General features: G+C 38.7%; 1 protein-coding gene across 8 annotated transcripts; it reads left to right on the forward strand.

Moving 5' to 3' along the window:
• Positions 1–83077: 83077 nt before the first annotated feature.
• NR3C1 (nuclear receptor subfamily 3 group C member 1) lies at positions 83078–243405 on the forward strand. 8 transcript variants are annotated; one of them, XM_063642718.1, is made up of 9 exons: positions 113184–113857; positions 116205–117401; positions 207121–207290; positions 211019–211135; positions 220889–221167; positions 222834–222978; positions 226046–226176; positions 238616–238773; positions 239301–243405. In XM_063642718.1, the coding sequence occupies exons 2-9, from the start codon at positions 116218–116220 to the stop codon at positions 239451–239453; spliced, it is 2337 nt and encodes a 778-aa protein (XP_063498788.1). In that variant the 5' UTR covers positions 113184–113857; positions 116205–116217; the 3' UTR covers positions 239454–243405. The 8 variants fall into 8 exon arrangements, with proteins under 8 accessions (XP_055141780.1, XP_055141782.1, XP_055141777.1 ...); XM_063642719.1 differs by having other exon boundaries at positions 207121–207287; XM_055285805.2 differs by lacking the exons at positions 113184–113857; positions 239301–243405 and adding an exon at positions 83078–83338 and having other exon boundaries at positions 207121–207287; positions 238616–238956.
• The last annotated feature ends 38628 nt before the right edge of the window (positions 243406–282033 follow it).

The following is a 282033-nucleotide window of genomic DNA, read 5'->3' on the forward strand; positions in this document are numbered from 1 at the left end:
GTGTTCCTATTTCTCCACATCCTCTCCAGCACCTGTTGTTTCCTGACTTTTTAATGATGGCCATTCTAACTGGTGTGAGATGGTATCTCACTGTGGTTTTGATTTGCATTTCTCTGATGGCCAGTGATGATGAGCATTTTTTCATGTGTTTTTTGGCTGCATAAATGTCTTCTTTTGAGAAGTGTCTGTTCATGTCCTTTGCCCACTTTTTGATGGGGTTGTTTGCTTTTTTCTTGTAAATTTGTTTGAGTTCACTGTAGATTCTGGATATTAGCCCTTTGTCAGATGAGTAGGTTGCAAAAATTTTCTCCCATTCTGTAGGTTGCCTGTTCACTCTGATGGTAGTTTCTTTTGCTGTGCAGAAGCTCTTTAGTTTAATTAGATCCCATTTGTCAATTTTGGCTTTTGTTGCCATTGCTTTTGGTGTTTTAGACATGAAGTCCTTGCCCACGCCTATGTCCTGAATGGCATTGCCTAGGTTTTCTTCTAGGATTTTAATGGTTTTAGGTCTAACATGTAAGTATTTAATCCATCTTGAATTAATTTTTGTATAAGGTGTAAGGAAGGGATCCAGTTTCAGCTTTCTACATATGGCTAGCCAGTTTTCCCAGCAGCATTTATTAAATAGGGAATCCTTTCCCCATTTCTTGTTTTTGTCAGGTTTGTCAAAGATCAGATAGTTGTAGATATGCGGCATCATTTCTGAGGGCTCTGTTCTGTTCCATTGATCTATGTCTCTGTTGTGGTACAAGTACCATGCTGTTTTGGTTACTGTAGCCTTATAGTATAGTTTGAAGTCAGGTAGCGTGTTGCCTCCAGCTTTGTTCTTTTGGCTTAGGATTGACTTGGCGATGCGGGCTCTTTTTTGGTTCCATATGAACTTTAAAGTAGTTTTTTCCAATTCTGTGAAGAAAGTCATTGGTAGCTTGATGGGGATGGCATTGAATCTATAAATTACCTTGGGCAGTATGGCCATTTTCATGATATTGATTCCTCCAACCCATGAGCATGGAATGTTCTTCCATTTGTTTGTATCCTCTTTTATTTCATTGAGCAGTGGTTTGTAGTTCTCCTTGAAGAGGTCCTTCACATCCCTTGTAAGTTGGATTCCTAGGTGTTTTATTCTCTTTGAAGTAATTGTGAATGGGAGTTCACTCATGATTTGGCTCTCTGTTTGTCTGTTATTGGTGTACAAGAATGCTTGTGATTTTTGTACATTGATTTTGTATCTTGAGACTTTGCTGAAGTTGCTAATCAGCTTAAGGAGATTTTGGGCTGAGACAATGGGGTTTTCTAGATATACAATCATGTCATCTGCAAACAGGGACAATTTGACTTCCTCTTTTCCTAATTGAATACCCTTTATTTCCTTCTCCTGCCTGATTGTTCTGGCCAGAACTTCCAGCACTATGTTGAATAGGAGCGATGAGAGAGGGCATCCCTGTCTTGTGCCAGTTTTCAGAGGGAATGCTTCCAGTTTTTGCTCATTCAGTATGATATTGGCTGTGGGTTTCTCATAGATAGCTCTTATTATTTTGAGATACGTCCCATCAATATGTAATTTATTGAGAGTTTTTAGCATGAAGGGTTGTTGAATTTTGTCAAAGGCCTTTTCTGCATCTATTGAGATAATCATGTGGTTTTTGTCTTTGGTTCTGTTTATATGCTGGATTACATTTATTGATTTGCGTATGTTGAACCAGCCTTGCATCCCGGGGATGAAGCCCACTTGATCATGGTGTATAAGCTTTTTGATGTGCTGCTGGATTCGGTTTGCCAGTATTTTATTGAGGATTTTTGCATCAATGTTTATCAAGGGTATTGGTCTGAAATTCTCTTGTTTGGTTATGTCTCTGCCAGGCTTTGATATCAGGACGATGCTGGCTTCATAAAATGTGTTAGGGAGGATTCCCTCTTTTTCTATCAATTGGAATAGTTTCAGAAGGAATGGTACCAGTTCCTCCTTGTACCTCTGGTAGAATTCGGCTGTGAATCCATCAGGTCCTGGACTCTTTTTGGTTGGTAAGCTATTGATTATTGCCACAATTTCAGAGCCTGTTATTGGTCTATTCAGAGATTCAAATTCTTCCTGATTTAGTCTTGGGAGGGTGTATTTGTCGAGGAATTTATCCATTTCTTCTAGATTTTCTAGTTTATTTGCATAGAGGTGTTTGTAGTATTCTCTGATGGTAGATTGTATTTCTGTGGGATCAGTGGTGATATCCCCTTTTTCATTTTTTATTGCGTCTATTTGATTCTTCTCTCTTTTCTTCTTTATTAGTCTTGCTAGCGGTCTATCAATTTTGTTGATCCTTTCAAAAAACCAGCTCCTGGATTCATTAATTTTTTGAAGGGTTTTTTGTGTCTCTATTTCCTTCAGTTCTGCTCTGATTTTAGTTATTTCTAGCCTTCTGCTAGCTTTTGAATGTGTTTGCTCTTGCTTTTCTAGTTCTTTTAATTGTGATGTTAGGGTGTCAATTTTGGATCTTTCCTGCTTTCTCTTATGGGCATTTAGTGCTATAAATTTCCCTCTACACACTGCTTTGAACGTGTCCCAGAGATTCTGGTATGTTGTGTCTTTGTTCTCGTTGGTTTCAAAGAACATCTTTATTTCTGCCTTCATTTCATTATGTACCCAATAGTCATTCAGGAGCAGGTTGTTCAGTTTCCATGTAGTTGAGCGGTTTTGAGTGAGTTTCTTAATCCTGAGTTCTAGTTTGATTGCACTGTGGTCTGAGAGACAGTTTGTTATAATTTCTGTTCTTTTACATTTGCTGAGGAGAGCTTTACTTCCAACTATGTGGTCAATTTTGGAATAGGTGTGGTGTGGTGCTGAAAATAAATGTATATTCTGTTGATTTGGGGTGGAGAGTTCTGTAGATGTCTATTAGGTCCACTTTGTCTTTAACTACTTTGAAACCCTCTCTTTGGTTCCTTGCTGGTTAATCAAACAGATTAACCAGGTTGCTCTTTCTCAGTTTCCAAACCAGAAGTCAGCACTTCAGGGCAAAACATTTGGCACATCCAAAACTTTTTAGTAGTGACAGCATTCTTTGTTCACTGAACATAGCTAGCTCAGTCATTTATTCAAAAGTATCAGTATACATATGACAGCTGCAGGTCTTGACATAATGGCTGTACCAACACTTTTTTTAAAGTGAGATGGAGTTAAACTGAGGTAACTGAGATCATGTGACAGGAGCAAAACCCCAGCAACCTTGCCTCACTGTGGGGAAATCTCAACTAAGCCTGGATTTGAGCCAAATATTCAAAGGGCCAAATATGCAGCTCTACCTACATTAGCTCATTTAATCTTCCCAACAGTCCTGTTAAATTATCGTATTATACTCATTAAAGAGAAGGAAAATAGAGCCAAGGTTTGAACCCAAGTCATTTGCACTCTAAAATCCTCATTTTAACTATTACAACTCTCCTACTTCAACATACACCTAAGCCTAAAGACAGAACCTTGGCAAAAGTACCATTTTTCGAACCTATTCAATTCATTTCAACGATCTTCTCAGTAGGATTTTATAGGCAGTAGAAACCCAAAGTCCATTTCTCTCAAGAGCCTGATTTTCTTCCAATCTTCCCTCTGGGAATAAAGTATCATTTCTAGAACACCTCAATTGAATGTAGATACAGGATAACAACTTGTAGACAATAACAAGTTTAAATGTAGAAGGCGATAACACATTATTTTATATTTTTGTATGGTTGTTTTACTATAACTCTATTGCCTCATTACACTTGGGTAATACATTTTCGTTGTTGATGTTCCAATGTTGCATAATATATCAGGTTTCAAAATATTTTTAGCAATATTATTTCATTTGATCATAGTTACAACCTTGTGAGGTAGAGAGATAGGAGACTATTATTCAAGTTATACGGAATGAAAACTGAAGCACTATATTCCCAGTGCAGCATGGCTGCTAAGCAGTTGAGTGGTTACTGGAATCCATGTCTGGTGAATTCCCAGATCAACGTTCATGTCACTGTTCCACACTGCTTCTTGTAAATCTGCTGATACCCATTTTCATACAAGCATAAGTTTGCTTATCACCTGTCTCTCATACAGCTTTCAGATATCCCGTGCAGGTCATTTTTGGCAGGTGAATAATGAAAAGGTCTAGTATATTGGAAACCACAATGTGACCTAAAAGAAGAAAAGCATTGCAAGTACAAGGACATTCATAATATTTTGCAATAGCAAAAATTTAGAAAATAACCCATCAACAAGAAAACAGATTAATAGTGAAGCTTTTATACCATGAAATACACAGCAGTGAAAACAAATAACCTCTAGCTAAATACAACAGCATAAATGAATCATGAATCACACACAGTTTGAAAGAAGTCAATATCAGAAGGATACATATAGTATAATGCTTCTACAAACTGTAGAAATATGCAAAACAATAAGTTTGCATATATGTGTAGTGAAAATATTAAGACATGCATGGAAATAGTAGTCACCAAATTCAGACCACTAGTTGCCTCTAGAGAGCAGAATGTGATCAAAGAGGACTAAGTAGGGACTTCAGCTTGTATCAGTATTGCTTTCATTCTTAATCTGTAGTCAATATGTTGGGGTTTGTAATATTTTTATTTACACATTTGCGTTTATCTTAAATATTTTACAATAACTATTTTTTTTTTTTGAGATGGAGTCTCACTCTTTGGTCCAGGCTGGAGTGCAGTGGCACAACTTCAGCTCACTGCAACCTCCACCTCCCAGGTTCCGATTCTCTTGCCTCAGCTTCCTGAGTAGCTAGGACTACAGGTGCATGCCACCATGCCCAGCTAATTTTTGTATTTTTAGTAGAGATGGGGTTTCACTGTTGGCCAGGATGGTCTTGAACTCCTGGCCTTGTGATGACCTTGTGATCCGCCTGCCTCAGCCTCCCAAAGTGCTGGGATTACAGGCGTGAACCAGTGTCTTTGTCTACAATACCTTTTTAAAAAAGAAAATGACAAAGGCAACCATTCATTCTGCAAACATTGACTAAAGGCAAGCAACATGCCAGACATTGTGACTGGGTGTTGAAATGTTGCGGTGAACCCTCTGATGTAGTGCAGAAGATGGAAGAAATGTGTTTAGTACTAGAAAGCATAGGGAGCTGTGGAAGTGTGTGCCAAGGAGTCCTAATGTAGTTCAGGTGGCTTAGAAAAGCCTCCAAGAGACAATGAAGCTTAAGCTGAGACAGGAGAACGAAAAGCTGTAGTTATCAGCAAAGGAACAGTTCAGATTGATCCCATTCAAAATTTCCGTGTCTGAAATTAAACATTGGTGCAAGGAGGGCAGAAAGGAGGCATATGATAAGGACAAGCCAGATCACACACCACAGGATCTCCCGTCCATTCCTTGCTAGCATTTTGACTTCATTATGCTCTGCCTGTAGCTCACATGGTGCCACATGCCGGTAAGTACCAAGTAGGGTGGGTAGGGGAGTGAAGGGAAGTGGGTATTCAAAAACATTTCAGTGACTTCACACTCTCCTGAGATCCAGAACTGTTCCCATATTCTCTCCTAATACAGAAGCAATTTCAGACCCTGAACGTAAGGAGGCAGGGTGTGAGTGTGAGCTGGCTGAGCATTTCCCTCCCATTCCTGTGAAGGAATTACTCTGGCAGATTTCCACATTGTAGGTATTTTACCATTTGTCATAGGCAAGTTGCACAACTCAGTTAGTGATTAAATTACCAACAGAGCTGCTATTTGAGTAAGGAAGGTTCAAGGTTGTCTCTTGCTCCTGCACTTTGTTTTAAATGCAATTGGATTAATTCTTTCTTAATCTCCTTGTTTAGAAGAAGAAAACAAAAAGCCTGTCTGGTCTCCAATAGATAGGGTAGAAAGCGGCATTTAAACTAACTCATCAACCACTAGGACTCCTGTGTCTAACCTTGGTCCTGTGTTTAGATTTATAAAGTATGAGATCATTGTCAGTTTCATTTATCTCTGTTATTAAATGTACTGGGCCTCCTTCAAATGACATTATATCTCCTTATCTGATTCAAATAAATGTCTTACTCATGGCTAGAATGTAGATGGTGAAATCTCATTGTTAACTCAATAATTGAAATAATCTCGTTTTGCTTTCCTAATAGAATCTTAAATTGATTGCTCATGCCTGGAATTTCACTTAGTTTCACCAAACTTTTCTTAAAACTGCTGCTCTTGTGCATTCTCTTTGTCTCAATGTTTCTACAAGGATGGAGCATTCTTGCTCTAAAGATAAATGCTTTTAACTAGCATTTCTCTTGGTCCATTTATCTTATAAAAGCATAAAAGTAATCACTCAATATTTGTGTTTGTTTCTATTAGTTATGATTAAATATACTGGTGGTGTAGTTGCTAAAGGCATAGGCTATAAAATAAGCACTAGGTTTGGATCCAAGCTCTGTGAACTTATAGTGACATAACCTCTGTTTTCTCATTTATAAAATTGAGATAATAATGGCTATCCCATAAGAGTGTTGTGGGAATTCATAGAGATTATTTTGGGTGTGTTACCTAGGCTGGGTGGCTCGTAGTAACCATTCAGATTTTAGCAAATAAAATACTGTACTCTGTATTCAGCTTGACTAGAAATGTGGTTTATCACTTAAAGGTTTAAATTGACCTTCCAAATTGTGACTCGTGAAAGGGATTTTCCTTCTGTCTTATACCATTCTGTACTTAGAGTGTTTGCATCTGAATCGTTAGTGTTCCCTATCTTATGTATATAAGCTATCCTCTAAATTAATTTTGTTTGATTTGGTTTTATTTTCCCGGTGATTTTCCCAGCTGCCCCAACTGTGACTCTTGGTATAGAAGAGGCAGTAGACTGTCCTTTACCTTCTTCAGGTGAATGTCCCAAACAGAGCATTTGAGGTCCCCAGCTACAGCAGCCAGTGCTGCCTAGTAACCAAAAGCAGCAGCCTGCATGGCTGGAGGAAGTCAAAATAATGGAATTGGATTGTCACCCACAGTCAGCCTGAAACAACCATGGCTACCACCCCAAGTCCCATGCACTTTCTTGCGTTTGGGGCTCCACACATACCCTTCCCTCTGCCTGGAACAATCTTCCCTACACTTCCCCCTTAATAAGATAATTACTACTCATTTCTCAAGTCTCAATTTATATGTCATCTCTCCAAGAATTTATTCTCTGACCCACAGACTTAGTGGGAATCTCTATTATGTACCCCCACGACATTCTCAAATTATCCCTATTATGTGCAAGCAGTCCTTGTGCTATGGATTGAATGTGTCCCCCAAAGTTCATCTGTTGGAAACTTAATCTCATATGTGACAGTGCTGGCAAGTGGGGCCTAATGGGAGGTGATTAGGTCATGATCATTATCACTGGAGCAGGTTAGTTATCATGGGAGAGAGTTTGTTATAAAAACAAGTTGATCTCCTTATTGCTCTCTTGCGCTCACCCTCTCTTGCCCTTCTGCCTTCTACATGAGATAATGCAGCACAAAGGCCCTTGTCAGATGCTGGGACCATGTTCTTGGACTTTCCACCCTCCAGGACCATCAGCCAAGTAAATGTCTCTTCACTATAAATTACCCTGTCTGTGGCGTTGTGTTATGGCAGCATGAAACAGAGTAAAACACTTTGCTTTACACAGTTCCACTATGCATGAACTTCAATGACTACAATTTAGTTAAATAGCACCAGCCCTTCAACAACACAGTTCAAATTTCAGTAACCATGATATATGAACTATAAACTGTGAGCTGCTTGCTCCTTGGTCCACAAATCACTTCTTAACAGATTCACATCATGATCAGTAACCAATCACATCACTTCTTCCAAAGTCTGTTGGTGATTTATCACTGTGCATTTGTTATTCAGTTGACACACAGAGAGCAAATGAAGTGGTTGTGTTGCTTCCTTGTCTCCCAGTAATAAACCCACGTGACAGTTTACAAACGTGAATAATCAAAAGAGGGAATTAGCTGTAAAAGATGAAAGTACTCCAAAAAATGAAAAGTGATAACTTGGAAGTCAAATTCAAATCAAATGTAAGTGAAGTTATAGAAGAAGTAACTGATTATGACATGTTGACATGCTTTACCATTGCCATCTACTCTAGATACGCAGTCAGAGGAACTTAGCAAAGTGGCTATGACAAAAAGGATAAAGATGTCCCAGAGAAAGTGATGCTGGCCAACTATTTCACCTTGAAAGAACTCTCAGAGATATTTCACATCAACATACAAAGAACAAAGGAGAAAATATTAGAAACTGATCCAAACTTAGAAAGGAATATGACAATTTGCCGATACATGGAAAACATGTTTGCTCCATGTTGTAAGATACATAATGATAAGAGAAGGCGAGCAGGCACTGTTCAGACTACTTTGGATGAGTGTTTTACACTAATTCTCAGTGTTTCTAATGTTTTCAATTATCATGCACTAAGTAATAGTTTTATTACATTTTTCATTTCCCTATATATTTATCATTGGCAGTTTTTAAAGGTCATGGAACAATCATAATTTTTCCTATTTATGATGATGATTACTTTGTGCAGTTTCAGCTTGCATGGTAATATTTGTGGTCCTGCACCACAAGCAAAGTAAGGACTGCCTATATATTGAGCATCAATTGTATGTCTGGTACATCATAGTAATTTACTACACACTCACAAGAATATAAGTTTAGGTTTGGGTGAATGAATGAATGAATTCTAAGTGGGCTTCACCTATATTCAAATACTAGGAATGAAGGAAGATATTTTCTTCCTTTCCCAGGTGCCGTGATTTGCTGTAGTTCTTCCTCTAGCTTGATGCTTGGCCCATATCCCAAAGAGTAGACCTGGTCTGTGCTCAAATCAACTCTATAATTCTAATAATATCCCTGAAGTTGGGATTCAGCTCCCCAACCAGCAGGTCAGTGCAGCAATTTGCAACTGGCTCCACCAGGCCCAGGCCCAGTCTCAGCTGCTCACAGCCACAACCACTGCTATCTATGCTCAACTGATTGTGGAGCTGAGTTTATGATTCAGTACTTCCAGTCTTAAACTATTCTCACTCATAGGTGGGAATTGAACAATGAGAACACATGGACACAGGAAGGGGAACATCACACACCGGGGACTGTTGTGGGGTAGGGGGACAGGGGAGGGATAGCATTAGGAGATACACCTAATGCTAAATGATGAGTTAATGGGTGCAGCACACCAACATGGCACATGTATACATATGTAACAAACCTGCACATTGTGCACATGTACCCTAAAACTTAAAGTATAATAATAATAAAATTAAAAAAAAACAACTATGGTCATGGGGCATAGGAATACCTTAAATAAGTGAAACTTATTAAGGTAAGTTTATTATAATATAAACTTTGGTCAATAGCTTACATCCTCTCATATCTTTACAAGAACTGTTAATAAATATACAGATTTCATACTCATTTCTTTACACTAAAGAGTAGTCAAACAGCCAAAATGTCAACACTGCTATGATAGCACTTCGAAGTCCATAAATGTAATCTTAGCATAGCTGAAAATCTAATTCTTCTGGTACTTTCTCTGTACTTTTATCATTGTAATCCTGTTGGAAATAGAACTGGGAAGAGACAGAATATAAAAGGGACAATGTTCCCACAGCTTTTGGATGTCAGATAGGCAATGTCATTAAGTCATTTCCAGGAAATACCATGAACCAGCTTATTTATGTTTCTTTTTCTCCCAAGATTCTTCTCTGAGGATGTTTTAAAAATCGAATTAACCTCTTTCCAAAGGCCTTTAATACTTCCTTATTCCATGGATTTATTAAAATCTTCCAAATATGTTGCCCAGGGGGCGGTTGAGAGTTCCATTCCTTCCTTCATTTATTTGGCAAACATTTGCTGAACACCTACTCTGTTCCCAGCTCTGTGCTTGGCACTGAGATCACTGTTGAGAGTCAGACACATGTGCCTTTCTGGGCCTTGTAGACTAATGGCAGAAACAGGCAATAAATAGATGAATAAATAACAGAACCTGGAATTAAACTCATGCCACGTGTTATGAGGGGAACAAACAGGGTGAAGGGAAGGAGTTTGGGCCATAATCCAGAGAGATGCAATCCTGAATGCCCAAATCTCACATGTTGAAATCCCAGAAGATCAAAATCTTTAAGTCTAAAATCCCAAAATCACAATCCCGAAAGATCAAAATTCTAAAAACATAATTCTGGAAAAAATAATTTAAAAAAATTTAAGACATCTATTTATATTAGGGGATTTATTTTAGAAACATAAACCCACAATCAAACACTCATAGTCCCCTTCACAGAATAAAATAGGCAATAATAACATATTTTTGCAAGCATGAACCCTCAGGTATACTAATGACATTCGCATGAGCATAACAGTTATGAGAAGATGAACCATATTCACAAACAAATAGGTCAAAAAGCAAAATGTATAAATGCATATCACTATGGTTGGTAATTGTGTGCACCTAGCTTTTAACTGTGGTCATCTGAAATACCATGACCGACACCTTAAGTCTTTAGACAAGATTTGTCAAACATTGCAACAGATCACTATCGAATAGGCAATCTCCCAAAGAGATGAGATCTCAAGAATTTTTTTCTTTCACGAATTTAGATAGATGTACAAAAAGGACATCTCTTTATTGATTGAAGAAGTTTCAATGTTTTTACATTGACAACGAGGGAAGCTGATGGTCTAATTCTCAGTTCCAGGCCAAAAGCCTCAGGACCCTGTGTCAATTCTAGAGACTAACAGCTGCTGGGCCTGCAGTTCTGATGTCTAAGGCAGGAGAGCAAAAGTCTGTGTCAGCTCTCTGAGGCAGAGCAGCTCACCTTCTATGTTGCTTCTCTCTGGGCTCCTGACTGATTAGATGGTGCCCACCAACACTGAGGGCAGATCTTCACCACTTAATCCACTCAGACTCACACACTAACATCTGCAAACACCCTCACAGACACATCCAAAATAATGCTTCACCCAGTTTCCACATATCCCTTAATCCATTCAAGTTGACAAGTAAAACTAAGTCCACTAGTCTACCTTTTGTCAACTTGGCACCCACAGATGTCTCCTTAAGCCGTAGTTGATTTCCAGGTAAAGACAATTTGTTGTCTTTTATCATTCTGCCAACATGTTGCAACAAACACAAGGCAACCATGCTGTATACGATCAAAAATGCACAGCTCTCTTCCTCAGAACTCGGCTTGCAGGATTTTAATCTTTCAGAATTGTGATTTTCAGGATTTTAGACTTTAGAAATTTGGATCTTTTGGGATTTCAACATTCAGGGTTCTGGCATTTGGAATTGTGTCTTTTAGAATTACGATGAGCACCAGAAGGGAGGGAGGATACTAGGAAAGGCCTTCCTCAGATGAGATGGCAGGGAAGAACTCTGAGGAGGTGAGACGTGAAACACAAGGAGTTGAGGGAAGAAATTTCCTCACAGAGGAAACATGCCAAAGGGCTCTGAGGCAGGAAGAGCCTGGGGTGCTCACGGACATGTAAGGGAAGAAACGAAATTGTGTGCATAATTGTACATAATTGAAGCCCATTTAAGGCCAGAGTAACTGCCGTGGCTCTCTGGAGATGGCCTCTTGCCACCCATTCCATAGCCTGTCATCTCGGGGTGAAGAAGCTTCCACAGGGAGCCTCAGCTTCACCCCCATCTGTTTCCTATTTACAGCAGGCCTATCCTGATCTACAATTCATGCTTAAAGCCTCCAACCAAGCCTGCTTCTCTGAAAACTTGCTGACCTTGACTGGGGATTCGCACTAAAGTTCTTTGTTGCAGGCTGATCTCTCCCTGAGTGCTTTCTCTATTAACCACTTAAGTACAGCAGTTTTTTCATCCCCTCTCGCTGCCTGCAAGCAGGAGGATGAACACTGCTGTGGGCATGGATGCTGGCAGATGGGCCTCCTGGAAGGAGACTTCTGGAGGCTGTTGGAGTGGAGTATGGCCCTGGGCCAGCTTTGCAATAGAGGGACACTTGCTTCATAGGGGCTCAGGGAGTCATCAGCTCTATTTTCTCATCTTTGTTTCACAATTTCAACAGAAGCACAACACGAAATTGTTAAAGCTTTGTTATAGCACATAATTGAGAAAGCCTGTGATCTGAATTATGCCAGGAAACTACTTGCCACATGTCATCATGTGATGTAATAAAAGCAATAACTATATGTAGAATACTTTTTAAATAATCTATTATAGGACTTTCTTGGCTATTTAGTCCAGTTATTCACAGGGACTTTATAACACTTTTATCTGTTATTACCATGGTTTGGAAGAGAAGGAGATAACAGGTAATCTGATATGTCCAACAAGTTACTTCTCTCTCTGAACTTCGTTTTCCTTATTAGTTAAAAGGTGATAAAGAATGCTATGGCCCTCATAGGACTGTTGAGAGGACTAACTAAACTGATGTGTGTCAAGTACACTGCCCAGTGCCTGAGTCATAGTTAGAGCTCAGAAATAGTAATTATTATTATTTCATGAGGCACTATTTCTTTTCTTTAAAAAATGTTGGGCCGGGCATGGTGGCTCACACCTGTAATCCCAGCACTTTGGGAGGCCAAGGCAGGCAGATCACCTGAGGTCAGGAGTTCGAGACCAGCCTGGCCAACATGGTGAAACCCCGTCTCTACTAAAAATACAAAAATTAGCCAGGCGTAGTGGTGCATGCCTGTAGTCCCAGCTCCTTGGGAGGCTGAGGCAGGAGAATCACTTGAACCTAGGAGGCAGAGGTTGCAATGAGCAGAGATTGCACCACTGCACTCCAGCCTGGGCAATAAAGCGAGACTCTGTCTCAAAAATACAAAAACTACTAAGACAAACTTCATAGTTAGGACCAAGCAAAAATTTATTCTATGTGTTAGGGCAATTATTTTTATAAATTTTTCTTCTATTTATTCCTTTTTATTAATAATTTATGAATTACAGTTGTATCCTTACACTATAAACAACACAGTTCAGTCCCACAGACGGCATGTCCAAAGCCATGTGGAATCCAGCAAATTGCCAATAAAAAACAACCCGTAACAATAGTCTTGGTTTCATTGGAACTAAGGACATATGATCTATGCTATATGTATTCTATTTCCTGTGTAAGAGACACTTTGATACTCATTACTCTAGAAAGTATATATAATCTAGACAAAAAGAGCCTAATTTTAAACCTTGTGATTTTTGACATCTATTTCTTGGAAATCTGTATTTTCCAGATCTTAATATATTTCTTGGGTGCTGACCATGTGCCAGCCACTGTGCTGTATTTCACGTGAATTACCTCATCTAACCTTCCACCTGTAAGTTAGATACTATCCCACCCCCGTATGACAGATGAGAACACAGAGGCTTGGAACTATGTGGTGTATTGCCCAAGGTTACCCACCTAGTGGCAGACCCAAGACACAAACTCCTGTCTCTGCCATTTTAACTGTGCTGTCTATGAGAGAAATGTCCACCATCTCTTCAGCCTAAATGTGATGAATAAGAATACAGAGCCTTGGGCAAGTCATATTACCTCTTTTTGCCTCCATTTCCTCATTGGTTAAACAGGAGCAAAAATCCCACCAACCTCAGACAGCTGCTGTGAGGATTCAGTGAGGTCCTGCATGTAGAGCACTGCCTCACCCTTTAGGAACCCCGCCTAACTCTACCGGAATATCACACTTCATTTTATCAGAAAGAGTTTCTCCAGGTGGTCTAGCCTGACAATCCATTGTTCACAGCCAAGGTCATGCTCCATAACTAGTTGCCCATGTCCACCCCACGTTTAGGCTTCCTCAGATAAAATACTAATTGCTTATACTCATTAAAGCTTTTTTAATCAGTACACTTGATTCCCTGTCTCAGCACTATGTATATTCCTATGGTCCTGTTGGCTTCTAGACTAAAAGATTTAGCAGATCTCCAGAGTCACATGCTTCTCTGTTTCTACTTTTCCTCTTCATAGAAATGAAATCTTAAGGAAATCCATCAGACCAGCTTGTTCATCCTTAAAGGATGTGCACTAGAGGAAGAAGGATTGGGATTTTATCTCTGTTGTAGCCATATCCCATAATTTGAGGTCCGCACACCATGCTACATTCATATTCATGTTCTCTTTCTCTTTTTTTTCTCCTTCTCTCTCTCTTTCTCCCCGACTCCCCCCATCTATTACCTACCTACCTGCCTCATTTAATCCATGCAACTCCCCATCCAAGAAAGTATTTAAAAGGTGGGCTCTAGAGCCATACTTCCTAGACGGTAGATCCTGGCTCTACCACTTGTTAGCTGTGTGACCTTGAACAAAGTAAGTAACCTCTCTGTGCCTAGTTTCCTCATCTGTAAGGGGGGATGCTAATAGCACCTACATCATAAGGTAGTGTGAGCCTCGCATTTAAAAGAGTGCCTGCTACATAGCTAGTTCAAACAAGTATTATTATTATTCTGTTTAATAGATGGCAAACTGTGGTTCTGGAAGTTTAAATAACCCACCCAAAGGCATACAGACTGCATGTTGCAGAGCTGGAACAGGCTGATGGCAGAGTTGGTGCTCCAACCACAGTACTTCACTGCCTCTTACTTAGCATATGCTGCGTGTTTATTACTCAGCTGAGTATGGCTGGGCATTGTGGGACTCTCAAAACAGACAAAGATGCCCTTTTAACCAACAGTTTCACTTCCAAGAACTTGACCGTAACTGGAACAAGTATATAAAGGAATAGGTATACGGATGCTCATTACATAATACCAGAAACAACAAAAATGCCCATCAATTAGGGGCTCAGTAAGTAAGGTATACTGCATTCAGGCAGTGGCTGCTATGCTATTATTAAACAAAGAAGAGCAATATATATTAAGGTAAAAGATCCCCAAGTCCTGAAGCTAGAAGAAAAATAAGGTACCAAAAAAACATAGTTGTACTTATATATCCATATATGATCTCAGGAAGCAAATTAGCAGCAGTGGGTTCTGGAGAAGAGCACTAGGTATCTTGGACAGAAGGGAGATTTGTGTTGCTGGATTTCTGTATTTTGACTGTTTGAATTTTTGACCGAGATACTTTTCAATTCAAAAGACTAGAATATAAAAAGGATGTTAAATGTAACACTGACTACATAAATGAATGTTTCTTTATATATAATCTTTTGAGCACAAATTTTTCATGGGAAATGTAAAACTGGCTTTTAAATATGATGGGGAAACAGACTGTGGGAAATATTCACTGACTAGAAGAGAGAAGCAAGACTATTTTAGAAACTCCTCTGTCAGGGCAGCAGTATAGAAAATAGTTGAGAGTGGTGACTTTGGAGTCAGACAAACCCACTGTCAAATCTTGGGTCTAACACTAATCCACTGTGTGATCTTTTGAGTCTCAGTTTCCTCATCCATAAAATGGGGCAATATTATCTATTTTGAAGTGAAAATATAATGAGATAAAATACCATAGAGTCTTGCACATAGCAAGCATTCTGTAAATGGTTACAGCTATTTACCCTGATAAGGAAGTAGGTAGATGACTGATTGATTGATAGATAGATAGATAGATGGATAGATAGATAGATAGATATTGCTAAAAAGGTTCTAAATCAACCATACTTCCTTTGTCCTCCTTTCTCTCTTCTGTCAGCCCAGAGAACAACAGTCTTATACCTGTTGTTTAGATAGCATTGTAATAGCAGTAACAGCAAGCTTTGCAGTCACACTAACTAGCTGGTGACCCTAGGCAAGTTTTAAGCTCTCTGAACTTTAAATAATGCTAATAACAGGCCAGCGGCAGTGGCTCACACCTGTAATCCCAGCACTTTAGGAGGCCAAGGTGAGAGGATCACTTGAGTCCAGGAGTTCAAGACCAGCCTGGGCACCATGGCAAAACCCCCATCTCTAAAAATTATAAAAATTAGCTGGGCATGGTGGCGCTTGCCTGTGATCTCAGCTGCTCGGGAGGCTGAGGCAGGAGAATCACTTCAACCCAGGAGGCAGAGGCTGCAGTGAGCCGAGATCGCACCACTGCATTCCACTGTGGACAGCAGAGCAAAACCCTGTCTCAAAAAAAAAAAAAAAAAGTAATAACAATATCTACCCATAAGGGATTATGCAGACCAAAACAAAATAGCCATGGTCCCTGCTCTCATAAAACAATCTAGAATCCCCTGCAAATAGCCTAGCATTACTAACCCTATGCGGGTCCTCCACAAACATTTGTTAATTCATTGAACCTATGACTTTCCAGCAAAGGCATCTATACATACCATGAGTTTTTTTTTCCAAATTACTCAACTACCATTTTTCCAAACAACTCCAATTTGTGTTAACTTTTCAGGCCCAAGCATGTGTATTTGTCTTTAAACTACACGCATTTCCTTTACTTCTCATTTCATCAAACTCTACAATTGGAATCACTCTTTTATTCGCTAGCTTTCGCTATCATTCTTGTTCTCTCTCACTCTCTTTTTTTTTTTTTTTTTGAGACAGTCTTGCTCTGTTGCCCAGGCTGGAGTGCAGTGGCGCGATCTCAGCTCACTGCAACCTCCGATTCCCAGGTTCAAGTGACTCTCCTGCCTCAGCCTCCTGAGGAGCTGCGATTACAGGCACCCACCACCATGCCAAGCTAAATTTTATATTTTTAGTAGAGATGGGGTTTCACCATGTTGACCAGGCTAGTCTTGAACTCCTGATCTCAAGTGATCCACCCACTTCAGCCTCCCAAAGTGATAGGATTACAGGTGTGAGCCACCACACCTGGCCTCTTGCTCGCTCCTAATAGTTATCCAACTCAAACTACCAAAGTGCCACTCACATCATGATCCACTACATCTAGCAACTCAATTCTGTTTCCAAAAGGAAAGAGTTTCCCTCTCCTCGCTTCAAACTGAAAAGTCCCAGGGATGGTCTCTGACTGGCCCAGCCTGGAACTGGAAGGGCGATAAATGTAGGGCTGGAAAGCACACGCATAACTAGAGGAGAAGTTATTGCACTTTGGTCTCCTCCCCCAATTTGGATCTACCAAATGTAAAACAAATATCTGAATAGTCAGGCTTTTTTTTTTTTAATTAAACAAATTGTTGTGCTGCTTAAATTAACACAGTGCACTGTGCACTCCCCTTTGCATGTGTTGACACAACCCTTTTTAAATCTGTATTAAAAAATAGAACTGGCAATGGCTTTTGCTCCCGCTTGAGCTTGCCAAAAAAGGTTGGAAATGAGCATGCCTCTTCCTGTCTCTCTTGGCTCTGCTTCCTGTTAGGATTTGATAGAGACAGAATCTTTCTCTTCCTCAACTTTCCCTGGAGCTGTAAGTGGGCTAAGGGGTGGAGTCTGGGAGAAGGGCCCCACCTTTCACAATCCAGAAGTTAGGGATGTAGAAATATCAGGTGCTGGCACCAACATTTTGGAGCTTCTGAGCAAGTTCCCATGCTGTTGTTTAATCCTTAATCATCTATCTTGGCATACTTCCCATTGCTACTGCTTGCATAAAAATTGGAAGGAGCTGATTGCCTCAATCTGTATTTTCTATAAGGCCATGCTTAGTGCAAAACCCACAGGGACTCCTCACATAATTGTTTTGACCCTAATAGGCTGTTTTCTTTGCTTCCAAGAAATCTCTTCTATCTTCCCCTTACATTCTAAAATTGTCTTAGTCCCAAGTGACAGTCAAGAACATGGGGGATACCTAAACATTTCCTGTAGAGAAATAAGATGTTAGTTGAATTCCATACCCATCTCTCTGAATGGGACTAATTATCAATGGGGGCTGTTGCCATGAACAGGATTCTTTATGGAAATTACCTTAACTATTTTGTTTTTCCTAAAGACTACTCCAGTGGCAAAGAACAATTGTTACTCTTCAAAGTTCCTATATCAAAAATAAAAATAAAATGTCTGCTCATTCCAGCTGGTTAAAATTGAAATTTGAGGGTTCTTGTAATCTAAAACATGTCACTCAACTGTAGGCTGTCTCAGAAGAAAAAGTTCACTGCACTCTTCAGGAATGAAAGTACAAGATCCACCCAAGTTATTGCGTAAACCAAAATGCTCAAGGCTAACCCCATGCAAATATAGAGAAGGCCAACCTTTAGATGCTATCCTTTTTTTTTCCAGAGACCCTTCCCTAAAATCTTTCTAATGCTTGAATTCTCTCATTCATGAAAACTGCTTTAAAATTCCCAATATCCACAGGAGCAAAAGTACAATCAGTCCCTAACAGCTTGCAGTCAATTTGTGTCTTAAATCTTTCCTTGCAATGAAATTAACAATGTTTTATTTCCGTTGCCTTCTTTTTGTAGATTTTACATAAGGAGACAGATACATAGACATGAACACGTATTAACTGGAAAAAAAAGTTTACTTTCTTACTCCATAATATAATGTGGTAGCACACACTTCTTCCTAGGAAGAAGTATATTAGGTTGAATGTGGAGAGAAAGAAACTTAAAGGCATAGAGCACCTAATCCACAGTAGTACTGAGCGGGATGAGTCAGGTAAGGTGACAACACAGTATGAGGGGGACACACTAATTTCAGCAGGAGGCATTTTTCAATCTTACCTCTAATGACCTACATATACCTGCTCTTCAAGATTAACAGGTTTCTGAAATAATGTTGGGACTTTGAGTCTCATTCCATATCCATTGCAATGAATTCTTTAAAAATCGGAACGATTTTCCAATCTTGAAAGCACTGCAGAGAGACAACAGGACTAGTACAGCTTCAGTCAGGTATCCACACTTGAACCAATCAGGTAGGACCAAGAACTCAAGCATGGGTGCATGGGAGCCCATGGGGGTAGACTGAAGAGAAGTTCTCAGGGGAAAGAAGGGCCAAAGGAATTCTGTGACTTGTATGGCTTTGGGGAAAGTACTTTAGCCTGTATGAGCCTCTGCTTACCAGTCATGGATTATACTTTCTACTTACTGTAAGGAACACTGCCTTATAAATACTAAACTGCTAGTCAAGGATGCTAGGGCCTGAGCTGGCAGTAAGTTTAAGATGACTCACCAGTGTTATAAGGCTACCAAATAAGCAAGCTTGATCTTGGGACATAATAATACACATGTATACATTAAACTGAGAAAAAAACGACAGCCTCCTTCCATTTGATAAAAATCTGATTCTCCTGGAGTAGAGCCTTCGATCTGAGGGGCCTCATTAACGGGAATATTGGCCAACTGGAACAGGTGGTGGAACTTAATCTCTCTTTACAACATACCATTGTATCAGTTCAAAAGCCTTTTTTAAAAAACTCTAATCCACATGGTCTTAAACAGTTGAAAATGTATTTATTCATGTTTACATAGCAAGGTGTCTAGATGCAGGTAGTTTCTGGCACAGAGTGGGTGGTCCAGTGATGTTAAGGCTGTCATCTCTGTGATTCTCTTGACCTTTTCTTGACCTCATGGTTGCAAGATAACTGTCAGAGCTCCAGATATCTCATCCATGTTCAAAGCAGGAAAAAGAAGAGGAAGATTGTTACTAACTTGATTTGTTCATATTATCAGAAATACAAAAACTCTCTGAAAAAATTCCAAAAGACTTTTGCTTATATCTCATTCATAGAACTGTGTCTCAAGCACACCATCAACTACAGCTGAGGCTAGAAAGATGAGTACTGGGCAGAAGATGGCAAGGAAGAAGAACAATAATTGCAATATTTCAGCTAAAGAGTATTGTCTGCCACAATTGGCACTATTGCCTTTCCCTTTTGGGAGAAAGGAAATATTTCATACACATGAAAAAGAATATGATTGGTCTAGATTTATCAGATGTCCACCCACTCCTGATTGAATCAGCTAATGTTTAGATATAAGCCTGGCTGTAGAAGGTTCATTACTATAAAAAATTGTCGTATGTGTACCCATACAACCATACATGACTAAAAAATAAAACATCACAAATCTAGTTGGAGCCTCTTACATATTCCTGCTCAATTACATTTCCTTACCCTGGCCCAATAAGCAATTACATAGTATCCTGAGTTTGACATCTGTCATTCCCACACATACTTTTACTTTTTATGGTTATTTTCATAATATTGCTTAAGTGGTTTTAAAATTTTGTGCAAATGGTATCATACTGTAACTTGGCCCTCTTCAACTTGCTTTTTTAAATTTAATTATGATGTTTGAGAATTATTCACATTTGATTTAGTTCACTCAATATCATTGCTGTATAAATATTGCTTTGATGAACATAATACAATTTGTTTATCCATTCTTTCATTGATGGACATTTAGATTTTTACAGTTCTTTGCTACTAAAACAATGCTTCAATGAACTTCTTGTACATTCCTCTTTCTGCATAAGTGGAATAATTTCTCTAAGGCATATACCAAGAGATGGAATTGCTGAGTCACAGGTTCTGTACTTTTAAATTTTACAACATATTGCCAAATGGCTCTCCAAACTGATTTATCAATTATCCACCCACCCCAGTGTATTATTGTTCTAATTGTTCCACATTCTTACCAACACTTGATATTGTCAGACTTTTCAATTTTTGCCAATTGCATAGCTGTGAAATGGTATCTCAGTGTCATTTCATGATTACTAATGAGATTAAGCATTATATCAGATGTTTTTGGCTATATCATTTTCATCTTCCATTAATTTCCTATTGATATTATTTGCTCATTTGGTAATGGATTTGTTGTCTTTTCCTTATCATTCAACTCTTTCTATGTCTGATTGCCCCAGTGAGACTGAGCATCTCTAGTCAAGAATCAAGGCCTTTGCCACTCATTCAGTAATATCTGCTGAATGCCTAGTATGTGCCAGATACCACAGAAGCATTGAACATACATGGCAAAGGCCATGGAGATGTTATTATGTCTTTAAAATTCTTTTATTACATCTGGCACATAAAGAGATTTGTTGACAAATAAATAAACACAATTCTGAAGGTACCTGAGAACTGTCCTCTGCAGCCTTTATGTGGACAAGTCCTCAAACTTATTCCAGGTACTCTAGAGAGCAATGTGAATATAAACAGGTAAAAGCTATATGGCAAGACTTAAGCTCAAACATAACACAAACTTTCTTATTATCAGATATGTTAAAATACAGAGCATCCCGTCACTAAGGGTATGTAAGTACAGTCCCATTGATTACCTGGCACGCCTATTGTTTAAGGAATAGAGCACTAGACAAGAGGTTGGACTAGAAGAGTCCTCCTCTATTCTCCAAAATTTCATAAAATACATAAATTTTAGTTAACCAACACTTTTTTAAATCCCCCATAATTATATATAAAACTCACATCCATCCATCTGATGATTTCCATATTAAAATGCCTATAATCGCTTGCCCAAATGCCATGTATCTGACCCTTTCTTCTGCATGTGGTTAGTTTCATAAATAATTTACCTTATAACCCTTTTACCTTATCTAACCCTTCATATTATGACAGAAAGGACTCAACCTTTTATTTCACGCAGATGACCTAATGTATTGCACCATCACACTTGAAAAAACAGTGAAGAAATATTTGCTTCCCATTCCAAAGCTATGCAAAGAACAAAATTACTGTTCTGAATCCAGCCTTTCCATTACCATGTGTGCACCTGAAAATGTAAAAGCTTGGAATGAGGCTTTCCATTGATTTAAAAACACATGCATTCTCCCAGAGTGACAGACTTAAAAGCAGAAAGAGACCATAAAATCCTCTACGTTTACCTGAATCAGGCATCTAATATTAGGCAGCACTAAAGAATTGAAGAGCAGTCCTCTTTTACTTTCTAAATATCTTTCTTGTTTGGATATCATAGATTGCTGTATGGCTACTTAAGCAGTCAATAAGCATGTATTGAGTGCCTGCTAGGAATATGACACTCTGCTAAAGTTAGGGCCTGGCATGATGTGTAAGAGATAGACTCTCTATTTTCCAAGGACTTGCAATCTTATTGGAGAGAAAGGTCATGTGTATACAGAGAACTAAGACAATATGACATGCATGAATGAAAGCCAGTGTCTGGAACATGGTAAGCATCCAGAAGTGTCTCTGTAACAAAGACGTCCCAAGATGACTTCCAGAGTTCTGGCTCACATGCTTGGATGGATGGTAATGCCCTTTACTGAGAGAAGAAACACCGGAAGGAGCTAGATTGAAGGTGGGGGAAGTGAGAAGGACAGGGAGAAATCATGACTGTCTTGGGCATATTGGGGGTGAGATACCATTGAAAGTCTAAGAGCTGAATATAACAGTTTAGAACCCAGATAAGATATCTAAGGTGGAGACACAAATTTGGGATCCATTTGCATATAGGTAAGAAATAGGCGGAGGAAGCCTAAGGCCAGGCTTGTAGAAATGCCAACATTTCATGTCTGGGTAGGAAAGGATGTATCCACAGAGAAGGTAGATAAGGACAGGTGGGTACCACAGAGACTAAAGGGACAATAGAGGGCAACAACAGAGTTGAATGCCGCCGAGAGGCCGAGTGAATTAGGACACAGAAGGGGCTGTTGGCTTTAGCATGAGGGATCTGGAAAAAACTTGGTGGAGAAGTCAGAGCTTGTGCTGATCCCAGAGGAATGGGGTAGAGGATGGTGCTCAGACATGGAGAGGGGGAGGAGAGGCAGCTGGGCAGGAAACAACACTACCTAAAACACAAACAATGGAGTAGTGGCTGGGGAACATTGTATGTGGGAGTTGATATTCCCTACATGGTAACCTTCTGGGAGGGGATACTGGAGAGGAAATCTGGGCCACTAGGGCCTTGGATGCCTGGAATAGAATCTGGATTTTCCTCTCTAGCACAGAAAGTTCATCTGTGGTTTCTGGGCCTACAAACGACTGCATAAAGCCATGAGAGAAGTTGGTGGTTATAGGAGATGCCATCTTTCCTAGTAACTGGGTTGGGCATACACTTCAAAAACACAAATTCAAGCTGAGATTCAGCAGCAAAGGACAAAAACACTCCTTAGAGCAGGCAGATTTGTCATACCATCCTGTGAGCTCCTGGATAGGAAACTCACAGGGGACGCACTATTTAGAGGTGTTGTTATCATGGACCAGCCATCATCTCCCTGAAAGGAAGAGTAGAAAAACAGAGCCTCCAGGCAGAAAGTGGAAAGACAGTAACCACTTTACTCCTGTAATTTCGGACTTGGTGTGTTACATAAGGATGAGCTGTACCAGGTCCAAGGGGGCTGAGCTGATCGAGTTCCCATAGCAGAGCCCTCATCAGTTCTGCTTCCACAACCTGGGTGAATTTTATGAGCATGAAATCTCTGCTTGCTGTGGTGGAGAATCATGGAGAGGGCAGGGATCCACCTCTATGCCTTTTAGAAATGCTATGGCCCTGGCCCCTCTTTCTCAATCTCCCTCTCTTTAGCAGATAAATAGAGGAGGAAAACAAGATAAAGAGGTTTGGGATCTTTTCTGGGATTTTGCTGAACAGGGTCATGGTGACACTGGAGGAGGCAGCAGATTCAGTAGCAGAAGAAAGGCAAGAAGAAAGAGGACAAGCAATGAAGTGGATTTCTCTGTGTACCTCCCTTCCTCTCCCCACCCACCACCCAAATTACAATAATGACATTAGTCCTTCCTTCATTTTTGTTTATTGAGTCAATACACAAAAATCATTAATGGTAGTTAGCTCTGCATACTGGGACTCTGGCAATATTTTCATTCTTTATTTTCACTATTTATTGAGACCTTACTATGTGCTAAGCACCAACCTAGGCACTGTGGATCACTCAGTGAACAGCTCGGACACCACCCCTGCCCTGATGGAGCTTGCAGTCTAGCAGGAAAGACAGACATTCAAGCAAGCAGTAATATAAACAGATACGCATTTGCAGAAATGATGAGTGCAGTGAAGGACAATGGCAAGGAACAAAAAATACAGGACCTCATCTGGCCCCTAAGGTGACTTCCCTGAGAAGTATTGATAGAAAAGGGGCAGCAGTATGATTAGGAACTGAATAGTCAAAGAGGATTGGGAAGAGGGTTAGGAAGAGGCAGAAGAGAGGCCCTAAGGCCTGACAGGGACTAACAGTGTTATAAGAACAAAGAAGAATGGCCAGGTTACAAGGGTAGGCAGGGAAGATGGGGGGAGGGGCAGGCCTCTTTCTCCTCCTGCAGCCACTAAGTGATCCATTGACCTCAGAAAATGTACACGGCCAGGATCATGGACAAACCCTAGGGCTAGGAGGATGGGGAAGTGCTTTCCTAACTCTTAACATGTATACACTGTTACATGTAGGGGAGAAGTCACCCAGGGCCCTCCTTGATAAGAATGCAAGTAGTTATTTTAAAAGCAATAGGCCAGGCATGGTGGCCCACACTTGTAATTCCCGGACTTTGGGAGGCAGAGATGGGTGGATTGCTTGAGGCCAGGAGTTTGAGACCAGCCTGGACAACATAGCAAGACCCTATCTCTTAAAAAAAAATAGAATTATGAAAAAATTCTAAAAATCTAAAAGCAACAGGTAGCCAAGAAGCATTTTTAAGCAAGGGGTAGATGGTGAGATGAGGTTTATATTTGCATCATCAACAACAATACAAATAGTATTGCTCTTAACAGTGTATACATGTTAAGAGTTATGAGAGCACGTTCCATCCTCCTATCCCTAGGGTTTGTCCATGATCCTGGCCGTATACTTTTTCTGAGGGCAATGGATCACTTGGTGGCTGCAGGAGGAGAAAGAGGCAGCTGGCAGATGTTCCCTAGAACGGTTGCCAAGAGAAAACTGCTCTTAGGCAGCTGTCGTGTACCTAGAAATGTGAGAGTCAGATAAGGACATCTTGGAACTGCTTGGAGGTTAACCTAGCCTACTTCAGAGTGATATGCACGTGATGGCAATGCCCACGATACACTGCCCTGTAGAAAGCCTAGGACAAAGCAGGGGAGACAGAATCCCCTGCCCTGGGTTCTGTATGTGTGCACACTTGTAGGTATGCCTGAAAACATTTGCAGGGAAAAGAAGCCTGGAAGTCGGTACACAAAAACCAACCATTAATAGTAGTTAGCTCTGCATATTGGGACTCTGGCAATATTTTCATTCTTCTTTCTGCCTTACTGTGTTTTCCAGAATTTTTCTCTCATAAACCTGTGGTAGTCAGTGAGTGGGAAAAGAGAAAAACTGCAGCTTCCTTCCTCGAGATACTGGCAGAGCTAGTCTTGCTCCTCCTGGTCTTCAAGCTCCCAAACACCCTTGCTCAGCATTACTTCTGCTTGGGGCAATCTGAGGAAGAAAACTCAGCCCCTGCTGACCCATTTCCTCCTGGATAACCGCTCTGCATCTTAGATCTCAAACTACAACACAGAGGGCAGAGGCAGGGGCTCATTTAGCCATCTTTTTAATCAATCAGTAATTACTGAGCGGCTCCCTCAGAGTAGTGTTGTGATTCAGATATAAAGAGAGAGATGGGGCCAGGTGCGGTGGTTTACACCGGTAATCCCAGCACTTTGCCAGGCCAAGGTGGGCCGATCATGAGGTCAGGAGTTCGAGACTAGCCTGGCCAACATGGTGAAACCCCGTCTCAACTAAAAATACAAAAATTAGCTGGGCATGGTGGCGGGTGCCTGTAATCTCAGCTACTTGGGAGGCTGAGGCAGGAGAATCGTTTGAACCCGGGAGGCCAAGGTTGCAGTGAGCTGAGATGGTGCCATTGCACTCCAGCCTGGGCGACAGGGCAAGACTCCGTCTCAAAAAAAAAAAAAAAATAGAAAGAGAGATGAGTTACCACCCACAGAAGGAGAGTGAGCCACTGGGGTCCCCTAAGCCTCGTCTATGTATGTTTTGCAGTCTGGTCAATGAAGCTGGTCATTTTGCAAGGCGAATCTTCTAATACTTTTATATTGCCATAGTCAGTTGGATCTTGAAATCAGGGTTGGCTTTCAAGGTTGGCCAAAGCAGAAAACATATATCTAATATATGCATTAGATATATGTCCCCAGATATCCTGGCCCACATACCTGCTGTGATACTTGGAATCTTCATGTAGAGTCTAATCTAAAACAATGCCTGTGGCATTGGAAACATCCAAAAATGTGTCTCGATGTATTTGTCAGGAATCTTCCAATCACTGAAAGCCACCTTCCTATGAAGATAGAATATATTAATTAGCTAGGCCAAAGTCAGATACCAACTCCTGGAGCCTGAGGGAGAAATTAGCCTACCCTGAAAGCTCAGGTTAACTGTGGGACAGGATGGCTCCCCAAAAAGCAAATTGAAATGGTGTTACCATCAGACAAAGCAATGGATCCCCATGGGCCAGAAGCAGCAGATGGTCACAAAGCCAAGGGATTCTTAGGGTCTTCTTGAGGCATTTGCTTCTGGCTGGATCCATAGCAGCAACTTGGTATAGTAGGTGAGACACTTGGCTCAGAAGGACAAGACCAGGGTTCTAGACTCACTACTTCTCCTGCGTCTAGTGTATCCTTAAATCCATTTTCCACAGCATTTCCATAGTGATTTGGTTAAAATGCAAATCTAACCATGTCTCAGCTTGGAATTCTTCATTGCACCCACCTGCTTCTGCACCCCTCTGCCATTGCCTGCAGAATCAAATCCAAGGTCCCCGATTGGCATGAAAGGTGCTCTTCCTGCTTTTCAGCCGCATACCCCTTGGTCTCACACGATCATCCCAGCAACCTTCAGCTACTGAGCTCCCTGCAGTGCACACTCATGCACACACACCAAGCTGAGTCTACTCTTCAGGCTTTTACTCATGGCTTTGCCTGGAATGTCCCTTTCCTTTCCTCATTCAATTTTTACCTTCTCATCTTCCATCTCATCTTTTTAATGACTTAGCCTAAAGATCATCTCCAAGAACTCCTCTCTTTTGTCCCCACCCCACCCTCTCCTGGGCTGTGATCTTCCCATGAGCACCATAACACCCTAAGCATACTTCTATTTTTGCACTTCAAGGATCCTAATTACCTTTTCCAATTACCTTCCCGCAAAATAATCATGGTAGGAAATCATGTCTTAATTATATGAGGTACAGCCCCAGGTGCGGCCACACTCCCTGGACCTGAGTAGACTCTTATTAAATGTTTATTAAACTGAACATTTTAGGACTCATTTTCCCCACATATAAAATGAGACCATCAAATTACATGAGCTGTGAGATTCCTTTCAGTTCTGGCAGGTCATGGATCAGACGAGTCCTTTTTTTTTTTTTTTGAGACCGAGTCTCACTCTTTCGCCCAGGCTGGAGTGCGCACTGGCGAGATCTTGGCTCACTGCAGCCTCTGACTCCCAGGTTCAAGCGATTCTCCTGCCTGTCTCCCAAGTATCCAGGACTACACCATGCCCTGCTAATTTTTGTTTTGTATTTTTTTAGTAGAGATGGAGTTTCACCATGTTAGCCAGGCTGGTCTCAAACTCCTAACCTCAAGTGATCGGCCCGTGTCGGCCTCCCAAAGTGCTGAGATTACAAGCGTGAGCCACCACGCCCAGCCCAGACTAGTCCTTGTTACAAGATAGCAATGTCAGGAGGGAATGAGACACAGAGAAAGTAAATTTTGATTTGGGGGGGTAGAAATTCAGAGTAAGTCTGAACCAAGGGGAGGTATACGTAGTCAAATTGGATAGCCCATATATTCTGAATACTTAAGATGGAGTGAGGTCAGTGACATAGTTTGGATGTTTGTCCTCTCCAAATCTCATGTTGAAATTTGGTCCCCCATTTTGTAATTGGAGCCTGGTGGGAGGTGTTTGGGTTATAGGCACAGATTCTTCATGAATGGCTTGGTGCTGCACTTGTGGTAATGAATGAGCTCTTGCTCTTTTAGTTCCCACCAGAATTGATTGTTGAAAACAGCCTGGCACCTCTCTCCCCCTCTCTTGCCCCCTCTTTCACCCTGTGACACATCAGCTCCCCTTTGCCTTCTGCCATGAGTGGATGCATCTTGAGGCCCTCAACAGAAGCAGATGCTGACATCATGCTTCTTGTACAGCCTGCAGAACTATGGGCCAAATAAACCTCTTTTCTTTATAAATTACCCAGCCTCAAGTATTCTTTTATAGCAATACAAACGAACTAAGGCAGTCAGTGTGCGTCAAAAAATAATTGATGAGAAATATTCATCTCCCGTGGTAAGCTCACCACATAGGGCATGTGGGCACTCACAGACATAGTGTCCAGCAAGCACTGGCCAGAGGGAAGCACTCAACCATTATGCTGAATTGAATGACAAACACCAACTTTATCTCCTTCCCCACTGGCATTCACCTGGTCAGGGGAGAGTCAAGGAAACATGTCGATATCATACAAACAGCCATATTCTGACTGATTCTTGCCATGTTCAAGCAATCCAGCCTGAAAAACCTCTCAAAGGGCTTCTACTAACCAAAAGTTAGGGACAAAAACTTGAAGAACAAAAACTAAAGTCCCTTAAAATGACAAAAGCTTAATAGCAATGAAATTGTCCTACCAGACTGTGAACCACTTGGATATTGGCAGGGAAGACTCATATAAATGTTATCACCAGCTCCTTTGGATTTTTTTGCTGTTCTTTCACATCTGGTAGAGATTGAAGTAAAGACAGATTGAATTTATGGTTAGTGGAAAATGTACTCTGAAAGTAGGACAAAAACGTCAGTATTTCATCATTGTTGGGCAGATGACTTTTCCAAGAGCTTCCTCAATTTTCAAAAATTGTATGTTAGTTACTTGAGGAGGGAGGAATATGAATTAAATTTTTATGAAAATCACATATTTTAGGATGAACTCTAAGAGCTTTCAGGATACATTTGCATAAAAATAAAATTAATTCTGTTTGATGGACCTAGCATTGATTGATTTCCTAACACTTAGCAGAGTTCATTTTCAGGGGCATTGTCTTATCATTTGTGTTGCTGCGTTTTGTTTTGTTTTTTTCTTTTCTTCAAAACTGTATAAGTTTGTGCCAAAAGATATGTTTTGTCTATGACCAGAGTTTTGGTAATGTAAATGTAATTTGCCTCATTTAATTTATTCATTTTTTCTCTTTGAGTGATAGTTGTCTGTCTTTTCTCCTTTTCTGACCAAGACTTTGTGACAATCTTATGTAGAAAATTAAAGTAATATTCTTTTTAAACCTGAACTGATTTTGCCCAGGTCTTATTTCAGAAATAATAGCAAAGAAATAATATACTTGAAGACCTTGAATTTCACAGATTTCATCTTTGCTGTCTGGCTGGAAGCCATAATGTGAAATCAGAGCTGTTTTTCTTTTCTGTTTTTTCTTTTCTTTACTTTTCTTTTCTTTCTCTCTCCTCTTCATCTCCCACATTTAAAGAGTAATCACTTGACTCGTGTCACTGGTTTGTATGACTTTGTTGTTGCTGCTGAAAATAAATTTGCTCAAGGGCTAGGAATTAAAATATCTGCTTACATTTTTTATCTTTAAAAATCACTCAGAACCAGAAATCTTTTTTCCGCATAGTTCTGTGAGGCAACATCAAACAGAGCTTAGATTCTTAGGCCTTTGAGGTTAAAGGGAACGCTCCATATCATGAGGTTCAGCAAAACGGAGATGAGGGGAGGGCCGGCTATCTGGCTGTAATCCAACCCCAGTCTTCACGTAACAGTTTTATTTGGCCTCATTTATCCAAATATTTGCCCTCATTCTTTCTTTTACTTTCTTACACCTTGCTCTCTTTCCCGTTTTTTTTTTGTTTGTTTGTTTGTTTGTTTTTTTATCTCCATAGTGTAGAGCACAGTTAACGGTTGCCTGGTGAATTGACCAGGATGAAATCAGGCACATTTGAGGAAGGAAGCCTATCCTCACCTCTACTCTTCCCCTCAAAAAAATTTTGTTTATTTATTTGTTCCCATAAAAGACATTAGGCAGATGATATCCAGGTCTTCACTCTGTGATATGTAGATGCAACCTTCAAATTAGTTGTATATTCCTCAAATAATGTTCCATCCTTAACGTCATTTGGCCTCAAATACAGGGCCAACACATCCGAATGAGAAATGGAATTTAGGAAACTGAGTTTTAGATTTGGTACTGTCTCTACCTAGATGTGTAGCTGATAATGATCCTTAACTTCTGTGGGTCTCAGTTTCCAAACATGTAAATTTGATGTCAAAGTCTTCTCCAGCTCTAACATTCTGGAGTCTTTGATCGCTCCTGAACATCTTCTCTAAATCCCAGTATTTTGTTCATAGTCCTTTTAAGATATCCAACTTTAAAGTATTGTTAAAAGAAAGCAAGAACTACATTAAAAGAATGTTTTTCACTTTGGCCACATATCTTTCCTCTATTATAACCATAGGAAATATGTGAGAATATTTACAGGCTCTGTCAATTGCCAATGTAAAGATATTCCCCCTTTGGAGAGGGCAATTCCTGCTGTTCCAAGGACATGCTCTGTAGGAACCAGCCTCAAAGTGGGTTTTCTCTAGTCTCACCCTGACTTAGGCCTCTCCCCAGGGAATGTGCACATAAGGATGGGATGGACTTGGCCACTCAAAGGAAGAAGAGTATTTCTGAGCCCATTCCCTCAGCTACCCCAGTGAGGCCTGAGGTCAAATCTGGCCCCAAGCTGTCCAATCTAATAGCTACTGTATCCCCACAGCTTATAAGCACTTGAAATGTGGCCACTGAAAATTAAGTTGTGCTACAGGTGTAAAAATGCACACCAGATTTCAAACACTTAGTATGAAAATATGAATCCAAAATTTCTCAATGATTTTTATATTGATTCCATGTTGAAATGATATTTTGGATATATTTAGCTAAATAAAACACATGCTTAAAATTAATTTCACTTGTTAATAGTTTTTTATTGTATTAACTAGAAATTTTCAAATTACATATGTGGCTCACAATGAGACAAGAGTCACAGAGGTTTCTCCTATTACTGGTTGGTAACAGCTGCCTGGATCATTCCACTTATCGAGTAAGAGGACTGTGATCAATCAGAAAACTCTGCCGTGGGCGAGGGGCCAGCCATGAGGTATGAGGCTTATTCTGGGCTAGACTGTAGATGGTCATGGGTCTTTACAATAGGCAGAGAAGGGAGGCCCAATACCCCAAAAGAAGAAAGGTGTTTCTCAAAGCCAAGTTACATAATTTCTCTTTTTTTTTAAGTTTGACAAATTCACACTGATTTCAGCACTAGGAAAACTGCCAGTTTGGCTGTTCCATAGTGAATTTTCTCTCTGATCTGAAGTACAAAGTTCCTGGACTGTGTAAGTTTTCCTTCCTGGTATAGTACTTCTGCCCTGTTTGGAATGGTTACAATCAAGAACTTAAAACTATAGCAATGAGATTGCATTATGATGTAGGAGAAAGTTTGTACAAGTGAAAACAAAACAGAACCAAAACAGTCTGATGTTTCTGCACACAGCAAAAAAAAATATGAATTTACTTTTATAAATTTCCTCCTAAGAGAACTCTTTTAGACAGCAGATCACAAAATTCTGATCTGAACATATGCGGTATGGCCATTTTTTACTAGTACTGTCAGGAGACTCTTATACCTGGCAAATTCATCCCTGTCTACCCTCCCTATTCATCTCCCTTGCATACTGCTGCAGCCACACAAAGCTGATCACAGCTTCTCAAGAACACACTGCTGTTCCGCGTCTGAAATACTTTCACCTAATTCCCTCCCTTCACTGGCAAAAATCTGTACATCTTTTCAAATTCCTTTAAAGTCTGATTTTCTTTCTGAGGCCTTGACTAAACAGCAAGCCCCTGTATGGGCTTCTGGCCCCATGCATATTATGCCTGATCTCATTCTGTGTTTCTGTGTTTGCCTCTTTGTCCCACTTTGCAAGATGCCTGAAGCTATGAACCAAATATTATTTACGTCCCTGCCGGCAGTGTCTGTATATTTCCTGATACATCATAGGCAGGTAATAAGTGCTTGTGGGAAGAATGAATGCATGAGCAAATGAGTGAATGGATATTTAGTTTCTATTATTTCAGTATAAAACACTGTAATTATTTAATAATCACACTAAAATTTTGCATTTTTCAATACTAAAATAAACTGTCTTCTCTTTTGAACTCTGAAGCCTCTGCATGGGACTGGTTTAACTCCAAAAGACATAGAGATTATGTATTTCTCCGTGTTAAATTTATGCTTAATTCTGTTTTATTAGCAAATGTTCAAAAGGCATGATAAAGAGGCAATCCAGTGACATTTGATGATAGATGGGCTATCTTGGATGCATTATCAATCAGCCCATAGGATACACTCTTTGATTTCTTGGTCTAAGAGTAAGGATAAGCGTAGATTCATCCATCTAAATTGTGTTACTCAGATCTCCTGTGATCAATCAAATGTATTTTGAAAAAGGTTTGGCAGGTGAGAAATCTATTTCCGTAACCATGGAAAAACAGAAATCAACTAGACTAGGCTGAGATGGAGGCCATGACTTTTGTCTCCTTACAAAGCCCCCCAGAATCCATTATTCATGGATTTATTTTATATAGGGCAAATCATTACATGTGTCCATAAAGAAAATTAAATAAAATTATTCTTCTGTTTTTATACTTCTCTGATAGACTATAAACTTTCTAAAGGCAAGGATCTTGTCAATTTTATTCACCAGTGATTACCACCATAGGGAAGTACATTATAAATATTTGTGAACCAATGAGATAAAAGAATGACAACTGCATGTGAGATAGAAAAAGACATGTTATCAAATTACTCCCATAATCACTGTAATCCCAGCAGTTTGGGAGGCCGAGGCGGGCATATCACTTGAGGTCAGGAGTTCCAGACCAGCCTGGCCAATGTGATGAAACCCCATCTCTACTAAAAATACAAATTAGCCAGGCATAGTGGTGGGTACCCATAATCCCAGCTACTTGGGAGGCTGAGGCAGGAGAATCGCTTGAACCCAAGAGGCAGAGTTGCAGTGAGCTGAGATTGTACCACTGCACTCCAGCTGGGGTGACAGAGTGAGGCTCCATCTTAAAAAAAAAAAAAAAAAATTTAATTATTCCCATAATCAGGTAGCATTGAGCAAAGCTCGTTATTGGTAAACATGTTCTCTTTTCTATAAAAGAAGTTTGATGCAATGATGTTGTTAGACTATAGCTTTCTCCCTACCCCATTCTTCAATGTAAAATGAAGAGAAACATGCTTTGTGTCAAGAGGAAGCCAAATGAATAATGGAAATAGTTTTCATGGCAGAAATATCTAAAACCAAACACGGAAAAACATGTTTCTGCAAAGTGACCACCTTGGTGGATTCCTCAAAGAGTGTATTAGATAAGAAAGAAGATGCTGGTATGGATAAAGAGACAGCAGTGCATAGGTGCTTTATGTGTGACTGGCTTCCTGTCTTCCCATTGAATCAACAGAGTCCAAGAAAAGGTCCTGCCGAGTTTCTGGGGTTCTGAGTTATTTGAACCCTTCAAAAGCATACTGAAACCAGAACTTGGGAGAAAAAAAAAAGATGTTTCACAGAATGGAAAGTTACAGCCTTAAGGTGACTTAGTGCAAGAGTTATGACTGGTTAAAAATAGTGGGTTTGCAGGGAGCAGTCATTTTTGGTCAAAATTAACTACACCTTTGCAAATGTTACTCTAAAGGTAGCTTGATTTAGAAAAGTAGGAGGATAAACACATTTTAGTTAAGTGCGAGTCTACAAAATTCAAGATTTTTAAATTCACTAACGTAGCATTAAAAAATGTAGAAAACGTTAAACATTTTGTATATAAGATGTTTACCCTGCCTCCCAGAAAACAAATATTTTTCTATCATCATCATCTAGCACCTATATGTATCAAGCACCTATATGAGTCATTGGAGAGAGATGCTATTGTGTAATCATCAAAAGCATGGTCTGTTGTACTTTACAGTCAAGTGAAGTCTTCCACTTATTAGCAGTTAGACTTTGGACCAGTTATTTTAACCTCTTTAAGAGTGGGAAGAATAATATCTACCAACCTCATAAGGTTGATACAAGGGTTGGATAAGACAATGCATATAAAGTGACTGGCTTGTGGAAAGCATTCAGAAACACTGACTTCTTATGATTTTCATCATCATCATTATCACAAAAATTAGTATGTCATGTGGTTACATGGTGCATAACTAAAATGTTTACCTTTCCTGACTATGAGAAAAATCATCCTGTTAAGCAAAATAATAAGGTTATGAGAAAAGAAGTGTCTTAACCCATTTTCTGCTGCTATAACAGAATACCACAGACCAGGAAATTTATTTTTAAAAAAAATAGAAGTTGGCTGGGCTCAGCGGCTTGCACCTGTAATCCCAGCACTTTGGGAGGCCAAGGCAGGCGGATCACCAGGTCAGAAGTTCGAGACCAGCCTGGCCAACATAGTGAAATCTCGTCTCTACTAAAAATACAAAAATTACCCGGGTCTGGTGGCACATGCCTGTAGTCCCAGCTGCTCAGGAGGCTGAAGTGGGAGAATCGCTTGAACCTGGGAGGCGGAGGTTGCAGCGAGCCAAGACCATGCCATTGCACTCCAGCCTGGGTGACAGAGTGAGACTCTGTCTCCAAAAAAAATAATAATAATAAAGAGTTTATTTGGCCCTTGGTTCTAGAGGCTGAAAAGTTCAAGAACATGGTACCACATTTGGTGAGTGTTAGAAGGACACATGAGTGCCCAAGACAGAGAGAAAAAAAAAGAGAGCTGAACTTCAATGATAACTATCCCACCTCCATGATAATGGCATTAACCCACTTATAAGGGCCGAGCCCCTCATGACCTGTATTAGTCCATTTTCATGCTGCCAATAAAGACATACCCAAGACTGGGAAGAAAAAGAGGTTTAATGGACTTACAGTTCCACATGGCTGGGGAGGCCTCACAATCCTGGAGGAAGGCAAGGAGGAGCAAGTCATGTCTCATATGGATGGCAGCAGGCAAAGAGAAAACTTGTGCAGGGAAACTCCCATTTTTAAAACCGTCAGATCTCATGAGACTCATTCACTATCACGAGAACAGCACAGGAAAGACCTGCCCCCACAATTCAATCACCTCCCACTGGGTTCCTCTCATGACATGTGGGAATTGTAGGAGTTACAATTCAAGATGAGATTTGGGTAGGGACACAGCTAAACCAAATTCATGACCTAATCCCTTTTTACAGATTCTGTCTCTTAATACCATCACAATGGCAATTAAATTTCAACATGACTTTTGGATAGGACATTCAAACAATAGCAAGGGGTATACTTTTATAACACAAAATGTCTAAGGTATCAGCAACCTTAATTTTTGTGAAACAACCAGAAACTGTGCATTCAAACAAATTACAACTTTGTTCTTCTCTCATCCTTAACTTTGAAAAATTTCATCTTATCAATATTTTTGTCAGTATATTTTCAGATTTATTTGTGTCACTAAATATAGCTGAAATCCATAAACTATAATTATTTTTAATATATTCTAAATTTTAGGTTTTACTCTATTCAAGCAATGCACTTCGTTCAAACAAATGTTTGGTAGTGTAGGAAAAAAGGGAAAGAGGAGGATGAGTAGGGAGGAGGAGGAAAGAGGGAGAAAAAAAGGAAGTCTTTCATAAATGTACTTGTAAAGAAGATGGCTACTGGAAAATGGGTTTACTGTAGAACAGTCTTTGCTTGTAGACAATGAACAAGGCTGCATTACTAAGCACGTTTGGAAAAGCTGTGATGACTGACATATCATATCCTGCTAACTGAGTCTTTTGTTCTTAGCAATATATTTATCAGACCCACAGAAAAAGGCGAGAGTGCTCTAATAAATCTTGAGCATTAAAAATGGATGGGCTGCCCAGTTATCAAACTCTAAACGGTCACTTCTACACTTGGTTTGGCCCAGTTTAACCTTGTAAAGACAGCTTTAAGGGTATAATACTGAAAAGTCCCCAAGAGATTCCTTCGAGGCAGTATCTCTCTTCACACTTAAGTTTATATGTTTTAGTTACCCCTGTATGTCCATAATGGGAGGAGATACAGGTTCTAGTAGAGTTTTTTAATAGTTCAATTATTACAGATTAGATTGGAGTTGTTGTATTTCAGAAATTCCCAAATACCAGATTTCAGACTGCCTATTTTGGCTTTACTGCCTTTCTTTTCCAGGGCCCAGGCAAAATTATTAAATTCAGATCTCCAGCCCCATCCCAGACATCATGAAATCAATTTCTGGAGTAGAAGTTGGGAGGAGGACTCTGTGTACCAACAAATTCCTGGGTGATTCTGATGTGCTATAATGTTTAGGAACACTTGCCTAGATGATTCTCGTGGACCCTGTCTTCTATGCACGATGCCATAAAATCTTAACCCACAGGAAGAACTGTAAATGGGAAGAGGAGAGGGTGAAGGTAGAAAGATACTAGGCATCCTGCAAGGCATGCCCTTCATATCTCAGTTCATTCTATACCTTCCAGCTCAAACATTGCCTGTACATGTGAAAGCAATTCAGCAAACATTTGCTGAGCACCTACTGTGCTAGATAAGCAAGTCATAAGAGCAGGCATATACATGTTAACTAACTCTAACACATCATGTTGTGATGAATGTTTCCTGGTAATACAGGTAGAGCATCCTGATCCTGAAAATCCAAAATTCAAAACACTCTAAAATCTAAAACTTTTTGAGCATAGACATGATGCCACAAATGGAAAATTCCACTCCTGACCTCATGTGACCTGTCGAAGTCAAAACACAGATCCATAGCACACAGTTTATTTAATGTCCCCAAGGGGAAAAGACCTACTTAGCTCCCTTGTGCTTCCATATGTCTTCATTCATTCATAACAGAAAAAGAAATCACATCAGTTTATAAAATCAGAGGCACTTCTAAGACAAAAACCATTTTTAATGAAGATTGATTCTGGAGGAAACATTTTAAAAAGCCATCCAGCAGAATGCTTCCTCTTCGCTAGAGAGCCCCTTCCCGGTCCCTTAACTACTTCTGGTGTTTTCTGCTCATCTTATATAAAATACAGTGTATAGTAACCTTTTAATCAAAACACAGCATCATAAGTAGAGACTGAAAGCCTGGCATCATTTACTGTTGCTGTTGCTTAACAGCTGATACAGGCATTCTGCTGATGACACTGTACTGCTTAGTTATTCTGAACATATTATTCCTTCACTGTATGAATGGTATATGTTTTTGTTTTTGTTTTTGTTTTCGTTTTTGTTTTTGAAATGGGAGTCTCACTGTGCTAGCCTGGGCTAGAGTGCAGTGGTGCAATCTCAGCTCACTACAACCTCACTACAATCTCAGCTCACTACAATCTCTGCTCACTACAACCTCCTCTAGCCTGGGCTAGACTGCAGTGGTGCAATCTCAGCTCACTACAACCTCCGTCTCCCAGGTTCAAGCAATTCTCGTTCCTCAGCCTCCTGAGTAGCTGAGACTACAGGCATGCACCATCATGCCCAGCTAATTTTTTGTACTTTTAGTAGAGATGCGGTTTCACCAAGTTGGCAAGTTGGCCAGGCTGCTCTCAAACTCCTGACCTCAAATGATCTGCCCACCTCAGCCCCCCAGAGTGCTCGCATTACAGGCGTGAGGCACCTTGCTCGGCCGGTATATCATATTTTTTAATGTTAAGTACTTATGTGTGAATGAGTGTGAGAAAATGAATACTTATTGGTATCATATAAATTCAGTCAGGAAGGACGGTGATGCCAAACAACTGCAGATTGTCCACATGGGTGGCCAAGATAGGGACACCTTTGCTTTCTGATGGTGCAGTGTACACAAACTATGCTTCATGCACAAAATTATTTAAAATATTGTATACAATTTCCTTCAGGCTATGTGTATAAAGTATATGTGAAGCACAAATGAATTTTGTGTTTAGAGTTGATTTCATCCCCCAAGACATCTCATTATGTATATGCAAATATTCCAAAGTCCAGAAAAAATAATTGAAATCCAAAACTTTCTGGCCTCCAACATTTCAGATGGGGGATATTCAACCTGTATTAACAAAGTACAGTGGGAGCGTAGGGGATAAACCTTCATTCTGATGGGAGAAGAGGTACCTTTCCAAAAAGGAAACACAGGAGGGACCACAGAAGCTGCTTCACTACACAGAAAAGAGGGGAAGCCATGTTCAAAGGCAGTGAGACTTCTGGAAGTTTTAAGTGTCTTCAAGAAATGGTAAAAATCTCCTGGAACCTCACCATTCTCATACATAAATTAGAAATGATCAGCTTTTTCAGGTGAGAGGACCTAGGAGCAATCACATCCCAGTAACAAGAATGATACCCAGTGCCTGGTGTTATTCTCCAATAAAGGGAACCAGGGTTCCCTGGAGAAATAACTGATCCTAGAAATGGAACAGGGAATGTACAAAATGAGCCTGTCAAAGGAGCACAGAAGACATGTGAAAGAGCGCCCAATGGTCAAGGCTGACACAATTTGAGCAACAAAATAAAGTAGTATTGAATTATAATCCAAAGTATAAAGCACATATCCATAAGTCCATACTTCTATAAATGAAGGAATGAATACACAAATGTGAAAAAGAGATAAATCTCCCATGCAGAAGAATTTGGAATAATTTATGTAGATGCTGTCACGGAGGTAGAGCATAACTTCCACCGCTATAGTGTGAGCAGTGCATAGTGACTTCCTTCTAGAGAGGATGGTATAGAAAGGAAGGAGTATGTTGGTCGTAGAGAAACCTGACACACAGCCTCAGCCAGGCCATCCACTTGAACATCAACAGTAATAAGCCATCCAGACAGTACATACCATTGGTAGGAGGTGATGAGAAAGGAACTTCTTCTCTGTGGTCTTCCTCCCAAAAATGCATAACTCCAGTATAATCAGGAGAAAATCATCAGAAAAATCCCAACTAAGGGACATTCTACAAAAGATCTGGTCAGTACCCCTGAAAACCATGAAAGTTATTCAAAAAATAAGGAAAGTCTGAAAAACTGTCACAACCAAGAGAAGCCCAAGAAGACATTACACAATATAATGCGTTTTCCTGGATGGGATCCTGAAACAGAAAAGGAACATTAGGCTAAAACTAAGGAAATCTGAATAATAAAGTATGGACTTCAGCTAATACTAATGAATGTATCAATATTGGTTAATCAATGAGTCAAAATGTACCATACTAATGCAAAATGTTGATAATAGGGCAAACCAGATATGGCATATTGGGAAATCTGTACTGTCTTTAAACAGTACAGATTTAGTACAGATTCTATGAATCTAAATCTATTTTTAAATTAAAAGTTTATTTTAAAATATGTAGGAATGATCACACCTGCTTGCCTGCCACATATGGCTGTTATGCATATCAAATGATGTAATATATGTGAATGTACCATAGTCTTCCCTTGTCCATGGAAAATAGGTTCCAAGGCCTCTGTGGATGCCTGAAACCACAGATAGTAGCGAACCATATATGTACTATGTATTTTCCTAAACATACATACCTATGATAAAGTTTACTTTATAACTTAGGTATGGTAAGAGATTAACAGCAATAACTAATAATAAAACAGAAAAATTTTGGTGGCCATCTGTAATCCCAGCACTTTGGGAGGCCAAGGCAGGAGGATCAGCTGAGCCTGGGCAACATAGCAAGCCACTGTCTCTACTAAATAAATACATACATACATACTGTAATAAAAAGTTATACTGTAGTCTCTCTCTCTTTCTCTCTCTCTCATCTTATTGTACTATATTCACTTATTTTTGGACCATGGTTGGGTAACTGAAACCTTGGAAAGCAAAGCTGAGGATAAGGTTTGGCGTTACCATACTTTCTCAACTATGGTGCACATCATAAATATACAAAGTTTTAAGGATTATTTTATTTAAATGAAGCTATTTTTATTTAAAAATTTTTTCATTTGCTATTAAATTATTTTTAAATATTTAAAATTACTCCTGGTATGAGGTTGAATGATGGCCGATTATGTAGGCTGTGACCGAGACTATGAAGAGTCCCAGAAGCTGTGTTAAGGAGTTTGGATTTGATTCTGAAGATGATGAGCCATTAAAGGATTCATAGCGGAAGGGGGGTGGGAGTAGATCGAATTTTAGGACTGGCAATGGAAGGAGGCTGGAATTATGGAAACCACAGAAATCTGGACAGAAACGCTTAGATGGGGCAGAGATGGGACCCGGAGGACCCGAGAAACAAAACCTGATCCACTGCTAACAGGGGGGATTTCCCACTTTGTGCCTCAAACCAGTAGCCCTCCAACCCAGACTTTCTGAGGACAATGCTAATTTGATATCATTTTAGTATTTTCAGTAAAGTTGATTCATTAATTGAATGTGCATGTGAATTTTTATACCTTACTAAAACTATTACAGATACATAAATCACACAGAAATATTTTGTCTGGCCAGGTGCTGTGGCTCACACCTATAATCCCAGGACTTTGGGAGGCCAAGGCAGGAGGATCACTTGAGGCCTGGAGTTCAAGCAATCTTTTCTCAACCCATGTGTCTCCTTTGAGTTTGAGGAGATTTTATCTTTACTATGGCAGTCTAGCACAAGTTAGTGGTTAGTACGCAGCCTCAGTTTTCTTCTTTATAACATGGGCATCATTGTAACCTACCTAATAGGTTGTTATGCAAATAAATGAGATAATCCAACATAAAAGCACTTAGCTCATTGCTACCCTGTAGCAAGCACATGGCAAGTGGTAGCTATTATTAAATGGTGGTAGCAGAAGTAACAGGCCTCCTTGACCTTGCTCAGGAGAATTACTAAACATAGTAAAACAAATAAATTTCTGCTGCTACTCACCCTGGAACACTCCATATATTTGCTCTGCTGAGAGGCAGCTGGATCATTACTACCAAGTGTCAAGAATCGGAAGCATCTGCCCTCGGTCAGTTTCCTCTTGAGGATTATGTATAAAACCACTGTTTTTGTTGTCTGCCCAGGTCATCTTAATACATGTAACAGTAAACACTCAAAAAACATCAGCTATTCTTCATAGTATGCCATGCAAAGTTGGTGATACCATGGACTAGTTCTACTAAGCTGCACTGGAGGGCAACTGCCCATCTATTCGAAGTGCCCTCTAGGTCCTCCGAAGGTCATTTTTCTGTACTCCACAGAGCCTGCTTTTTGTGTCAGATTATCCCAAACATACCCTGCTGATTTCGCAAAAGTCTACCCATAAAAGTTTCCCGTGATGTGATGACAGGCAAATGGACAGAACCTTAATTTTGTCAAGACACGTGGTGAAGGTTTTAGCTTCTTACTAGGCTGACAGCAGCCTGAGGCAAGGACCCCGTTCCACTCATCCACACACAGGGCTTGGCCTCCAGCCAGTCCTCACTAAAAGTGGATAGTGATTGTCACTGCCTGGGAAACCACTAGGAAGCACCATCTCTCTCCCTACGGATTCCTGGGCAGAGAGGCACAGCACCACCAAAGCAAACTTCCTGACTCCACTGTTTTACCTGGGGTTAGCTCTCCTTGGGAAATTTGAATGCATTAGCTACCTCTAACAGTCCCATTTATTTTTAAAAGAAAAGAGGCTATTTTCTTCCCTAGTCTGCCATCCCCGGAATCTATCTGTAGATTTTTATTTTAAAGGCAAGAACTATCTAATAATGAGTAATTTCACTGGTCTATTTTTAGCAGCAAGGAAGATTTTTTTTTAGGTCATTGCTGGGAAGTTCTCAAAAACTGCAAGTTGGGAAGAATCAACAGAAGTTGAATGTCATGGATTTGTTTTCGTTCCAGAGCAGGAGGATTCACCAACAGGAACCAGGCCACAGACAGTAGACAGTAGGGACTCAGTTTCTTTGTCAACAAAATGGGAGGAATATGCAAGATAGCGAATGTAAAAGCACTTAGCTTGGTTCTACTATACGGCCGGTCCATCTCCACCTGTCCGCCTCTCAGCCACCACCTTCATTCCCTCTTGTGCTGGACAATTTCATGGCTGCTTCCCCACTTTTGGGCTCCTCCCTCTAATCTACCACTTTTCCCCTGGCCCTTACTAAAGCCCAGTTCTGAGATGTTCATCTCTTCCTTGAAATATTCCTTGAAATCTTCCTGGGCTTCCTTCACCCTTGGGCTGGCATTCTTGGCTTCCGTTACTACACTACATCCCATAGCCTAGAGTCAGCCCCCACTAATGGCCTGTGCAGTGACTCAGAGTTTCCCAGGCTGTTTGTTTATGCTGTTCCCTCTACTTGGAAATTGCCTCTCCTGATCCTCACCAAGGTTCCCTGCCAGTCTCCACCTCTTATTCAGAGCCTTGAATAAATAGCTTCTCTTCCTTTAAATCTTGCCTCATCACTTCACTAAGAAGTAAGGCCATCTTCATCTTAAATCCTGTAGTTCTGCATACTTTTTTTATGCTTCATGGTATCTAGCACCTCACTACATAGTTATCTGGGTATGTGTTCAATGTATTATTTATTACAGAGACAGTGTAACAGTGGTTAAGAGCATCAACCCCGGTGCCAGATTGCCAGGGGTTGAATTGCCATCTCCTAGCTCTCAACTTGAGCAAGTTGCCTATGTCTTCTATAAATTGCAGATAATGCAACCTGAAAATGCAAATTATGGGAAAAATATGTATCTTACTAAGATACAGAAACCCATCTGAAAGGGCTGTATATTATTCTAATGATATGAAATTCTGGAAAACACAAATCTATGGAGACAGTAAAAAGATTAGTGGTTGGCAGTGGTTGGGGTGGGAAGGGATGAATAGATGAAGCATGGAGGATTTTTAGGACAGTGAAACTACTCTTTATGAAAATATAATGGTGGATACATGTCATTATACATTTTCCCAAGCCCATAAAAATGTATAGCACCAAGAGTGAACCCTAATGTAAACTATGGACTTTGGGTGACAATGATGTGTTAATGTGGTTTCTTCAATTGTAACAAATGTACCACTCTTGTGGGAGATGTCAATAATGAGGCCAACTGGGGGGGCTATGCATGTGCGGGTTAGGAGGTATATGGGAAATTTCTGTAACTTCCCCTCAATTTTGCTGTGCACTTAACACTTCTCTAAAAAGATAAAGTCTTAAAGAGTTAAAGTAAAATTCAATGCGCAGTGTGATGACTGAAAAAATATGTCCATATATTATTTTATATTCTTTCCTTCAAAGATGGACCCTTCATTCTCCTCTCCTTCCATGTGGGCTGTACTCACTGACTCTTGGATGACTAGAATGTAACAGAAGCAACAGAGTGTGACTTCCTCCTCCCTCTTTCTCTTGGGTCATTCATTCAGTAGGCTGCCATGTTTGAGGACACTCAACCCTATGAAGAGGCCCACATACAAGGATCTCAGCCCTCCACTAGATAATTAATAGAAAATAAATGAAGAAACTCATGTAAAGTTATTAGATGAGTGCCAAATAGTACCTAACCTGCTAAATAGTACTATAATGGTAGCTATTGTTATTTTGAAATATTTTAAACATACAGAAAAATTTAGTATATAAAGCATCAAGTACCTATGCTTCTGACACTCAACTTTATCACATCATAACATAAAGCCTTACTTTTTCATACTTTTAAGAAGCAAAATATTACAGATAGAGTTGAAGCCCTCTGTGTACCCTTCCCATATCCCATTCCCATCCCTTCCTTTATAGCAGTGGTGACAATCCCAAATTTTGTGTTAGTCATGCCTTTATATTTTTATTTTGTGTTCTAAAATTTTATTTAAGTGGTATAATACTGTACATAGCCCTTTTCAAGTTGTGGTTTTGGTCAACTTTTTTTTAGATTTACCCATGTTAATTTATGTAACTTGAGTTAATTCAATTTCATTACCGTGTCATATATGCATTATATAAATATTTCTTAATTTACCCATCCCATTGTTGAGGAACATTTATATTGCTTCCAGTGTTAGAGATAGAAGAAATCTCAGAGATCGACATGCAGATAAGAAAATGCAGCTAGAGAAGGGAAGTTATTTGGCTAAAATCATATAGAAGATCGTGGAGCCAGGACTTTCAAAAAGATTAGAGTAGCCTGGAGCAGCCAGTTGTTCTCTTCCCAGGATACCGTGCATTTACTTTCTTCAGACTTCTTTGAAAAACTCCTCCTTCATTCCATGAGACCCTGTTGGGGATGTCAGTTATTCCCTAACCAATCGCCAGAGCCCATGACTCAGGTTTTGTCAAATATAGTACATTGCTTGGTGTATGATGATTAGCTCAGGGAAGATCACGTGACCCAAGCTGAGCCAATCAGAATCTTGTTATTTTGCTGCGCTGAAATAATGTAGGCCTGGAGCTTCTAGAAAATCGTCTTTCCTGCCATGTGGGGAGAGTCTACCTCCAACAGAGAAAATGAAGTCAACCCACAAAGACAAGCAGTAACAAATAGAGGTGGGAGAGAAGAGAAAGATGTAGAGAGGCTTACTAACATTGTTCGGGTCCCTGAATACAGTATCCCTAAGCTTCTCATTTATAAAACCTGCCCTTTTCCTTTGTTTTTAACTTAACCCAGTTTGACTTGCATTTCTCTAACTTGCAACCGAATCCTGACTCTTAAGTTCACCATTCTTTCTACTCTGCCAAAACTACAGCTCCTAGATGTTCAGTAAGCATTTAATCGAAAATGATGATCTCAACAAAGCCATAGAAATGCCACTAACCTTTGACTTGGGGAACACAGCAGGATTAACTGTGATCAGAGTTCTAATGTGGCACTTCCCTTTACTTGACCCATCATCCATGCATTCAGGGAATATTTACCATGTTTCTACTATGTGCCTAAAGGAAGTTATATGACAAGAGTAGCACAAAAGACATAGAGGTAATGGAATACTTTTCTAGGTATTTTATATGAAGTGGTACAATATCAATTCTAAATAGAATGCCATTAATAAATAATGCATATTTTAATCCCTGGAGAAAAGACTTAAAAGGCAATAGAGGAACTAAGTGAAATATTTAAAAATATTTGATTAGCCCAACAGAAAGTAGGAAAGGACAAATAAGTGAATGAAGAAAGATAGACAAACGGCAAACAAATAGCAAGATAATAGACCTAAACCCAACCTTATCAATAATTACATTAAATATAAATAGGCAAAGCCTTCTAGCAAGAGGCAGAAACCTTCAGACTGTATACAAAAGCAAGACCTAACTATTTGTTGTCTATAAGACACACACTTGAAATATAATATTATATTGAAAACAGAAGGACAAAAAATACAGTTTCCAGCAAACTGTAAACATAAAAAAACTAATATGGCTAAATTAATATTAAACAAAAATGATTTAACAAGGAGTAAGATCAGAGATAAGGACAGACATTTTATCATGAAAAAAGCATCATTTTACCAAGAGGACATGGCAATTATAAATGTGTACTAACATAAAAGCAGAAGCTCAAAATATATTAAGCAAAAGCTGACAGAATTAAAGGAAGAATTAGATGAAGTCACAATTATACTTGGAGATCTTAACCTTCCTCTCTCAGTAATTGATAGAACAAGCAGACAGTAATTGATAGAACAAGTAATTATATGGAATATCCAAACACTATCAATCACCTTGACCTAAATGATATTTATAGACCAGATGAAACCACTTCAGAAATACATTATTTTCAAGTGCACATGGAGCATTCACCAAAATCACCGTATTCTAAGCACCAAAATAAATCTCAATAAATTTTAAAAGATTAAAATCATCCAGAATATATTCTCCAACCATAATGAATTTAAATTATAAATCAATAGCAATAAGACATAACACATGGATCAAAGAAGAAATTACAGGGGAATTAGAAAATATTTCAAAATGAATGATAAAGGAAATACAGCATATCAAAATTTGTGGGATGCAGCTAAAGCAGCACTTAGAAGGGAATTTATCCATTTAAATGCTTATATAAGAAAAGGAAATATGGGCAAAAAATCAATAATTTTGTGTTTTTACCTTATGATGCTAGAAAGAGAATAGTATATCAATACAAAAGGAAACAGAAGGAAATAAATATAAAAGCAAAATTTAATGAAATGAACAACAATAGAAAATTTTAACAAAACAAAGCCTATTTTTTGAAAACATTAATAAAGTTGATAAACGTCCAGCAAGACTGATTAAGGATGAATGAATGAGAACACAAATTCCCAATGTCAAGAATGAAAGATGACATGTAATTATAGCTCCTACAGACATTAAAATGATAATAAGGGACTGTAATTAACAACTTTATGCCAATAAAATTTGACGTATCTTAATTGGACAAACTGCTTAAAAAATACAACTTACAATAACTGACATAGGAAAAAATTGAAAATCTGAATATTCCCTCTTATGAATATATCTTACCAGACTCAGATATACTCAGAATATATCCTATCAGAATTTAATTAAATAAATTCATTTTCAAAACTTCTTTATAAGAAACTCCACTAATATATTTATTGCAGCATTATTCACAATAGCAAATATATGGAATCAATCTAAATGTTCATTGACAGATGACTGAATAAAGAAAATGTGGTATATATACATAATGGAATACTATTCAGCCATAGAAAAGAATGAAACCATGTCCTTTGCAGCAACATGGATGGAACTGGAGTCCACTATCTTCAGTGAAACAACTCAGAAATAAAGTCAAACACCAAATGTTCTCAGCTGTAAGTAAAAGCTAAATAGTCTGTACACATGGATATAGACTGTGGAATGATCAATATTGGAGGTTCAGAAGGGCAGCAGGGTGGAAAGAGGGTGGTAGATGAGAAATTACGTAATGAGTACAACATACACTGTTCAGGTAATGTGTACACTAAAAGCCCAAACTTCACTACTACACAATATATCTGTGGAACAAAACTGCACTTGTATCCCTTAAATTTATACAAATTTTATAAGAAAAAGAAAACTCCAAGGCCAGATGGTTTCATTGGAAAATTCTATAAAATAATAAAGAAGCAATTCAAACACTGAACAAACTCTTTCAGAAAACAAAGAATAGAATTTACCCCAACTCGTTTTACAAGGAATAAACCTTATACCAAAAGCTGGAAAAGAAATTATAAGAAAAGGAAACTATACACCAATATCTTTGATAAACACAGATATAAAAATTTGAAATAAAATATTAGCAAATTAGATGATAAATAATCACATAAAAAGATAGTCAACATCATCAGTTGTTGGGAAAATGCAAATAAAAACTAGAATGAGATACAATTATCTGCTAGAAAAATGAAATTTTTTAAACTGACAGTCCCAAATGTTAGCGAGGATGTGGTTCAACTGGAACCCTCTTGCATTGCTGATAGGGATGTAAATTGGTATATCCATTTTGGAAAAGTTTCTAATTTTTTATAGTTTCTTATAAACACAATATATGACCCAACAATACCACTTCTAAGTATGTTGTCAAGAGAAATTAAAACATATGGACATAAAAAAGCTTGTATGCAAATATTTATAGCAACATGCTATACTTTGGGTATGGTTTGTTTGTTCTCATCAAAATTCATGTTGAAATTTCATCCCCAATGTGGTGGTGTTGGGAGGTGGAATCTAGTGGGAGGTATTTAGGTTATGGAGGCAAATCTGTCATGAATGGCTTGGTGCTGTTATCCCAGTAGTTAGTGAGTTCTCACTCTCCAGGACTGGAGTAGTTCTTGCAGAAATGGATTAGTTCCCATGAGAGTGGGTTGTTATAAACCAGGACAGCCTCTCAGGCTTTCTTCCTTTCACACATGTTCACTCCCCTTTGACCTGCGCCATGTTGTGATGCAGCAGGAAAGCCCTTACCAGAAGCCAGGGCCATGCCTTTGAACTTCTCAACCTACGGAAACGTAAATAAATAAGACTCTGTTTTATATAAATTGTCCAGTCTCAGATGTTCTTTTACAGCAACATAAGATGGACTAAAATAAAGTATTGATACTGAGAAGGAGGGTGTTGCTGATAACAAATATCTGAAAATGTAGCAGCAACTTTAGAACCGGATAATGGGAAGAAGCTAAAAGAATTTGGAGGAGCAGGGTAGAAAAAGCCCAGATTCTGGTGAGGGCTTAGAAGACAAGAAGACTAGGGAATGTTTAGAACTCCTTAGAGATTAGTTAAGTGGTCAAGACCAGAACACTGATAGAAATACAGACAATAAAGGCCATTCTGATGAGGTTTCAGATGGAACTGAGTAAGAAAGTTTGGAAACTGGAGTGAAGGCCATCCTTGTTATAAATTAGCAAAGAACTTGGCTGAACTGTGTCCATGCCCAAGGGCTTTGTGGAAGGCTGAACTTGAGAGTGATGAGCTAGACTGTCTGGCAGAAGAAATTTTTAGGCAGCAAAGTGTTCAGGCTGCTACATGTTTCTTTCTAAGTGCTTATAGTGTACTGATAGAGAGAAGGGAAACAGAGCAGAAAAATTAAGAAAATTCACAGCCTGGCCATGTGGTAAAGAATGACAGTGTTTTCAGGAAGGAACTCCAAGGGTACAGCCAAGCCACCCCTTACTAAAGAAATTTGACTGGCTAAAAGGGAACTAGGCATTAAGAGTCAAGACAATGGGGGAAAGGCCTCAGACATTTCTGAAGTCTTAGAGGCTGCCCCTCCCATCACAGGCTCAGAGGCCTAGGGGAACAGAATGGTTTCTGGGAACAGGCTCAGGGCACCCCAGGTCAAGTGGCCCCAGGTGCAGCTCATGCTCTAGCTGTGGAAGGTACAAGTCATAATAAACCTTGGTAGCCTCCACATGATGCTAATTCTGCAGGCTTGTAGAAAGAAAGAGCTACGGAGGCTTGACAGCCTCCACCTAGATTACAAAGAACATCATTGAAAGCCTGGGGTCCTGGCCAGGCACAGTGGCTCACCCTCATAATCCCAGCACTTTGGGAGGCTGAGGCAGGTGGATAACCTGAGGTCAGGAGTTCATGATCAGCCTGGCCAATATGATGAAACGCCATCTCTACTAAAAATACAAAAATTATCTGGGTGTGGTGGTGCACACCTGTAATTCCAGCTACTCGGGAGGCTGAGGCAGGAGAATTGCTTGAATCTGGGAGGCAGAGGTTTCAGTGAGCTGAGAGCACACCACTGCACTCCAGCCTGGGCAGCAGAGTGAGACTCTGTCTCAAAAAAAAAAAAAAGAAAAGAAAGCCTGGGGTCCCAGGTAGAGACTTGTAGCAGGGGTATAGTCATGGCAGACAGGCCCCACTAAAGCAGTACTGAGTGGAAATGTGGAGTTGGAACTGCCACAGGGTGTCCCCACAAGGACAATGCCTACCAGAGTCATAGGAATAAGGCCACTGCAGAGAATCCCAACTAGGATAATGTCTAGTGGAGCTGTGGAAATGGTACCACCACTGAGACCCCAGAACTGCAGACCTACCAGTGTATAATGCCAGCCTGGGAGACCTGGGTGAAATGAGCTCAGCAAAGCCATTGGGGCAGAGCTGCCAAAGGCCTTGGGGACCCAACTCCCACCCCAGTGTGTCCAGGAGGTGGCATGTGGAATCAAAAGAGATTATTCTCCAGCTTTAAGATGTGATGTGTGCCCTGCTGGGTTCTGGATTTGTTTGGGGCCTGTTACTACTTTCTTTTTTCCTAATCATCCCTCTTTGAGTGGGAATGTCTGTTATGCCTGCACCACCATTGTATCCTGGAAGTAAGTAACTTGTTTTGATTTTACAGGATCATAGATGGAAGGGGTGTGACTTAAATATCAGATGAGACTTTGGACCTTGAACTTTGGACTTTTAAGTTGATGCTGCGACAGTTAAGACTTTTGGGACTATTGGGATAGAATGATTATACATTGCATGTGAGAAGGACATGAGTTTTGGGGGACAGGGGCAGAATGCCATGGTTTGGATATGGTTTGTTTGTCCCCATCAAAGCTCATATTGAAATTTGATCCCTAATATGGTGGTGTTGGGAGGTGGGGCCTGATGAGAGGTGTTTGAATTATGGAGGCAGATCCTTCATGAATGGACTGGTGCTGTTAGCAGGAATGGATTTGTTCCCATGACAGTGGGTTGTTATAAAGCCAGGTCACTCCTCAGATTTTTCTCTCTTCATATGTGTCCACTTCTCCTTTGACCTTCTGCACTATGTTGTGACACAGCACAGAAAGCCTTCAGCGGAAGCCAGGGTCATGCCCTTGAACATCTTAGCCTACAGAAACATGAGCTAAATAAATCTCTTTTCTTTATAAATTACCAAGTCTCAGATATTCTTTTGGAGCAACACTTAACAAACTAAGATACAACATTATTCATATCTTCAAAACAGAAACAACCCAAATGTCCACCAACTGGCGAATGAATAAGCAAACTGTGGTATATCCATATAATGGAATAGTATTCAAAAATAATTAGAAACAAACCCCTGATGCACTCAAAAACATGGATGAATCCTAAAGGTATTAGGCTAGTGTAAAGAAGACATTATTTCATTTGTAAAAGATATTGAATCAGGAAAAGCTATAGAAACATAAATCAAATTAATGATTACCAGGGCTGGGTTTGGGTGAAGGAAATTGAGAGGACTTTTTTGGGTGGATGATTTACTCTGTATCTTAATTATAATGATGATCACACAATGATATGTTTGTCATTAGTCTAAAAATTTACCTTAGAAAAGGTAGACCTTACTATATGTAATGTACCTTCATAAATATGAATTTTTAAAAAGAAAAAAATTAGCAAGTTGCATCTAGTAAGATATATACATTGTACATCATGTTTAAGTGTGGTTTATTCCAGAAATTTAAGGTTGGTTTAACATTTGTAAATCAATAATGCAATTCATCATGTTAATAAAAATAAAAAATCATATGATTACATAGACGCAGAAAAGTCATTTTCAAGAGTCAGAACCACTTATAATGAAAATTCACAGTGAGTAAGGGAAAGAAGGAACTTCTTCAACTGGGAAACAGGACCTACAAAACCTGCAACTAGCTTTATACTTTTCCCCAAATTTCAGCAACAAAGCAATGATGTCCTCTATCACTTCTTCTGTTCAACATCATACTGGATATTCTAGCCAATGCAACATGGAAGCCTAAATAAATAAATAAAGACATAAAGATTGGAAAAGATAGATGAAACTATTCTTGTTTACAAATGGCATAGTTACTTATATAGAAAACTTCAAGGACTCTATAAAGCAACTACTATAACTAATAAGTGAATTTTACACATTTGCAGGATACAAGTTAAATATATTTTTAAAAGAAATTATGGCTAGGCACCGTGGCTCACACCTGTAATCCCAGGACTTTGGGAGGCCAAGGTGGGCGTGTCACGAGGGCAGCAGTTCGAGACCAGCCTGGTCAACATAGTGAAATTCCCTCTCTACTAAAAATACAAGAAATTAGCCGGGCGTGGTGGCAGGCATCTATAATCCCAGCTACTTGGGAGGCTGAGGCAGGAGAATTGCTTGAACCCAGAGGCAGAGATTGCAGTGAACCAAGATGGCGCCATTGCACTCCAGCCTGGGCAACAGTGCAAGACTCCATCTGAAAAAAAAAGAAAGAAAGAAAGAGAGAGAGAGAAAGAGAGAGAGAGAGAGAGAAAGAAAGAAGAAAGAAACAAAGAAAGAAAGAAAGAGAAAAAGAAAGAGAGAGGGAAAGGAAAGGAAAGGAAGAAAGAAAGAAATTACATGATTAAACTTCAGTACATCCACACAATATAATTCTATTCTGTGGAAAAAAAAAAAAAAAAAAGAATGAGCTACCAAGCCATGCAAAAACATTGATGGATCTTGTGTAATGCTAAGTGAAAGAAGCCAGTCTGAAAATATGAAAATATTACATGCAGATTTATATGACATTCTGGGGCTGGGTGCAGTGGCTCACACCTGTAATCCCAGTACTTTGGGAGGCTAAGGAGGGAGGGTTGCTTCAGGCCAAAAGCTGGAAGCTTTAGCAAGCTAGGATCATGCCACTGTACTCCAGCCTGGGCAACAAAGCAATACCTTGTCTCTAAAAAACAAAAACAACAACAACAACAACAAAAATTAGATGCCATTCTGAAAAATGCAGAACTATATAGCCAGTAAACAGATTAGTGGTGGTTAGGGGTTTGGGGAGGGAAGAAGTTTCAACAGGTGAAACACAAGGGATTATTTAGGGAGGTTAAAATGTTTTGTATGATACAGTAATGGTAAGTACATGACAGTATGTATTTGTCAAAATCCATAGAACTTTACAGCCCAAAAAGTGAATCTTAGTATATGCAAATTTAAAACAAAATTAGGAAGATAGAGTGATCCCAGGGTGGAATCCAGGCTGTGATAAAAGAATCTAACTCTATCATAAATGCATGAAATAACCTCACTGGAGGGGTTGGGGGAAACATGCTGAACTATGTAACTTTGGAAATGGGTGGAAGCTATAAGACTAAAGGCAAAGAGAGCTTGTAGTTGTTATAGGTGCCATACTCTAGTTGTTAAAGTTGTTTCCCATGAGGGAACAGGTTAACACTTAAGTAAATAGATGGTGGATGGTGGGAGCCAGCTTTCTCACTATTACAGTGGGAGGTTATAGACAAGTAAGGAGGATAAGTAGCTAGAGCAATCCATGTAGTACTAGCCAGAGCAATTACTAGATTAGAGTTGGAGACCTCAGTATAAACTCATGTTTAGCTTACCATAGATAGATGGTTCCACATAGAAGTATTTATAGATTTGTATATATACTTGGGTTAGTATACACACATATATTTCCTTGCTCTGTCAGCTGGGAGAGTCTAGGAGCAATGATACCCCAGCAGCAATGAACAGATGCAGTCTCCAGAATTTATCTTTATTCTACTCCCCATTAAAAGGAATCATAACTTCTTGGAGAAATAGGTAGTTCTAGAACTGGGGGGAGGGAATATACAAGATAAGCCTGGAGCATCTTGTAGTATGAGAAAGTAAGTAAGTGCTAAAAAGCAAACACCATTGAAGGGGTATGTCAAAGGAGAATAGGAACCAACTGAAAGAGCCCCCAAAGGCCAAAGGCAGAACAATTTGAGCAAGAAAATAAAGTACTACTGAATTATAACCCAAAGTATAAAATAAAATATCCATTAATCCCTATTGGTATAAATCAATATTGAAATAAATAAATAAATAAATAAATAAATAAATAAATGGGGGAGAATAGGCAAATATCCTGTGCAGAAGAATTAAAAATAACTTAGATACTCATCCCTTAAGAAAGAGGAGCATAGCTCCTACCCCTTAAATGTGGGATGTGCATAGTGACTTCCTTCTTTCCTCTCTTCCTTCCTTCTTTTCTTCCTGAGTATAGTATAGAAGGCGGGGAAAAAAGAGGAACTTTACAATGGAAAAAACTGATAAACTCCTCTTTAGCTAGGTCATCAAGGTGAACACCAACAGTGGTGATAGCATGAAGTCAAATGTTACTAGCATGTACCTTTGATGTGATATAATGAGCATAACAATTCACCTCTGCGGTCTTCCTTCCAAAAATCCACAATCCAAGTCTAAGTGGAGATGAAAATAAAACCTAACTCATATGGTTGTTGAGAGAATTTTAATGTGACCCCTGAAAAGGAGTGGCTTGACCTCCCTTCCAAAATTGACTCAGTCTTGGCCTAGTTCTTTGTATATTATCTTTTCTACGAACTCCATCCCTTAAGTTCTAGCCCTCTCCCTGTGTCCCTAATCCTCTTGTTCAGCACTTTGTTTCTTCACCTCACTTTTGATATAGTCATTATCTTCCTAGGACTCGCCTTTTCCACATGTTTCAATATGATATCCACAGTAGATTGCATGCTCCTTGAGATAAGAGTGATCTTTGCTAGCTCCACAAAGAGAGAGCACTGGGAGAATGTGCGGTACCCAGGTCAAATTCCACAGGTACTACTCTGAATTGTTATTTAATTTGTGAATAGGTAATACACAATTTTTTAAAGTATTCAATGATAATTTTCACATTGTTCAAAAATACAAAATTACAAAAGGTATTCAGTGAAGAGTATCCTCCCAATCTCTGTTCTACCTGGTTCCCACCCCACCCCACCCCAAAAGGCAATTGTAACTCCCCATATCTCTCTGTGAAAATATATACATTCTTATTTCTCTTTGCTACATAAAAGGTAGCTTCCATAACATTGCTGGGCATTTTGTGGGGTTTTTTCCAACTAACAATATATCTTGAACTTCTTTGCTAATAACTACTTAGAAATCAATCAGAAAGCTTTAGGCTGGGCACAGTGGCTCATGCCTGTAATCCTGGCACTTTGGGAGGCCAAGGAAGAAGGATTGCTTGAGGCCAGGAGTTCAGGACCAGCCTGGGCAACAAAACAATATCCCATCTCTACAAAAAAAAATTTAAAAATTATCTAGGCATGGTGACATATACCTATAGTCTCAGCTAGTTGGGAGGCTGAGGTGGGCAGATCATTTGAGTTCAGGAATTTGAGACCAGCCTGGGCAACATGGCAAAATCCCATCTCTACAAAGAATACAAAAATTAGCTGGACACAGTGGCATGCGCCTATAGTCCCAGCTACTTGGGAGGCTGAGGTGGGAGGATCTCTTGAGCCCAGGAGGCAGAGGTTGCAGTGAACCAAGATCGTGCCAAGGCACCACAGCCAAGGTAATAGAGCAAGACCATGTCTCAAAAAAAAAAAAAAAAAAGAAAATACAAAAAAAAATCACAGAGTTTTCCATTGATTAACATGCTATAGGTTATTTCCAATCTTTTGCTGTTACAAACAATGCTACAATGAGTAACTTTTTACATAGGTCCCTTATGCATGTACCAGTACAACTGTAGGATAAATTCTTAAATGGGGGATAAAGAGTATTTGCATTGGTAATTGAAATTGTCAAATTGTCCTCCTTAGGAATTTTACAATTTATATATCCACAAGCAGTAAATGATAGTGCCTGTTTCCCAATAGCCTCACTAATGAATGAGTAATCAAACATTTGTATTTTTGCCAATATAAGAAGAAAATGGCATCTCAATGTAGCTTCTCTTATAAAGGGTAAGGTTGGTGATCTCATAATATGTTTAGATGCCATTTGTTTCGCCGTCTTTGCGAATTGTCTATACCACTCTCTTGCCCATTTTTCTATCAAGTTGTTGGTCTTTTTCCTATCATTTTTAAAGCATTCCTTATATACTAGAGAAATAAACACTTTGTAATATGAATTGCAATTATGTTTTTCCAGGCATGACTTGATTTTGTCTCTACTTGTGAGGTTTCTGTCATGCAAAATTGTTTTAATTTTTATGTACTTTAATTTATTTATCTTTTATTTTATAACTTCTAGATTTTGAGGCATAGTTAGCAAGGCCTCCATGTGGTTAAAAAAAAAAAGATTAGCTGTTACATTGTATACCAGATAGCATTCCACAAAGGTTGAAAATTTCCATGTAAAAAAATGAAACCTTAGGAGTATTAAAAGAAAAGACAGATGCTTCTTGACTTGAATTGAGTCTAATTTAATTGCCACATTTTGAATGCTTGGAAAAACACTTAACTCCATGTTGGACACAGAGGAGTTTTGCTAGTCTCTCCTGAGATTATTATCCTTTCATTATCTCACTGGCTGAAATATTTATCAGTAAGCTTCAGCTGACTGAGGCTCTAACCAAAACTCATGTTTCTAGCTGGAGATGGTCCAGACACCTTTCCTTTTTAAGATGCTGTTAGTTTCTTCTGTTGTGTTCTGTTTTGTAGTCTCACAAGCAGAGAAACAAGTTGTTGTCAGCCACAATTATTCAGAGACACTTATAATTGCCTTTTACTGCCTATCACTAGGGGTCAAGACAAGGGAATTAAATCATTCATTGATTCATTCAACAAATATACTTATTAAACATCTATTATATATAAGGCAGTCTGCTTAATGTTAAGCAGACAGGGTGGGAAAAAAAGCTGACAAAATCACTACTCTCCTGACACTGATAGTCTAGCAGGAAAGGCAGATCTTAAACGCCCACTTACATCATTTATTAGTCACCAGAAGTAAGGGCCAGGAAAAAGTATGGGGTGTTATGAGAGTTTACAACAAGGCCCCTGACCTAGTCTGACAGGTCAGGGATGAATTCCCTGGGGAAGTCTTTTTGAACTGAACTCTGAAGGATGAGTAGGAACTGCCCAGGTGAAGAGCAGAAAGAGATTTCCAGACAGTGAGAAGACACAGCAAGAGCCATGGCCCTGAGGCAAGAAGGAGCACAGTGCAGTAGAGGAACTGAACGAAGTGTGAGGCTACTGGGTTGGAGGAGGACATAGGATAGACTTAGATAGAGGTTGCTGTTGGCTGAGTCCCCTAGCACTTGAGATCACCAACTACAGGAGTAAGGGAGGTGGTAAGATTGGGCAGAGGGGAAAGCTGAGCTATGGTATGGTCACGACAGCCTCAGTCAACCCTGCAGGGAGCTGTGAACTGGGATGGCCCTTCAGGGTTGTTCCAAGCTGGTACAAGGGAGAAAGGCCTTTGTGTTCCCAAACTGAACATTCCCTGGACGTGGGCTGCTCTCTGACCGCCAGGGCTGAGAGGTGAGGGCTGTCTGGAAGCAGCACTCCCAATAGTGGGGAAAATAAGTCCTTCTGTCCAAAGGGGAATCTGGGCAATGAGACACAGCACTCACAATACGAGTCAAATCATTCTGGGCCTTTTAGGTCATGGTAGGAAATTTTAATGTTATTCCAACTGCAGGAGAAAGCCAAAGGGGAATTTTAAGCAAGTAAGCCAAATGATCTGATTGGCCTTTTAAAAAAGCTAGTCTAGGCCAGGCGTGGTGGCTCATGCCTGTAATCCCAGCACTTTGGGAGGGCGAGGCAGGTGGATCATGAGGTCAGGAGTTCAAGAGCAGTCTGGCCAACATGATGAAACCCCTGTCTCTACTAAAAATACAAAAATTAGTCAGGTGTGGTGGCAGGCGCCTGTAATCCCAGCTACTCAGGAGGCTGAGGCAGGAGAATTGCTTGAACCTAGGAGGCAGAGGTTACAGTGAGCCGAGACCATGCCATTGCACTCCAGCCTGGGCAACAGAGCAAGACTCTGTCTCAAAAATAAATAAATAAATAAATATAAGATAAAATATAAAAAGGCTAGTCTGGCTGCTTTATGTTTTTATTAGAAAAGTTTGGAAGAAGAAAAAGCATTTAAGAGTCAACTGCAGTGGTGATATGGACCTAAGTGGTAGCACAAGAGGGATGTGGGAGGTGATTTGACTTGGTTTGGGCATGGTGTCAACAAGACTTGCTGATGGGTTGAATGTGGGTTGGTGAAGAAAAACAGAGAGATCAAAGATGATGCCTAGATTTTGTCTTGAGCAAGTCACGGTTGATGGTGCCATTGAATAAGATGAGGAAGACTAGAGAAGGAGCATTGTTCTAGGCCATCTCATCACAAATCCCGGGAAATCAACTTTATTATATGGTTGTCACTTCTTGTCACCTCTGTGCTGTTACTAAACACACAAGGGCACATTGCCTATTCTTTGGGCCATGGTTTTCGCTTGAAATCATGATCCTCAGCCTTCAGTGTCTAGAACCAGTGCTACATCTTCTGTGCGATGTTCCTTGATCATTACAATGCTGAGAAATACACACACACACACACACACACACACACAGAGAGAGAGAGAGAGAGAGAGAGATGTTTTCTGACACAGTGGTTCAACTTACAATTTTCTGACTTTATGATACTGTGAAAGCGATATGCATTCAATACAAATCATACTTTGAATTTTGGATTTTGATCTTTTCCCAGGCTAGCAATATATACTATGATACCCTCTAGCAATGCTGGGCAGCAGCAGCAAGCCACAACTCCCAGTCAGCCACGCAATCAGAAGGGTAAATCACTGATACTCTACAGTGATCTGCATTGCCAGATGATTTTGCCCAACTGTAGGCTAATGTAAGTGTGTTCTTGTCACATTTAAGGTAGGCCAGGCTAAGCTATGATGTTCAGTAGGTTAGGTATTTTAAATGCATTTTTGATGCAGAATGTTTTCAATTTACCATGGGTTTATCAGAACATTACCCCATCCTAAGTCAACAAGCATCTGTGTGCATGCACAGAGAGAGACAGAGTAATCCCGATATTTTACGACACGGAAACTAGAAGCTAGGGAGAATAACTGACTTGCCTGAGACTGTACTCTTGGATACCAACAGAGATGTGACTAGACATCAAGTCTCCTGAATCCCTATTAGGTGTCTGAAAACTGCGTTAAATCAAAGGAGAACAGGTGGTCAACAAAGATAGGCCAGATCAGTAATTATAGAAGTTTATTATAGAAGTCCAGGCAAGCAGCCAGATGCGGTGGCTCACGCCTGTAAGCCAAACACTTTGGGAGGCTGACGCAGGCAGATTGCTTGAGTCCAAGAGTTTGAGAACAGCCTGGGCAACATGGCAAAACCCCATCTTTACGAAAACAAAAATCAAAAGTTAGCTGGGCATGGTGACACGTGCCTGTAGTTCCAGCTACTCAGGAGGCTGAGGCAAAACTCTATCTCTAAAAAGCATATCTATATATTAAATTTTAAAAATATAAAAATTAGCTGGGCATGGCGGCACATGCCTGTAGTCCCAGCTATCTGGGAGGCTGAGATGGGACGATAGCTTGAGCCCAGGAGGCAGGGGTTGCAGTGAGCTGAGATCAGGCCACTGCACTCCAACCTGGGCAACCAGAGCAAGACCCTGTCTCAAAACAAAAGTCCAGGCAACGGATGATGGTAGGGTGATAGCATAGAGATGAAGTAGACATATCTAAGGGTTTTCTAGGATGTAGAATTGCCAGTACTTGGTTTTGGACGGAGGGAGTGAAGGAGAGAGAAGTGTCAGATAAGTCCTTGGATAACCTGGTGCTATTCACTGAGCTTGGAGGCACTGAAAGAAGACATGGTTTGGGGAAAAGATCATGAGTTTGGTTTTCATTTCAGCTCAAGTTAGTGGTTGGTGCTCAGACCTCTGAAGTGTGGTACCTATAGGTGGTTTTCAGACCTCTGAAGGGGGTTATGTGGCCTGAAATTGTGTTTCTGAGTTTGGAGGCTTGGCACAGGGACCTCTGGGTGGGATCCCTATGTGGCTAGTACTTAAACCTCTGAGGGGGCACTGTGTGGCTGGTGTCCATACCTTTAATGGGTGATTGACACTTGGAACACCAGAAAACAACAAAACCGGAGCTGCATGTTGCACTTCCTTCCTGCCTCCTGCCTTCCAATTTTCCACCACTGCCTCCCATTGACAGTGCCTAACAGGAAGCTCAAATGCCTGGGAAATGCAGCATTGGAGAAGCGAGCTTGGGATTGAAACATATTAGATAAATAACCAGCACAACAGCTTTAGGGAATGAGCCATGGAGTAGTGATATGGTTTTGGCTCTGTGTCCCCTCCCAAATCCCCTGTTGAATTTTAATCCCCATATGTCAGGGGAGAGGCCTGGTGGGGGTGAATTTCCCCCTTTTCTGTTCTCTCGGTGAAGTGTGTGGCACTTCCCTCTTTTCTCTTTCACTCTCCTGCTCTGCCATAGTAAGACATGCTTGCTTCCCCTTTGCCTTCCACCATGATTTTAAGTTTCCTGAGGCCTCCCAGCCATTCTTCCTATACAGCCTGTGGAACTATGACTCAATTAAACCTCTTTGTTTCATAAATTACCCCGTCTCAGGTAATTCTTTATAGCAGAGTGAGAATGGACTAATACAAGGAGGAATCAAAAAACTGGGTCTTATTTCCAACTTTGCCATCAACCAGCAGTGTGACCTTGGATATGTCATTTCCCTCCTCTGATTCTCTTTTCCCTTCTTTCAAATGTGTAAACTTCTCCTTGATGTTCCACATACTTAGTTGTCTGTCTTTTTTTTTTTTTTAATTATACTTTAGGTTTTAGGGTACATGTGCACAATGTGTAGGTTTGTTACATATGTATCCATGTGCCATGTTGATTTCCTGCACCCATTAACTCGTCATTTGGCATTAGGTATATCTCCTAATGCTGTCCCTCCCCACTCCCCCCACCCCACAACAGTCCCCGGAGTGTGATGTTCCCCTTCCTGTGTCCATGAGTTCTCATTGTTCAATTCCCACCTATCAGTGAGAACATGCGGTGTTTGGTTTTTTGTCCTTGCGATAGTTTACTGAGAATGATGTTTTCCAGTTTCATCCACGTCCCTACAAAGGACATGAACTCATCATTTTTTATGGCTGCATAGTATTCCATGGTGTATATGTGCCACAGTTTCTTAATCCAGTCTATCGTTGTTGGACATTTGGGTTGGTTCCAAGTCTTTGCTATTGTGAATAGTGCCGCAATAAACATACGTGTGCATGTGTCTTTATAGCAGCATGATTTATAGTCCTTTGGGTATATACCCAGTAATGGGATGGCTGGGTCAAATGGTATTTCTAGTTCTAGATCCCTGAGGAATCGCCACACTGACTTCCACAATGGTTGAACTAGTTTACAGTCCCACCAACAGTGTAAAAGTGTTCCTATTTCTCCACACCCTCCAGCACCTGTTGTTTCCTGTTTCTTTAATGATGGCCATTCTAACTGGTGTGAGATGGTATCTCACTGTGGTTTTGATTTGCATTTCTCTGATGGCCAGTGATGAGGAGCATTTCTTCATGTGTTTTTTGGCTGCATAAATGTCTTCTTCTGAGAAGTGTCTGTTCATGTCCTTTGCCCACTTTTTGATGGGGTTGTTTGTTTTTTTCTTGTAAATTTGTTTGAGTTCATTGTAGATTCTGGATATTAGCCCTTGGTCAGATGAGTAGGTTGCAAAAATTTTCTCCCATTCTGTAGGTTGCCTGTTCACTCTGATGGTAGTTTCTTTTGCTGTGTAGAAGCTCTTTAGTTTAATTAGATCCCATTTGTCAATTTTGGCTTTTGTTGCCATTGCTTTTGGTGTTTTAGACATGAAGTCCTTGCCCACGCCTATGTCCTGGATGGTATTGCCTAGGTTTTCTTGTAGGATTTTAATGGTTTTAGGTCTAACATTTAAATCTTTAATCTATCTTGAATTAATTTTTGTATAAGGTGTAAGGAAGGGATCCAGTTTCAGCTTTCTACATATGGCTAGCCAGTTTTCCCAGCACCATTTATTAAATAGGGAATCCTTTCCCCATTTCTTGTTTTTGTCAGGTTTGTCAAAGATCAGATAGTTGTAGATATGCGGCATCATTTCTGAGGGCTCTGTTCTGTTCCATTGATCTATGTCTCTGTTGTGGTACCAGTACCATGCTGTTTTGGTTACTGTAGCCTTGTAGTATAGTTTGAAGTCAGGTAGCGTGATGCCTCCAGCTTTGTTCTTTTGGCTTAGGATTGACTTGGCGATGCGGGCTCTTTTTTGGTTCCATATGAACTTGAAAGTAGTTTTTTCCAATTCTGTGAAGAAAGTCATTGGTAGCTTGATGGGGATGGCATTGAATCTATAAATTACCTTGGGCAGTATGGCCATTTTCACAATATTGATTCTTCCAACCCATGAGCGTGGAATGTTCTTCCATTTGTTTGTATCCTCTTTTATTTCATTGAGCAGTGGTTTGTAGTTCTCCTTGAAGAGCTCCTTCACATCCCTTGTAAGTTGGATTCCTAGGTATTTTATTCTCTTTGAAACAATTGTGAATGGGAGTTCACTCATGAATTGGCTCTCTGTTTGTCTGTGATTGGTGTACAAGAATGCTTGTGATTTTTGTACATCGATTTTCTATCCTGAGACTTTGCTGAAGTTGCTAATCAGCTTAAGGAGATTTTGGGCTGAGACAATGGGGTTTTCTAGATATACAATCATGCCATCTGCAAGCAGGGACAGTTTGACTTCCTCTTTTCCTAATTAAATACCCTTTATTTCCTTCTCCTGCCTGATTGTTCTGGCCAGAACTTCCAGCACTATGTTGAATAGGAGCGGTGAGAGAGGGCATCCCTGTCTTGTGCCAGTTTTCAGAGGGAGTGCTTCCAGTTTTTGCCCATTCAGTATGATATTGGCTGTGGGTTTGTCGTAGGTAGCTCTTATTATTTTGAGATACGTCCCATCAATACCTAATTTATTGAGAGCTTTTAGCATGAAGGGTTGTTGAATTTTGTCAAAGGCCTTTTCTGCATCTATTGAGATAATCATGTGGTTTTTGTCTTTGGTTCTGTTTATATGCTGGATTACATTTATTGATTTGCGTATGTTGAACCAGCCTTGCATCCCAGGGATGAAGCCCACTTGATCATGGTGGATAAGCTTTTTGATGTGCTGCTGGATTCGGTTTGCCAGTATTTTATTGAGGATTTTTACATCAATGTTCATCAAGGATATTGGTCTGAAATTCTCTTGTTTGGTTATGTCTCTGCCAGGCTTTGGTATCAGGACGATGCTGGCTTCATAAAATGTGTTAGGGAGGATTCCCTCTTTTTCTATCAATTGGAATAGTTTCAGAAGGAATGGTACCAGTTCCTCCTTGTACCTCTGGTAGAATTCGGCTGTGAATCCATCAGGTCCTGGACTCTTTTTGGTTGGTAAGCTATTGATTATTGCCACAATTTCAGAACCTGTTATTGGTCTATTCAGAGATTCAACTTCTTCCTGATTTAGTCTTGGGAGGGTGTATTTGTCGAGGAATTTATCCATTTCTTCTAGATTTTCTAGTTTATTTGCATAGAGGTGTTTGTAGTATTCTCTGATGGTAGATTGTATTTCTGTGGGATCAGTGGTGATATCCCCTTTTTCATTTTTTATTGCATCTATTTGATTCTTCTCTCTTTTCTTCTTTATTAGTCTTGCTAGCGGTCTATCAATTTTGTTGATCTTTTCAAAAAACCAGCTCCTGGATTCATTTTTTTTGAAGGGTTTTTTGTGTCTCTATTTCCTTCAGTTCTGCTCTGATTTTAGTTATTTCTAGCCTTGTGCTAGCTTTTGAATGTGTTTGCTCTTGCTTTTCTAGTTCTTTTAATTGTGATGTTAGGGTGTCAATTTTGGATCTTTCCTGCTTTCTCTTGTGGGCATTTAGTGCTATAAATTTCCCTCTACACACTGCTTTGAACGTGTCCCAGAGATTCTGGTATGTTGTGTCTTTGTTCTCGTTGGTTTCAAAGAACATCTTTATTTCTGCCTTCATTTCATTATGTACCCAATAGTCATTCAGGAGCAGGTTGTTCAGTTTCCATGTAGTTGAGCGGTTTTGAGTGAGTTTCTTAATCCTGAGTTCTAGTTTGATTGCACTGTGGTCTGAGAGACAGTTTGTTATAATTTCTGTTCTTTTACATTTGCTGAGGAGAGCTTTACTTCCAACTATGTGGTCAATTTTGGAATAGGTATGGTGTGGTGCTGAAAAAAATGTATATTCTGTTGATTTGGGGTGGAGAGTTCTGTAGATGTCTATTAGGTCCACTTTGTGTAGAGCTGAGTTCAATTCCTGGATATCCTTGTTAACTTTCTGTCTCGTTGATCTGTCTAATGTTGACAGTGGGGTGTTAAAATCTCCCATTACTATTGTGTGGGAGTTTAAGTCCCTTTGTAGGTCACTCAGGACTTGCTTTGTGAATCTGGGTGCTCCTGTGTTGGGTGCATATATATTTAGGATAGTTAGCTCTTCTTGTTGAATTGATCCCTTTACCATTATGTAATGGCCTTCTTTGTCTCTTTTGATCTTTGTTGGTTTAAAGTCTATTTTATCAGAGACTAGGATTGCAACCCCTGCCTTTTTTTGATTTCCAGTTGCTTGATAGATCTTCCTCCATCCCTTTATTTTGAGTCTATGTGTGTCTCTGCATGTGAGATGGGTTTCCTGAATACAGCACACTGATGGGTCCTGACTCCTTATCCAGTTTGCCAGTCTGTGTCTTTTAATTGGAGCATTTAGCCCATCTACATTTAACGTTAATATTGTTATGTGTGAATCTGATCCTGTCATTATGACGTTAGTTGGTTATTTTGCTCGTTAGTTGATGCCGTTTCTTCCTAGCCTCGATGGTCTTTATAATTTGGCATGTTTTTGCAGGGGCTGGTACCGATTGTTCCTTTCCATGTTTAGTGCTTCCTTCAGGAGCTCTTTTAGGGCAGGCCTGGTGGTGACAAAATCACTCAGCATTTGCTTGTCTGTAAAGTATTTTATTTCTCCTTCACTTATGAAGCTTAGTTTGGCTGGATAGGAAATTCTGGGTTGAAAATTCTTTTCTTTAAGAATGTTGAATATGGGCCCCTACTCTCTTCTGGCTTGTAGAGTTTCTGCCGAGAGATCAGCTGTTAGTCTGATGGGCTTCCCTTTGTGGGTAACCCGACCTTTCTCTCTGGCTGCCCTTAACATTTTTTCCTTCATTTCAACTTTGGTGAATCTGACAATTATGTGTCTTGGAAAAAGGACATCCACACCAAAAACCCATCTGTACATCACCATCATCAAAGACCAAAAGTAGATAAAACCACAAAGATGGGGAAAAAACAGAGCGGAAAAACTGGAAACTCTAAAAAGCAGAGCACCTCTCCTCCTCCAAAGGAACGCAGTTCCTCACCAGCAACGGAACAAAGCTGGACGGAGGATGACTTTGACGAGTTGAGAGAAGAAGGCTTCAGACGATCAAACTACTCTGAGCTACGGGAGGAAATTCAAAACAATAGCAAAGAAGTTAAAAACTTTGAAAAAAAATTAGTAGAATGGATAACTAGAATAACCAATGGAGAGAAGGGCTTAAAGGAGCTGATGGAGCTGAAAGCCAAGTTTCGAGAACTACGCGAAGATTGCAGAAGCCTCAGTAGCAGATGCGGTCAACTGGAAGAAAGGGTATCGCTGATGGAAGATGAAATGAATGAAATGAAGCGAGAAGGGAAGTTTAGAGAAAAAAGAATAAAAAGAAATGAACAAAGCCTCCAAGAAATTTGGGACTATGTGAAAAGACCAAACCCACGTCTGATTGGTGTATCTGAAAATGACGGGGAGAATGGAACCAAGTTGGAAAACACTATGCAAGATATTATCCAGGAGAAGTTCCCCAATCTAGCAAGGCAGGCCAACATTCAGATTCAGGAAATACAGAGTTGTCTGTCTTTTAAGAAGTCTTCCCTGGCCAGGCACAGTGGCTTATGCCTGTAATCCCAGCACTTTAGGAGGCCGAGGTGGGCAGATCACCTGAGGTCAGGTGTTTGAGACCAGCCTGGCCAACATGGTGAAAACCCATCTCTACTAAAAATACTAAATTATCCAGGCATGGTGGCACATGCCTATAATCCCAGTTACTTGGGAGGCTGAGGCAGGAGAATCAGTTGAACCCAGGAGGTGAAAGCAGTGAGCCAAGATCTCACCATTGTACTACAGCCTGGGAAACAAGAGCAAAATTCCGTCTCAAACAAAAAAAGAAAGAAAGAAAAAAAAAAGGAAGAAGAAGCCTTCTCTGACCCCCCCATCTCATCTTCTAGTGAGTTTTGGTGTTCCTCCTGTTGCTCACATAAATTCCTCTTCTACTTCTTTTTTTCCCACTTTACTTTTTATTGAAAAATAACTAACATACCATTGAAAACGTGCATCTAAAATATTCAGTTTGATGAGTTTTTTCAATTGCTTATACTCAGGAAATCACCAACCCAAACAACACATAAGCATTTCTTCTGCCAAGAAAGTTTCTCCCGCCAAGTAACTTTCTCCCTACCTCTCTGCAATAAAAGTTCCATAATCCAAAGCATAAACTTTCTAATTTCCAGCACTAGATTAGTTTGCCTATCGTTGGTCTTCATATAAATTTAATATACAATACACACTCTTTTTTGAAGTTTTTTGTGTTGGTATAATACGTATAACATGAAACTTGCCATTTTAACCATTATTAAATATACAATTTGGTGTCGTTTATTACATTCACAATGTTGTGCAACCATCACCACCATCTACCTCTTTGTAGCTCATTTCATTTTACCAGCCTATTGACTAGTCTGAGTCCCCCTAGTGGGAATTCAACTCTCAAGGATTGGGATCATGTCATGTTAGTATGTAGTAAGTACTAATATTTGTAGGTTGGGTGGTGGAATGAATGAATGACTGTCTGAAGTCCCATTGAATGTGTCTTTCTATCTAAGAATTATAATAGTGTTTTCAAACTGTTCCTTTATTCCTCCTCCATTTCTCAAATTCTTACTAGGTATCAACAGGGTATCTGTGCTAGGCACTAGAAATTAAAAGATAACCTAAGCAAAATTTCTGCCCACAAGTCCATAGCCAGGTTAATAATCCAGACAAATAAATAACATGTCATAAAACATTAATTCTTAGTAGAAGGATGAAGAGGGTGGGGGTTACGGGTGTAAGAATGAGGTTATGCCTTACACTGCCTTGGGAAATCAAGGAGGGCTTCATGGAGAAGCAAAAGCAGATTTACTGCCGTTGAGTGGTGGGGTGGGAGTGGGGGGAGTCTAACGGAACTGCAAGGAATTCTTTAGGGCCAGAAACAGGGTCACTCCTCCTGGATTCCCCCATTCTGCTTCAATGCCTGAGACTGTGGTTGGCAAAGAGGTGAGATAGCTACATTGATTTTTTCAGCATGGTGGGCTTTGCTTGCTCTCCCTGTTCCCATCCCATTCCTCTTCATTAAGGTCCTTTGGCATTTCTCAACATTTCCTTATTTCTCAGCGTTTCCCTTGAGTTAGTTTCTCCTCTTTGTGCATGCTCTCCTTAAATGAGTGTGGCTTTTAATATCTGTGGCTTCTCACAAAAGATCTTTGTTTAAGACCTTGGGATTTTTCTAGGGAAATCTATATATATGTGCATACATACATATATATACATACATAAAATTGTTTTATATACTTATTAGTCTCTTATTTCAAAAATAGCTGCTGAACGAATCTGTACCTGCTTGCTACTATATGTACTCACATTCACATAGGCACACGCTTTCTCTCTCTGTCTCTTTCTCTCTCTTTCTTTCTCTCACCTGTCCCCACTCAATCCCATTCCATTCTCATTCTCCCACTTGTATGTAGCTTAAGAATTCAAACCTCCAAGAAGTTGTCTGTGGTCAAAATGGTGCTACTAGACTTTAAATAACTTAGGTACCAAGACTCTCTTATTCAGAGAGCTGGATGTTTGGATGGATGAATGGGTAGATGGATAGACAGATGGACAGATGCACAAATGGCCCAAACAATCAAGCTTCTGAAAGTTTGGCAATGTTGTTTTTGATAACAACCCTTAGTAAGCAACTCAAAACAAGTGTTGGCAATGATGATGATGGTGATGATGATGATGACAGTGTAATGTGATAAGTGCTACAACAGAAGAATAAAAAGGGTATGCTGGGGAGTAAGGCAGTGAGATTCCAAAGAGTTCAGCAGGACAAAGACTTCATGATATCTCTCCTCCACTCATTAAACAAACATTCAAGGAGTGATCTTTGGTATCACCATTTGCCCAGCCCATGCTGTGCATGATGGTGTGTGCAAAAGAAGTAGTCTCTGACATCCCTCCCTGTTTAAGGCCTAAAATAAGAGATTCCTCTCTCCTTGTTAACCATAAATTAAGTAATTAATTCTTTTACAAGGCATGGGTAAAAGATGCTAAGCCCTAAAAGACAGGATTCATCCAAGAGGGTTTTTCAATAAGGTCCCTTTTATTTTTTACTCAGGATAAAATTAAATAATAATAAGATATTATCCCCACTGTTTCTCAGTATTCTACTTACAAAGTTTATTTCCTTGAATTGTTTGAGAAGTCCAAACAAGATGTATGCTATTTTAGGAAGCACAGACAGGCAGATCCATCATAGCCAAGCGCAGTGAAGATGACAGGTGGGAGGGACAAGGGAAGGGTGTCATGCTTTTTTGACCCAAAATGATTGAAACAGAGGAAGATATGAAGATGACAAAGAATATCTCATGCTTTCCTTTCCTCCTCTTATTCTAACTAGGATAAATAATACATGACAGTGGAATAGCCTAAGTGTTGCATTCCCATGCTGTTCAAAACCCCACTTTTTCCATATGAAAGAAGGATTTTCACGTGGCAGTGACCAAGAAGCCTCCCAGAACATGAAAGGCAAGGTTGTCTGAGGGCCTTGGCTCCTGCCTGTGAAGAAATTTGACTCTAGCTGCAGAAACAGGAATAACTTAAAAGTCAAACAAAGCTAGGGTGAAAAACCAAAGTGACCTAATCACCTTCCCTTTGTTATACATGTGAAGGAGAAAATATTAGAGAATAAGGCTATAAGCAGAAGTAGCAGGAGCTCAAAAAGTCGTGAAGACCTACATGCGCAGTAAGTTTACGTATGAGCAAAAAGTATAAGCAAACAGAAGCTATATAAGGTAGCTTGTTGTGCCTGGAACACGGTTTCCCTGGACCACTCATTAATCCTATGGATTGCAGTTTAAACGTCACAACCTTGAAGAAACCACCCTAACCAGCTTCATCCTCATCTCATACTTCCCACCCTCACCCCACTGATAGAGAGACTTGGTCAGGCTCCCCTCTTGTGTGTGCTCATCAAATCCTAGATTATTTTCCCCATAACATCTACCACAGCTGTCATTGAATAGTCATTTATGAGATTATCAGTTACCTCTCTCCCTTACTGTACTAGCAGCTCCATCAAGGCAGGAACTGTGTCTATCTGGTTTCCACATCACTGTATATACTTCTAGCATTAACACAGAATCTGGCTTAGGTTGAAAAATAACTAAATGTTTCTTGAATGATTTAATGAGAAGAAACAAGACATAGGCTTAAGGAGAAGACTGAAAAGAGGAACCAGCCAGGCACAGTAGCTCACGCTTGTAGTCTCAGTGCTTTGGGAGACTGAGGTGGGTGGATCACGAGGTCAGGAGTTCGAGACCAGCCTGGCCAACACAGTGAAACCCCATCTCTACTAAAAATACAAAAGTTAGCCAGGTGTGATAGCAGGTGCCTGTAATCCCAGCTACTCAGGAGGCTGAGCCAGGAGAATCGCTTGAAACCGGGAGGCAGAGGTTGCAGTGAGCCGAGATCACACCACCGCACTCTAGCCTGGGCGACAGAGCTAGACTCCATCTCAAAAAAAAAAAAGGAAGAAGAAGAACCTGACTTCAGAGGACAGGTCGGTTGCCATTGCTGGGCCTGGAGCGATGCCACTCCAGTCTCTGAATATGAAGCCTTAGGTCTGGTTATTCCCCAAACCCCGAGCAGCAGTAGTCCTCTGGTGTCCTGATGTGTGCTGCAAGATACTTAAAAACAAGATGATGAACTCTTGCTAACCCACATATGTTCCCAAAACAAATAGCAGAGAGAGAAGCATGGACCATGTGCCACGTAAGCGGAATCATCTCTAAATGACATGCTTCTCAAAGCCTCAGAAAGGAGATGGTGAGCTTAAGGTTTACATTAACCTCATTGCATATTTCTTTTTGTTTACAGGAAATTATTTGAATTTTCCATGCCCATCTGTTTGATGTTGACTTCACTGCATCTTGAATGCTTAGCTGCATCATTTGGATTGTTCCACATTATTTATACAGAAAAAGGACCCCAGTTGATACTTTATTAGTTGTGGTATAATAATTTGTTTTTAATTATTATTTTTTTTTAATTTAAGATACTATCCAAGTCTCTCCTTGTGGGGAGGAAACGAAATACTTATTTTTTATAATATCATGTTCATATAAATAAGTAAGTAAAAACATCTCCCTTCTCTTCAGTGATCCTATACAACTTGCTTATAAAATTAATTTAGATATCTTGCCTATTGAACTGTCTGGGTTTTCTATATTTTTGGGAAGAATAAGGATTTTTTTTTTTTAATGGATAGGTAGAACATGGCTTTAAAGCAAGGGTTTTGAGCCAGATAACTCTTTGTTGTGGGAGGCAGCCCTGTGCATGATGGGATATTTTGCAGCACCTCTGGCCTCCACCCACTAGATGCCAGTAGCACCCTCCCAGCCCCAGTTATAACCATGGAAATTGTCTCCAGGCATTGCCAAATTTGCCCTAGGTAGGCAAAAAACACCCTAGGTTGAGAGCCCCTGGTGTAAAGGGAGGAAGAGGCTAGAAGGCAGACTGTTTTCCTATCTTTCAGATGAGGCAAAACTATCATTAGCCTTCTTGGTCAGATGTTTTTCTAATCATTAGTATGGTCTCCCTTGGCCTAAGCACAAAAAGGCCATGTGGTGTCCCATCCATTGGTGAAAACATGAAACGAAAAATTTCTTTCTGAAATCCCTGGAGGCTTCCCTCCCCATACTGTAGAAAGAATACAGTATAGTGATCCAGACAGACTAGCAATCTGTCCCTTATGACCCGTGTGACCTCTGGGGAGTCACAAGCTCCTCAATACAGTAGGGTTACAACATTTGACCTACCCATGTCAATGAATAGTTGGAAAAATCAAATCAAAATGTACCCAGTTTCATTTTCTATAAATGACAGAGTCAGATCAAGTAATACTGGTTGTTGTGTTGCCTTTTCTTGACAAAATGACTTTAGCCATAAGGAAGGAGTGGGAGGCAGAACAGCATGGTTATGGGTCTGGTCTTTGAATTCTAACAGGCCAGAGTTCTAAGCAATTGCCTCCAGTTACCAGCTGTGTAGGTAGTATAACAACTAAGGCACATAATTTCTCTGAGCCTCTCTTTCCTCACCAATAAAGTGGTAATAATATCTAGTGTATAAGGGTGATTGTGAGAATAATATTCTAGAATATATGCAAGACACTATGTGCATTGTTCATTACAGGGTGAGTACCCATAAATTATGTTTGTCATTGCTGTTATCATTGTTAATAAATACTGAAAATACTACAAGCTGTCAGGCTAATGGGAGAGACATGTGGGAACAGTTTCCTTTAGGATCTCTAAACCAGATCTGTGATGGGAACTTCAATTTCTCTTGCTTTGCTTAAAGCCAAAAGCAATGACAGGCATGTTAAAAGGTCAGTCATTTTCCTAGGGTTTGATAGCAAGAGCTGTATCTCATTCATATCTGTACTCAAAGCACCTAGCACAGTGTATGGCCAAAGTAAGGGCATTCATTCCTATGCTCCCGTGCTTGACAGGGAAAGTTATTGAGCATCTACTATATGCCAGAAACAGTTCTAGGCTCTGGACAGTGATGAGCAGTGATGGGCAAAAGCAGACACAGTCATGGCCCTTGGGGAGTTTATAGTCCTATTGCAAAGACTGCAAATCAACAACTGACTGGGAACAAGCAGAAAACAGAAAAGCCACACAATATTTTCATAATTTTTTCATTTATGGTAGACATATAGTTATGGAGAAATAGTTCTCAACTTAAAGCAAACCAACATTCCAAGAATGATAGTAAATGGCAGATGACATGGCTCAGTTTTGGAGCAGTGGGAAGGGTAGAGAGCTAGAGACAATGTCACTGTTGAGCAATAAAGAGGTACATTCTCCAAGTCATTTTGAGATTTCTGGGTCCATCTGAGGAGATCTGAGTTTTGACTGTGGAGTGCTTGTGATGCATGAAGGATCAGAGGATGGTGGACAGTTGCACGGGAGATGGGAAAGGTGCAGCCTGGTCCCCAGGAGACTGGGCTACAGGAGCCAGATTCTCCGAGTCCCTGAGCCCACAAGGCTCAGCATGACAGTGTAGGTGATGTCACATGAATAGGAAGTGGGTAATGACCGGCCTAGCCCTTTATAAAAAACTTTTAAAAAAATAACCCAAATTCTAGAGATGGGAGTGGGGAGGAATCCACCCTTTTTATTCAATCAGCTCCAGAAAACCGTTAGAAAAAGAAAGTCTCCTCCTAGTGATTTTAAGCATCTTGTTCCCACAGGAAGAGGCCATTGGGATTAAACATTACTCTGCCTAAATCAAATCCTAATCCTTTTAGAATGGTTAGTTATCTGTAGGACTCGTTAACTGGCTAGGGATGAGCTTAACCTCCTGGGTGCCTATCACTCCAGTCTTGACATTTTGCTGTTAGTAGGACGGCCACACAGGATGCTCCAAGAGAGGTTAGGACCAGGCTACTCCAAACTTTTCTTTCTTTCTTTCTTTCTTTTTTTTTTTTTTTTTTTTTTTTTGCTTGTGCTTTTTTAGGTCAAAGAGTCTACAGGGCTCTGGAAAAGGGGTGAAATGAATGTAGGATTGTGGGGAAAGGCAAAAGGAGCTAAAGAGACATTGGGAAAGGAATTTTTGAAAGAGATTTGGGATGCTGTAGTCTTAAATGTAAAACAAAATACCAAAAGATACATTATTTACTTCTATATAGTACAATAGCTGAGACATTTCTAATAAAAGGTCTGCAACATACTACACATACGAAAATGTGCGGTTCTGCAGTCTTTATCATATAAGTTTCAGAGTTGTCTGTTCTTTTCTTGGCACACTTATAAAAGCAAGCATATACTGAATGCTATTTTAATAACCCTCAAGGTATGGTATTATAGATTAGATTCAATTTATTGTTTCCTACCCCATACTTATTTCCCACAGCATACCACTGCTTTTATACTAGACAGTCCACCCTGTAGGGAGAAAAATTGGTCTAAAATATAAAACTAGCCCTTTCTTTTTGCAGACATCCTGTAATTAGCTCAAGTTTTCATCTCTTCACAGCAAGATCCTGCTGCACAAAACAGAAAAGTTTTCTTTTCTCAACATGTTTTTGCCAGATGTTTCCACCAAAAAAAAAAAAAAAATGTAAAGGCAAGTTTTTTGTGTGCATTCGTATACATGACTTCATCCTTAATGACTGCTTCAAATGCTCGTCCTCCTTAATTAAACTAAGTAGTTCTCCCCCAGGTCCTTTGTAAGAGCATCTATTGTCTTTATCTTCACAGTCTCAGCATTTCAGCCATTTGTGATTGTCCCACGTGGCCTCAGGAGGAGTCAGACTTTTAGCTCTATTCATACTCCTTCTGTATTTTCTGCACAACAAACCCCAAATAAACATTTTAATTAACAATTTGACCAATGAAAATTTAATCTCTGCCAAATTAGCAATGTAAAATTCTTGCTGTATTTCCAACTAACCTCACATTTTTTTCTGATTAAGGGATTATTTTATGGTTCAATTTTGGAAATAGTATGATAAATTTGCTTCAATATTAGCAGTCAGACATTGTCTAGTTTCAGATATCAGTGTTTCAGTTTTGCTATAGAATTTTTTATGTTTTTAAAATATTTTTCTGGCCAGGCGCAGTGGCTCACGCCTGTAATTCCAACACTTTGGGAGGCTGAGGCGGGCGGATCACGAGGTCAGGAGATCGAGACCATCCTGGCTAACACGGTGAAACCCCATCTCTACTAAACATACAAAAAAATTAGCCGGGCGTGGTGGCGGGTGCCTATAGTCCCAGCTACACGGGAGGCTGAGGCAGGAGAATGGCGTGAACCTGGGAGCGGAGGTTGCAGTGAGCCAAGATCACGCCACTGCACTCCAGCCTGGGGGACAGAGCAAGACTCCATCTCAAAAAAAAAAAAAAAAAAACAAATATATATATATATGTTTATATATATATTTATATATGTTATATATATTTATATTTATATCCTATATATATGTATATATATATATTTCTTCCCTATCTTCTATATTTCTGCCATCATCACAAAATTTTGTAATATCAATACCGGCGATGGCCTTAAAAGATCTGATTCAACTCCTTACTTGATCCTTGGCAAAACTGAGAGGAAGAGAGTTGCCCTAATCACACATCTGATTAGTAAAGATTTTTTGATCCCTATTCTATATCCTACATCTTCTAATAACAGATTGCACTGCATTCTCATGTGAAAACCCAAAACAAAACAAAACCATCCCTTTTTATCAATGACATAAGCTTGAAATCATTGAGGATGATACCTATATACACTTCTCACAAATTACCGGTCAGGATTCTTTGCTCCAACTATCTTATGGGTTGGGCTGATCTAGCCACACTCTCACTTAAAATTTTTGGAATATTGAATAAGTGTGAGCTCCCACAATGATTAGTGGCATAGTAGTCAGATATGTGTTCAAATCTCAACTTTGCCTCTTATAAACGAAGACCTTGGGCAAGTTACTCAATTTCTCCAAGCCTCAAGTTTCTCATTTTAAAAACTGAAATAGTGATAGGAACTTCCTCATAGGGCTGTCTGAGGAATGAATAAATGAATCAGTGAGCATAAGTGTGCATAGTACGATTCTTGGCAAATAGTTAAGTAACAGACATATTAGTGCTTTTGTTATGTTTGATTCAAATCCCAAGATTGGTGACTGCCTGGATCAGAAAGGTGGAAAGAAAAGGAAGTGCCACAGATGAGGTCGAGGTTTCAAGGCTAGGTTACTAGACATTTCTAGTGCTCCCCAAAACTGACCTCCCCTACCTCAACATAAGGAACATGACATTTCCTAACCCCCTTTCAGTTAGGCTGGGACTGGGATAAGACCAGTGAGGTCCCTAAGGTGAAAAATACAAGGAGCCACTGGCTTTTACAAGGAGCCACACAGGGACCAACCCTATACCTGCATGATCCCAAGAGTGAGAGCCTCGTAAGACTATATTCTGGGTACCTCACTCCTCACTCTAGTCACAGGATAGGTAAGCCCATGTGACAACGTCTGGCCAGTGAGCTGCAATAGCAAGTCACTCTTAAGAGCCGGCCCTCAATTCTCCATGCTCTCTTTCCCTGCCACAGCAGCTGAGGAGGTTGCCTGTTTTCAATGGTGGCATTCTATGGCTATGTGAGACAGGTCCCCTGCCTACCATTGAAAAAAAATGGCAAAACCGCAATTACTTTTGCACCAACCTAATACATGGCTGTGGAGCATGACCAAGAAATAAAATTGTGTTGTGTGGGGCCACTGAGTTCTGTTTGCTGCTGCAGCAAAACCTAGCCTATTTATTATCAGTATTATATTTGCTATTGCTATTATTAACATATCCCAAGTCAAAATTAATCCATGACTTTTGTTGCTTTCACTAGGAGTATTGAGCTTGCAGGACTTGTGTGTTAAGCTGTATCCTACTTGGTTGTGAATAGTAATGTCCTCCCTGACAGCCTTTGTGAACAGGGGACCTCTATATCCCCAAAGGCCTAACCTATTTTCTTGGCATATTACAGGTGTTTAATAGATGTTTGTTAATTAAATATTAGAAGACTTTGGTTTACAAATAATAAGAAATTTTCTACAGAGCAAAAGGTATGAGCCAGCACTGAACCAAGAAAATGGCCCAGATTTTCTCCTATTTCTCCCTGTGAATCTCTTATTCTTTCAGTGCCTGCATCAGCTGGGTTGTCAAGGTTACTTCTCATCATCTTAGGAATATTATTAGATGTTGACCCATATTGTATCAAAATTAGACATAGACCTTGGTGTGTGTTTGCCTCCCCTACTGTTCTGACTGTTGTCACTCTTTCTGATCTGTTTCCCCCACTATACTGTATTTAAATTTGTGAAGGATTTTACAGCCTGGCTATTCACCGGAATGAGACATCATTCAGCATTGTACTAACTCAGTGGGATTTCAACAGACTTAGATTCAAACCCTGAATAAGTTGCAAAGTTCTTTGCTTGGGATTTAAGTGAGATTCGGTCTCTTCTTTCTAAATTTGCGGATTCTATACAGAGTTCTCATCAGTGTTCTGACCAGTTCTCTTACTTTTGTAAGCGTTCATCGTCATTGACATCATTATCTCAGCAGTTTATTTATTTTGTCCTGTTAGGTACTCTGCTATACGCTTCACGTTCATAATAGCACTTAAAGATTCACCACAACCTTATGAAAGAGATGCCATAGTTAGTCCTGTTTTGCGGATAGATGAGAAAATTGAGCTCCAAGAGAATAAGGAACTTACCCAAGGAAACACAATACTAAATACCAGAGCTAAGATTAAGGCTAGGTTCAGTTTGACTCCAAATCCTGTTGTCTTAGCTTTCTATTATACTGATTAAGCAGAGATAAAAGTGGAAAAGGTTTCCAAGGTGGTCCAACTCTTTCCAGTTTTATAACAAATATTTAAATAAGGATAATGATATCTAATACTCTGAGCATTTTAGTAGGGATGAGGGAAAGAGAAGAATAATTGGTGACCCAGTCTGACAGAATTTGGCTTACAAGGCTAGGTGTAGTGGCTCATGCCTATAATCACAGTGCTTTGGGAGGGCAAGGTGAGGGGATTGCTTCAGGCCAGGAATTTGAGACCAGCCTAGGCAACAAAGCAAGGCCCCATCTCCACAAAAGATAAAATAAAATAAATTCACCAGCCATGGTGGCATGTGCCTGTAGTCCCAGCTACTCAGGAGGGTGAGATGAGAGCATCCCTTGAGCCCAGGAGTTTGAGGCTGCAATGAGCTGTGATAGCACCACTGCACTCCAGCCTGGGCAACAGAATGAGACCTTGTGTCTTAAAAGAAAAACAAAGAATTTGGCTTGCATAGGCTATTACTCAGGAAAAATACTCCCCAATTTCTTTACAACCTAGAGTTTTAAGAGAACTAGGGTCAGGGAGGGGATGGATATTATTGGGCAAAATTGTTTATTGGGAGAAAGTATATTTTAGTCACTTTGAAACTGTGCATGGTAAGATTAAAAGTTACGGAAGAGAAAATATACACTAATATTATTCTTCAGGCCAGTTTGAAGCATTATACTTTGTTAAAACAACAAATTTTTCTTTCAAAAAAAATGACCCTTTCAAACTGAGTTTTTCATTATTGAGGTTGAGAATATTATGTTTGCTGGACATTTTTATTTCCTTCTGTGTGAATTATCTATTCATAAATTTTGCCCATTTTATATTGAAATTATATGCATTAATAATTTGTAATAACATTTTGTATATTTTGGAAATCAGACCTTGTGATTCTCATTATGTTGTAAATATTTTCTCAAGTTTTTTGTTTATGCTTTCTTTGATTATGACATTTCCTATCTAAATGTATTTTTAATTTTTAAGTTAAAAGGGTAGCTTTGAATGTGTGTGTGTGTGTGTGTGTGTGTGTGTGTGTGTGTAAAAGACAGGAAAATATTTTGGATGTCAAAAGCTGGTTTCACAAATCTATTTCATGCCAATAACAAGCAGGCAGGGAGCCACTGTATAATTTGTGAGGCAATTTGCAGAAGGCTTCCTGTTAGACTCTGGGCATCATTAAATAATAGCCATGTGCAGATTTGGCTACTTTCCATGCATGGCCTAAAAGCGGCCTAAAAGCGGGCTATCGGCACACACATCAGTTTGCAATGCCTGGCTGGTCATAATAGGTGTTAATACCAGCCCATAAAACCACTGCTACTTTGTGGATTTGATGAAATGTCAAGTGATTTGCTGCTGAGAAAAAGAATGACAGAAAGAGAAGAAAGAAAGCTGGAAAGAAGGTAGAAAAGAAAAATGAAGAGAAAAGGAAAGAAAAAAATAAAAGGAAAAGGAAGGAAAAGGGACAAGTAAAAAGGTAAAGAAGTAGGTAAGAAAGTAATTGAAAGGCAAAGGAAAGGTGAGAAAAAAGGAGAAAGAATAGAAAGAAAAAAGAAATAGAGAAGCAAAATATAAATAATGACGGAAGGAAGGAAGGAAAGGAAGGAGATAAGGAAGAAGGAAAAAGGGAAAGAAGAAGAGAGAAAATCAAAATTTAAAACTTCAGACTAAATTCATTTCAACTATACAAAGAATCATAAATCCTAGGGATGAAAGAGAATACATAGTTCCTTTACATCTAAGGCTGTCGTTCTACAGCTCAATTCAAAGCCAGAAAGATGGAACTTGCCTCAAGCTCACGCAGCAGCTTCATCACATAATAGAAACCAGATTCCAGCCAGGTCTCTTAACTTCCAGTCTAGCCTACCTTCTCTCATGCGGCAACTCTTTTGCTTCATTGGAAACTTGCCAGTGTTTTAAATCAATTTCAAGTAATATCTAACATAAATAATATTTTAGCAAAAAACAGACCTTCCCCTTGACCAGAAGATCTTACCCTATGAGATTTTAAAAAACTGTAGCACATTCCCATAACAGAATTTGACTTACAGTGTACATATTTTTAAAAGATGAGCTAGCAGTTTCTTCTTTATTTTATTTTATTTTATTTTATTTTATTTTATTTTATTTTATTTTATTTTATTTTTGGATGCAGAGTCTCGTTCCGTCACCCAGGCTGATGTGCAGTGGTGCAATCTCGGCTCACTGCAAACTCTGCCTCCCAGGTTCAAGCGATTCTCGTGCCTCAGCCTCCTGAGTATCTGGGATTATAGCCACCAAGCCTGGCTCACTTTTTGTATCTTTACTAGGGACAGGGTTTCACCATGTTGGCTAGGCTGCTCTTGAACTCCTGACCTCAAGTGATCTGCCTGTCTCAACCTCCCAAAGTGCTGAGATTACAGGCGTGAGCCACCACACCGGCCCTCTACTGGTTTTTGTTTGTTTGTTTGTTTTTTGGGGGGTGGACAGAGTCTCACTCTGTTGCCCAGGCTGGAATGCAGTGGCGGATTTTTGGCTCACCGCAAGCCCTGCCTCCCGGATTCACACCATTCTCCTGCCTCAGCCTCCCGAGTAGTTGGGACTACAGGCGCCCCCCACCTCACCCAGCTAATTTTTTGTATTTTTTAGTAGAGATGGGGTTTCATCATGTTAGCCAGGATAGTCTCCATCTCCTGACCTCATGATCTGCCCACCTCGGCCTCCCAAAGTGCTGGGATTACAGGCGTGAGCCACTGTGCCCAGCCCCAGCCCTCTACTTTTTTAAAAAAGTAAAAGTTTTAACTTATAATAGAAAAAATGTATTTAAAAGGAAATTACTCAGGATAACTTAGGAAAACGCTAAAGTTTTTAGTACCTTTAGTAGAGTTGCCATTGTTTTGATATTAGACACCTGAGGAACATGGTATGTTTTCCATTCCTATCTGGGGCCAGATAGTCATAGATAAAGAGAAGTAGGAGTTTGCGTGTACTCGCAGTTGGCCTTTCGTTTCGGTGTTATTTAAGGTAGAGATATGACTTTTCTAAGAAGGGAAGCAGATGGTGAGTGGCTGAACATTAAAAAGAAAAAATATGAATGACTGAAAAACCAGAGTATTTTTCCAAATACTCTTAACACGGAAAAGATCCCCTTTGACATGGTTGGAGTGTGTGCTCTCGGTCTTGCAGTTAGGAGGCAGGACTGAGTGAGAGCTCAGGTTTCCTTTCAGTCCTATGGTCCTGTATGATCCTATAACACAGATATAGAAAAATCCCTTTGCCCTAATTACTAGTTACTGCTTTAATTTTCTATTTTGCTTTGACAATGGGGACTTGCTTCATTCTATTAATTTATTTTGGATGGCACTCTTTTCATTAGCTTAATGGTTTAGAATTAGTGCCAATGAGGCCAGAGTATTTGGTTTCATCCATTCATTCAATAAATATTTTTTGAGCTACCTACACATCGGGGACTGTTCTAGGTGTTCAGCAGACCACATAAACAACACAGATAAAAACCCTGCCCTCGGCCAGGCACGGTGGCTCACACCTGTAATCCCAACACTTTGGGAGGCCAAGGCGGGCGGATCATGAGGTGAGGAGTTTGAGACCAGCCTGGCCAACATGGTGAAACCCCATCTCTACTAAAATTACAAAACTTGGCCGGGCGTGGTGGTAGGCGCCTGTAGTCCCAGCTACTCAGCAGGCTGAGGCAGGAGAATCGTTTGAACCCGGGGGGCAGAAGGTGCGGTGGGCTGAGATCATGCCATTGCACTCCAGCCTGGGTGACAGGGTGAGACTCTGTCTTAAAAAAAAAAAAAAAAAAAAAAACAAGAACAAACAAAAAACCCTAGCCACATGGAGTTTATACTCTGGAAGAAGGAGGTGGAGATAGACAATAAGTAAGTATAATAATATATGGTATCTGAAATGGTAGTGAGTGCTACAGAGAAAAATAAAACAAGAACGGGGATAGACAGGGTGGGGCTAGAAGAGGAGCCTTAATTTTCAGTAGGATGATCAGATATTTGACCAGAAGAGTCTCTGATGAGAGAAGGCTTGAGCAAAAACCTGAAAGAGATAAGGAGTGAGGGCAGCTGAGGGATGTGTGCAAACAGAGTGACCCTGCCTGGGGAGAGGCATGTGGCTGGGAGAGGCCAGGGAGAGGACAGTGGCTGTAGCACGATGAGTGAGGAAGAGGCTCGGAGAGGTTGGGGTCCAGATCTTGTAGGGCTGGGAAGATCGTTGTAAGGACTGTGGCTTTAAGTGTGAGTGAGGTGAAAAGGCTTTTCTTTTCTACTGAGGATGCATTTTCACATGACCCCATTGGCTGCTGGGTGGAGAAGAGCACATTCCAGGGCAAGGGTAGGAACAGGGCCAGGACTAAAAGAGGCTGTTGCTAACTCAGGCAAGAGATGGCAGTGACTGGGGTCATGCTGCTAGCAGCCAAGCAAATATAGGATAGAGCTGGATATATCTTGCAGCTAGAAATCACAGGATTGGATCAATGGCCTGGATGTGAGGTGTGCAAGAACATGAGGACTCAGGATGATTCCAAGACTTTCGAAGGCCTAAGCAATTGAAAGGATAGAGTTGGAATTTCTCTAAAGTGAATAGGAGAAGCCTGCAGGAAAAGCACAGTTGTTTGTTATGAGTAGAGACCAGAAGTTCAGTTCTGAATAAGTTTGAGATTCCTACTGAATATCCACCTGGGCATGATGAGTAGGCTCTTGCATATGTGAGTCTGGAGTTCAGAAGAGACATGCAAGTTGCTGACATAAATTTCAGTCTTCAGTGTAGAAATTCGACTTAAAGCCGTTTGGTTAAACAAACCAACCAAGGTAAGAGTATTTGCAGGTAAGAGAAGAGACCCAAGGACTGAGCCCTGAAGCACTCCAGCATTATGATGTAGGGGAGATGAGGAAACAGCAAAGGAGGCTGAAGAGAAAAGGAGAAGGAATGGCGAGTTCTGTGCAAGAGACAGGAAGAAAGAGAGAGAATGTAAAATGGTCAAATAATAAATAATTAAGTTGAATTAGATGGTAAAGAAATAAATGCAAGGCCATAGTCACTGGGCAGACAGAGTGAAAGAACATGATGAATCGGATGAGATTAATCACCCCTCCTGGAACTATCAGAAAAAGATACTCACTGACAGTGAGGCAGTCGTGTTAGTCCCCAAGTTGATGACTAATAGAAACTAAGGTCACAGTGCACATCAATTTCTTTTGAAGCAAAGGATAAAAACAAACAAAATATAAAAGATTAAGATGTAAACCTAAGTATAGTGTACACTTATTCAGAGAAGAATTAAATGATTTTTAAAACTTCAAGAAGGAGGACAGCATTCTAAATGCATTGTTCTAAAACGATAGGAAGATGGGATAAATAGTCACACTAGGGTGATGATTTTGGATGTGTTAAATTTATCACTTTGAGACCAGATATGCTCCATTTCCCTTCATGCCAGCTTTTAAGAACATATATCATAGAAAAAGAGAAAAGAAACAGTTGAATGAAAGTGAAGAGAAATATTGTGAAACAAATAAATCCAGGGAAAAATTAATAAAACCCTACTCCCACCCTAAAAAAAAAAGAAATTAAAAGAAGTGCAAATATAAAGTTCAATAGGAGTCACTAGAGATTGTAAATTGGGCTCTGAGCTTCCTACCAACAAAAGCACAAAGGAAAATATGATCACTGGTACTAAAAAAAAAAAAAAAAAAAACTATGGCTTCCAAAAGATTAAAACAAACCAGCAGTTTTGTAGAAGCGAACACTAAAATCTAAAGGAACTACGTTCTATGGAGCCACTTAATATGGATAAAGACTTTGGCAATATTCTTTCAATAACTACAGTAACAAGTTTCTTAGAGTCCATTTCTTTTTACATCCTTAATGAATTGTAAATCTTTTCTACTTCTTAAGTAAAACATCACCACTTAATTCTGGTAACTTTTCCATATTAACTTTTTAGAACAATTGCAAATGTACCATAAATGATTGTTGCCATAGTGGTAACTATTTGACCCTGACTGTTATTTTGTATATAGCACCTTTTAAAATAAAAAGGCAACTAGTTTCTAGGCCTAATTTCCACAGATCTTTTACGTAAAACAATGACATCCTTTGCAACTTCTGCCATTTCATCTGTCTCAAACAAGCTCTCTGGAAACGAATCTATTTGAAAGATTCTATTGTAATTAGAAATCAGGGTAACTGAATGCACTAGATGAAAACCTTCTGACTGAGGCCAGTGAAGTCAATAAAGTCAAAACTGCTGTGAGTGCTCAACTGTCTGCAGATCAGATGTCTTGGGATGGAATCCGTTCTCGAGGCCACCATCATTAATATCAATTTGGCCATGTAATACAAATCTCACTTGTTCCACTGTTTTACAAATGTGCTTAAAACTGAGCTCATTTACAATCCAAATACATATCTAGGATGGTAACCAAGGCATCACACTAATTTAGGTATTATGTTTTAGGGGGAACAAAAGGTATGTTAATATTTTATTCATCTCCAAATTAACTATAAATTGTGCATTCTTGCATAGATCCTCCTTGGGAATGAGAAATTAGGAAAATCCAGTTGTTAAAATGAATGTCTAAAATCAAAACAAAATTTGTTTTTCTGGCACCTGCTTGATGACACAGACTTATAACCAGTGACAAAATTGCCCTTGAGCCCAAGTTTTCATTTCCTCCTATTGTGTGGTCAGGTTATGTAAGGGTTTGCTTTCACCCCATTCAAAAGGTATCTCTTCCTCTTCTCTTGCTCCCTCTCGCCCTCATTCTTGTGCCTATGCAGACATTTGAGTAGAGGCGAATCACTTTCACTTCTGCTGGGGAAATTGCAACACGCTTCTTTAAATGGCAGAGAGAAGGAGAAAACTTAGATCTTCTGATACCAAATCACTGGACCTTGGAAGGTCAGAAATCTTTCAAGCCCTGCGGGACCGTAAAATGCGCATGTGTCCAACAGAAGCACTGGAGCATGAGTGGGGAAGGAATAGAAACAGAGTCAGAAAGGGGATAAGAGAAGAAAAAAGGGAAGGTGGTGAAGGCAGGGAGGAAAATTGCTTAGTGTGAATATGCACGCGTTCATTTAGTTTTCAAATCCTTGTTGAGCATGATAAAATTCCCAGCATCAGACCTCACATGTTGGTTTCCATCAGGATCTGCCTGGGGGAATATCTGCTGAATCAGTGGCTCTGAGCTGAACTAGGAAATTCACCATAATTAGGAGAGTCGCTATATTAGTCAGGGTCTCTCTGAAAAAAAAAGTTATACCCAAGAGACAGGATCTTCTGATCTGAAATTTTTTTCACTTCTGAACTTCTCTGGTTTGTGCTCATCATTGTTAGCTATTTGTTCATCAAGAGTTGTGTAGTTGGCTTCTTCTGGAAAAAGGAATCTGTGTCATATCTAAGTCAGATTTCATTCTGGTGCTCTCAGAGCAGTTAGCCCAGGAAAGGGGCCAGCTTCTGTGACGACTGCTGCAGAGGCAGGTACAGTTTGTGTGCCACAGATATTAACTTCGATAAGCACTTAATGAGTGCCTTCTCTGTGCGAGAATGGGGAGGAACAAAACGCAGCTCCTACCCTCCTGAGGCTTTAGTTGTACCTTAATACCAGGAATTTTCATCAGCCTGGCTCCTTTCCTCAAAGAACAAAGAAGACTTTGCTTCATTAAAGTGTCTGAGAAGGAAGGTAGGTTATATTTTTATTCCCATTCTATAGCTGGGTAAAGTGAGTTCTAACAAAGTTACTTGTTAAAGGTCATTCAGAGGTCAGAGCATCAGAAAAAAAGACAATCACAAGGCTGATGTTGTGTGCTGAATAGTTTAAACTGAACAGGAAGAAAACATTTTTGTGGGCTTTATCTAAAAAGAAATAGGTTGCTCTGAGTTTCTCAGTTTCATTTATTCAGCAAGTATGTGCCAAGTGCTATTGTAGGCAATGAAGATACAGCAGGGAATAAAACAAAACTGACACGCAGCTTCCATCTAGAAAGGAGAACGAGACAACGCGTTTTAAAATATTTATAATGTGTTAGGTAAAAAGTGCTATAAGGAGAGCTAAAACACAATGAGGGGCTAGAGAGTGATAGTGGTGGAGGGGCTTCTCTGAGGAGGTGACATTTGACCAGGGGTCTGAATAAAGTAAAGAGGCCAGTTATGTGAGTATCTGGAAGACTCAAGGGGCAGGGGGGAAATAGCCAGTAGAAAGGCCCTGAGGTAGGAAGATGTGTGGCAAGTTTGAGGAACAGGAAAGACAATCTGACTGGAGCAAAGAGAACTGGAGCTGAGGCCATCAAGGCAGCCAGGGCCCAGGTGCAGACTGGTCTTTGACTCTGCGTGCAGGGAGGAACTGCTGAAGGTTCCAAGCAAAGGGCTGCCCTGACCTGCCTTAGGTTTTAGCAGGATCCCTCTGGCTGGTGTAAGAAGAATTAACTGTAGATGGGCAAGTGTGGAAGGAAGGAGAGCAGTCAGGAAGCTGCCACAACCATCTACATGAGAGAGGTGAGGCCTCAGGTGGAGGGGAGCAGTGGAATGGTGGAAAGTGTTTATTTTGAATGTGAAGCCTGCAGGATTTGCTGGAGGATTGGATATGGGGGATGAGAAAAAGAGAGAGGCTTACAGATCAGGTAATTTAGCTGATCTTTAAGCCCCTTGCAGCTTAATATTATTCCAAGGTGCCAATAACAGCCAAGGTAAACAACATTGTCTTGGACACTCTGCCTTTATTTGCCTGCACAAGATGAAATTAAATATATATATATATATTTAGCGCCGGTTCCATCAGCTAGTAGCTGAGACACTTGGGCAAATGAGTAGTGATCTCCAGTCCTCAGTATCCTTGCTGTTAATGAGGGATGAACTTTAGGCAGCACAGGCTTAGGGCTTCTTAGTAACATCATCAGCACCATCAGAGTTAACTTCATGAGTCAGTTGAGTTGCCTTTGGGGTATATCATTAACAGATTCCAGGAAGCTCCCCTGCCCAAAAGCCTCCCACCAATGGCCTGCCTTGTTGAAAGAATTACACAATTAGCCCAATTCCTTTCCATTAAGGCATTGTGGACTCCAAACATCCTCCTTTAAAATGGAAACTAAATCGAGCTACTGTCAGTCATTTGTCCTTTTAGGTGACATTATATATCAGATCACTTTTCTGCCATTAGAGCTAGTTGAGGTTTGAATAGGAAAAAGGAAAGAATGAACGTGGGGCAGAGAATGCAATAGTCGGTGGGTTACTCAGTAGGCTGTGGACAGATGGAGAGGATCTCGGCGGCAGGAGCCTCTAAAGATAAACTTTCTATGGGAAAATGTTGACAGATTTACCTGAGTCATGGTTTTTCTTACACCTCGTAAAAACGAAGGCTTCCAAGGGCAGCTCCTTGAAATAGTTATAACAAGTAGCCACAGAAGTTGAGTTGCTTAAAGAAAAACATTGAATTCATGGGGAACCGTACGCTTTAATAGCCCCTTTGGCTTACTTTGTTTAAACAAACTCATCCCGAGCATCTCACACTTCACCAATTGTGAGTGTCCCTGCTTTACCTCAGCCTTTTAAAGAGTGTCTTTCCCCTAAATATTTCTGGAAATGCCTAAGGGTGCTGACGTGCAGCCAGAAATAGTTCAGTTGTGTCCCCACTATGGCAGGAATCCATGGACCCAGGCTCTGATGTTTCCACAAAGATGCTCTTCAGGACTAGAAATCTGTCCCCATCCCCGTTGCCACCACTGTCACCATCACCTGGAAATTCTGCAGGACCAATGTTTGTGAATTTGGAATATATGCTAGATGCCTTACTACCTTGTTATGACCTTATTTCTTTATAGCACTTTTTACCTAGTGCATTACATATTTTAAATGTATAATTCAGCAATTCAGATCACTGGTCCACTGTCACCACCCGCTCAGCAAAGTGAGATGAACACACCTGGTGCTACGTTAAGCTAGGCTGGCACTGTAGATGCGCCCAGTCCCAGGTATTCTAGTGGCTCATGACAGGGCTTCCTCACTGGAGACATGCTGAGCCAAGCAAGGCAGTTTTTACCCCCAACCCTGATAGTTGTACACATATTCTGCTCCTCCACCCCCACCAAGGTTGAAACTCCGCTCCTGTCAGCTTTGCAGCTACCACCACCCCCTCAGGGAGAGTCATCTCTGTTCCCAAACCCATATAAATGTCATTCAAAGCCAGAGAATGTAATTGGTGTAGTAATTGTTGTAGTCCACTCATCCAGGGGCTCCACTGCAAAGCTGTTTAAACCACAGTGTTACTACCTTTTACAGAGTTATTATTCTTCCAAATCCCACCCACTGCACCTTTCTCCAAGGCTGCAAAAGTGCCCCTAGGGTGGCTGGGTACAGGCAAGTTTTGATGTCAGCTGGGAAACTACCTGTAACCCCCACTCTCTGCTAACACCAACTTTTCTTTTTTTATTTTATTTTATTTTACTTTAAGTTCTGGGATACATGTGCAGAACGTGCCGGTTTGTTACACAGGTATGCATGTGCCATGGTGGTTTGCTGCACCTATCAACCCATCACCTAGGTTTTAAGCCCTGCATGCATTAGGGATTTGTCCTGATGCTCTCCCTCCCCTTACCCCCCACCCCCTGACAGGCCCAGGTGTGTGATGTTCCCCTCCCCGTGTCCATGTGTTCTCATTGTTCAATTCCCACTTATGAGTGAAAACATGCATAACACCAACTTTTCTTATTGGAATTGTAGTGCCAGTTTAGTTCTTCAGTGGAAGCACTTGTTCTTCTCTACAATCTGTTCTCCATCTGGGAATACCCTACTTTCTCAGACATAGGGTTGCAGTGCATTGGTGGGCAGGATTTCAGTCTTTTCTTGAAAGTTCCTAAGCCCTGTTGAAAAATGAATGCACTGGGGAAGGGCGTGGTCCATCTCTCTCCCCAGAAGCTCCTGAGCCACATTTCTTACCCAGTCCTGGAACCCTGGTATCCTAAACCATGTCTGAACCTGTACCCCTGTGGCCCCAGAAAGGGACCAAACAGTACATCCCATGAAACCACAAAGAGATCATAACCTTCTCCTCTCTCCTCCCACATCTCTACATAAACGACATTTATATAGATGACTGAATTCAAGATATGTTTATTTGGTACTGATGGTCAACTGGAAGTTCCTAAGTAGAATTACTTGTAATGTGGGGCTGTGTTTTTAGTGGTTGCAGTGAAGGCTCAACACCCCTAAACACGGTGGGAACTTGCTGAGGAGGCAGCCTGTGAAGGGCAGGGTATTAGCATCTTTCCTTAAAATAACATGTATCTTAGTGTGCTGAGGCTGCTACAGTAAAAATACCATAGATTTGGTGGCTTAAACAACAAACATTTATTTCTCACAGTTCTGGAGGCTGAGAAGTCCAAGATAAAGGCACTGACAAATCCAGTGTCTGGTAAAGGCCTGCATCCTAGTTCATAGCCAGCTGCCTTCTCACTGTGTCCTCAGGAGGCTGAAGGGGTGAGAGAGCTCCTCCGAGACTCTTTTATAAGGGCACTAATCCCATTCACAGGGCTCCACCTTCACGACCTAATTACTTACAAAGCCCCTACCTCCTAATACCATCATATTGGGGGTTAGGATTTCAACGTATGAATTTTGCGGAGACACGAACATTCAGTCTATATAACAACATGTACTGTGAAACTTTCCCACTCATAGAAGTAATATATCTTCACTGGAGAAAGTAAAAAAGTACAGAAAAATATGTAGAAGAAAATCCACCATTGTCTCACATCCAGAGATATCCACGGTAAATATTTTAATACAAATCTTGTGAAGTTATTCAGTACACATTAATAGAGTTTGGAAAACATAATCTAATATAAAAGCATGAAATTCATAATGATATTTTAAAATAAAGTTAATATGTATGTGTATATATGAATTGTTATATATTCACAAACATATATGCTTATTATTTTATTGTGAGCATTCCCCCATATTATTAGAAAATCATGATTTTTTTTTCTTTTTCTTTTTCTTTTTTTTTTTTTTTTTTTCTTTTTTGAGATGGAGTCTCACTCTCTCACCCAGGCTGGGGTGCAGTGGTGCAATCTTGGTTTACTGCAACCTCCACCTCCCAGGCTCAAGCAATTCTCCTGCCTCAGCCTCCTGAGTAACTGGGATTACAGGCACCCGCCACCATGCCTGTCTAATTTTTTTGTATTTTTAGTAGAGATGGGGTTTCACCATGTTGGCCAGGCTGGTCTCAAATTCCCGACCTCAGGTGATCTGCCCACCTTGGCCTCCCGAAGCGCTGGGATTACAGGCATAAGCCACCGCACCAGGCCAAAAACCATGATTTTTGATGGCAGCATTTCATCTTATGGATGCAATATAATTAATTTAACTATTCTTCTACTAGTTAATATTAAGGTTATTTCCAATTTTTATTATTGTTACATTGCCTCTCATTTTCTTTATAAATATTTGGCTCTTTTTATTTTGGATATGTGTAGCTAAAATGCCATCCAGATCGTTTATTCTTTTTTTTTTTTTTTTTTTTTTTGAGACGGAGTCTCGCTCTGTCACCCAGGCTGGAGTGCAGTGGCGCAATCTCGGCTCGCTGCAAGCTCCGCCTCCTGGGTTCACGCCATTCTCCTGCCTCAGCCTCTCCTAGTAGCTGGGACTACAGGCGCCCGCCACCACGCCCGGCTAATTTTTTGTATTTTTAGTAGAGATGGGGTTTCACCATGGTCTCAATCTCCTGACCTCGTGATCCGCCCGCCTCGGCCTCCCAAAGTGCTGGGATTACAAGCGTGAGCCACCGCGCCCGGCCTCAGATCGTTTATTCTTATTTAGTGCCCACCAGGTTCTAGATGCACGACTGCCATAGCAGAGAGAGTTGCATACAGTTCAAGTTTAGATTTTGTTTGTGAGCAGGAGAACCCAAAGACCAAGTTCCTAATATTCTTTTGTCTGAAAAATGGCTATATAACCTTGCCAAATCTCTTAACATTTTCATGCCTTGGTTTCTAATATGGAAAATGAGGATTCTCGCCAATTTGTAACTAAACTACTACACAAGAATGAGGTATTCATTTAACCATATGGTGAGATTTTGTAGCTAAAATTAATTAATTGGTGCTCAGTGGTCAGACTACTGGCTTTAAATCCTGGATCTATTATTCATTACTTCCTATTGTGTAACCTGGGCAAGTTACTTAACTTCTCTTCTCCTTAGTTTCCTCATCTATAAAATGAATAACAAAAGCACTTACCATAAGTGAGGATGAGACAAGATGGTGCTATATGTGAGTAGTACACATCTGTTACTATTATTATCATTGTTACTTATTATTAAGCAGTGAATTTAGACTCAATGTGAAATGTTATCGGCGTGTTCTTAAAGCACTGGTGATAAGAGTATGTCTCTATCATGCAGTTATAACTTTAATCAAAATATGAAAGTAACTTTAATCAAAACGCCAAGTCAAATTAGTAAAGTCAGCCATTTTCAAAGTGTGTGCCCCAAAATAATAAGGTCTGCAGGGTGTGCCCCAGGGACTTTTGATGGGGAGTGGGTGGTAGTCAGAACGGTGAAAACAGTGGGGATTTTTAGGGCCCCCACTCACATCGCTTTGCTTTTATAGCAAAAATTGTTGGCTGATGAACAAAATCATTTCCTTTTCTTGGACTCACAGCTAAACCTAACTTCCCAAGTCCTGTATAGTTAAATGTTACCATACAATTACAGTAGGGCCATATGGTGTCTGTCTCAACCACCCAAGCCTGCCATTGCAGTGTGAAAGCAGCCATAGGCAATACTTAAACAAAGGGATGTGCTGTGTTCCAATAAAACGTTACCAAACTTTCCTATAGTTTGCCAGCCCCTGAACTAGAGCATGGTAAGGCAAGAGAGAATTGTAGAATGTGGTTTGAAAGGCAGAAGGAGTCAGGGAGGAAAGACCTTGTGGAACTCTAGCACAAAGTTTGGATTTTATCCTAAAAGCAGAAGGGAAGCCTTTGAAAGGTTTTAGAAAGAGAGGTTTTAGGTAGAGATGAGAGTTGAAGCCACACAATGTAAACCAGAGTGTGGATACCTAGCCACTACAACATAGTGTCTCATAGGAGACATGTTCAGAAGGTTGCTAGTGGACATTGAATCCATGCGGGAAAAGAAGGCAGGCAAATCTGATTTTAATGTTATCAGGTTAATGGGGCCTGATGCAGCCATCTTGCAGAAGAATGGTATTGCTAGCAGGTCCTCCATGTTCACTTACAACACTGGCTGTGGCCTTCCCACTAGATAGGAATTCCCAAATTCTATAATTTCCTAGATGGTGCTGGAAGAGGCACTGCTGAGGTTTGTTTTGCCAACTAGCTTTCCCCTCTTTTTCTTGCCTTATTTGTCATTCTATCCATTAAGATGACTTTTCATCCATTTTATATGAATTTCATAATTAACCTCTGAGGGTAATTCCCCCAGCCCACCCTACTATCAGGGCAGTCCCCAATATGACTAATCATTGCCACATACTAAGACCACAGACTGCTTCAGAATCTTTATTTATATCTTCACTATCAAAAAACTATGCTGTTGTTTCCTGAAATCTCAATGAAAAAAAAAATTACTAAGCTATATCTGGAGTGAAAATGGTCAGTAAGAACACAGTTTGTCACACAAAATAATGAAAATGCTAACTTCTTTCTTATAGTGCAGACCGGGGTTCTTCCTCTAGAATTAGAAATATTAGGCTTGCTAAGATGTGATGGGGAGTTCACTGGGGCTAGTGTTTTAGCTTTTGAACTCTTCAAAACGAACAGAAATGAAGAAAAAGACCTGCTTTAATAAACAAGGTTAAGTCTGTATGATTTATGGACTTACAATATGCAAATCTGACATCCACTCACATGGGTGGTCCTCCCAAGGGATAAACTTCGTAAAAGCACATTTAAGAAAAAGGGAGCAGATACTGTTGGCAGACTCCTCACCAAGGAGACACACTAAAAGGCTGCAGTAGCACATCAGAGCCTCCCAGGTCAGCATCAGCCAAACAGCTGTTCCGTGCATCACAAGAATTCGTACACATTTCAAAATGACTAATTTGTACCTATGAGACAGGATTTGACCCACTAATTTTTGTACCGTAACGTTTTAATAAAAATTGTTTTTTCAAAGCGATGCTTTGCTGAGCAGATGAATTATCATGTGGGAGTTTAAAAATTAGTCAAAGGAGTCTTGATAACTAAGTCCTGTAAACTTGGCCTTCCCTTGGCCTCTGCCTACTCCTGATCATAATCTGAATAAATAACTTTCCAACTAGAATGCAAAACATGTGTTTTTATAAAACAAATATTAATGGCATAACTCTTGTGCTTTATTATTTTAGCTGATTTGTATCAATGTATCAACATTCCAAAGAAAATAGGAAGCATATGTTGGTTAACAATTTTTATTATTACTATTGACATATAATTCACATGACATAAACTTTACCATTTTAAAAAGTACAATTCAGTGAGTTTGAGTATGTTCTTAATTTTGTGCAACCATCCCCGCTATCAAATTTCAAAGCATATCCATCACACCAACAATAAACTCTGGTTCTATTAGTAGTCACTCCCAATTCCCTTTTCCCTAGCCCCCTGGCGACCACTAATTAATTATTTTTCTGTCTCTATGGATTTGCCTACCTTGAACATTCCATATAAATGGAATCACACGATATGTAGTCTTTTGTGTCTGGCACCTTCCACTTAACATACTGTATTAAAGGTTTCTCCATGTTGTAGCATGCATCAATCCACACTTCATTTCCTGTTATGGCTGAATAACATTTTGTCCTATGAATCTACCATATTTGTTTATCCACTCATGAGCTGATAATTTAGGCTATTGCCACTTATTAGCTATTATGAATAATGTTGTTATGAACATTCATGTACAAGTTTTTGGGTAGACATGTTATTTCTCCTGGGTAAATTCCTAGGAGTTGAATTGCTGGGTCATATAGTAACTCTATGTTTACCTTTTTGAGAAAACTGCCAATATGTTTTCCACAGTGTCTCAACCATTTTGTAATTTCGCTGGCAATGTATGAGAGTTCCACTTTCTCCACATCTTCACCAACATTTATTTTCCTTTTTATAAAAAACAATTATTACTGTCCTAGTGGGTATGAAGTGATATCTCCTGTATTTTCAATTTGCATTTCTGTAATGAATAATGATATTGTGCATCTTTATGTGCTTATTGGCTACTTACACATCTTCTTCAGAGAACTATCAGGTCATTTGCCTTTTTTTAAAATATTGGTTGTCTTTTTATTGTTGAAACATAAAAGTTCTTTATATATTCTAGATCTAGACCTTTACGGAATATATGACTTGCAAATTCTACCATTTGTGTGTTGTCTACCATTTCAACCATTCTGTGGGTTGTCTTTTTATTTTCTTCATAATGTCTTTTGAAGCAGAATAGTGTTTCATTTTGATGAAGTCCAGTTTGACTATATTTTTCTTGTGCTTTTGGTATCATAACTAACAAACCATTGACTAATCCGAGATTCTGATGTACATACATGCTTTCTTCTAAGTTTTATAATTTTAGCTTTTACATTTAAGTTTTTAATCCATTTTGAGCTAATTTTTTAAATATTCTTTTGCATGTAGCTATCCAGTTGTCCCAATGCCATTTGTTGAATAGGTGATTCTTTCCTCATTGAATAGTCTTGGTATTCTTGTAAAAAATCAGTTGACTGTAGGTATATGGATTTCTGGACTCTCAATTCTACCCCACTGATCTGAATGCCTATCCTTATGCCACTACTACACTCTCTTGATTACTGCAGCTTTGTAGTATGTAAGTAGTAGTACGTTTTGTGAGTCCTCGAACTTTGCCTTTTTTTATAGATTGTTTTGCTATTTTGAGTTAAATATTTTTTTAAAACATCAAGTTAAAAATGAAGCTGCCACTCTCTAAAGGAGGACAATTTCAGAAATGCACTGAGATCTGTGCTTGGTATGTAGTAGGTGCTTTTGAAAATGTTTGTTCAGGCAACCTACAGAATGGGAGAAAATTTTTGCAACCTACTCATCTGACAAGGGGCTAATATCCAGAATCTACAATGAACTCAAACAAATTTACAAGAAAAAAACAAATAACCCCATCAAAAAGGGGGCAAAGGACATGAACAGACACTTCTCAAAAGAAGACATTTATGCAGCCAAAAAACACGAAGAAATGCTCATCATCACTGGCCATCAGAGAAATGCAAATCAAAACCACAGTGATATACCATCTCACACCAGGTAGAATGGCCATCATTAAAAAATCAGGAAACAACAGGTGCTGGAGAGGATGTGGAGAAGTAGGAACACTTTTACACTGTTGGTGGGACTGTAAACTAGTTCAACCATTGTGGAAGTCAGTGTGGCGATTCCTTAGGGATCTAGAACCAGAAATACCATTTGACCCAGCCATCCCATTACTGGGTATATACCCAAAGGACTATAAATCATGCTGCTATAAAGACACATGCACACATATGTTTATTGCGGCACTATTCACAATAGCAAAGACTTGGAACCAACCCAAATGTCCAACAACGATAGACTGGATTAAGAAAATGTGGCACATATACACCATGGAATACTATGCAGCCATAAAAAATGATGAGTTCATGTCCTTTGTAGGGACATGGATGAAACTGGAAAACATCATTCTCAGTAAACTATCGCAAGGACAAAAAACCAAACACCGCATGTTGTCACTCATAGGTGGGAATTGAACAATGAGAACTCATGGACACAGGAAGGGGAACATCACACTCTGAGGACTGTTGTGGGGTTGGGGGAGGGGGGAGGGACAGCATTAGGAGATATACCTAATGCTAAATGACGAGTTAATGGGTGCAGGAAATCAACATGGCACATGGATACATATGTAACAAACCTGCACATTGTGCACATGTACCCTAAAACCTAAAGTATAATAATAAAAAAAAAAAAGAAAAGAAAATGTTTGTTGCATGGAATGGATTGATTTTATCTCTATTCTAACTCTCAATGCCATGTTCATTTCCCCTTTGGGGCCTTTCATCTCTCCCTTCTCTTTTCTAAGAAAATCAGTAACTCTCTCATTCATACATTGTACACATACATATCTTTATTTGTTTATGTGTCTATTTTCCACTAATTAGAGTATAATGCCATATAAGACTAGAATTACATCTAATTCATTGCTGGGTCCCAAAGCCATGCTGAAGATCATAAGTATATAGGGTTTTCTTTTTCTTTTAAAAAAATTTTATTTTTAATTATTATGGATACATAAGAGTTACAGATATTTATAGGGTACATGTGATATTTTGATACAAGCATACACCATATAATGATCAAATCAGGGTAACTGGGATATCTGTCACCTCAAGCATTTGTAATATATTTGTGTTAGAAGCATTGCAATTCTACTCTTAGTTATTTTGAAATATACAATAAATTATTGTTAACTATAGTCACCCTGTTGTGCTACTGAACACTAGATCTTATTCCTCATATCTAACTGCATTTTTGTATCCATTAAACACCCTCTCTTTATCCCCCTCCCCACTACCCTTCCCAGACCCTGGTAACCATCATTCTATTCTTTCTCTCTCTGAGTTCCCACATAGGAGCGAGAAATGTGATATTTGTCTTTCTGTGCCTGGCTTATTTCTCTTGCATAATGTCCTCCAGTTCCATCCATGTTGATGAAAGAGACAATTTCATTCTTTTTTATGACTGAATAACATTTCATTGTGTATATGTACAACATTTTCTTTATTCATCTGTTGGTGGACACTTAGGTTGATTCCGTATCTTGGCTATTGTGAATAGTGCTGCAGTGAACATGGGAGTGCAGATATCTCTTCGATATACTGATTTTCTTTCTTTTGGGTACATATCCAGCAGTGGGATTGCTGGATAATATGGTAGCTCTATTTTGTTGTTGTTGTTTTTAGTAAACTTCATACTGTTCTCCATAGTGGCTGTACTAATTTGCGTTCCCACCAACAGTGTATGAGGGTTCCCCTTTCTCCACATTTTTGAGAGCATCGGTAATTCCCTGTCTTTTTGATAAAAGCAATTTTCACTGGGATGAGATGATATCTCATTGTAGTTTAGATTTATAATTCTCTGATGATTAAGGATGTTGAGTATTTTTGGCCGTTTGTATGTCATCTATTCAGATCTTTTGACCATTTTTAAATCAAATTATTTTTTCCTATTGAGTTGTTTAAGCTCCTTATATATTCTGTTTATTAATCCCTTATCAGATAGGTAGCTTCCAGGTATTTTATTCCATTCTGTGAGTTGTCTCTTCACTTTATTGATGGTTTCCTTTGCTGTGCAGAAGCCTTTTAGCTTGAGGTGATCTCGTTTGTCCACTTTTGCATTGGTTGACTGTGCTTTTGATGTCTTACTCAAAAAATCTTTGGCCAGACCAATGTCATCTCTTGCCATATACAAAAATCAAATCAAATTGGATTAAAAACCTAAATCTAAGGCCTGCAAGTATGAAACCACTAGAATAAGACAATATATATGTGTTGGAGGGAGAGAAGAAAGTAATGAAGAAAGAAAGGGCAGGTGAGAAAGTAAGAGAGAAGGGAAAATGAACAAGAAAGACAAAAGTCATTCCAGGCACTGTTTTAAGGGGCATCTCATTTATTTTTACAACCTTATGAGATAAGCACTCTTACTTTCAGTTTGTTCAGGATGCTATAACAGAGTCTCATAGACTGGGTGGCTTATAAACAATAGAAATTTATTTCTCATAGTTCTAGTGACTGGGAAGTCCATGATCAAGGCACTGACAGAACCGTTATCTGGTGAGGACCTGCTTCTTGGTTTATAAATGGGCAGCCATCTTCTTGCTGTGTCCTCACATGGTGGGAAGGGGTAAAGAAGCTCCCTGAGGCCTCTTTCATATGGGCACTAATCCCATTCATGAGGGCTCTGCCCTCATGACCAAATCACCTCCCAAAGGTTCCACCTCCTAATGCTATCACCTTGTGGTTAGGATTTCAACAGGAATTCGGAAAGGACACAGACATTCAGAACATAGCACCCCCATTTTACAGATAAGAACAGTGAGACACAGAGAGTTAAATAATTTTCTCAAGGTCATACAAGTAACACGTAGCCTAGGCAGCCTGGGTCTTTGGTCATGTTCTTAAATACTATGCCATACTGTCTCTCAAATAAACACTAAGATCAAGATACTTGGGATGATCGTTGGGGGGCAGGGCCCAGATATCTATACTTTAAACAAATTCCCAAATGATCTGATGGGCAACTCAGATGAAAATCAATGCTTCAAGGAATAGCCAAATAAAACTCTATGGAAGGTAAAGATGGGGAGAGCTTGGAGAGATGTCATACTTGGGAGGAAAAGCCAGGGAAAGTAAGAGAAAACTGGATATTAGTAAAGATCATGGAGAAGGGAAAACACAAGATACTGCTAGGCTAAAAAAGAGGCAGACTTGATGAAGCAGTGAACACCACTGCAGCCACTCCCTACCTTGGCCCCAGCTGGCCCTGGCTGTGACTGTGTTCCATACTCTGCAATGACATGTAACTTCCTCCAAGTCCATATCACACCTAAAGCCTACTTCAGTGTGTCCATAAAAGCAAGTAAGAATAAAAAGTAAGAGAAACAACTCACATTTATTTGCTGCTTATCATGTGCCAGGCTATGTCCTTTTTTTTTTTTCTTTTTTTGAGATAGAGTCTCACTCTGTCACCCAGGCTGGAGTGCAGTGGTGTGAGCTTGGCTCACTGCAACTTCCGTCTCCTGGGGTCAAGTGATTCTCCTGCCTCAGCCTCCCAAGTGGCTGAAATTATGTTTAGTAGAGACGGGGTTTTGCTATGTTGGCCAGGCTGATCTTCAACTCCAGACCTCAAGTGACCTGCCCACCTCAGCCTCCCAAAGTGCTGGGATTACAGGTGTGAGCCACCATGCCCATGTGCCAGGCTATGTTTTAAGTGCTCTACCCATGAGAACTCATTTAGTCCTCATAACAATCTTGTGAGGTAGGTACTATTCTTTCCCCCCATTTTACAGGGAAGGAATCTGAAGCACACAGAGGTTAAGGAGTTTATCAAGGTCACTGTAACTAACAAGTGGCAGAACCAGATTCAAACCCGGAGCCCACACTCTTAATCACTATGTTGCTTCTAGAAGAAAGAAAATAAGGGATGAAGGATAGTAAAAACATGCAAGCCCTTCTGAGCCCCCTGTTGTTGGCCCCACTTTGGCAGCAGTGTTAGGAAGTCTATGGGAACTCAAGGTGACACTTAGCGCTCTCCTCCAGAGGCTACAGGAGCCATCACTGGGTAGCTAGCCATTTGTATCCCTGTGATGGCGGAGAAAAGCCCACGCTGTCGCAAGTTTCTCTACTCTGGAAAAGACTCCCAAACTAGGGTTAATCAAGTCTCTTTTTTGGTGAATTTCATTAAAATTACCACATAAAAAAGAAGAATTTGTCCTGAATTGTACATATAGGAGAAAAATGATAAAATAAAATAATTTCCATTATCTTTGTAGCAAAAAAAGTTTGAATGATTCTACCAGGTTCTCTGAAGGACTTTGTTTTCAAAGGAGATGTCAAAATGTGTAAAATATCCAAAGGATACACTTTTGCAGCTGAATTTAGGATCTTAAGAAACATGGTTTTACTATGTTTCCCAATGATTGTTGAAAAGAAGCAGTGACTGGGTTACACCTAGGGCAGGGTTTCTCAGCCTCGGCACTACTGACATTTTGGACTGGGTAATTCTTTGTTGTGGGGGACTGTGCTATGCATTGCAGGATGTTTAGCAGGATCCCTGGCCTCTACTCACTAGATGCCAATAAGATTCTCCTTTTCCATCTGTGACAACCAAAAATGTCTCCAGGAATTTCCAAATATCCCCTAAGGCCAAAATCACCCAGTTGAAAACTAGTGGTCTAAGGAAAACCATTATAATTAATAGCACGTCTATGATCTCCCCAAAGTATTGCATGGAATGCCACTTTTCTTTTATCATAGTGCTTCAAATTCTTGTGTGTTACTGAAAATATTTATAAACAAAATATATTTGATAGCAGGATATGAATATGCCTGTGTCCTTGGAAGAGAAAGAGGGGACAAGAAGACAGGTATGACAGTATGTTGTTGGTGAAAATAAATTGGTAATAATATAGATTGAATATCCCTTATCCAAAATCCTTCCGACAGGAAGGGTTTTGGATTTCAGATATTTTCAGATTTTGAAATATTTGCAAAATACATACAGGTAGAGCATCCCTGATCCAAAAATCCAAAATCTGAACTGCTCCAATGAGCATTTCCTTTGAGCATCATGATAGCACTCAAAAAGTTTTGGATTTTGGAGCATTTCTGATTTCAGAATTTGGGATTAGGGATATTTGACCTATAGTAATGCCAGATACTGCACTAAAATTAGCAAACGTAATCTCATTGAATTGTCACAACAGCCTTAAGAGGAAACCCGATCGTTATGCCTGCTTAGTAGATGAGGAAACAGAGGTAACTAGGTCAAGGTTACACAACTTGGAGTGTCAAAGTCTGGATTCTTTCTAGTTCTGCCCTTGTCCAAGCCAGTTCTGTTAACACTATTCTTCCTTTCAGCATAATCTTTGTCATCGCTGGAGCTTATGTCTACCTGCCTGCCACCGAGCACCAACCGTTCAGCCTTTAAGTCTCATTCTGCCTCCTCCAGGAGCCTTCCCTGACCGCTGCCTTCACCTTCTGACCTGTGCTCCCTTCACATCCTGTGCCCTCTTAACTGGGAAAGCCCTGAAGGCAGGGGCCATACCTTATTTACCTCTATCTCCAGCTCCCTGCACAGAGGCATTCAGCAGATGACCAGTAAATATGGACTGTCTAGTAAAAACTTTGCAGCTAGAGATAGTGAAAGAAACATAATTACTTCTGTGTAGGTTGAGAAAGAAGGGAAGGGAAAGTCCAGATACTTAAGCAGAGAAAGGCAAACAGTCCAAAAGGGGAAAAGTAACTTACCCAAATCATGCAGTTGAGGGCAGGAAGAAAGGGGGGCAAAGCCAAAACCAAAATCCAGTCCCTTGTCCCCAGCCCAGTGCTTTGTCTGCTATGTTATACAAACTGTGATCGTGAAATTAAAGGGTTTTTGATGGCACTGATATAAGTAAATAAATGGCTTTATGAGTTAACACATGACAAGCAATAAACTCATAAAAGATAAATATTGACATCTGAGGATTATATATCTCTATGTTTAGTGTGTGGAGAACCCAACTAGGAATTAGAAAAGTTTGTACATTCAGTCTGGTTTCTTGGCAAATCAATGAGACTTCAAACAAATCATTTTATTTCTCTGTGCTTTTGTTTCTTTTGGCTGTAGTATTTTGCTGGTTAAAGAGCACGTGATCAATGTCTGTGCTTTTAAATGTCTGTCTATATTTGAGCATGCTCAGCTGGATGTGGAAAATCTATGGTTCTCTTGGGTTTCATAAGGATCAAATCCCACAGTGGTATGTAAACTTGTGTGGTTTATAGAATTATAGGACCTCAAAGCTGGGAGAGGCCTGATAAATCATATAGTGAAAATTTCCAGCCAGTGCCTGCATTTCTTTTACAGAATCTTTCTTTTATTGGACAGGTGCTCACTTCACAATCCATGATGTAAGGAGAAAAGGGGCCTAGTTTGAAGGAAGTTAGTGTAGTGTGTAGGCGCGTGTACTTTCTGCTTGGGGTGTGCCTACAGGGCTATCTCACTTTCTGAAAGCCTAATAATAACAGTTACTTTACCATGCATTAATTAAATGTCAGAGACCATGCTAAATGCTTTACAGAGAATATCTTTTTTAATCTGTACAAGAACCTTGTGAGGCAGATAATATTATTAACCTTACTTTTCAGATAAGGAAACTAACATTCAGAAAAGTTAAGTAACTTGCTAAAGACATGTGTCTACTAGGAGGTAGAGTCTCAAGTCTACTTCAAGCTCCAGATTGAGCTGGAGCTATTAATAAGTAAATAACTGTCTATTGAATCCAACTAATGACATCCCACTCCATATTCCCCTGCTACTGATGAGAGAGAGAAGTATAAAGTTTATGTAAATAAGACAGAAGCAATGTTTTATATAAGCATTGTGGATTTAATTCCACTAAGGGATTGATTTTTCATCTTAATGGAGCTTTTTCTTCAGCTATCAAGTTTCAGTTTCAAGATCACAAATGCGAAGAAGATATTAAAATATTTTAATACATAATTCCACTAGATCATATATATAGGTACTGTTAATATATTACCAAATCTACTATAAACAAAGCAATAAAACAAAAGGCTGGATCAATATGGAAAGTAGAATAATAATTTAGGCCCTAAAGAAAAACTACATAAGACATTTCTCTTAGAGGATTACCAGGTTTCTCTCTCTCTCTCTTTTTAAACACAGCCTAAAATAGAAAAGCAATTTATATATTAATAAAAAAAATGGAAACCTGAGGCAGATGTAACCGGAATAGGTGAATTAACTGAAGACTGATATTCTTATTTATGTTTGTGTATTTTAAATAAAGAAGGAGTTTGACCATTTCATCTAGTTAATCATTAAAAGGAAACTCGAGCCAAACTTGTGAAGCAGGTAAAGTTTATTTTTAGACATTCAACTGGCTTCTCTTCTGGGCTCCCCTTTTCTTTTGGGGTCATCCTCCATGTCTGGTAACCTTAACCTCCCTCTCTCTTGCAGAAAGAGCAAAACCCCCCATATTTTAGACCTTTACTTCTGATGTCAGGATCCTTTCCAATGCAAGTGTTAGCTAACTCCAGCTGGCTGAAGAGGAAGGAGGAGGAAGAGAAGGAGGGGGAATAATGTATTGAAGTGTGTAATAGTCAAGTCTAGGAGCAGCCCTAACCTCAGGATCTAGACATTCAAATTATATAATTGGGAATCTATTTCCAGATCTCTTTGCTTTTTTTTTTTTTTTTGTAAACCTCAATCCAATGGAGTCTCTAAGTGGTAGACCACAGCTGCTCCAAGCTTGCATCATATCAGCTTAGCTATTCCTGTTGAGAAACAAGGCAAGTTTCCAAGTAGTCCCAGAAAGCCAAGAATTCAGACTTATCTGTCCCTATCATCTGTGCCTATCTCTGTGTCATCTGTGCCTATCTCTGATATTACCAGACCTGGCCCATGCAGAGTTACAGATGGGTTAATACCACCATAAGCGCATGGACCAAAGTTAGGGAAAGGATAGTTTTCCAAAGAAAATGTTAGGTCCTAGTATCATATGTGGAGAGTGGATGCTTGGCAAGCAAAACAATACCTATCTACCATGTGGCCACAACAGGGCAGATCAGGGTCCCTGGTAGGATGGAGGCAGTCATCGAGCATTATGGTATCCCTAAATAATCCCTTCCCAGTTCATATGTAAACCAATCCGCTTAAATTGTTAATGCTTTTAACATATGGATGGATTCAGCAAAACTGTATCAATAGCAAAACATGAGGGGTCTCCAGGTAGTAGCCTGTCCTGCATAGCCACCGATGACTCCTGCTCTAATTATTTTTTCTAGAATGTCTAAAGGAAGATGAAAGTAGAAAATGAACTGTAGTGGACAAGCATTTTTTAAAATCAGCCCAATAATGTGGCACTTTGGGGTGCTTAATAATTGTTGCAAATCACATTTGCCTGAGAAATTTCAATTCTATAATAATTGTATAATAGCGGAAAGATCTAGATACAAAAATATTCATTGCAGCATGGCTTGCAATAGTGAAAAATTGAAAACAATTTAAATATACTTCAATAAGGAAAAGGTTAAAACAATGGTATACTATGCTACTATTACCTGAAAATATTGAAAAGATGAAAAGATGTACAATAACATTTGATGAATAAAGCCTGAAAAATACATGTAGTAAAATCCCATTTTTGTTTTTGGAAACATATGCATGCATGCATCCATGTATAGACAAAAAGGGTTTGAAAATATACAATAAATTATAGTTAATCACATTTACCTTATGGTACTGCAGAACACCAGAACTCATTCCTCTTATCTAGCTATAATTTTGTAATCGTTAACTAATCTCTCCCCATCCTCCCCTTCCCCCTGCCCTTCCCAGCCTCTGATAGTCACAATTCTAGTTTCTATTTCACATAATAAAAATTTTTAAAGAGGGGAAAAATGGGGTGGGGGGATCTGGAATATACATAAAAACTAAAAAATAATTACATCTTTGCTGCCATCAAAATATAAAAAGAAAAAAATAGTTACATCTGCAAAATGGGATTGTGTGAGGAAGTTTTTACCTTTATACATTTCTACCTTCTGTATGTTTGGATTTTTACAATAAGTACGTGTTATTTTCTAGCATCTTTTAAATTTTTTTTCTTAAAGACAGAAGTAAGATCTAAAATTATTTTTCATCCTTCTAATGCTGTCTACACAAAGATAACGATTTTTCTTGGATGGTCCCAATCTCTCTTCTGTAAGATCTTTCCCCATTTGTCATATCCATAACTCATAACCTCCTCACCCTTCACTGCTCTCCATTTTCTCTATAAAGTGAGCCCAGTCAGTACTTGTAGGCTTGTTAAGCATTACTTCTAATAAAAAAGACTAACTTGTAAAGCAAATGTGGAAATGTACTAATATAGCATCAAGCACAAAATAGCCATTCAATAACCAAACTATTTAATTCCTTTTTTTTCACACTTCATCCTTTCCCTAGTTCCAGAAAGAACTTGAACTGGGTCATAACAAAGACAAATTTAGACAGACAGATAAAGATACCTCATAGGTAGAAATAAAATTGAGTAATTATAAACTAATCACAGGAGGCTCTGTTGGTCTGATGAACAGAAACACATGTGATAAAATCACAGAGAGGTAAAATAAAAAATGAAAATCAGGATCAAGAAAAGGGAAATAAAAATATGCTGGACATCATTCAATAACTATTTGCTGATGGTAATTATAGGGATGGAAAACCCATCAGGCCTATGGAGCTAAAATTAATCAGCAAGTATTCACAGAGTGCCTACTGCTTCTATTACTGGTTCTGGCTTCCTGCCTGCCCAGTGCAGAGGCTTGAGACATTTGCGTGACATTCAGCTTGTCAAGACAGAAGGAGCAAAACAAGCAGACAGAGGCTCACTGCAGCCGCCTATACCAATCATATTGTTGGAATCATAGTCAAGTAAGACAAACTCCTTCAGTGGAAGACGATAAAACTAGCTTAAAAGTTGTAAACATCACTTCATCACCCAAAAAAGGCCCAATTAAGTGGAGATACTATATCTGCAAAGCAATCATCAATTCATTTGTGTAACATTTGAAATTTCAAAGTACAAACCCACATTCTATTAAAGGCAGGAAGTGAAACCAATAAAACTTGTAACAATTATACTTAATTTTCAGGGTTCTTTCCATTGCTGACAAACATTTTAAGTCATGTCTAATTCTCTTAAAATGTAAAATATGACATTTATGTCACTGTTAATATTTTGATAAAAAGCTATTGTCATGGACATCTGGGTTTTTTTCTGCATGCCTAGAAATCCCTTTTCTCCTATTTAAATTTAAAATCTCCAATTATTTGGAGAAGCACCTCCTCTTCTCTCTCTTTCATTTGTACCCCATTCTTAGGTGTCAGTGGTGGGCACTTGAGCTAGGCTTTGCCCATCATAGTACACATTCCTGACATCCCTTGGTCATAGTTATTGGTCCAGGGATAAGCATTTGAACCAACTAGACCAGTGAAACCCCTCCCAGGAACAACTACTAAAATTATGGGAAAATGACTCCACTGAAATTACTAACCCGGCAGGATGTTTTAAATCCAGGTGCCACAGGCCACCAGGTGGAGAGGTGGAGATAATCTTTCCAGAAAACAAACAAACAAACAAACAAAAAAAAAACAGGAAAATGGAGCTAAGGGATAAAATTTAAGCCCTTTTGACTTCATTTGAGCCCCTGAATCCAGTCATGCCTCCTGAAATTAAACTTCCCCTGGACTTTTCAGTGAATCAAAAAACTCTTTTTGTTTTAAGAGTTGGATTTCTTATAAATGCACCAAAAAATGACCTAATGAATGTTGTCTACAAGCTTCCATTAGAAATATTATCTCCAAGAGAAAAAAAAAAAACAAATAACTTGAAGGAAACCCTTCATAATTCAAGTCAGTCCTGCTAACTTCTAGGAAACCCTCCCTGACCACCATCTCCATATCCACACCCATTTCCCTAACCTTAAACACCAGATGACTTCTTGAAGCTTATGAAGTGCCCTATGCATCTATCACATTTCTGTAAGTCTGCATTGTTCTATAATGACTTGTAACCGTACCTGTCTCCATTTCCTCCAGAGAAGAGATTGTATCATTTTGATATCCCTGCAGCCTTATACTGGGGCCTAACATAGAATAGTTGCTATTTTGTTGAAGGAATTGTATTTTGTTGAAGGAATTCTCTTTTGTTGAAGGAATGAATGAATAGGAGAGAATATTAATTAAGAAAGTCTCTTATATTAATAAACATTCCCTGATTGATTGAAACCATGCATAAAATAGCTAATCATCAGAAGACCAAAGTAAACAACATATCCAAACTGAATCCTCAAAGTGTTAGTCATTGGTAGCTGTACATTTACTATTTTTTAAACTCCATAAAATGTAATAACTTCTCTTGAAAAATGTTAAAACCCAAACAAAAAACCTGTAATGTGGAATATAGATTGTAGGTTATAATGGAGGAAGCAGGGAAAGTGGGGAAAACTGTAGTTGCCAGAAGTTTGCTGATAACTAATAGGCAAGACAATAGGGTGGCTTTCGGTAGGGTCCTTCTTTATGGCATAGCAAAGAAAAACTAGGAATGAAGAAGTCAGAAGCATGAAAGAGGGCAGCAATATATGTGTAACACAGGGTGATTCAGTGTGAGAGTTTTATAATTAAAATTGCCAAATGCGAGAAAAAAAATCTACTATAAATTGGGATAGGCTCAAGGCATGGAGATGAACAAATAACCCCTCCATGTGGGCAAAAATCAATGAAATTCCTAGATAAGTAGCTTAGTATGTGAGTTCCAGCTGCAACGTGTTACCGGTATTTGGGGCTTCCCCTCCCCCCCCCGCACTTTGAGGCAATTCGACATTTGACTAACAATCCAGCCTTTCTCCATCTGCTATAAAGATATTTACCTTGAAATCCTAGAACTGCCAACATCTCCTGTTTCCTACTACATCCCTCCCTGACTCCTTTTCTCTGGCACAGCTTTCTATGCACTCATCCCATTCAACTGGGCCTGCTTACTCTTCACCAGAAGGTCTTCTCTTAGCATAAAAAGTTCCTGGAAGTCCATCTCTTTCATAGAGCTGCTGGATGACTGCTTTGCTTACCTTTGGCCTTCAAAATACCTCTCCTGTCCAACCATAGCTCCCCAGCTCCCCTGCCATTGCAACCAATACAAACTTCGTCATCTTTCTTTGGGCCAATGTGCCTGTCTCCTTACTGCTCTCCCTGCTTTCTCCCTTAGCCCCTACAACTCATACTCCACATCACAAGCAGAACGAGCTTTTCAAATAGTAAATTAGATTATGTCCATTAGTGTGTTAGTAAATGTTTAACAGCTCCTAAGGGGAACAGAGTATCTATGTGCTTATTATAATTTTTACTTATATATATCACATAATTTACAAAAAGCAAGAAAAGATATAACACTCTTAAATAGTAAATTCTATATGGCCACGTGATTTTCACAGAACCGTTTCAGTGATTTTTGCAGAATACTTGTGTCCACAGCCAACCTACAGCTAAAATTCAAACATGTTTGGCAAAATCAGACCACGAATAAATATCTGATTAATATTCAATCAGCAAAGAAGTCACTCATGGTACTGAAGTCCCAACATGAATGTTGGTTGATATTTTTACATTAATGAGCCAGATAAAAGTGAAGCAACAAAAATGGATGTTGGAACTAAACTCGTTCATTAATGACAGCAGTAACTTGCTGATAATAGTTTTCAAGTACTGGAAAAATATTTCTTCAAGTTTTTGTGTTCACAAACTAAGGCACTTTTAAGTTCAATCTTCATTATTAAAATTTCTTCTACTGTGTCAGTCTAGACAATCAACAAAAGAAATCAAGCTCTGGTTTGTCATGTTTCCCAATTTCTATAGTATAGGTACTCCACCATGGTTGCTTTCAAACTACCAAAATAACATTTCTGAATGCAGCGTTAGGAAGGGATATGTTGCATCACACCATTGTATGGTATGTTCTTATACAGAACAGACAGAAATAACTTTAAGAGCATAGATAATAGTAAAATGGAGTAAAATAATTAGGCAGTAAAGTTTTCAGCATTTATTTTTGTTGTTAAAATATTTGATTGTAAGTTTATAATTTGGTTTTTAATAATGACTGTGATTAACAACCAACTTACAAAATCTCTGAAAATTTAACAGTCAGTGCTTGCAAGCTGGTACAATTGTTTCCGGTGCACTACTGAATTATCACTCCCCTGCCTAAAATTCCAGACTGCCCATTGCACTGATTCCCTGGGAAATAAGTGAAAAGAGACAATGATAATTTTCATTTTTGTTGTGGTGAAGTGATTGATAGTGCAAAAATTCCATAAGCCCCTCTAAGTTTTCCAAATTAAGCTTAGTGTTTAAAAACGTTTGAACACATGATCCTATGTAAGGCCTACATTATTTCCTGTGAGATAGGTGGGGTAGATATCATTATCCTTCCTTTACAGATTAAAAAACAAGGCTGAGAAAAATCAAATGCCTACCCCAGGCTCATTCAAGTAAGTAAATGGCAGAATAGGGTCTAAAAACCAGGTCTTGTATTGAAAATTCAACAAGAGGATAGAGAAAATTTAATTGACAAATACTGATCTGAAAACAATTTTTTTTCAACGGTAACAAATGTCCTTTGTAGCACTTTGGAGTTTGATATGAAGTATCTTCTTATCTTGTTAAGGGATCCCTATACCAAGAATGTTTTCATCTCAACCCCACTATTTCTAAGTTACCTTAAAACAGAACACAAACAAAACAAAACCCTGTGTGCTCTAGTAAGAAGATATAAGAACCAAAATGGAAATGCAGGTTCTCAAATGAGCTGAAAGATTCCACATAGCAGTGGGGCAGATTGAAACACTCTTTACCAAAGGAACATGGGACAGAAAAGGAGATTAAATCAGAAAAGGAAGAAGGCTAATGACATACGAGGAGCCACAAATGCCACAAATGAAAAACAAAGTATGTAATACTTGTTGCAATTATTCAGTGTGCTTGCTCTAATGCCTCCAAACATTAAAAACATTGAGTTCCTGCTTATGGCAACATTTATCTCATTTATCTGCTGATATCTGCCTCATCCTTGAATCAGGTATTGCTTAAACTAAGTTCTGCCAGCATAAAGAATAAAGTCAACCAGGACACACCCATTGGGCATTTCACGCGTATGAGCACAAATTGTGATATTTTATGTTTCTTATGATGAAATCATTGAAGGCATCATGAAAACAGCAAAACAGCAGGAAAGCTAGTAACAATTTAGCATTTCCCAGTCCAGGCGGGAATGTTAATTCTAATTACAACGAGGAATACCAAAGTGGAGTTCATTATGATTAAGAACTTGCTGTACTAGTGTGAATTGTTTATAATAGGCATGTCTGGCATAAAATACAAATATTGAAGCAGACAGAGATGGGTCATTCAAAGCTCAGCTGGGTTCCCTTGAACCTCTTACCTTATAAAGTTAAGTAGGAATAGAAGTATTTTCCAAAGTCAAGATATTATTTTAAAGAGACAAATAATAGCTATGATAGCTGCAGGAATAATTTTTTAAAGTAAGTTCTAACCACCAATAAAAGCTGTTTGTGTGGGCTTAAAATTAACATGTTCAAAATTATTAATACACATACACAATACACGTATACATGGTTCCCATTTACATTTAACATCACACATTTAAAGTGGGAGAATACAGAAAAAAAGAATAAATGGAAACTGAAGCCATGACAAAGAATCATGGACTACAGGAAAATAAGTCACAAGGAAGCATGCTTATGTAAGAGGAAATACATGTGATAAACAACAGGAGACATGGGAATGAATGTGGTGTGTTATGTCCTTTCTTTAACAGAATCATGTAACAGACACTACTCAATATTGATCTCAACTGATCCAGTTCTCCAGTCTCCCTGGAAAACAATGGATTGATGCCCAGGGTGCGCTGAACACTGGAACCACAGTCACTTCTGCACTTCACACGATTCTGCTCCCACCAGTTGAGCTACCAACAGTTCCTGGTGATTTTGCTTCCCAAACATGTTTATGCCATTTGTTGCTTATTACTGTACTTACTTAATTTGATTAAATATTAAGTAAAATGATGAAATATGAGTGTAAAAAATTGTTCTATAAAATCTAAATGGAAAGATGCCATATAGCCTTCCTTGACTTACAATTGCTGTCAAGTAAGGTGGATGTAAGACAATTTTAAAAGACTGGGGTGGGGGCAGGAGCGAGGAATCATAAAAATTTAGAAATCTGCACGAAAATTATTCTAAAAGTACACGTTGAACATCCCTAACTTGAAAATCTGAATTTTGAAGTGCTCCAAAATCCAAAATTTTTTGAGCATTGTTATGATACTACAAATGAAAACTCCCACATGGAAGTACTTACCACAAACTTTGCTTCATGCCCCAAATTATTTTAAATATTGTATAAAATTATCTTCAGGCTATAAGGCGTATATGAAACAAAAATGAATTTCCTATTTAGACTTGGGTCCCATGGCCGAGATACCTCATTATAATGCAAATATTCCAAAATCAGAAAAAAAAATCAAAAATCTAAAACACTTTCAGTATTAAGCATTTCAGGTCACGGATACTGAATGTGTATCTTTAATTTCTTGTTCTACTTTGTTAAAGTTTGTTCTACTTTGTTCTATTTTTGTTAAAAAAATGGGGAAAATAGTAATTCTACAGATGAATAATAATTGCTAATGATGAGCAAATACTTCCTATGACCCAGGAATTAGTCTAAGCACTTTACATATATCAAACTTGTTTAATCTTTATAAATTAGTACTATTATTATCCCCATTTTACAGATGATGGAAAAAGGCACAGAGAGTTAGCCTGCCCAAGGTTACATTCGTTTTAGTGGTGGAGATTGTATTTGGCCTTTATAGTCTGGCTTTTAACTGCTACACGATATCAATGCATTACAGGTATAGTTTATATACACACTAAAGACATGGAACTCCAGTCAGTGGGCTCATAAAAGCTTTAGACCATCAAAAGATTAGAAAATAAATTTTCAATCACAGGTTTTAGGTTTCAAAAGTTTCAAAAGTTTAAAGTTTGCAAGTTATCTTTCTTAAAATTATTTCCTTGTTTTAACTAATTTTTAAATTAAACTCCAGTTCAATCACATCCACTAGAAGGCTTCACTTTCTACAAATGGGCAGGTAAAGGTGATGATCTTAAATACCATACTGGGAGTTGGGATCTGTGTAGCACTAGAATCAAGAGTTATTGTATATACTTGAGAAGGAGCACAGCATGATTTAGTTGATGTTTTGGAGGGGTAATCTGGCAGTACAGCTTGGATTATTTTAGTGGGAATGAAGATGATAAAACATGAAGAAAATGGGAGAACTCACTTGGGTAATATATCAGTTTCTGATATCAATGTATCAAGTGGTTTGGTTTATTAGTCAGGCTTAAGGTTTTGTTGGCCTTAAGACATAGTCTCTAGGACCATATATTATCATTCATTCATTCATTTAACCAACACCCACTGAGCACCAACTATGCACTAGTGATACAGGGGGGAACAAACAGACACAGTCCCTGCCTTTGCAGAGCTTATGTTCTGGTGGGTGATACAGAGAAATAACAAATGAGGGCACAAATAATGAACTATCATTGTAATGTGCTAACAAAGTATGCAGAATACTATAAGAACATACAATCAAGAATCTAATCTAGTTTATTTTTTTTAAAAAAGTGGGGGGAGTACTCAGATGTTTAAACACAAAACAATAAAAATGAGGATCTTGAGTATTATCTGTACACTTTTTATTAACCCATTTGGCCACAACAATAACCCAGTAAAAGTGATTTTACATCTAGTTAACTAGTTGACTCAATGTTATTATAACCCTGTAATGTATTTGCTGGGTGCCTACTATGTAGTGGGCTCTGTTCCAGGAGTGGGACATAAAGCTATGACAAGATAGATCAGGTCCTTGCCTTGATTGAGTTTGAATACATCACCTTCATTTCCACCTCTGCTTCTAAGACAGTCAAATACATCCCACTCAGATAGGGATTCATCCTATTTCTTGTAGTAAGTTCCCAGGGTTACAGATTAGTAAATGCCATACCTAAAGACTTAGGATATTGTGCATAAAACACTTTCAATAGTGTCTGTCAGACAGCAGATGCACAACAAATATTGACTTTCGTTAGAATTGTGTTATTATTATAATGCTAAATCTCATGTCCTTTCTGGTACACTGGAGTTCATCTCTGTAAGCACATATTGTAAGTAGTCTGTCACAGAATTGATATACTACTTCATGTTAATGATTGAGATCAGTGAGGAAAACCACTTTAATATTGTCTAATTCCTCTCTTAATGTATAGGAGCCGTGTGAACTTAGACAAGCATCAACCTCTGTAAGCCTGCTGTCCTCATATTGAAAAATCAAATAACAATGCCTATCTCATTCAATTGTTGTCAGCAAAAGTGGGCAGCAGAACAGTGGGGATCAATAAATGTTAGCCACAAATCATAACTATTTGTATTACTCTGAAAAGGAGGGGTTAACTTATAGTTTATGCATGCTTCCAAATGAATGTGAAAGACTAAAGAATGAGAATTTTTTTGCTATCAAATTAAAAAATTAACAGGCACATTTAGATCACTGAAGAGAGAAATTAGGAAAAGTTTTTTTTTTTTTTTGCTCAATTAGAAGTGTTTTCAATGACATATTTAAAACTATGTGAGTATTCTTCCCTATTAAGATCTGCAGAGGAAAAAAAAATGGAGGGAAAATAATCGGGAACTCTTGTGAAATCATAAATTATTTAAGCAGAGTACCTACCACTAAGGATTTGAGCATGTATGAGCAATGAGGTGGATTCTTAGAGGAGAGATTCAGCAGTGAGACAGGCTTATGGCATGGAGAGATGTGTTCTATTAGACAACTGTATTGTCCCCTTAATTATATACATATATATGTATATGATATATATGTGTATACATATGTATACGTATATGTATATATAAATAGAATTCTTAGTTATTCTAAGCAGATGTCAGATGTACAAGGATAATTATTAGCATGGGCTATTTAACTCACTTTTAAAACGTGTAAAACATTATTGTAGGGTTGGGTCTTGATTTGCTTCCCATGAAACTGTTGGTAGCTTAGGGGCCAAATTAACGAAAGACATCTCATTCTAGTGCTTGAGGCTCAGAAATTGGAAAAACGGGCAACTAGGTCAAGTAGCGTTCTCATAGCCTCACAGATGAGCATCCGAAGCAAGGGCCTCCTTCTAGTTGACTTGTGCCAAGGGACGGGCGAAGCGGAGTCTGCCTTCTGGGTCCAAAAGGGGGCTTTGTTAACATGGAGTTGCTCAGCGCCCTTCATAAAAATTCTTCTGGCTGAGGGTTCTACGTTGGCATACGGTTGGTTCCCTCTTCTTTTCCGAGGTGGCGAGTATCTCTTCCTTTGCCAAGATGGCGGCTCCAGAATCCTCTGGAGGCCGCCCCCGTAGATCGTCTCCAGACAAGAGGCTTGCTGAAAGCCTACTTTTTTCCTTTCACACCAGACAACGTACAGGGAACCGTTTACCCTTCAGAACCGAGGAAAGACGGCTTAGGCTACCCGCGATCGCGAACCTTTGCCAAGATGGTGGCCGCGGGGCCCGGCGGGCGTCACTGTACCCTACCAAGATGGCGGCTGGCGGCTTCCGGGACGCGCTTCCCCAGTCGTCTTTAAGATGTCAGAGCAGAGGCAGCCGCCGTCAGTCTGAGCGCGGCGGGAGGAGAAAGAGTGGCTGTGGCCGAGCGCCCGAGGAGGATTAGGTGGAGCTGCGGCAGCCCGCGCCCCTGTCAGGAGCTGGCAAGCGATGTCACCTGTGGGGGTGCAAAAGTTACCTCCCCAAACCCTAAAGCCACACAGCACAACCATTCCCAGAGTCACAAAAATCATAATCTGTGCCGCACAAGGTAGGAGGCTCGGTCCTGGCATCGTCCAAACCTTCCCGACGCGGCGAGCTGGGGAAGGGAGCTGGGGCGGGGGCTTCCCGCACAGGCACTCCTCGCCCAACGGCTCTCTCCTCTCTCAGGATGGGCCACGTGTTTCCTTCCCCTTGGACTGAGGGGGAAGCTCGTAACAGGAACAGCTGTAGGGAGTTGAACGCTGGCATTTTAAAGCTGCCTGTATTTTGTTTTATTTATAGGGGCAGGGGTCCTACGAACGTGACATGGTGAGCAACGCACAGAGTCGAGGGCAGCAAATGTCAAGATTCGGGGGTGGGGCCTGCACCGGGAACTTGGATGCTGGCCTTGGCCGGGGTGGAAGGAGAGGTCAGGAGTTTGGGAAGGGGGGGGTATACTTCGCCAGCAACTTACTATTTTGCCTGCAACTTGCTTTTAGGCCTGCCGCCCCCTGCTTTCCTTAATCATAATAATAAAAAAAAAAGTGCAAAGAAATCCAGCTCGCTGGAGGTTTTGCATTTGGCGTGCAACTTCCTTCGAGTGTGAGCGCAATGGGCGGGAGGGGTGGGGGTTGAACTTGGCAGGCGGCGCCTCCTTCTGCCGCCGCCGCCTTGCAGACTCGGGGAAGAGGGTGGGGGACGGTCGGGGCGCGGGGGAGGGTGGGTTCTGCTTTGCAACTTCTCTCCCAGTGCGAGAGCGCGGCGGCGGCAGCTGAAGACCCGGCCGCCCAGATGATGCGGTGGTGGGGGACCTGCCGGCACGCGACTTCCCCCCGGCCCAAAGTACGTATGCGCCGACCCCCGCTATCCCGTCCCCTCCCTGAAGCTTCCCCAGAGGGCGTGTCAGGCCGCCCGGCCCCGAGCGCGGCCGAGACTCTGCGGCACCGTTTCCGTGCAACCCCGTAGTCCCTTTCGAAGTGACACACTTCACGCAACTCGGCCCGGCGGCGGCGGCGCGGGCCACTCACGCAGCTCTGCCGCGGGCGGCGCCCCGGCTCCTCTGGCCCGCCCGCTGTCACCCGCAGGGGCACTGGCGGCGCTTGCCGCCAAGGGGCAGAGCGAGCTCCCGAGTGGGTCTGGAGCCGCGGAGCTGGGCGGGGGCGGGAAGGAGGTAGCGAGAAGAGAAACTGGAGAAACTCGGTGGCCCTCTTAACGCCGCCCCAGAGAGACCAGGTCGGCCCCAGCCGCCGCCGCCCTTTTTCCTGGGGAGTTGGGGGCGGGGGGCGAAGCGCGGCGCACCCGGCGAGGCGGCCACGCCAGGGGACGCGGGCGTGCAGGCGCCGTCGGGGCCGGGGTGGCGGGGCCCGCGCGGAGGGCGTGGGGGCAGGGACCGCGGGCGCCCCTGCAGTTGCCAAGCGTCACCAACAGGTTGCATCGTTCCCCGCGGCCGCCGCGCGGCCCCTCGGGCGGGAGCGGCCGGGGGTGGAGTGGGAGCGCGTGTGTGCGAGTGTGTGCGCGCCGTGGCGCCGCCTCCACCCGCTCCCCGCTCGGTCCCGCTCGCTCGCCCAGGCCGGGCTGCCCTTTCGCGTGTCTGCGCTCCCTTCCCTCCGCCGCCGCCTCCTCCATTTTGCGAGCTCGTGTCTGTGACGGGAGCCCGAGTCACCGCCTGCCCGTCGGGGACGGATTCCGGGGGTAGAAGGAGACGCCGCAGCCGGAGCGGCCGAAGCAGCTGGGGACCGGGACGGGGCACGCGCGCCCGGAAGCCTGGACCCGCGGAGCCCGGCGCGAGGCGGAGGGCTGTCTTGTCAGCTGGGCAATGGGAGACTTTCTTAAATAGGGGCTCTCCCCCCCACCCATGGAGAAAGGGGCGGCTGTTTACTTCCTTTTTTTTAGAAAAAAAAAAAAATATTTCCCTCCTGCTCCTTCTGCGTTCACACGCTAAGTTGTTTATCTCGGCTGCGGCGGGAGCTGTGGACGGTGGCGGGCGAGCGGCTCCTGTGCCAGAGGTAAGAAGCGAGGCGGGAGGGGGCCGGGGTGCGCTGGCTCCCCCGAGGTGCCGCTGGGACCGGAGACAACTCGGGGGCCGCCGCGGGAGCCTACAAACTTTTATTAGCCTCGGGGAGTGGGGGTGGGGGGCTGGCGAGGGCCGGGCGACGGTGACGAAAGGGCAGCGCGCGGGTGACAGCGCTGGCCTCTTCCTCTCCCTCCGCCGGCGTCCCCTGGCCGGGCCGAGGGGGAGGAACCTGAGCTCGGACGGCGAGCGGAGCCTTGTCGAACTGCCGGGGGTTTCGAGCCTCTCATTCCTCGCGGGAATCCTGGCCTCTTTTCTCCCCACAGTGTCCCCTTTCCTTCCAAGGGGGTCGCCCGACACCCGTTGTCGTGGTGAACGCTAAGCCGCGTCTGAATTCTACTCGCCCGAATATTTGCACTCCACCCCGGCGCGCCCGAGCGCGAGCCCGGGCTCCGGGGAGGCCCCGGCGGCGCCTGGCTTGAGGAAGGCGTGCAGGGCGCGTGAGGGTGCACACGCGGGGGGCTGACAGCCTGCAACTTGGAGACTCGGGCCGGGGCTGGCGTTATCTGTTAGAAGTGGGCGTGTCGGAGAGAGAACTCAACAGGTCTGGACATACTTCTCTTTTAACCTCGCACTTTTTTTCTCCCCTCCTCCCCCGCCCCGCAAGGGCTTGCTCTTTAGCGTTTGCTGTTAATTCGCGCCTGAGGTTTCTAAGTGGCCCCTTTTAGAAAGAGACCCTCTGTAACCGTAATAGTTTTGTGCTGCGATTTTTACAAGTGCTAGTTTGACGTTTGGGGTTGCAGACTTGATAATTGCAACCTTGTAATACCACTTAAGACCCTCTGGCGTGGTTCATTAGGGCCGATTAATGTGGCAGGGTTATTTGCAACTTAAACTGGGGGATAATGTCGCTTGAGGGAGCGTTTTCGTTTTAGGAAGTATTGTTTTGGTTTCGGGTTTGAAGGCAGCTGTCAAAAAAGCGGCATGGAAATTCATTGGGCTCCATTTGATACCTCGTGTTTAGAGATCGTTATCACCTCAGATAAACGGGGCAGAGAGGTGGGGAGATAAGCAGTTTACCTTCAAGATTTGTAGTGGCAAGTCCACACCCCTCTCTCTACCTTCATATTTACTTTTCAGTGAGGGCCAGTGACATTTATACTGCCTAACGTCATCGTATAGGAAAAGTTTCCTTTTATTGGACGGGATTTGACTACAGTGTCCCAAATGTGCTTCTCCGTCTTAGCCCATCTCTTAAAACACCGTGATTAACAATATACTAACAGTCTTACTCTCTTGAGAATAGGCTGAGAATTGGGATAGGTGAAGGCAGAGAAAATTATTTTGAACATTTTACTGGATACGGTTGTACCTGAATTTATATGAATGTGATTTTACGGTTCTGTGTTTTTCCATTTTTCAGTACTTCGATATTTGTTTGGAAAGGAAAGAACTTAGAGATGTAATAGCATTTCATATTGAGGATCTCAAGCAGTGTAAACAAATGTTGCTTAATCTAGATGTTTTTGTGAGTTACGATAAGAGTCAGCTATATTTAAGTTATTTAAGCTAACGTAGTGAGAAGCTACTACACCTTCTCTTCTCTTTAAAATGTATATTTTAGTTGGCCTATATAAAGTGTATCTCGTATATCCAAATTTCATATATCCAAAATTTGGAGGTGGGCACATCCAGTCAGAAGTATGGGTTAAAAAGCCTTTTCCCAGCCTGTCGAAAGATAAGCAGATCAGCATTGTTTATTTTTCAAAGAAAATGTGCATGGTTCACCAGTTGGTTGTACTCAAAGGTTTGGATGTGTGACTAGCTGGTAGGAGGGAAATTTGGAAGTAATTAGGGACTGAGAATTCTAGCGTAGTATTTATCAAATGTTATATGTATTGGTTCTCAGAAAAGCAAACAGCCTTGATTGAAAAGAGGTAGGAATTTTAATGATCACACTTTCCTTTTTTGAAATTAAATACTTTGACATCAACTTGAACCTTTAGAATAATCAGATGTAATGAATTATAATGTCTGTGATTAACAAAGCTACACGTTCAGTGAGCGGCAGGATGAATAGCCAAGCTTAGTTCGATACACTTTTGCCCTCAGCTGTGCAAATGGATTGCATTGTACTTTTAAATGTGGCACGCTGAATGGAAGCAGGGGACATGGCTTTTTATTCTGGAAGATAGAAACTACTCTTCTGGTAACAAAGAATTTGATTCGGAGTTAACTAAAAGGTTCATTTAACACGCTGCCTCTTACTAATCGGATCAGGAAGATAATGTGACTTTAGTGCTTATGACGTTTTCCCCCCGTTTTTGTTTTTTGTTTTGTAGTTGATGTTCACTGATGGACTCCAAAGAATCATTAACTCCTGGTAGAGAAGAAAACCCCAGCAGTGTGCTTGCTCAGGAGAGGGGAAATGTGATGGACTTCTATAAAACCCTAAGGGGAGGAGCTACTGTGAAGGTTTCTGCGTCTTCACCTTCACTGGCTGTCGCTTCTCAGTCAGACTCCAAGCAGCGAAGACTTTTGGTTGATTTTCCAAAAGGCTCAGTAAGCAATGCGCAGCAGCCAGATCTGTCCAAAGCAGTTTCACTCTCAATGGGACTGTATATGGGAGAGACAGAAACAAAAGTGATGGGAAATGACCTGGGATTCCCACAGCAGGGCCAAATCAGCCTTTCCTCGGGGGAAACAGACTTAAAGCTTTTGGAAGAAAGCATTGCAAACCTCAATAGGTCGACCAGTGTTCCAGAGAACCCCAAGAGTTCAGCATCCACTGCTGTGTCTGCTGCCCCCACAGAGAAGGAGTTCCCAAAAACTCACTCTGATGTATCTTCAGAACAGCAACATTTGAAGGGCCAGACTGGCACCAACGGTGGCAATGTGAAATTGTATACCACAGACCAAAGCACCTTTGACATTTTGCAGGATTTGGAGTTTTCTTCTGGGTCCCCAGGTAAAGAGACGAATGAGAGTCCTTGGAGATCAGACCTGTTGATAGATGAAAACTGTTTGCTTTCTCCTCTGGCGGGAGAAGACGATTCATTCCTTTTGGAAGGAAACTCGAATGAGGACTGCAAGCCTCTCATTTTACCGGACACTAAACCCAAAATTAAGGATAATGGAGATCTGGTTTTGTCAAGCTCCAGTAATGTAACACTGCCCCAAGTGAAAACAGAAAAAGAAGATTTCATCGAACTCTGCACCCCTGGGGTAATTAAGCAAGAGAAACTGGGCACAGTTTACTGTCAGGCAAGCTTTCCTGGAGCAAATATAATTGGTAATAAAATGTCTGCCATTTCTGTTCATGGTGTGAGTACCTCTGGAGGACAGATGTACCACTATGACATGAATACAGCATCCGTTTCTCAACAGCAGGATCAGAAGCCTATTTTTAATGTCATTCCACCAATTCCCATTGGTTCTGAAAATTGGAATAGGTGCCAAGGATCTGGAGATGACAACTTGACTTCCTTGGGGACTCTGAACTTCCCTGGTCGAACAGTTTTTTCTAATGGCTATTCAAGGTAAGATCAGTGTTTTTCTGTTTCTTAAGAATGGTACATTTAAGATAGATTAATAGATGTAAATCTTCATTGATTTGTATGTGTTCTCTAAAGATTCATGTGCTTTTTTATATGAATAAGTTTAAGTGGCCTTTTCAAAGTAGGAAGGGTAGACAACCTAAGTGACATCTGTACGTAACCATTTCAGATTTTTTCCTTAAAAAGTGGTTTTCAGTATCCCATTGGCCAATGGTGAGGATTTTATTTAACATTTTTAAAATAATATTGCTCATTAACAGATATCTTAAGGAAAAATTATATAAATTCAGGAGAGTATAATGTCTCATAATATATTGTGTTGTGCATGTTCATTCAGCTGTTTTAGAATATGTTCTTATATTACAATAAATGATACCCTTACTTAACATAGTCAAAAGTTGTGCTGCCTTATTTGTAAATTCGTTAAGTGTTAGCTTGAGATTAAAGGGTTAAAAGCAGAAGTACTAACAAAGTACTGTTCTTCAAACTGAATCTTCTGTTAAAGAATTTGAGTTTTGAAATTGCTAACGCAATGCAGTGAACAGTGTACCAGACCATAGTATTAGACACAGGTCTTGCTCACAGGGTTCTTGCCCTAAAGTAGCCAAGTTGTCTGCCGATCAATCTCTTTAAGAGAGGAATTGGTGCCAACATGGTGCAAAACAAAATTTTACTTTCAAATGTTCCTGCAAGTTCTCAAGTAGATAACTGATGGCCAAAATTGTTAAGCTTCAATTTTCAGCTTTCATTTGATTTTTCTCTTTTTTTCACTCAGTCATTTATAAGCATACTGATATTTTTGTCTGACCCAAAAAGGTCAGAAAATGGAATTATCAGAAAAAAGTTCTAAACGTAGATATACGTGTTGGTAGGGGTGAATTTCTTTGCCCGGTAACCTCATCCCCAATTCAGGTAAATGCTAGGTTTTATATCCATTTTAGTTGTGAAGGAAAATATAAAAATGTGGATTGTAGTGACACAAGATTGATTAATCAGCGGTTTTTTTTTTAAAGAAGACATGGTAGACAGAGTGATTTATTTGTATGTAACCATTGAATTTTTTTCTTAAATGTTAATGATATTCATCGTTCCCATTAACTAGTTATTCAGATTTTTGAAAATACTTTTTCTATGAAAGCTATCCTAACCCTGAGGATGTCTCTTTTCTTTCCTCTTTACGTAGGAAGCTTTTCTTATTAGGGAAATAATTTAGACTTAGATTTAGGCTATGTTCTGTTCTTCTAAAAGGCTTAGTTGTCAAAAAAAAAAAAGACCAAAAAACCTCGGTTCTTATGTGTCTTAATGCGAACTACCTCCTAATCTATTGTTTAAATAATTACCTTTTATTTAGAAGAACACTACTTCAACCTGAGTTGAAGGTTTAAAATCTTTTCAGTAAGGAGATTTGAGATGTTTATTATTGCATAAGCTGTTGTGTTTTAAATGCTAAAAGACATGCTGTGTTTTAAAATTTTCAATTGCAAATTTTTGGCAACAGAATTCACATACTTGGTTTTCTTAAAAGAGTTAAGTACGGTTGATTTGACTAAGCTATCTGTAGGAAACTCTTAAATTGATTTATAAAACATGTAATTATACAAAGAAAAATAAAACATCTTAGGAAACTCTTGGGGATTATTAATGGGTTTTGCCCTGATAATCATCATGGCATGGTTTTCATTTTCCTTACTATAAAGAAAAGGCATGGGACAAAACTTATTTTCCATTTGCTATGAACTTTTAAACCCTATAAAATCTGGGATACAGAGTATAAGTAGATGAACATAGTTACTCTTAAATCACTGAAGGTGATTTTAATGCTTTAACTTTTATAGTACTTTATGACATAAAGCATCTTCACTGTTTTTAATTTGGGCCCCATAACCTTATGGAGGTAATAGGCAAGGCAATGATGATGCGGCTTTTTAGAAGTTCTTTAATATCGAATGAAATTATTATTTTTATGCCAATCTGTGATTGGGAAATCAGTAGTCTGTGTCCTAACAAGAAGGTATAATACTTTATACAGGGTATTTTGTTAATATTTGAAGATTTTATACCTTGTGGCATTAACTTAGCACTGGGAACTATGATTACCCAAAACAAAGCTTCATCCAAATAAATTGAAACAGTGTTTCTTTTAAACCATCATTGAATTAGTCTATTGTTTCCAAACAACAGCCCTGATATGGCTAAAATTAGTTGCTTTCTCTTCTCTATATGTTACATGACTATAGCCAAACATTTGCTATGACCAGTGATCCTGAGTGATCAGCAAATAACACATTGAGACCACAACTTGATTGAATACTGACCTTCTGACTTTACGTAGAAAAATATTAAATGCCACTAATAACTTGAATTCCTTTTAAATTAGAAAAAGTTATAAATTGCAATTTGACTTTTTAAAATGCCACCTAAAATTGTTTTTATCAGAATACTTCAAAAAAAAAATTCTCACTTTATTCTCTGGGGGTGAGAAGAGGCAATTCCTTCCTTCCACCACAACATTGAATTATCACATAAAATTGTAAAATTATGAATATTATGATTGAGCTTAGTAAAGTATTTTCTTTTTAAGTTCATTTATAGTAAAACAAGAGAAACCTTATTGATTCTCAAAATCTATTCTTTAAGTAAAACAAACTAGCCATTCTAAATATGTTTTTAAAAATACTGAAATTCAGTACATTTAGCATAAACTTACTGATGAAGGCACATTTCTGCATTATTTGATTTTCAGCCATGTTTCATTTAAGCATTAATGGCAGAGGTAGGGAATAGAAATGGTTTTAGGTGATATTAGAGCTTTTATTGGGATTATGTTGAAATTTTAGTGTTAAAAAATTGTTCGTATCCTGAAGGGAGGGATTATTGGAGAGAACGAATGATGTAGGATGAACTTGTAAATTCAGTTTTTGGTAGAGTCTAGGGCTTTGATGATTGGCACTTAATGAAGCTACTAAAATTTATGTAGATTTTAATGTCTCATTAGTAATCGCATCTGTATCTGGTTTTATGAAAGTAATGAAATTGAAGACCTGTACAAATACAGAATGAATGAAGCAAATTCTGCTAACATCGTGTTGAATGTTTTCTCAGAAAAAGAGGAAATACAAAGAGAAGAGATTTGTTTTGACTGTGATTTACCCCCACCCCAATGGAAATTTTCTTTACTTCCTAACTTTTTTCTTTTTCTTTTCCTTCTAAAGATTCTGGCAATGGGTGTTTCAGTGTTTTTTAAGCTTAATATTTCTGGTACTCATTTATGTAAAGTGATTTCTGAATGTTAAAGGAGATTTCCTTTTAAATATGTATTCACTTATTTTTAGCTTTATGACGAGCATCTTATTTTTTAAATCTATAACTTGTTATGGCTACATGATTAGTAAAAGAAAAGCTTTTAAAACACACTGTGTGTTCAGGTGTGTTATTTTAGTGTGGAATGACTAATACAGAAATATGTGACTAGCATGTGGTCAGATTTTATTGAAATTACTTACGATGTTTCTATGGCTATTCCCCTTATATTTTTATAATTGGTAACATAATTCATGTTATTTTGGTTTTGTCTATTTGTGTTGCATGTATTTTAGTCTGACCACTTTTGCTACTTATTTAATGTTTATACATTTTATGAAAGACTTATTCTGAAATATACCTTGCATAAATGTAGGTTAACTGCAAATTGTATTAATAGTGAAATGGATATGTGGGTAGAGATCACTTTAGGGGCCTTTTGAGATTTAGTGAAGGAAAGATTGGATCAAAAGGGTTTACTTTAATGTGACTGCCTAATGTGAAAGTCGGAACATCTGCATTAATTGATTAGTTACATAAATCTTAGTCCACTCTGGCCTGCAGGTGATTGAAACAGCTCAGGAAATCTTAATTTACGTTAAGTTTAGACAAGGTCTGAGGCATAGTTCTTCAAGCACATTCTTTTTTACTTTAATAATTATTCCTAATTTTAATTAGCAGTGGGTTCTCATTATGTACTAGTACTTAGGTGGGCAAATTAAATAAGCAAAATAGGTTTGTGCTGAATAGCATTTACCCTTCTGAGGACATCCTGGTAATATTTTCATCAAGAGTAATTGTGTAATGCAATATTTACAGGTATTTGCTAGATTAGTGGGCACTTGTTTTCATATTTCTGAGTCATGGAAAATATACATTGGTGATTCCTATTGCATAAAGAGTTTTCAAGAAAATTGTGTTGAATTAAGCTATAACTACAAAAGAAAATCCATTACTTATTGACCTTTACAAAGGATTTTTAAAAGCCCATGCTCTCCTTATTTCTGCAGCTTCAGAGAGCCAACTGCTCTTACTTTCTTCTGGCATATTCTGTTAATACTTGGGTTTTGTATTTTTCAAGTAAATAAAATATTCCTATTGAGAATTTCAATTTTAAAAAAGAAAAGATCTACTAAGTGTTCCTTTCCCTTTTGAATTATGTGTGATCATTTCTATGCTAAACTAGATTAGGGTGTGACTTGTGATGGTGATTTTTGTTCATTTTACATATTAAGAAAGAAATAGAATTTTATTGCAGTTCAAAATTATTTGTAGACAGTGGTTTTAACCCCCAAACACCTAATTTTGACAGGTTGCTTTCCTTATTCCTCAATACTGTCGTAAATGTCTCTAAATACAGAATTTCCAGTGGAGTTCATGAATTAATTGGGGGTGGAGGGTGAAGAGGGAGGAGCAACAGAGATGTGGAATGCTATATATAAGTTTAGGAATATCCAGATCAGTTCTGAAAACTAACAGTTTGGATCAACTGTCATGAATTAGAGGTTTAAGAAAAGAAAAATTTAGGACTATATTTAGGTACAAGGGAATGCATCAATCAGGATTACAATTTAATTTCTTTTATTTGAGATAGAAATCTGAAACTAATCATGGCTATATAATACTAATTGTTGAGTTATGTTGTTGTTTCTTACTATGCTTTATTATCAAAAAGGATAAAATGCACATTTTACTTTCTTTTAGATTATTTTAGCTAAGATTAAGTTCATATTTGTCCCATTTTTATTTAAGCTGCTGTTTAATAAATGAAAATCTAATGACTTGAATGTAGTCAACCTAATGTCTTAATGTTGATATAATCATTTCATATTTCATAGTGCCCTTTTACAGCCATTGTCAACTGACTGGAGAGCAACCCTTTTCTTTGGTAATATATTTCTATGGGTTGTGTATTTTTCTGCTGGAATATTGAGAAAATTAATTTTTCATAATATGCAGAATAAATTATGGGGTTCTGCAAGTGCTAGACAGTCACTTACACTATTTATATTGCAATACATTCCTTAAATTCAATATTTTGAATGACAGTGTGTTATCCCCTAATTTTATCCCTTGGCCAATTTAAATATTAATTACATCCCAATAGAGCTGCATGCTTAAACATGCTTTTTCAGAGTAACCCAAGTATTAATTTCGAGTGCTTTAAAATATTTTTTCTTTTTAGCAAGTTTCAACAAGATTAGTAGTGTCTATAATGCAGCAAGTTCAGTGAAAGTACCTGTTGTTTTAGAATTTTTTTTTCATTCACACTATAGGGCACCAAAAATATATATAAGGGGAAAAAAGTTTTAATGATATGATTAGTTGTAAATGTTTACACATTTTATTACCTTGAATTTTTATTTTTGTAACTAATAATTTGAGAGTTCAGTAAGTATGCAGTGTTTAAGACATACAATTTGTTGCAAAAAGTGTTAACTTACCATTTCTTTTTACAATAAAATTAGCCTTTATTCTAGTTGATTTCATAATTGTCCATAATATTTAGCCGTGGCTATTATGAAAGTATATTTGATAGCCAAATTTTGAAAGCTATTATGAAATGATACAATTCAGTACATGATTTATTATTTCATGCTGGTTGGGGCAGTGCTGTGACTTATGACCTTATGATTGTCACATGCTGAACACTAAAGCTGTACCAGTTTGTTATGGACACTGTTTTACTTTATGTTATTGTTTTAATGTTTTCTTTTGTAATTATTGAGGATAAGAGCTTCCTTAATTTTAAGACTATTTAAATTGCAGATTTTGCTTTTTTATTTTTTTAACCCTTAAATCCCTTCCAAAGAATTTGATTTAGATATTCAGTAGTAGAAACAGAAGAAAAATACTCAACTAAAAGTCCAAAGACTTAGTTTCTAATGCTAAGGGAGACAGTCTATGGCCTCGAACTAGGTACTTTGGAGTCAAAAATACTTTCTTTACAACTATGTTTGAATTGTTTTCAAAACACCTGTGTTTGTGTTTCTAAAATTCCACAATCCTTTTAACCTGTCAATTTGATGAGGGAAGTAATTAGGGTAAGGAATGGTATAACAAAGTTGGTTCTTTGACATTTTCTTTATAGATTATCGAATGTAAGACAAATAGATGTGAATGCAGATTTGGTGTTTTTGTAAGATAAGGATTTAAAATAATGTAGTTGGTGATATATAAAAATAAACTATTGCTGCTGTTAGCACGCGAGAGGTGGGGCTCTTGGGTTCCCAGAGCTTGTTTTCTATGTCAGGTACAGTTATTTTAGATTAGAACTTAAAAGAACTTGAGAGTTCCCCTAACCCTACCCCCTAATTTTTTCGAATAAGAAATTGAGATCCATAGAAAGTGTTGAGGTAAAGATCACAAAACACTTCATGAGCGGTGTTGCCAGTTTGAGTATCTCAATTCTTAGTTATCTAAGTTCCCCGGTAGGCTTCTTTAATTATCTGGGTCTCTTCTAGACATCTGAAACAAATAGTTGATTGACATAATACAGACTAGCCACATATTTTATAAGAGTTACTTTTGACTCATTTAGATTTTTAAAATATACAGTGTCTATATTCTTCCCTATACATTTTGTTAATCTTTTTTTACCTAATAATGATTAAGCACCAATTATGTGACAGCACTATGCTAAGCACTTTGCATGCATTCATCTCATTTAAATCTCAACTCTGTGAAAGTTTTTATTCTCGTTACTGTATTAAGTCTCGATTCTGTCAATATCCATGTAGCACAGAAGGCAGCTGTTATTTACCTTAATTTTACAGATGTGAAAACTAAAGGCATTTAAAGAGAAAGAGAAAAAAATAACCAGGAAACCTTAATACTTATCTGAAGGGAAATATTTAATATTGGGTATGTTAGTTCCTCGTGTATCTTTAATAATTTTTGTCAACAGCGAATCTTTAAATAAAATATAAAGGATCAGGCCTCTGCTCTTCTGCATATATTTGTAAGGTCACTTACTGCTTTTTGTCACAGTTTCAATTTCTGTAAAATAGAGGGTTTTTACCTGACAGGATTTGTGCATGTACTTTTACTTTGAAAATTAAAAAGCATTAGGCCGGGTGCGGTGGCTCACGCCTGTAATCCCAGCACTTTGGGAGTCCGAGGTGGGTGGATCATGAGGTCAGGAGATTGAGACCATCCTGGCTAACACGGTGAAACCCTGTCTCTACTAAAAATACAAAAAATTAGCTGGGCATGGTGGCTGGTGCCTGTAGTCCCAGCTACTCGGGAGGCTAAGGCAGGAGAATGGTGTGAACCCGGGAGGCGGAGCTTGCAGTGAGCCGAGATGGCACCACTGCACTCCAGCCTGGGCGACAGAGCGAGTCTCTGTCTCAAAAAAAAAAAAAAAAAAAAGAAAGAAAATTAAAAAGCATTATAAAGATGCCAGGTGGAATTTTTAAAGCTCTGCCAAGTCCGCTTAGCTTAAACCAGCATGACTCTCATTGGCTAAGTACATTATGACATCTGTGACTGTGGTGTAGGTATTTCCTATAATCAAGAATCTTTTAGGGTCTGCTATGTGCAATCCCTGAAGGGTCATGGATCGCAGTTTCATAAAGACTACTGTATTTTAAAGCCTTCAAATGCCAAGGTAGTATCTTCACAATGATTTTTTTTTCAGTTTTATTATTTTTTGAAAGTGCCTTCGACAAAGTTTTCAGTGGATTTTGTTGAGGGATATTAAGTATGCCAGCTACATAATAGCCATAGTGATAACTCCAACCACATTGTTATATTTTTATTAATAAATGCTAGAGTATTCTCTTTCTGGTATTTCCTATTCTGATATTTTTATGTAATCAAGTATGCAAAGATTCTTTGTCATTAGAAACCTTAATTTGCCTGAAAATGCGAATGAAATTATCAGGTTTAAAATTTTTTACATTTATTACATTTATTGAAGCTGTCTGAAAAAGCTCTTGAGTATATTGAATACCAAAATTTATCCTAACTGCATAAAGTTGGGAGGATTGTGAAACTTGACTGTGCTTACTTTTTTCTTTATTGATCAAATGGTTGAAAAAAACTTCAGTTAAACAAATTTGATGTATTAAACCAAAGTTATAAAAGCAGAGGCAAGCATAGAATTATTAGACGGCAGTTTAAATTGGTAAACATACCGATGTAGAACCTAAGTTTGTAGGCAGCTTTCTTAGATGAAAACTTAAAAAAATTTTTAATTAGAACATTATGTGAAATTTGTCATCTGGAATTCAGCTGGGTTTATTAAGGACAAAGTGTATGACTATAAAATAGATTGATTTTTTTTAAAAAAACAGAAAACCCAAAATAAATGTTCTAAGTTTCCACCTTAGGAGGCTATGTATATTGCTCCTCTTTGAAACTGCCTTCAGAACCACCTTGTAAGCCATAAAAGAAAATTGGACTCATTGCACTATAGTAACACCTAACTGTTCTTGCTCAAAGAAAATGTATTTATTCCTAAGCTTTATTTGTGTGACTCCAAATCATTTGAGTATTGCCAGATATTTAGAAATTTAATCCTCTCTCGAATGATAACGTTTATTTTCTTAGAGGGTTTTTAAAAGAGCCCACATAGATATTTCTACAGAAAATGTTTAATTCTGTTTTGAATATGCCTGGAATAAGTGAATAGCTTCCCAGGGTGACTATTCTGAAATGGATGATACTTAGTGGTTAAGTTCTGATTTGTGTTTTCTTTAAGTTATTAAGGAACTTTATGCTAACAGTTTATATATTCCCTCTTCTTGGCCTAGTAAAGAAGTAATAGAGACTATTCACATCTAAGCCTGATTTTTTAAATAAGTATTTATTTTATGTTTAAGTAAGGTAGGTCTGCTTTTGTCTTGGACTTGAATTTGGCAATAGCAGATATAAATTAAACATAATGTGAATTCCTACAACAGTCTCCCAAACAGTTTAATTTCCCATTCATACACATTTCCCTTAGTGTATAAGGGAATTAAGTATCTGATTATCAGTATAGCAAGAACAACTCAAGTATACTAAAATTATTTATACTCATAAAATAGTTTGAGTTATAGCTACAATATAAAATTTATATATTTTCGACTTTTATTCCTCACAACCTGAAAAAAGCCTCTGCGATTACTGATAGTACTTTTAAAAACTAAATGAATTTTGTTACTATTATTTGCTGAATTTAGTCATGTTTACTGTTCAAAACATGCTAGATTAAAATGGATCCTAATCTTTGAAATGATGAAGGCATGTGTAGTGGTGTCAAAAATAGGATATTTATTTTGTAACTATTCTGTTAGTGCTGAAGTTCTTAGAATTTCTTTGTGACAACAGCCTGCTTAAGAACTTTAGATTTTTTAGAATTGTACTAAAAGCAAACTGTTTTCTTGGATGTTTGTTCTTTCTCCCCAAAAGATGATTTATAAGTTTTCAGAGCTAAGAAATGGGAATGAAGAGCCATCCTAGCATGGCAGTTAATGTTTTACTGTTAACAGGTTTTCTCTACACTGCTTTATTAGCCTTGAACCTCCTACTTTGTTCGTCAGCTGGGAGGCTGGTAGATTTTCTATTAGGTAGCAAATGCTTCTCATCACTAAACACATATCATGGGCTGGTGTTATTGCAGTCTGTGGATGGGCACTACATTTTTAACCAAGAAATGTTTTTGAAGGAAAGAAAAATTGGTGAAGTAATTTCTAATTCAGTGTTTTAGGGATGAGTGACCTTTTAATTTATAACGACATTTAACAGAGCTGTACAGTGCTTTGGGGGTCCCACAGACATAGTTAAGAAAACAGTAAATAAGGAAGCCAAAAGGAAAAGTTATAAAACTATTAAGAAAGAAAATGAAAATTCTAAACTTCAATTTTGGTGCCTGGCTAAATTTGATTTTTGTATGCCTCAGTGTTTCTCTATGGACACTGGGAAATCAGTAAGCAACCTAGCTGCGTTATTATGTTCATAAGTGGAAGAACTAAAGAACTACAAAGACATGTTCTAGGCCAAGAATTCTTGAGATAGGTAGAATGGGAGGTTAACTAGATGATCTCCAAGGTCCTTCTAATTGCACTTGGCAGCAGCAAGAATTTATCAGGCTAGACACTGGGCATATGGAGATGAAGAAGATGAAAATCCCCAGCAGCATGGAGAGCACTCTGATGATAGTCATCCCTGCCTCCTCCTCCCTCAGTTTGCTTTTTGAAATGTGAACTTGAAGGATCTCAAGCTCCTTCCTGAGAAGACATAACAAACTTCATGGAGGAAAGTGCATGGATGAATGGGAAACAAGATTTGATTCAATTATTTGGAATAAGAAAAGGGGCAACAAGGAGTCTGAAACAAACGAAAGAAAAGATGGAAAGAATTAGTTGACTAGATGAGGACTGAGTAGATAGGAATGAGCCAACAGGTGACTTCAACAACTAATGGATGAAAGTATTATGTGCATGCATGTTGTCATCAAATATTACATGATACAAGACAAGGAGAGAACATGACTTTCACCATAACCTCAGTTTGTGTACCCTAGGTGCAAGATATTTTTTTCTTCTAGTCGCTTAAGCATATCCTTACTGTCTAGGAGAAATAATCCTCTTTCTGGGCTCCCCAGTGTATAAGCTCAAATCTGATGAAGTTTTACCTGAAATGTTCTTTCCCCAGATACCCACGTGGTTTACTCTCTCACTGAAACGTCAGCTCTGTAAAAGAGATCTCTGACTGCTCTATCTGAAATAGTAGAATCTTTCACATAGTCTTTCCTTCTTCTTGACATCATCTATTTGTGTCTTATCTGCTCACCTGCTACAATGTAAGCTCCATGAGAGCAGTGATACTGTCTGCCTTGCTTACTCCCATATGCCAGCATCTAGAATAGTGTCTAGCACATAGTAAGACCTCTACAAATACATGTTGAATACCTAAATAAACAAAATTTGACATATAAACCAAAAAGATTTATAGGAATGGATTATATTTCTAATCTTTCTCGAGTAAGGAAAATGTCAGCAGATACTGAATATCACTGAGAGAGAGAGATGATAGCCCAGGTTATCTTCCCCAGATAGAAATTAGCCTTAAGACTGACAGGTGTATACGAATACAGAGAGAAGTATACATAAAGAAGATGTATTTTCAATTGTCAGTCTCTAAATTTGCTTTAAGACTTTGAAATGGATTGCTTTTCATAATTTCTTAGAATAACTGTGGTCTGTTTACCATTGAAAAATTAGAGTAGCCAATGTTTGTAAATGAAGGGTTAGAGGGTTTTTTCCTTTGGTTGTTAAAAGCTTGCTCAAGGCAGTAACTTATAGTAGATTGTCAATATAGGAACTTTTGTAGCAGAAGCTTTATGCTTTTCACTTTTATAAGAATTGAGATTATTTAAGCAGATGAGTCTAATGTATATTTTTGTACTGACTTACCTAGAAGGTCAGGCAGGAAATCAGTTTCCTCATTTTTCAGACAAGCGTGTGTGTAATCACTGAGTACCTTAAGAGAGGAGGGGTGTTTTATTTTTGCCTGAATTTTCAAAATATCTTTCTTCAGCTTATTTATATTTTAGATTTGACTTATTCTATCTATAGTATATAACAGTCAGAAGGTTGGTAGGGTAAGTTCATCTCTTCCACTAAGATTTATAGGAGAGTTCAACCTAATATGGCAATGACAGTCACAGAAAAGAGAAAATGCAAGGTAAGTAGGTGTTAGCTATAGCAAGAAAATCAGGTGAGGTCATTTAAGAATGAACTGCTCTAATGTTCAGGAAAAAAGAGGGGAGGGAAAAGGACAGGGCTCTGGAAGGCAACCAAAGAGAGCAGCCACAAAAGATAATGAATAGCTGAAGAATTAGGAGACAACAATCTTAAAATATGGCAGGGAGAGGGTAGTTGTCACATCAACTAGCATAGAAGAGATAGAATAGAATAACATAAATATATGAGTGATTATTGTTCTTGAAACCAGTCCTTAAAACATGTGAACATTCTCAAAAATTAAAGCCAGATAAATTAGAGAAATCTTAAATGGCACAATATAACTAGTGATTCATTTATAATTTTTTTAAAAAGGAGCCTTAAATTTGAAATTTAGATGTAATTAAAGCAGATAATAAGAAACACACTTTTGAGACCACAAAGACCCTGAGATGCAGTTAAGAGTAAGGTAGAAAGGCTGGAAGCCAGAAGGGAATTAAGTTTCTGTTCCCTGAGAAGCCAACACAACAGGAAAAAACTAGCCACACCCTAGTTCAAACTCTTATTACTCTTATCAATAGTCTCCTAATTGTTTCTCTAGTTTTCTCCTCTCCCTTCTTAATTCATTCTGCAGTCTACTGCCAGATTAATCTTCCTAGAACACCACTTTCAGTATTATTTCCCCTGATCAGAAAATGTCTGTGGTTTTGTTGCTCATAGCATAGTGGTTCTCCTCCTTTGTACCACAACCCATATGCCAGATGATAGATGGTGGGTAGCCACATGAACTTTCCATAACCTTTGGAGGATTTGGGTTATACACAGTCTCTTATCCAAGAAAGCATATCTGAGTGTAAGTGAGCATTATAGGGATAGTCTTAGAATTGCCTCTTTTTAAAATTTATTATTCTTTTTGCACACGCCCCTTCAGAACTTACAGAAATAATATGTTCATTCCATCAGAAAAATTATACCCCAAAATGTTAATAAACTTATTTCCATCACCTCTCCTTTCCTATTTCTTTCTTTCCTCTTTCTTCCTGCACATCTCCCCTTATCCTCCACATTTCTCTGTAATTATATAAGCATAAACAGAGACACATATGAGATTTTCTGGGTTGCTTGCCTTTAAATACAAGAATGGGATTATCTTATACCCCTTTGTCTGCAGCTTGCTTTTCTCACCTAACAAGTACACCTTGAACATCCTTCCAGGTCAATAGATGCGGATCCCATTCTTTTAAATAGTTAGACAATATTCTATTCATGTGATTTCATGATTTTTGCCACTACAAGCAGGTTTCTAATAAACACCCTTTTCTATGTATCCTTTATAAATAGCAACTTTTTTTCTAAATATAAATGATATGGTTTGGCTCTGTGTCCCCACCCAAATCTCATCTTGAATGGTAATCCTCACATATCAGGGGAGGGGCCTGGTGAAAGGTGATTGAATCATGGAGGCAGACTTCTTCTCCTTTGCTGTTCTCATGATAGTGAGTTCTCATGAGATCTGGTTGCTTGAAAATGTGTGGCACTTCCCTCTTCACTCACTGTCTCTCCTGCTCTGCCATGTGAAAACATGCTTTCTTTGCCTTCCACTGTGAGTGTAAGTTTCCTGAGGCCTCCCGATAATGCTTCCTGTTAAGCCTGTGGAACTATGAGTCAGTTGAACCTCTTTTCTTTGTAAGTTACCCAGTCTCAGGTAGTTCTTTATAGCACTGTGAAAATGGACTAGTACAGAAACTTGGTGCCAGGACAGTGGGGGCATTGCTATAAAGATACATGAAAATGTGGAAGCCACTTTGTAACTGGGTAATGGGCAGAGGTTGCAACAGTTCGGAGGACTCAGAAGAAGACAGGAAGATGAGGGAATGTTTGGAACTTCCTAGAGACATGTTGAATGGTTTTGACCAAAATGCTGATAGTTATATGGACAATAAAGTCCAGGCTGAGGTGGTCTCAGGTGGAGATGAGGCACTTATTGGGAACTGGAGCAAAGGTCACTTTTGCTTTGCTTTAGCAGATAGACTGACAGCATTTTGCCCCTGCCCTAGAGATCTGTGGAACTTTGAACTTGAGAGAGATGATTTAGAGTATGTGGCAGAAGAAATTTCTAAGTAGCAAAGCATTCAATATGTGGCCTGGCTGCTCCTAACAACATACAGTCATATGTGTTCACAAAGAGATGGTCTGAAGTTGGAACTTAGGTTTAAAAGGGAAGCAGAGCATAAAAGTTTGGAAAATTTGCAGCCTGACCTTGTGGTAGAAAAGAAAAACCTATTTTCTGGGGAGCAATTCAAGCGAGCTGCAGAAATATGCATAGGTGAAGAGGAGCCTAATGTTAATAGCCAGTAGAATAGGGAAAATGTCTCCAGGGCATGTCAGATACCTTCATGGCAGCCCTTCCTATCACAGTCCTGGAGGTCTAGGAGGAAAAAATGGTTTCATGGGCCAGGCCCAGGGTTGCGCTGCTCTCTGCGGCCTCAGGACACGGTGCCCTGCATCCCAGCTGCTCTAGCTCCAGCTGTGGCTAAAAGGGGCCAGGAGATAATCTTGGGCTGTTGCTTCAGAGGGGGTAAGCCTCAGATCTTGGCAGCCTTCCTGTGGTGTTGGGCCTGTGGGTGTGCAGAAGGCAAGAGTTGAGGCTTGAAAGCCTCTGCCTTGATTTCAGGATGTATGGAAATGCCTGGGTGTCCAGGCAGAAGTCTGCTGCAGGGGCAGACCCCTCATGGAGATCCTCTGCTAGGGCAGTGCAAAGGAGATATATGGGGTTAGAGACCCCACTGGGGCACTGCCTAGTGGAGCTGTGAGAAGAGGGATACCATCCTCCAGACTCCAGAATGGTAGATCCACTGACAGCTTTCACCATGTGCCTGGAAAAGCTGTAGGCACTCAATGCTAGCCTGTGAAAGCAGCCACAGGGGCTATACCCAGCAGAGCCACCGGGGCGGAGCTGTCCAAGGCCTTGGGAGCTCACCCCTTCTGTCAGCGTGGCTTGGACGTGAGACATGGAGTCAAAGGAGATCATTTTGGATTTTTAAGATTTAATGACTGCCCTGCAGGTTTTTGGACATGCACGGAGCCTGTAGCCTCTTTGTCTTAACCAATTTCTCTCATTTGGAATGGGGGAATTTACCCAATGCCTGTACCCCAATTTTTTCTTGGAAGTAACTAGTTTTTGATTTTACAGTCTCATAAGCAGAATGGACTTGCCTTTACCCAAGGAGACTTTGTACTTGGACTTTTGAGTTAATGCTGGAAGGAGTTAAGACTTTGGGGGACTATTGAGAATGCAAGATTGTATTTTGAAATGTGAGAACATGAGATTTAGGAGGGGCCAGGGGCAGAATAATACGGCTTGGCTGTGTGTTCCCACCCAAATCTCAATCACTTGTAATCCCCACATGTTGGGGGAGGGGCCTAGTGGGAGGTGATTGAATCACAAGGGTGGACTTCCCTCTTGTTGTTCTCATGATAGTGAGTTCTCATGAGATCTGGTTGTTTGAAAGTGTGTGGCACTTCCCCCTTCTCTCTGTGTCTCCTGCTCTGCTATGTGAACATGTGCTTGCTTCTCCTTCAACTTCCACCAGGATTCTAAGTTTCCTGAGGCCTCTCAGTCATGCTTCCTGTGAAGCCTGTGGAACTGTAAGTCAATTAAATCTCTGTTCTTCATAAATTACCCAGACACAGGTAGTTCTTTATTGCAGTGTGAAAACGGAATAATGCAATAGATTTCCCCAAAGTTGGGTTCCTGAGTCAGGGGTATGTGTATTTAAAATTTTAACAGATATTTCCAAATTACATTTTTCAAGGATTATGGCAAGTCACAGTTCCCCCTGGCAGTGTTTATACTTTTCTTTATAATAAAAATACATAAATCATTATTACTAACAAATTCCTTGCCATGAGTCCTAAAATTGATAACAACATACCAGTGTGCCATATGACATAGCTGAAGACTGTTGCAGTCTGGAATTCAGGCTCCTTCTCTCTGCTTTGAACAATATGTGTAATGTTCAAGACCAATTTAGTGCTACTTACTTTGTATGCTTTCCTTTATGTAGTCCAGGCCATAGGCCCCCTCCCTCATCTGATGGTATCCTCTGGCAGCCACAGACCACACAGTTCTTTCTACCTAAATTACTCATTAGCACATAGTAGGTACCCAGTAAATGTTTGTTGAATTAATACTGTTTATGTATTTCTAATTTATCTCCAAGTAAATCCAGTCTTCTTAAGGACAAGGAATATTTTCACTATACCACCTAGCACTTAAGGTACTCAATTTAGGTAGGGCTGTTTGAACAAAGAACCACAGAGGAAGCAAATGGCATGGCCTTGCCTTTAATACATATATTTTACTTTCTCTTAGGGAAAACTGGAACTGTAAGAATCTAGTAACAATAATAAGAACAGCACTTTTATTGAGCAGTTACTATATATGAGGCACAGTTCAAACTGCAGAGGATACAACAGCGAACAAAGCTTTAGTTGTTTCTGCCTTTCTGGAGCTTATGGTTTATGGGTGTTACATTCAAGACATTTGTAGGACACGTTTTTTAAATGCCATCCAATTTCAGGCTCTTTCCAGCAGAAACTGTGGAATATTTTTCCATTCATTCAGCATTTACTTAGTGCCTGCTCTGCCAGAAATTGAAGAGAAAGCCCAAAGACAGGCAGACCTTACCTGAGAGGTAGTGAACTGACCAGGATGACTGTGGGCAGTAGACTTGTTTCCCAAACTAGCCTCACCATTTCTGTATTTGCATATATGAGGAAAGGATTAGATATAGGGATTCATGTCAGCATACACCCCAGGGACATTTGTTTTTAGTGAAAGATGCCAGTCTTCATCCCTGTACCCAGTACACAAACCACTAAGAAGTATGCTCCTGTCATTGTCAAGAGAATCATAGAATTCCAAATGGAGCTAGCTTTGATATTCAGATCTCACTTCATATGAGGAAACTAAGGTCCAGTATTGTGAGTAAGAATTAGGACTCTTCAAGATTCCCTGGGTATGAATCTGACTAACAACTGTGTGAACTTGACCAAATTCATAACCCTGTAAACTCTGTTTCCTCACTTTTAAAATGGGCACAACAAAATGATGCATGTAAACTGCATAGCACAGTGTCTGGCACTTAAAAAGCACTCCTGAAGTTATTTTTAATGATGTGGTTTAAGATTAGACAACTCCTTAATGCCAAAGGTTTTTACTTGAGAAACTCTGTCCATTGTGCCATACCACACCCTGTTCATAAGATAAGCCTTTTTCATTAATTGATCTCAAACTGGCTTCATTATGATTTTAACTTTATTTCAGTTTTATTTTTAAAATTTATTTTTAATTTTTATGGGTATATAGTAGGCATATATATTTATGGGGTACGGGTCATGTTTTGATGCAGGCATGCAATTGTGGGGGTGATATATAATTGACTGGGGTGAGATATCTCGTAGTTTTGATTTGCATTTCTCTGATGATTAAGGATGTTGAACATTTCTTCATATACCTGTTGGCCATTTGTATGTCTTTTGAGAAATGTCTATTCAGATCTTTTGTCCATTTTTTAAGTTGGATTGTTTGATTTTTTCCTGTTAAATTGTCTGAACTCTTTATATATTCTGGTTATTAATCCCTTCTCACATGGGTAGCTTGCAAATATTTTCTTCCATTTTGTGGGTTGTTTCTTTGTTGTTTCCTTTGCTGTGCAGAAGCTTTTTAGCTTGATGTGATCCCATTTGTCCATTTTTGCATTGGTTGCCTGTGCATTTGAGATATGACTCAAGAAATCTTTGCCCATACCAGTGTCCTGGAGAGCTTCCCCAATGTTTTCTTTTAGTATCCTAGTTTCAGGTCTTAGATTTAAGGCTTTAATCCATTTTTATTTGATTTTTATATGTGGTGAGAGATATGGGTCTAGTTTCATTCTGCCTATGGATATGCAGTTTTCCCAGCACCATTTATTGAAGAGACTGTCCTTTCCCTAGTGTATGTTCTTGGCACCTTTGCTGAAAATGAGTTCACTGTAGGTGTATGAATTTGTTTCTGGGTTCCCTAGTCTGTTCTGTTGGTCTGTGTATCTGTTTTTATGCTAGTACTATGCTGTTTGGGTTATTATAGTTTCGTAGTATAATTTGAAGTCAGATAATGTAATTCCTCCAGTTTTATTTTTTTTGCTCAGGATGGTTTTGGCTATTCTGGGGCTTTTATGGTTCCATATAAATCCTAGGATTTTTTTTTCTATTTCTGTGAAGAATGTCATTGATATTTATTGATAAAGATTGCATTGAATCTGTAGATTGCTTTGGGTAGTATGGACATTTTAACAATATTGATTGTTCCAATCCATGAGCATGGAATATCTTTCTTTTTTTGTGTGTCCTCTTCAATATCTTTCATCAGTGTTTTATACTTTTCATTGTAGAGATCTTTCACTTATTTGGTTGAGTTTATTCCTAGGTGTTTTATTTTATCTGTAGCTATTGTAAATGAGATTACTTTCTATTTCTTTTTTAGATTGTCCTCTGTTGGCATCTAGAAATGCCACTGATTTTTGTATGTTGATTTTGTATCCTGCACCTGTACTGAATTTATCTGTTCTAATAGTTTTTTGGTGGAGTCTTTAGGTTTTTCTGATAAGATCATACAGTCTGCAAACAAGAATAATTTTACTTCTTCCATTCCGTTTTGGATTCCCTTTATATCTTTCTCTTGTCTGATTACTCTAGGTAGGTCTTCCAGTACTTCCAGTTGAATAACAGTGGGCACTCTTGTCTTGTTGTAGATCTTAGAAGAAAGGCTTTCAGTTTTTCCCCATTCAGTATGATACTAGCTGTCAGTCTGTTGCAGATGGAGTAACTTTCAAACTAATTGATTATAGTTAGGAAGTGGAGACTTTAACTTGTGGTACCATTATCAGATTTATATTTTGGCCCTAAGCTTGAAGAGGAGCTGAAAAATGCATATGTGATACATATGCTTCCTATTTGGCTCTCTTCTCCCACCCCCCTGCCCTATAATCCACACAAGTTCCTCTCTCAGTCACTCATCAAATACTTGAACCTCTGAGGAGCTTGGGGTTAAGGTAAATTAGAATAAAACTGTCTGAAGAAGAGCAAGCCTTTCATGTCTTGAGAAATTCTTGGGGTTTTAGAAATAACTTCATTGCTTTTTTTCTCCAGTTACTTTGGCTTCTTCTTAAAGAGAATACTAACGCTTTGAACGTCATAATACTAAGGTTCTACCTCTTCAAATAAGGACTTTTAAAAAAAATGGTTTTTGTATGATTCAGTGTGAATTAAATCCCACAATGAAAAGGACTTTACTTTCTTAATGTAGATTTTCAAATACACAATTACTGATGTTTATAAGTAGATTTATTACACCAAAGCACTTTGCAAATTCTTGAATGGATCAGGTCTTATTTTTCAGCCTTATTTTGCAAATTTAAGTCAGATAATTAAGGATTTGTTAAATATTTGTCTCAATATCAAGCTTTTCCATGTTGGGGCCGTCTTTTATACGCAATCTTTTGTTTTCTCTGCTTGCTCAGAGTAGCTATGTTTGTTGTATCTGTTAGTATTTGCTCTATAACAAACACACTGGGTGCCTTCTCACTTAGCTTTGGCAATTATCACTCCTGTAAATGAGATATTACATAAGATAGGAAAAAGAACAGTATCTTTCCAAGAAGAATAGTATCATTCCATATTAACAGTTTAGAGCTGACTGCTTTTAAAATTTAGTGGTTTTAAAATAACAACTATTTATTATTCCTCATGAGTCTACAAATCAGGTGGGCAGTTCTGCTGATCTGGCCAAGCTCAACTTATCTCAGCTGGGCACATTCAGCGTCTCTGCTGTCAGTTGGCTAGTTGGCTATAGCAATGAATGGTGACAGCAGGCTGCCCTTAACTTTTTCACACAGTAGCATCAGAGTTACAAAAGAACCAGCAGAACCATGCAAAACTCTTAAGACCTAGGCTTGGAACAACTATATTTCTACCACATTCTATTGGTCAAAGCAAATTACGGGGCTAGTCTAGATTCAAGTGGGTGGAGGAGCTGCAATTACACTGCAAAGAAGTGTGACTGTAGGGAGAGGTGTTTTTTTATTTTTATTTTTTTGCAATTTATCACAGTAGTTGTAGGAATCAGGTGTATTTAAAATTCTGATCCTTCTGTGATATCCGAATTGTTCATGAACCTTGCCTGTGGTGGAAAGGCAGAATCATTGTGACAGAAGGATAAAATCTTGGAATTTAGAGACTAACAAAGATTTAGATTCCAGCTCCATCACTTATTTCTGCAATCCTGTAGAAGTTAATCTTCCTGATAGGCCCTCAGTAATGATTGATTCACCTGAACCTCAGATTCTTTATGTATTTTAAAGAAAGGGCTAGGTAAATGCAAAGCATTTATGTAACTGCTTTTATTATTGCAAACCTGGCTCCCACACTCCATTCAAGGTGTAAGACTCAGTATCTTCCTTGAATTAGAAAGGAAGAGAAAGTGGCCGGGCACAGTGGCTCACGCCTGTAATCCCAGCACTTTGGGAGGCCGAGGTGGGCGGATCACGAGGTCAGGAGATCGAGACCACCCTGGCTAACATGGTGAAACCGCGTCTCTACTAAAAATACAAAAAATTAGCTGGGCGTGGTGGCGGGCGCCTGTAGTCCCAGCTACTTGGGAGGCTGAGGCAGGAGAATAGCGTCAACCGGGAGGCAGAGTTTGCAGTGAGCCAGGATCGTGCCACTGCACTCCACCCTGGGCAACAGAGCAAGACTCCATCTCAAAAAAAAAAAAGAAAAAAAAAAGAAAGGAAGAGAAAGTGTGTTAGGGAAGGGAAGAGAAATATTTGACTAATTGTGGCCTCAGAATAAAGTGACCACTCACTGGGGGTATTTTCCTGTAAGAAAACAATGGTTGAGGCTCAGAGTTAAGAGATGCAAATCCAAAAGTCTCCTTGGGGTAGGATTCCCTGTGATTCATGGGTTGAGAGGTGTAACCTTAGACACAGTCCCAATCTAGATTTTTTTTTAAAGAATTGTGGTCCATCCTATACACACTGGGTGCCTTAATACTAGATTTGGCAATTTTCACTCCTATAAATCAGGTTTTACATAAGATAGGAAAAAGAACAGTATCATTCCACATTAACAATTAAAAGCTGACTGCTTTTAAAAAATTAAAAGGGCCATATAGAAATAAAATCACATAAATTTCTTGTGTTAAACATAGTTGTCATATTGGGTGAAGACACCTAAATTCATCCAACTAGTAGTAATAGAAAAGATGAAACACACACACACCGTAAAACTGGATTAATTTAATTTATACAAAGGGCCAGATATCTCAGAATTCAGACAGTCAGAGATGTTGACTAGAGTTAATGCCTCTTTTAGGAGAGGTACCAGGTAAGTGTTCTCAAAGAACTGGAAACTGAGACCACCACCTCTGGCATTATCTATTTGTGAACACAAGCAAGTCTGTGAATTTTTCTGCACCATAACTACCTTTCATGTAAGCTTCTTTTCTTAGAAGAAAAGAAGGTAACATTTGGGTGTAATTTTTTATTCAGGATGAAATTTAGTGTAGACAGTAAAGGCATTTGGCATAGAAGCCCTTAGTTTTGTTTTGTTTTTAAGTTAAACTGCCAGCCTTAATGGATTGCAGTCTTTGCTGTTTTGATTGACATTTCCCAATTCATTTTGTATTATTTATTTTTTTAAGAGACAGGGTGTCACGCTGTCACCCAGGCTGGAGTGCAGTGGGGCAAACACGGATCACTGCAGCCTTGAACTCCTGGGCTCAAGCAATCCTCCCACCTCAGCCTCCCAAGTAGCTTGGACTATAGGTGTGCACCACCATCCTTGGCTAATTTTTTAAATCTTTTGTGGAGATAGGGTAGTGCTCTGTTGCCCAGGCTAGTCTCACATTCCTGGCCTCAGGTGATGCTCTGGTCTCAGCCTCCCAACATGCTGGGATTACAAGTGTGAGCCACTGCACCTGGCCCCCAATTTCATCCTTTACAAAGGCTACTTTCAACCATAAATCAACGGAAACTTCAACTCCCTCAGACATATTTGGGATCCAAGGATATTTTCCCAAATGATTAATGCTAATTTCGTATCAATAAATTTTTGCAAAACCTACAAAAATGGACTAGTAAAGAAAGACAATTTGGGAAAGACAGTTACTTGGAGAGAAGAGAAACTTAAGAGGCAAGTCGAGTTCAGTGTTCAGAAATGAGAGGATCATAAAGAGATAGCCATAAAAATGTTTCTCCCTATATTACCTGCTGATAGGATGTATCAATGAAGGTCTTACTAAGGACCTTGTACCTTTTCAGTGCTGCACTGCGTGCTCATAGGGAGGAAAGATAAATCATGTGTTTTTTCTGACCTCAAAGGAGCCTATATCTGGCTAGAGAGACATGATGCAGACACATGAAATAATTAAGAAACAATTAACTGTAGCAGGTGCCGAAGAATATGCCAGGAGGCCAGAGAATGGTAGAGCTAAGTGTGGGCGAAGGTATAGCCCAGAGCATCGACAGATGATTCTTCCTTATGCAAATTCACATCTCCTCTGGGTCGAGTATCATCCTGGCACACAGCAGCTCCATAGGTAATGCCCTAAGGCTAGCCTGAGGCAAGTTGCAAAAGCCATCATATTGAGTCATGGCCTTTTATTTTGTGGGGGGAGGGGAATGGCACCCCCTTCCTGTCTGCCAAATCAAGGAATACAGTGCCCTCCTAAACCTGCTTTGTTTTAGTGGATTGTTAAAAAGAAGTGAATGAATTTATGCTTCATTAGGGAAGGGTTATGGTGGAATACTGAGGAGTAAGGGGTATTTCTATTTAACAAATGACATAACTTGAAGGAATGAAATCATAAGGATGGAATTTCAGGCATTAATAAAAAGCTGATGAGAGATACTTTGAGACAAAAGAGCCTTCCCAGTGTAACTGAGATCACAGCACCTACTTCACATACACAGGAAACCAGTCCTATCTGTTTCTCCCATAGAGCAATAGCTGCCTTGTTTTTCCTCCCTCCCCCATCATTCATTCTAAATCTCCAGTCCTCCACTGCACCTTGTCCAAACCCTGATACCCTTAAGTCACAGATGGTGAATCAATCAAAAGTAGTGTTAAAAACTAGTAGTACACAGTTACACCTGGAATGCAGTAAGAAAAACACGGATTTCTGTACATTGTCTTCCCTCCCTGCTCTTACCCCCATTTAATAGTTACAGGGTTAGAACCCAAGAGTTCAAGTTTTTAAAAGTCCCTAAAAATTTTGGATGATCACCTACATTTAGAACCACTGCTGTAAGAAGGACAACAAATATGCCAATAAATTCTATTGCCAAGGAGGTGATTATGCGACCTAGAACCCTGATAACATGAGGAGAATCCCACAATAGCCAAATAGTCCATGCACTATATAATGCACTAGTTACATTATAATAAAGCCAAAAGCAGCAGGCCTACCTGACTTTCTCCTGAGGTCTGTTATGAGCCTAGAGAGAAGGAACATGGACATAGAGAGGTAGCTCTAGATGGAGAAGGGCACTAGGTGTCATGGGAAGAATCATATGCAAGAAGTAAAGAGGTGCTCTGAATGTCCTAGCCCTGCTTAGGTGTCCATGTCCTCACATGAGAATTTATCCACAGTTCTTTCCCACTGTAACAATCTTTGCTTCCAACTGCATTTGTGAGACAGCAAAAAGCTATGGTCCAGTCTCCTTCCATTGTATCATCTCATCAGTTTATTTCTCCCACTACCCTTGTGTGTCAAATACAGAAACTTTTTTGGCTTCTTGTGATTATGCAAGGTATATGCCAACTTTTGTTTTTCTCCACATCTTTCAGCTTTCTGATGGGTAAAAATTTTCCTTATTTTGCTTTAGAAAAATTCTCATTGGCATAGATCTAATTTCAGGGAGCCTCCCTTGAAAGCTAAATAACATTGAGAATTTATGAAAATATAATGTAGAGCATTATGCCTATTAGCATATTAGTTTAAATAGAAGTGGCTCATGAAAATTTTTGAAATGCCAAACCCTGTCCTGTGTTTTGTATTCTCCCAAATACCTATCCAGATACTGTTCAGAATGTAACATGATTATTTTGCAATAAGGATTTTCCCCTAGTTTTTAAAAAAGGCACTTTATACATTAACCCTTATGTTCCTCTTTGATCAATTTTTCCAGTAGTGTAAACAGTCTTCAGGGAAGTAGATTTCTTACAGAAATTGTCAAGTGGCTCTGTGCTGTTAGCATAGTTACTAATCTTTTGGTTACTTTTCATATTTTTTATACTTTCTGGAAGTTGACAACTTAAAAAGTGCATAATTTATATTAAAAATTTTTAGTAATCTAATTTATAAAATAGATGTGAGCAGTATGTATGTGTGTGATATGTGCACATACAAATTATGTCTCTCAAAAATGTATCATGGACATCTTTCCGTGTCCAAACAAATCTACCTCATTCTTTCTAATAGCCATATGGGTATACCATAATATATTTAACTAGGCCCTTAATAAAAGAATTTTGACTCTTTTGTAGCTACTGTAGTGTTGCAGTGTGTATCTGTGTATGTATCTTTGTGTGTGTATCTTTGTATGTGTGTACATATATTTTCCCCTTGGCTATTTCAGATTTTTTTTAGGTTTAAATCTTAGAAAGGAAAGGTTTTGAAATTGTCTTAAGTATTTTCAGAAGCATTAAATCATGGTTTTTTTTTACATGTTTCTTTTAAAAGTTTTATGTCATCTCTATGACTAGCTTTCAGTAATCTGTTCTGCATAAAATTCCTGACATCTTCCATTTAAAAATAGGTGGCATGACTAGACTTTCTCAGCTGAAAGAGTGAGGTCCCAGGAAGGATTTTGGAGAAGCTGTGTTCAAATATAGCTGCTGACCTGATGTCTGCCTGGAGTCTGGCAAGGTGATATGTTGAATCTAGTGTCTGTCTGCATGCCAGCTTCCCTTTACTGATGAGATTTGTGGTTTTCATCACTTCATGGTAATCATCCCAAGTTACAAGATGGAGTCTCTAGAAAATCAGTAGAATATGAAGGCCCAAGTCACTTGGAATAGAGAAACAGCAAACTATAGATACCAAATAAAACAGGACCTGCTAATCTTTTTCTTTTTTTTTTTTTTTTTTTCTGTAGACAGGGTCTCACTCTTTCACCCAGGGTAGAATGCAGTGGCTCAGTCATGGCTCACTGCAGCCTCTACCCCCAGGCTCAAGCAGTCCTCCTGCCTCAGCCTCCCGAGTAACTGGGACTACAGGCATGTGCCACCACACCTAGCTCATTAAAAAACCATTTTTTTAATGTGTGGAGATGGTATCCCACTATGTCGCTCAACCTGGTCTCAAACTCCTGGGTTCAAGCAGTCCTTCCTCCTCAGCCTCCCAAAGTGGTTGGATTACAGGTGTGAGCCACTGCACCCGGCTGTTGTTTACTTTTGATATTTTTTATGCTTTCTGGAGGTTTACAATTTACTTGTAAATAAAAGTGCATAATCTCTTATTTTCAAAAAATTTGAGTAATATAGTAATTTGTAAAACACATGAGTGCATGCATGTGTGTGTGTGCATACAAATTACTTCTCTTAAAAATGTATCATGGGCATTTAAAGAATGACCTCCGAAGGATTTTGTGGAAGCCGTGTTCAAGTACAGCTGCTGACCATATGTCAGCCTGGAGCCTGGCAAGGTGAAGTGTTGAATCTAGTGTCTTTTTGACTCACTGTTTTTTGTTTTTTGTTTTTTTTTTTTGACTCACTGTGTTTTGAAGCCCTTGTCATTTGGGCTTATAAAATAGATTTCTGTGTACTGTCTCTCCTCCCTGCCCTTGCCCCCATTTTAAAGTATAGGGGCAGAACCCAAGAATCAGAGTTACTAAAAACTCTCTAGAAAATTTGGATGATCACTCACCTGATCATGTCTTTTTAACTCACTATTTTTTTTTTTTTTTTTTTTTGAGACAGAGTCTCGCTCTGTCGCCCAGGCTGGAGTGCAGTGGCGCAATCTCGGCTCACTGCAAGCTCCGCCTCCTGGGTTCATGCCATTCTCCTGCCTCAGCCTCCCAAGTAGCTGGGATTACAGGCGCCTGCCACCACGCCTGGCTAATTTTTTGTATTTTTAGTAGAGACAGGGTTTCACTGTGTTAGACAGGATGGTCTTGATCTCCTGACCTTGTGATCCACCCGCCTTGGCCTCCCAAAGTGCTGGGATTACAGGCATGAGCCACTGCGCCCGGCCCTTTACTCACTATGTTTTTAAGCCCTTGTTTTCATTTGCTCCACTGTAAAACATTCCCCAGGCCAATCTGGGGCTGAGGCAAATTTTTAACAATTTAAAATCTGGGGAAATTAATATAAATATTGGATAAGGATCATCCTGAAAAAACAATGAAGGTAGTAGCATAATACTTTATATATCAATAAAATGGCAAAATAAGAGAGTTGTAGAAGTTGAAGGACAGGAAAGAGTAACTGAAGTTAGGAGCTTATCTTAACACATTTTTTGTGTAATACCATAGGCACCATATTTTTTAATTTTTTTTATTTCATACACATTGGAAAATATATGTATGTGTGTAAAAAATAATAAACACCTCTTTGTACCTACCACCCAACTTAAGGAACAGCTCGTTGCTATTCCCTTTGGTGCTTGCTGGATGCCCTTTCCCCGTCACATCCCCCTCCCTTCCCATCTGCAGGACTATAATAGTAAGTTTTGTATTTTTTGCATTATTTTGCTTTGTTTTATGATGTTACTACCTATCTGCATATCCCTAAATAATACATTATTTACTTTTATATGTTTTAACTTTATGTTGTGGAATCACATTAAATGTAGTCTTTATTTTTTTATATTATACTTTAAGTTCTAGGGTACATGTGCACAACGTGCAGGTTTGTTACATAGGTATACATGCACCATGTTGGTTTGCTGCACCCATCAACTCATCATTTACAGAAGGTGTTTCTCCTAATGCTATCCCTACCCTAGCCGCCCACCCCCCGATAAATGTAGTCTTGATAACTTGTTTTTTTAACTCAACATTGTAAGATTCATCCATGTAAGCTGAAGCTTTTTTATAGAGATCTTTGTTAAGCCTTTTAATGAATACAGTACATACATCTCTCTGTTCCCCTGTTAGTGGACACTTGGATTGTTTCCAGAGTTTTGCTATTTTGAACAATGCTGCTGTGAAAATGTCTCCTGAAACACATTTATAAGAGGTTTTTTTCCCCAAGGGAATTATACCTAGAAATTGAATAACTAGATCACAAGGCATACACATCTACAACTTCTGCTAGGTAATGCCAAATTGTTTCCAAGGAGCGTTATAAGTGTTCTCATCAACTTTTACTAGTGCTAGTCTTTTACATTTGTGGCAGTATGGTGGGTGTGAAATATTTATATTTAGTTTTTCTTGGTGCCATTTAATAATTTTTTAAAAAATATTTAGAAGTCAAGGCAGTTTTTTGTTTTTGTTTTTATTTTTTGCTTGTTTTGTTTTAATGCAGACGTTGAGATTACGACTTGGAATAAACATTGGTTCCAAAGTTCCTAAAAGGAAAACTTTTTTTGGTATTCTGGAGCTTTTCTGGTACTGAATAAAATACATTAAATCATGCATGTGTAGTTTAGAAGTCAGAGCAATAATTGTGATTGTTGAACAGGATGGCAGTAAAAAGTTTCTAAATGATTGTACTGTACAAGGGACACTTGTTGTGGGTCAGTTTTAGCCTCCCCAACTTTTATGTTAGAAGTTGCAACAAGGTTTAAGGACTTATGTTTGATAGGCCAGATGGTGACCAGCTGTGATAAAACACAGGGAACCCTTGCAAAGAATTCCCAAATTTCTGCAGTAGTCCGCCTTATCTGCAGTTTTGCTTTCCAAAGTTTCAGTTACCCACAGTCAAGTGTTCTGAAAATATTAAGTGAAAAATTACAGAAATAAAGAATCGATGAGTTTTAAATTTTATGCTGTCCCACCCATCCTACCTGGGATGTGAATCATTCCTTTGTTCAGCATCTCCATGCTGTAGGTGCTGCCTGCCCCTTAGTCACTTGGTAGCCATCCAGGTTATCAGATTGACTCTTCTAGTATTACAACACTTGGGTTCAAGTAATCCTTATTTTACTTCATAGTGGCCCCAAAGCGCAGGAGTGGTGATCCTGGCAATTCAGATATGTCAAAGAGAAGCTGTAAACTGCTTCCCTTAAGTGAAAGATGAAAATTCTAGACTTACATATAAAGAAAAATCATATGCTGAGACTGCTAAGATCTATGATAAGAATGAATCTTTTATAAATGAAATTGTGAAAAATGAAAAAGAAATGCGTGCTGGTTTTGCTGTCATATCTCAGACTGCAAAAGTTTGCAGCCAATGTGTATGATAAGTGTTTAGTTAAAAGGAAAAAGGCATTTAAGGTAAGTATATATAGTGTTTGGTACTACCTGTGATTTCAGGCATCCACTGGGGGTCTCCTGAGTATAAGGGGAGACTACTCTTTTAGTGTTAAATGAACACTAAGGAACAGAGATGGGGAAGAGATTGGAGCAGATTAGTTCAGCAGTTTGAGTATAGGTAAACAATTGTTTGAGAAAGAAGAAAAATGTGATTAGTATTTTACCTTAGCAATAGTGGCATAGATAATGATAAGTTATAGTCACACAGAACTCTTAGCATTTACAGAATGTTCACATTTGTGATCCCATTTAACAATAACTCTGAAAGAAAGGTATCCTCTACCACTGCTTTATTGATAAAGATATAAAAGGTAAGAGAGATGAAACATATTGGCCAATGATACCCATCTGGTAAGAGACAGGGATGGGGTGTGACCCCAAGGTTCTTCTCGCCAAGCCCACGGTTTTTTTGCTTTATACTTTTTTGCCTCCTGATCACCATGGCTACAGTTTCTACTGTGGGCAATGTCTGTCAGCAAGCATTGATCCCCTGCCTTCAGCACTCTTATGTCTTAGTAAGGACTGGAAAGAAAAGGCCAGATTCCTGCCCAGGAGTTTACAGTCTGCTGGAGCAACAGAAAAGCCTGATATGAAATATGAAGAGACCAAAATGATTTATAATAAGGTGCTAGACTATGTAGTAAAAATCTGCTTTAGCTGTAAGTCAAAAGCAAGAGCAGTCTTTTCAGAATGGAATAGAAATGTTGGAATTAAAGGAATTTTCAAAGTTCTAAATTTTTTTCAAGGTAAACACGTTTTATTTTGGTAATTATGGTATTACTAATTTGTCTGATAACCTTCAGGGAGCCACCTAATATTATAGATGATGTGCATATAATGACAAAAACAAACATTTTATTTTTAAGGACCACAATCTAATCTAAAACAAAATTTCCCCCTTTTCTGGTCTTTGGTTAATGAAGGACTTATTTAAATATCAAAGAAAGACACATAGAAAACATTTAGTTTATTTCTATACTTTTATTAATGTCCTCCATACCTTACACAGGTACTTGACTTAGCTATGGTCTAGATAATCCATGAAAATTTAAAGGACAGATTTTAACAACTTTATGTTGAATTGATAGATCTCTAGGATCAGATTGCCATCACTCTCAGATGCGAAGCTTCCAGCCACTTATAGGTTCCTGATATCTTGCTTTTATACAGACCTAATTTCTCTTTCTTTAAACTTTCTTTTCTTCAGTTGCTATTTGATTGAAATATTGAGTCATTAAAAATTTCCAAGTGGGAATTTTTGTGTTTCTGCATCTATCATGAAGCTGCTCAAATAAGCAGGTGTTTGAATAGGAGTAGAAACAGTAATAGGCTGAAGCCAGACCAATACAGCTTCAGCTAAATGCTGACCTTGCTAAAGGCTGGGAGGACCAGTGTGGTATTCTACAATGTACAAGTCTGTAGCCAGCCAGTGCCCTTAATATGTTGGCTTCATGTCTCATGACTCCCTTCTGTAAATATGCAGTTTAAAAAATTCAAGTTATTCTGCTCTAGAAGATACATTTGCAAAATTAACGTATCCCCTCATTTTAAGTAAAGTTGGCTAAACAATAAGGACATATTTATAATTAGTGAATTTGGGAAGAATGCTGACGATATGCATTATTCTTTGAAATTAACATTTTTCAGGTCCTAAATAAACAAAAAGTAGATTACTTCTGTCTGGAGTGTATGCAAGGGGTACAATCTTGTCCTTGGTTTCTGGCTGCTATTCCAAGGTGCTATAAAGTCAGCTAAAGAGAGCAATCATAATACACTGATAGCATCCCTCAATGTGTTTCTGAGCTACTTGAGAATCTTATTTTTGAATAGGTAGCAGGAAACCATCTTTGCGGGGTAGCATGGGCAAGGGGATTGGAGGGGGACTATTATTATAAAGATCCACTGAACTGCTTCAGTATCGTAATATCTTAAACTAAAGAACTGGAAAGAGCCAGATTCCAATTTAATCTGCTCTTCTATGAATTCTTAGCTTGGTTCATTTAAAACAAAACAAAAAAAAACTTGAAGATTGCAAGATTTTGAAGACATCTTAAAATAGGTCAACTCCAAGGTGCACTTTAAACTTGAGACTGATAACTGAATTCTTCTTCACCTTTTGATCTGATATTGTCAAAATGAATGAGGAATTAGTGCTCTAGTAAGTTTGGAACAAAATGATATTAATGTATTTTCTCATGATTGATTAGTTTTTGCTTTTTAGTAGATTAAACTTCACCGTAGAACAGAGTTTCTCAACCTCTGGATTATTGACATTTTTGACTGAATAATTCTTTGCTGTCGGGGCTGTTCTGTGTGTTGCAGTATGGTTAGCAACATCCCTGACAATCACAAATCTTACTTTCTGTCTCTATGGATTTGCCTATTCTGGACATTTCATATAAATAGAATCATATATATGTGGCTTCTTGTAGCTGGCTTATTTTACTTAACATGTTTTCAAGGTTCATCCATATTGTAGCATGTAACAGCACTTCATTTTCTTTTATGGCTGAATAATATTCTGTTATGTGGATATACTACCATATTTTGTTTATCCACTCCTTAGCTGATGGACTTTTAGGTTGTGTCCATTCTTTGGCTATTATAAATAATGCTGTTATGAACATTCACATACACGTTTCTGTGTAGACATATGTCTTTATTTCTCTTGTGTGGATACCTAGGAGTAGAATTACTGGATCATATGATAACTCTATGTGTTACCTTTTGAGGAACTGCCAAACATTCTTCTACAGTGGCTGTATCATTTTACAGTCCCACTAACAATGTATAAGAATTCCAGTTTCTCTGTCTTTGCCTATATTTATTAACTGTCTTTTCTTATTAGCCAACTGCTGTGGTTCGAATGTTTGTCCCCTCCAAAACTCATGTTGGAACATAATCCCCAATGTGGCAGTATTGAGATGTAAGGCCTTTAAGAAGTGCTTGGGTCATCAGAGGTCTGCCCTCATGAATGGGCTAATCCATTCATGAATTAATGGACTAATGGGTTATCACTGGATTGGGACTAGTGGCTTTACAAGAAGAGGAAGAGAACTAATCTAGTAAGCTCAGCCTTTTCACTATGTGATTGCTGCCCTGTGTCACCTTGGGACTCTGCAGAGAGTCCCCCAGCAGCAAGAAGTTCTTCATCAGCTGTAGCCCCTTGACCTTGGACTTCCCAGCCTCCAGAAATGTAAGAAATCCATTTCTTTTTTTTTAATAAATTACACAGTCTCACGTATTCAGTTATACCAACAGAAAACAGACTAAGACACCGTCCTATTGGGTATGGGTATCTCATTGTGTTTTTTATTTGTATCTCCCAAATGACTAACGATGTTGAACATCTTTTCATGTGCTTTTTGGACATTTGTGTATTTTCTTTGAAGAAATGTCTTTAGCATTCTTTGCCCATTTTAAAATTAGGTTGTCTTTTTATTGTTAAGTTGTCGGTGTGTGTGTGTGTGTGTGTGTGTGTGTGTGTGTGTGTATCTAGAATATATGTGTATGTATATATGTAGATATATTCTAGACACTAGACCCTTATGAAATATATAATTTGTGGACAATTTCCCCCATTTAGAAGGACATCTTTTCACTTCTTGATAGTGTCATTTGACTCACAAGTTTTTAATTTTTTTTAAGTCCAATTTATTTTTTAATTGTTTTTGGCATTGTGTCTTTAAAATGTTGCCTGATCTAAGGTCAAACTGATTTTCACCTATGTTTTCATCTAAGAATTATAGTTTTAGCTCTTACATTTAGGACTTTGATCCATTTTGAATTAATTTGTGTATATGGTGTGAAGTAGGGCTCTAACTTGTTCTTTTGTGTAATGATACCTAGTTGTCCCAGCACCATTTGTTGAAAAGATTATTCTTTCCCCATTGAATGGTCTTGATACCTTGTTGAAATCAACTGACCATAAATATATGGACTTATTCCTGGACTCACAATTCTATGAGTCTGTATGTCTAATCTTATGCCAGTACCACACTGTTTTGATTATTACATCTTTGTACAAAGTTTTGAAATCGGGAAATGTGAGTCTTCCAACTTTGTGCTTTTTTAAGATTACTTTGCCTATATTCTGTGTTCATTGCAAACTCATATGAATTTTAAATCAACTCTCCATTTCTGGAAGAAAAAAAGAGACATTTGAAGTTCAGATAGGGATTGCATTGAACCTGTAGATCAGTTTGGGGAATATTGCCATCATAACAATTAGTAGGTCTTCCAACCCATGAATACAAGACTTCTTTCCATTTCTGTAGATACTTAGTTTCTTTCATTAATATTTTGTAGTTTTCAATATAAAAGTCTTGTACTTCTTTGATTAAATTTATTCTTAAATATTTTGGGTTTTGATGCTTTTATGAATTTGTTTTCTTAATTTCATTTTAAGATTGTTCATTGCTACTGATTAGTAATGCAACTGATTTTTGTGTATTGATTTTTGTATCCTGCAACCTTGCTGAAATCATCGATTAGCATAATAGAGTATTTAATAGATTTAGGATTTCTATATATGAGATCATATCATCTGCAATTAGAGATAATTTCACTTCTTCCCTTTCAATCTGGACACTTTTTACTTCTTTTTCTTGCCTAGTTGCCCTAGCTAGAACCTCCAGTGCAGTGTTGAATAGCAGTGGTGAGAATGAGCATCTTTGTGTTGGTCTTCATCTTGTGGGGAAGCCTTTCAGTTTAAGTATGTTGTTGTGGGGTTTTCATAGTTGTCCTTTATCAGATTGAGAATGTTCCCTTCTGTTCCTAGTTTGTTGAGTGTTTTCTTTTTGTTTGTTTGTTTCAATCAGGAAAGGGCATTAGAGTTTGTCAAATGCTTTTTCTGCAGCTATTGAGATTTTTGTGTGTTTTTCTGGTCTTTTATGGTTTATCACATTAATTGATTTTCATATGTTGAACAAACCCTGTGTTCCTGGGTTTCATCTCACTTGGTTATGGTTTATAATCCTTTTTATATACTTGTAGATTCAGTTTGCCAGTATTTTGTTGAGGATGCTTGCATTTATATTTATAAGGGATATTCGTCTGTCATAGCTGACCAGTAAGTATAGTAAGCTGTATAGCTTACTAAGTGTTCCCTCTGTTTTTGGGGGGAGTTTGAGAAGAAGGATTGTTGGTAATTTTTCTTTAAACATTTGGTTAAATTCACTAGTGAAGCCATCTGGGGTCTTCTTTGGAAGTTTTTTGATTACTAACTTAATGTCTTTACTTTGTTATAAGTCTATTCAGATTTTTTTCTCCTTGAGTCAGTTTTGACAGTTGATTTAGGAATTTGTTCATTTCATGTAGTTATCTAATTGGCTAGCGTATAATTATTCATAGTATTCCTTTATAATCTTATTTTTTTCTGTAAGGTCAGTCGTAATGTTCCCTCATTCATTTCTGATTCTGGTAATTTAAGAGTCTTCTCTCCTTTTTTTTCTTGGTCAGTCTAGCTAAAGTAAAGTTTTGTCCATTTTAAGGGGAACAGCTTTTTTTTTTTTTTTTAGACAGAATTTCCATCTTGTCACCCAGTCTAGAGTGCAGTGGTGCAATCTCGGCTCACTGCAGCCTCCGCTTCCCGGGTTCAAGCGATTCTCCTGCCTCAGCTTGCCGAGTAGCTGGGATTACAAGTGCCCACCACCACGCCTGTCTAATTTTTTATATTTTTAGTAGAGATGGGGTTTCACCATATTGGGCAGGCTGGTCTCGAACTCCTGACCTCAGGTGATCTGCCTGCTTTGGCCTCCCAAAGTGCTGGGATTACAGGTGTGAGCTACCGTGCCCAGCCCAGCTTTGGTTATTTTTGTTGACCTACTCTATTGTTTTTCTGTTCTCTATTTCACTTATTGCCACACTGGTCTTTATTATTTTCTTCCTTATGCTTGCTTTGGACTTAGTTCTTCTTTTTCTAGTCTCTTAAGGTGGATAATAAAGTTCCTGATTTGAATTCTTACTTCTTTGTAAGGTGGTCATGTACTGCTATGAATTTCCTTCTCAGAAATGTATATGCTTTCACTGCATCCCATGAGATTTGGTATGTTGTATTTTTGTTTTCATTTGTCTCAAGGTATATTCTTCTGATTTCCGTTGTGATTTCTTTCCCCTCTAACCCATTTATTATTTAGGAACTTGTTGATTTCCACATATCTGAACTTTCCAGATTTCCTTCTTTGTTAATTCTCAGTGTCATTCCATTGTGGTCTGAGAACATACTTTGTATGATTTCTATCTTTTAAAATTTATATGGCTTGTTTTATGACCTAAAATATTGTCTATCCTGGAGGATGTTTCATGTACACATGAGAAGAATGTGTATTCTGCTTTTGTTGGGTAGCGTGTTTGACAGGTGTGTTGGTACATAGTTGTGTTCAAATCTTCTGTTTCCTTGCAGATTTTCTATCTAGTTGTTCTATCTGTTGGAAGTGGGATATTGAAATCTCCAACTAATATTGCTGAATGTTTATTGTTTTCTTCAGTTCTGTCACTTTTTGCTTTATATATTTTGAAATTCTATTGTTAGGTGCAAGTAAGTTTATAATTATTATATCTTCTTGATAGATTGATTCTTTTATCATTATACAGTGCCCTATAAGAACAATTTTTATCTTAAGTCTATTTGTCTAATATTAGTATAGCCACTTCAGCTTTCTTTTGTTTACTGTTTGCATGGAATATTTTTTTCTTTTACTTTCTATTTGTGTTCTTGAGTCTAAGGTGAGTCTCTGTAGATAGCAATTGGATCTGCCAATCTTTGCTTTTTATTTGGGGAGTTTAAACCATTGACATTTAATATAATTATTGATGAGGAAGATTACTTCTGACATTTTGCCATTTGTTTCCTTTATTTTGGGTCTCTTGTTCTTAAATTCTTCCATTACTACCTTCTTTCTTTTGTATTACATATTTTCTAGTGTAACAATTTTAATTTCTTTGTCATTTCTTCTGTTGTATGTTTTTAGTTATTTTCTTAGTGGTTGCCATGGAGATTTTATTGTCATTTTAACAGCCTAGGTTGGGCACAGTGGCTCATGCCTGTAATCCCAGCACTTTGTGAGACTGAGGCAGGAGGATAGCTTGAGTCCAGGAGTTCAAGACCAGCCTGGGCAACTTAGTGAGATCCTGTCTTTACAAAAAAATACAAAAATTAGCCAGGCATGGTGATGTATGCCTGTAGTCCCAGATGCTTGAGAGGCTGAGGTGGGAGGATAGCTTGAGCCCAGGAGGTTGAGGCTGCAGTGAACTTTGATCACACCACTGCACTCCAGCCTGGGCACCAGGGCAAAACTAGCTCAAAGAAATGAAGGAAAAAAAAAATCTAATTTAGATTAATACCAACCCAACTTCAACAGTGTATAAAAACTTTGCCTCTGTATACCTCTTCTGCTTCCACTCTGTGCTGTTATTGTCATAGATTTTCATCTTTCTACACTGTGTGTTTATCAATATAGATTTAAAAATATTGCTCAGTAGTTGTCTTTAGAATCCGATACGGAGAAAAGGAGATACAAACAAAAGATGCATTTTTACTGTCTTATATGTTTACTTATGTAATTCCCTTTCCTGGTGTTGTATTTCTAAAAGTGAAGTAGAGTTATTGTGAGTGTCCTTTTGTTTCAACCTGAAAGACTCCTTTTAGCATGTGTTGGAGATATTTTTTGTTTTTGTTATCTGGGAATGTGTTAATTTATCCTTCATTTTTGAAAGATAGTGTTGCCAGGATACAGAATTCTTGGTTGACATGTAATTCTTTCAGCATTATGAATATATCATCGTACTGTCTTCTGACCTCCATGGTTTCTAATAAGGAATCAGCTGTTAATCTTATTGAGGATCACTTGTTTGTAATGACTTGCTTGTCGTGCTGCTTTCAAGATTCATTCTTTGCCTTTAGCTTTTGGTAGTTTGATTGTGATGCATTTAGGTGTGTACTTTATTAGTCTGTTCTACTTGGAGTTTGTTGAGCTTTGTAGATGTATTTCATCAGATGTGTCAAGTTCTTTTGCCACTATTTTTTTTTAAATAATCTTTTTGCCCCTTTCCGCTCCTTCTGTCACTCTGATTATTTGTATGTTGCTTTGTTTGGTGGTATCCCAGAAGTCTCTGAGACTCTGTCCAGTTTTTTTCCCCCCATTCTTTTTTCTTTCACTTCCTCAGACTGGATGATCTCAATTTGACCTATCTTTGAGTTCATGGATTTTCTCTTCTCCAAGTGACATCTGTGAGATGAATTTTTTTCTAGAGAATTTTTCATTTCAGTTATTCTACTTCAAAATTTCTCTTTGGTTCAGTTTTATCATTGCTATCTTTATATTATTCTCAGTTTAATGAGATACTGTTTTATACTTTTCTTTAGTTCTTTAGACATAGTTTATGTCACTGAATATATTTAAAATGGCTGATTTTAAGTCTTTTTTTGAGATGGAGTCTCACTCTCTCACCCAGGCTGGAGTGCAGTGGCACGATCTCGGCTCACTGCAAGCTCCACCTTCCGGGTTCACGCCATGATTTTAAGTCTTTGTCTATGAAGTCCAGTATCTGGGCTTCCTCAAGCATAGTTTCTGTTGATTTCTTTCTTTTCCTGTGTACTTTGTTTCTTTGTATACCTTGTAATTTTTGTTGTTAAGATTTTGAATATGTTTATTGTGAACATTTTGAATATTATAGTGTAACAACTCTCACAGTCAGACTGTCTCCCCTCCCCAGTATTTGTTGTTGGTGAGTATTGTAGATGTTTGTTTAGTGACTTTTCATGGCTAATTCTGTAAATTTCATATTCTTTGAAGATTGTAGGCACCCTGAAGTCTCTGTTTGTTAGTTTAGTGGTCACCTAATAATTAACAGAGATTTCATTAAATGCCTAGAAGCAAAATATCTTCCAGTCTTTGCCCATGGCCTCTGTGTATGCATTAGGGCAGGCCTTGAACTCTTACCCAGGGAGTTTACAACCCTGCCTTAGCCTTTACTACCAGCTTCTGCAGAGCATTAAGGTCAACAGGTGGTGAGAGTTTGGAGCCTACTCCATCTTTCCTGAGCATATACACAGCCCTACTCATGCATGTTGCCCTCTAGATTTCCAGGAATGTGCTGGACCCTTTCAAAGCCCTTACAGACTCCCCAGCTTTTCCTCTCAATCTTTAGACTAGTCTATTGTTTTCTTCAACAGTTATCTGTCAGGCAGCAGCAAATTAAGACATGAGCATAAATGTTTTCAACTCCTCCACCCGTCATGTGCCCCAGCGAAGCACTAAGCCAGTTCTAAGTTAGGCAAAATAAAGACAGTCCTTTTGAGGTGGTCTTCCATGGAGTCATCAGACAGGTAAACCAAATAATTAATTATAAGTCTTTGGCCGGGTGCAGTGGCTCACACCTGTAATCCCAGCACTTTGGGAGGCCGAGGCGGGTGGATCACGAGGTCAGGAGGTTGAGACCATCCTGGCTAACACGGTGAAACCCCATCTCTACTAAAAATACAAAAAAAATAGGCAGCTGTGGTGGCAGGCGCCTGTAGTCCCAGCTACTTGGGAGGCTGAGGCAGGAGAATGGCATGAACCCGGGAGGCAGAGCTTGCAGTGAGCCGAGATCACACTACTGCACTCCAGCCTGGGTGACAAAAGCAAGACTCTGTCTCAAAAAAAAAAAAAAAAAAAAAAAAAAATACAAGTCTTCATGAAAGAGGTCCATTCTGCTGTCTTTCATACCAGGAATGTGGAATGTAGACTGTTATTTTCATGGCTACTGCTAAGCTAGGGATCAAGGGATAGATGGGACTGGGTAAAACACCACAGAGTTTGCTGTTCTTACCAAGAATTAGCTGGGGAAGAGGGTTGTTTTTGTTTTTCAGTAAAAATTCCCTGGGCTGCTTGAAGCCTTTGATTAATTTTCAGGTTCCGAAAAAGTTCAGTTTGACAGTTTTTGCTCTTTTTATTTGCTCTTATGGATGTGTAGAACTTGAGTTCTTTATTCCACCAGTTTTGCTGACATTGTTTTAAAAGCACTTTTTGTAAAACCCAAATGTTGTCTCTCTCAAGGCTAGCCAATAATTAAAAATACTCTTACTCCCCTTTGATTTTGGAAATGAATTCGTATTGACCAAAATTCAATACTAGAGGTCTTTCAAGCTGTTTTACCATTTATCTAAACTTTAGAATCTAATGATTCCTGTACATTGTCTAACATATTGGTGGTCCTCAATTGTCATTAGTTCAACTTTGGAACAAATGAACTTTTTGTGTGCAAGTTGCCAATTGTTTGTAAATTACATTGATGCCCCCTCTATCAAACTCTATTATTCGTGGGACATCTAGGAATTTCTTATAGTAGCTGACAAATATTTCAAGTCAGTGCCTAGTAGTACTGTCCTCCAGGCAACAGCTTCAGTAGTAGAGCGATCTTTATCTGTAAGGCAGTGTTTGAGCAATTGTTTATTAGTGTTTTCCTAACTACTCAGAAGAACTATCAGGGGTTATAGAGGTAGCTCAGAGAGTTGGGTGCAAGTAGAGAAATCCACCCAGCTTGTATTACACATCTTCTTTCTAGAGAAGCTTTCCTTTGAAGAAAGAGTTCTAAGGTTTAAAAAATTACCTTGAATGCCACTTATATTGCATTTTAATTTTATTTTAGAGAAATCATGGAAAGTAGAAAAATTAAGGTACTGATACTAGTGTTAATGTTGGTTAAAGCTTCTGGCAATTAATTTCTTATTTCCTTTTTGAATTTTATTAAAATTTAACAATTTTCAGTTTATGCTGTAATCCAGACCAAGGTTTCAATCTAATGAAGTTAATGCCAGTGTTGCTGCTACCTATTTTGTCTTTAGTCATTCAGCCATGCTTCCTACTTATACTGAATAAGCTAGCTTAATCTAACAATCAAAAAAGCAAGCTGTTGCCTAAGTTAAGAAAAACAGTTCTGTTCAGTTTTCAAACTAAATACCCAATAGACTCTCTAGCTGCTGACAGGAGAATGCTTAATTCAGAATTATCCTGCAGTAGGATCATTTTATCTCATTCCTGTTCTTCTATAGGATAGCTTATTTGTTTTAAATTGTATTTAATATGTTGTGATTTTTGTGTGTTTTGTTTGTTTCTGTTTTTCAGTGGATAGACTCAAGATGAAACCTGGTACCCTACAGCAGTAGCTATCAGTTTATAGCAGAGGAAATTTACATTAGAACTTGGCTGTGTATTTACGTGTATCTAACTTGGAGGTCATTCTGCTTACTGTTTATCAGTCATATTAGATGAGTCCCTAATGAGATACCAGAAACCCCGGAAACATTATTAGGTGGAACAGTGTCCTTAATGCTTCATTAAGTGTTATAGGTAAGACAAAACCTAGTACTATTTGTGGCATCAAGGTTAGGTGTTTAAAGACCTGTATTCTTCTATTCTCATATTGAAATTGTTCCCTTGATGTAGCAATAGAAAATTTTAGACTAGGCTTAAGTTAATCAGCAAACAAAGATAAAAGTCTGATACTATCCTAAATATTTTGTGTTTCTAAATAATTTAACAGTGATCCAATTAGCTACTCCTGTAGAAATGTAATTGATAAACTTTTCATTCTCTTTTAAATTGCCATCTTGAATTTTACCTATTTTTTAAAGCTGTCTCAAGTCCTCTCTAAAAAAAGGCAGTCATTTATAAATTTAAAAAAGCTTGATAGCACAGAAAGTCACAGAAAAATGTAAACATAGTTTAAAACTGAATTGTATACAAGCCACTAGAAGTACTTTTATTAAGTTTACAAATATTAGTAGAGTGGAACTCTTGCATTTAATATGTTTGAAACTTTTGATCAAATACTGTGCTATGAAAAACATTTTAGATAATTATTCTTTAATCATGTGTGTGCAAAATGTGGCTTTTTTTTGACAACCAAGTAGCTTTTCTGTGTGCCAAACTGTGACTTTAAAATTTTAAATTACTCAACAGGGTAAACAAACCACAAATACCACTTAAACTGTACACGTTTGCACATGCATTTCCTATAAATAGTACATGGGTTTCAAGTCTTTGCTTTTGAAATTCAGAAATGGGTTTTATCTTCTTCCAGTAGAAATAAAAACTTGATTTATTTTATTTATTTATTTATTTTATTTTTGAGACGAGGTCTTGTTCTGTGGCCCAGGCTATAGTGCAGGAGGGTGATCTCAGCTCACTGCAACCTCCGTCTCCTGGGTTCAAGTGATTCTCCTGCCTCAGCCTGCCGAGTAGCTGGGATTACAGGTGCCTGCCACCATGCCCAGCTAATTTTTGTATTTTTAGTAGAGACGGGATTTCTCCATGTTGGCCAGGCTGGTCTCGAACTCCTGGCCTCAGGTGATCCGTCTGTCTCAGCCCCCCAAAGTGCTGGGGATTACAGGTGTGAGCCACCTCACCCAGCTAAAAACTTGATTTTTAAAGATCCAAATCGAAGACAGAATTGTGTATTTTAGTACATTTATTAGCAGCCTTGACACTATACCATATGGCTCTTCATCATTTAAACAGCTTGTAAAGGCAAACACTTCAGGATTCACGAGTGGCAGAAGGATTGAGTACTTTGGGAAATAAGAGAGAACTTTTGTTGAGGATGGTTGAGGAAGAGTCCAAGACAATAATAGGCAGAATAAGCAAAAATCTAGAGACTCATTGTAGGCACTCAAGTATATATTTGTTAGAATGAATGGCTGAACTTGGTATTTTGAGGAACACTGAGAAAACCATACTGACTGGAAGATAGTTCCTACAAGAAACTGGTGAGACATATGTTACAGTCTAGATTTTGGTGAGCATTGTTAAAGTTTGGGCTTTATTTTTATAAGGGGAGAAAGCTTCATACGGGTTTGGAAATGAGGCTTGGGGCTGTTAATGGGGACAAAGTGACGTTTTAGGGTAGTGGCTTTCAAACTGTTTAAATCCAAACTTTGATGATAACCCTGACATAACTATTGTTTATAACTTCCATTTCAGTTTTACTGGTTTTGTCAAAACATCTTTATTGAGCTTACTGATTGCTTCCTATGCAGATTAATATTATAAATTTGAATGTACAAAGGAAGCTTTAGCAGTAAAATAGCAACTTTTATCTGTCTTATGTATTGGAGGTTCTGCATAAGATTTAATTTTTTTTTTTTTTTTTTTTTTTTTTGAGATGGAGTTTCGCTCTTGTTCATGGGGCTAGAGTGCAGTGGTGTGATCTCGGCTCACCACAACCTGTGCCTCCTGGGTTTAAGCGATTCTCCTGGCTCAGCCTCCCAAGTAGCTGGGATTACAGGCGTGTGCCCCCACGCCCAGCTAATTTTGAATTTTAGTAGAGACGGGGTTTCTCCATGTTGGTCAGGCTGGTCTCGAACTCCTGACTTCAGGTGATCTGCCTGCCTCAGCCTCCCAAAGTGCTGGGATTACAGGCATGAGCCACCGTGCCCGGCCAAGATTTAATTTTTTAAAAGAAAATATTTTGCTAAGGGTTTGGAAACTCTTGTTTTAGCAAGAATGGATTAAGACTGATTAAAACTAAAGGCAAAGAGGAGGCTCATATGTTTGGAATTCTTTGCTAATATTTACACAATATAATTCTTTCCACAAATATTTAAGGGTACCAGATATTAGATGGTTATAATGGCAAAAGTGTTCAAAGGATGCTATCATATTCATGATTCATGATCAAAATGAACATTATAAGGCTATCCCTCTTCAGAATTAAATATGTTACTTCTGTGGAAAACTTGCTTTTAATGTAGTTGTCCCAGAGCCTTTCTTCCTTTCTCATGTCCTCTTATGTCCGCTGCTGAGCTAACGTGGGTCTCACTGAATGATTAAGAAAAAACATCTTAGGTGGGGAGTTCTCTATATAGTAAATGTTTAATTTATTGGGGTGATGAACGGGAAGTGCTGCTGGCAAGAGAGGATGGGAAGAGAAATCTACCCAAATCCTTACCCGCTTTACAGAACATAAACTATTCAGTAGTACACAATAACTTAACGATCAAGGCATCTTCACTTGTCTGTTTTCAGATGAAAGAACTATCATTTGGCTTGATCAAGTATTTAGTATTTATTCGTTCAATCAAGTGCTTACGTTTTTTTGTTATCTCAGGGTTTTACGTTAGTTATTAACCAAAATAACTAGTTTTAGTTCTGGAAGTCTAAAATATATAAGGGGAGGTGAGGAGTAATAAGAGAAGATGAAGGGAGACTTTCAGAATGGCCTATGAACTTCCAGTAACTATACTACCTTAAAATAGACAAATTACAATGCAGTTATGAAGATATGTATTTTTCAGTGAAGACAACTAAAATGTTTGCACAGAATTTTCTTTTTTATTAGGTGTTAGAAATTCTATTTTGGAGATACTACCTTGCACGACAAAAAAAGAAAAAGTGAGTGTGGAATCTCATCTGGTGGCTCTAGGAAATTTTTTAAGTGTGGAAACTGAAGGAGAGGAAGAGAAAGGGAGCATGGCATTTCCCTGTTTGTAGTTCATGAGGTGGGTTTAAATTGCCTTTTGCCAATGCAGCTGCATGCTGAGGATTATAGAATTCTTTTTAAATGTTTGTAGAATTATTTTTCACGTATTAAAGTGTGTATTTTTTTATTTTCTCCAATTTCAGCTTTCTCATGCTGTGATGCTCAATTTTGTATACCATATATAGTTTTGTTAAATTAACAAAGTGGTGTTTTTTGTTTTTCTTTTTCCCACTGGTTAAAATTTAAAGAGAAAGTGGAAGCTAGAAATGTATCTAAAAAATGTAACTTTCCCTATAATTATTAAAGTATCAATCTAAATTTGAATTTTCTTTGTGCATAATCTTTTTTCAAGCTATTTACCATATTGACAAACTTGCTTTCCTGTAGCAAATACACTAGCAATACGTTATAAATATGTAACTTTCAACCTATTTACAGTTGATGCTTTTTTAGCCCTTTGGATTTAAAATACAAGCACTGAAGAGGCGAGGAAGTACCACTGCTGCCTCAGCATTACTTTGAAATCCTGTTTATAAACTATACAATTTCCAAGGTCATGAATCCAGCACCTTTCCAGGTACTAACTATTGGGACAAAGATAGAATTTGATTTTATTTATTTACCTATTGACTGAAGTCTAACTTAAATCTTACACCTAGTAAGATCTTAGAAATAACGTATGTACTCTGACCTGTAACTAATCCTAGTATTCGGTGTGTATATTCTTTCTCATTTGGGCTCTTAAAAGGAAAATTAACATACATCTGATGATCATTAGCACTGAGCTTTTTCAGCAAAAAGTAAATGTTTAGAAAGTATAGGATAATTTAGTAATTTAATAATGTGACAACATTTGCGTGTGATTTTTTTTTGAGAAATACAAATTGTGAGAAACAAAAGTAAAAGAAGCAGCAGAAGAAATATCATTATAGGATCAAAAGATTGCAGGAACCAAAACTCCAAAATTATTGGGCATAATGTACTAAAAACAGGGCAGTGGAGGAAGGGGACAGTCCAGACTAGCTCTGAGAGTCCAAACAAAGTATTAAAATCCACAATCCTATATTGTTACTGGAGTGATTTGCTCTGCTATTTGGGCTTGGGAATTAAGTGAAACTGTTGATATACTAGACAGATACTTCCTACCCATTTTTCTCTTGATAATCAGGGTTCATTTTTTCTATTTTCTATTTCTCTGGATGTTCCATTTCTTAATAGTCTCAGTCTTTATGCTAAAAATTGGTTATTTAAAACAATTTAAATCAACTTCAATCTAATTGGTTTAAGTTCAAATCCATTTAAAGATCGATATTGTGTCCTTTAAAAATTTTATTTAAAAGATTCTTAAACTGATGAGAGGATACTACCCATTCCACTGATAAACTATTACTGTAAGTTTATCTATTGAGGGCTAGTTATTTGGTTTAAAAATGCTGAGATTATGGAAAGTGGATTGGAATATTTGGAGCAATATTAAAAACAATATCTGTAACAATTTAATAAACTTATAAATTCCTCTTTCTCTGTTGATCCATCTTGAAAAGACACTCTATGTCTCTAGGCATTCCTTCTCTGCAGTGTGATTGGTAGACACAGAGTAAACAACTTACTGTAAATGGGCACCATGCCAGTTGGCTTCAGGCGGCATCAAGCTTGTGACTTGCAGTCAGGGTTAGGAAAATGCCTTTTAACTTGTTTGTCTCTGCCTCTTTTAAACATTAAAGGCACAACTGTACTAATTATTAAGTATTTCATAGGGTCTTTTAGGGCTTATAAGATCTTTTAGGAATGGCCTGGAAGTTATTAGTACTGTTTCATTGAATCTGAATACCTTTAACATGATAATGAGAAGTTTTTAAAGGGTGGTTTTATAGTTAAATGGAATTTCTCAAATTGGCTTGCTCCTTATGTTGATTTATTTAGGATCATATTTGGGAGTTTCTCTGCCCTACTTTCAATGTATTTAATTTACTGACTGTCACTATTTGGGGGGAAAATGTTATATGATATTTAAAAACCAAGAGTTTTAGAGTTTTTCCCCCGTTAGATGTATTTATTTATTTATTTATTTATTTATTATTTTTTAAAGACAGGGTCTTGCTCTGTCACCCAGGCTAGAGCACAGTGGCATGATCCTAGCTCACTGCAGCCTTGAACTCCTGGGCTCAGACTGTCCTTCCACCTCAGCCCAAGTAGCTAAGTATCAAGTAAGAATCACCTGGCAAATTCCAAGGCTGTATACCAGATTTCCTAAATTAGAATTTTGGGGTTGGGTATCTGAATTTTGGTAAAGCCCTCCAAATGTTTCTGGTATTGCTTCTAAGAACAACTGATAACGTAATAGCTGTGGCCATTATAGGGGTATTCTGTCGTATTTAGATATAGGCGTACCTTGTTTTATTGTACTTCCCAAATATTGCATGTTTATTTTGTTTTGTTTCACTTACAAATTGAAGGTTTGTGGCAACCCTATATTAAGCAAGTCTGTCAGTGCCATTTTTCCAACAGCTTGTGCTCATTTTGTGTCTCTATGTCACATTTTGATAATTCTCTCAATATTTCAAACTTTTTCATCATTTTTGTATCTGTTATGACCAGTGATCAGTGATCTTAGATTTTTTTTTTTTTGAAATGGACTTTTGCTCTGTCACCCAGGCTGGAGTGCAGTGGTACAATCTCGGCTCACAGCAACCTCTGCCTCCCAGGTTCAAGCAATCCTCCTGCCTCAGCCTCCCCAGTAGCTGGGACTACAGGCGTGTGCCACCATGCCCGGCTAATTTTTGTATTTTTAGTAGAGACGGGGATTACCCATGTTGGCCAGGCTGGTCTTGAACTCCTGACCTCAGGTGATCCGCTCACCTTGGCCTCCCAGAGTGCTGGGATTACCATGCCGGCCTGATGTTACTATTTTAATTGTTTTCAGGCACCATAAACCTCACCTGTATAAGACACCGTACTTAATTGATAAATAGTTGCACATGTTCTGACTGCTCTTCCAACTGGCCATTCCCTGTCTGTCTCCCTCTTCTTGGGACTCTCAAATCCCTGAGACACAATAATATTAAAATTAAGCTAATTAATAACCCTACAGTGGCCTCTAAGTGTTGAAGTGAAAGAGTTGCATGTCTCTCACTTTAAATAAAAAGCTAGAAGTAGTTAAGCTTAGTGAGGAAGGCACATCAAAAGCCAAGACGGGCCAAAAGCAAGGACTCTTGTACTAAACAGCTAAATTGTGAATGCAAAGGAAAAGCTCTTGAAGGAAATAACTAGTGCTACTCCAGCAAACATGTGAATGATCAGAAAGTGAAACAGCCTTCTTGCTGATACGAAGAAAGTTTTAGTGGTCTGGACAGAAGATCAAACCATTCATAACATTCCTTTAAGCCAAAGCATAACTCTCTTCAATTCTGTGAAGGCTTTGAGAGGTGAGAAAGCTGCAGAAGAAAAATTGGAAGCTAGCAGAGGTCGGTTGATGAGGTTTAGGGAAAGAAGCCAGCTCTGTAACATAAAAGTGTAAGGTGAAGCAGCACGTGCTGATACAGAAACTGCAGCAAATTATCTAGAAGATCTAGCTAAGATTACTAAATAATAGATTTTCCATGTAGATGAAAAAGCCTTTTGTTGGAAGAAGATGCCATCTAGGACTTTCATAGCTAGAAAGGAGTCAATGTCTGGCTTCAAAGGACAGGCTGACACTCTTGGTAGGGGCTAATGTAGTTGGTGACTTTAAGTCTCATTTACCACTCCAAAAATCCAAAGACCCTTAAGACTTATGCTTAATCTACTCTGCTTGTACTCTAGAAATGAAACAACAAAGCCTGGATGACAGCACATCTGTTTATAGTATGCTTCACTGAACATTTTAAGGCCACTGTAAAGACCTGTTCAACTGCTCAGAAAAAAAAATGATTACTTTCAAAATATTACTGTTCATTGACAGTGCACCCGGGCTCACCCAAGAGCTCTAATGGAATTGTACAAGATGGATGTTGTTCTCATGCTTGCCAACACATTATCCATTTGTAGCCCATGAATCAAGGATTAATTTCAAGTTTCAAATCAGTACATTTTGTAAGGCTATAGCTGCTATAGACAGTGATTCCTCTGGTGGACCTCAGCAAAGTAAATCAGAAACCTTCTGAAAAGAATTGGCCGTTCTAGATGCTATTAAGAATTTGTGATTCGCAGAAGGAGGTCAAAGGATCAACATTAGTAGCAGTTTGAAAGAAGTTGATTCCAGCAGTTATAGATGAATTTTAGGGGTTCAACACTTCCGTTTAGGAAGTCACTGCAGATGTGGTAGAAACAGCAAGAGAACTAGAATTAGAAGTGGAGCCCGAAAATGTGACGGAATTGCTGCAATCTCATGAGAAAATGTGAATGGATGAGGAGTTGCTTTTTATGGACGGATGAGCAAATAAATTTGTTTCTTGAGATGGAATCTACTCCTGGTGAAGATTCTGTGAACCGTGTTGAAATAACAACAAAGGATTTAGAGTATTACATAAACTTAATTGGTAAAGCAGCAGCATGGTTTGAGTGGATTGATTCCAATTTTGAAAGAGTTTCTACCGTGGGTAAAATACTATCGAATAGCATCTCATGCTACAAAGAAATCTTTTATGAAAAGAAAAGTGAAACTTCATTGTTGTCTACTTTAAGAAATCGCCACAGCCACCCCACCTTCAGCAAACACCTCTCTGATCAGTCGACAGGCATCAACACTGAAGCAAGACCCTCCCCAAAGAAAAATATTACAGCTTACTGAAAGTTCAAATGATCGTTAGCATTTTTAAGCAATATTTTAAGATTAAGCTAAATACATTTTTAAAGACACAATGCTATTGCACACTTAATAGACTACAGTATAGTATAAATATAACTTTTATATGTAGTGGGAAACCAAAAAATTCGTGTGACTTGCTTTGTTGCAATATTCACTTTATTGTGGTCTAGAACCGAACCTGAAATATCTCAGAGGTATGCCTGTATTAATATTATTTTGCAAGTAAAAAACCCAGCATATAAAAAAACGTAGAATATGTTGAGATTTCCATAATATGGATGAAAAGGTTTTTCTCTAACTGAAGAACATGATAAATTGTAGTTAGGGAAGAATATAAACCAGGAAAATATGTCTGAGATAGCCAATTCTTGCAGTTCATAATATGAAAACTCATTATACCAATCTCAGTAAGAATACTTTTAATAGCTGTTATTTCTTTGGGATATAGAATTTATAAAGTACACAGTAATCTTCTTATGATCAATCCTAGGATCACTTTACAACCACTTACCCGTATTACAATGTAGTACCAAGACAGGCAGACCAAATTATAGAAGGACAAAGTTTTTGCTAAGCATATTTTGTCATCAGCATACCACATTGTGTGTGCATGCATGTGTGTGTTTGTGCATGTGTGTGATTGTATAAAATATTAGAAAGCCACCCCAGAAAAGTTAAATGACTAGGAATGTTGTGAAGGGATTAAGCTACCCCTAAAATTATATAACAAAACTCTCTTCATCTATTAGGTCATCTTTAGAACATCTTCTCTTAAATTTGTTATAGGTCTCTCTCATCTGTTTGGATTATAATTGATCTGAAAGCCTAAAATGGCTTTTTACCTACATAATTATTTCCCAACTAGCTTGTAGTATAGGTATAAAGCTATCACACTTGCTAGGTTAGTGAAGTATGTAAAAACTACCATCTTTTAATTAGGAACCATTGGATAGCTTCTACAGGATTGCTGGGGAGAACCTTTATAAAGAAAGTTATGTCTTTTTAAATTTTTTGTCATTTTACTTAGCTGAGAATATAAAATAAGTCAGCTAATAATAGAGTAGAAATGTTTTCTGTAACAGATTAATATTGATCAAATGTGTTGTTAAATGCTAAAACACCATTTTTTCCCTCTGTAAGCCATGTGTTTCATGCCACAACACAAAAGGGACAATTGTCTGTGTTTTATGACAATTCTGTTCTGTCAGATGCTGTTTGTTCATTTTGGTGAATAAATGAAGAGAGCCCTGGACACATCTTTTTTTCCTTAACAAAAGAGGAAAATTATTCTTATCTGTATGTCTATAATCCTGACTCTTTGAATGGCTTTAATTCTTTTAAAGTCAGCATTTTTTATAAAGATAGGTGTTTGGAATGTGGGCAATATGGCTGGACACTTAGATTGGGACCAATAATGTAAAGCTTTGAACATCATGCTAAGAGGTTTGGGTTTTACTCTGAAGGCAGTAGAGAACCATCATGTTTTTAAGCCAAGATAGACTTGTTCTAAGCTGTATCTTAGAAATATTACTCTGGGGGTGGAGCCAAGATGGCCGAATAGGAACAGCGCTGGTCTACAGCTCCCAGCGTGAGCGACGCAGAAGACGGGTGATTTCTGCATTTCCATCTGAGGTACCAGGTTCATCTCACTAGAGAGTGCCAAACAGTGGGTGCAGGACAGTTGGTGCAGCGCACCTTGCGCAAGCCAAAGCAGGGTGAGGCATTGCCTCACTTGGGAAGCGCAAGGGGTCAGGGAGTTCCCTTTCCTAGTCAAAGAAAGGGGTGACAGACGGCACCTGGAAAATCAGGTCAGTCCCACCCTAATACTGCGCTTTTCCAACGGGCTTGGAAAACGGCACACCAGGAGATTGTGTCCTGTACCTGGCTCGGAGGGCCCTACGCCCACGGAGTCTCGCTGATTGCTAGCACAGCAGTCTGAGATCAAACTGCAAGGCAGCAGCCAGGCTGGGGGAGGGGCGCCCACCATTGCCCAGGCTTGCTTAGGTAAACAAAGCAGCCAGGAAGCTCGAACTGGGTGGAGCCCACCACAGCTCAAGGAGGCCTGCCCGCCTCTGTAGGCTCCACCTCTGGGGGCAGGGCACAGACAAAAAGTCAGCAGGAACCTCTGCAGACTTAAATGTCCCTGTCTGACAGCTTTGAAGGGAGTGGTGGTTCTCCCAGCACACAGCTGGAGATCTGAGAACGGGCAGACTGCCTCCTAAAGTGGGTCCCTGACCCCCGAGCAGCCTAACTGGTAGGCACCCCCCAGTAGGGACAGACTGACACCTCACTCGGCCAGGTACTCCTCTGAGACAAAACTTCCAGAGGAACGATCAGACAGCTGAATTTGCGGTCTCATGAAAATCCACTGTTCTGCAGCCACCGCTGCTGACACCCAGCCAAACAGAGTCTGGAGTGGACCTCTAGCAAACTCCAACAGACCTGCAGCTGAGGGTCCTGTCTGTTAGAAGGAAAACTAACAAACAGAAAGGACACCCACACCAAAAACCCATCTGTACATCACCATCATCAAAGACCAAAAGTAGAAAAACCTACAAAGATGGGGAGAAAACAGAGCAGAAAAACTGGAAACTCTAAAAAGCAGAGCACCTCTCCTCCTCCAAAGGAACGCAGTTCCTCACCAGCAACGGAACAAAGCTGGACGGAGAATGACTTTGACGAGCTGAGAGAAGAAGGCTTCAGATGATCAAACTACTCCGAGCTACGGGAGGAAATTCAAACCAATGGCAAAGAAGTTAAAAACTTTGAAAAAAAAATAGATGAATGTATAACTAAGATAACCAATGCAGAGAAAGGCTTAAAGGAGCTGATGGAGCTGAAAGCCAAGTTTCGAGAACTACGTGAAGATTGCAGAAGCCTCGGTAGCTGATGCGATCAACTGGAAGAAAGGGTATCAGCGATGGAACAGGAAATAAATGAAGCGAGAAGGGAAGTTTAGAGAAAAAAGAATAAAAAGAAACGAACAAAGCCTCCAAGAAATACGGGGCTATGTGAAAAGACCAAACCTACGTCTGATTGGTGTACCTGAAAGTGACGGGGAGAATGGAACCAAGTTGGAAAACACTCTGCAAGATATTAACCAGGAGAACTTCCCCAATCTAGTAAGGCAGGCCAACATTCAGATTCAGGAAATACAGAGAACACCACAAAGATACTCCTTGAGAAGAGCAACTCCAAGACACATAATTGTCAGATTCACCAAAGTTGAAATGAAGGAAAAAATGTTAAGGGCGGCCAGAGAGAAAGGTCGGGTTACCCACAAAGGGAAGCCCATCAGACTAACAGCTCGGCAGAAACTCTACAAGCCAGAAGAGTGGGGGCCGATATTCAACATTCTTAAAGAAAAGAATTTTCAACCCAGAATTTCATATCTAGCCAAAATAAGCTTCATAAGTGAAGGAGAAATAAAATACTTTACAGACAAGCAAATGCTGAGTGATTTTGTCACCACCAGGCCTGCCCTAAAAGAGCTCCTGAAGGAAGCACTAAACATGGAAAGGAACAACTGGTATCAGCCACTGCAAAAACATGCCAAATTGTAAAGACCATCGAGGCTAGGAAGAAACTGCATCAACTAATGAGCAAAATAACCAACTAACATCATAATGACAGGATCAAATTCACACATAACAATATTAACTTTAAATGTAAATGGGCTAAATGCTCCAATTAAAAGACACAGACTGGCAAATTGGATAAGAAGTCAAGACCCTTCAGTGGGCTGTATTCAGGAAACCCATCTCACGTGCAGAGACACACATAGACTCAAAATAAAGGGATGGAGGAAGATCTACCAAGCAAATGGAAAACAAAAAAAGGCAGGGGTTGCAATCCTAGTCTCTGATAAAATAGACTTTAAACCAACAAAGATCAAAAGAGACAAAGAAGGCCATTACATAATGGTAAAGGGATCAATTCAACAAGAAGAGCTAACTATCCTAAATATATATGCACCCAACACAGGAGCACCCAGATTCATAAAGCAAGTCCTGAGTGACCTACAAAGGGACTTAAACTCCGGCACAATAATAATGGGAGATTTTAACACCACACTGTCAACATTAGACAGATCAATGAGACAGAAAGTTAACAAGGATACCCGGGAATTGAACTCAGCTCTGCACCAAGTGGACCTAATAGACATCTACAGAACTGTCCACCCCAAATCAACAGAATATACATTTTTTTTCAGCACCACACCATACCTATTCCAAAATTGACCACATAGTTGGAAGTAAAGCTCTCCTCAGCAAATGTAAAAGAACAGAAATTATAACAAACTGTCTCTCAGACCACAGTGCAATCAAACTAGAACTCAGGATTAAGAAACTCACTCAAAACCGCTCAACTACATGGAAACTGAACAATCTGCTCCTGAATGACTACTGGGTACATAACAAAATGAAGGCAGAAATAAAGATGTTCTTTGAAACCAGCGAGAACAAAGACACAACAGACCAGAATCTCTGGGACACATTCAAAGCAGTGTGTAGAGGGAAATTTATAGCACTAAATGCCCACAACAGAAAGCAGGAAAGATCCAAAATTGACACCCTAACATCACAATTAAAAGAACTAGAAAAGCAAGAGCAAACACATTCAAAAGCTAGCAGAAGGCAAGAAATAACTAAAATCAGAGCAGAACTGAAGGAAATAGAGACACAAAAAACCCTTCAAAAAATTAATGAATCCAGGAGCTGATTTTTTCAAAAGATCAACAAAATTGATAGACCGCTAGCAAGACTAATAAAGAAGAAAAGAGAGAAGAATCAAATAGATGCAATAAAAAATGAAAAAGGGGATATCACCACCGATCCCACAGAAATACAATCTACCATCAGAGAATACTACAAACACCGCTATGCAAATAAACTAGAAAATCTAGAAGAAATGGATAAATTCCTGGACACATACACCCTCCCAAGACTAAACCAGGAACAAGTTGAATCTCTGAATAGATCAATAACAGGCTCTGAAATTGTGGCAATAATCAATAGCTTATCAACCAAAAAGAGTCCAGGACCTGATGGATTCACAGCCGAATTCTACCAGAGGTACAAGGAGGAACTGGTACCACTCCTTCTGAAACTATTCCAATCAATAGAAAAAGATGGAATCCTCCCTAACACATTTTATGAGGCCAGCATCATCCTGATACCAAAGCCTGGCAGAGACACAACCAAAAAAGAGAATTTCAGACCAATATCCTTGACGAACATTGATGCAAAAGTCCTGAATAAAATACTGGCAAACCGAATCCAGCAGCACATCAAAAAGCTTATCCACCATGATCAAGTGGGCTTCATCCCTGGGATGCAAGGCTGGTTCAACATATGCAAATCAATAAATGTAATCCAGCATATAAACAGAACCAAAGACAAAAACCACATGATTATCTCAATAGATGCAGAAAAGGCCTTTGACACAATTCAACAACCCTTCATGCTAAAAACTCTCAATAAATTAGGTATTGATGGGACGTGTCTCAAAATAATAAGAGCTATCTACAACAAACCCACAGCCAATATCATACTGAATGGGCAAAAACTGGAAGCATTCCCTCTGAAAACTGGCACAAGACAGGGATGCCCTCTCTCACCACTCCTATTCAACGTAGTGTTGGAAGTTCTGGCCAGGGCAATCAGGCAGCAGAAGGAAATAAAGGGTATTCAATTAGGAAAAGAGGAAGTCAAATTGTCCCTGTTTGCAGATGACATGATTGTATATCTAGAAAACCCCATTGTCTCAGCCCAAAATCTCCTTAAGCTGATAAGCAACTTCAGCAAAGTCTCAGGATACAAAATCAATGTACAAAAATCACAAGCATTCTTGTACACCAATCACAGACAAACAGAGAGCCAAATCATGAGTGAACTCCCATTCACAATTGCTTCAAAGAGAATAAAATACCTGGGAATCCATCTTACAAGGGATGTGAAGGACCTCTTCAAGGAGAAAACTACAAACCACTGCTCAATGAAATAAAAGAGGATACAAACAAATGGAAGAACATTCCATGCTCATGGGTTGGAAGAATCAATATCGTGAAAATGGCCATACTGCCCAAGGTAATTTATACATTCAATGCCATCCCCATCAAGCTACCAGTGACTTTCTTCACAGAATTGGAAACAACTACTTTAAAGTTCATATGGAACCAAAAAAGAGCCCGCATCGCCAAGTCAATCCTAAGCCAAAAGAACAAAGCTGGAGGCATCACGCTACCTGACTTCAAACTATACTACAAGGCTACAGTAACCAAAACAGCATGGTACTGGTACCAAAACAGAGACATAGATCAATGGAACAGAACAGAGCCCTCAGAAATAATGCCGCATATCTACAACTATCTGATCTTTGACAAACCTGATAAAAACAAGCAATGGGAAAAGGATTCCCTATTTAATAAATGGTGCTGGGAAAACTGGCTAGCCATATGTAGAAAGCTGAAACTGGATCCCTTCCTTACACCTTGTAGAAAAATTAATTCAAGACGGATTAAAGACTTACATGTTAGACCTAAAACCATAAAAACCCTAGAAGAAAACCTAGGCAATACCATTCAGGACATAGCCATGGGCAAGGACTTCCTGTCTAAAACACCAAAAGCAATGGCAACGAAAGCCAAAATTGACAAATGGGATCTAATTAAACTAAAGAGCTTCTGCACAGCAAAAGAAACTATCATCAGAGTGAACAGGCAACCTACAAAATGGGAGAAGATTTTTGCAACCTACTCATCTGACAAAGGGCTAATATCCAGAATCTACGATGAACTCAAACAACTTTACAAGAAAAAAACAACACCATCAAAAAGTGGGCAAAGGACATGAACAGACACTTCTCAAAAGAAGACATTTATACAGCCAAAAAACACATGAAAAAATGCTCATCATCACTGGCCATCAGAGAAATGCAAATCAAAACCACAATGAGATACCATCTCACACCAGTTAGAATGGTGATCATTAAAAAGTCAGGAAACAACAGGTGCTGGAGAGGATGTGGAGAAATAGGAACACTTTTACACTGTTGGTGGGACTGTAAACTAGTTTAACCATTGTGGAAGTCAGTGTGGCGATTCCTTAGGGATCTAGAACTAGAAATATCATTTGACCCAGCCATCCCATTACTGGGTATTTACCCAAAGGACTATAAATCATGCTGCTATAAAGACACATGCACACATATGTTTATTGCGGCACTATTCACAATAGCAAAGAGTTGGAACCAACCCAAATGTCCAACAACGATAGACTGGATTAAGAAAATGTGGCACATATACACCATGGAATACTATGCAGCCATAAAAAAGGATGAGTTCATGTCCTTTGTAGGGACATGGATGAAACTGGAAACCATCATTCTCGGTAAACTATTGCAAGGACAAAAAACCAAACACCGCATGTTCTCACTCATAGGTAGGAATTGAACAATGAGAGCACATGGACACAAGAAGGGGAACATCACACTCCGGTGACTGTTGTGTGGTAGGGGGAGGGGGGAGGGGGGAGGGACAGAATTAGGAGAGATACCTAATGCTAAATGACGAGTTAATGGGTGCAGCACACCAACATGGCACATGGATACATATGCAACAAACCTGCACATTGTGCACATGTACCCTAAAACTTAAAGTATAATAATAATAATAAAAAAAGATAAAAAAAGAAATATTACTCTGGCTATTGTACATAGGACGAGCTGTATGTTGCTTTGTTTTGTTTGGGGAGACAGTTCTCGAAGAGAGACTACATACGAAGGCAGTTATATGAGTCATTACTAAAGGTCTGGCAAGAAGTAGTTAAAGCATTAACTAGAGTGGTAGCAGTGGGGAAGGAAATAAAAGGATAGATGTGGGAGTCATTTGGAAAGTATGAGGCAATTCATTGACCTTACAGAATCTCTGGTTTTCTGCTTCCACTCCATTGACATTGACCTTTCCAAGGTTGTCAGTGACCTGCTTGTCCTTAAATTCAGTGGACACTTTCCAGTAACCTACTGTTGGCACCAGCCCTGTGCTAGACACCAGGATCCTGTTTGTAAAGGCATCTGCCAGTGGTTTCTGTGATACAATTCTGTTTCTAGTTTTTCTCCTTCTACTTTTCTAGCCTCTTGGCAAGTTCTTCTTTCAGAGTTTCTCAGAGCTTTGTGCTAGGCCCTCTTCTCATGTTCTCCTTCTCCAAGTAATCCCATCCTTTTCTATTGCTTCAGTTACCATTTGTCCTTATGCAAAGGACAGCCATATCTACTCCATATCTACTGTATCTCCAGCTCAGATCTATCTCTTTGCCTCCTGGTCCATATTTCCAACTATCTAACTGGGTATCTTTTCTTGGATGAGTTACAGGTCTCTCAAACACAACATGTCCAAAATACTTCATTAACTTACTCTAAGGCTTGCTTCCTCTTTCTCCCGTAGTCCCTATCTCAGGAAATATATGGTGCTATCAAGCCCAAAGCAGAAATCTGGACATAATCCCTAACTACCCTTTTCCCCTCTCTGTGCATATAATTTCAGTCATTAGGCCTCATAGATTGGACTAAATAAATACCTCGCAAACCCTTCTACTTATATTCTTAACTGCTTCTACCTTAAGCCAGGCTACCATAATTTTGTAGCTGGATGACTGCATCATCATCTTGACTGGCTCCCTTGTCATCTTCAGTCTATATTCTATACTGCAGCTAGAGTGTTCAAACATAAGCATGTGATCAGATTAGTCCCCTGTTTAGAACACCCTAGGGTTCTCACTGTCCTGAGTACAGTCTAAGGGTTTACTGTGGCTTACAGGGTCTTTTATGATTTGGTGAGCTTTTTATTGTATAACCTTTCTAAACTGCGTTTACTTCCCTCTTTCTTGGCTCTGTGCGTTTGCATAATGCTGTTCCCTATACTTCACCTCACGTCTAACCGTCATCTCCTTTTCACTTCTCCTCGTCCTCCAAAATCCAGCTGAATATCACATTGTCATGCAGGCCCATTCTTGATCTCCCACGTTTGGGTTAGATATCCCTCTTCAGTACCATCACCGCACCAGGTGTGTCCCCTATCCTAGCATTTGCCTCATTGTATTACAACTACTGTGTACTTGTCTCTACAACTCCTGCTAGTCTAAAAGTTTTGGGAGAGCAAAGGTTCATGTTTGTATTTTTCACTGTGGTATACCCCAGTGCCTAGTATATGATAAGCTCTCAAAATATTTGTTAGATGTATGAAGAAATGAAAAAGAGAACAGAAAGAGGTAAGTTTCAAGACTAGGAAACAAGGCTATGAAAGCTGCAGGAAAGCAGCAAGTTAAAACCTAGAAGAGTTTGTTTTAGGAAATACTGTGTTTTAAACCACTATAACTGAAGCAAAAAACCAAGGCCTGGTTGTGGATAGAGTCCACTATCTGATAACAGTGGATACTGATGGGTGGCAGAGTTGGAGAGGAAGAGAGCCAGATTCCAAAACAGAAGGGGTAAAGTCTTCTAAGAAGATAGATTATAGTAAGAAGGATTAGGGGGTGGGAATATGAGCCTGTTCCACTCATAGATCTTAAACATGAAATGATGAGTCATCATGAAGAGAGTAGGCAGTTGTCCAGTGAAGAAGGGGATGCTAACCCTTCTTAACCTTGAATCTCTCAGGTAGAAGCAGTTAGAGAAGGAACAGCCATCATCAGATAGTGTTGTAAGGAAAATAATATCCTTGGGGAAACCTGCGTTTTGGTAAAGCAAAGCGATTAAGAAAGAATATACTATCACTGTTGAACAATCACCACAAAAAGACAGTAGGATCATCTTTGACCCCCCTCATCCTTTCTCAGGAACTTGGAGGACTAAGAAGAGAGAAATCTGTAGAAGAGGCCTCTCTCTCTGATCCTCCCTCCACTTCAGTTTTACCACACGTAATGCAGCAATAATTAAGAATTTGTATAAAATTTCACCAGGTTGGCATGCATGGAGACAAAAATTATTCAGATGTTTTCCTTTGTCAATAATACAAGGAGCATTTGTGGGGAAAAATATTTACAAATACAGTAAAACCCATTCTCTTTCTATATTTATGTGAAAATTTTAAGTTGTGCCCTTGTTTCATGTGTGTTTCTATTTAAAGATACCGTACTTAATAGATATTGTTGATTCATTAACATTGAACTCATGGCTAACAGCACTATAAATCATGCCTGATCAAAGCTTATGATACATGTACTTTCTTTGTAAGGTACATCATAGTCTTCTCGTACATGGGAACTCTAGGTAGTACTTCAGGTCTATGCATGGAGGCCATTCATTTTAAACAGCAAAATTCCCAACAAAAAGCACAAAACTCAAAAAATGTGACACTAAATTTACCATGAAAAGGACATTTGTTTACAGTTTGAGAGCTAAAACAAGAAGGTGGAGTGTCACTTCGTTTGACTTCAGCTGGGAACATATGCATATCAATCGACTCAAATTTTTTGCTATTCTGTGCTTATCCATGAATCGATAGGAAAGCAAGTATGGATTTGGGGGTTACAAATAAAATGTAGCAAATGTGTAAACCTGCAGATGTGGAATCTACAAGTAATTACAATCAACTATGTTAGTCTGATCATTAAATCAGTTTTTTAAAGTACTATTGTAACACCTTATAACCTGCCCCATTCACTGAGTGTTGTAGTTTATAGTTTCATTGGGCATTTTCTGTAGTTTTATCTGAAGTCACATTTCAAATTTTGTAATTGAAGCTCCAAAGTATACTACCGGAAACACGAGTTGATGCTGTGAGACAAAATCAACAGGTAATCCACCATCACAGCTGTGGGCTAGAATGCTCAAGAAACCTTCCTGGAGGCCCAGAGATCTGAGATGAATACTGAAGAATCATAGGCAGGTTTACTCTGTCAAGCTGCCTGTATTTTGAGGGTGTAGTCCTCAGACCAAAAAGACACCAAATGAACAAACTCAGATGGCCTCACTGGGGAACAGAGATTGAAAGCTGACACTGGAATGTGTACTTAAAAAAGTGAGAGCCTATTTTGGAAAGGCAGACTGGGCACAGAATGTGGAGAGCTATATTTGCTAACTGAAGAAATTTAGACTTTATCCTCTACAAAACAAAGCTATTGGTTTTTGAAGGTTGCATAAAAGCTGCATTTTAGCAGCATATATTTTGGTAGAGCTGTTACCTGCCTGAAAACATCAATGTCATTTCACACAAGTGATACTTATCCCTTGGTGTTTGGTCTAAATTTCTACAACGAGAATGTGATTTTGTAGTCTTTACTGGAGAAGGAAGTAGGTTTTTCAGGCTGAAATTCTTGTGTAGCAAAAATTAACACTTGTTAGCCCTTGGCAATCTCCAGTTCTGTAATAGTAAAATGGATTTCCCAGAAAGTCACTCTCTATCCCCTTGAATAGACATTAGAAATAACATGTACTTTAAGTGGGATTTACAGAGGAAGGGGGCCTTTAATTCTTTACTAGTGTGATGCCCTGTAAAAAAATAACTAACATTAGAGTTGAGGCCTAGAAATAGCAGCACTGGGTTAAAGTCTGTTTTCTGGTGCAAGTTTTTCTTTTTATTCGTGTGTGTGTGTCTGTGTGTTTCAAATAGAAGGAGGAAATGCCAATTTCAGTTCTTACAAATATTAATGACTGCAACTTATAAAAATGTTACAGACTATATTCTTCCCTTTTGTAACAGATGAGAAGATTTTGAACTTTAGTCTCTACTTTTTAGTTTGGTAAGACAATTTGAATAAACTGCAATAATTGCAAACGACTTTTGAGTATTTGCACATTTGACATTTTCTGTGTCAAATACACATTTCGTGTACTGTATAAACGTTCTAGAAAAGAGAGACAGACAGGGAGGAAAGTGCTCATTAAAAAGAGCCTCGCCCTCTCTGAAAAGTGATTTCCTTTACGGTGCTGTGTACTAAAGCCTGTGTTGTAAATCAGAAAGCACTGAGCACACATGTTGCTGCTTCGGTAGCATCAGAAGTCGGTTTTCATTAGCCTTACACCATTCACTGTTTCTGCCAAGTAATCTTAAATTATAAAAGAATCTTACTTGATTTTGTGATTCTCTTGTTTGTTTTCTGCTTATAAAGAAAATATCCTAAATTGAACAATGGCATGCTACGTTTTTAGTTTTTAAGACAGCTAATGTGTAAGAAGACATTTAAAGTATAGTTGTATTAAGTTTTTGAAGTTTACAGTTGTTTCAATTTTGCTGCTATACTTTGTTAACATATTTTAGGAATGTTTCATTTTAGCCACAATTAGGATATAAACATTATTTTGGTGGCGATCTCCTTGTAATCATGAGATCAACCAAATTTGGGAAATTTTGATTTGTTAGATTTATAAATTTTACAGTAACACAAAAGTCTGATTTCCTATATATTTTCAAGGCTCCTATACCTTTGTCAAAATAAAGTATCAGTGATAAATGAAAAAATCATAAACTATGTTCAGGCCAAACTGATACTGGCTTTGTTAAAAGGCTAGATGGAAATCTGTTTTCCTCTTCTGTTACATCTCCTCTTCTGGAGACCACTCTGTGTGGACTGAAGGTGTGAGATCCTAGGACCTAGGCTAGAACAGATTAGGAGATTGTGCTGTATGTTAAGTGACAGATACCGTGGAATTCTAAGCCTGTTATGAAGGAGGAGAAGAAGAGGCACAATGACCCTGACACAGCCCCTTGGTTGACCACAGCAGATATCTCACTTGAGCAAGTAGGTATCAGCTCAGTTGCTTGCTGATTATCTCTAACTTGTCAGTAACTTACTTTGATAACCTAGATTTAGGATTCTGACAGCATGCAGTGTATGCCTCATAATAATCTGTTGTTTATGAAAGTCATAACATTGTATGTTTAGCATAATGGTTAAGAGCCTGCCATCTGGAATGGTCTACTTATTTGGAATCCAGATACAGTAAGCTCTCACTTAACATCATCAGTAGGTTCTTGGAAACTGTGACCTTAAGCAAAACAACCTCTAATGAAACCAATTTTACCACAGGCTAATTGATATAAACAAGAGTTAAGTTCCTGTGGCATATTTCTGGTCACAAAAACATCACTAAACTTCTAAATAAAGACCCAAAACACTTGTAATATTAACCACTGAAATAAATGTGAGCTATATATACATCTAAGAATAATAAAAACAAAAAATAATTATTTACCCAATTTTTGGTGAACCAGTGAGTGATAGTGATAGTGATGGTGGATGAAATCAAGGAATAAATATTTGCAAAGTGAAAATTGTAAGAAGCACCCCCTGTCACCACATAACTCAGAAATAATTAGGGCAGGCTTGCTGAGCGTTTTTAAACTGCACTGTTTATTGCCATGCATTTGAATGATTATCACAGACTTTATGAATTTTCATTTTATAATAATTTGTAGGCCAGGCGCAGTGGCTCACGTCTGTAATCCCGGCACTTTGGGAGGCCGAGGCAGGCGGATCACTGGAGATCAGGAGTTCGACACCAGCCTGACCAACATGGAGAATCCCCGTCTCTACTAAAAATACAAAAATTAGCCGGGTGTGGTGGCACACACCTGTAATCCCAGCTATTTGGGAGGCTGAGGCAGAAGAATCGCTTGAACCTGGGAGATGGAGGTTGCAGTAAGCCGAGATTGTGCCCCTGCACTCCGGCCTGGTGACAGAGCTAGACTCTGTCTCAAAAAACAATAATAATTTGTATTCATTCATTTTCCAATGTGCTCATTCCACTTCAGGGTCCAGGGGGCCCACAGCTTATCCTCATAGCTCAGAGCAACTGACTCTAGACAGGACGCCACCCCATTGTAGGGTACACTCACATGCACACTCACACTCAAACTGGGACCCTTTGGACATGCCAGTTAACCTAACGCACACAGCTTTGGGATGTGGGAGGAAGGCGAAGTACCTGGAGAAAAACTACACAGACATGGGAAGAACGAGCCAACTCCACACAGACAGTGGCCCTGGACAGAGCTGGGCAGGCATCAGTTTTTTTTTTCTTTTTTTGGGGGGTGTGGGGGGGGGCATGGAGTCTTACTCTGTCACCCAGGCTGGAGTGCAGTGCAGTGGTGCGATCTCGGCTCACCACAACCTCCACCTCCCAGGTTCAAGAGATTCTCCTGCCTCAGCCTCCCGAGTAGCTGGGATTACAGGCGCCTGCCACCACACCCGGCTAATTTTTGTATTTTTAGTAGAGACAAAGTTTCACCATGTTGGCCAGGCTGGTCTCAAACTCCTGACCTCAGGTGATCCACCCGCCTCCGCCTCCCAAAGTGATGAGATTACAGGCGTGAGCTACCGCGCCCAGTCAGCATCATTTTTTTTTCTCGTCAACCTTAAAACAATGTTCAACAAAAGATTATTCAGAGAGCTGCCGTATGGCTATTTTCTAGTTGTGTGTTCTTTGGGAAAGTTAGCTAACCTTTCTGAGCTTAAATGTCTTCATTCATAAAATGGGGCATAATGTTTTTGTAAGAATTAGAATCAGCTAATACTTAAAGTACTTAAACCATAATAACTAATTAGTATTAGTTGTTGTCTTTGCTATTATTTTGATGTGGTGGTTGGTTTCACTTGTGTGCTAACAGGACATGCTGAAATAAAATTTAAGAATTGGCTTTATGATATAGAAAAGCAAACTTTTGTACAATATGGGTATGAAAGATTGTTGGGAGTCTACGTTTTCTCTCTTACCTAATTTGTCTTAGTCTTTTTAAAGCTTAGATTTTCCAAATGAGCCATAGCAAAATATAATGTTTAAAAATGTTTAAATTCTAAGCACTGCATCATAGTTAAATAACTTAAAGTTTGCTACATCTTATACAGTCCAAAAGGAACATAATTAGTAAAATTCTACAATTTAGAAAAAAAACTAGCTGACAGTGACTAATTTATAAAAGTAAAATATCTTTTGCTAATGCTAATAGTCTTTTTATAAGTTAATTGCTGACAAAAAATTGAGTGAATGAGATTTGCAGTTCATCTCTCTATGATGTTGGTTTATTTAATCTCTATAATTTGCTGTATTTGAAAGAGCATAGTAATGGAGGTCATGATAAAATCTAGGCCCACTGCCACAACTAAATCCCTGTAGGAACTCTCAAGGTTTTGATTTCATCTCTGAATGGGAATAATACCTTCCAAGAATATTATGAAGATTAAAAAGTTACGTATTATAAATATACACAGAGTAACAATACTGGGAATATTGCAACTTGTAAGAAAGAGGAAGCATATGGCATATTCTGATGGTTAAGGATATGGACTCGGTAGCTGAGATGCCTGAAAGAGAACTTTGACTCCACTAATGGCTAGTTATATGAAATTGTGCAGATAATTTAACTTCTCTGAGTTTGCATTTTTCTTTGTCTATATAATGGGGATAATAATAGTACCTACCTCACACATAGTGTTAATTTCTATTAGTGGTTCTCATTAAGATAGTATTGTTGTTCATCCCTGGTTGTTTGCCATCATGTATCTGAGTTAGAGAGTCTCTGATTTTAGGGAGTCCCGAGAAGACTATCAGGTCCAGCAACCTGCCTCCTGCTAGACAATTAGCTTTATCCATGAGTTACCAAAGAGGGAGCCAAAACCCAGGGAAGCTGAAAGAGCTGTTGATGGTCACCCTGTGAGTTGGTGATAGAAAGATGTCTGGAATCCTAGTAGTTGCCCATTTCCTAGTTCTGGGCTCTGCATTGCACTAGAATACTGTGCCATTCTAAATATGAAAAAGCAGTATGACCATTGTGCTTGTCACTTTCCCTTCCCTAGATGCTATCTTATATTTGTCCTTATGAAATTTAACCTGTGACTTTCAGATCACTTAGAACCTTGGTTGGACAGTGTTTTCTAGCGTTCTTTGGTATATTTTTTTGTCATCTTCTGTTGTCTTTGGTTTCCCCCAAAAGAGCTATACTCTGTGTGCCAGGAAACTTCACACATGGCTGTCTTCTCTTCCTCTTCTTCCCTCTCTACTTACCTTTCCAGCTTGTAGCAAATCAGAAGACTTCTCTGACACCTCTGTCTGTCTAAAGGTCCTTCCATATTCTCACATGGCAGCATGAATCACAGTGTATTTTAACTGGCCTCTTCCGTCTATGTCTCCTACAATGAGTTGTTGAAGCTTCATGAAAACACAATCTGTTTTACTCAGGGCAGTTATAATTCCAATTACAAAGCACATTTCCTGGCTCCTGGCTAGGAACTCGATCATTTTTCGACGCGTCCTTGCTCAGGACTTTCTGATTCCTTCTTAAAACACTTTAGGGCATCTCCTTCTCCTGGTTTTTGGAAACATATTCTCATACTGCTATGAAGGTTTTTTCTGACATTTCCAACTTCTCTTAAATTGATTCAGCAAATGTTTTTCCATAATAAATGTCATTGATATGTCATCAATATGGAGAGCAACAACAGAATGCAGTGAGTAAACGCCTCCCCTGGAGGTCTGAGGATCTAGATTCCAGTTCTCACAGAGCCACCACCTTGGTGACCTTGGACAGTAGACCTTCTGAGCCTCAGTTTCCTTATCCCTAAAGTGGGGATATTAATAGAACCCATTCTCAGAGATGTTGCCAAGATTAAAATAACCAAGATAATTCCTGTAGATGATTTGGCATAGTGCCTGCCACATACTAAGCAAGAGTTAGCATCTGTCATTATAGTATGATCATAAAAAATGAACAGACTAAACGAAGTAACCAGAAGGAAAGAAATTCTAATTCTTAAAACGTAATAGTTTTTTTTTTGTTTGTTTGTTTTTTCCTGAGAAACACCTGCATGGCACCTTTTTGTTATTCATACTGTTTTGACTGTGGCTGTCGTACATTCTTGTTGAAAGTCTGAGAGACTGAGACTTGTCATTTTGAACATGGTATCAGTGGAACAGCTTATGATTCAATAATTGCATCATCCTGGACAAGCACCAGTAGAAGTGAGTCAGGACATGTGATAAAAAGACATTCATTTTGCTCCTCCTCCCTCTCTGTATTTTCTTTGCTATAACATTATTGATGTTAAGCCCATAGTACTAATATTTCAGTTCAATTCATAATAAAATTTGAGGGCATTTGAATATATTATCTGTTGTAAATTATAATTTTATATTTGGCCACAGAGTGTTTGAAGTGGGTCTTTTCTTTCCCAAAAATTCTATTTTAATAACTAAAAAATATTCTTAGGAGAAGTATTATTTAAGAACAGGTTTATATTAAATAACGTCATTTCACTTTCAACTTTCTGGTGGTTAAAAAATATGCTAATACTAATTAGGGTATGATACACATGTTCTGTTAGAATATTTTTGGCAATTAGAAGACTTCTCTTCTTGTGTTTGAAAGGGATGTTACTTGGGGTAGTTATGAGCCATGTATCCAGATGTCCTGAAAGGACCAGTGGTAGATGTATTTCTATTTTTGTCTTTTCTTTTTTCTTTCTGGCATTCTAGTTGCTGAGTGACTGACTGTTGTTTTCAGCTCTTCTCACAATCACCATTGTTCTAATAACTTTGCTTAAATAGAACATCTCTTTTTGCTATAAGCCATGGGGCCATTTACCGTTAAATTTTTTAAAGTACTGAAATGAGAACCTCATCAATTAAAGAACACTCCTGATTCTGAGTTAGCAGATCCTACTAAGCATTTTGCAGATGGAAATCTCCTTTAAATTGGTTTGTTTTCCTTTAACATTCCATTATCCTATTGTTCATTCTTTGGAGCTGTGATTTGTTTAATATATTTCAGGCTTCTTAATAAGTCATATAAGTTGTTATTTGGATCATTTCAAAACTACAACAGCTTATCAAACCTCTGAAAGAAGAGTTTTGTGTTTGCCCACAGACTGAAGAACTGATTCAGTTTTATTGGCTGAGCTACCTTCATTATTCATATTTAATTCCTGGTACTGAGGGTGGGAGGAGGGAGAGGAGCAGAAAAGTTGTAACTATTGGGTACTGGGCTTAATATCTGGGTGATGAAATAATATATACAACAAGCCCCCATGACACGTGTTTACCTATTTAACAAACCCTCACATGTATCCCCAAGCCTAAAAGTTTAAAAATACATATTTGGTAAATCAATTGATGTGTTTTAAAAAATATCATCTTTGGGCCGGGTGTGGTGGCCCACGTCTGTAACCCCAGCACTTTGGGAGGCCGAGCCAGGCGGATCACGAGGTCAGGAGTTCAAGACCAGCCTAGCCAACATGGTGAAACCCTGTCTCTACTAAAAATACAAAAAATAACTGGGCGTGGTGGCACGCACCTGTAATCCCAGCTACTCGGGAGGCTGAAGCAGGGGAATCTCTTGAACCCAGGAGGCGGAGTTTGCAGTGAGCCAAGATTGTGCCACTGGACTCCAGCCTGGGCAACAGAGCGAGACTCCGTCTCAAAAAAAAAAAAAAAAAAAAATCATCTTTAAAGAGATAACTAACCCTTCCCCAGAAGGCAGGGCCAAAGTTAAGGTTCTTCCAGGTCCTTTGTATTCCCTATAAATTTTAGAGTCAGCCTGTCAATTTCTATACACACACAAAAAAAGCCTGCTGGGATTATGATTGGTATTGCATTGAAATTAAATCAGTTTGGGTATAAGAGACTTCAGTTTGGGGACTGAGTCTGTATTGAGTCTTCCAATCCAGGAACACTGTATATCTCTCCATTTAGTCAGATATTTAGTTTATTTCAACAATATTTTCAGATCTTTAGTTCTTTTCAGCAATATTTTCTCATTTTTCCTGTAAAGCTCTTGCACATCTTTTGTCCCATATCTATTGTGTTTATGTGTTTTGCTACAGTTATTAAATTATATTAATATAAATTTTATTTTCCAATTGTTTGTCGCAATATATAGAATGTTTTAAAAATATTGTGTCCTGTGACCATGGTAAATTAACTAATTCTAGTCGTTATGTCTTCAATATCCTTCTCTTGAATTTTCATTGTCTTCTCCTTCTGGGACTCCATTCATATGTAAGGCCATTTGATACTGTCTCTCAGGTCCATGAAGTTCTGTTAATTTTTCTTCATTCTTTTTTTTTCTGTGTTTTTCAGCTGAATGAATGCCATTGATAATTTGGTATGTAATGGCTCACTTAAACCTCCTGTTTGTAAGATATTTCTACTCTCAGCTGTGTCTGGAATCCTTTAGTCCAGAGCCCCACCAATCCTCAGCCTAGAAGGAAGGAGGAGAAGGATAGGGTGAAAGGAAGAGGAGAGCTTCTAGCTTCAGAACAGAGATCAGAACAAACAACAGAGCAGTCGTCTTGGATAAGGAAACTTCCCTCAAACCTATTATTTATATCCTCAGAAATAAGAAAAATAATGCATTTATCAAATTAAAGGATTTTGAAAAAGGGAACATTCAGAGAATAAAACTAAACTCTTGGAAATTAAAAGGATGATAACATAAATGAAAAGCTCAGTTGAAGGATTGAAAGATAAAAGTAAGAAAATATCCCAGAAATAAGAGCAAAAAGACAGCAATGTAAAATAGGGGAGAAGATAAGAGAATTAGAGAACCAGCTTAGGAGTTCTAGAAAGAGAAAATGTAGACAACAAAAGGTAAGAAATCATCAAAGACTGGAGTAGGGGAGGTCATGCTGTTTCTTTTTGTATTTTTTATTTTGAATTACATTTTTTTCTTACCGTGAAACAAACGTATGTACATGAGAATGAACAAAACGCATATGCAGTCATGTATTGCTTAACAACAGAGATAGGTTCTGAGAAATGCATCATTAGGCGATGTCATCATTGTGCAGACATCATAGAGTGAACTTACAGAAATCTGAATGGTATGTCCTACAGTACACCTGGACTATATGGTATAGCTGTTGCTTCTAGGCCACAAACTTACAGCATGTTACTGTACTGAACACTGTAGGCAGCTCTAATACAGTGGTAAGTATTTATGTATCTAAACATGAAAGGTACAATAAAAATACAGTATAAAAGAGGAAAAAAATAGTACACCTGTATAGGTACTTACTGTGAATAGGGCTTCCAGGATTGGAAGTTTCTGTGAGTCATTGAGTAGTGAGTGAATGTGAAGGCCTAGGACATTTATTATATAAAGTATACTGTAGTGTAAACTCTGTAGACTTAGGCTACACTAAATTCATAGAAAAATTTTCTTCAATAATAAATTAACCTTAGCCTACTGTAACTTTTTTACTTTGTAAACTTTTAATTTTTTTAACATTTTGACTCCTTTGTAGTAACACTTAGCTTAAAACACACACATTGTACAGCTGTAAAAAAAATTTTATGTCTTTCTGTAAGCTTTTTTCCATTTTTAAGATGTTTTTATTTTTAAAACTTTGTTACTAAAAACTAATACACAAACACACACATTAGCCTAGGCCTATACAAGGTCAGTATCGTCAGTGTTCAACCTTCACATGTTATCCCACTGGAAGGCCTTCAGGGGCAATAACAAACACAGAGCTGTCATCTCCTATGATAACAATGCCTTTTTCTGATATACCTACTGAAAGACCTGGCTGAGAGTGTTTGACAGTTAAAAAAAAAAAAATGAAAGGACAAGAAGTACACTCTAAAATAATGAAAAAAGTATAATACAGTAAATACATAAACCACCAACATAGTCATTTATTATCGAGTATTATGTACTGTACACAGTTGTATTTGCTGTACTTTTCTATAACTGGTAGCATGGTAGGTTTGTTTACACCAGCATCACCACAAACATAAGCATTGTGTTGTATTACAATGCACAGCTACAGCTAAGTGATAGGACTTTTTCAGCTCCATTATAATTTTATGGGACCATCACTATAAATGCTGTCCATCATTGACTGAAATTTATGTCGTGCATGACCATACATACAATTTAATGAATAATAATAATAAAGCTAGCAGTGTGTAATTACCAACCAGGGCAAGAAATAGAATATTGCCAGTACCTTGGAGGCCTCCAGTATGACCATATAAGTTTACAAATCCTATTTTGTTCCACCTCCCCAGAGGTAACCACTGCCCTGACAAATGTGATCATTATTTTCTTGTTTTTCTTACTACCTATATAAACATCCTTAAACAATATAACTCAGTTTGTATATTTTGAATTCCATGTTAATGAATATCATATGTATATGAATTTATGTGAATAGAATATTATATATGTCATTTTGCATCTTGCTTTTTTCGTTCAACATTGTATGATTCATTCATGTTGTAGTATACAGCTGTCGTTTATTCATTGCTGTATAGAATTATATCCTCAGAGATAAGGTATATGGATGTTTATAAATCATTCCACTATTATGAACATTTGACTAGTTTGTAGTTTTTGTTTATTTAACCAAAAAAAAATGCTGCTGCCAACATTCTTACACATTTTACTGTATATGCACATTAATTTATTTACAAGTATAAGTTTCTTTTTGAATACATGTTTATTGATGGAGTTGCTATGTCATAGGACATTCTTGTCTTTGACTTTACTGGATAATACCAAACTGTCTTCCAAAATGATTACGTCCTTAAACTCCGGACACATCTTATTGTCAAATGTTTAATTTTTGTCAGTCTGATGGGTATGTAATGGTATTTCATTGTAGTTTTAATTTGCATTTCCCTGATTACTAATTAAGCTGAGTAACTTTTCATATGTTTATTGGCCATTTGGAGTTTGTGTACTGTAAAGTATAAGTTTTTTTGTCCATTTTTCTAGTTTTCTGTCCTTTTAGTTGAAATCCAAATTTGCCTAAATCTGTTATTCTCCGAGCACAAGTAACTTGGGATGCTTTCCTTTAGATTTAGCCTAATTCTTTATCATTTTGTCAGCCTGATGGTGCTTTTAAGGAGATATATATGTGTGTGTGTGCGCGCATGTGCGTGTGTGTGTGTGTGTGTGTGTGTATATATATGTATGTATGTATGTATGTATGTATATATTTTTTTTGACAGAGTCTCTGTCACCCAGGCTGGAGTGCAGCGGCACAGTCTTGGCTCACTGCAGCCTCCACCTCCTGGGTTCAAGCCTTTCCCTGTCTCAGCCATCCAAGTAGCTAGGATTACAGGTGTGCCACCATACCCAGCTAATTTTTGTATTTAATAGAAACAGGGTTTCGCCATGTTGACCAGGCTGGACTCGAACTCCTCACATCAAGTGATCCACCTGCTTTAGCCTCCCAAAGTGCTGGGATTACAGGCATGAGCTACCGTGCCTGGCCTGGATATTTTTTTTGAATATTTTTTATCTAGCACTTTGGTTTTTGGCAGGCAGGTTGGCACTCATAGTCTGACCTACCATTTCTATAAAAGGAAACCTGTAAATGTTCTTAAACAGACTTTGAACCAATCTTCCTGATTTTGAACCCCTACCTTTACCCCCAGTTTTTGAGCCTTTCAGAATTTTTTTCATAATAATTAAGTTGCTTCTTAGCTTTCCCCACTGGTGACTTAACAGATCTCAGGAAGCCAACAATCCTTGTCCATCTGCTTTCTGTCTTGTGAACTGTTGCTGGTGTTGTCTCTTCTCTTTATTCTTAGAGGTGTATGCTTTTAAAAACAAATACTGGGTTCGAGAGGGAGCTGAAATAAAAGCATGTGTTAAATATACCATCTTTAACCAGAACTACATTTGACTGGTCATTTTATTTTCAAGCTCACATATACTTCAAACAGAGATATGGCTAAAGGAATTATCATATGAACACCAGCCAGGGCTCTGAACATCACAGATTACATCATCATACTTGAAATATTTTAAATTTTGATTCAAAATGAGAGCTTTATAGATATGTCCTCAATGGACTAAGTGTTCAAGCACTTAACATCCAAAAGTTTCTTACTAATCAAGAGAAGACAAACACCCCAACAGAGAAATAGGGAAATTTTATCAATAGCCAGTTCACCAGATTTGTTTTCTGTTAGAAGCGAATATGGGGAAATACATGTGCCCATGTTTTGCCTGCTTTCCTGGAGCAGGTGAGGAGAGGCAGTTTAACGATCCATGTGATAAACTCTAAAGTTGTCCATCAGCTTTCCAGTCCCTTCTAGGAATTTAACTTAGGGAAATAATCAGACATTTGCAAAGGTATGTACAGTGGTATTTATAATAGTGAAAAACCAAAGAATGACCAATAACGGGAGAATGGAAGTTACAGCCAAATACTTTACAACTACGAAAGAATCATGTAAAATATCTGTTGACATAGGAGTTTTATCAAAATGTGAAGTATACAGATGAATAGTACCACACATAAAAAGCAAGGTGCAAATTAGCCATTTATATTGTTATCCCCAAAATAAATAGATGCAGTTTTTTTTAAAAGATGAAGGCCATGTATGGAAGTGTTTGCTGGTTTTCTGTCAAAAGAATGGCGACTTTATTTTCTAATTTAAACTGTTTGCTTTTTTCTTAATTGTCTAAATAGTTATAGTTTTTATAATGTAAAATTATCTTCCAATTTAGCTTCATTTGACAAATTACCTTTTCATTCTATCTAGCTGTATAATTCTAAATGAATTTACAGCAGTAATCTTAGAGCAGATGAATTTACAACAATAATCTTAGAGTAGACTACGGATTAGATGTAAAAACATGAACTAGGAAAAAAAATAGTTTGGGCTTTATGGTTACAGAGAGTTTTCCTCAGTGTGGGGATCATAGCTGTACTGAGTTTATTCAGTTTTCCTTTCCCACATGAATGAAAAATGGGGCCAGCCTACAACTGGAAGTGCCTTGGCATGTACCACTGTACTGTGTATGATGTGATTTCTTGATGCTAGCAGGGAGAGAAGCAAATTGCCTCCTATTCAAACCAAGACCCACAAATAGCATCAACCAGTCATTTCAGCTACTCCCTGCAGCGTCAAGAAGGTATGAACCCCTCATGTTCTCTATTGCATAGCCTTGTCTAATTCACTGTTTCTTACTCTTTTCAGGCTTTGGCTTTATGCTACATTTCAGAAATCATAATAACCTTTTCTGGTATTATTTTATTCTTTTTGGCACTGTGAGAAAAATAAACTTTCAAGTGGATGCTTCTTATAAACTATTTATACCCTTTTGCTCCGTTTTGGGAGGCAGGGGCAGGGACAGAGTTCCTCCTCAGGCTAACTAAGAACACTTACTAACTGCTTCCAATGTAATTTAAAAGATCTCCCTCTTTCTCTTGCTCTCTGTGCTCTTCTTTTTTTAATTATAATTTTTATTTTAAGTTCCGGGGTACATGTGCAGGATGTGCAGGTTACATAGGTAAATATGTGGCCATGGTGGTTTGCTGTACCTATCAACCCATCAGGTATTAAGCCTGGCATGCATTAGCTATTTTTCCTAATGCTGTCCTGCCCCCCGACCCAACAGGCCCCAGTTACACTCTTAATCCTTATAGCTCAGATGTTATGATCCACAGTGTGGTTCTTACAGAAAGTTATGGATTTAAAAAAAAAAAAAAAAAAAAAAAAACACTCAAAGTGCCCCAACTTTCTTAAAATAATCCTAGTACAGCTAAACTCATGCACTGACTGTCCACCTAACATGTAACAGTCTGTGTTGTGATATATTGTTTTAATGTTCTGAATACTTGTCAGCTTTCAGTATTAAAGATGTAAATCATTTATCAGCAATGAAACATTTAGTCTAAGGTTGTCAGCTATTTATGCTACAAATTAATGACTTGTCCTTAAAATACAATTTTGTGATTCATGTTTTGGCAGGTGGTTAGATGTTTTGTGTTCTAATTTTAAACCATGGATAAAAGTTTTGTCATAATCATTGTTTTATTGGTTCCTTTTCTCCCTTACCCACTCCCCAAAAAACCCTGCAATTCTTTTTTGTTAAACTTTTATTTTAGGTTCAGGGGTACATGTGCAGGTTTGTTATATAGGCAAATTTTGTGTCACAGGGATTTGGTGTACAGATTATTTCATCACCCAGGAAATAAACATAGTACTTGATGGATAGGTTTTTAGTCTTCACCCTCTTCCCACCCTCAAGTAGGCCCCGGTGTCTGTCATTCCCTTCTTTGTGTCCATGTGTACTCAATCTTTAGCTCCTGCTTATAACTGAGAAGAACATGTGGTATTTGGTTTTCTATTCCTGTGTTAGTTTGCTTAGGATAATGGCTGCCAGCTCCATCCATGTTGCCGCAAAGGACATGATCTCATTCTTTTTATGGCTGTGTAGAATTCCATGGTGTATATGTACCACATTTTCTTTATGCAGTCTTCTGTTGATGGGCTTTTAGGTTGATTCCATGTCTTTGCTATTGTGAGTAGTGCTGCAGTGAACATACACATGCATGCATCTTTATTGTAGAATCATTTATATTCCTCTGGGTATATACCCAGTGATGGGATTGCTGGGTCGAATGGTAGTTCTGTTTTAAGTTCTTTGAGAAATCATCAAACTGCTTTCCACAATGGCTGGATTAATTTACACTCCCACCAGGAGTGTACAAGCATTTCCCTTTCTCTGCAACCTCACCAGGATCTATTATTTTCTGACTTTTTAATAATAGCTGTTCTGACTGGTATGAAATGGTATCCCAGCACCATTTATTGAATAGGGAGTCCTTTCCCCATTACTTGCTTTTGTTGACTTTGTTGAAGATCAGATGGTTTTAAGTGTGTGGTCTTATTTCTGGGCTCTATTTTGTTGCATTGGTCTGTGTGTCTATTTTGTACCAGTACCATGCTGTTTTGGTTACTTTAGCCTTGTAGTAGTTTGAAGTCGGGTAATATGGTGCCTCCAGCTTTGTTCTTTTGGCTTAGGATTGCTTTGGCTATTTGTGCCCTTTTTTGATTCTATATGAATTTTAAAATAGTTTTTTTCTAATTCTGTGAAGAATGTCATTGGTATTTTTAGAGCAATAGCATTGAACCCGCTAATTGCTTTGGGCAGTATGGCCATTTTAACAATATTGATTCTTTCTATCCCCTGCAATTCTTTGTTGTTGTATTTAACTATTTTTACTTGTGAAGTTTTTTCAGGGATGATTTTGTTGAAAGTAACAACTCTAAAAATTATGTTGGTAATTAAAATTTTAAGTAAAGACTTCTATTCTCAGAGATTCCATTTATCTTAGACTTTGGAGCTGTTAACAGCAGTGTCCAATCTGCAGTGGTACTCAGCAGTTTCTGTTTCCTGCATGCAGAACTGCTTATATGAAAACACAGCTTTAAAAATGCTTTCTTATGGCTGACATTCACATTCTTATTATTTTTGATTCTTTTCAAAAAGGGATTTGGTTTGTTAAAATTAATTTTTACAATACTTTTATGAAGATACAAACTCTGACAGAGCTTTTAAAACAAGTTTGAGAGAATACAGTATTGATTTCACTTGTAAATCTAGAGATTATTTTAGAAAAAAAGGAAAAGATTATTTACTATTATTTTGATATAAATGTTTATCCATTTTAAAGCTTCCACATTGCACATCTCCCACTACAACAGTAGCTACCATTTATTCTTTCTCAAAAAAAGTGCTAAGTGTGCCCTTGAAATTTTTATATTTTGCAGAATATCCCTAAAATTTTAAAACAAAAATTACATCATCACTCGCTTTAAATGTTTCTTCTTTATTTAACATACAGTTTCTAAAATGTTAGCAGATAGCATTTTAGAAGAAATACGTTACTTTTCTAATGAATGTTCTAAAATGAACCACAGTAACCTATACATATTTAGACTGTGAAAAACAACCAAAACCAAAACTTGTTTTCTATTGTTAAATTTTCAAAAGCGAAACTGCACGATAGTTTACATGGCACATCACTCTGTTATTGTGAATTAATAAATGTATATGTAGACAAATATGTGTAAATCAGAGTACATATACATTATATGTAGTGCCACAATACATTTTTTAGTATGTTTTGACTGATATTTAATTATATAATTTGCCAAGAGGATCTCACCAGAATGTAGAAAAGTATTGAATTTTAGAACAATTCACGTATTTAAAAAAAATGTCAGCCCTTTTATCTGTATCTGGAGAATGTAGGGTAAAGGAATAATAAATGAGTATTGGTATTAAAAAAAAAAGGTGTTAATTTCTTACCTATGATACCTGTTACTTTGGGTATCATTTAACCTTTATTTCTGTGAAATAGAGGAGTTCTAACATCCTCTAATTATTATAATATTGTTCCAATTTAATCTGTCTTAATCTGTGATACAGTTTGAAAAACAAGCTTTTACTATTGGCATGTGCAAAAAAATAAAGCAGCAGTAGACTTGGAATCTTAAATGCAAATTTAGATTTTGCCTCTTAATAAATGTATAGTATAGTGTCCTGGGACCAATTCTCTAACATTTCTGAGTCCTAGTTACTGCATCTGTCAAATGGGATTAGAGATACCTACTTTCAGGATGTGATATGGTTTGGCTCTGTGTCCCCACCCAAATCTTATCTTGAATTGTAATCCCCATATATTGAGGGAGGGACCTGGTGTGAGGTGTTTGGATCATGGAGGTGATTTCCTCCATGCTGTTTCGTGATAATGAGGGACATCGCAAAACATCTGATGGTTTAAATATGGCAGTTTCCCCTGTGCTTTCTCTCTCTCCTGCCACCATGTAAGACTTTCCTTGCTTCCTCTTTGCCTTCTGCCATGATTGTATGTTTCTTGAGGCCTCCCCAGCCATGCAGAACTATGAGTAAATTAAACCTCTCTTATAAATCACCCAGTCTCAGATATTCTTTATAGTAGTGTAAAAACTGACTAATACACAGAATTGGTACTGGCAGGGTTGGGTACTGCTATAAAGATAACCTGAAAATGTGGAAGCGACTTTGGAACTGGGTAACAGTCAGTGGTTGGAACAGTTTGGAGGGCTCAGAAGAAAACTGGAAGATATAGGAAAGTTTGGAACTTCCTAGAGACTTGTTTTGAATACTTTTGACCAAAATGCTGATAGTGACGTGGACAATGAAGTCCAGGCTGAAATGGTCTCAGAGATGAGGAACTTACTGGGAACTGGAGCAAAGGTTATTTTTGCTATGCTTTAGCAAAAAGACTGGCAGCATTTTGCCCCTGCCCTAGAGAACTGATGAACTTTGAGATGATTTAGGGTATCGGGCAGAAGAAATTTCTAAGCAGCAAAGCATCCTAGTGGTGACTTGACTGATTCTAAAAGCGTTCAGTCATGTGCGTTCACAAAGATATGGTCTGAAATTGGAACTTAGGTTTAGAAGTGAAGCAGAACATAAAGGTTTGGAAAATTTGCAGCCTGACCATGTAGTAGAAAAGAAAACCCCATTTTCTGGGGAGGAATTCAAGCCAGCTGCAGAAATCTGAATAAGTAACAAGTAGTAATAAGTAACAAGGAGCCGAATGTTAATAACCAAGACAATGGAGAAAATGTCTCCAGGGCATGGCAGAGATCTTCCGGGCAGCCCCTCCCATCACAGGCCTTAGAACTAGGAGGGAAAAATGGTTTCCTGCTCAGGGCTCTGCTGCTCTGTACAGCCTCATGACATGGTGCCCTGCATCCCTGCTGCTCCAGCTCCAGCTCCAGCTGTGGCTATAAGGGGCCAAGTTACAGCTCGCACCATTGCTTCAGAGGGTGCAAGCCCCAAGCTTTGGCAGCTTCCACGTGGCATTGGGCCTGCAGGTGCACAGAAGGCAAGAGTTGACGTTTTTGGGAACCTGTGCCTATATTTCAGAGGATATATAGAAACGCCTGCATGTCCAGGCAGAAGTCTGCCACAGAGGCAGAGCCTTCATGGAGAACCTCTGCTAGGGCAGTGCAGAAGGGAAATACGGGGTTGGATCCCTCATACAGAGTCCCCACTGGGGCACTACCTAGTGGAGCTGTGAGAAGAGGGCCACTGTCCTCCAGGCCCCAGAAAGGTAGATTCACTGACAGTTTGTAATATGCGCCTGGAAAAGCCACAGAATGCCATCCTATGAAAGCCACAGGGGTACCCTGCTGAGCCACAGGGGCAGAGCTACCCAAGGGTATGGAAGCCCACCCCTTACTTCAGTGTGCCCTGAATGTGAGACATGGAGTCAAAGGAGATTTTGGAGCTTTTAGATTTAAGGGCTTCCCAGCTGGGTTTCAGATTTCATGGGGCCTGTGGCCCTTGGTTTGGCCAATTTCTCCCATTTGGAACAGGAACATTTACCCAATGCCTGTTCCCTCATTGTATCGCGGAAGTAACTAACTTGCTTTTGATTTTATAGGCTCATATGTGGAAAGGACTTGCCACATCTCAGATGAGACTTTGGTCTTGGACTTTTGAGTTAATGCTGTAATAAGACTTTGGGGGACTATTGTGAAGGCATAATTGGTTTTAAAATGTAAAAAGACATGGGATTTGAGAGGGGTCAAGTGCAAAATGATATGGTTTGGCTCTGTGTCCCCACCCAAATCTAATCGTGTATTGTAACCCCCATGTTTTGGAGGAGGGACCTGGCGGGAGGCAGTTGGATCATGGGGGGAGTTTTTTCCATGCTGTTCTTGTGATAGGGAGTTCTCAGGAGAGCTGATGGTTTAAATGTGGCAGTTTCCCCTGTGCTCTTTCTCTCTCCTGCCACCATGTAAGACGTGTCTTGCTTCCCCTGCCCCTTCCACCATGATCGTAAGTTTCCTGAGGCCTCCCCAGCCATGCAGAACTGTGAGTTTAATGACCAGCATGACATTATCTTAATAATTTGGAATGCCAATATGTTCATTTAAGACTTAATACAGTAACTATCTAAAGGAAAAAATGGAAGTGACTGAATGCTTTTGTATCTCTTAATTATAATTTGTGCTCCATTGTGATATGAAGGATAGAAGGGGCAGGATAGGTGGAAAACAGAAGTTAACTTTGATGTTTAACCTTACCTTAAGACTGTCTGTTAAGTGACCCACATAATCTTAAAAAATTCCATCAAGCTTAATGGATGTTACTCTGCAGGCCCTTGCCAGGCAACAGTCACAAGGTTATGAGGTGCATAGAATTTGGAATTAGGCAGAGCTGAATTCAGATCCAGGTGTTGCCTTATAATGTGACTTTGGGCAAATAAAAGGCCCAATTTTTGTGTTCTTATCTGTAAAATGGACTCAGTAAAAATTATTTGAGATAATTTATTTATGTACTGTACCTAGTCATGCAGCTTGACACACAGAATTACAAGTCAGTAGTTTCCAGTATGATTATTACTGCAAAAGAGATATTTTGTTTCACCTACTGAAAACTTTTTTCAGTCTTAAATTTTTTATCTAACTGGCTGTATTGCAGATGTCTGCTATATAACTTTTATATAATTTTAAAAACTCTTTCCTCCTTGCTCTTCTAGGGGTAAGCTTACCAGTGTTTTCATTATTTACTAAATATAGCAGCCCCCACCCCTTATTCATGGAGGATAGGTTCCAAAACCCCTAGTGTATGCTTGAAACCACAGACCACAGATAATCCCAAATCCTATATGTATATTGTTTTTCCTATACATACATACCTATGGTTAAAGGTTAATTTATTAATTAGGAAGAGTAAAAGAGTAATAGTAACTAATAATAAAATAAAACAATTGTAGCAATATGCCAGCATCACTACTCTTGTGCTTTAGGGCTATTATTAAGTAAAATAAGGGTTACTTGAACACAAGCACTGTGATACTGTGGCAGTCCAACTGGTAGCAGAGATAGTGATGCGGTTTGGCTGTGTTCTCACCAAAATCTCAGGGTGAATTGTATCTCCCAGAATTCCTATGTGTTGTGGGAGGGACCCAGGGGGAGGTAATTGAATCACAGGGTCTGGTCTTTCCCTTGCTATTCTCGTGATAGTTAATAAGTCTCACATGATCTGATGGGTTTATCAGGGGTTTCCCCTTTTGCCTCTTCCTCATTTTTCTCTTGCCACCACCATGCAAGAAGTACCTTTCGCCTCCTGCCATGATTCTGAGGCGTCCTCGGCCATGTAGAACTCTAAGTCCAATTAAACCTCTTTTTGTTCCCAGTTTTGGGTATGTCTTTATCACAAGCATGAAAATGGACTAATACAGTAAATTGGTACCAGTAGAGTGGGTGTTGCTGAAAAGATACGCAAAAATGTGGAAGCGACTTTGGAACTTTGGAGGACTCAGAAGAAGATGGGAAGATGTGGGAAAGTTAGGAACCTCCTAGAAACAAGTTGAATGTCTTTGACCAACATGCTGATAGTGATATGAACAATAAGGTCCAGGCTGAGGTGGTCTCAGATGGATATTAGGAACTTTTTGGGAACTGGAGCAAAGGTTACTATTGTTATGTTTTAGCAAAAAGACTGGCAGCATTTTGCCTCTGCCCTAGAGATTTGTGGAACTTTGAGCTTGAGAGAGATGATTTAGGGTATCTGGTGGAAGAAATTTCTAAGCAGCAAAGCACTCAAAAGATGACTTCAGTGCTGTTAAAAGCATTCTGTTTTAAAAGGGAAACAGCATAAAACTTCAGAAGATTTGCAGCCTGACAATGCAGTTGAAAAGAGAAACCCATTTTTTGAGAAGACATTAAAGCTGGCTGCAGATATTTGCGTAAGTAGCGAGTAGCCTAATGTTAATCTCCAAGACCAGGGGGAAAATGTCTCCATGGCCATGTCAGAGACCTTCACAGCAGCCCTTCCCATCATAGGCCCAGAGGCCCAGGAGGAAAAGGTGGTTTCGTGGGCCAGGCCCAGGGTCCTCATGCTGTATGTAGGCTAGGGACTTCGTGCCCTGTGTCCCAGCTGCTCCAGCTGTGGCTGAAAGGAGCCAATGTAGAGCTCAGCCTGTGACTTCAGAGGGTGGAGGCCCCAAGCCTTGGCAGCTTCCACATGATGTTGAGCCTGTGGGTGCACAGAAGTCAAGAATTGAGGTTTGGAAACCTCTGCCTAGATTTTAGAAGATGTATGGAAACACCTAGATGCCCTGGCAGAAGTATTACTGCAGGGCAGGGCTGTCATGGAGAACCTCTGCTAGGGCAATGCAGAAGGGAAATGTGGGATTGGAGCCCTCACACAGAATCCCTACTGGGGCACTGCCCAGTGGAGCTGTGGGAAGAGAGCCGTCATCTTCCAGACCCCAGAATGGTAGATCCACCGATAGCTTACACCATGTACCTGGAAAAGCCGCAGACACTCAATGCCAGCCTGTGAAAGCAGCCAGGAGGTAGGCTGTACCCTGCAAAGTCACAGGGGCGGAGCTGCCCAAGACCATGGGAATCCATCTTTTGCAGCAGCATGACCTGGATGTGAGACCTGGAGTCAAAGGAGATCATTTTGGGGCTTTAAAATTTGACTAACTCACTGGATTTCAGACTTGCATGGGCCCTGTAACCCCTTTGTTTTGGCCAATTTCTCCCATTTGGAATAGCTGTATTTAACCTGTGACACCCCCCTACCCCCTGCCCCCCATCCCTCCAGCCCTTGTATCTGGAAGTAACTAGCTTGCTTTTGATTTTATAGGCTCATAGGCAGAAGGGACTTACTAGCCTTGTCTCAGATGAGACTTTAGACTGTGGACTTTTGGGTTAATACTGAAATAAGCTAAGACTTTGGGGGACTGTTGGGAAGGCATGATTGGTTTTGAAATGTGAGCACATGAGATTTGGAGGGGCCAGAGGCGGAACGATACGGTTTGGCTGTGTCCCCACCCTAATCTCATCTTGAATTGTATGTCCCAGAATTCCCATGTGTTGTGGGAGGGACCTGGGGGTGGGGGTGCAGTAATTGAATCATGGGGACTGGTCTTTCCTGTGCTATTCTCATGATAGTGAATAAGACTGACAAGATCTCATGGGTTTATCAGGGGTTTCCACTTTTGCCTCTTTATCATTTTTCTCTTGCCACCACCATGTAAGAAGTACCTTTCACCTCCCGCCATGATTCTGAGGCTTCCCCAGCCATGTGGAACTGTAAGTCCAATTAAACCTCTTTTTCTTCCCAGTTTTAGGTATGTCTTTATCAGCAGCATGAAAACAACTAATACAGATGGCTAGTAAGGGACTAACCGGCAGGGAGTGTCTCCAATGTGGATATGCTGGACAAAGGGATGATTCATGTTCCAGGGCATAAGATTTCATTACTCAGAATTGCACAGAATTTAAAACTTATTAATTGTTTATTTCTGGAATTTTCCATTTAATGTTTTCAAACTGTGGTTGACTGCAGGTACCTGAAACTGTCAAAAGTGAAACCACAGATAAGTGGGGAGTCCTGTACCTAAGATTATTCCTTTAAATTGTTTCAGTGGATATGTAGGGACCTGAGTGTGAAGTGAGAGCAGCAGCATCAAAACCTGAGGGAAATTCAGATAGCAAAAGAAACTTGTCTAGTATACTGGCATGACAGAGAAACCAAGAAATTCTCATGTTAATGTGAGAATCTAAGAATTAAAGAATTAAGCCTTTGCCTTTGAGGGAAGGAAAGGGTAATGTGGCTATAAATCAGGTTGAGATTGGTTGTGAGGGTTCCTTTTCCTTCCTTTAAATTGATATGAATATAGACACAACTGTTCTGCATTTCCATTTGTTTTTATAAATGTCTTTCTAGGATTTAGGAACTGCTAATTATGCAATATGAGATACACATTAGTTTGAGGAACATTTGAAAATTTGGTCAAATGACACAGATTGTCACACAATTTTAAGACAAATGTTTTTACCTATTTGACCTAGTCTGGCAATCCCTATTTGGGCAAAAATCTTCCTTTGCAGGTCATGATTGGAAGCAGGCACAGAAAACAGAAAAAAATTGCCACCTTTTTTGCATTATGTCACGAAGACATCAAACTTCAGCCTACAAAGTAGAAAGCGTTATTTCTCAAGTTGAAGGCCTGGATATACCTCAGCTTCTCAGTTCTGACACTTTATCATAGTGGAGAAGGAAGAAGATTGCTTAAGAACACTGATGTTGGTGTCAGAAAGACCTGGGTTTGAACCCTGACTTTACTAGTTACTTAGATCACTTTAGGCAACTCAACTTTTCTAAATCTTGTTTCTTCATCTGTAAATGCTGAAAATAGTACCCACCTCATAGGTCTGTGGAGAGGATTAAATGGGATAATCTATACAAAGAAAGAGCTTGCATAATAGTGCCAAGTAATGGTGAGGTTATACCTGTATTCTGATTATAATCTCATAAATATTTACCATGTTAGCTGTCTCAGAGTTCTTTTGCAAAACAGATTAAGATAGAAAGTATAAATAAGCAAAATAAGTGAACATATACTGAACTTTGTACAAGATTCTGGCGATATAGGGAGACCCAAGACATGGGCCCTACCTAAAAGAAATTATTGATAGAAACAGGATACATATACATCAAAAGGTAACATAGCATCATCTGTGCAAAGTGCTATATGGCAGTGTTTTAGGAAGTCTAGAAGCTGTCATGGATCAGGAATACCATGGTGGACACTTCAGGCAGGGAAAACAGATCTTAGCAAAAGCTACTCCTATCATAGGTACTTGATAAATATTTGTAGAATCCAGGATCCCTGTAGTGATAAACTACATGGATTATGTAGGGGAGTGATAAGACATATGACTGGAAAAATTAAAAAAAACCAAATTATGGACCATATTGAGCTTGTACTATAAACAGTGGAGGAGCCCTTCAGATTTTTAATCATGTTGAGAAAAAGAGTTTTAGCAGTGTGTGGGGGATAGAATGGAAAGAGAAGCCAGTGCCAGAAGGACTACTTAGTGTCAACCATTGCAGTGGTTAAAGCAAGAGGTGAGAGAAGGCATGCATTAGAATGGCGGTGGTCAGAGTGGATGGGAAGGAAAAGGTCCTGACACAGTGTTACAGGGAGTAATAAATAGGATGTGGAAGATGGGTTAGAATTGGCAAAATCTCTGCATGTAAGTCTGGGTTACTAAACATAGTGAGAGAAATTCAAATATCTCTTTAAGAATCGAATAAAATATTTAGAAATAAGTTACTGTTGTACTTGAGGTGAACACAAATGGCATTTCAAAGATGCTCAACATACCTTGTTGGAAAAAGGCGGTAACTACACTGTTGTCTCCAACATGTTCTTGCCTTCTTTGAAGACATCATGTTCATAATTCTGAATTATGAACCGTCTATTATCCTTGTATGCTCTTATGTGTGAGGAACCATAAGGTGGGAACAAAATCCGGTCTTCATTCTAGAAATAACTATGTGATGAAAAAGTGTTTAGTCTTTCTTGTTACCATACTTGTTCTTGGTATTCTGTTTACCATTCAATGTACTATTATTGCTTCTGCTTAAAACTCGCATCCCCTAATGCAAGCCTGAGCAAACAGAACTGAGAACACACAGCCTAAGGGAGTGCTTGGGGTCTCAAGACTTATTCTGTTTTTCTCCATCTTTGACACTTGGTTTGAAGAGCCAAAAAGGATACAGCTGTTAGGAAATAAGTTACCCAAACACAGTGACCAAACTGGATTAATTCTTCCGATGAGAAAGAAATACATTATTTCTGTGAAACAGATTAGACTTTAAGTAGCATAGATAACATGATTATATTCTCTCTACAAATAAATACACAGGACCTAAGAAACCCTTTACAGATCTAAGTGTTTTCCTCTCCACTTTTCCATCCCCAAACCCATCTTGCAAGATATGGTCAGCTTATTTGGAGTTAATGAAATCAAGACCTTCGTTTTACAGACAGGGAAACCAAGCCCAGAGACACTGAGTAGTAGGCCACTGGTGTCTTAGAGGTCTGAAAAATCCTTTACTGAACATTCTCTTGATCTATTAATGTATAGGTTTTGTTGCTGTAACCCTCTCCCCAAGAGGAGTGAATATAAATGATGCAGAGTTTGGATGAACTATCTTAATAAGAACCTAAAGTTGAAACCAATACAAACCTCTCTCAATAAATGCAAAGCAAAGAGAATAATCAGTCTTTCTTTGGCTTGTTAAATAAGATAAAATGTGTTCTGCTAAAACCATTTAACAGAAATATTGTGAAAGGTTTCCCCTAAAGCATTTTTCTATTTGATTTGAAAACTATTCCATAGCTTATTATCAAACAAATCAGTAATCCTTTAGCTAATGCAGAGATAAATGGGCAGTCAGAAAATACAATCACCTGGTGTGTGCAGCTGAGTATTTACATTTTTCCTAATGAACAAAGATAAGAAAAGTGCAGGTGACTTTAATGTGTAAAAACTACCTTTTAGTGCTAGTGCTAGAGGGAAAAAGAAATTACTGGCTCAAGCCAATCCTGTACTTGATAACGAAGCCATATAGTCCGTGGCTTGGCTTCAGTTCTGTTTTGAATCTCTTTTTGGACTTGTCTTGAATGGGCAGTTTAGGGCTGCTTCAGTAGTGCAGTTGTTGCATTTTTAAGCATAGTTTAGGTTTTAAAATGTTTCTGGTCCTTTTTTTTTTTTCTTTTCCACTTTATGTTGCTTAAAGCTTTATGGCCAGGTATTCTCATCCTCGGCATTATTGACATTTGAAGCTGGATACTTCTTTGTGGTGGGGGCTGTCCTGTGCCTTGTAGGCTGGTTAGCAGCATCCCTCACCTCTTCTCACTTAAATGCCAATAGCATTTCCCCAACCGTGATAACCAAAAGTGTTTTCAGACACTGCCAAATGTCTCCTAGAGAGCAAAATTGCTCTCTGTTGAGAACTACTGTGTTATGGTATTTGGACAAAAACTGACAAGCCAGTGGGAATATACCCATTCTATTGGTAGTTGTAAAAAATTAATCCAGTTATAGCAGCTGTATTTCTGGAATTTTTTTCCATATTAACACTTGCTTTCTGGAGTGATAATATCTTTGTTTATTTTTTCTCCCAAATAGATTTATTGCATTACACTGAAAAATTGCTGATTAATTCACTTAAATTGAAGACTAAGCCAATCATGTCATTTGGGTAGTAGTTTATCAACTCTGCCCCTTTCTCTGTCAGGAAAGCCTCTAATTTAGTAAGCAATACTGTATCCTTTTGTCAGGTACATTACCACTCCTATTAGCAATAGGGCAATCGAGATTGAGAAAGATTAAAAGGTCACCAAGCTATTACATTGTAGAGTTAGGTTATGAATTGTAGCCTATCTGGTTTAGAATCTTTACCTTACTAGTCTCCATAACAGCAATTCTTCCAGTGTGGTCCATGGGGCCCTGGGAGTCTCCCCTTAAAGGGCAGACTATTTTCACAGTAACACATACTTTATTTGCCATTTCATTATGTCAACATTTGCAATAATGGTACAAAAGCAAAGATGAGTAAAACTGTTGGCATCTTAGTATACAGTAGTTACTGTATTCACTGCCATGCACTTAAAATCTTTGAAGAAGCAAAAAAATTATTAATTACATTAAATTTCAACCCTAAAATACATGTGGTCTTTCTCATGTCAGTGTGACAAAATGAGAAGGTGCATAATCCACTTATATCACATATAGCATTTGATAGTTGTCTCAAAGAAAAGTGTGTATAAGATTAAACTGTGAGTTAACCTACTTTTTTTTCATGGAATACCATGAGAGAGAAAAACTCTGGTTTTCAGCCTTGGGTATTTGGCGATGTTTTCCCAAAAATGACTGAAGTAAACTTAGCACTTTAAGGAAAACAACTTAAAGTATTTGTTGCCAATTGATAAAATATAGGTTTCAAGCAAAAATCAGAATTTTTGAAGACTTATATCTGCCACTGTGAACTTGACAAATGTGACCCTTTCATATTATATAATGAACTATGTCAACATTTGAAAGATCTGCATAACTCAGTGAACCAGTATTTTCCAGATGACTAATGCATGATAATACAAAATCATGCATGGGTAAAAGATACATTCAAAGTGCAAGATAGACTGACAGATTTCAATGTAACAATCAAAAGTTCATTGATAACAGTTTTGGATTCCACATTGCAATACTAAAACCTTTAAAAAACTAAATTGTCAAATTTTGGTGTAGTATCAGAAAAGGAAATCTATAATTACCTGAACTTAAGTTTCTGGAGGACCATTAACCTTCTACAGGCTCACAGGGAAGACTGTAGCACTTCTCTTTCCCTAAGATCCTCCAGGAAGGAAGAAGATAATCCTTGGGGGTAGGGTAGAGACCTATTGTGTGATGATCACCAAGTATGTAACAATGCTTTATATAACTCTAATATACATAATCCACACAAACCCCCTAAAATGGCACTAATAAGGGAATAGACTCAAAGAAGTTAAGTCAGCTAGCCACTGTCACAGCTATTAGAGCACTGGAACTAGGATTTGAACCCAGATTTGTCTGTATGTAAAGCTGATTCTCTTCGTAATAGTACTGAGACACAAGTGGCGGCTACAAAATACTCTCCATCCTAGACCAGAGTTTCAAGGTTCGTTATCATTTGTAGCATGATACTGGATCCTCACAGTGCTTGCCTTTCATTCAGGTGCCAGGAAACGTCTGCCTGAATGAATGGGTGTAATTTACCTGCACATTTTACATGCTTCTCAAGGTGTGTGATTAACTCATAATCCATCCATGACTTTTTCACCCATAATCCTCATTGTAGCAATTGCTTTGCTTGCAACAAAATTTAAGTAGACATATCTAGCTTTATGCATGGTTTTCTCTCTCTGAACTCTAACATAAACTCAGCCTCAGGAATTACTCGGTTTCTACTACATTTGCCATTCTGATTGGGAACCACCAGCATTCAGGTACTCACCTGGAACAAGGCATTTTGTTCCAAGGGTTCCTCACTTAAAAGCAAGCACCCTAGCAATAGTTCATAATGGAACTTCTTAACATTCTCAGAATGTTTGGCACAGCTGTGAACACACATTGAGCAATCAATAACTATTACAGATAATGATGCCCTTAAGACCAGGATATTTTAGCTTTCCCATTCAAAGGGGGTGAAATATGCACTCTTACTATGGTATGCTTTTGGTTCCTTCTGCCATGTATCCTTAATAAAAGATGTCAATTCCATATGGCTTTCTCTTGAGTTCTAACCATTTTGTTGTACCCTAGCCCTTTTAACAATATCAAACTTGCAACTGAATACCATTTAGCATTCATCCATTTTTTCCAGTGGTGTTCATTATAGGCTATCTTAGTCCTATTTGTATGACAAAAATTGATTTTTTTCACCGATGTCTATGGTACATCTGGCAGCTTTCCATGTACTCAGTTCTTATCTGATGTAGCCCAGAACGACTGCCTGAAGGGATGCCAAAAGCCTGATTAAGGTTCCAGATTTTCAGCTACTGTACTCTCAATCCATTTGTTCATTTTTACTTTCCCTTGTCATCTGTAGCTTACAGTTGAGTGGCCTAAACATGTTTTGCATACATTGTAATATCTAAGAATTTGGGAATACGGTCCTAGGATTTAGACTTAATACTACCTTCCATTTATATAATACTTACTCATAAAATCTTCCGTGTTCCTGAAAAAGAAAAATGAACATGTATTGAGTGCCTGCGAGAAGCAGGAACTTGTAGTAGATTTTTTATGTGTTATCTTATTGTCACAACACACATACAGGTGATATCCTCCCCAGTTTATGATGAGGAAACTCAGGGGTCAAAGTAGTAGACACCTACCCAAGGTAACAGAAGCTGTGAAGTGGTACAGCTGGGATCTAAAACATGTCAGCTTCACCATAGATAGGCTCCCTGATCAACCACCTGCCACGGCCTGTATGACCACATCCAGGGGTGATGATGTGGACAGGGTTATTGAGAGCTAAAACTACGAAGTACTACAAACTATTATTTAAAATATAAATACATACTATATATGCATATGTGTGTATATATAATTAGTTGGGGAAACATTACAGAATACTGTCCTAACCTTTAAACAATGCACTCATTTTCTGTAAACTAATATACAAATAACTGTTTGGTCCCTAAAAATAGATGTCAGGTGACAGAGACTGGCTGAGCAAGAATAGGAGTATCTTCAGAATAGAAGCCAGAGAAGTTTTTGCTTCCCCAACACGTTGTTGCACCATTCACTGTTCCAGGACCTTCCTACTTCTCTGGAAAACTCTGGCCCAAAGCAGCTCCTCTACATTAGTCACAAGTTTCCATTAATCGGGGTGGCCTGTGCCGGACCTACAGCAAAGTCATTTCAGGTTATTCTTCTGTTACAGGCTTTCAACATGTAGTCAGTCCACTCGCCCAAATCTAGCAGGGAATCAATGCCTTGTAATACGGAAGCATCTACAAATTCTCCTTAACGGTGTTCAGAGAACAATGTAAAACCCTGGGGCCTTTTCCCAGAATTAGGGTGGTGGGAATGCCGTCCTATTGACTAAGCCTGTTAGGTAAGCAGACAGTTGGCAAGATCCAGGAAGCTTCATTTGAAGATAGAATTTAGGGGGATCGTTTGGATTTACTGGCTTAATTACTTAAGGTAACATTTATAAAAGAAATTGTCATTCCAGTATTATTACCTTTTAACTTTTATTCCTAAAGAGAACATTAGCAACAAACTACATTACTTGATAAATGTAATTTCTAACCAGATTGATAACTAGAAAAAAATTTTAAGTTACTTTGCTCTGTGAATTAGTTTAAACATATTTGTCATTGAGATTTACTACTGTTATTGGCTGAAATAAATAAAAGCAAGAGATAATAAAGAATAACAAAGAGACAACAAACACCCAATTTAAGTTTATTTCTAAGTGCCATCTTTTTTAGAGAAAAGGCAAATTAAGAAAAGTTTAGAGAGAGGTACTAGTATGTTTATGAACTTGTATAGATGATAAGCAAAATGGACTTTAATATGTAGAATTCCAGAAACAACAGGTTGCCAGCATCCATGTTTTTGAAGATTTGCTTAAGAACACAACCAAAAATTGAATGGGCAGTCTCTAATTATAAGCAGAAGGCTACAAAATCATTTTAGCTACATAATACAGTTTTGGTTCTAAAGTCAGCACGTAAGAGGAAAATTCCTTAGGAAGATACAACATTGAAAACCATTGTATCATGTAATATGAAATGCAATAATTAATTTTTCTCCAGTAATAAAAAGATCACTGTTTCATTGGTTTATAAAAGTACATCTTTATCATTAAATATGGCAAAATGTTAAGAATTGGTGAATATTGGTAAAAAGTATATATCCATTGTACAATTCTTTCAAATTTTTTTTGAGATTGAAAATTTTTAAAACAACAAATTATCTTTTAAACACCTAGTAATCACTAGGCCTGCACTCTGTGGTGAGACAATGAAAAATGTTAGAGACCTAGTAAGAGAAGCAGATTCACATTTCTGTCTTCTTCTTCAAGCCAAATAGTCATAGAGTGGAGTGGGCAGAATGGAACTCACTTTTGAAAGCCTAGTGCTTTGTCCAGTCTTACTGCAAGCCAGACAGGAAGGTTATAGAAAATGTTTCTGGATCAGTCTTCTCTGAGTCATATGAAATTGTGGTTTCAGCCAAGATGACATTAGGAATTAGAGACATGGGACAAAAACTTTAAGATTGTAAAAAAATTTTGACTCTAGTAGGAAACATGGGTAGAATTGTAACGACACTTGATTGAATTTTAAAAGATGCCTTTATAAGATCTTAAAATTAGGAAAAAAATTATGTCCTAAGCAATTAAAGGCATAGGAGGCATCTTTTTGGGATGATGGAAATATCCTCTCTCCTGATTGTGATAGTAGTTACATGAATATTCATTTAACAAAAACCATAAATTATAGACTTAGAAAACAGTAAATGTTACTGTATGTGACACCTTAATAAAGGTGATTATAAAAATAAACAAATCCTAAGCATCTGAAAAAAAAAAAAAAAAAAAAACACGAAGTGAACCAGAACCACACCATTCTATTTTGGAGACACTTCAAAGAAATGGCCTCATTCTTAATTTTGTTTAAAGAAGAATATAACATGATTTGAATATATTTAGATAGGATATTTTAGTGCCTGCTAGCACTTGAAGCCAGAGTTCAGTGTGAGCATTCTATGAAATGAGAAGCTAAGAGAACTGTATTTTGATATTCCTTTGACAGTTAAATCATAACACTGTTCTTCCCCTTCTTTAGCCCCAGCATGAGACCAGATGTAAGCTCTCCTCCATCCAGCTCCTCAACAGCAACAACAGGACCACCTCCCAAACTCTGCCTGGTGTGTTCTGATGAAGCTTCAGGATGTCATTATGGAGTCTTAACTTGTGGAAGCTGTAAAGTTTTCTTCAAAAGAGCAGTGGAAGGTAGTGTGTGTTTTGAAGAGTTTATTTTTCCTCTACTTGGTTTTCATTTCTCAGGGTGGATTTTGAAATTTCCATTATATGCAAAGCCCATGAAGGCTAAGTATCAGTTAAGAGGGGAGAGGAGGGTGGCTCCTAGGTCCTCTAATGGGCAGGAAAGTACTTAAAACAACAACACAAAAAGATCTAGAATTAAATAGAAAAGTATAAGTTGATGTCTGGGAGTTTGGTCAGGGAGCATAAGGTAACACTATAAGAAAGTGCTATCATATGAAACGATGGTGTTAAGTTTGGGCATAACATAATGTTCATTGTATTAGAAACATGGGCTTTAACTTCCATAAGCTAATAGGTTTCAAAGTCACCAACTATACTGGCCTGGCAAAAATGAGTCACAGTGAGAACTGTGACAGGAAGATATTCATTTCATTTCTTATTCATTTTTTTTTCTATTAAGCCAGGGCACTATGCTAAGTGGTATAAATACCAATAAGACCTGATCCTTACCCTCTGGGAAGTCACACTCCACTGAAGTGAAAGATGAGTTAACAATGACAAGGTACAGAGATTATAATACAGAGGAGGGAGAGAGAAACTCGGCCTGAGGAGGTCAGGAAAGGTATTTTAGAGAAGGTGATTTCACTATATAAATGTTGTATTAACACAAATCTTACTTTGTTATGGATTCAGGCTGCTGACAGGGCAACAGCATTATCTCCCTAAAGAAGGAGAAATTCATTCCATAGCAAACTTATTAGAAGAGAGTCTAAAATTTCCTACTACTACCAGTGACTCCTCTTGGAAAAAAATAGTCATATAATTTAGTTATTTCTAAAGCAGTTTGAAAGCAGTGTGGCCTAAAGCTCTGATTATATTAATTTTTTAAAGAAACATAATTATTCATTCACTGTATGAGGATTATTATTATTTGTCTTATGTTGTGTTTGCATATCCATGAGAGTTAGATGAGTCATTTTCTTTTGTTTTACTTTTTAATACATTAGCAAATTATAAAATTACTTGTATTACACCACAAAGATTACAAGGATGGCAGCTTTGGCCAGTGTAGTAGTCCCACCTATTGATTAGAGTCAAAAGTAAAGCCCAGCCCTGCTTTGTGCATTGCTCCTAATAAAGTGGATGTTATTTAACACATACGCAAAAGACAGAAGCGTCTTCGTGTCCTCACTTTACTCCTCACTTTCTTAACTGTTTAAGTATTTCCATGGTATAAATGCAGTGATAATAATAATATGGACAGTCCCTGACTTAACGATTTTTCAACTTTTATGATGGTGGGAAAGTGATACGCATTCAGTATGGCTCCTTGACTTACAATGGGGTTGCCTCCAGATAAACCCATTGTGAATTGAAAATATCTTACACTTAGCACTCCATTCTTAATACCTGCTAGAATTATAGATTATCCCTCAAAATTGGCATAGTATAATATGGTTATTAGCAAGTCGTTGCACTTTATTCAGAGCTTTACACTAGGCAGGGGCGGGCTTTACTTTTGACTCTAATCAATAGGTGGGACTACTACACTAGCCAAAGCTGGCATCCTTGTGGTCTCTGTGGAGTAACGTGAGTAACGTTATAATTTACATCCCCCATAACAAATGATCCAAGAGAGTATGTGATCAATGCAGCAGAACTATTGTCTTTTATTAGCTGATTTCACATGTAACATGCCATCACTTCTGCCATATTTTATTGGCCACACAGACCAATCCTGGTAAAGGATAGAAAGGGACTGCATAAGACCATGCATTCAAGGAGGCAGAGATCACTGGGGGCCATCTTGGGAGGCTGGCTACCACACCTACCATAAATAGAAAACTAGAATTACTTGCCAAAAATAGATTTTAACCACAAAAATAAATACCATGTAAACAAAACAATGTCACAAAATTTCAGCTGACTTGAAGACTCATCTTTCTATTAGTTAGAAAGGGAATTTACCAAGTAGTAGAAGACATAGGAACTCCAAAATAAGATATCTCATTGTCTTATCAGAAGGGTTGACAGGAAAATGGGCTGGGCACTGTGGCTCACACCTATTATCCCAGCAATTTGGGAGGCCAAGATGGGAGGATTGCTTGAGGCCTGGAGTTTGAGACCAGCCTGAGCAATATAACAAGACCCCGTCTCTACAGGAAAAAAGAAAAAAAAAATTATCCAGGCATCGTGCCTGTCGTCTCAGCTACTCAGGAAGCTAAAGCAGGAGATTCAGGCTGCAATGAGCTATGACACACCACTGTACTCCAGCCTAGGCGACATAGCAAGAACTTGTCTAAAAATAAATAAATAAATGAGTCAAGGAATGAATGAATGGATTGACAGGAAATGACTGTTAGTTGTACGTGGCCATGTGTTATGAAATAGTGAATACTAGTTAAAACTCCTCATTTTATAGATAAGGAACAGATAGATAGACTTGTCCAACTTCATGCCAATAACCATAAAGGGCTATTTTTAACTTACGAAGGTACAGTGCCTCTGATCCTATAGCTCAGAGTCTTAGCTGTGCACAAGACATACCTGGGATAAAGAAATCAATATTGGCATAATGTGCATATCCTAACATTCCAGTTGGATATAAACAAAACTTTGGAATTTTTCATTTTTAGCAGTGGGTGATTTTTTTTCTTTTTTTCTTCCAGTAAGTGTAGGACAATGATTTAGAGATTCCTTATAGAGTATAACTTTTTTGTATTATAACCGCTTCAACAATGGATGTATCTGTTGATCGTACTTTTGATTTATAGGGGATAGAATTGGGTTAGTGCTTCCATTTTGTGTCCAAGTAAAGAAGCTAGGAAACTTACAGAGTACAAAAAGGAATTTAAACAGCTGGTATAGATATTTGGCATTTTGAATTATAGTCCAGTGATCAATTTTGTGGCCTATTCTTTACAAAGAATTGAACCTGATACAGTTAACCGTCTACCCCAAACTATTATTTGTTTAAAACACAATCTATTGGCTGGGCGCAGTGGCTCATGCCTGTAATCCCAGCATATTGGGAGGCCGAGGCAGGTGGATCACGAGGTCCTGAGATCGAGACAATCCTGGCCAACATGGTGAAACCCTGTCTCTACTAAAAATACAAAAATTAGCCAGGTGTGGTGGCACACACCTGTAATCTCAGCTACTCGGGAGTCTGAGGCAGGAGAATTGCTTGAACCTGGGAGGCAGAGGTTGCAGTGAGCTGAGATCATGCCACTACACTACTACGCTCCCAGCCTGGGCAACAGAGCGAGACTCCATCTCAAAAAAAATAAAAAAACACAATCTATCAAACTGTTTAAAACACAATTTATCAAAAAAGTAGTTACTCTTGGTGGGTACTGGTTGGAATTGGGCAGAAAGGGGGCCTGTTGGGGTACCATTCTGTTTCTTGATCTGAATGCTGATTACATAAAGGTTCTTGGTTTGTAAAAATTTATTAAGTGGTTCACTGATGATTTGTGTACTTTTTTTTATATGTGGATACTGCAGTAAGGTTTTTTATTGCACTGTTTTCAGTTTGTGGGACAGAAAAAGGGAGACTCTTTTTGTTGTTTTTGACCTCTCGACCTCATAATGGCAATGTAGGCAAGAACACTTCCCTAATCAATACCTGTGGGCCTTGGTTATATTCCACCGGAAACAAAAACAGACAGAGGCTCTCCATATAAAATATCTTTGAAGACCTGTGAAAGTTTAATAGTGCCTTTTATTCCATATAGGACAGCACAATTACCTATGTGCTGGAAGGAATGATTGCATCATCGATAAAATTCGAAGAAAAAACTGCCCAGCATGCCGCTATCGAAAATGTCTTCAGGCTGGAATGAACCTGGAAGGTAATGTAAATATCTGAAAGCAATTGTTTGTCTCTATAGCTTATAAAAATTTATCATTTTACTTTTGAAGATACAAGTAAGCAGATGTAATAATGTAGTCAGTTCAGTATATATATGCTTGACTAGCATAATGTTACTGCCCAATAAAAATGGGAAATTTTTTTCATGAATATGTCATATTCTGTTTGTTTATCCACCAGTTCTTCTTACACACTGAATTCAGTACAGCCAGACTATATGCAAAGAAAGGAAATTATGTAATAATGAAACTTACACAACATGCAGCAACTTTGTTACTATTACTCCTTTTTTCAGCCTCAAAACTATTCCCTAGGGTTGGAAATGTTTCTGTATCACACATATTTACATGTCCATTTTTCTGTTTGCCTTTTAAAAGCACACCTTTTACTTGGAGATCTGTGTTTTATTACAGATCTTCAAGGGAGGGTGGGGGAAAAAAAACCTCAAGGAAGAACTGGATGGGTTTTGTTTTGGTTTTCAAGTAAAGAAGAAACCTGGTCCGGGCGCAGTGGCTTATGCCTGTAATCCCAGCACTTTGGGAGACCGAGGCACGCGGATCACGACGTCAAGAGATCATCCTAGCTAACATGGTGAAATCCTGTCTCTATTAAAAATACAAAAATTAGCTGAGCATGGTGGTGTCACCTGTAGTCCCAGCTACTCGAGAGGCTGAGGCAGGAGAATTGCTTGAACCCAGGAGGCAGAGGTTGCAGTGAGCCGAGATCACACCACTGCACTCCAGCTTGGCGACAGAGCAAGACTCCGTCGTGGAAAAAAAAAAGAAACCTGAAACTAGTTATAAGTTAGAGTTTCATATCCCTGTTTATATAACAAGTTGTATAATTAACACTGATCTCAGCATTAAAAAATTTTCCTCTGAAAAAAGTTTGGAATTCTGCTGTGGTTGAAATTGCAAGTTCTGTGAAGGTAGTGGTGATCTAATAACACATATGCTTAGTATTTATTGTGAAATTAGCACTTTTATTCAGCAAATATGCACCAACAAGGCAGTCACTAGATATAAAATGAATAAAATAGTGCCTGTATTCAAGTAGTTTATCTGCTAGTTAGGTTGCAGAGTCAGTCACAAAATAGCATGGCACACCATAGAGGGCATAGAGCCACAGGAAAAAGAGGAAGGTCACCTAATTCTGTCTTGGAAGTCAAGGAAGAAGTAACATTGAATTTTAAATCTATAAGCTGAGTAGGAATTAGATAGATTAAGGGCAGAGACATGATCAGATTTGTATTTTACAAAGACTAATCTTACATGGAGAGACCAATTAAATGAATATGGCAGTCCTCCAGATAAGAGATGGCAGTACTGAGAGAGAATGGAAACCATGTGGTTCCTTTTATGCCTATGATGATTATTATTATTTTAGAGACAGAGTCTAACTCTTGTCACCCAGGCTGGAGTGCAGTGGCATGAACATGGCTCACTGCGGCCTTGAACTCCTAGACTCAAGCCATCTTCCCACCCGATAGGGCTACAGATGTACACTACCATGCCCAGCTGATTTTTTTTTATTTTTGTTTTAATTTTTTATAGAGACAAAGGGGTCTTGCTATGTTTCCCAGGCTGGTGTCTAACTCTTGGCCTTAAGTGATCCTCCCAATGTGGCCTCCCAAAGTGCTGGGATTACAGGTGTGAGCCACTGCAACTGACCTATGTGGTTCTTTTGATAGGAGAGACTAATTGTTGGTGCTATCTAGCACACACTGTGTGTGTACATCTTGTTACATAGAAAATAGATTTATGGGTATGACTATGAAGAGTCTGATTCTGCACACCACACACACAACTCTATCTATGTTTGACCAGGCTATTTAAACTTAACTGCAGTGTCAGCATGTTAAACATTGATTTACGTAAAATGATAGCTGCCCACTTTCTTTTAAATGTTATAAAAACTGCAGAGATTAACTAAAAAATGCACACAGAAGTTTGCTTTCAATTCCACAAGGGTAGTTTATTTTTGTTATAAAAACAGTATTTCCCACTTTCTTAGATACCAGATCTCTGCCCAGATTTTACCCAGTTTCATCTTGCTGCTCTCTAATCTATGTATGTAATATACTTTGACCATTTAAATATGTATTAAGACACTTGAGTTTTTAGTGCCCTTTGGTTTATTTTCTCCAGTCCCAATTATCTCTAATCTTCATTTTTTCATTTTAGCTATTTTATATTTCGAAATAGGTTTTGAATGAAGCTCAAAGGACAAACCCAAATAAAATTCTGTCGTATCTCTAATATATTGTGGTTGCTTACCCAGTAACATTTTTAGATGCTTTTCTGAATACATATAAAGTTTAAGATCTTTGGAGCTTTAAGTATATAATGTTTTTCTGGGCAATTTCTCCGTATCCAAACTATAAGGGACTTCTTTCATCAAAAGAAGAAAGATACATCAACTACAAAGTAATGATTTTGATGGACTAGGCTATGAAATTTGTCTGTTTTTTCCTCCCTCTTACAGTTTAATAGCAACTGTAGTGCCCTTTGCCTTACTGCACTAGAAGACGACCCCAGGCAGTGACTGACATCTGATTTTTCTATTAATTGTACCATCACTGCCATTTCCAGTTGAATCTTTTGTTGGACATCAGAAGTTTTTCTTACATGAACAAAATTTAAGCATACAGCTGGGCGCGGTGGCTCATGCCTGTAATCCCAGCACTTTGGGAGGCCAAGGCAGGCGGATCACGAGGTCAGGAGATCGAGACTATCCTGGCTAACACGGTGAAACCCCGTCTCTACTAAAAATACAAAAAATTTGCTGGGCGTGGTGGCCGGCGCCTGTAGTCCCAGCTACTCGGGAGGCTGAGGCAGGAGAATGGCATCAGCCTGGGAGGTGGAGCTTGCAGTGAACCAAGATTGCGCCACTGCACTCCAGCCTGGGCGACAGAGCAAGACTGTCTCAAAAAAAAAAAAAAAAAAAAAATTTAAGCATACAATTTAGGCTGCAGTTTCTCAAAATATTGTATTAAAAATAACCAATTATGGCCGGGCGCGGTGGCTCACGCTTGTAATCCCAGCACTTTGGGAGGCCGAGGCGGGCGGATCACGAGGTCAGGAGATCGAGACCACAGTGAAACCCCGTCTCTACTAAAAATACAAAAAACTAGCCGGGCGTGGTGGCGGGCGCCTGTAGTCCCAGCTACTCGGAGAGGCTGAGGCAGGAGAATGGCGTGAACCCGGGAGGCGGAGCTTGCAGTGAGCCGAGATCGCGCCACTGCACTCCAGCCTGGGCAACAGAGCGAGACTCCGTCTCAAAAAAAAAAAAAAATAAAAAAAATAACCAATTATATGCTTTTATAGTCAGTATAACGCATCCAGTTAGTGTAGAAATTGGCATTTGTTAAAAACTACTACATGTTAGTCTTTGATATACATTCTTCTACTTTTTGGACCCTCATTATTAAAAACACCTTTGAGTAGGGCCATGATTTACTTTATATCCGTTTTTATGCTACATAGTGGAAGAAAATTCTAATTTGTTATTTCCTACTGTGATATGTACCGTGTGGCACATATCATATAGTTGATCCAATTCTACTTGTAGATGAATTGAAAGAAAGGCTTAAAAAAGTTCTTAGGGTTTGTGTGTGTGGTTTTACTGTAAAAGTATCATTTTTGTATTGAACTAACCCCAGTATACATAAAATCTTTATTTGGCCTGGTATGTATGTATGCCAGGAATCTTTGGCAGACCCTACCACTTACAATACAGATGAGCCATGTGTTTCACACTTTTTTTTTTTTTTTACAACCTTCAGAAATATTCTCTTGTTCATCAGAGTGCTTCCCCTAAGCCAAGCAGTTTCGATGATAGCCCCAGAATAACTTTGCCCAAGTCTCTCCATAAATGTAACTTAGGACTGCAAGTGGTGTATTTTTATACTCTTGCCCCATACCAAGTAAATCTCAAGATTTATTTTAAGGGAGTGGCCTTCACTTCTTAAAGTGCCTAGCATTTAAGAACAGATAAGATTTTTAATGGTGATCCTAAATGTTTTTTTTTTTAAACTTGCTTGTTTTTCTCTTGAAACTAAAATGTTTTTATTCACTTCATTTTAAGACATATTGTAATCAATCCAAAGTATGGCTTTATTTTTAGTATAAACAGTCAAATGAAACTTACAGTCTTACGGCATTATCAGATTACCAAATATTATTGAAACTAATTTTTTTTAAGTTCAAAAACCCCATCTAGTAGTTTCTCTCTTATTTTCAACTTCTATTTTAGATTCTAGGGGTACATGTACAGGTTTGTTACTAAGATACATTGTGTGATGCTGGTGTTTGCAGTGTGATTGAAGCTTTCATCCAGGAAGTAACCACAGTACCTAACAGGTGCTTTTTAACCTGTGCCTCCCTTCCTCTATCCCCCCTCTTGTATTTCCCAGTGTCTGTTCCACATCTTTATGTGTATGTGTACTCAATGTTTAGCTCCCATTTATAAATGAGAACACGGTATTTGGTTTTCTGCATTAGTTCATGTAGGATAAGGATACTGGCCGCCTGCTACATCCATGTTGCTGCAAAGGACATGATTTCATTCTTTTTGTGGCTACATAGTATTCCATGGCATATAAATACCACATTTTCTTTATCCAGTCCACTGTTGATGGGCACCTGGGTTGGTTCCATGTCTTTGCTATTGCAAACCATGCTGCAATGAACATATGGGTACATGTGTCTTTTTGATAGAATGATTTATTTTTCTTTGGGTATATGCCCAGCAATAGGATTGCTAGGTTGAATGGTAGTTAAACTTTAATTCTTTGAAAAATCTCCAAACTTCTTTCCACAGTGGTGTCATTGTGGTTTTGACTTGCATTTCTCTGATGATTAATAATCAGCATTTCTTCATATGTTTGTTGGCCACACGTATGTCTTTTTTTGAGAAGTGTCTGTTCATGTCCTTTGCCCATTTTTAATGGGGTTGTTTTTGCTTGTTAATTTAAGTTCCATATAAACTCTGGATATTAGGATTTTGTCAGATGCATAGTTTGCAAATATTTTCTCCCATTCTGTAGATTGTGATAGTTTCTCTTGCTTTGCAGAAACTCTTTAGTTTAGTTAGGTCCCATTGTCAATTTTTGTTTTTGTTGCAGTTGCTTTTGGGGATTAGTTGTAAATTCTTTTCCAAGGCCAAGGTTGAGAAGGTTATTTCCTAGGTTCTTCTAGGATTTTCATAGTTTGAGGTCTTACATTTACTCTTTAATCCACCTTATTAATTTTTGTATGGCAGCAGGTAGGGGTCCAGTTTCATTCTTCTGCACATGGATAGCCAGTTATCCCAGCACCATTAATGGAATAGGGAGTCTTTTCCCTATGGCTTATTTTTATCAACTTTGTGTAGATCAGATGGCTGTAGGTGTGTGTCTTTATTTCTGGACTCTATTCTGTACCATTTGTGTGTGTGTGTGTGTGTGTGTGTGTGTGTGTGTGTGTGTGTGTGTGTGTGTGTTTTTACCAGTACCATGCTGTTTTGGTTACTGTAGCTTGTAGTATAGTTTGATTTGGGGTAATGTGATGTTGCCAACTTTGTCCTTTTTGCTTAGGATTGCTTTGGCTATTTGGGGCATTTTTTGGTTCCATATGAATTTTAGAATGCTTTTTGCTAATTCTGTGAAAAATGACATTGTAGTTTGATAGGAATAGTGTTGAATCTATAAATTGCTTTGGGTAGTATGACCATTTTAACTATACTGATTCTATCAGTCCATGAGCATGGAATGTTATTCCATTTGTTTGTGTCATCTTTGATTTCTTTCAGCAGTGTTTTGTAGTTCTCCTTGTAAAAATTTTAAACTCACTTAGATGCATTCCTAGGTATTTTACTCTTTTTGTGACTGTTATAAATGGAATTGCATTCTTGATTTGGCTCTCAGCTTGAACATTACTGGTGTATAGAAATGCTACTGATTTTTGTACATTGATTTTAAATCCTGAACCTTTACCAAAGTTGTTTATCAGCTCTAGAAGCCTTTTGGCAGAGTCTTCAGGGTTTTCTAGGTATAGAGTCATAAGTGAAAAGAGATCGTTTGATTATTTCTTTTCCTATTTGGAAGCCTTTTATTTCTTTCTCTTACCTGATTGTTCTGACTAGGATTTCCAGTACTATGTTAAATTGGAATGGTGACATTGGGCATCCTTGTCTTACTGCATTAAGGGGAATGCTTCCAGCTTTTGCCCATTTGGTATGATGTTGGCTGTAGGTTTGTCATACCGGGCTCTTTATTACTTTGAGGTATGTTCCTTCAATACCTAGTTTGGTGAAGGTTTTTATCATGAAGAGATGTTGGATTTTATCCAACTTTTTCTTGATCTATTGAGATGATCATATTTTTTTTGTTATGTGGTGAATCACATTTATTGATCTGCGTATGTTGAACAAGGCTTGCATCCCAGAAATAAAGCTTTCTACTTCATTGTGGTGAATTAACTTTTTGATGTGCAGCTGGATTCAGTTTGCTAGTGTTTTGTTGAAGATTTTTGTATCTATGTTCATCAGGGATATTGGCCTGTAGTTTTGTTGTTGTTGTTGTTGTTGTTATTGTGTCTCTACCAGGTTTTGGTATTAGAATGATGTTTCCCTTGTAGAATAAGTTGGGGATGAGGCCCTCTTTCTAGTTTGCTTTTTTAGAATAGTTTTAGTAGGATTAGTACCGGCTCTTCTTTGTACAACCAGTAGAATTTGGCTGTGAATCCATCTGGTCAAGGGCTTTTTTTAGTTGGTGGGTTTTTTATTATTGATTCCATTTCAGAACTCGTTATTGGTCTGTTCAGAATTTCAGTTTCCTTCCTGGTTCAATCTAGGCAGGTTGTGTGTTTCCATTTCCACATGCATACTTACTCCAGATAATGGGTTTAAATATAAGGGGGTCAGCTGAAAACAAAAATGGTACTTTCATAGTAAACTCCACCCCCCCACACACACACGCATAAACCCTAAGATTTTTTAAAGCCTTTGTTCCAATTTATCCATTTCCTCTAGATTGTCTACTTTGTGTGCATAGAGGTGCTTGTAATAGTGTGAAGATCTTTTTTATTTCTGTGGAATCTCTTGTAATGTCATCTTTTACATTTTTTATTGTGCTTATTTGGGTCTTCACTCTTTTTTTCTTTGTTAATCTTGCTAGTGGTCTATCAACCTTGTTTATCCTTTCAAGTAACCAACTTTTATAAACTAGGTTTTAAGCTAATTAAGACTTCTCTACTTTTATTAAGAAGGAAGTAGTGTTACCACAGACTCATGAACACTTCTGTGGAGCTCCTATATTGACTGCTAATCAACTATATGCTCCAATGGGTCAGGAATTTATATAAAGTTGTATTAACTAAGTTGCTTTAAAATAGGGATTGCTTAACTAAATGATTCAGTTCAGTTAACTCCTTCCTGAAGATATTTTGAAAAATTAATTAGTATTATTTCTTGCTCTAGTCAGTACAGCACAATTGGGTTCACTTGTACTTTCTGAGCTGTATTGAAAAACATCAGTTTTCTCATTTAGAACTATATATAAGTAGTGAGAAATTAATTACAAACTGAGTCATAGAAAATGGTTTTTTTTAATCCTCCAGCTTGTTACTCTTTCTTCCTTGTTCTAATGTGGAGTAAAGAAATATGCACTCTAAACCATTTAAAGTTATGACTAATTGAGGTTGTCAAAGTACTGTTTCAATGTATTGATTTGGCACATGTGTGTTCTCTTTTACATTGTCAACAAAGTACATTTTATGATTTTGGATCAAGATTTCACTGGGATACTTCTGGTTGTTTAAAGAGTTTCTTTATGTATTGGTGTCCTTCCTTTTTAAAATTTTATCATTCCTCTATTAAGTTGTGATATCCAAATTTAAAATATTCTAAAAACATGTTCTCCTGCAAGTTGAGGTAATGATAGTTGTTATATGGTACTTACTATATGATATATGCCAGGAACTGTTCTAAGCATTTTACATATTTAATTCTCACAACAACTCTATGAGGTAGGGACTAATATTATCCTCATGTTACAGAAGGGGAAATGAAGAGTCAGGGAGTAACTTGCACAGATATCCAGCTACAACATGGCAGAACCAGGACTTAAATCCAACTATGCTGATTTCAGGTTTCTGCTCTTTAGTCCTATATCATACTGTGCCTCCAAGAGAGCATGGTAAACTAATTAGAATAGTTCTGTCATGATTCTGTTTCTGTTTTGAACCATTAACTAAAAATTTTTTAATTTCTCAGTACCCCATTTAGTATAGAACACAAGAATGGAACCATTCTCTTCTAACATTGTACATTGAGATATCATTCCCACCACCATATCTGTCCTCCACAGACTATATGGTGTGTCATTTTAAGGACAGAGGATCTAAAAATGATTTTTAAAGGTGATTTACATTTACTCTTCCCTTTGCAAAATGGTTTGCATCCCTAATAATTTAGACAGGTACATTTATTCTTGATATAAATTACATTTCTTGCCTTTCCTTGGAATTCTGAGTACTTTCTCTCTGAGAGAACAATATAATTCTTATTTAGTTACTAAAATAACTTCAGGAGTATGAATAAGTCTACTAAAAAGTCTACAGGATCCATGTTGTAGTTTGATTAGATGGTTCCATACCAAGTCAAGGTAAAAGATAATTAATTTATATATAATATGAAAATGGCTGCTTTAGGTTTATAGAGTAATCAATATAAATCTTCCTTATAAAAGGGAAATTTCCCACTTATAATTTATGTGAAGTAATGTAAAGTTTTTCATTTCATCTTCCCAAATGTTTTTAGTCCCAAGCAGTATTTATGTTAGTACCTATGTAAAGGTGAAAAGTGAATTTTTCTGCTGGTAGAACTAATACTATTTTTAGCATGTAATCTGCTGTCATCTTCCTATCTTTATAAGTGGCTTTGAACAAGTGTAAATAGTCTAATTCTCTTCATTATATATACTACCATGATTTAGATTAATCTTTTTTTTTTTTTTTTTGAGACGGAGTCTTGCTCTGTCGCCCAGGCTGGAGTGCAGTGGTGCAATCTCGGCTCACTGCAAGCTCCGCCTCCCGGGTTCAGGCCATTCTCCTGCCTCAGCCTCTCTGAGTAGCTGGGACTACAGGCGCCGGCCACCACGCCTGGCTAATTTTTTGTATTTTTAGTAGAGACGGGGTTTCACCGTGGTCTCGATCTCCTGACCTCGTGATCCGCCCGCCTCGGCCTCCCAAAGTGCTGGGATTACAAGCATGAGCCACCGTGCCCGGCCGATTTAGATTAATCTTAAACCACAGTTTGTAATCCATTATTCCAAACTTAGATTTTTTTTTCAGTTTATAGTAACAGTAATTTGCCTTATATAACCAATGGAAGTGTTGCATTTAGAGTGAAAGTGAGATAAAAAAATAATTTATAGAAGAATTTACAAAAGTGATTTACTCAGATTGTTTTAACATACCGTTATAATACTTCGTATAAGGAACAACTATAATGAAGTTTCTGGCCTATTTGTAGGCAAAATTAATTGGGAGTAGTTTCCTCTGGATCTTTTGCTTTCAGAAAAAAAAAAAAAAAAGTTTTTTCTCCTCTTCCATGTCACTTTATCATAATTGCTAAATAAAATATTTCTCCCATCTTAATAGTTTTAGAAAGTAAAAATACTTCTTGAATAAACTATGTAGCGCAGACCTTCCCATTACAGTTCATTTCTGTGTATTTTTTAAAATACTCACAGCTCGAAAAACAAAGAAGAAAATAAAAGGAATTCAGCAGGCCACTACAGGAGTCTCACAAGAAACCTCTGAAAATCCTGCTAACAAAACAATAGTTCCTGCAACGTTACCACAACTCACCCCTACCCTGGTGTCACTGTTGGAGGTTATTGAACCTGAAGTGTTATATGCAGGATATGATAGTTCTGTTCCAGACTCAACTTGGAGGATCATGACCACGCTCAACATGTTAGGAGGGCGGCAAGTGATTGCAGCAGTGAAATGGGCAAAGGCAATACCAGGTAAGATGCAAAAGATAAAAGAGCAACTATATAAACCTTTGTGTTTTCTTCAGCAAAAACACTTTGGCTTTTATATCATCGTGAGCCCATGGCTTATCTTATTTCTCTTACTCAGTTCTGGGGACTATGAAGGGGAGAGTCAGGTGAATACAGGTGATAGGGAGTTTATAATAAAACATTTACATTACTCCCTGCCTTTCAAATCATTATGCACAGGATGGTAATTTCACATAGGATGATGTGAAACTCGAGTTACAAGACTCACTCAGAACTCCTTTTACACTGAAGTTTGGGGAAAGAAAATGTTTTTAGTTAATTCCATTTGTTTTCCTTCATTGTGCCACTTTTAAAAATCAGGTTTGTAAGATTGGTAAACATCAAGTATGTTGACTGTCAAAATTTGTACTAAAGTAGAATGATTTTAACCCTTCACTAAATGAAATGCTACACATTGAATGTAATTTTAAACATAATTTTAAATAAAAGTTACCCTGTTGGAATTTGGTGTGGAACAGCAGAGGTCAATGTTAGTGTCAGCTCTGACTTTAAAGACAGAGGGAATTGACAAGCCTGTGTTCACGCAAATGGGGAGAGAACAAGAAAGTAACCTGACCTCCTGTCATCCTTGTTTTATTAAGGGGGAAAGAGGTGTGAATAGCAGGACAAATGTTTTACTTAACTCATTGATTAATACCTCAAGCCAAGATTCTTTTCTCTTTTTTAAAATCGATACATAATAGTTGTACATATTTACTGTACATATTTATATTTAGGGTGTACATGTAATAATTTAATAAAAGCATACAACGTGTAAGGATCAAATCAGAGTAACTGGGATATCCATCACCTCAAACATTTGTTTGGGGAACATTCCAAATCTTCTCTTTTAGCTGTTTTGAAATATAAAGTAAATTATTGTTAACTATAGTCATCCTGTTGTGCTACTGAACACTAAAACTTATTTCTTCCAACTGTATTTTTGCACCCGTCAACCAATCCCGCGTCATCCCCATCACCACTATCTTTCCCGGTCACTGGTAACTGCCAAGCCAAGAATTTTGTCTATTTTACTATTTAGTTCATATTTACATAAGCAGACAAAGGTGACAAAACTGGCTACTTTTTTTTTTTTTTTTTTTTTTTTACATTGAAAGCTATTAAAAAGCACAGAAGGGGCTGGGTGCGATGGCTCACGCCTGTAATCCCAGCACTTTGGGAAGCCCAGGTGGGTGGATCACTTGAGGTCAGGAGTTTGAGACCAGCCTGGCCAGCATAGCAAAACCCCATCTCTACTAAAAATACAAAAATTAGCCAGGCATGGTGGTATGCACCTGTATTCCCAGCTACTTGGGAGGCTGGCAGTGAGAATCGCTTGAACCCGGGAGGCGGAGGTTGCAGTGAGCCGAGATGGCACCACTGCACTCCAGCCTGGGCGACAGAGCAAGACTGTCTCCAAAAAAAAAAAAAGCACAGAGGGTTTGAGTCTTAAAGTGTCAGTGTCAGATGACAGACAGAAGAAAACTGTGTCTACCTAGTATTTAATTTCTGTTTTCTGTTAGGGGTCCCCTTGTTTTGACAAGGCTCATTGATCTCATTGCTCTTTGGCAATTCCTACAGAGATTATCTTCTTAGATGTTGCCTCATACCTTTATTTCTCTTAATTCAGGTTTCAGGAACTTACACCTGGATGACCAAATGACCCTACTGCAGTACTCCTGGATGTTTCTTATGGCATTTGCTCTGGGGTGGAGATCATATAGACAATCAAGTGCAAACCTGCTGTGTTTTGCTCCTGATCTGATTATTAATGAGTAAGTTGTATGTGAGTCATTTTCCCTGTATTCATAGGGTATCTTTAACCAGCTGATGTTTTCCTGATTGACTGCTATTGTGATAATTCAGGACTGAAACAATCCTACTAGGTATCTAGGATCTAGGCAAACTGGAAATAGAGTTATGAGTGCTTGGGGCAGGACCAGTGTAATGTAGAGCAAATGTACATATGGCATCATTACTGTCCTAGGACATGTTTGAGGATATTTAACAGCATATCTGAGGTTAGTAAAGTCTGTCGCAAGCAACAAGGAATCTTACTGTGATATTATTTACATAACCCTATTCCAGAAAGAAAAAGGAGCATGATAAAACTCATGTGGATTCAGTGGGGACAATTGTAGATGAGGATATCTAGGCTGATGGGGTGGGACATATGGACCCAGACACAAGAGGTATCTCTTTGCATGGCAAGGCTCACCCAGTGTCTGTGGTTTAAGAATATGGGAACAAATTTGTTTTGTTTAACTGAGAGAAGACCAAGCCTTTAAGATTTTATAAATCAGCTATTCTCTTATTCTCTAGGCTTATTCCTGTATCTGCGAAATACTTCAGGTGTCCATTTCCCCTTACCTCATTGCAGTTGTTTCCTCACTCGTTTTCTCCCTCCAGTGTAACATTCATCATGTTGGCTAATGTTTGCTTCCTCAAGCACAGTCTGACTGCATCACGTATCTCCCCAGTACACAGATTGTCCCCAGTATCTTCCCACTGACCCTCCAGTACATACTCTGCATGATTTCAGGCTTTCCAGAATCTGACCTCACTTCCTCTCCCATTGTTTTCCTTCACACACTCTTTATTCCCATCCATTCTTTCTAGCATACTTTTAGACTCTTGGTGTTCACATCACCAGATACACAGCAGAGAATTCACATCCTAGTTCTTCTCACTTTCTACCTTGTATTACTACTTTTCGTACCCCTAGCTTATTGCTATTAGTACAATGTAAACAGGGAGTTCACACACACATACCCCTGGTCTAAGAAGAATAAAAAATGAAAGAGATTTGTGTTTGTATAGAAAACAGAAGACACCTTGGCTTTTATTGCCAGAAAGACGACTGTTCAAACCACTGCATCACAATGTAACAAGATTAGGTAGTTGGATCCAATTTTAAATTAACTGGTAAATATATTTAGTTTCTGGGGAAACTGAAGACATTATTACTCATCAGAATCCTACCATGCTGTTTAAAAAATACCATGTTGGCAGTATATGTTTTTTAGTCACTTTCTAATATGTAATTTGAAGGCATTTAAGTGGAATTAAAAGCATAAACAGATTTATATGAAACACCAACTTAACCTTCTGGTTTATAAAACTAACCTAATTTAGGGTTTTTATTATTAGGGCATTCAGATTTAGCTTTAAGCAGTCACAGCAAAATCTAATCATGCCACATACATTCCTTACATAAAGTGGGATTTATAATTTTTTTTCCTCAATAGATTTACATTCGTTTCATTTTAATTAAGGGATATGTACTTCCTATTCTTGTGTTCTCATGCTACTGCATACAAGACAGGCAGTCCTCCACCTTTTTCTTTTTTTTTTTTTTTTTTTGAGACGAGTCTCACTCTGTCACCCAGGCTCAAGTGCAGTGGTGTGATCTTGGCTCATGGCAACCTCAGCCTCCCGGGTTCAAGTGATTCTCTGCCTCAGCCTCCCGAATAGCTGGGATTACAGGCACACTCCACCACACTTGGCTAATTTTTTGTATTTTTAGTAGAGACAGGGTTTTGCCATATTGGCCAGGCTGGTCTTGAACTCCTGACCTCAAGTGTTCCACCCACTTTAGGGCCTCCCAAAGTGCTGGGATTACAGGTGTGAGCCACCGCACCCAGCCCTCTACCCTTTTTTCTTAGCCCACTGTGTTTCCATACTGCTCTGGTGTCTGTGACAGCAGATTTTGCGTATCAGAAAGTATGCATTCAAGTTCTGACCGTCTATAGAGCTGTAAAACAGTCTCTCATGGTTGCCCTTAGGTCAGAACGTTGTGGGAAAAAAAATTTTGTTGTTTTTACAGCCAACAAGAATGAGTTTTTACTTATTCTACTACACTATAACTTTGTTGGAATTTTCAGTTATATGAGTATAACCATGTACAAGAAACTAAAGGAAAAAAGGTACCTCCCAGAAAAGGGGTGCTTTACCTTACTGTTAAGGATTGGGGAGGTGCCTCTTCGGTAAGAGCAGATTTTAAATTTGAAGAGCCTGTGATCACTTTGGCAGCATATAATTCATGTCTGATTTATTTTATATAAAGGAATAAACCACATATTCAGTAGAGAAAAATAACCTTTCTGTTGTTAAGTCCAAGACGACTGTCTGTCAGAACCTTAAAAAAAAAAAAAATCCTGAAGCATTTTAAAAGCTGTGAACTGGGCCCAGTTTCAGGCTCTTAGTGTCATTTCACAAGTCAGGAAACTTTAGAGATCTATTTGAAAATCGTAGGTATGTAATGACTTCAGAATCATAAGCAAGAATTGGTTTAGTACCTTTAGTTTAAAGAATATTAAGGCATATGCCTGTCAGAGGCAGATTTTGAGCATCAGAAGTCTAGAATCAAGTTCTAGGTCTTGCCCTCTGCATAACTGTGAACAGTGTCACACATTTTTGTCTTTAGGATGGAATGTTGTGAAAAAATTTACCTTTAAAAATCAAGTGTGTAGGACCTAAAACTGTGTTGTCTAATTGACTGTATTCAAAGGATAAACCTTGATTTAAATGAGCAACTAGCAGTAAGTTCTATAAGAATTCTAACACGTTAATTAATAAAATAATACATGGCATACATGATAGAAAATAATGTCTCCACTGTTACATTAGATTATTCATTAGTCTCTTTAAACAGCCAAGATGCAGGAAGAAGTTTAAGGAAAGTTCTCCAAAATTCTGATTTTATAGGGAATTAGCAATAATATTGTTGCAGTAGTTGTTTTTCTTTATGAGTTCATAGTTTTGCAAAACAAAACAAAAATGTGCTTTTTGGCAGGGGGAAGTAGCAGTATTTCTAACTAATACCCTATTTATCTTTCACAGGCAGAGAATGACTCTACCCTGCATGTACGACCAATGTAAACACATGCTGTATGTTTCCTCTGAGTTACACAGGCTTCAGGTATCTTATGAAGAGTATCTCTGTATGAAAACCTTACTGCTTCTCTCTTCAGGTTGGTAGAACACCTTTTCACTTTATGTCAAAAGCATGAAATACGAAGGCCTTGAAACAAAGGTTAATTTATATACATAGTACTAATAATTATACCAAGTCTACTATTATTTCCTACTAGTCAGATGATTTTTATGAATGTAAAATATCAGAAAGGCACAGTAAGTGATACCAAGATTAATAAGACAAATAGGTATAGCAGAAACAGAGAGGTATATGAGCTGCATAGGGATCTCTGTTGATAGGAATCTGTGTAGACTTTTTTCTCCTTCCTTCCTTTGATCTTTGATCATGGGAAGACATGGAAAAAGAAAGCTGACTGCAGTGATTTTGTCTACTACACTGTTATCTGGTTAAAAATTTTAGTTTCCTAATGAGTATTAGCATGTATAAGAAATTATGGGAGAAAAAGACGCATCCTAGAAAAGGTGTGCTTGATTACTATTGGGGATTGGTTAACATAGCATGGGAGCTGGATTGTCAGACAGAGATTCACTATCTAGAAAATGGCAATGAGAGTTTATAAAATAAACTTCTGTGAGATTACTTTTTAGCTAGCAAAGACAAAGATATCCTTCAGTAGGTGAAGTGATAAACTGTGATACATCCAGATGATGGAATACTATTGAGGACTAAAAAGAAATAAGCTGTCAAGCCATGAAAACCATGGAGGGATGTTAAATGCATATTACTAAGTGAAAAAAGTTCATCTGAAAGGGCTACATACTGTGTGATTCCAACTATATAACATTCCATAAAAGGCAAAACTGTGAAGACAGCAAAAAAAAATCAGTGGTTGCCAGGGTTTAGAAGGAAGGGAGGGATAAATGTGCAGAGCACAGAGGATTTTTAGGGCAGTGAAAATACTTCGTGTGATGCTATAATGGTGGAAACATGTCATTATACATTTGTCCAAACCCAAAGAATGTCCACCACCGAGAGTGAACCCTCAACTATGGACTTTGGGTGATGATGTGTGGGACAGGAGGTATATGAAAAATCTCCATACCTTCCCCCCAATTTTGCTGTGAACTTAAAACTGCTCTAAAAAAGTCTTTTTTAAGAAAAGCTCTATGAGCTAGTTGTTATTATAAACCTTAGGCCATTTCCAGTAAAAATTACGTATCAATGTTTATTAAATACTGAGTTAATAGCTGAATACCTCTTTCATATACAAATAAGTACATTTGCAAGTTTTTAAAAAGTCTTAATTCCATTAGTAACTGTGGTTTCATAGTTGCCAAATAACTATAAGCTATGGATGTTGCACAAGACTATGATTTTATTTAACCATTTCGTATCTATTTAAACATTTCCAAAACACATACTCATCTTAATGTTTTCACACTATTTTTGCTCAACAAAAAGTTATTTTATGTTAACGGATATAAGAAGTTATTAATAATATTTCAATCAAGGCAAGAGAACCCGGTAAAGATCATTGCTAGAGACATGTTTAATGTTACCTGTAGCAGTACACTTGTTAAAGAAGTGATTGATTAAGCAGTTACATAAAATTCTGATCATAACTTTGATTGATACCATGAAGGTATAATTCAGTGCCTAGATACTAACAACCTTATTTAAAAAAAAAAAGAATGGTTTCAATTGTATACATCCCAGACTAATTGAGCTATATGATTTTTTTCATTGTAAATAATATCACGAGTTCTTCTTTTTAAAAAATAATAGAATCATAAGGATGGAAATACATACCTTAAGATATAGACTTCTACTATGATAGACTACTGGAATAGGTACTATAACCTCCTACCAAAAATGCTAGACTAAAAAAGTTAAGAACTAATTGAAGGCAGGAACCCACAGAGATAAGTGGAACTCAAGCCAACTTGCTCTTTGAGGGCATTTGTAGAACCTGGTAAATTAGTAAGTTTAGTAAGCTGGGGTTTTTTTAAGTTTATAATCTTTTTTAAAATGATTTCAGTAGGTTTTTGGGGAACAGGTAGTGTTAGGTTACATGAGTAAGTTCTTTAGTGGTGATTTCTGGGATTTTGGTGCACCCATCACCCGAGCAGTGTACACTGTACCCAATGTGTAGTCCTTCATCCCTCATCCCCTCCCCAACCCCCATTATATCATTCTCATGCCTTTACATCTTCATAGTTTAGCTCCCACTTATAAGTGAGAACATGCAATATTTGGTTTTCCATTCCTGAGTTACTTCACTTATAATAATGGTTTCCAGTTCCATCCAGGTTGCTGCAAATGCCATTATTTTGTTCCTTTTTGTGGCTGAGTAGTATTCCATGGTATATATATACCACATTTTCTTTATCCACTCGTCGACTGATGGGCATTTGGACTGGTTCTGTATATATTTAGTAAGTTTAAAAACAAGGGATGGAAATACAAATGCAGTTGAAAAGGCAGTGGATGGATCTAAAAGCAGATTGGACACATTTGAAGAAACACTTGAAATGTGTATCTGAAAAAATCAGCCAGAACACAGTTGTTTTTAGTGATTGTGTATGTTTGTGTATATAAACCACAAGGGAAATCTGTAGGTACTGAAAATCACAACAGGAAAATGGCAACAAAGCTATAGAAACTGGAAAAGCAATGACTTTTCTTAGAGCCCTCAGAGAATGGAGGTCATAGGACAAACCAACACTTCAAAATCTAGAAGAACAGACAAATACGGAGAAACAGCCAAGATCAGCTTACTGGGAAAAGATGCCACTGAAGCCAGGAAGACTGGCAATTTTGATGAATTGCTGGAGGCTGAGTGAGGACTAGTTTCAGAGTTAAAAACTCCCAGGGACCCAGTCTTAGTGGGGGTTTCCTGCAATTTCTTGGGTTTACCCCACAAAATTTCTAACTTCCAGAAACTCCACAAGGTTCTTATGGTGAAGACGCAAGAAAAATTCCCTCCTTTTTCTGGTAGGAGTAGGGGGAAGGTAAAATTTGGAAATATGTAGCAGAGTGTTCACAACAAAGGCCTGCCCTGTAAGGAAAACTAATTCAACAGGCCCTTATGTGACCTGGGGGAAAGGCAAATAGAGGATTCTAACCCTGTCTTAGCCTTCTTGTCTCATTTCTGAAAGTCACAGCCCAGGGATTCAGACCCACTAAAAAAAACTGAGATTTAATCATAAAGATTATAAAACACTTCACCTCCCCCTCCCCCTCCCCAACACCTTACCACCATATAAACAGGGCTCCAGGATAAAATAACAGTGGATTACAACTGAGAGAGCTGCAAGACACAAGCTGTTTAAGGAGTTCTTAGGAAACCCAAAAACAACAGAAGAAAAAGTAAATAAAAACAAGGAAACTAGAGGAAACTGAAGCCTCTAGTATCTATAACTATGGCAAACATTAAATACAGCCCAGCTCCTAGCCAGATTAGCATGAAACCTCGCACTAAACGTCTAAGTACTTCAGTTTTGATATATCGTGTCCAGCTTTCAACAAAAAACTATAAGGCATGCTAAAAGGCAAGAAAAAACCCACAGTCTGAAGAGACAAAACAAGCATCGGAAGCAGTCCTCAGATATGACACAAATATTTCAATTATCAGATAGGGAATTTACAATACCTATGACTAGGAGGTTAAAGGCTCCAATGGAAAAAAGTAGACAACATGCAAGAAGTGATGTATGCAGAGAGATGGAAACTCTAAAAATAAATGCTAAGGAATGCTGTAAGGAAATGCAGAATGATGCTGATGGGCTCATCAGTAGACTGAGCACAGCCAAGCAAAGAGTCAGTGAGCTTGAAGATAGGTCAAAGGAAATTCCCCCAAACTCAAATGCAATATAAACATGGTAGACATTAATCCAGCTGTATCAGTAATTACTTTAAATTTGAATGGTCTAAGTACACCAATCACCTATTTTTTTAAGTAGGAGGTGAAAATAAAGTTTGCCACCAGATGCTCACTAAAAAATTATTAGAGGATATACTTAGGCTAAAGAAAAGTAATCCCGGCCAGGCGTGGTGGCTCACACCTGTAATCCCAACACTTTGGGAGGTTGAGGCAGGCAGATCACAGAGTCAAGACATCAAGACCATCCTGGCTTACGTGGTAAAACCCCATCTCTACTAAAAATACAAAACTTAGCTTTAGGTGGTGGTGCGTGCCAGTAGTCCCAGCTACTCAGGAGGCTGAGGCAGGAGAATCGCTTGAACCTGGGACGCAGAGGTTGTAGAGAGCCGAGATCGCACCACTGCGCTCCAGCCTAGTGACAGAGGGAGACTCCATCTCAGAAAAAAAATAAAATAAAAGTAATCCCATCTTTAAGAAGGACTGAAGAATAAGGAAAGTGGTAAATAATATAGATACATTTAAGCTGACATTTACTATGTATATAAAATAACAACAGTAACAATTTCCTTGAGGTTTAAAAAGTGGAACTAAAAGTATGTTTAAGTTTCAAGGATGACAACTAGAAATAGGGTATGCAAAGTACCAAACCATCGGGGGAAGAGAATACCTAAGAAAAACAATCCAAAAGAATGAAAGACGTGAGAGGAGGGAAAAAGAATGCATAAACAAGGGCGTGATAAGAGGAAGTAACAGATAAGGTACGGAATTAACAGATAAGGTACAGTAGTACAGCTAAATTCAAACACATCAGTAGTTTAGTTTCATTAAATATAGAGATGGGGCCAGGTGCAGTGGCTCACACCTGTAATCCCAGCACTTTGGGAGGCTGAGGTGGGCAGATCACTTGAGGTCAGCAGTTTGAGACCAGCCTGACCAACATGGTGAAACCCCAACTCTACTAAAACTATAAAAGGTTAGCCGGGTGTGGTGGTGCATGCCCGTTATCCCAGCTACTCGGAGGCTGAAGCACAAGAATCATTTGAACCTGGGAGATGGAGGTTGCAGTGAGCCAAGATCGTGCCACTGCTCTCCGAACTGGGTGACAGAGGGACACTGTCTCAAAAATAAAATAAATGTAGAGATGGACTGAATGCTCCAAGGTAATCTGACAGGATTTTAGAAATAATCCAAATTTATGCTATTTAAAAAGAGCTATATCTGAATAAAGATACTGAAAGGCTGAAGTAAAAGGATCTACTTTGCATAGTATAACCCAAGACATGGCAAACTTTTTCTGTAAAGGGCCAGATGGTAAATGTTGTTAGCTTTGCACAGTCTCTGTCACAGCTACTAAACTCTGCCCTTGTGGCAGGAACATAGTCATTGACAATACTCAAATAGAACAGGCATGGCTGTGTTCCAATAAAACTTTATTTACAAACACAGGCTGCAAGTAGGATTTGGCCCATAGGCCAAAGTTTGCTGGCCCCTTTATTGACCAAAAGAAAACTGAAGGAGCTACGTTATTACCAAGCAAAATAGATGTTAAGGCAAAATACTCATTAAAGCATTTGTTCAGGAAAAATAATTCTAAATATATAGTTTCATATTACATAATACAAAAATTCATAGAACAAGAATACTTAGATAAATCTTGTAAAAATAGTGAGATTTTACTATACCTTTCTTACAAATTAAGCAGACAAAAAAATAAGGATATGGATGTACATTTCATCTCTCTTGGGTCAGTACTGAGGTGTGAGATCATTGGGACATAGGTTGAATGTGTGTTTAAATTTATTTTTAAAACTGCCAAACTTTTCCACAATTGTTAACATTTACCAGAAATGTATGAGACTTCTTATCCTCCTCAGTACTTGGTACTGTCAGCCTCTTTCATCTTAGGTATACTGATGATTAAAGATATTAAGCATCTTTTCATGGGCTTATTGGCCACCTATATTTCTTATTTGGTATTGTGCCTCTTTTAATCTTTTGCCCATTTCTTAACTGCGTTTCAAGAATTATTCAAATATTCTCAATATAGCCGTTTGTTAAATATATGTTTTGCATGTTTTCTTTAAGTGGATTACATTTACAGTTTTCTTAACAGAAAATGTAGAGATGAGCAAAAGTGTATAATTTTGAAGAAAGCTTCATGTCTTTGTGTACTAAGAAAGTTTTGCTTAATCCAGGGTTAAAAAGATTTTCTACTGTTTGTTTTCTTGTAGAAATTCTGTAGTTTCAGCTCACATGCTTAAGTATATGATGCAAGGTAAGGGACAAGGTTCATTTTTTTCCCCAAAATCCATATCTGGTTGCTCCAGAACTGGACTCTCTTTTCCCTATTGAGTTACTTGGCAATTTTGTAGAAAATCAGTTGTTTGTATATGTGTGGGTCTACTTTCAGACTCTTTGTCTTACCCAACGATCTGTATGCCTATATTCATATTGATAACATCCTATCTTGATTACTATTGCATTACAGTAAATCTTGAAATTGGGTAATATGAATTCTCCAAATCTATTGTTCTTTTCCAAACTGTTGTTTTGGATATTCTAGTTTCCTTGCATTTCCACCACTTTTTTTTTTTTTTGAGATGAGATGGAGTCTCACTCTTGTTGCCCAGGCTGGAGTGCAGTGGCATGATCTCGGCTCATCGCAGCCTCAGCCTCCCCAGCAGCTGGGATTGCAGGCACCCACCACCATGCTTGGCTAATTTTTGTATTTTTAGTAGAGACAGGGTTTCGCCATGTTGGCCAGGCTAGTCTTAAACCCTGACCTCAGGTGATCCACCCACCTCGGCCTCCCAAAGTGCTGGGATTACAGGCATGAGCCACCTCGCCTGGTCTTCCACATATTTTTTAATTAGCTTGACAGTCTCTACCAAAAAAAAAGTCTTTTGGGGCTGGGTGTGGTGGTTCATGCCTGTAATTCCACCACTTTGAGAGGCCAAGGCAGGCAGATTGCTTAAGCCCAGGAGTTTGAGACCAGCCTGGGCAAAATGGCGAAACCCTGTCACTACACAAAATACAAAAAATTAGCCAGGCATGGTAGCTTGTGCCTGTAGTCCCAGCAACCCAGGAGGCTTGAGGTGGGAGGTCAAGGCTGCAGTGAGCCATGATCATGCCAGTGCACTCTAGCCTGGGCAACAGAGTGATACTCTGTCTCAAAAACACAGTCTGATGGAATTTTTATTAGGACAGCCTTGAATCTATAGATCCATTAGAAAATAATTAACATCTTAAATTTCCAATTTCCGGCCGGGCGCTATGGCTCACGCCTGTAATCCCAGCACTTTGGGAGGCCGAGGTGGGCAGATCATCAAGTCAGGAGTTCGAGACCAGCCTGACCAACATGGTGAAACCCTGTCTCTACTAAAAATACAAAAAAAATTAGCCAGGCGTGGTGGTACATGCTTGTAGTCCCAGCTACTCAGGAGGCTGAGGCAGGAGAATCGCTTGAACCTGGGAGGCAGAGGTTGCAGTAAGCCGAGATTGCACCACTGTACTCCAGCCTGGGCAACAGAGTGAGGCTCCGTCTCCAAAAAAAAAAAAAAAAAAAATTCCAGCTGTTGAGAGAGAATAGGAATTCCAGCTTTGAAGGAGTGGGGAGACCATCAAATCCTCTTTCCAAAAATACTACTAAGCAGAGTATAGTTCCACAAATATTCTTCTGTAAAGAGACTCACAGTACATATTTGTCTTTGTAGGCCATATAGTCCCTGTTGCAATTTCCCAATTCTACAGTTATAACAGGAAAGCAGCTATATACAGTATGTGAATGTTTGTGTTCCAAAACAGATTTATTTGCAAATTCAGGAAAATGGCTTGAAATGGTTTAAGATCTAGTTTTCTGACTAGATCATGGTGTATAATCTTTTCCATATATATTTTGAATTTGGTTTGCTAATATTTTGTTGATCATTTTTATATCTCTCTTTATGAAGGATGCTGATTACAACTTTCTTTTCTTGTGATATCTTTTTCTGGCTTTGTTACCAGGGTAATACTAGCCTCTTAAAACGAGTTGAGAAGTATTCTCTGTTTTCTTAAAGAGTTTATAGAGTACTGATCTTATTTATTCTTTAAATATTTGATACATGTCACCAGTGAAGCCATCTGGGTCTGGTGTTTTCTTTCAGGGAAGATTTTTAATTATTTGCTTATTTGTTATATAGATCTATTCAGAATTTATTTGTTATATAGATCTATTCAGAATTTATATTTTTCCTTAACATAGTTTTGTAATTTTTGTGTTTCTATGAAATGAACTATTTTGTCTGAGTTGTCTAACTTGGGCATAAAGTTGTTTGTAATCTAATCCTTTAAATTTTGTAGGATCCATAGAGGTGTCCCCTCCATTATAGATTTTGATAATTTGTGCCTGATCATCTTTTTTTCATGGTCAGTCTAGTTAAAAATTTATCAATTTGGTTGGTCTTTACAAAGAACCAATTTTTAGTTTCATTGATTTTTTGTTTTCTATGTCATTTTTTTTTTTTTCTGCTTTTCATTTAATTTGTTCCTCTTTTTCTAGTTTAAGGTAGAAGCTTCCATTATTAGTTGAAGACCTTATTTTCTTATATAGATGTTTAAAGCTATAAATTTTTAATATATTTTCATTCATTTCATTTTCTAATGTCCTTCATGATTTTTTTTCATTGACCCATGTGTATTGCTTAATTTTTACATATTTGGGGATTTTCCACATCTCTTCCTATTCATTTCTAATTTAATTCCATTGAGGTAGGAGGTACATTGAAGGACTCTAATATTGAATGACTCTAATAAGTCTTCTGAGACTGTTTTAGGTACTTGCATATGGTCTGAGTGTTCCATGAGTGCTTGAAAAAAAACTTACTGTGCTCTTGTTAAGTAGAGTTTTATGAACGTCAGTTAGGTGTAGTCGATTGATAGACTAGTTCAAGTTTTCTGTATCTTTGCTGATTTTCTGTCTAGTTGTTCCAGGTCCTACAACTTTGTCTACATCCTTCCCAGAGCTTGGTATGGTCTTTTTATTATCGCTATCCTAGAGAGTAGGTAGTTGACCCTTGTGACTTGCCATGCATTTAATGACTGCCCATGTTCATAGCAGCATTATTCATAATAGCAAAAAAACTTCTATCATATGCTTTTGTGCCTCAAGATGATATATTTTTTGTTTTTAGTCACTAATATGGTATAATATACTGTTTAATTTCTGAGTAATTGACTAGCCTTTCATTCCTGAGATAAATCCTATTTGGTTATGATATAGTATCCTTTTTCCATATAGCTGAATTCATTGTACTAAAATTTTGGTATTTTTGCATCTAAATCCATGAGGGATATATTCTATAGCTTTGGTGTTATGATAATATGGTATTATTTCTTTCTTAAATGTCTGGTAAAACTCAGCAGCGAAGCCGTCTTGGTTTGTTTGGAGCCTTTTTTGTAGAAAGGTTTTCAAGTACAAGTTCATCAAATGTTTACTGATAATATGTTTATTCTTGAGTGAGCTTTGTTGGTTTACATCTTTGAAGGAATTTAACTGTTTCCTTCAAATGTTGAATTTATTGGTATAAAGTTATTCATAATATTCCCACAATATCCTTCTAATGGCTCCAGTGTCTCTGGTGTTATTCCTTTTCATCCCTGACATTGGTATTTAATATATTCTTGCTTTTTTTTTTTTTTTTTTAATCAATCAATCAGTCTGGCTAAAAGTTTTTCAGTTTTACCGATGTTTTCATAGAACCAGCTTGGTCTTGATTTTGTTGTTGTTTATGCATGTTCTTAGTTATCCATTTCTACTCTTTATCCTTTCCACTTTTCTTGTGCTTAGGGTAGAAGCATATATAATTGAGACCTTTCTTTTCCAATAAAAGCTTTTAATGCTGTAAATTTTCTAAGCACCGTCTTCATTGCATCCCACACATTTTGATATGCTGTGTTTTCAGTACTAGAGATTTTTAATTTTATGATGCCTTATTTAATCCATAGCTTACTGTCAAATTCCAAACATTTGGGTTTTTCCACAGATATGTTTGTTACTGACTTCTATTTTAATCTCATTTTTGTCAGAGAGCATTCATTGTATGACTTAATCCTCCTAAATGTATTCAGACTTGTTTTATGTTCTAGATTAATGTTCTGTGTATACTTGAAAAGAATGCAGTTCTTGGGTAGACTGTTTCAGAAATGTCAGTCAAATTTCTTATTGATTCTGAGACAAAGGTGTTTATAATTGCAGATTTGTCTGCTATATCTCTGACATTGCCAAATATCCCCTTGGAGGCAAAATCTCCCTCTCCCTTTTGAGAACCACTGACCTGTGTAGCCTTTTTTCTGGGACTAATTTAGCCTTGCTTCTGAGATGTGGCCCCTAGGTCTCTACTGAATGCCCTGCATATTTAATTAGATCTTTCTTTCCTCTATGGCCTCAAGGGATTTCACCCTAAGTATGCACAAATTTTTATTCGGCCAAATACAGATTTCTGGAGGCCTTTCTTTGTGTACCTCCTTCGTTTCCAGTAGTCTGACCCATAAATTAAAGCTGCTTTAGCCTCCCCAAACTTCAATCTCTTTCTCCTCAACCCAGCAAGATTGCTAGACCCTGGGTTCCCTTTCCCTGCACTGCAGTATGATAATTACTTTCAAGCACAAAGGCTTAGAATTAAGATTTCTTACTCCTGGGCTAGGTATGGCTTACTGTATTTGTTTCTCTTTTCCTAGGGATCATAATGTTGTCCAGTTTTCCAGTAGGAGGGGAATTCCAGGCTGTACTTACTTCCTGCAGCCAAAAGAGGATGTTAGTGATTTCAATATTAAAACATTAAAAAAAAATTTAAGATGGATGAAATTCTTTTATATGCATATTGAATTGGGCTTCACCATAGTTATTTTTAGAATTAGGACTAACCAGCAGGGAAAAAAACTATAAGCCATCACTGTTTTACAATTTTGCAATAATTAGATTTTCTGTAGTATAGTAATGTGTAAAATTAACCCATTGTTAATATAGAATGCCCTTATCACTCCTGATTAAGCAGTCTTCGTTTTCATGTTAATACTGATGTCTTGTAATGCTTTATGGAATCAAACATTTTCATACATATTCGTTAGTCTAATTCTAATCATAATCCAATGAAAAAGAGCAGGAAAGACGCCCAAAGAGATTATATTCAAGTCCACATGGCAAGTAAGAAATAAGACTACTCGGCTGGGCACGGTGACTTACCGCCTGAAATCGCAGCACTTTGGGAGGCCAAGGCGAGCGGAGTTGCTTAAACCTGGGAGGTGGAAGTTGCAGTGAGCCAAGATCATGCCAATGCACTGCAGCCTAGGCAACACAGCGAGACTGTCCTGGAAAAAAATAATAAGACTTCTTCTCAAAGCTCCTTCCAGCCTAGGTGACACAGTGAGACCCTGTCTCAGAAAAAAATAATAAGACTTCTCAAAGCTCCTAAATCCATAGCTTTTCCTCTATACCAGCATCTTCTAAAAATGTCAGCAGCAGTGAAGTTTCAGTTTGGGAAATAATGCATTTCCCCTCTCTGGAGAGTGCACAGTTATATCTCCAAGAAGTACTGAAATTCAGAAGTCTGCCTAATATGTATTGAACATTTAGCTTTTCTCAAACTTTGACCACCAAATCCTTTTTCTCCCTCTAACCATAGTTAACACAGAATCAGTGTTCCCAGGAGCACACTGTGAAAAATGTAGCACTCTACAAAAGTCCTAATGTCCACAGGATTAAGTGAAACCATGATTAACCCTCTGTTCCTTGTCCTTATTAGTACCATTTTCTGAAGAGTAATGTACCCCCTCAAAATTTTTATACTAGTTCCACTAACCAGAATCCATGTACATAAGGAAGGACAGATATTTGCTCCCTATTAAGACATATTTAATTATTAGCTACATTAAAAAAATGTATTGCATGCCGATTTTAAATAACTGGTGATATCACAGATATTCTAAGATACAATTGCTGGAATAAACACTGTTGAAGCCTTCTATCTATCTCAATACTAGAATTAAACTCAAGTGCAGAATGGCAGACAAAGTTAACTAAAAATCACTGTATTATTTCATTTGGTCCTCCAACTAGCTTTGTGAGCTAGGGAGGAGAAGGTATCATCACCACTTCCATTTTATAGATGAGAAATCAGGTGATTTACTCAAGGTTAAGTCCTCCAATTCTTTGTTATCCTGCATTTTCTCTTGGCTGTAGTTTAATAATCCTAAGAAAATGCTTCTATTTTAGGGTGCAGTAAGAGTACATAAACAATGTTAAATGCCCATCTTGCATGTATGAAAAGTTATAGCAAGAAATCTGGCTGGGAACAGTGGCTCACACCCATAATCCTAGCACTTTGGGAGGCCAAGGCAGGAGGCTTGCTTGAGCCCAGGAGTTTAAGACCAGTCTGGGCAACATAGGGAGATCCTGTCTCTACAAAAAAATTTAGCCAGACACAGTGGCTTGTGCCTACAGTCCTAGCTACTCAGGAGGCTGAGGTGGGAGGATCACTTGAGCCAAGGAGGTCAAGGCTCTAGTGAGCTATGATTATGCCACTGCACTCCAGCCTGGATGACACAGTGAGACCCTATCTCAAAAAGGAAAGAAAAAGAAAATCCTTTAATTGACTTCATCTTAACCTTTTAGTTCCTAAGGACGGTCTGAAGAGCCAAGAGCTATTTGATGAAATTAGAATGACCTACATCAAAGAGCTAGGAAAAGCCATTGTCAAGAGGGAAGGAAACTCCAGCCAGAACTGGCAGCGGTTTTATCAACTGACAAAACTCTTGGATTCTATGCATGAAGTAAGTGTCAAACATAAAGCCAAATATAAGAATTTTCTGGGACAAAGTATGTTTTGCTTAGTGAATATAATTATATACCAACAGCGCCCCCCCCACCCCCAGTTTGTGGATGTTGGCGATAGCTTGAGTTCAACTTACAAACTTCAGTTTTGTAGACATTTTTCCTAAGACCAATTATGAAATATCCTTTCACCTAGTCATGTGTATATAAAATCACCATGTTATTACAGAATTTAATAAGACTGTTTTTAAAAAGTATGATTAATCCATTAAATTAGAATAATGCACCCTTCATATATTATGGTGCTACAGTGATTCATGAAATACTCAATTCCATATAATTCTACATACAATCAAAGAAATTTAAAATGTCTTTTGTACGGAAGTGCTTATTTTTCACCTGGGGAATTCCAGTGAGATTGGTATATTCTAGGCCAGATAATTTTTTCAAAATCGAGGACAACAAACATGAGATGTTCCCACTGACCAATTTGGAAGCCTGATCATTACTATATCTTCTCTTGCAGGTGGTTGAAAATCTCCTTAACTATTGCTTCCAAACATTTTTGGATAAGACCATGAGTATTGAATTCCCAGAGATGTTAGCTGAAATCATCACCAATCAGATACCAAAATATTCAAATGGAAATATCAAAAAACTTCTGTTTCATCAAAAGTGACTGCCTTAATAAGAATGGTTGCCTTAAAGAAAGTCGAATTAATAGCTTTTATTGTATAAACTATCAGTTTGTCCTGTAGAGTTTTTGTTGTTTTATTTTTTATTGTTTTCATCTGTTGTTTTGTTTTAAATATGCACTACATGTGGTTTATAGAGGGCCAAGACTTGGCAACAGAAGCAGTTGAGTCGTCATCACTTTTCAGTGATGGGAGAGTAGACGGTGAAATTCATTAGTTAATATATCCCAGAAATTAGAAACCTTAATATGTGGACATAATCGCAACAAAGAAGGATGGCACCGAAACCACCAGTGCCCAAAGTCTGTGTGATGAACTTTCTGCTCATACTTTTTCACAGTTGGCTGGATGAAATTTTCTAGACTTTCTGTTGGTGTATCCCCCCACTGTATAGTTAGGATAGCGTTTTTGATTTATGCATGGAAACCTGAAAAAAAGTTTACAAGTGTATATCAGAAAAGGGAAGTTGTGCCTTTTATAGCTATTACTGTCTGGTTTTAACAATTTCCTTTATATTTAGTGAACTACGCTTGCTCATTTTTTCTTACATAATTTTTTATTCAAGTTATTGTACAGATGTTTAAGATGGGCAGCTAGTTCCTAGCTTTCCCAAATAAACTCTAAACATTAATCATCTGTGTGAAAATGGGTTGGTGCTTCTAACCTGATGGCACTTAGCTATCAGAAGATCACAAAAATTGACTCAAATCTCCAGTATTCTTGTCAAAAAAAAAAAAAGCTCATATTTTGTATATATCTGCTTCAGTGGAGAATTATATAGGTTGTGCAAATTAACCGTCCTAACTGGTATAGAGCACCTAGTCCAGTGACCTGCTGGGTAAACTGTGGATGATGGTTGCAAAAGACTAATTTAAAAAATAACTACCAAGAGGCCCTGTCTGTACCTAATGCCCTATTTTTGTAATGGCTATATGGCAAGAAAGCTGGTAAACTATTTGTCTTTATGGACCTTTTAAAGTAGTTTGTATAACTTCTTAAAAGTTGTGATTCCAGATAACCAGCTGTAACACAGCTGAGAGACTTTTAATCAGAGCAAGTAATTCCTCTCACTAAAAACTTTACCCAAAAACTAAATCTCTAATATGGCAAAAATGGCTAGACACCCATTTTCACATTCCCATCTGTCACCAATTGGTTAATCTTTCCTAATGGTACAGGAAAGCTCAGCTACTGATTTTTGTGATTTAGAACTGTATGTCAGACATCCATGTTTGTAAAACTACACATCCCTAATGTGTGCCATAGAGTTTAACACAAGTCCTGTGAATTTCTTCACTGTTGAAAATTATTTTAAACAAAACAGAAGCTGTAGTAGCCCTTTCTGTGTGCACCTTACCAACTTTCTGTAAACTCAAAACTTAACATATTTACTAAGCCACAAGAAATCTGATTTCTATTCAAGGTGGCCAAATTATTTGTGTAATAGAAAACTGAAAATCTAATATTAAAAATATGGAACTTCTAATATATTTTTATATTTAGTTATAGTTTCAGATATATATCATATTGGTATTCACTAATCTGGGAAGGGAAGGGCTACTGCAGCTTTACATGCAATTTATTAAAATGATTGTAAAATAGCTTGTATAGTGTAAAATAAGAATGATTTTTAGATGAGATTGTTTTATCATGACATGTTATATATTTTTTGTAGGGGTCAAAGAAATGCTGATGGATAACCTATATGATTTATAGTTTGTACATGCATTCATACAGGCAGTGATGGTCTCAGAAACCAAACAGTTTGCTCTAGGGGAAGAGGGAGATGGAGACTGGTCCTGTGTGCAGTGAAGGTTGCTGAGGCTCTGACCCAGTGAGATTACAGAGGAAGTTATCCTCTGCCTCCCATTCTGACCACGCTTCTCATTCCAACAGTGAGTCTGTCAGCGCAGGTTTAGTTTACTCAATCTCCCCTTGCACTAAAGTATGTAAAGTATGTAAACAGGAGACAGGAAGGTGGTGCTTACATACTTAAAGGCACCATCTAATAGCGGGTTACTTTCACATACAGCCCTCCCCCAGCAGTTGAATGACAACAGAAGCTTCAGAAGTTTGGCAATAGTTTGCATAGAGGTACCAGCAATATGTAAATAGTGCAGAATCTCATAGGTTGCCAATAATACACTAATTCCTTTCTATCCTACAACAAGAGTTTATTTCCAAATAAAATGAGGACATGTTTTTGTTTTCTTTGAATGCTTTTTGAATGTTATTTGTTATTTTCAGTATTTTGGAGAAATTATTTAATAAAAAAACAATCATTTGCTTTTTGAGTGCTCTCTAAAAGGGAATGTAATATTTTAAGATGGTTTGTAACCCGGCTGGATAAATTTTTGGTGCCTAAGAAAACTGCTTGAATATTCTTATCAATGACAGTGTTAAGTTTCAAAAAGAGCTTCTAAAACGTAGATTATCATTCATTTATAGAAAGTTATGTGGTTAAAACCAGAAAGCACATCTCACACATTAATCTGATTTTCATCCCAACAATCTCGGCACTCAAAAAATAGAACTCAATGAAAAAAAGAGTATGTGCACTTTGTTGTCAATAATAAGTCAACTGATGTTCATCAACAACTATAGGAGGCTTTTCATTAAATGGGAAAAGAAGCTGTGCCCTTTTAGGATACGTGCGGGAAAAGAAAATCATCTTAATTATGTTTAATTATGGATTTAAGTGCTATATGGTGGTGCTGTTTGAAAGCAGATTTATTTCCTATGTATGTGTTATCTGGCCATCCCAACCCAAAGTATTGAAGTTTGTAGTAACTTCAGTGAGAGTTGGTTACTCACAGCAAATCCTGAAAAGTATTTTTAGTGTTTGTAGGCATTCCGTGGGCTACTATACAAGCAGAACTGAGGCACTTAGGACATAACACTTTTGGGGTATATATATCCAAATGCCTAAAACTATGGGAGGAAACCTTGGCCACCCCAAGAGGAAAACTAACATGATTTGTGTCTATGAAGTGCTGGATAATTATCATGGGATGAGCTCTGGGCATGCCCATGAAGGAAAGCCACGCTCCCTTCAGAATTCAGAGGCAGGGAGCAATTCCAGTTTCACCTAAGTCTCATAATTTTAGTTCTCTTTTAAAAACCCTGAAAACTACATCACCATGGAATGAAAAATATTGTTATACAATACATTGATCTGTCAAACTTCCAGAACCATGGCAGCCTTCAGTGAGATTTCCATCTTGGCTGGTCACTCCCTGACTGTAGCTGTAGGTGAATGTTTTTTTTTTTTTTTATGTGTCTGGTTTTAGTGTCAGAAGGGAAATAAAAGTGTAAGGGGGACACTTTAAACCCTTTGGGTGGAGTTTCCTAATTTCCCAGACTATTTTCAAGCAACCTGGTCCACTCAGGATTAGTGACCAGGTTTTCAGGAAAGGATTTGCTTCTCTCTAGAAAATGTCTGAAAGGATTTTATTTTCTGATGAAAGGCTGTATGAAAATACCCTCCTCAAATAACTTGCTTAACTACATATAGATTCAAGTGTGTCAATATTCTATTTTGTATATTAAATGCTATATAATGGGGACAAATCTATATTATACTGTGTATGGCATTATTAAGAAGCTTTTTCATTATTTTTTATCACAGTAATTTTAAAATGTGTAAAAATTAAAACCAGTGACTCCTGTTTAAAAATAAAAGTTGTAGTTTTTTATTCAGGCTGAATAATAATCTGTAGTTTAAAAAAAAAAGTGTCTTTTTACCTACGCAGTGAAATGTCAGACTGTAAAACCTTGTGTGGAAATGTTTAACTTTTATTTTTTCATTTAAATTTGCTGTTCTGGTATTACCAAACCACACATTTGTACCGAATTGGCAGTAAATGTTAGTTAGCCATTTACAGCAATGCCAAATATGGAGAAACATCATAATTAATAAAAAAATCTGCTTTTTCATTATGTGACTCCAACATGCTTTTGTAGAACTTGTACAGTTCCGATTGTCCAATCTGATTTTTGTTCTACTGAAAGTAGAGTTACCCCCGCTTCAGGAACCTTAAGGTAATATGGTGGGCATTTAAATGTCAGTGTGGCAATGTTCGCCTGCTAATATGGCATAAATTCAAAATAAGCTTAACCCTGGTGCCAAAGACCTGAAGATTATCCCATCCATGCCTCAAATGGTTGTGTGCCAATTACTGCAAAGGGTACTAAGGGAAGGAGAAACTCACTCCTGAGGCTGCTTCACATGTATGTCTTTATCACAAAAGATGACATTTTATGTAAGCTAACGTTATCTAGTCAAAATTCTTAGCTTATTTTAAAATCAACTCTTCAAGAAAAGGGAATAAACATTTAATATAAATATAGCAGTATTGCACATGGAATAGAAAGGTCGGGCAGGGTAGTGGAAGTCAGCTATTCTATACAATCCATTCAGTATTTTCCAAAACATTTGATGTTCAGGCCATATCCAGGAACTGGATGACCTAACAAACTTCTTTGAGTACTTTTTTTTTCCACAAGAGATCTCCATCACTAAGAAAAAAAGCATTGTGATTTAAAAGCCAAATTTGCCTTATCCATCATCATGTGCACCAAGTATTTGCTACCTGCCTACTATATAATATTGAAGATACAACATGAATAAGAAAAATACTATTGCTACCCTCAGTCAGTTAGAGTATGTGATTGGAAAAGTGTATAACAAACCTTTCCCAGTGTCTTCAGGTATAATGCAGAGATACCAGATATGGCATCAATATGTATACACATTATGGCTGTACCATTCACTTTAAGTAGTAACCTTACATTTCTGTAGAACACCTTCACATATATTTTTAACAAGCCTCACCGAATGAGTGAAAGACATGAAAATAATGAGGCAGATTATTCTCGTTTCCATTTTATAAGGAAGTAAACTCTGTAAGAAAGTAAACAGGCTCAGAATTTAAGCACTGATTCATAGCCCCTAGCTCCTATGTTATTGAAGTTTGAATGGAAAGCCTCTAATGAGGCCATTCATCTATCAGATGTCAAAGAGTATGTCTCTGGCCTATGAGCCTCTCAGGGAACTGGTTATGTTTTTCTGTTCTAAATTAAACTAATGCTTTACTGAGCACTTACTATGTGCCAGGCACAATGATAATTCAATATGTTATTTCATTTAATCTTAGTACCCCTCTAAAGTATTACTATAAAGCCGTGCTATTATCCTCATTGCATTTATATCAGGAAACTGTGGCTTAAAGAATTGAGTAACTTGCCTACAGTCACAAAGCTAGCTCCAGAATCCATAGTTTTAACCACTATTGAGAAATTATTAATATGAGCTAACTAGGGCGAATGAACCCATATTGATCATTATGTGTCTGGCCTTTTGACATGTCCTCATTTAATCTAATCCCTTTTGCTACCATATCAATTTTGACTTGGAAATTTAACAGTAATACATTAGTCCCTGCTTATCTACGGAGGATATGTTCCAAGACTCCCAATGGATGCCTGAAACATAGATAGTACTGAACTGCATGTTTTTTCCTATATTACATACCTATGATAAAGTTAATTTACAAATTAGATGCAGCAAGAGATTAACAATAACTCAATTACAACAATATACTGTAATAAAAGTTATGTGAATGTGATCTCTCAAAAAATCATACTAAGGGTAACTGAGACCACGGAAAGTGAAACCGCAGATAAGGGGGGCACTGTTGTATTCCCTTCTCTTAAAAACATGTGTCCTGTACCCTGGGGTGGTTGATGGTGGAAAATACTAGTTGCCCACAGATTACAGAATGCCCTGTGGTTTGTCTAATATACAACAGGGAGCCTATCTCACTAATGGCCACAGAAAAATCAAACATTTCTTCAAGTGATATGGAGCATATAGGGTACAGGCAAACCAAGGAAGAAAGTTGTTTATAAATGAAAACTATAGTGCAAGTTAAAATTTGCTCCTAGTTTTGCAGGTAAAGAGCCAGACTTTGGGTGTAGAAAAAAAGTTGAAAATACAGAGGCTTTTACACAAGGTGATTTTTTTTTTTTTTTAGAATTTCAACTAATCTCTTTTAACTTTCTTTCTGGTGAAATAACTCCATCCTCCCTTTTAGGCCTCCTGTTTCCTACTTAAAAAGAGGCAGTACTTTGTTAGGGAAGTATTTTTACTTCACTTGGTTACAAACATGTAAGTCTCAGAACAAAAGAGTTTGTGCAGACCATATCAGACACTCAAAAAACTTTCTTCACTCTACCCACTTGAGTAAGAGACAATTTATATTCTGTTCACCTTATGTACCCTCACCAAAAATATTCAATAGGGTAATAATGTGTATATAATGTAAATAAGGCACATGTTTTTCTATTTTTGTTAAAGTTGCATTGTCTTAAAAGTACTGAGTATATACATGGGGTCTTGCTAGAAATAAAAATCTAGGTCATCCAAAACCACTACAATTGTTCACTAGGATTGCAAAGAATCAAGATAAAACTGAAACTCTTTCGATATGGCAAGAAAGGGGGACAGTGTGCATAAAAGCAAGCAAAGGCTCACAAAACATGAGAATATGTCACCAATACCTCCTGATCAGTTTAAAGACCTACTATGTGGCAAGCATGCTAGATGAAGCAATTCAAAGACCACTAAGGCAATACTAAGACTCCAAGGAGAGGTTCCTGCCGTCAAGGAATTAAAGATGAAAGGCAAATGACTAAGCAATTCTACTCCTATGTATCTACTCAGAAGAGACGAAAACATGTGTCTACACAAATGACTTGCATGCAAATGTTCATAGCAGCAGCATTCTTAATAGTCAAAAAGTGGAAACAATTCAAATATCCATCAACCAATGTACAGATAAACAAAATGTGGCATACAAAATGTGGCTGGGCGTGGTGGTTCATATCTGTAATCCCAGCACTTTGGAAGGCCAAGGCAGGTGGATCACTTTAGGTCAGGAGTTCGATACTGGTCTGGCCAACATGGTGAAACCCTGTCTCTACGAAAAATACAAAAAATTGGCCAGGCATGGTGGCTCACGCCTGTAATCCCAGCACTTTGGGAGGACAAGGCGGGTGGATCACCTGAGGTCGGGAGTTTGAGACCAGCCTGAACAACATGGAGAAACCCTGTTTCTACTAAAAATACAAAATTAGCCGGGTGGCGCATGCCTGTAATCCCAGCTACTCGGGAGGCTGAAGCAGGAGAACTGCTTGAACCCGGGAGGCAGAGGTTGTGGTGAGCCAAGATAGCATCATTGCACACCAGCCTGGGCAAAAAGAGCAAAACTTCATCTCAAAAATACATATATATATTAGCTGGGCATGGTAGCGTGCGCCTGTAGTCCCAGCTACTCGGGAGGCTGAGGTGGAAGAATTGCTTGAACCAGGGAGGTGGCAGTTGCAGTGAGCCAAGATCGTGTCATAGCACTTCAGCCTGTGGCAGCAGAGTGAGAGTTCGTCTCAAAAAAAAAAAAAAGTGACATATTGCTGCATGCTATAATATGGACGAACCTCAAAATCATGCTAAGTAAAAGAATCCAGACACAAAGGACCATATATTATTTCATACATGAAATGTCCAGAAAAGGCAAATCTATATAGAGAAAGAAAGCACATCAGTGGTTTCCTATGGCTAGGGATAATATTAGGGTTTAAGTGCAAATGGGGACATGAGGGTACTTTTGGGGGTGATGGAAATGTTCTAAAACTAGACTGTAGTAATGGTTGCACACTTCTGTACATTTAATAAATGCTACACTTAAAATGGGTGGATTTTATATAGTATATAAATTAAATCTCAATAAATACGCATTAAAAATATATAGAGAGAGGCAGCCAAGCAAATGTGTAATTGCCATTCAGTTGTATCAAAAACAGGTACAAATGCACTAAATGCACTTTGAATGCACTAAAACAAGTGCAGCTATTTTTTTTTTTGGAAAGCCTGTCAGAAGATGTCTTCATTGTGCTACATGTTAAAGGATGAGCTGGAGTTCAGCAGCACAAAGCCTTGCTCGTTTAATATTAATGGATGCCCCTGTAATGTTTAATTAGTTATATGTTCTACCCATCCCCAGAGAGGGCAACCATGTACAAAGAGATCACCAACATGACAAGTAAAAAAACTCACAGCATATACATGACTACTCATTTTAAATACAAAAACAATGTCTTGTATGAATGCTAAATGTTAATAACTGTTAAGACCTTAGTGGTCTTACAACTTTGGAATAAACAAATCTGGGTTCAAGCCTTGCTTCTGTTATTTACTAAGTCTGTGATCTTGAGAAAATTCCATAACCACTTTATATCTGTTTCTACATCTGAAAAATATATGTAAGCTGTTTAGCTCAACTCCTACCATATAGCAAGCATTCAATACATGTTAGTTGTTTTTTAAGTCCTCATGAAAATCTAAGAGAAAGGGGGAATTTTTAATGCTGTCCCCAAAAATGGACAGAAGTGAGGCAAATGGTGAAGAGCAGTATGAACACAATAACTGCACACAAACTTCCAACCCTGCATTTCTTAATTAATCAAAGCTATGCATAAGGCTGAGGGAGGCTGTTCTGTTATTTGCCAATTCTACAGAAACTTCCAAAAAAAAACTGAAGAGGGGTGAATACTTCTCAACTAATTCCATGAGGTCTCATTATTCTCATAACAAAATTAGACAAAATATAAGAAAACTACACACTAATATCCCTCATGAACATAAATGTAAAAGTTCTAACCAAAATCTTAGCAAATAGAATATAATAATATATTAAAGGAAGATACATCATGACCAAAGGATTATCCCAGGAATATAGGTTTGACTTAGCATTTACAAATCAACCAGTGCAATTCACAATAGTGGAAAAGAGAAAAATCCATGTGATTAAGATGCCAGACAAACCATTTGACAAAATCTAACATACACTCTCAATTAAAAAAAAAAAAGACCAAACTAGAAACAGAAGGAACCTCCTCAACCTAATAAAGGGATTAACACACACAAAAAAATCTTCCAGCATTATACATACTTCATGGATACTTTCCTCCAAAGAACAGTAACAAAACATGGTCTGCTCTCACCACTTTCATTCACTATTTTACTGGTGGCTCTAGCCAATGCAATCAGGCAAGAAAGAGAGATAAAAGGCATCCAGATCACCAAAGAAGTAAAACTCTTTATTAACAGATGACGTGATCATCTGTTTAGAAATTCTGATGCAATCTTTCAAAATTAAAAAACACTACTAGACTTTAAAAAGGCTGGGCATGGTGGCTCATGCCTGTAATCTCTGCATTTTGGGAAGCAAAGGCAGGAGGATTGCTTGAGGCCAGAAGTTCACAACCAGCCTGGGCAACACAGTGGGACCCCATCTCCACAAAAAAATTTTTTTTTTAATAACTGGGTGTAGTGGTACATGCCTGTGTTTCTAGCTACTTGGGAGGCTGAGGTGGAAGCATCACTTGAGCCTGGGAGGCTGAGGCTGCAGTGAGCCATAGTCACACCATCACACTCCAGCCTGGGTGACAGTGAGACCCTGTCTCGAGAAAGAAAAAAAGAAAGTTAAATGCAGACTTACCATATGATCCCAGAATTCCACCCCTAGGTATATACCCACAAGAATGAAAACAGGTACTCAAGCAAACACATGTACACATGTTCATAGCAGCATTATTCACAACAACCAAAAGGTGAAAACAGTCCAAATGTCTCCATCAAGGAATGACAGATAAACAAATCATAGTATATATAAAAAATGAAATATTCAGCCATAAAAAGGAATGAAGTACTGATTTATGCTACAACACGAGTAAAGCTCCAAAGCATTAAGTGTAGTAAAAGCAGCCAGATGCAAAAAGTCACATACAGTATGATTCCATTTATATGACATATATAGAATATATAAGCCTATAGATACAGAATGTAGATTGCTGGTTGCCAGGGGCTGGGGGAAGAAGGGAATGGAATGGGGGGGAAACTGCTAATGGGTAAGGGGTTTTACTTTGGAGTGATGGAAATGTTTTAGAACCAGACAAGGGTGGTGACTGTACAACACTGTGAATATACTAAATGCCACTAAATTCATCACTTTAAAATGGTTACTTTTATGTTAGGTGAGTTTCACTTCAATAAATTATTACTTTTTAAAAAACTACTAGGACTAACAAGTAAGCTTAGCAAGGTTGCAGGATACAACAACAGAGTTTGGCAAACTACGACCTACAGCCAAACCCAACCCACTTTCTGTTTCTGTAAATAAAATGTTTTGAAACATAGATACTCATTCATTAACATATTGTCTATGCTGCTTTCATACTGTAAAAGGAGAGTTAAGTAGTTGCAACAGAGACCATATGGCCTGCAAAGCCTAAAATATTTACTACCTAATCCTTTACAGGAAAAGTTTTCTGATGCCTGAGATACCAAATCAACATAAAAATTAATTTTATTTCTACATACTAGCAATTAACAATCAGAAATTAGTATTTTTAAAAATAGCATTTATAATAGCTTCAAAAATGTGACATATTTAAGAGACAAATCTGACAAAATGCTAAAAACCTCTACTACAAAATATTGCTGAGGAAAGTTCAAGATTTAAATACATGGAGAGACAGATATTGTTCAAAGACTTAATACAGGCTGAGTATTCCTTATCCAAAATGCTTGGGATCAGAAATGTTTTGGATTTCAAATTTTTTAGGATTTTGGAATATTTGCTTTATACTGAGTAGTTGAACATCCCAAATCTGAATATCTGAAATCCAAAATGCTCTAGAAAGAGCACTTCATTTGAGCAACATGTTGGTGCTCAAGAAGTTTTGGATTTTGGAGTATTTAGGATTTCAAGCTTGGGATGCTGAAACTGTATTATTAAGATGTCAACTGTCCTCAAATTAACACATAGATTCAGTGTAATCACAATAAAAATTGCAGCAGGCTTATGTAGAAATATGACATGCATATTCTAAAATTCACATGGAAATGAAAAGGACTTAAGACAACAAAATATATATGAAATAAAAGAACAAAGTTAAAGGACTAACACTATCTGATTCCAAAAATTATTATAGTAATCACAACAGTGTGGTACTGCATAAAGGCACACAAATAGATCAATGGAACAGAATAGAAAGTCCTGATGTAAACCCACATATAAATATACAAAACAAGTGATTTTTTAGAAAAGCACAAAGGCAATTCATTTGTCTTATGCTCAAATGGAACATTCACCAAAGACAGACCACATTCTGAGCCATAAAGCATACCTTAACAAATTTAAGAGAACAGAAATCATACAATGTATGCTCTCAGACTATAGTAGAATTAAATTAGAAATCAGTAACAAAGATAACTGGAAATCTCAAAATACACAGAGATTAAACAACATACTTCTATTAATAAGTAACTCATGGGTCAAAGAAGACATCTCAAAAGAAATCTAAAAATAGTTTGAAGCTGGGTGTGGTGGCTCACACCTGTAATCCTGGAACTTTGGGAGACAGAGGCGGGCTGATGGCTTGACCTCAGGAGTTTAAAACCAGCTGGGCAACGTGGTGAAACACAAGCCTCTACAAAAAAATACAAAAATTAGCTGGGCACAGTGACACATTCCTATAGTCCCAACTACTCGGGAGGCTGAGGTGGGAGGATCACCCAAGCCTGGGAGGTCAAGTCTGCAGTAGGCCGTGATCATGCCACTGCACTCAAGCCTGGGTGACAGAGCGAGGCCATATCTCAAAAAATAAAATAAAAGTAGTTTTGGCTGGATGAAAACGAAAACCCAATTTATTAAAACTTGTGGGATGCAATGAAAGTAGCACTTAGATGGAAATTTAGAGCACTGAATATATATATTAGAAAAGAAAAAAAAAGCCCTAAAATCAATCATCTAAGCTTCCACATTAGGAAATTAGTAAAAGAGCAAATTAAATACAAAGTAAGCAAAAGTAGAGCAATAATAAAAATTAGAGGATAATCAATAAAATCAAAAACAGAAAATAGAAAAAAAAAATCAATGAAACCAAAAGCTGTTTCTTTTAAAAGATCAATAAAATCGATAAGCCTCTAGCCAAGCTAAGGGGGAAAAAAGAGAGAGGGCACAAATTACCAATATCAGAAATGAAAGAGGGGACATCACTACAGATCCCAGAGACACTGAAAGGATTATCAAAAATACTGTGAACAACTCTATGCCCACAAAGTTTATAACCTAGATGAAATGAACAAATTTCTTGAAGGACAAAAATCTGCCAAAATTCACACAAGAAAAAATAGATGAATCAATAATTAATAACCTTCCAATAATTAATAACCTTCCAAAGAAGAGAACACCAAGCCCAGATGGGTTCACTAGTGAATTCTACCAAACACTTGAGGGAGAAATTATACCAAGTCTTTCAATCTCTTTCAGAAGACAGAAGTAGAGGAAATACTTCTTAACTCATTCTATGAGGCCAGCATAACCCCAATACCAAAACCAGACAAAGATAGCACAAGAAAAGAAAACTACAAATATCCCTCATAAACACAGATGCAAAAATCCTCAAAAAATATTAGCAAATCAAATCCAAAAAAGAATTATATACTACAACCAAGTGAGGTTTACCCCAAGCATGCAAGTTGCAACATTCAAAAACCAATTAATGTAATCCATCACATCAACAGGCTAAGGAAGAAAAATTACATGATCCTATCAACAGATGCAGAAAAAGTACTTGAAAAAAAATCCAGCACCCATCTATGATAAACCTCTTAGTAAACTAGGAATAGAGGAGAACTTCCTCTACTTGATAAAAAAAAAAAATACATATGTACCAAAAAACCTATAGCTAGAATTATACTTAATGGTGAGAAACAAGCAGCTTTCCCACTAAGATCAAGAACAAGGCAAGGATGTTGTCTTTCACCACTCCTTTTCAACACTGTGCTTGAATTCCCAGCTAATTTGCAGTAAGATTAAAAAAAAAAAAAAAAAAAAAGAAAGAAAGAAACAAAACATACTGATTAGAAAGGAAGAAATAAAATTGTCTTTGTTCACAGATGGCATGATTGTCTATGTAGAAAATCTGAAAAAACTGACAAAAGAACTCCTGGAACTACAAATCACTTACAATAAGGTTGCAGGATACAAAGTAAATATACGAAAGTTAATCACTTCTCTATACATCAATAATGAACAAGTGGAATTATAAATTAAAAACACAATCCCATTGACATCAGCACCTCCAAAAATAACATACTTAGGTATAAATCTAACAAAAAAGTACAAGTCTATACAATTAAAATTACAAAACTCTGATGAAAGAAATCAAAAAAGAACTAAAATAATGGAAAGATATTCCATGCTCATGGATAGGAAGACTCAGTATTGTCAAGATAGCAGTTCTTCCCAACTTGAACTATGGATTCAATGCAATACCAATCAAAATCCCAGAAATGTCATGTTGTGGATATCAACAAACCATTTCTAAAGTTTATATGGAGAGGGAAAAGACCCAAAAGAGACAACACAATATTGAGGGAGAACAGCAAAGTTGGAAGACTGACACTACCTGAATTCAGGACTTACCATGAGGTTACAGTAATCAAAATAGTGTGGTATTAGCAATAGACAAATTGTCAATGGAACAGAATAGAGAGCCCATAAATAGACCTGTGTAAATACAGTCAACTGGTCTTTGAAAAAGGAACAAAGGCAATTCAATGGAGCAAAGAATTTTTGACTGGCACTGGAACTGGCCGTCATGTGCAAAAAATGAATCTAGACATAGACCCTATGCCCTTCACAAAAATTAATTCAAAATTAATAAACCTACGTGTAAAATGCAAAAGTATAAAACTCCTAGAAGATAATATGGAGAAATTCCAGAAGATACAAATACCAAAGGTACAATCCATGAAAGAAAAAATTGATAAGCTGGACTTCATTAAAATTGAAAACTTCTGCTTTGCAAAAGATGATGTCAAGAGAATGAAAAGACAAGCCAGTGACTGGAAGAAATAGCTGAAAAAGACATACCTGATAAAAGGCTGTTATCCAAAACCCAGAAAGAACTCTTAAAACTCAACAGTAAGAAAACAAACAACCTAACTAAAATATGGGCCAAAGACCTTAAACAGGCATCTCACCAAAGAAGATATATAAATGGCAAATAAGCAAATGAAAAGATGCTCCACATTATATGTCATCAGGGAAGTGAAAATCACAATAATGAGCAAACACTACCCACCCATTAGAATGGCCGAAATCCAGAACACTGACAACACCAAATGCTGACAAGGATGTGGAACAAAACAAACTTTCATTAACTGCTAGAGGGAATGCAAAATGGGACAGCCATCTTGTAAGGCACTTTGGTGGTTTCTTATAAAATTAAACATACTTTTACCATATGGTCTAGCAATTGCATCCCTTGGTATTTACCCTATAGAGTTGAAAACTTATGTCCACACAAAAACATCCATAGGGGTGTTTATGGCAGCATTATTCATAATTGATAAAACTCAGAAGCAACCAAGATGTCACTCAGTAGGTAAACGGATAAACTGTGGTATATCCAGACAATGGAATACTATTCAGCACTAAAAAGAAATGAACTATCAAGCCATGAAAACACACAAAGGAACCTTAAATGTACATTAGTAAGTGAAAGAAGCCAATCTGAAAAGGCTACATCCTTGTATGATTCCAACTATATAACTCCGTAAAAGGCAAAACTATGATGACAGCTAAAAAAAAAAAAAAAAAAAAAAAAAATCAACGGTTGCCAGGGGTTAGATGGGAGGGAGGGATAAATGTATAGGGCACAGACAATTTTTAGGGCAGTGAAAATACTCTATGATACTACAGTGTTGGATACATGCCATCATACATTTGTCTAAACATAAAGAATGTCCAATATCGAGAATAAACCCTAACGTAAATTATGGACTTCGGGTGATAATGATGTATCAATATACGTTCATGAGTTGTAATAAATCTATCTATCTCATGGCAAGATGATAATGGAGAGGCTACAGACTTGGGGGGCAGGGAGTATACGGGAAATCTCTGTACCTTCTTGTTAATTTTGCTGTGAACCTAAAACCTTTCTTTAAAAAATAGCCTTTAAAAAGGCAATGCAATAAAGAATAACCTGTTTTTAACCAGATGTGCTGTGAGAATTAGCTAAGTATGTTTTTAAAAATGAACTGGGATCCATAGATCACACCATATACACAAATTAACTCAAAATGGAAAAAAGACGTGAATGTAAAATCTTCAACTATAAAACTGGTGAATAAACCAATGGAGAAAATCTTTGTGACCTTGGGTTAGGCAAAAATTGCTTAGACATGACACTAAAAACATAATTCATTTAAAAAATTGATAAACTGGACTTCATCAAAATTTAAAATATCTACTCTTCAAAAGACAATGTTATGGGAATGAAAAGACAAGCCAAAAATTGTGAGAAAAATCTTTGCAAAGCGTTAAATCTGATTTAAAAAAAAAAAAACAAAAAACCTTGTGTCTGGAATACGTAAAGAACTCTCAAAGCTCAAAAATAAGAAAAAAAAATCCTCACCCCACAAAAATGGGCAAAATATTTGAATAGATTCTTCGCCAAGAAGAAATGCAGATAGAGAATAGACACATAAAAAGATGATCTTTATTAGTCATTAGAGAAATGCAGACTAAACCCAATGAGATATCACTATGTACCTATTACAATGCTAAATTTAAAAGACCGACCATACCAAGTGTTGGTGAAGATGTGGAGGAAGGGGAACTCTGATACACTACTGATGAGAATGTACAATGGTACAACTGCTATGACAAACAATATAGTGGTTTCATAAAAAGTTAAATATACATCTCCCACATAATCTAGACTTTCAACCTCTAGGCACTAACCCAAAAGTATTATATGTCCATGTAAAGATGTGTTCATTTGTACATGAATGTTCACAGCAGCTTTACTTACAACAGTTAAAAGGTGGACACAATAAAAACGTCCATCAACAAATGAAAAGATAAATAATTTGTGGTATATTCCTGCAAGGAAATACTACTCAGCAGTCAGCGTGAATAATTGGTACATGCATTAACATGAATGAATCTCAAAAGTACTATGCTAAGTGAAAGAAGTCAGACACAAAAGGTTTCATACTGTATGATTCCATCTATGTGACATTATGTAAATAAGGGCAAATCCATAGGAACAGAAATCACATCAGTGGTTGCCAGGGGCTGGGGGTTAGAGGAGGCAGCTGACTACAAAGGCACAGGAAAGAACTTTATAGGTTGATACCTTGATTGTGTTGGTAGTTACGTACTTGACGATACATGTTTGTCAAAACTCTGAACTCTACACTAAATAGGGTGAATTTTACTGTATGTAAATTAGGTCTCAATAAATTTGAAGTTTAAAAACAAATGCAAAAAACCCTTAAACTTGCAGAATCAGAGTTCTCTGTAAGGCAATCTGCAACTTCTGTAAGCCAAAAATACTGCCTTTAGAAAAAAATCAGTAAGTCACATACTTCAATGTCCTTATTTAGTGAAGAACATTAGGAAATAGAAAAGAGTTCAAATAAACATTTTCAGGTTACAAACTGTGACCATCACTAACATATGAAAACTCTACTTTCCAACTAAAAAAACCTGGAATACCTGTCTTTTTTTAAAGTACCACTAGCTCTGCCATACAGGTCCTTATTATTCCTCACCTGAGTTACAGGAAAAACCTTCAACCGATCATCCTGATTGTTTTCTCACTGCACCACAAACCATCCTCACCACTGCTTTCCATTTTCTTTCTAAATCAAATCTGATCATGCAGGTCTCCTATTCAAAAGCCTCTGATGCTTTTCCATAGATTGAATAAAAAACCAAAGACATTTGGCAAGGCCCTTCTCAAATTAGTCTTAACTTACCTCTTCAGGCCTATTTTCTGTTCCATCTTCCCCAACACAAACTTTTAACTCAATATATGCAAATACACCCCAAGTTTGCATCATTCAGACCACTTGAAATTTCCACTCGACGTCTCCTCTGGTCCTCCATACCATTCAGCTCATAGAGCTACCTCTACCTGAACTGCCGTTCTCTGATCCGGTTCTTTCATACACATCATGTTAGGGAAGGCTTTTCCAGGGCCCATCCCCTCCCCTGTATACCACAAGACACACCTCCTTTACAGCACCCAGCACACACATTACAGTCATTACAGTCAATTGACTTGTCTACACTCCCTAAATTGAGATCTTCTCACAAACAGGGCCATATCTTTTTTTTTTTCTTTTTTCTTTTTGAGACACGGTCTCACTCTGTCACCCAGGCTGAAGTGCCATAGCACAATCTCAGCTCACTGCAACCTCCACCTCCTGGGCTCAAATAATCCTTCTGCCTCTGCCTCCCAAGTAGCTGGGACTACAGGTGCATGCCACTACTCACAGCTAATTTTTGTATTTTTGTAGAGACAAGGTTTAATTGCCCAGGCTGGTCTTGAACTCCTGGGCTCAAGCAATCCGCCCACCTCAGCCTCCGAAAGTGCTAGGTGTGAGCCACAACACCCAGCCAGGGCCATGTCTTGACCCAGCTGTTTCTCCAGGGTCTAGCACTATTCTAAGTGAATGGGTGTTTTGGTAGACCAGAGACTTGTAAATGCAGATGTTACTGAGACTTTATTATTAAGTTAAATTTTTGTTTCTTCATATCACTAAAGCAGTAAGAGCAACTATTGAGAACTGTATTAATATCATCATTTTTATATTTGTTAAGAGAGCATTCTACATTTAGAAGAGAGTTCTGTGTGAAAGGAAAATAAATATTGGATCCCCAAAATCACTAAGCTAAAGGGAAAAGTCAAGCTGGGAACTGCTTAGGGCAAACCTGCCTCTCATTCTAATCAAAGTCATCTCTCTGCTCACAGAGATAAATGCATGTTTGATTGCCTCCTTTGGAGAGGCTAATCAGAAACTCAAAAGAATGCAACCATTTGTCTCTTATCTACCTATGACCTGGAAGCCCCCTCCCCCACTTGGAGTTGTCCCACCTTTTCCAGACTGAACCAATGTTCATCTTACATGTGTTTATCGATGTCTCATGTCTCCCTAAAATGTATAAAACCAAACTGTACTCTGACCACCTTGGGCATACGTGGTCAGGACCTGCTGAGGCTGTGTCACGACGGGCCTTGGCAAAAAAAACTTTCTAAATTAACTGAGACCTGTCTCAGATATCCAGGGTTCATAGCTGTGAGGGAAAAAAATCAAGAGAAATGAAATAGAAAGCCTACATGAGCAACTTATTAGTTGTGAATCCTTAGGCAATTGTTAATCTTTCTGAGTATATTTTTCATATATATAAGAAGAATATTAATATCTGTCTTCAAAGGGATAATGTAACCACCACAAGGAGATAACATAATGTCAAAAGTTTGTGAATCATATGGTCAACATAAATTTTAGTATTAACAAAGAAAAAGGTTACTATTTTTCTGGCTCACAGAGCCTACTCTGAAGAAAGAGTTTAATGCACAATGCCAGTAAACAATTTGAAAATATCTTCAAAGGCACTGGCCAGGGTGACTTATAAAGCAAGGAAGCAAATATTTCTTCTGCAATGTTTACTAATGACTTTGAAAATCTTGTGTTTGTAGTTGTTTCAATAACATTATTTAACTGTCTGAGGCACTGGAAATAGTCTGGGGCAAGGGAACATAGCCAAGTGATTTAAAGTAATTTTTAAATTTCATCTAAATAATGAGTTTTTTAGATATGGTTGAAATTTTTAATAAAATCCACCTCAGAGCTGGTAAAAGTTCAAGTCATAATTAAGAATTTTCAATGATTAGCCTATAAGTTCAAGTAAATAACATAATTGAATTATTCCAATGATAGCCTTCAATAGGTAAAAGATAAAGATTTAGAGAAAATGATTATTTTTGTATTGAATGGGCCTTTAAGGCTGAAAACGTGAAAATATGATGATTATACATTTCTTCCAGCAAAATATAGTGTGTCACCATCCACTAGGAAATTTATAAGTAAAAAGACGAACAATAACAAGTATTGGCAAGAATACTAAGAAACTGGAACCCCTATACATTACTAGGAATATAAATGGTACGTCCACCATGGAAAACATTTCCTCAAAAAGTTAAACACAGAGTTACCATACAATCCAGCAATCCACTCCTAGATATATACCCAAGAGAACTGAAAACATAATCACACAAAAACTTGTGCATGAATGTTCATAACAGCACTGCAGTAGTCCCCCTCATCTGTGGTTTCACTTTTCAGTTTCAGTTACCCACAATCAGAGTCTGAAAATATTAAAATTCCAGAAATAAACAATTTGAAAGTTTTACATCGTGCACCATTCTGAGTATCATGATGAAATCCCACTGTCCTGTCCAGGACATGAGTCATCCCTTTGTCCAGTGTATCCATGCTATATATACACTACTTACCCATTAGTCAGTTAATAGCCATCTTGGTTACCAGATGGACTATCACAATAGGGTTTGGTACTATCTGCAGTTTCAGGAATCCACTGGGGATCTTCGGATATATCCCCCATAAATAGAGGGGGAATTACTGTAGTCACAATAGTCAAAGGTGAAAACAACCCAAATGTTCATCAATTGATGAATGGATAAATAAAATGTGGCCTATGCATACAATGGAATATTATTTAGCCATGAATGAGGTACTATTAAATGCAACGACACAGATGATCCTTGAAAACATTGCTAAATAGAAAAAATCAGTCACAAAAGACCACATAATGTGTGATTCCATTTATATGAAGTGTTCAAAATAGGCAAATCCATAGGAGAGAAAGTAGATTAGTGGCTACCAAAAGCAAAGGGAAGTGGGGAAATGGGGAGTGACTGGCAATGGTTACAAGGTTTCTTTTTCAAGTGACGAAAATGTTCCGGAATTAGATGATGGTGATGGTTGCACGACTTTGTGAATATACTAAAAACCACTGAATTACACTTTGAAAGGGTGAATCGTATCTCAATTTTTAAAAATACAGTGTGTCAGAGCAGGGTGATGGAACGGATCAAACACGGCATCATCTTTGTGACCGGCGGCCATGAACAGTTTAGCTGCTTCCTACTTAAATATGGTAGGTCACAGATTACATACCTCTTTGTGGCAAAGAGTCCAAAAAACGCACTATCAAATTGCAAACAGGAACCAGAAAGCTAATATACCACCTCTCATATACAAAACCGCCAGGGACTCACGTGAAAGGCTGGATGTGCTGCAACTTCTTTCATAGTTGATGTGTCCCAAGAATTCATTTAAAAAAACCAGTTTATCAAAAAATATACATTACAGAGCTGAGAAAACATTTTTCACAAGCACTCCTTGCTCTAGCCAGATCCATCTTTTGGCCTTTAGGAGCACAGGGAAAACGTCTCAGCATTACTTTGTACCCTGAGTACAAATTTATCTAAAACATACTGAAGTTTCTGGAGAGTGAGGTGTTTTATAAGAGATTCTGCTCTGTATCTATAACATGGGAATAAGGCACTGCATTAAATATAATCCTAAAAGGATTCTTTGTTTGCCCTGCCAATTATGGGTATGTGGGCAGAAATCTGCCTCAAAGACAGTAATTAACATCATCGATGATGTTCAATTGTCTGGAAAAAAAGCTGAAAAATCTCAATTATAATGAAGATCAACAAAGGGCCAACTAACCAGAACACTAAAATCCACCAATAATAGTTTTTAGCATTCTATCTTTAAAGAAAATGAGTGCAACTTTACTGTTTACACTCCAAATCCAAAATTCTAGGATGTTAGCAGGGGCTGTAAGGGTCAACGCACACTCAAGCCAAGTTCGTGACATCATAGATGTGTGTGCTTGAAAGCCAAGGCCTACTTTTGTGTTGCTCATGTACACTCAGAACTTAGCACAGTGATTAGCATCTAATTACAAGATATCTATAATCTCTCTTAATGTTTTATGAGTACAGCCGTTATAGGAAATGCTATGGGAGATTCCTCAAAAAATTGAAAATAGAACTACCATATGATCCAGCAACCCCACTTCTGGATATACACTTCAAGGAAACAAAATTAGTATCTCAAAGAGACATCTGCACTCCCATGTTCCCTGCAGCATTACTCACAATTGCCAAGACAGGGAAACAATCTAAGTGTCTTTGGACAGATAAATGGACAAAGAAATGTAGTGTGTGTGTGTGTGTGTGTGTGTATTTCTTTCTTTTTTATGACTGAATAGTATCCCGTTGTGTGGGATACACTCTATATTTCTTTGTCCATTTGTGTGTGTGTGTGTGTGTGTGTACATATATATATATATATATACACACATATGTATACACACACACACACACACACAATGGGATACTATTCAGTCATAAAAAAGAAAGAAATCCTGTCATTTGCAACAACATGGATGAACTTGGAGGACATTATGCTAAATAAGCCAGGCACAGAAAGACAAATACCACAGTCACACTTATCTATGAGATCTAAAAAAAGTCAGACTCATAGAAACAGAGAGTAGAATGCTGTTTCCTGGGGCTGGGAGGTAGGGGAAACAGGAGGTGCTGGTGAAGGGATACACACCTTCAGCTATAAGATGGATACATTCTGGCAATCCAATGTACAACATGGTGACTACAACTAATTATGCTGTGTTGTATACTTGAAATCTGCCGAGAAAGATCAGAAAGTTGCCTTTTTTATTTACCACACAAAAAAGGTAACTTTATGAAGTGATGGAGGTATTCACTAACTTGATTGTGGTAATCATTTCACAATATATATATATATCAAAGCATCATGTTGCACAACTTACATATATACAATTTTGTCAATTACACCTCAGTAAAGTTAGGGGGAAATTTTGTGTTAATCCAAAAATTTAATTAATTATCTGAAATAATGACCCTAAGCCACTATAAACCAGAATTAAAGAAAATGTTACCCATCTATCTTATATAGATATACTTACAAAAATGGTAGAGGGAGAGAATCATTAAAGGGATTTTTCAAGCTCTATTCTTAAGCATTTCCTAGCACATTTACTGTTGTGGGACCTTAAATAAGCGTTATTTCATCTCTAGATGAAAGCTTCAGGCTCTTTATCTATAAAACATGGAATTGCTGCTATGGCTGGCTCTTGGGATTGCTACAAGGAAGAAATGAATTTACGTAAGTATAAAACACCTGGCACAGAGAGTAGATACGCAAACATGTAAATCCCCTCCCTGAACCTTCAGTTCTTTCAAAAGAAACGCACACACAACCCCCCATAACGGTTCCCTTCATCTACAGCAGTTGTCCACCACATGCATCCTGCGAGGTTGGCCCTGGGGATCCCAAAATGAATTGGGAGGTGTCCTTGTCCACAGGGAGCCTATATTCAAGGACGGGAGATGGGTAATATGAGTGCCTGTCAAGAGCCGTAACCGAGCAGGCCCAGGTGCTGCCGAGCACCTGCCTCTCCAGGGTGAGAGAGACGCCCTGAGGCACCTGGGCAGGTACTTACCATGGAGGAATCTCAGAAACTGGGCTGCAAGTGCTAGAAACTCCACTCAAATCAGCCTAAGCAATGAAAAAAAGGAAAGCTGTACCTCGTATTAACTGGACACACAGAAGGTGAGACTCCAAACCAGGTTCTTGCAGCCTTCCACTCTGCAGACCGCAGCCTCACACCAAATCAGGCCTCCCTCGGGCTGCAAGATAGAGAGACCAGCGGGACGGCGGTGGAGGTAGGGCTTCTTCCCGGAAGATCCTGACAGCCCTGTACTCACCTCTCATTGGCCCAAACAGGCTAGGGTCGGCCCACCCCTCAACCAATCAGTGACAAGGGAGAGCAGATTTATCATCATTGGCTAAAAATCCTAATTCTCTAGAGGTAGAAAGGATATTTTAGATTCAATCACAGTGTCTACTACAAAGCATTCAGTAAATATCTGATGACGACATGGATGAAATGATGAATGGCTGGATCTACAATATAATCTGTGCTCTTTTAGAAGGATTTGCCTGGGGGGAGAGGGCAGCGGGGAAAAGACCTGCTTTTGATATTAGTTCAACACAATTAAAGATAGAGCAGGTTGAGTCTACCCAAAATGACTTTATCAGAAAGCTATCAGCAATTAAGCATAGATCGCCATTAATATTATTTAGCAAGTAGTATGAGTCAGGAACTACGTGGAGTGTAATTTGTGGTTAAGCGCATAGGATAAGGGCTGAGGGCGGTAGCTCACGCCTGTAAACCCAGCACTTTGGAAGGCCGAGGGGGGCAGATCACTTGAGCTCAGGAGTTCGAGACCAGCCTGGGCAACACGGCGAAACTCTGTCTCTATAAAAAATACAAAAAAATTAGCCAGGCATAGTGGTGCACGCCTGTGGTCCAAGCTACTCCGGAAGCAGAGGTGAGAGGATTGCTTTAGTACCGGGAGGCAGAGGTTACAGTGAGCTGAGATAGCACCACTGCACTCCAGCCTGGGTGACAGAGTGAGACATCTTAAAAACAAGAAAGACAGAGAAAGAGAGAGAAGAAAGAAAGAAAGAAAGGAAGAGAGAGAGAGAGAGAGAAAAGAAAGAAAAGAAAAAAGAAAAGAAAGGAAAAGAAAAGAAAAGAAAAAAAAGAAAAGAAAAGAAAAAAGAAAAGAAAAGAAAAGGGATGGAGGGGGAGGGGGAGGGGAGGGGAGGGGAGGGGAGGGGAGGAAAGACCTTGGTTTAAATGTGTTCCAATGCTGACTCTACCATTTACTAGGTATATAATCTTGGGTAAGTTGCCTAACTTCTCCAGGCCTCGGGTTTTCTAATTGGGGAAACAACAGTTCCTATTTCACAATGTTGTTATGAGAATTCAATAATAAAACATGGGAAATGGTCAGCATCCTGAATGTTTAAAAATGTTAGCCATTGCTATCATCCATAAAAATCCATCCTGAATCAGGTTTAGTTTCATGTAAACTGCATGTGAAATTAGAAAAGGCACCTTTTCTCTGACTCAAAATGTACAGTACAATAAATGGAATGACAACCATTAAAACAATCTTCTTTGCTGATGGGGCTACAGTAGGCGAGCCATTCTCATCAAAGATAGATGTCGCACTTTGGGACTTGTTCCTGTTCTGTGACAATGCCACTCTGGACTCCTGAATTTGGCTCACCCCACTCTCCAACAAAGCAAGTTATTACTAGGTTTCTCTGTTTAAAATACCTATATTTAAGAAAACTGAAGCATATGTCCCCACAAAGTCTTATACATAAAATGTTCATAGCAGCTTTTTTCATAGTAGTCAAAAATTGAGAACAACTAAATGTTCACTAACAGTGTATAGATAAGGAAATTATAGTGTATTCATAAAATGAAATACTACTGTGATAAAAAAAGAGTGGTACATGCAACAACATGGAAGAATCTCAAAAACTGTTTAAAGAAAACAGACACAAAAGAGCACACTTTGTATGATTCTATTTATTTGGAATCCTAAAAAAGGCAAACTAATCTACAGTCACAGAAAGGAGATCAGTGGTTGCCTAGGGCCAGGGGTTAAGGGTAGATAGATGTTGATTGGGACACTATGTAGGAGGGAATTTGGGAGGATGATAGAAATGCCTTATATCCTGATTGTGACTGCGGTAGTTACAGGAGTGTATATATTTTTCAAACTCATTAAACTGTTTGCTTAAAATGGGTACATCTTATCACATGTCAATTATAACTTCAATAAAACAGATTTTTATGAAAGCAATGAAAAAATCTAGCCTACGTATGACCACACTCTGTGTGTGTATATATATGTATGTATGTGTATATATATGAACAATTTTTTTCAATGTAGGTCTATACATACATTATATAATATATAATCACTAATTTTATAGAACATTTATTATGTTTCAGGGACTATTCAGAATAGTGCTTTACATTTAATGCTCACAACACACCTTGAAATAGGTACTTTTATAATCCCCATTTTATGGGTGAAGAAAACAAGACATTGAAAAGTGAACTTTCCCAAGATCACAAAACTGTTAAGTGGCAAAATTGTGATTCAAACCCAAAAAGACTGCATCCAGAGCCCATGATTTTAACCACCATGTTATAATGTCTTCACACACACACACACACACACACACACACACATACACATGCACAAAGTATCTGGAAGGAGATACATGACAATGTTAATAGTGTTTATTTCTGAATGGTAGAATCTCTCTAGAGGTTTTAATCCTTTACAATTTCCTAACTTTTACACAATGATTGGGTATTTCTTAGGTTATTTTAAAACAATAATAAACTAGTGTATATGGATCTTATCCACTTCAGTAATACTAGTTTTACTAATACAGTAGCTGTATAATGATTTTAGCAGATCTTTTTTCAAAGTCTTATATGATACATATATAATACAAAATAAAGACTATTTGATTAGCATTTTATTAGTATACATTGTGTTCAAATTTATATTTATGTTTTAGTGAGCTCAAAAAATTCTAAATTATAAGTTAGGTCTGATAGTTTATATTCCATATAAACTTCAAGATCCAATTTATCAAAAATAATCCTGATGTACACAGGTAAGTGTCTGCAAGTGGTAATAGTTTTTCTTCACCAGTTTGCTTCACAATCTTAAACTACTCTTCTATTAAAATGGCTTAGAAACGTAAAAGATGGATAATAGAAAAAGATTTAAAGGTTGACTTTAAAGAAATGAAAATTTGATTTAAATATTGAGTCATAAAAGCACCAAGAATTTAGCAAATTTGTATGAATGAATGAATATCTTACTGTTTACATTCCTTATCACAAATATAAAAAACAGAAACAAAGCATCTCAATTATAAACTGAAATTACAATAATAATATTACTGCCACTGCTAAATATTAGTTTTAATAACTTTACTGAATCTCATGCTTTTTTTTTCTGAGACAGCATCTCACTCTGTCACGCAGGCTGGAGTACAGTGGTGTGATCTCAACTCACTGCAACCTCTATCTCCCGAGTTCAAGCAATTCTCATGCCTCAGCCTCTAAGTAGCTGGGACTACAGGTGCACACCACTACGCCTGGCTAATTTTTGTATTTCTAGTAGAGACAGGGTTTTGCCATGTTGGCCAGGCCGGTCTCAAACTCCTGGCGTCAAGTGACCCGCCCACCTCGGCCTCCCAAAGTACTGAGATTACGGGCGTGAGCCACTGCACCCAGCTACCAAATATCATTCTAAGATAAACTGTCAAGAGAACATACACTGAGCAGCGGGATTTAATCTTGCCTAGAATTTATTATTTAATTAAGTGAGGTACATATGTGCCATAGTAGTATACATGCTTGTACAATTTTACATATGCAAATATATATGCCCAGATCTCAATTTTTTCAAAGACTAAGAAAAAATTTCTAATATATGCGTAATAACAATAATAGAAGTTTAAATCCAAGGATCACATAAAAATGAGTCAGCCTGATAGCCGTGTTAAAATGGGAATGTCCTCTCGTGTCAAAATCAGTATATAATACATGAGAATATGCATATTATTTTTCAAAATAGCTTATACTGTATATTTGAAAAATTAAGATTGCATGGAAGGACTCTCCCACATGTTTAGACTTACTATAAAAGACAAAATGATTGATAAAGTCTGGTATTGGGAGAGGATAATTGAACGGGCCAGTGGAGATCCTAGAAACAGATATTCAGACTAAGATAACGTACATGGTCAATGTTGAAGGCAGCAACCGCAGAGCAATGGAGGAAAGAGTGGCTCTTTTAATAAACCAAACGTTATTGGAATAATTGTGATGGTCAGTTTCGTGTGTCAATTTGGCTAGGCTACAGTCTCCGGTTATTCAATCATACACTCTTCTGGGTGTGGCTGTGAAGGCATTTTGCAGATGTCATTAACATCTATTAACATAATCAGTTGGCTTTACGTAAAGGAAATTATCCTAGATAATTCTTGATGGGCCTGATTCAATAATTTGAAAGGCCTGACAAGTAGAACAGAAGTTTTTTTGAAGAAATTCCACCTGTGGACTGCAGCTTTATCTCATGTCTGAGAGTGGGCGTGGTGGCACGCACCTGTAGTCCCAGCTACTGGAGAGGCTGAGGCAGGACAATCACTTGAACCTGAGAGGCGGAGATTGCAGTGAGCAGAGATCGTGCCACTGACTCCAGCCTGGCGACTGTAGTAAAAAAAAAAAAAAGAAAGAAAGAAAAGAAAGAAAACAGGATATTTCCGCTTGGGGACCCCTCTCTCTCTTATAGAGAGAGCTGTTTCTCATTTCTCTTTCTCTTCACTTCTGCCTGTTAAACCGCTGCTCCTAAACTCCTCATGTGTGTCTGTGTCCTAAATTTTCCTGGTGTGAGACAATGAACCCCAGAGTATATACCCCAAGACAAAGTAGCCCCTTCATATTGGGGACCTCATCTGGGATACCAAGATAGAACATTCATCAAAATGGTGAGTAGAAGAGGAGACTCCAGCTCTGTCTTTTCTTTTTCTTTCTTTTTTTTTTTTTTTTTTTGTTATTGTGTTATTTTTTGAGATGGAGTTTCGCTCTTGTCGCCCAGGCTGGCGTGCAGTGGCGCAATCTCGACTCACTGCAACCTCTGCCTCCTAGAGTCAAGCAATTCTTCCACCTCAGCCTCCCGAGTAGCTGGGACTACAGGCATGCACCACCACGCCTAACTAATTTTTGTATTTTTAGTAGAGAGGGGGTTTCACCATGTTGGCCAGGCTGGTCTCGATCTCTTCACCTCATGAGCCACCCACCATGGCCACCCAAAGTGCTGGGATTACAGGTGTGAGCCACTGCGCCCAGCGCCAACTCTGTCCTTTCATTTCAAGGCTCTCGGTCCCGATTTTAGAACCAAATCAAGCCAAATACTGGGCCCCCTTCAGCCATTTAAAAACACTTAGCATGGCTGCCAGCCTTACAAGACTCGGGGGACAGGCTTTCTGGGGAGAACATGGAGAATCCCCCAGCACCCATGAGTTGCTGGGCATGTTGGCCATGTTTGAAACAGCTTCCTTTCACGGAGGATTTAGCCATCACTTGGGGTTGGAAGAAGTCCTGGGGCAACTGAGGATTTCTGGCTGGGGTTACCCCCAGGTTTATCCAAAGGCTTCTGGACTGACCAAGCTTCCGACCGCCCAATGGGATGACGGCAACAGAATCTCCAAATTTCCTATGGTAATTTCCTCCTTTCCTGTCCATGACTGCCATATCTCTTATCCTCTCTGTGTATGCAATGTGTGGGAAATTTTACCCTATGTAAATAAGATGCCACCTCCTCAAACCTGACTATAAAATCCGGCACATCTGCTGACAGCTGGTCTTTTCCACTGGGAGACCCCTTGCTCTCTATAGAGAGAGCTGTTTCTCGTTTCTGTTTCTCTTCTCTTCTGCCTATTAAACCTCTGCTCCTAAACAATAAATAAATAAATAAAATTGAAAAGATTCACACCATCATGTTAAATAAAACTAGCAGGCGGGGCACGGTGGCTCACGCCTATAATCCCAGCACTTTGGGAGGTCAAGGCAGATGGATCACTTGAGGCCAGGAGACCAGCCTGGCCAACATGTCCAAACCCTATCTCTATTAAAAATACAAAAACTTGCCAGGTGTGGTGACACATGCCTGTAATCCCAGCTACTGGGGTGGCTGAGGAGGGAGAATTGTTTGAACCAGGGAGGCGGAGGTTGCAGTGACCCAAGATTGTGCCACTGCACTCCAGCCTGGGCAACTAAGTGAGACTCTGTCTCAAAAAAACAAAACAAAACAAAACAAAACAACAACAAAAAAACCCAGTGAACAATGATCTCAACTATGTTTTTTCCATATATGATTATTATAAAGTTCAAAAGCAGGCAGAACTAATCTATGGCGTTAGAAATTAGGATGTTGGTTACCCTACAGGAGGGTTATTGATTGGAAGGAGCAGGAAGGAGGGGCTTGTGGAATGCTGGTACTGTTATGTTTCTTAATTCTAGGTGCTGGTGATATGGATGTGTTCAGTTTGCAAAAATTCATTGAGTTGATTTGTGTATATACATATATGTATATATATATATGTTATATAAAGAGCCTATGTTATACTTTTAAAAATAGAAAAAAATTATGCATAGAAGAAACCTAGTGGTTTTAATTTCTTCTTTCTAGTTTCCATATAATGGAGGGGCCACAGATGATATTTTTGTTTCTTCTTTTTACTTCTCTATTTTTCCCTAAAATAGACATGTATTAACTTCATAATGGACAACAAACTAGCAGTTGATCTTATTAATAATTAACTATCAGAATGACAGGTATGCATGACAATTCTTTGGAGTTGAAAGGAAAAAGAACTGAAGATAAGCTGCAGGAATCTGGAAGCCTTCATGGGAGTAGGAGGTGGGATCTTCAGCACTGGAAGGAAGAAACGGGAAAATGTGGATGGAGGATTCCAAGCCAGAGAGATCATTTGAGCTCATCTTTGAGGCAGGAATATGATAGACAGTATTGCTTTGGTGATTGAGCATCCATCCTCCCTTCTTCTGGCAATACCACCTGGATATGCCTTTGGAGAAATGACCCCCCTCCCAACCATTCTCAGTATATATGTGATGACCTGCTCTATGAGGAGGCAGATTAGTCAGCATATTCCATCTCATTAAATCAAGGACAGTCATGAAACTCGAGCTGGTCCAGGGGAAAGCCCAAAACTTTTGCTGAAAGTTTTGGGTCAGTGAGACTCACTGAGGTAGCTTAGCTGATAGGGTGTGGGCCTGGAGCTGCTGGGAGCGATGCTAGTACAGTCAGGGGAAAGGCTGAGGCTAAGAGATGAAGAGAGGGAGATCCCTGAGGATATCATGAAGAACCTGCAAACAGCCCTGTCTGAGCACATTTATGTCTGGTCTTTTCACTTATGTGGACCAATAAAATCCTTTTCGTTGAAGCCATTCTGAGTTGTGTTTCTTTCACTGGCAACCAAAAGAGTCTCAGTAAGTGGCATACCAAGAGCAAGGTGGTATGCTCATCATCATACCCTGCATCATCAGTCCACCCTGCAGGGAGGAGTGTTTTATCATAACCTTGTTTAGAATCACCAGCTCATAATAAGAAGGACACCAGCCTTTAGTTGATTTTATCTGTTTAAATTCTGTATAGACAACACACCTCCTTACTGCCAGCCCAGGGCACACTGCTCCCACTCTCTCCTCCCGCCCCATCCCTACCATTCCCCAACTCTGCCTTGGTCTGACAAATGCAGTAGAAGGAAGAGGAACTTTAGATTTTGAATCCATATGATCTCAGACAGACTAATTCAATCACTTCATTTTATCAATGAGAAACTGAAACTTGAAGGAGGGAATACATTTGACCAAGGTCTACCTTGCACTTGTCCACAATGCAGTAAGAATGAGAAGCATAGTGCCTGGGAACCCGTGAAACAGATGACCAAGACTCAACAGAAACCCTTTGCGGGCCTGGCGCATTTCTGCTCCTAGAGCTTTTGCTATCCACTGGATGCAGGTATGGGTAGGGAACTTTTTCATCTACTGCTTTCATGCTCAAAAATTTGGCAACTGCCATCAGTTTCAAAGGACTGGCCTATTTTTATGCAAAGATACTGGCACTTGCCTGGGTCCTTGTTTTAAACACAACTGAGTAGTGGGGTTGGAGAAGTAGAAACCTCACCAAATGCCAGGTGGCACCTCACACTGGCACACACCATCTTATGATCAGGCCTCCCAGAGGGGCTTTTGTGATGGAAAATCTACAGGGACTGCTCCTGAGACAGTTGAGAGAGGGGCCCACCGGCAGTTACAGGTTCACATGTGTTGATGAGGGATAAGATTCTAAATCTGCCCCTCCTCTGTCAAAAAGTCAGATGACTGTTTGGGAAACAATCAAATCCCCACTGTATTTCCCATCCCCCCAAAACATCTGTCCCCAGAGTCGCCCTTCCCCTTGGTTAGTTGTAAAGCAAACAGAAAGGCCAGCCTCCCCATTTCTGCCCATATTCATTATTTTTGTCTTGCTAGGTAATGAACTGCTGAAGTAAGTTACCTGGGACAAGAAGGAAAGGGTGGAGAGGGAAGAAAGTCCTGTACTGTGTTATAAGGTCTATTTTCTGTTGACCACCTGGCCTTAGATGACTGTTTATAAGCAAGGTCCAGTATCTGAAAGATACAGGTTCAAATCTGAGCTCTATCAGTTACAGGCTTTGTGACTCTGGGCAAAAACTCCATGCCTCTGTTTTCTCATCTGTAAAATGGAGATCATTATATCAACCTCACATGGTGCTAGAGTGAAATGAAGACAGTGGTTCTCTCTTCAGTGTTCATGAACCACAGATAAGTTCCTTTCCCACATTTTCACATTCATAGGATCCAGTAAGGAAGGCCCGAGTGATGCTTGCTGGGTCACTGAGCTGGTGATGCCTGGGCTCAGCTCCAGACATGCTGGGTCCCAGGCCTGTGCTTGTGTCTTCAAACTAGGAATACATCAATTACTTAATTATTGCTGGTACAAAACAGGGTCTAAGGAAGGCCAGGCTCAAGAGCACAGTTAAAAAAGAAATCCCCTCTACAGCTGCCCTTGTCCTGGTTGGAGTGGAGGCCAGCAGGCCCCTCATTGCCAGGTAGGAAGCATTAGATACACCTGATGAGCTAGAAGCTTTCTTTTTTAACAATGAAGTAGAGCCAAGGTGTTCTAACTCCCCGTCAAGAGAAGAGGCAGGAAAGCTAGAACTTGCAGTGAATAGTCCTTTAGTCATTTATAAAGAATCTTCCAAACTATTCCTGGGTCAGGAAAGCCCCTCTATTAGGCTTCTTCAGCAGGACATGGCCAGCTACCTGTCTTGACAGGGAATTTTCTCATTCACCGTTCAAGTCTGGAGTGGTCAGTGAGAGGAATGGTTTTTTGTCCTACTTTTCTGGTCCAAGGGAAGAGGGCACCTCAGCAGCAAGCCTCTTCATGGATGGAGACATCTTTAGGTCACAGCTGAAATGCAGCTCCCCTTTGGAGCAGTCTCTGACCCACCCCCCACACTCTCATGGCACCATGAATATCTCCTTCGCAGCTCTCACATCTTTCATTTTTGTTAATTTCTTTATTTGTGTACATTTTACAAATGCAAATTATTCCTTTTATGACTATCTTCTCTACAGGACCATGATGTTAAGAGAGCAAGAAGAGGGTCTATCTTAATTATAACTCTGTAGCCCCAGGAGTTAGCATAGTGCCTGGAACCTGGTAGATGCTAATAAGTGTGTGTTGAATGAGTCTCATGCATGCACCTATGGGTGAATGGATGCGTAACCCAGGATCTGCTGCTCCTGGTTATAGAAAGTTGGGTCAGTCACTTCACTTCTTTGTGCTTCAGCTTCAACGGTCACCAAGGACATGACTTCTGGACTTCTTTGTGATACTAAAATGCTGAGTCAGGGAGGGTAGGGCTAGAAAGGGCTGGAAGCAGGTTAATGTCCATGAGTCAGGTTCCCATAATAAGCAAAAACTGAGGGAGGATTTCCAAGTTTCCAGCTGGCAGTTAGGTTAAAAAGATAAAAAGTGTCATGTTGTAATCTGATTGATTGACTTCAAATACCTTCACAACCTCAGCAAGTTCAGAGCCCTCCACCAGGAATCCCCAGTGGTCATTCCTGGCCAAAATCAACCTGGAGGTTTGGTTCAACAGAAGCTGAACAGACATTCTCCTAGAAAGGGAACCAGAGAGAACAAGAAGGGAAATGACATGCACAGTAGGCCTCGCATTAGTCGGAACATCTCTTCTTTTGTGTTTGGGGCACCACCCTCTACCCTCCAAGTCCCTCACTCCTCTCTCTCCTCTCCACCTACCAGTGCTGCTCCAAACACTGTGCTCAAGCCTCAGGAAGGTTCTAGAATCTCTGGACACAGTTTCAGTCCATGGGCTCCGTAGTGAAGACACGCTTTTACAGCAGACACAGAGAAATGCTTTTTGGTGGCACAAATCAAGGGTGTCATTTCAAATTGGGGGACCCATGAATGTCAATTTAAAAAGATCCCCCTCCTTCCTTCTATGAACCATTCTTAGTCCTGAATTTTAACCTGAAATAGACCCATGGTGGCTGTTAGCTAATCTGATAAACTCATCTCTGTCCTCTCTCTGAGTAAGAACAGTTTATGTAGATATTGAAATCAAAATACACTTACCCTATAAACAAACAATTCCATTTTTAATATGTTACAGCTGTGCTTCATGTAAAATGTGAATTGATATGTTCGAGGGCATTCACTGAAACTTTATTGTAATAACAAAAGTTAGAACGGAGCTTAAGTATCCCTCACTATGAGAGTAAATAATTTTACTCCCATATGATTCACTGCAGTTTTACATAGCCATTAAAATGTATGAGGCAGGCAGGTCTCTATTTATTGATGTAGAAAAATCTTCAAGAATAGTAAAATGAAAAAAAGCAAGACACAGAATAGTGTTGAGAGTGGGCTAGCATTTGTGTAAAAATTAGCATATACTTAGATGCCTGTGGTATATGGGTTGAATTGTGCCCTTCCCAAAATTCAAATGTTGAGGTCTTAACCCCTAGTACCTCCAACTGTGATTTTCTTTGGAGATAGGGTGTTTAAAGAGGTAATCAAGTTAAAATAAGGGTCATTAGGTTGAACCCTAATCCAATATGACTGGTGTGCTGAATAAAAAGGGAAAATTTGGACAGACATGTACACAGGGAGAATGCCTTCTGAATATGAAGACAGAGATCAAGGTGATGCTTCTACAAGCCAAGGAACTGGCAAAGATTGATAGCAAACCACCAGGAGCTAGGAGAAAGGCATGGAATAAATTCTCCCTCACAGTCTTCAGAAGAAACCTACTCAGCCCACACCTGGATCTCAGACTTCTAGCTTTCAGAGCTGTGAGATAATAAATTTCCAGTTTGTGGCACGCTGTTACAGCAACCCTGGAAACTAATATAGCATATCTATCTATCTATCTATGTGTCCATCCAACCAACCATCTAACCATCCATTCATCCATCCACCCACCTACCTGCTACCTATCTATCCATCTATCCAACCATCTAACCATCCATCCATCTGCCCACCTGACCACCTACTATCTATCCATCCATCCATCCATCCAACCATCTAACCATCCATCCATCCATCCACCCACCTACTGTCTATCTATCCAACCATCTAACCATCCATCCATCTAGCCACCACCCACCTACTATCTATCAGTCTGTCCATCCATCCATCCATCCATCCAACCATCCATCCATGCAACCATCTAACCATCCATCCACCCACCCACCTACTATCTATATATCCATCCATCCAACCATCTAACCATCCATCCATCCACCTACCCACCTACTATCTATCTGTCAATCATCATCTATCTATCTATCTATCTATCTATCTATCTATCTATCTATCTATACATCCATACACTTACGTATACACACATACAAAATATTTTTGTGTATATTTGTGTGTATCTGTCAATATAATGTATGGAAAAAAATACACATCTTAAAAAGCCTGGTCAGTCATGGTGGCTCATGTCTGTAATCCCAGCACTTTGGGAGGCTGAGGCAGGTGGATCACTTGAGGCCAGGAGTTCGAGACCAGCCAGGCAAACATGGTGAAACCCTGTCTCTACTAAAAATACAAAAATTAGCCAAGTGTGATCACATGCGCCTGTAGTCCCAGCTACTTGGGAGGCTGAGGCAGAAGAATCACTTGAATCCAGGAGGCGGCGGTTGCAGTGAGCCAAGATGGCACCACTGCACTCCAGCCTCAGCAACCGAGTGAGACTCTGTCTCAATTAAAAAAAAAAAAATTAAAAAATAAAAAAAAAGCCTGATGATATTGGTTACTTTTAGGAGGAGAACTGAGGAACTGAGATGGGAAAGAGAATTTTCACTACATACTCTTGCATACCTTTTGAGTTTCGTACCCTGTGTGTATGTTACCTCCCTCCATATTCCTGATTCAAATAATTAACTATATAAGAAAAGAAGGGTAGCCTTCTGGAGACCACAGTGCTCACCCTGAAAACAGTCCTGTCTTCCCAATCTAACCTTAGCCTGTCAATATGCTTTAACCTCTGGAACCAAGTCTGACCAATTGTGAAGGGCTGCCGCTGGGAGTTTTGTCTTAACTCTGATGCTGAGGCCTCTGCTGGCCTCAGCAGAGGAAAGCTCATCCATCAATTAGCATGTCTTCAAGGTGCAGGGAGGGGACTCAAGAACAGGAGGACAAAAATCTGCCAACCCTGACCTATCCCATTATTGGCTCAGGGTGGGAATATCAAGTTGGTTCGGGGGTGTAAAGGGTCATATGCAAGTAATATTCATCTTCATGCAATAGGGAGCCCCGTTATTACAGAGCTCTGCTATAGTCTATGAGTCAGGCAGGTGGCTCTGAAATGTGATACGATGACTCACTGTGTGCAAAGAAGTCCTTTTCTCGTTCTGGAGTAAATGGGCAGATGGATAGCCACTGTGTGAGTCATGAGGCCCGAGGCCCAAATGGTGGTGCAGATGGAGAAAAAATGAGATTCTGTGCAGGAGGCTCTTATCTCATCAAACCATAGGGGTCTGACCCCTGCATGCACCGCACCTGCCAGAACGCACACATTCCAAGCGGCGGTCTAAACCCCTGAAGCGGAGGGGGCACTGAGACTTGGCATGACCATGGCCACCCCAGGACCCTGGCCACCTTCCAAAGTAGAAACGGTCAGAAACTTGGAACAAAACTCAACGTGGAAGAAATTAGAACGAAGGCTGTTGAGTGCCAGGGTCAGCTGAATCCTGGTTCTAAATATCATACGTAAACATGGCTGGTTGTGGAAATAGACACCTAAAGTGTCAGCGTTTTATACTGTTGACAGTTTTCTACTCAGTGGATCCTCTCTCTAAGGGATTATATCTAGAGCCTTTTAACAAGATCAGTTCTCTCTCTGATTCCACAGGAAAGTAAATTTCTGTAGCCAGCTAATACAGAATACAATTTTCTTCTTTTTTTTATGGCTGAAAGACATCCTCTCAGAGATCTGCTGAGAAAGGGGGTAAGGAAGGCAGGTAAAGAAAGGAGACAAGTTCTATTGAAAGAAGTTTGAGCTGAAGGTGAATTTGGAGGCTTGAATGCCACTTTTCATAGCATCAACCTTCTAGTACTTAGGCAGAATTATGAAGCTAGAGCAAAGGGCAGTGCTTCTGGTGTACCGGGCTTGCATTAGTCCATTCTCACACTGCTAATACAGACATACCAGAGACTGGGTAATTTATAAGGAAAAAGAGGTTTAATGCACTCACAGTTTCACATGGCTGGGGAGGCCTCACAATCATGGCAGAAGGTGAAGAAGGAGCAAACGCACATCTTACATGGCTTCAGGCAAGAGAACACGTGTGGGGTAACTCCCATTTATAAAACCATCAGATCTCGTGAGACGTATTCATGATCACAAGAACAACATGGGAAAAACCTGCCCCCATGATTCAATTACCTCCCACTGCGTCCCTCCCACAACATGTGAGGATTATGGGAGCTACAACTCAAGATGAGATTTGGGTTGGGACACAGCCAAACCATATCAGGGCTGCTCTGTGGCACTACTGGTGCATTATATATACACCCACCCAAGCACCCTTTCCTGAAGAAACACCATGTCCACCTGGGAGTACAGAAGTCAACAGGGCAGAATCCCTGATCTTGAAAAGCATTTAGTGTAAATATATAAACCAACAACCACAAGATGAACTGATATATTATGATTCAAAAGGCACTGAAAACCTGCTCTAGGAGGAAAGAAGAGGGCATAGGGAGACTTCCTTTCCAGAGAAGGTGACTTTTCAGCTGAATTTGAAGGGTAAGTAGGAATCTTCCAGGTTAAAAAAGGGGGAGAAGAGAAGGTCCAGACAGAGGGAAGATTTTGTTCAAAGGCTCAGCAAATGCTAAGGAGAAGTTAGGGAACCCGTGAGCACTTTGGGATGCTGGAGGGAGGGGTGTTCAGGGCGAGATAAAGCTGGGGAAATGGGCTGGGCCCTTACATGGCAACTCCAGAGTCCACACTCCATCCCTGAGTCATTGGGAAAGGCAACACAGGCTTCATCATGATAGGAGAGTAATCCCATTTCCTGCTTTGGGGCAACTTTGCTCTTAACATAGAGAGGAGCCAGAGGCGGGAACTGGGAGAAGAGAGACTCGTTAGGAGGCTGCTGAAATAGTCCAGGCGAGAGATCTTGAAGCCCTGAACGTCAATATGTGCGGCACGAAGAGGAAGAATCGGATCTGAGCCGTTTGGGATTTGCAATGGAAAGGACCTCCTAACAGGAGGGGTGAGATGTGGGAGGAGGATTTCCAGGCTTTTAAGTTGGCTTGTGACACTACCCAAGACAGGAAGAAGAGTGAAGGGTCGTTTTGGGCATGTTGTTTTGGTAAGGACATGCCTGTGGGTCATCTAACGGGAGATGTCCAACGGGCAGGCAGAAATGTGGGCGTGGAATCTGGGAGAGAAAACTCTAATGGAATATTTTTCTTATGACACATTCCTGTTAAGCCTCCATTCCTCGGGTTTGGCTAAGGCCACCGTGGACAGATTGGTGGGGGAAGTGCTGTTCTGAGATCCTGGGTGTAGTCTTACAGTCCTAACAGCAAGGCAGCTTTCTTTCCCTGTCTCTGCGTGGGGAACAGAATTCGTGCAGGCTCAAGTGTGCCTGGCAAGAAGGGCAAACTGAAAACACCTTCCACAGCTCTGGGGCCTAACATTGAAATTCCATCTTCAGCCGCATGTTTTCCAGGGGAGCTTCTCAAGCAGGATAAATTCCTGCAGAAGCACAGAAATCTCAGGAGTCCCAAGGTTCCTAGCAAATTAGAATCTTGAGGTAGGAGAGGAGCCAGGCCCCACCCGAGAAGCCCAGTAGGAACTGGCACCAAGAGAAAATCGACACTAAAAGCAATTGGTGATTTGTGCCATCAGAAGATAGGCTGGCCAGGACAGGTCAAGGAGAATGAGACAAGTTACAGCAAATTCTAATACAATTGCTCTGATTCTAGGTAATTTCAGGATAGCATGATAGCATTATTTTACACTTGAAGATACTTTCGGATGCATGAGCATAAAGCCTGTGCCATTTGCACTGTTTCATTTACTGAACACCAATCCTATTAGTTTGTTCTATATTACAGTTATTATCCCCATTTTATGGATGCAGAAAGTGGGGGGCAGACAGGTTAAATGACCTCCCCCACATCGCCTACCGGGTAAGTGGCATATCTGGGATTTGGAAGCAGCCTGTCTGACTCCAGAGGCTGCCCTCTTAGCCACAGGCTCCACCAGCACGTGTATGTGACTGACACATGTGGATGGCACTTTGTACCACCAAAAGTACTCTCTTATATTTATGTCCTCCAAATAGAAAGAAACAGGGCCAAGATGAAACCTTTAGCCTGAGATGGCTTTTTACAGTGTCCTCTGGGGCTGGAAGGTAGACCCAGTATCCAGTATCCTGCAGTACCTTCCAGGCATGAGCCTAAGAAACAACATCAGAGTGAAGCACGCTGGCTTCCGCTTTACACAGGACATACTTCATAAAGCCTGCGCTTCCTATAAGATCACACCTTCCACCTTAGCCCCTAGTCCTGGGACCAGAGCCACCAAGAGGACCTAAATCAAGGTGAATGAGGGAAGGTTGGTGGCCAGTTACATTTTGCACTATAAAACCCCAAACTTCCCTCTAGCAAATCCCTGTGTTGGTTTTGTATTTGCTTTTTTTTTTTTGGCTTCTAAACTCCTTACAACAGACTCAATGTTCTATTATCATTAAGGTAAAACAGCAGGTCTCAGTATGTACTGAATACTTTTTTAAAACATAACATCAGACCTACAAAAAAGTTGCTAAAACAGGGAAGAATTCCAGGACAATCTTTACCCAGATACCCCAAAAGTTAGCATTTTACTACATTTGCCTTATCTATCATCTATCTCCCTTTAAATTTTTCCTTTTACCATTTAAGAGTGAATTGGAGACCTGATGCCCTATTCCCTTAAATAGTTATGTGTATTTCCTAAAAGCCTGCCTAAAAATTCTGCCTCTCAAAATCACAGTACAATTATCTAAATCACAACGTTAACATTGATGGAATACAGTTATCTAGTCTATAATCCTTCCTCAGATTTTGCCAATTGTTCCTATAATGTCCTTTCTAGCCAAAGAAAACCCAAGGTTATGTGCTGCATTTGCTTGTCATGTCCACGGACATCTAGAATAGTTCCTGAATCTTTTTATTTCATGGCGTTGACATATTTGAAGTGAACAGCCCAGTTATCTTGTAGAATGCCCCTCAATTGGGTCTATCTTTCTTATGGTGAGATTCAGGTTATATGGTTTTTTTTTTTTCCCCAGGATTTTTTCAATTCTTCTCAATGCCTCATAGGAGGGACATGCTGTCAGTTAGTCCCATTTAAAGTTGGTGTCAGGTTTCTCTACCGTACAGCTACTGTTTTATCCCTTGTGATTAATAAGTCTCTTGTGAGGAGATACTTTGAAACTGTGTAAATATCCTATGTGAATCATTCATTGATGATTCTTGATGACTCAAATACTTATTATTATGGTTGCCAAATGGTAATATTCTAATTCTGTCATTCCTTCTACAGTTATTAGTTGGCTTTCAGCCATAAGGAAGAACTTTCTTTGCATGTCTTATTTATTTATATCAGCATGGACTCATGAATTCTTTATTCAGAAAACCTCAATATTTAATAAAAAAAGAAATGTGTCTATTAAAGCATCACTCATGTCTGTTGGAATTCTTTACTATATTTGTTTTGATACTCAATTGTCCCAATGTTCCCCAGACACAATTATTTCATTTAATTCATTAGGGATCAAATTTAATTCATTCAATTCTCAAAACAACTCTATGAGGTGGGGATCCCTCTTGATGTTTCTACCACGCAGGAATTATCTCCTCTCCCCCGCGACACACACCTTTTTTTTTTTTTTTTTTTTTTTTGAGACAGAGTCTGCCTCCGTTGCCCAGACTGGAGTGCAGTGGTGCGATCTGGGCTCACTGCAACTTCCGCCTCCCGGGTTCAAGTGATTCTCCTGCCTCAGCCACATGAGTAGCTGGGATTATGGTGCATGCCACTACACCTGGCTAATTTTTTCACATTTTTTAGTAGAGATGGGGTTTCACCATGTTGGTTAGGCTGGTCTCAAACTCCTGACCTCAAGTGATCCACCTGCCTTGGCCTCCCAAAGTGTTGGGATTACAGGTGTGAGCTATCGTGCCCGCCACCTCCCTACCCCATTTTAAAATGAGAAAGATTCAGACAGGATAAATAACCTGTCAGAAAAGCTACGATGAGAATTCAAAGACCCACTCGAAATCCCATGATTTTTTTCAGAACACATTGCCCCTTTAAGATATTTTTTCTTTTGCAGATGGGATACTTAAGGCTCTATTTTTTTTTTTTTTGCCAGTTAATTCTATTCAGGACAGAGGAGATGAAGGAGAAACCGTGGCTTTGTCACTGACAGCCTGTATTTGTAGTGGTTTCTGCTTTGGCCAAAAGCTACCGTGACTCTAATCAGCACTAAAGTTAGGAAGGTGTGTCGATTTAGATCCTGTCAGAATCCTTGGGTTCTTGAAATAGTTTCTGGCAATTGGGTTACTGAAAATCTAATCTTTTAAAGTAAGTGAGTTCATTCCAGTATTTAAAGGGAAAGTTTGGTGAGGTCTTTCATCGTATAGCTACCAATTTATAATCTACCTAAATATGGATTTTTCCATATTATGCTTGGTTAATCATGACACAGTGAAGAAGCTTCTCATTCATACACCTGTGGCACAAGGAAAGCTGCTAACAACAGCATAGAGAGAACCCAGAAAAGCTCAATATTTAATAAAAAAAGAAATGTGTCTATTAAAGCATCACTCATGTCTGGATTTGACCCTAAAATGAGTTTTGAGGGTCACCAGCCTCACAATCATCCCAAGTGTCATCAAAAACACAGAATATGGTCAAGGGCCAGCACAGACAACATAGTGAGATCTCGTCTCACACACACACACACACACACACACACACACACACACACAATGCAGAATTTGGGGCCTCATCCCACATACACCAAGTCAGGATCTTTGGTTTCAATAAGCTTCCCAGAGGATGCTAAAAGTCAGTCACTAAGTGAGCTCGGAGGTGCTGGGGCCTCTGACCAAGCTTGGTTCCTGGGGTCTCACAGCTGGCTGTATACTGGCAATGCCAACCTCTGGGCCTCCTGCCCTCAGAAATTACCAAAGGAAAGAGTAATTCTGTGGTCCCCAAGTGAGGCAACCAGACCTGGAATGGTTAGTAACAGTTCCACTGACCTTGGAGAATGAACTTGTGGTGGCTTCCGTCTCACTGAGCTCCCACCTCTCTCCTGCAGAAATGGAGCAGCAGAGGGAAGGCATCACTGCCTAAGTACTCTGATGCACAGGACTTGTACAGAGGTCTTGGAAGCTCTAAGCAAGTTTTAAGAAGCTTGTTTGAGGGAGGTGGGGAACCAACTCCTTTTTCGAGATCTGGTGAAAACCAGTGCAAATAAACAAAACCCAGCTGTTGATTCACAGGGCAGAGTACTGCCCGCTCTTGGGAAAGGTGACTCTGTGCCTCTCTAGTTCTACACCCATCCCACCCCCATTCCCACATGCCCACCCTCACTTAGGTGGAAACCAGTCTAGGCTGTATGGAGCCAAGTTCAGGTGTCACCTATCATATTAACACCCAAGTGGACTAAGCAGTGGTGTGCTAGGAGGAGTTTAAAAACTGGCTGAGGCGGGGGTGGGGGTGGAGGTGGAGGGCTGATTTGTAGCACTTGGTGATTTTGGTGGTATAAATAACTCCCACCATAGCCAGTTTCAAGCTGTTTCTGCTGACCTGAGATGAGCCAGTTCCAGCACACCAGGGAGTCTAAGTATAAGATTCATCAGCTTCAGCTGGGGCTACCACAGGGACAGGGCAGAAAAGAAGCAGAACTTACTACGCTGCACAGCAGATGAATCGGGCCACTGCCACATGGTCAGCTTAGGCCTCCAAGGAAAGAAAATCATTGTCCCTGCCTCTCAAGATTTTCAACCTTTTCCCCCTGGCATTTGACAGAAGCAATGTGGCAGAGGGCTTGAGATAGTTCACAGTCCTCAGGGCCCTTGGGTTTGCCCTTAATAGAAAACCATTCCAGGTGTTACCAAAGGAAAGAGCTTTAAGTAGGCTGAGGGAGTAGAAAGTTGTCATTTCTATTTGGCTCTCCCTGCAACATCATTGCTGTGTGTGTGTGTGTGTTTTAAGAGCAATAGCTAATGTTAACAACAATAAGACATTAAGGTAGTTTGTGGAAATTAGTGGCCAGCCCAACTCCTGCAAGTTTCTAAACCTGTTTTTCCCAACCCTAGCAGGAAAGGGAGGGGGCACAATATCCACACTCCCTCTCTCTCCTGGTGTGAAACCTCAGGGTGGGCACCCCAGTTCTGGAGCTCCAGACTAAGGGTAAAAAGCCCAGAGGCTGAAAACTGTTTCTCTACCTGACCTTG

The sequence above is a fragment of the Symphalangus syndactylus genome, chromosome 7 (genome assembly GCF_028878055.3).
Source record: "Symphalangus syndactylus isolate Jambi chromosome 7, NHGRI_mSymSyn1-v2.1_pri, whole genome shotgun sequence".
In the NCBI taxonomy this organism is placed as follows: Eukaryota; Metazoa; Chordata; class Mammalia; order Primates; family Hylobatidae; genus Symphalangus; species Symphalangus syndactylus.

Coding starts and splice junctions, on each gene's coding strand:
- NR3C1 (XM_055285805.2), top strand. CDS start 116,218: ATGGACTCCAAAGAATCATTAACTCCTGGTAGAGAAGAAAACCCCAGC. Junction 117,402..207,120: donor TTTTCTAATGGCTATTCAAG/GTAAGATCAGTG, acceptor CCCCTTCTTTAG/CCCCAGCATGAGACCAGATG. Junction 207,288..211,018: donor CTTCAAAAGAGCAGTGGAAG/GTAGTGTGTGTT, acceptor TATTCCATATAG/GACAGCACAATTACCTATGT.